This window comes from Amblyomma maculatum, unplaced genomic scaffold, assembly GCF_055883805.1.
Source record: "Amblyomma maculatum isolate TAMU_Amacu unplaced genomic scaffold, ASM5588380v1 scaffold_19, whole genome shotgun sequence".
NCBI lineage: Eukaryota > Metazoa > Arthropoda > Arachnida > Ixodida > Ixodidae > Amblyomma > Amblyomma maculatum.
In genome coordinates, this window is record NW_028146744.1 from 9,108,734 (window position 1) to 9,397,091 (window position 288,358).

The 288,358-nt window shown below is 46.2% G+C and overlaps 2 protein-coding genes and 2 pseudogenes across 8 annotated transcripts; 3 read left to right on the top strand and 1 right to left on the bottom strand.

Annotated features, from left to right (window-relative positions):
* The first annotated feature begins 47,323 nt into the window (after positions 1-47,323).
* Positions 47,324-54,565, top strand: LOC146171648 (uncharacterized). Its single transcript, XM_084586467.1, has 8 exons — positions 47,324-47,344; positions 49,036-49,278; positions 49,432-49,602; positions 50,249-50,435; positions 50,514-50,756; positions 51,201-51,372; positions 52,470-52,618; positions 53,382-54,565. Exons 1-8 carry the CDS (start codon positions 47,324-47,326, stop codon positions 53,567-53,569), a joined length of 1,374 nt encoding a protein of 457 aa, XP_084442593.1. The 3' UTR covers positions 53,570-54,565.
* A 6,070-nt stretch (positions 54,566-60,635) lies between these two features.
* LOC146171649 (P2X purinoceptor 7-like) lies at positions 60,636-66,355 on the bottom strand (annotated as a pseudogene).
* A 15,387-nt stretch (positions 66,356-81,742) lies between these two features.
* On the top strand, positions 81,743-203,274 carry LOC146171650 (uncharacterized). Of its 7 annotated transcripts, none has more exons than XM_084586441.1 (19): positions 81,743-82,247; positions 82,496-82,624; positions 100,349-100,492; positions 100,688-100,745; positions 101,069-101,197; positions 105,830-105,971; positions 107,867-108,086; positions 114,471-114,494; positions 114,578-114,610; positions 125,448-125,532; positions 138,451-138,709; positions 147,808-147,915; positions 149,125-149,294; positions 180,923-181,161; positions 189,306-189,461; positions 192,329-192,487; positions 199,221-199,312; positions 201,505-201,800; positions 202,744-203,274. In XM_084586441.1, exons 2-19 carry the CDS (start codon positions 82,504-82,506, stop codon positions 202,877-202,879), a joined length of 2,571 nt encoding a protein of 856 aa, XP_084442567.1. In that variant the 5' UTR covers positions 81,743-82,247; positions 82,496-82,503; the 3' UTR covers positions 202,880-203,274. The 7 variants fall into 7 exon arrangements, with proteins under 7 accessions (XP_084442567.1, XP_084442569.1, XP_084442570.1 ...); XM_084586439.1 differs by having other exon boundaries at positions 81,744-82,247; positions 138,448-138,709; XM_084586440.1 differs by having other exon boundaries at positions 81,744-82,247; positions 138,448-138,709; positions 192,332-192,487.
* An 11,184-nt stretch (positions 203,275-214,458) lies between these two features.
* Positions 214,459-228,252, top strand: LOC146171651 (uncharacterized; annotated as a pseudogene).
* Positions 228,253-288,358: the final 60,106 nt, after the last annotated feature.

Below are 288,358 nucleotides of genomic sequence, written 5' to 3' on the forward strand. Positions count from 1 at the left end.
TTACTGGTGGTGCTTGGGTAGCAGAAAGCAAGAAAAAAAAAAAAACTGCGGCAGTAGCGTTTTGATGGAAGGCAAAAAGCAAGGCACCCGTGTTTGTGCAATGTCAGTGCACCTTAAAGAAAAAATTCCAGGTGGTCGGAATTTTCAGGGCCCTTCACTATGGCGTCTCTCATACTGAGTCGCTTTTGGACGTTAAACCCCACAAACCAACCAGCAAGAAAAAAAAAAAGAATGCCTGTAAAAGTCGGGGCCATAATGACTGCATTTGATGCGTTCTTGTTTCATTTATTTGTCCTTTAAAGGCCCGAAAGCATTGCATAAGGGGGGGGCGTAGATACAGGTTGGAGGGTAGTAGCAGAGAATACAAAAGAAAGAAAGGGGGAAAAATACACGGGGTACCAAAAAAGTGTACAATAATATACAAACTAAAAGCAAGAAATAAACATACAAAAAGAAAACAAGGAACAGTTGGCACTTCGGTGTCACAGTATGAATATGTTTATGAGAAGTGATTAGCCAGTTTCTCGCGGAAAAGGCGGCGATCGGAGCATGTAATTACGTTGTCGGGAAGGCCATTCCAGAGCACTATGGCGTCGGGAAAAAATGAACTGCTCATTGTGGAGGTGCGAGTTTTAATGCGTGCGATTGGGTTACTGTGGTTTAGGCGGGATGACGTACGTGGGGGTGGCTGCAGCAACAAATGTCTTGGTGAGCGGTAAAAGAAAGAGTGAAAGAGGCATAGCCGGGAAATAACACGGCGAGTTGCTAGTGTTTGAAGGCCGAGGGCTGTTTTTGCTGTTGTAGCTGTTTTTACCCAGCACAGGGCAGCGTTTTCATTTTGTTGACCGAACCAACATGGCGGGCATAGTTTCTCAAAGCACTAAGAGATGGCGCTCCGCATTTCCCGTATTTAGGGAGCCTACATGTACCAGCCCTACGCATATTGTCTCTTGTGGAGGCTGGTCAACCAGGGAGGAGGGAGAGACTCTGGTGACGGAAGGGAAGGAGAGAAACATACCGGTTTTGATGGCTGTAGCTCTGTTACATTAACGAGTCTGCTGCAAAAGTATTTTTGGCCATCGCGCATTCTGAAGGCGCTGCCTTATAGACAGCAGGTTTGAACACATTTTCGAATTTAGGGTGGTTCATAAACAAGTTCAGTTTATGGAATCGCACCTGAAAATGAAAGGAATGATTGAAGCAGGAGAAATGATAGCACCTTAAAATAGAAACAAAAGGTGGATGGGTTTTAAGATGCATTGCAGCTATTTTCCACTTGCCCAAAGGCAGTGCAGAGTTTTGGCCGGTGTGCAATGAGCAGTTGGGCGCATGGTTTTGCTGATGGCATGGCAGTTGCGTGCTGGTTGGTGACATTTTATACACAAGGTCTTGCAGACTTTGTGCCTAGTTGGAAAAAAAGAGGATTGTAGCAAATGAGCATTTATGCTGAAATAATTTTGTGAGTAGCTTCAAAGAGCAGCCTTTTTTGAAAAATGGCTGCTTTCCATGAAAACATGGCATTAGATTTTTGCGTTTCTAGATGGGGTTTTAAATTTTGTTTTGATGGTTTCTTGCAATCTTTTGCTTGTTCTTCACGACAGATGTATTTACTTCATAGCTTGCGATAAAATGCTTCCATTGCGAATAAGCATTCCTTGTGTGTCGTGCTCTTTGGTCTCATTATTTTGAACTGTAGTAGCCATGATAATCGGAAAACATTTGGGAGAACAGCATTGCATCATGTCTACATTATATTCCTGTAGAAAATGAGAACGGGCATTGCAGTTGATGTCGACGAGTCGATGAGACTGAAATCGACATTTGTTTCAGCTAAACTGTTTCCTCGATTTCGAATCTGGTTTGGGCTATTGCATGTCTAAGGCCCCAGCCAAATATTGCCCACTGCCCCAATAACAGCACATGCTCAAGGACCTAAAGAAACTACAAGATGAAAGTCTATTTTTCAACCCTTTGTGATGAGAGCAACACTTTACAACAGGCAGAGGTATTGACATGGCACACAGGGATCGGGAATGCCAAAACCTAATGCGGTTTATGAAAGACAGCAAGCATGGGAAAGAGCTAATTAATTTTGACTGCTTGGCGTCCTTTAATATGCACTGACATTGTATAGCCCATAGGTGTCTTTACATCTTGCCTCTGCCAAAATGTAGCCATGTATTTAATCTTAAAACCTTAGGATTAGCAGTCGAAAGCATAGCCACAAAGTCACTGCTGCACATAGGTAGGAAGGTTTCGGACGTAGGAAGGGAGTAATGTTTTTAAGCCAGGTAGTCGCTCTGAATCTGAACCATGAGAAACATTTCCCCAAGAGCAAGAAGAGGTGAAAGTAAATTTGGAAGGTGCTGTACATATAATGTAATAAAAGGCAGCTTGCTATCATGTAATCATTTGAAAGGCTGAAAAGTGGATATTAAAGCATAAGTTTAAAATACCTAAGCAAAGGACAGTGCAGCAGGTTATAGAAAGTAAAATAATTTGGAAAGCCTTCACAAACACAGATGTGGATTAAAGTACAGTTTCAAGGTAATCATAACAAGGAAGTAGTAATGAGCTATTATTGAAATGAGCAGGCCCTATTTGCCCTAGGCAGGTGGCGTCCTTGGTCCAAAAAGGTGGGGGCATAAGCAGGTCCTCATCTGATGGTTTGTGTGGGTGGTACTTCTATGCTGCCGCAACACCATACCATATGACACAGAGTGCTGGGCATCTTGCAGTAGAGTACGTGCAGTTGAGATTGCAGCACATGGTGCACATCTTTGAGTATGAAGATGCAGAAAACTGAAAAGAAGCATTAGAGTGGGACATGTAATCCAAGAAATAGGGCTTTTCAGCTAATCGATTAGGTTTCGAGGGAGTGAAACAAGCAAGGGATACCAGACACTGGGATGAAAAGATAATGTCAGCAAATGAGGCAAGGTTGGCGGCTGCAGTTAACGCATGAAGCAGCGATGATTGCAGACCATTAATTCCCTTCAGCATACCTAGTGCAGGCAGTGATGATGATGAATCAAAACTCTGTTGTCAATTTATGAAATAACTATAGATATGTAACTGCACTGTGGGAAGCCCACTTAGCCTCTTGATTTTTCTTTCAAGTTTTTGTTATGAATGGACTCTGATTATTCTCCTTCCAGTGCTTTGCGGAGCCTGTGTTGCGCTTTATCTATTTGTTGCTAATGCTAGCGAACCATAAAATGGCTGTGTTCTGTGTTTATAAAGCACAGGCGACGCACTTCGCGACGCACGACGCGCTTCTGTCCTTTTGTGTCTTTCTTCCTGTGGTGTTTCTTCAGCGCTATAAAAATCAAGATCATGTACCAACTAACCCGTCAAAAAGTCCTACTTCGCACGGTGAGCATCACTTTGGTAAGTCGAATAGTCGAATAAAAAGCCAGCTGATTGCTTTTTGGAAGGAAATGAGTTAATATATTGATTTGTGGAACATTAACGTACTCGACTGCCAAGTTGGTAAGCACGGTGCCTGCGCTAGAACCGCGATTCTTCCGCGAATAGCTGTGTGAAATTAGCTGGGAACGATTTGTTTCGGGACGTTTAACTGTGTATAACTTGCCCAACATTGCAGCAAGGTTACTTTCTTGCTGCACTTGAGGTTGTCTGAGCGAAGTTCTGAGCTTGCCTGCGCAGAAGTAAATAAAGCGCTCCGCTGAAAGTGTTTAGGCATTGTGACTACAGAGGCATCGAAGGCTTACGTTTGTGTCAGAAGTGCTTTGAATTAATTTTCAGTGTGACTGTGAGGCATGTAGCTTTCCCCTAGCAGTCGTAAGATCACCGAGGCCAACGTCAGTTTTGCACTTGCATCGGACGTGCCTTTTCAGCACATGCTGCATGTATGCGCCTGTTGTTGCTTTTATGCCTGAAGACTGTGGTAATAGTTTGCAGACTGCAAACTAGAACTGAATATAGAACTGTTTCAAGTGTGTTGACCGCTTCTTAATAGTGTGTAATGTTGACTTACTAGAAATTAAGCTTCATTTTTTTTTGGCAAATGATAAGGGCCTGACACGCTGTCCGTCAGTCCCGAGACGAGTGGTACGTTGTACAGCAAAGTAAATGTACTGCATTACCGAACGGGGTCACATACTCGTTAGCTATGATTTTTATTTTTATAACTTTAGTGCACAACGTAGATGTAATGTGGGATCGCTTGGTTCTTTCCTAGTGTATTCTTGTAAAACAAATAAACTGGTCAGAACAGCATAGAGATGTGACTTTAGGGAATGCATCGAAACAGGCTTGCCAAATGACTTGCCTCTGTTCTCATTCTTGCTCAGATCCAAAGGCAGTACATTTCATTTATCAACTTTTTTTGTAAATTCAGTGTTTGACTTTACAGTAGTTGTCTGCATGTTAGGTAATCTGTCCAGTTATAGATGACTTGCAGCACTTTCACATTGTTGGTGGACCAGAGCCATGGGCGAACCCTGTTTGCCTGCCTAGCCTGCTACTAGCTACCTGCCCCATGGAAGATACCTATACCTGATTTACTATCATGGAGTATGTGTGACAGCCACCTGATAGCTCGCAGCTGCAGCCATGTTGTTTTTATGTTCTACACCTGTGCACTGCAGTGTAACACTCTATATCACGCATTTTAAAAAGGACAGTATTTAATGGCTACATTTTCAACTACAATAATCTGTCATGGTTCCATCCACCAAGGCTGCACGACATTCATAGGTGCCCTAGTGAGGCTCAGAGGAGTTTTGAAAATTCTTGTGCAGTATTGTTGAATTATTACTTACAAAATATTGTCCAGTGAACCAGTTATAACTGTGAATGTATTTATTTTTTTCTAAATTACTATCCACGCAATGTTATTACGGCATTGCGAATGCACAAGATTGTTAGTCTGCTAGAGTTTCCACTTTGTACAACCCATAGCCATTTAAACAAGAATTGCAATGGTGGCGCTGAATGGCAGCACTTGTCTGCGAGATGGCTGATGCATTGTGAGGGCACCAGACATTCCCCTCATCATATGCGGCGACTGTTATCGATACTACGAAATCACAGTGGTTGGCAGTGTTCACGTGCGAACTGCTCGGGGTCGCAGTCGTCAACAATTTCAAGCCACTACAAAAAGTGTGAATTGCATTGATTACATCTTTGCATGACAGCCGATGTCCGATTGCTCTTAACTATTGCTGATCTCATTATCAGCCTGGTTACTAGGCTACTGCACAGATCAGTGTAGAACTCCTCGGCTACCTTGGCATGCATACATCGGATTTTCACCTATTTAATTTCCCCTTCACCTCTTTCAGGCTAGCGCTGTTTTTTTAGAGCATGCTCGATTCTCTCCGTAATATATTTCTTTGCGTCGAACAAATTACGTTCACTGAGTACCTTTAACATCTCGGCCAGTTCTATCCTGACCGCTGTAATGTAGGTTTTCGTACCTTGCCATTTCATAATCATATATTTCGTCTGCTTAGGTAGTTTACTGGTAGCCTGTCTAATTATCCTATTGCTTACCTCTGCCATGCACTCATTATCAATGGCTCCGAAATTATCGCTCATTGCTTCTAGACTAAGATCCTGAATTCGTACACCTTCCCTCGTGTGGCAAACCTTATCCGTTCCCTCCCAAGTGTAGCGTGCTGCCGGACTAGTTGATGATTCATGAAGTCAATGACCAAGATACATAGATGGTTCAATGACCAAGATACATAGGATTGGCCTACCTCTTACAAGCGGTTAAGCGTCCACAACCGGGGAGGCGACGCTGGGAAGCTGAACAACATGGTGTTTTACGTGACAGGCGTTGCCAGTTTGTAGAGCAGAAACCACAAAGCAAACTTCACCACCTAGTCTGCTTTTAAACGCGCCTTTTCTTAGATCTTTGGCCGCCCTTGCATACAAAAGCTGTGTTCCAAACAGTACTTGTGAGCCTAAACCGAGCTGCAAGGATCCTTCACCAGTTATACTGAAGACATTGTGAACCTGTGTACACATCTAGATTCTCAAAAACATCGAGGCTCACGCAGTCCAGATGTTGTTGTCCGTAACCCTATCACTGTTGCCAATATATTCATGCTTTGCCAGGAGCAAAGCAGCGCATTCTGGTTCAGCCACCTTCTGTGCACTTTGTATCACTTTCCAGCTTAGTTCCGTCAGCAGCTTGCTGCTGGACCAGTTTAAAGACTGCGATTGGGGAGGTGACATAACAGCTACTCCTAATTAAGGGCACTTGGGGATCTCCATCTAGCCTGGCCATGACCCTTCAAGCTGATTTGCGGGCAAGTGTCTGAAGTGCTGCCATTCATTCATCTGCAGGTTCCTGCTGCGGTAACGCTCATGTATGGCAACGTCAGATCTGGTCAGACATGTTTATCCCGTTCTGCCTTCCACTGTAGCCTACCGACTTCATTCCTACGTAGCCGCCCCCTTTTTGTGTGGACTCCTGGCGCACATATGACAACCTTCTTATTTGTCATGCGTGCAGAGTTTCTGGTCACATTGTGCGTCATTGTCGCCTCCTGCAGATGTGCCTGCCTTTACGCGCCTCCTGAGCCCCGGCCACGTCTGTCCTGCAGACAACTTTGACACCTCCACTCACCACCTGTCTACTCGCCTCCATTCTCATAATGCCACTCGGTTTCTTTGCTGCATCTTTGTTCCAGGAAAACTAGTTACTGCCTGAGGCAAGAACTGCGAATATGTCAACAAATGTAGGGCCACGTATTGTTCCTACAAATGTACTTGAAGCGGTGGAGGGCCGTTCCTTGTTGATACTGGTGCTACTGTATCTGTAATGTGTAGGAAACTGCACAAGCTAATAAAAGTGAGGACATCATTATCTGATCTTTCACTTCTCACACCGTAATGCGCAGTGTCTTTCGCCTTTGACCGCCTGCACGGCCAGAGCCACCATTCACAGCTCATTATGTACCATAGAATTTGTTCTCTCGTCGTGCTCCTGTGACACCATTTCAGGTTTTGACTTTCTCTCTGACCATGGCACCATCATCATCATCATCTGCGTTAATGCCTAATTAGAACTTCTTTCATGCAGTTTGATGATTTGTCTCCCACTTTGAGCAAACTGGCTGTGGCTGCCGACAATGAGCTCTCCGCATGCTCATCTCCCTCCTTACAAGAGAATTAAAGGAGACTTTTATCCTGCAGTGGGCGTAGTCAGGCTGGTTATGATGATGATGAGGAACCTGTTTGGCTATGCTCTTGCCATTTTTTTTTTCTTTGCTGTTGCACACTATTGCATCCTCTTCTACCCAAAAAAAAAAGTGCAAGACACCCCTACATAAAAACGTACACAATATCCACGAAAACCTACTTGTTGTGAGATGCTAGTCATTGTTGCATGGCTAGTGTTTTGTACTTGCCAATGTACAGAAAGTGCTGAGCATTATTTTCATCAAGTCACTAGCTTCAGTTTTTATTTATCGATTTAATTATACATACTATAGATCCAACCTGGACGAAGATAGGAGTGGATGCAATGTCAAACTTGAAAACGCGCAGCCATTTCGTATCTAAAAAAGAAAACTTTACAAAAAAAATAAATAAAAATGGGCACTGCCCAGTTCTATGGTGCAGCTGGGAAGTGTTGTATGGTGCTTCATTTCTTTCTTTTCTGACATGATGGGTAGTTTTACTGAAGAGCCAAGATTTTGTTGGGGAAGCAGTTTCAGATAACAGAAATAAGCAGTTGGTCATATATGTGCTTGGTAGAAAAACATAGCTGCTATTCTGCGAGCATGAAACTGTGCGGCTTGTGTGAGTTCCTAACATTCTTTAGTTACCCCAGTTTTTGTGAAATAGGGGTTTGTTTCTAACTAGACACTCAAGTATTTAGACATTTCTTGACAGATGAACATAATGCATGCCTGCAAGCCCTGAAAGGCACTGTGTTCTGTTGTGCCCGAGTGCACATTTAGCAAATATGGTAAGTGCAGCACATACCCTCTCATTTTGGAGATGTAAATTTAGGGGCTAACCGGATGGGTAGTAAGGACCTTGTAATACTTGTAAACGTGGTAAGTACACTGAATTCTCATTTGAGGTGGAAAAAGATTGCTAGATCAAAGCAGTGCATCTTACTGTTGCATTTCATATTGCTTCCCCACAGTGGCGGCAAGTTTTAGATGCATAGCCGCGGATGTCCTGCTAATGACAGGAAAGTTGCTTGCATTAGAGACCATATTTCGCGAACATATTTTATAAGCATTGAGTTCATCCAGAAGAAAAGAAGAATTGTAGTATGATTATTTCAATTTGAGAGTTTCTATAGGCTCTCCAAGAGCATTATGAGCCTTTATTTGGACAAATGCTTCATCATTGGTCATTCCTCATTCATATCCATACAGGTGCATAACCTGCAGGATTTTCATCCTCCTAGCGTGTGCCTTGTCGTGGCGGAAGGGCTTACGAAACTCGATGAAGTCGTGAGCTCTGCTGTGTAGGGCCACCCAAGATAGGTCACGGCAGAGAGTTCTGACAAAATGTGATTCAATGGAGAAGGTAATGGCAATCCACTCCAGTATTTCCTGCCAAGAAAACCCTATGGCCAGTCACAATACCATTAAAGATATGGCGCCGGAAGATGAGCCCCCCAGGTTGGAAGGCGTCCCACATGTTACTGGGGATGAACAAAGGGCGATTCCTAGTACCTCCAGGACAAATGAAGCGGCTGGGCTAAAGCCAAAAGGATGCTCAGTTGTGGATGTGTCGGGAAGCGACTGGAAAGTCCGATGTTGCAAGGAGATATATCACATAGCAACATGGAATGTAAGATCTATGACGCAAGGTAAACTGGATGTCGTCAAGCGAGAAATGGACAGATTGAACATTGATATCTTTGGTATCAGCGAGCTCAAGTGGACTGGAATGGGAGAATTTAACTCCGGCGACCATTATGTCTTTTATTGTGGGCACGAATCCAAGAGAAGGAATGGGGTCGCTCTCATAGTAAACAGAAGAATGGGCAAAGCAGTGCTAGGGTACAACCCCAAAAACGACCGAATGATTTCACTTCGGATCCAAGGTCACCCTTTCAACATAACAGTTATCCAAGTCTATGCACCGACCACTACTGCTGAAGAAGCTGACGTTGAGAGATTTTATGCGGACCTACAATCCCTTTTAGACCGCAGCCAATCATCAGACGTCGTTTTTCTCATAGGAGACTGGAATGCTAAGGTCGGGAGTGAAGAAATATCCGGAATTACAGGCAAGTTCGGTCTTGGTGAGCCAAATGAAGCTGGGCAGAGGCTAGTAGAGTTTTGTCAAGAAAACAACCTGGCCATAGCGAATACTCATTTTCAACAGCAGAAGAGGCGCCTGTACACATGGACTTCACCGGGCGGTCTGTACAGGAATCAGATTGATTATATTCTTTGCCGGCAGAGATGGAGAGGCGCTATACAAGCAGTAAAAACAAGGCCTGGGGCCGATTGTGGCGCCGATCATCAGCTTCTTGTTGCCAAAATTATGCTTCGATTGAGGAAAATGCAGAAAACTAGAAGGCCTTTCAGGTATAATCTGGATCAAAGACCATTAGAATATGCTGTGGAAGTGAGGAATCAATTTCAAGAATTAGATCTAGAAGACAGAGAGCCCGAAGAAATGTGGACTGATGTTCGTGATTTAATACAAGAAGTTGCTACTAAGGTAGTTCCAAAGCAAAAGAAATTCAAGAAAGCAAACTGGTTATCTGAAGAGGCTTTGCAAACAGCTGAGGAAAGGAGGATGGCAAAAGTTATGGGGGAAAGAGAAAGATACAAGATTCTGAATGCGGATTTTCAGAAAATAGCAAGGAGAGATAAGAATGCCTTCCTGAACGTACAGTGCCAAGCAGTTGAGGACAACAGCCAATTAAGGAACACAAGAGCTCTGTATAAGACAATCAAAGATATCAAAGGAAGCTTCTCTGCTAAGCTGGGCGTGATAAAGGACAAACGAGGAAAGGACCTCACTGAAGCCTCAGAGATAAAGAAGAGGTGGCGGGAATACACAGAAGAACTGTACAAAAAGGACCCGAATGTGCAAACCCAACATAAGACGGTTGTGATTACTGATCTCGAGCCGGGCATCCTGAAGAGTGAAGTTGAATGGGCCTTAGCCAGCCTTGCTAAGAACAAAGCTAGCGGAATTGATGGCATTCCAGCTGAGTTGCTTCAAAACCTCAACCATGACGCTGTTAACATTCTGCATACATTATGTCAGAAGATTTGGACAACCCTGCAGTGGCCACAGGATTGGAGGAGGTCAGTTTACATCCCCATTCCAAAGAAAGGCAGTGCCAAAGATTGTTCCAACTACCGCACGATCGCGCTTATTTCGCATGCTAGCAAGGTGATGTTGAAAATCCTCCAAGGAAGGCTGCAGCAGTATGTGGATCGGGAGCTTCCGGACGGGCAAGCTGGGTTTCGCAAGGGCAGAGGAACTAGAGACCAAATTGCCAACCTTCGCTGGATCATGGAAAAAGCAAGAGAGTTCCAGAAACCCATCTACTTCTGCTTTATTGATTATGCAAAAGTGTTTGACTGCGTAGATCACAGCAGATTGTGGCAAGCTCTCCAAGAGATGGGAGTTCGAATTCACCTCAACTATCTCCTCAGGAACCTGTATGAAGGGCAAGAGGCCACAGTCAGAACTGGGCATGGTCTTACTGATTGGTTTCCGATCGAGAAAGGAGTGAGGCAAGGATGCATACTGTCGCCCTGCCTATTTAACCTATATGCACAGTGCATCATGAGGAAGGCCGGCCTGGACGAGTCTTCAGCTGGAGTGAAGATTGCTGGAAAACGTATCAACAACCTTAGATATGCGGATGATACCAATTTAATTGCAGAAAGTGAAGTGGAACTCAAGAGACTTCTGATGCGCGTACAAGAAGAGAGTGAGAAGTTCGGGCTTAAACTGAACATTAAAAAGACAAAGATCATGGTGTCTTGCCCTATCAAGTCCTGGAGCATCAAGGGACAAGAAGTGGAAGCTGTGACAGATTTTCTCTTCTTGGGCTCCAAGATTACCTCGGAAGGTCGTCGTCGTGGTGGGGTTTAACGTCCCAAAGCGACTCAGGCTATGAGAGATTACCTCGGAAGGAGACTGCAGCCATGAAATTAGGAGACGCCCGCTTCTGGGAAAGAGAGCAATGGTTAGCCTTGACCGCCTAGTAAAGAGCAGAGACATTAGTCTGCCAACCAAGATCCGTATAACTTGTGCTATGGTCTTTCTAGTTGTGATTAATGGATGCGAGAGTTGGACTGTGAAAAAGGCTGACCGCCGAAGAATTGACGCGTTTGAATTGTGGTGCTGGCGAAGACTCTTGAGAGTTCCTTGGACTGCCAGAAGATCAAATCAGTCGATATTGTCGACCATAAACCCTGACTGCTCATTGGAGGGTCAAATTCTAAAGTTAAAGCTCAGCTACTTTGGTTATTTGATGAGAAGAAATGAGTCGCTGGAGAAAGATTTGATGTTGGGAAAGGTTGAGGGTCGCCGGAGAAGGGGTAGGCAGCGAACGCGATGGTTAGATGGCAACCTCGAGGCACTGCAGATAAAGTTATGTGATGTTAGGAAGTTAGTGAGAGACCGGAAAGCGTGGCGTGACATGGTCCATAGGGTCACGAAGAGTCGGACATGACTGAACGACTGAACTGGACTGAGTGTGTGGGCGCTCATGCATGAAGGAAAAAATAAGAGTGCGAGACAAAACGAACTCGCTTGTTTCTATGCTTGGGCCGCTTTGTTTAGTGCACTTATAAAATATCTGTATAGCATGAGTCACTGTAAAAAGTAAAAAAAAAAAAAAAAAAAAAATCTCGGGCGAGTTGTGCTCTAGTTGATGCCAGTAGTTAGGCTGCTTGCTGTCAGTTGACACATCAACAAAACTGCCAGGCTAAAAAGTCAGCCACTTATTTTCCAACATGTCAGTCCAGTTGGATTCGTAATGGGACTTTTCAGCGTCAGTGTATTCTTCCTTTTGGGCTTTGCGAAGTGTTTTCATAGTCACTTCTATTTGTGCTTGGAATATTGCTTGCGAGAAGCAAAAGGAGCTAGGGAATATCTTCAAATTTGTTCTTCACATTTGCACTGGTTCCTCACAGGTCTGTGCGGATGTGCCTTGCGATCACTGCAACATGTCGTGCGTCAAATGTCTCGATGGAGCAAAGCAGCATTTACGAGTTCTATCTGCGTAAACATGCGCGCGTTTAAAATAAGTATATCAATTAGGGCGTCGATTCTGCATTTGTGAGCGGTTCAGGTGGCAGCGTTTACCAAGTTTTAACGAATCATTTTTTTTTTTTTTCTCTTTAGGATGCAACAAACTAAGCATTCTCATCAAGAATACAGTTCTAAATGTTGAAGGCATGTTGTTAGAAGTCATTCAGAAGGGAACTTTTTTTTGTAACTGATATTTTCCATGAAGTTGTAATTGTTGTAATTTCCAGTAGTGGCAGTAGTGGCGCTGCATTCTCTTTCGCATTTTTCTTCATGGCGCAGGCACTATAATGGCGCCGTGCTTGAAGCATTTAACCATTTAACGTTCGGCGTTAAAGGCAGGAATATGTGCTGTTATTATGCTGTTACATTTCCTCTTTACCGCTGTGGTTGTCATATGCTTTCTCAGTTTTTATAAGTCGGCAACCACACCCTTAAACGCTGTGCTAGAACATTGTTGTACACTTGCAACGTCGGCGAACCAAGACCACCGATACGCGCAATTCACCTCATCTTGGTAAGTTCGCTCCTATTTAAAATGTCCGTGCATCGGAAACGAGCTTAGGAGAGTACAGTGATTTTAGCGGCTTCTGCGAGGTTAAAATGGTTCAGTGCCATCTATAATGTGAATGCGTGGGGGCAAGTACAGAACTCGGGCGAGCGCACTAAAAGCATGTTCGGAATTTATCGGCAGGGAGAAAGTAATTTATTGTTCCCGATGAAAAAGTGCCAGTTATTCTCTGAAAGAAGACAGGACCGTACAGAAACGTGCACGCAAGATTTGAAGTGATCGATGGTGTGATCAGCGCTTAGTTTTCTTTAGTTTGCGTTCTTTGACACGTCGCTCTTTTCATCTGTGCCGAACCTGAAGCACGGATTTTATTTGTGGGTTGTATTTGTTTTAATTCGTGTCTAGCTCTAGACTTTCGCCTATGTACTTCGAAAAACAGCAAAAAAAAAAAAAAAAAATCTTCGTGTCATAGCGTGTCCACTCTCTTACCAACGATCTTTCTTTGAACTGTTCAGGGGGAACAGCGCACCAGGTTGCTTGAGGCGAATTTTTATTCCGGTTTTGCGGGTTCAAAAAGTTTATTCTATAAAAATCCAAACTGCTGCAAACTGTAGTACTGTACGCATGACCTTTCTGAGACCCACACATATTACTGCCGCTAATTCTCATATAACTACATTGCCGGAGTGAAATAGATTGTCTACTAGGTGGAGGGTTTTTGCTGTGGCAGAAGACTATTTCATTTACTTCACATACTTTGCCACAAGAATGAATTATTTTGCAGGCCTTATCTTTCCTGTACTGCTTCAGCCTTGAAAAGAATGAAGTACATAAAAAAAAAGTTCTGTTGGCAGATATGTATTCTGTGGCAGGTTCATGAACAAAAACAAAATGGTAATACACCTCAAGAAACTGAAGCTCCTTCTTGGCTAGAAGCAGCTGTGTCTGCAAAACCTTTCAATGAACTGCCTATCAACATTACTAGAATAAACTCGTTTGTTCTAGAAATGCCTTGATAAAAGACTTCGTGTGGAGATTGTGGCCCATGCAGCTTTCACTTCAGGGGCCTTGCTCTTTGCAGGTCACAAGAACACTGGTGGAAGGATGGCTGCCATTCACTTGTAGCTGTTATAAGTCGGAACCATTTCAACTCATCTTGTGAGTATACAGTTCAAAATCTACAAAACGTTTCATGCATGGTAAGCAAATGATAGTAGCTTAGTGATTGAAATAATAAAGATAATTTTGTTTCAAAGTGTGTTGTCCACTAATTTTTTTTATTGATGAAATGCTCAGACCAGAAAACGGTTGATTTGCTCAACTGAGGAGAAAATTCTGGCTGAGCTACATGTGTTACAGCAATATGATTAGCAGCAGGTGCACTGCTCATCTCTGGCAGAGTGCTGAATTATGAGATGTGTATCAAATAAAGCAATACCACGCATTAGCTGCCGGATCAGTCAAACGTATACTTAGTGGAAACACTTCAAAATAGAGGCTAATTACTCATTAGCACCCACATAAGTGCAGCCATGCAGGTAAAAAGGAACGCTATACACATTTTTTTAGAAGCTTCAGTAGTGAAAAATTTGACGTGGTCCAAGGAGTGAACCCTGGACCGTTGTTCATGTGGGGCAGTTTGTCTACCAACTCATCTAACCAGGACAACCAGTGGATGGTGGGGCTAGGCTGAATTTATCAGCAATGCACAGGACTATAACTTATGCTTCGATCCCATGAACACCAAAACGGCCTTCAAGAACTGGCCCTTTATGTCCTACTGTGCACAGCTACACGGCACTAGTGCTGCACTATTGTTACTAAGGGCCTTGCACTTGAATGGCCGTCGAACCTGTAAAGGGACAAAACATCGACCAAATGTAACAATATGTATTAAATTAGATTATGGTGCAAATGAAAAAAATGTCTCATTTAGTATAGATCGAGCACTACAATATCCGAGAATCGAGGATATATCTTAATTTGGCACTGAAATTGCATAAAAATGACTGAAGGAATCTTTTGCGGTGAAACACTGTCATCATCTATGTAACCACGTCTCGGGAAAATGTCTAATTTTTTTAATTGCACGGGTTCTCTGTTCTTTGACAAGCGCTCACCTTGTTTTATTGTATTGTTACATCCATGATCTCACTAGCGATATAACAATATTTCGAGTACTGTCCAGTGTGCCTGTCAATAAAAAATACTCAATTTGACTATGCTAAACTGTATCCAGCTTCAGCAGAGTGTGGCCTGGACTAAATTTGGAAGTCACCATCATGCTTAACATAGCCGAATTAGCCTGAACGTCGGTGTTGGTCCAAATCGCACGTGGTTTGAACCAAATTTGGGGATCATCATCATGTTTGCCATAGCCAAATTTTGTCAATGGGACAGCTTGATAAAAGCTCCGTCCGAGTTGGCTGACAGTGGCGTTGGCTGCTCACTTCGAAACGGCGGACGTGTATGCTTCATTGATTCGAAATAAAAAGAAAAAAGGCAGGCTTTCCGGATTTTCAGAGCGGGTGGAAGCCGAATACTCATGAAGAGGATTCTGTCATCTTTCATGCAAGATAAAACCTGAATTCGGATAATTCAAACTTTAGCAGAGCAAGACCGCAGTCATGTGGCATTTTCTTTTCCTTTCATATTTGCGCACTTTGTTTAAATGCTGGAATAAACAATCATGCAGGAAGTACGTTAGTAGAAAAAACTGGGTCATTTGTACTTGCACCTCCTCAAGAACTTAACATAGGGTACTTAGCCTAAACTGAATATTAAAAGAATTACAATAATTAATCTCAGCTAATTAACCAATTACATAAAGTATAAGGAATACTCTAAACAGAACTACACAAAGACATATGTCGTCCGTTTCAGTCAGCTGCAGTGCTCAGTTTGTTTTTTTTAATCCTTTCACATTACATGAAACTGTGTGCGTGCGCGTGCGCGTTTGGTCTATTCACCAACATCACAGTGGCCACCATTTCGCTGTTCATGGAGCGTTGCAAAAAACTGCTATGCGTGTCTTATCGGCTCACCACAATTTACTCCGGATTTCCTCGCAGAAGCTATCTTCGGGGCAATAAAATGGCACGTGTGAGGTCATGTAAATCCCCCTCTGTAAGCTTGTCATGAATAGCCAACAAAATAAAAAACAGACAAATTATGAATAACCAAATTTATTGCAATACACAACAGCACTTGCAGTCTTAAAATTTGAAAGTGCTCAGAAAGATAAGGATGAGAGAGGTGGACAGGACAAACGCTTTTGTCTCTTCCACTTCTCTTGTCCTCGTCTCTCCAAGCACATTCAAATTTTAGGATGCTATACTAGTTAACCCAGCAAACAACTTTGTTAAGCACAAGCAATGCAACTCTGCTATGGACCTTTTTCCAGTTGCGCCTCCTCTTGCAGACGTCAGGCAAAGTATGTTTGGTAGGGCGGGTTACCGGGGCTCCTTCACATATTTTCTGCAGAAATTCTTTCACAATAGCAGGGTGGGTTTATTTTCCAAGCGGCACTTGATCTCTTAGATTGCAAACCTGGCAGCATCCTTTCGTTTGTTGCAATAGTAGGCAAGGACAATGCATGCGGTCCTGAGGGCAGAGTACATGCTAGCAATGCATGTAATTATTGCGCAACAGTTTGTTGCGTCAATGACCCAGAAGACGTCTTTCATGGTTTTCGCACACGCAGTGAACTGCTGCCCCACTATGTAGAAATAGAGGAGGCTTCGCAGATGTGCAGTAGCATTACTGGTAATGCAGCAATGCGATGTACCTGCAGAATCCTGCAGCAATGTACTAGAGTCACTCAGGATTGGAGTGCCTACTAAAGAGGTCAGAAGTGAATGGCCCACATACTAGGGGCAATGCCTGACACCCCCGAGTGCTGGGAACAGTTCATGAAGAGCATTTTCATAGGAAGTTTTGTTGTAGGAAAAACAAATTTAGGGATGGTTAGTTCGACTGACTGCAGAAGAAATTTACTCACCAATGTATTACTATTCTCATTGTGCACTGTGGTGGGTTGGTCATTGGGTGCTTGACTACAGAGCCTGGAAACCCAGATTCAATCCTTGCCATGTTACAATGGAGACAAAATGCAAGGTGCCCACGTGCTGTGCGATTTCAGAGTGCATACATTCAAGAACCTCACTTAGTCATAATTATCTGCAGCCCTCCTCTACAGCCTCCCTCATAGCCAGAGTCACTTTGGAACATTTCAACCAATCCAATTTTAATTCCATTGTTTTTTTCACTCGACCAATTATTCCAATCCTGATTATATTCTATTTCTATTCGTCGTGGCTTTTGGTTCAACTTTGCTGCATCTTTCTTGTCCAAATATCTCCCTCCTCTCCCATAAATGGAGGGTGGGAAATACCTCTTAGCACCACCTGCCACAGTTACAAGACGAAGGCTTCGCATGGACACTGACGCTCAATGCATGACATTCTTCACGGTCAGCAAATGCTGTCGCACCAGTACTCGTATAGTTCATTGTATTAGGCGGATGAGAGCAGAGATGCCAAGTAGTGAGGAGCAGTGCAGTAGCATGCCAAGTAAGGATGTGCATTGAACGATTATCACCGCTAGCCAGACCGTAGTATTGTGACTGGCATGATTGTAAATGAAATGCTAACCTCCATTGCCTCAGCTTCTCACAGCTAAGATATTGAAGTTGAGCCCATGTACTCTGTGGCAACAGAGGCACCAAGTGTCAAATAGGTATGACATGCACAGGGCAGTAATGCTTTCTCACTGCCATTTTAATGCGTCAGCATTATGTATGTATGTCGGCAGTTTCGTGTCACCAGAATTGTCATCACAATTACATTTGAACGAAACAAGTTATAAGAAAAAGAATGGTTGTATTAGATAGAGGGCCAAAAAGTCTTGCTGGAGAAATAATTTGATGCATGTGAGTTAACTAGGTAAATAATTAGAGGGGTAATGGCGACATCCAAACAGGTCACGTGGTACTGACTTCCAGTGGCGGGAAATTTGAAATGTTTGAAACGTGAACGAGCGGGAAAGGGAGTGATTTGCGTGCACAAATGGTAGGAATGGTTAGAAAGTGTGTAAAGAGAGGTAATCAGCCAACTGCAATCTGAAAAATTCCAAGAGTGCTGCAGAATCTGCAGTGGAGAAATGCGAAAGTCTGAGCATTGCTGCTGCACACGGTACATCGCACGCCCCTTGTCGAACACAACCAGTGTTCCATTGAACGCATCACAGTTCACCACCCTTCTACAATTGGTTTACAGGAAAGGAAAGGCGATCTGTTACTCGTGGAATCCTGCTGATACATATTGCGGACAACACAGCAATGAACATGCTTACGCATTTCTCCAGTGCAGATTCTGCAGTGTTCTCAAAAATGTTCTGCTAAAAGGAGTGAAACAGCAATTATGCAGTGTTTTTGATGTCAGGCGATGTCCTTCAAACTTGTGTTTGAAGTGCAACCTGAACTGCTCTTGGTGCTAAGAAACTGCACTAGTAGTTCTATTGCTGCATGAAAGTGTTCCAACCCTAGTTCTCCCATTGGAAGCACCATCTCTTGTGAGAGAACTTTTGGGAGTGCTCCTGCTCATCCACTGGAATACATCATTAATCTGTCCTCTCCCTCTTCTCCTATACAAGTGGACAGGGGGGATGCCCAGTGAGGCACCTGATTGCTCAGATGTAGCAACAGGATATTAAACTCAAACACCTTATTTTAATTCAGCTCCATTAAAGGCTTCGTCCCCCAGAAAAGCTATTGTCCGCATTGTGAGAAAAAAATCATGGGCATGGCTCTGGAAAGTGGTAGCTGGCAGACGACATGGTCACGCATGACTAGTCATTGAGTTGTGTGATGGCATGAGACGTGGCATGGCCGAATTGGCAGGCGCTGCCAACACAGGCTTCGCCTGTGACATGGAAGGATGAAATCGGAATCCAGCCCTTCAGGACCCCTAGATCTAGAGTCAAGACATTCGAGCCCTAGGCCACGAAGGTACCTTTGTGTGACTTGGTTAAAATGGTGCTTTAGATCTTTGTCGCGGTGGTTTTATAATTTCGTATCTTGCGACTATGTATGGGACAATGCAGCCGCAAGTTAAAAGCTTGGTTGGTTTGTGGGGTTTAACGTCCCAAAGCGACTCAGGCTATGAGAGACGCCGTAGTGGAGGACTCCAGAAATTTCGACCACCTGGGGTTCTTTAACATGCACTAACATCGCACAGCACATGGGCGCCTTGATTTTCGCCTCTATCGAAAAGCGGCCGACGAGGCCGGGATTCGATCCTGCATCTTTGGGAGCAGTAGTCGAGCGCCGTAACCACTGTGCCACCCCAGCGGGGTAAGTTAAGTTAAAAGCTTCTAAACAAGTGAGTGGCAAAGTGTGTCTACATGAAGGTCCACAAGGAAAACCAGCAACCAGCGCCATTAACGCTGTCATGCCATAACCTTAAAGGCAGAGTTTAAGCATCCCCCACCCTCCCTCCCTTCCCAATACTTTTATGAGCTCAGTATTTTGCAGATTTGTTTAATGTCCAAAATTTTCACTAGCATTAAAGTTTGTGAAAGAGACATGGCAGCACCCTTTCTGACATTAAAAAGATAACATGGCTCATGCTACATGGTTCCCCACTCAAGGAATCCATATGAGCAGCAACTTGGCAGTAGACATAAGTAACACACACTGGTGGCTGTTCTTAGGAGCACAAGTCTAGAAAAAAATTCGAACGGCTGCTGAACTGTGCAGCTGCCAACAGGAGTTATACTCATTTTGGCGAAGTCTGAAGCGCTAAAAAGACAGTGATGTGAGAGAGACACAGGACACAGCGCTAACTTGCAAATTAATTTTATTTGCAGCCTAGAAGCGTATAGAAAGGAAAGCACTACAAAAAAGAAAAATAAGATGAGACTCATCGCACGCTCATGCCATGACCATCGAGGAATGCAATATCCCTTTCTGAAAGATTCACTGATGAAATACCAATTAACACACACAGCTGCATTCTTGAGAATCAAACGTGCCTCATTTTTTTTTTTTTTACTGCACTCCTCTATATATATGTTTATTCGCTCCAAATAAAATTCATTTGCAAGTTAGCGCTTGGCCATGTGTCTCTTCCACGTCGCTGTCTGTTTTCACTTTAGGCCTCACCAAAATGAGTAAACTCCACTAACTAGTCCAAGAAACAGACCTGAGGAGTTATGTATTCATTTCCTTTTTTTATAAATTTGTCTTGTTTATGCAGAGAATGCAGAACTGTAATAAAAAAATTTGTTGAATGCTGCAACAGTTATAGTACTCTTCGCTGAGTTCCAGAAATTTCACAGAGTACAGAAGCTCAACATAAAATACCACAAAAAACAAACTGGAACAATTGAACATTATGGTGTCTGCCAGCGCTGCGACACCATAATGTTTGATAACCACCACCAATTAGCCCAGCAGTATACCCTACATGGAACAATTGGTTAGAAAAACTACCCTTGCAGCACCCTTCTTTGGCTATGCCTTAAACACAGCTGCACAAGAGGAAGACAACAAAGAATGCACTGGGCCGTAGGCATGTGCTGCCACAGCTCAGTAGTTTGGTTATGCCTTAAAATGTGTGGGAAGCTTATTTTTCCCTGCGGCCTAGAGCACCGCATCTACAGCTGATTACCTAGGACTGGAGGATGACTGAAGCCGGCACCTGCTCTACAGAGCCACCCTTACTCTCGCAGAACGTTTCATCGTTGCAACTTTGCCTTTCACCCTTCTGACCCCAGAACCCGCAAGTGTGGTTTCTCCAGATTGAGGCATAATTCGGCCCTCACCGCTAGAGGTGTGCGAGGGCTCGGTTTGGCCTAAAAGCTCGTACTCTGGCCACTCAGAAGCCCTGTGCCTCAAGCTTGGGCGGGGCCAGGCCAGACACACCAATCCCCAAGTATTCACAACTTTTTTAAAGGCACAAATATGGTTGTGGTGTGCTAGGCATCACAATACAGCAGTATTTTGCAGCATCCTTCCCACACAAGAGTGTGTGAATTCTCTATACAGATGTTTATGCACCTTTACACCAAACACCCCTGGCATGAACAGATCTTTGCTAGTTGTCAACGAACAAGCAGAAGGGCTGCTTGTGGGCTATCTAAGTTTGACTTGTTTTTTCCACTTCGGCAGATGTTTAGGTATCAGTTTCCAGATTCGCGGTATGCTGTCAGCTTCCACATCTGTGTTTTGCCAGGCCTCGACAAGCCTCAGTAGAAATGGGTCGCAACACCTAGTCAAAACATCTGCGGTCTGCGGCTTTGTCAGTGCCATGAAAGGCACACAGTGAGCAAGATAAGTTTACCGAGTACTTGGCCACAGAATCAACCCCTTGCTCAGAGTTAAGAGGCAGCATGCTTTTGGTGAAGTGAGGAAACGTACCCAAATCTTGCCTTTCTTGCCAAGAACACTTATTTATTGCAGCCACAAGTTACAGCAGTGAAAAGAACTTCAGCGTTGCTGGATTCACAATCCAGAAGTGCCACAAATGTCTTAAGCATTCATCAATGCATAAATTGTTCTTGCATCACAACATAAAAAAAAATAATCTATGTTGTGCTGTGCCTCTATATATTTTACAAATTTCAATCTTAAACTCGACAACTGAGCATGTGTCAAGGTCTTTCAAGGTCAACTCACTATTTGGAAATTATTTCTTTCTGTATCATTCTGAGCCAGACCAGGACCTTGAAGGGCCATTAAAACGATATTTGCTCTAATATTCTAGTGAAAGAAATCCATAGAGATGGTCTTTGAGTATTCGAGTCAAATTTAAACACTTTGCGTGGAGACAATTGACAACTAATTTTTAAAAAGTGCTCCTGGTTAAAGCTCTCAACTGATTAGGGCGACATGTTCCCCTGCGCAAACCTCCCAAATGATGTCATCGGGGCTTGCTGGTTGTGCCCGCTCACAGGATGCTCCCAGGTGACCCGGGCGGAATGGAACGTGGTAGAGTGCTGTCTCAGCTTGTTTTCATTTTTTTTTTCTTCCGTGCCGGCGTGCGTCGGGTTAAGCGTGCAGAGGACGAGCGTCATTTTCTATCGCCAATATTTTTGGTATTACTGACACTAGTGTAAAAATTTGTGTTACAAAGAGGACTGATAGGATACCTATATCTAGAGTGCATTTTCTAGTTTTCGTAAATAGCTCTTCGTGAGCCCTTTAAGTCCATGCCAGACTCGGGTCTGTAACACATATTCTAAGCTAGGTCAGACTCAGAATTTCCACCTGTGCACATCTCTACTGACCACATCACTTCACAAGATGATTTAGTACAATCATGTCGTATCCGCGCTCTCTCCTGACATGATCAGTGACCTGTAGGATATTTTTATGAATTAATGGGAGATGCCCTCATTAGCACCTCAAGACCGAAGCACCCGAGAGAACTCTTAAGACCAAAGTACCCGAGAGAACTATGGTGTAAGAACGCTCTCACCTACAGCAGCTCCTTACTGGTGGACCTTGGCGACTGTCGCCTTTCACAACTGCTTCACCGGATTTGGCAGCTTTTCGGTGAGGACTCACCACCCATGTTCCGCTGCATCGAGAGCTCTTCTTCAGCTCTTGCTGATGCCCAAGCATCTGCATCTTGCCTTCCCAGCGGCCAGTAACACAACCATGGAGCTGACCAACCAGATTCACGAGGTGGCCTTCCAGCTAGGCACAGCTGTCTCACCACTGGCAGACTTGGCAATTTCCCGCCTCGAGGCATATACTGATGAGCTTACTACCTCAGTTGACACACTCGGGAGCCTGCCCCAAGAGACCATTCACCATATTCCAGTCACCACTTTCCATCGCGCACAAAGAGCCATAACTTAACACTGCTGGTATGACTGGCAATTCCTACATCCTGCCATGAAGTGCACGTCTCGTGGTTGGGAAAACCCCCTCAAGACCATTAATGGCAACTCGTGGCTCCCCAATGCGGCCACCTTTTGTGGTAATTGACAAGACCTGTCGTACTCCGTTCCTTGTCAACAATGGTGCAGAGGTCAGCGTGATCCTTCAAAAAAAGCCATCGTGCCTAGCTGGTGGGGCAATCGCAACGGGCTGCCATCTCTTCGACCATAGTGACATACAGACTTCGCTCCCTCACCCTCAACTTGGTACTCTGCCACACTTTTTGATGAGTGTTCGTCATCGCTGACCCAATCATCAGTGCATATTTCCTATCATACTTTCACTTGGGCTTCATTCAGCATGCAGCCCGACAGACAGCTTCACTCGGCTATCTGTAACTGGCGTCGAGTCTAACCTTATCCCCACTGGCATCGGCATGCTGATACCTTCACCTCCTTTGAGAACATCCCGGTGTGATTTCAGTAACTGGCGAAGCGTTGCAATCTCACCCAGCCTCCAAAGCATATGGTGTGACCACCACCACCAGCACGATCACTCCTCGTTTGGTGGTCACCTGCTAAACGGGAGTTCAATCACGATGCAGTTCGACCCATCATCCAGCGCATGTGCTTTGTCATTCCACCTCATATCTAAAAATGATCTAAGTGACTGGCGTCTGTGCGGCGACTATGAAGTGTTGAATGCAAAGACTGTCCACGACAGCTATCCACTGCTTCACATCACATCTGAATGGCTGAACCATATTTAAAAAAGTGGACCTGGTTAGGCACATCACCAGATACCCACTGTATTTGCCAGCATACCTAAAACAGCCATCAACTGCATTTGGGCTGTTAGACTATGTGTGGATGCCCTTTGGACTTCAGAACCCAGCTCAAACCTTTCAGCAGTTCATTGCTAAGGTCACAAGAGGCCTCCCAGCTGTGTTCGCATACATCGATCATTGATGTATGTGAACACAGCCAGCAATATGTCTACAGATAACGAGAACTACCTGCGTGCAGTTTACAGCGCCTCCAACAGCACAGCCTGGTTGTGAATTCCGACAAGTGTGTATTTGCCGTTTCTATGCTCACTTTTTGGGCCATCACAACTTGTAGCTTATTAGCCAACTGCTAATATTTACTTATTTGTCAACTTTTGCAAGAGTGAAATTCTCGCGGGAACAAAAAAAAAAAAAAAATTCCTTTGCTGCGGGGTTCGACTGCATGTGCTCTACATTTTGACAGGGTTGAAAACTAAACTTGCAGTGCTCCGCAACAATTACAGTCTGCTGAAGTGGACTAAAGAATAAGTCAATGCAATAAGTGCCAGAGAGGTTTATATGTGAAATACCCCATTTTTACTTTCAAATGAGGAAGTGCTTACTGAGGAGTTCGAGGAAGAGAGAGATGCGTGCAGACTGATCTGGGCTTTGGGGCCGTTTGCAAGCGCCTTCATTATTCAAACATTCACCTGTATTAAACCCATTTCATCCGCTACATTTGGTGGAGGTGCTGGGTAAAAACATCCTCGATTTGCCAGTACCTCGTCGCAGCCGCCGTGTGGCAGGTTTGCCACATTTATCTTCTCAAGAGTATCTTCCAATGGCTACCATCCAAGTGACGCAGACTCAGGAACAGTGAGCTGAAGAGACGACGGCCTAGATACCGGCAAAGCGGCTCACTTCAGTGAGCGGCTCAGCTCACTGAAGTGAGCCGGCTCATTTGAACGGTTCATTGGCTCACTTAAGCCTGGGTCGCTCAGGAGCGAACAGTGGTCTATTAAAGAGAGAGAAAGACAACTCTGTCTCTCTCTCGTTCACTGATCCGCACCCATTCGACCTCCCGAAACTAAACGAAAGCGTGGAAATATTTGTGTGTTCATCCTATCTCCCCTCATGGTGACTACAAAATCCCAGTAAACAGCAACATCCATATTTTTTTAGATGCAATTCTTTCTCTTTAAGTCCATTATATTTACTGGAGGTGCACCCAATCCCCAAGAGAGGATTTCATTCTTTTGGTACCCTATTGTTTCTAAATTATCTCAATAAAATTGGCCATCATTCAACACACTGAGAATTATCCTTAATAAATACTTCGGGCCATCAAACTCTAGCCAGAAATCTCGTGTGGACTGACTGTTAATAAATATTGATAGTGACAATGTAGACAGATATAGATAGTGAATTATAAATATAGAGAAAGCAGATTACCTGATTCGAGGTCCCTCTTATATTCCTGGAGAGTGAATTCAGCAGGAGCCTGAAGTATAATGTAAATGCATCATTTTTTTTAATGCAGTGTGTGCTTTGTAGCTAGAGTCCGCGTTAGTCCTTTTTCACTTTCTAAATCAACTCACTTTTATAGCAATCATTGAAAGCAAAACAAAAGACATACAAAAACAGCGGCGACCACCCGAAGCATACACACATTTCGGCTGCCAGGTCGCCGGCGCGGAGCCTCGACACGGTGCCGAAGCAGCAGACCGACGACGTGCAAAGGACACCTTTTACTTTTCTTTATATGCCGGCCCAATCCACCTGTGCCCGCCCACTAGAGTTGCTTTCTCGTATTGCTAATATGGCGCTAAAGTCGCAGCAAACAGAAGACCTAACTCTGGCAGAACGGTTCCTAACAGCACTCCAAAAGAAACGCTGCTCACGGTTCCCGATGGCTTACTGAACCAGCGGCTCTCCAAAGGAGTGGCCGCTCGGCTCAAAAGACAGTCAAAGGTGAGGAGATATTTGCGAGGAAGGACGGGAAGCATGGCCTCAGAGATCACCCCCGCAAGTGTGGGGATGATCTCAGAGGCAATGTGGCACAGTAGACGCTTTCTTGCAACGCTAATAGATGGCACCAAATTCAGGATAGGGAGCCTACATGTTGCGCCGCGGCGCCTGGCTTAGGGTGGTGACATTTCATGCCGGGGTTGCCTATTTTGGCTAAAAACGGCGGTCAGGCTTGGTGGGCCGCCATGTTGGTCTCCAGTTAGTGCGGAAGCACTTAAGCAGGTATGACAGCGATACCACTTCTATAAAGGATAATCATGCACAATAAAGAAAAAATACAGAACTGCGTTGCGCCGCGAAGGAGTCCTTTGTTCCCCTTACTTTTTCTTTCGTGTCAGTGGCGTGACTTCCCCCACATAGTGCAAGTCTTAGTGCACCAATCTCAGTATTTGGTTTTTAGAGAGCTTCGCAGGACGAAGGCTATCGATCGAACGGAGCTTCAAAGCAGTGGAGAGAATGCTAAAGGTTTTGGAGGATATGCAGGAGGTGCGCCTGCCAAAGACACACCCTAAATCTGCTTACCAGGCTATTAATGGAAGGCTGAAAAGAGTTGGCATACTGAATAGGGTTAATAAAATCTGTCGTGCTCCAAGCAGTTAAGGCAAAGACAACAGACCTCTCCCAGGCCTCACAGAGCAGAAACGGCTTGGTGCCTGAAAATCCAAGAATGATAAGCGGACAGCACACAGGGGTGCAACAACTGCACCAATTGCATATTTTAATACGGCTGCATATTTCTGCGCCAAGCTGTGCATTAAGCGTGAAATCTGTTAAATTTTCGCCACGCTGTGCCAAAATGCCCCGACTATATGCAAAAGTTTGCCATACTCAGGGACAACTTTCTGCGGCCGTGATATAACCAGTCACGATGCTTCAGACACTGTAGCATGCGTCACTGGCCTTTTAGTTTTATTTTGAGATGGCGTCAGGGCATTGTAATGCTTACTCATATTTTTCTCTGCGTCCATGTGCTTTCTCCGCTTTCCAGTTCACTGTCTGTGCGCTGAAGGAACCCCATAACGCAAATGGGCTGTTTGTGACAAGGGACCACTGCTATTGCTTCCGTAGTGGGCCGTGGTGGTACCTGTGATTTTGCAGCAATACTTAAACACTAGTTTAAGTGCTGCATGCTTTTATTGGATGTATCTCTAGTTTTTTATGCGGCTCATGGAAGTTTTCGATATCCTGTTGGGCAATTCATGTACAGCAAGGTTATTTTTATGCTGTCTTGTCGATAGACTCACTTTCCCATCGTCAGATAGTGTAGGAGGTGCGTCAGTTATGGCTTCTGTGTTTGTGCTAACACAACTGGAGGTGGAACATGTGAAATTTATTTCGAACATCAGAAGGTCGAGAAACGCACAGCAGCCTAGCTAGTGACTTCCATAACGCCGCAGTGGAGCCCAAGACTGCCAAAATTATCATTTATGCATGCTGCAACATTGAAATACTATAAAGCCTGCTTTGTGCATGAAATACATAACCTAATAATCGTCCACCGCTCCTTAATCAAAATATTGTGTCAAAACCACCCAGTCATCGCCAGTCCACAAGAACCATAATTCACGACCTGAAGATGTGCTCGCTCGTCAGTTTTCTTTGCTTAAAACTTGCTTTTGGCATTTGCCATTTCACCTTTTGGTTGGAGTTTCTTTTTGTCTTTGTTTCTGTATTTGCTTTTTAATCAACATTTTGTCTTTGCACTGCGCTCGCTTTTGGGCACAGGCTGATCGCAGTCACTGCTTCAAATTAAGCTCTTTTGGAGCTGCCCTCGCACAACACAAGCTGTAGATTTTGCAGAGAGTAAAACATTGTTTTTTGAGTCTTGCAAGCGACATAAGATCCCATGATTATGGTTTCCAAACCGTGCCAAATGAAAAAAAAAAAAAAAAAAAAAAGCATATTCTCTAGCTTTTTTTATTCAGCCTCTTCAATTTTATGGCTGACATTTTTTTTTTTTTTTTTTTTTTTTTATGATAGCATGCCTAGCAGTACAAAAAGCTTATTTACAAAATAACTACACACAGCATCGGTGATAGGTGGCCCTTGCTAGATTTCCTTTGGATCACATTCATACAGTCCGATATTCACACCTCTTCATTCTTTTGTGCCGAAAGTAAGGTTTCTTCCCTTAAGAATCGAGTAAAACAGCACTAGCGGAGACGAAACACGTGAACGACAGACACATGCGCTTCCTGTTTAGCGGCTCCAAAATTTGAATTAATTTTTTTTTCTTGTGAGCTGCTCTAAATATGAATTTTACTGCTCTAAAACAATTTTGCTGCTCCAAAAATCGCTACAAATCTTATTTGAGCTCTTGCAACCCTGAGTACATCCCTTTAATGAACCACAGTGTGAGTAATCAGTAGTCTTTCTTGAATGGTTAGTAATTGTGCTGGCTCACTATTTCCTTATCTTAGCATCATTTCACATTACAGCAATGTGGTGGGTTCAACTTCCACTCCCAATTTTTTCAAATGTGTACAAGCTATGACCCAGCCTGGTGCTTGGCTTACCAGGCTGGCTTAGGAAAGGAGGAAAAAGGAACTGCATATGGGCGTCTGCTGCACGAAGCGGACTTATATATATATTTTATAGACAAACAATGGTATGAAAACTAGAAGAACAGTGGGCAATTAGATTATGTACTGACCAAAAATATTTTGTCATTTTTGTTTTCTTGGGGTATTGTACTAAACTAAAATCTAACATATTGGGCAAGCCAAAGACACAGGAACACAAGAAAAAGAAATATAAGGAACAATATCTGCTGCGCATTCGGGAGGTACCAGGTTCGTTTCCAGGTGCCGCCAGGTACCCAACAGCTTTCCAATTGGTAAAGAATTTCCCCTGACCTGATGCTTGGCTCTTTTGGGGTGAAATGCTTTGGAAATGGATCTCAGACCAAACAGTGTTGTCCCATGTACTTCTTTGTATTGAGTTCCCATGTCCATGTCCAGCAAGTTAGGTTTGCACCAACTGGTCTACACTATGTAAAAACATATATATCGGGAAGCAGTACAGATATGTCGCAATAATACTAGCTGTGCCCCCCTAACAGAGTAGGCACCTGAATCCACCCCTGCAATGACCTGTCCATTGCCCGGACAGACTGTTTCCATATTAATGGGACATAAATACATGCTTTAGTGAAGGCCTCCAGAAATTTCAACAAACTTGTCTTTAAATGTGTGCCAACACACAGTTCACGGCATTGCTTTTCGCCTCCATTGTAAAGGGACTGCCGCAACCAGGATTTCATCCTGTGTCCTTGGGTTTAACAACTGAACACCCTAATCCTGAGCCACCGCAGTGGCTATTACCTATGTGGAGACGGAATCAAGATGATGAACAAAAGCTGTAAATTGCCTCCAAGGAATTCCTGTTTCAGCACACGCACCAGACAGGGAAGGGCCTGGAAATCAGAAAAATGCAATAAATGCCGGCTCCTGGGAAAGGTAAGACATGAGTGATCCCGCTGCAACACAGAAGGAAAGTATAATGCTAGTAGCTGTCACATGGCACTCATATGGAAACATTTAATGTTCTATCAGTAAAAGCAGTGCATTTGCTGCTTGCAAGATAACATATAGGAAAGCGTGAATATGATTTGGCAGTGTAAACCGAAGAAGCACGGAGATGAAGAAATGATAAAGCAAACTTGGCATTTCCATGCGCGTTCCTTTCGTCCTTCGTCTGTTCGCACAGCCAAACCACACTGCAGTGGTGTGCCAGCTAGCCCATCAAAACATGCTACTGGAAAGCTCTTTGAGCAATTATACAATTCTATTTCCTACCATGACAGGCCTACGTGGGCACTAGTATCTCCATATGGAACAGACTGGCTCAGCCTAGTCCCACCTTGAGCACCTGAATGGCCTCTCACTGTATTTGACAGCTACTGGAAAATATGCACCAGCATTTATTTTGTTAATGCGCTACAGCTGAAAGAAACGATTTCACCCGCTCTAGTCAGGAATACAAAAAGGATCTACATAATGGCCACAGAAATAGCACTGTCACTGAGTAGATTTGCTGGTGAACATTGAAAAACTTATTTACCGTGCCCATGAACAGCAATTACCTTGTATGGTACACAAGACAATATACAGTCATAACTAGAAACAGAATTTGAATTCACCTAGAGTTGATGCAATAATGTCAACAGTAACATCATCACGGTTAGCTAAAATGCTATACAATTGTAGTCCTATCTAGTGGTTAGAACAATCCGGCAGATATGTACTGGCACCCCTTCCCCCTTTTCTACTGCTTTGGCTGTGACGGTGCTGACCGAAATGCACGCCCAGTGCCAGCTTCATAAATAATTTCACTTCGATTTCATATAGTAGCGCTCTTGTGGAGCAACCTGTTTTTGCAAGCACACATTTTGTACCAACCTTTCATGAGGCACAAGGCATTCATGGTGCAGGAGAGCCCATGAGCAGAAGCTGCGACGTAGCCAAGATCCTAAAATCGCTGTGCAGCAAGATTGTTTCGGCACACACTGAAACAAAAAATAGAAATGGTTGCTCTTGCTAAGACAGGGCTATTTGGGAGCGAAACGGAGCCGCCGGCGACCGATCGAAGCACGGGTATTGAAGAGACTGCTTCCTGGCGCACGGAAAAGAGCTGCGTAGATCCTCTACGCTACACTTGAAGCCACCGACTCACAGCAAGATGCCGCAAAAAGAATTGAGATGTCTTAGCAATAGCGCTTCGATGCAGTAAAACTTTCCAGAGAAGCTGTAACGTGAGGAGAGCGGCGCCATGAGCTCTCCCTAAGTTAGCGAGGAAAGTACGGGATGCCGCCGTAAGTGTTTCGCACTGCATTTTCGTAGTACTTACGAAAGTCTGGAGAAACCTGCAAGGATGGGTGCCGCCCAGTCTATTTTGCAGAATACATTCCAGTCCGGTCAATCTGAAACACGACCGGCTTTCTGAAACAACGCGGGCTTACGCGGCACGAACACGCCTCCCGCTTGCTTGTACCACTGCGCGCCAAAATTGAAAAGGGAAAAAAAAAAAAAAAAGCACCGGCGGCGATAAAAAAAAAAAAAAAGCGTCTGGGTCCGAGAGTACATGCAAGCAAAAAACAAAAATAGGCAACTCTTTACGTCACATCCGCCAAATACAAACTCCTTTCCTCTCGCGCCTGCGCTGCCTGCGCAAACGTTGGCCTGCGCCAAGGTCTATCGCGCAACTGATCGCGCACGCAAGAAAACGCGTGCAGCTGCCTACTGTCAGCGGCATCAACTCGATGATGATGATATAGTATAGACCATTGTATTTAGGAGGTCGCCATTTTGAAAAAGTGGCGCCGTCTATGTCCTGTCTTTGTCCCTAGCGCCATGCTGGTATGCGCGCACACATTTGTTGTATACCCACAGTGCAGGACGGCGGTGCCGCATATAGACGTTTCTGTTCTGGTTTTGTGTGTCTTTACGATAGAAAAGCTCCTGGATTACGGCAAAGCATTTTCTAGCAGTACTGCCGCCGTTTCGTGGAGCGATGGCCGGAACTTCGGCAGATGACGGGGCCGGAGGCAGTGGCACTCTTACCGGCGTTCCGATGATTGACATAGGTAAGCGGATTTTGTTGAGTTTGTGAACTAATGCACTACAATTGTCGCACTGCTATCTACGACGGCTGTCGAGGAAGCGACACAGACAGCGCCAAGCTTCTTTAATGCTATTTAATTGCGTTCGATAGACTACGATTGCCAGCCAGGATAACACAGCTATTTCATGAATGTTTACGTTATCGGGACTTCACTTTGCTTGAGTACACTTCGTGTGTATATGCGATTTTTATTGTTTGATCAGTCCCGATACTGAACTCGTTTCGTGAAAGCTGACCGGTATACAATTCACGATTTCGAACACGTGCTACAGTGCACTTCTCGGCGAGATACGTGTCGTGCCAAAATAAAGCGCTCGATCCTCTGTGCGCTCTGTGTTTCAGCGGGTTATCAATGAGATAAATACTCATTAACGAGCAGATCCAGTGATCGGTACGAGATTGTTTACTCAGCTAGAGCGTGTAGACACCGAGCGAAAGCAACGTCTACATCTGTTGGCGTCGCGTATGTCACCGTCGCTAGTTTGGGGATTTGGCCACTGAGCGATCAATGACCGTTCTCTCTGCCTCGTTTTTTTTTCTCGTGCGTGGCGTCCTCTTTTCACTTGATGAAAGAGGAGTGTTTCGGCCGTAAATAACTCACGCTGAACAAGTGAAGTTAGATCACAGGTTGCGCGGCTACTAGCTACGCGGCAGTAGAAATTCGCCGCGCCTCCCTTTCTTCTATTGTGTTTTGGCGAGCACTTAGAGCACTTGCAGTCCTCTCCAAGTTACGCTTTTTCACACGAGTTTTCTAGGCTATGGTATCTTGACTGGGGCAGTTAGCGCACTCTTGCTTTGCCAAGGCCCATTGTTTGCGGTAATAACCTTGCTGTTACATTGCTTCCTCGGCATGCATAGTTAGGTGATATAGCATGCAACAAGAATTTTGAACTGTTTTTTTTCTATTTCTCTTCGCTACTTCCTTCCATTGCTTTGATTATGTGTCCTTGATATTTGTCTGCAGGTGACAAGCTGTACAGCCATCCAACTGATGTCACTGACTGGAGTGACGACATAAAGAAGTGTCCACGCGCGCAGATGCCACACATTATTTTTTACCTCCTTGAGAAGAAAGCGTGTGACCACAAGGAGGTGCAATCATTCAGGAGTATGCAGTCGTACGACTGCATACTCCTGCATTTGCAGAGTGGTTGGGTTGGGACGGTGCTCATGCATACAGTAGATGAGCGATTGACATTGCTGAAATGCCAAGTGCAGGCCTCGCAGTCAGTCAAAGTTCTTCACGAAGCATGGGTGTGTTGCGCAAGGAGTGGTGACGTTATAGACCATCCGTTCATAGCCCAGCTTAAGCATAGGTATGGAGTTCATGGCAGTACGTTGTCCACCAACAAAGTGTTCCGAGCACACACGAGAGGCAGTCGATGGCACAAAATTCTTTCTGTTGACGCTAGCCAGCCAACGCCGTTGCTCGTCTTCATCGGACGGAAAACGATGCAGTTGAAACAGATCGCACCCGCACTGATGCCGCAGCTGTTGATGCTGTGCACATGGCTCTGCGCCTAGTTTTTTTCGCTTACGATAGTTGTTGGAGCAGCCAACAACAGCGCAGTGGTATCCTGATGACCTCGGCTCACGATTCATGGTCACAGTTCGCGTGAAAACCAAGCAAAAGCTGTTTTATAGCGCAAAAAACAGCACGAAAGGCAAGTTCTCAATGCAAATGCTATGGCCACCTTGCCGCCCGCGCATACCAGCGAGAAAGGGGAGAGGAGGAGCGGCTCCGCGCGCCCTGCTTCGAGGCTATTTTCCTCCTCGCGGCGAAAACGGTCTATATTCTAGGCGATCTAGGCACTAATGATGAGATGATGGATGGATGATAGTGGCTGTGCCCTTTGTATCGGACGGCAGCTTGCGCCGCCTAGCCAAAAAATTAAAAAATATATTTATCTTTTCCCCATTTTTAGCTTCTAATTCGCCCGTATCTGACCCCCCCCCCTCCCTTTATTTTTTCCTTCTCTTTATTCTCTTGACTTTTTCCACCAATCCTCTAACCTCTCTTTTGTTATCAAAACGTGTTCCTCATCCATTCGTCCATCTTCCCCAGCAAATCCCAGCGCTCTCCCAGATCTGCCGCTTTTTCCGCGGGAAGGGCAGGACGAAGTTTTTGGCACCTTAGAACAACATGTTCCGTTGTTTCCTCCTCAGTTCCGCACGCCGCGCATAATATATCTACTTCCTGAAATTTTTTCCTGTACGTTTTTGTTCTGAGGGCCCCTGTCCTAGCCTCAAACAGCAATGAGCTCCTTCATGAGTTGTCAAATAAACTTTCCTTCTTTATATTCTGTTTTCGAGTTCTATACATACCCAATGCTGATTTTCCTTGCATTCTTTCCTCCCACATTTTCCTTTCTGCCTCCTTTACCTGCTTTTCAATGCTGCTGTTTTGCTGCGGTGTATCTCCAAACTCTAGGTACTTAAATCTGAGCTTTCGGGTTCTGTTAGTCCATGTCGTATTCAGGCTTTTCATGAAGAGGTGCTTGTACATTTTTCATGCCCACCTTGATTCCTCCATTTCGGTTAGTCTCTGATCATATTTTAGTTTGCTAATTGCCTCTCTAACCTCAAATTACCTACAAAAAGACTGCCCCTGGCAACTTTGCCCAGGAACATGAGTGGGCAAGGGCAGAAAAAAACAAAATTTACATATTCATTGAAGAAATCAGAGCCACATTGTCACATCTCTGTGGAGACGAAAAGCGGTAGTGTCTGTTCATTGTGCATGTATATGTTATTCGATATGTAAAGATTCCTAAAGCTTCTTATCCTACAGCATTTCTTGTAGCGTAGAGATTTTTTTTTGGGGGGGGGGGGGGCAAGCAGACAGTCAGAATTTTTATGAACAGATGGCTGCCTGCCGAGCAGTCAGTTGAAGGTCCTTGTCCAGGGGCTGTTATGAGGCTTCAAATGTCCAGCCATTAGCGGTGACACAAAGGTTAGAAGCTACCCTCTTGCTCACTGATTTCTGAGAAATCCTAAGCTGATGGTGTTGAGTACTTCAGTAGGCAAGTGCTTATGCAAACGGGCTGTGTCATGCATGACAGGTTACAGCACTTCATAACACCTCCATTGTAGTACAGTTCGCTATCGAGTTTTGAGCCTTTCCTTTTTAACTTTTTTCACTTGTGTCATTGAATGCAGCCCGGCATGTTCGTACTAAATTACTTGGACAAAACACCGAGTGGCACTGATTAAACTCTGTTTACAAATGAGCGTTCTCTCATTCTCTGTCAACATATGTACTAGTAGTGGTTTATTCATAAACCACTGGAATGATTTTAGTGCTGGAATTCCATCTCCAAAAGAAGCCATACACAGCTTTACCCAGCCTGGCCTGGTTCCGCCACTGCAAGCTGCAAGCCCAGCCCTGCATGTCAAGCCCGAGCCAGGTCCAGACCCATAAAAATGGCAATTTCAAGCCCGGCCCAGGTTTTCGGGCTGCCCGAATTCATACTCTGCTCCATACACTGTTGAAATTATTTGCCAAGAATAAGTTCTCAGCATGCAGTACTTTGGTAATCTTTGTTAAGGAAGAAATTACATGCCATAATTTTTTTGCCCTGGAAACTTGCTTACACAACTACCTCAAAAACATCACCCAGACGTGTCCCTTGCCTGCAGTCGCTTGCTGTACAAACAGCATTGCAATTTATTTGCTGACACTATGGCGCATGTAGTGCGAAACAAAAGGAGGTAGTTATTTGCTAAAAGATGATTGTGAAAGTATGAAAAATTTCAGTCACTGCTATTTTCATGGGAAAATGTCGCATGGCCTTGTATAGCCAATTAGGGCCAATTGATGAAAAATTTTTGCTCAAGATTTCTGCCAGCAGAGTAGGCACTGCTGTCATTTCTAATAGCTATTTCGTTGTTCATTCATTTGCAGCGGCACCAACATGTTCTGTTGTCTGTGTTTTGTGCACCCATATTCTGTTCGTTGCTTTAAAACATTTCTGGGTAAGTGCAGTCGAGACCGCGAGCATAGTGTTGGGCGAATTCACCAGGCGGCATGACAAAAGGAAGCAGTGTGGTGTAGAGGACTCCACTTGGGCCAAAGACAGAGACTGCAACCATGCCAGACAGGTTGCCAAGACATCGAACGAGAAGCCAGACTAGCCTATTGCCGAGAAGCTTACCAAATGCAGAATCAAGCCAAGACTGAAGCGGCAGCTACAAATGCAGCACTGGCCGATGGCTAATGCTCTTGACTTGGTTCAAAGAGAACTGAACCTTCTACAATTTTTTAATATTTCATAACAAAGGCTTCAAGGATTTGCCTCAAGTGATTCCAGGTAGCCCTGCATGCACAAACCTTTGTCACGGATACACCTGCAAGAGACAAATAGTGGCGCGTAATTGCTCCAAGCGATGTTCTCTTTGTTTTCCTTTTTAACTTGATACCATGAAAAGCACCCTGTGTGGCAGCACCTGCTTACTTGGTCATGTCTGTAGACTTGTGATGTCACACAACCTGACTGACAGTCATTGCAGTGCTACGCCACCTTCCGGCCACTTGCCAGATCATCATCATCATCAGCCTGATTATACCCACTGCAGGACGAAGGCCTCTCCCATATTTCTCCACTTAACCCGGTTCTGTGCTAGCTGCATCCACTTCAACCCTGCGACCTTCTTAATCTCATCCGCCCACCTAACTTTCTGCCGCCCCCTGCTACGCTTTCCTTCCCTTGGAATCCAGTTTGTTACCCTCAGCGACCATCGGTTATCCTCTCTTCGCACTACATGTCCCGCCCATGTCCATTTCTTCTTCTTAATTTCCACTAGAATGTCGGTAACTTGAGTTATTTTTCTGACCCAGTCTGCACGCTATCTCTTAATGCTACCCCTACCATTTTTCGTTCCTTAGCCCTCTGGGTTGTCCTCAACTTAAGTAGAACTCTCTTGGTTAGCCTCCACGTTTCAGCACCGTAGGTGAGTACAGGCAAGATGCAACTGTTGCATACTTTCCTCTTGAGCGATACCGGTAAGCTGCTAGTCATAATCTGCGAGTGCTTGCCAAATGCGCTCCATCCCAATCTTATTCCTCTTGTTATTTCCTTTTCATGGTCCGGATCTGCGGTTACTACCTGTCCTAAGTAGACATATTCGCCTACTACTTCCAGTATTTCGCTACCTAATGTAAACTCCTGTTCCTTCCCGAGGCTGTTGAACATTACCTTATTCTTCTGCATATTGATTTTCAAGCCTACCTTTCTACTTTTCCTGTCTAGGTCATCAATGATTATTTGCAGTTCATCCCCCGAGTTGCTTAGCAAGGCAATGTCATCAGCAAATCGCAGATTACTGAGGTATTCTCCATCTACCTTTATCCCTAACTGCTCCCATTCCAAGTCTCTGAATACTTCCTCTAAACAAGCTGTGAATAGTACTGGGAAGATTGTGTCTCCTTGCCTAACACCTTTCTTTATGGGAATTTTGTTACTTTCTTTATGCAGAACTATGGTTGCTGTGCAGCCACTATATATATCTTCCAGCACTTTCACGTACGGCTCGTCTACTCCCTGATTTCGCAATGCCTGCATCACCGCTGAGGTTTCAACTGAGTCAAATGCTTTTTCGTAATAAATGAATGCTATGTATAAGGGCTGGTTATATTCCGAGCATTTTTCTATCACCTGAATGATGGTATGGATATGATCGATAGTAGAGTACCGTTTCCGAAACCCGGCTTGATCCTTTGCTTGATTGCAGTCTAAGGTTGTCCTGATTCTATTAGCGATTACCTTAGTAAATACCTTATACGTAACAGACAGTAAGCTGATTGGTCTGTAATTTTTAAGGCCCTTAGAGTCCCCTTTCTTGTGAATGAGGATAATGTTTGCATTCTTCCATGGTTCCGGTACCGTCGATGACACCAGGCACTGCGTATACAGGGTGGCCAGTTTTTCTAGCACGATATGCCCCCCGTCCTTCTGCAAACCTGTAGTTATCTGATCCTCTCCAGCTGATTTTCCCCTTTTCATAGTTTCTAGTGCTTTCTTGACCTCATTCTTCGTCACTGGTGGAACGTCGGACTGTTTTTCCCTACCGCCAATCTCATACTTGCCAGATACATGCCCATAATTTTTCATGGATGCCAGATTTTCTGGAGTATGGGACCCATCACAATATTTTTTGTTACCAGGATCTAATAGTGCAGTGTATCGTCACTTTTTTGTCGCTTGTCCGGCAGCAAGACACATTTATTGCCGAGATATTTCGATCTGAAGTTGAAGAGTTCTTTTTTCCTTCCAAGGGATTCAGAAAATGACGCAAACGATAGTGTAAAACATAGACTCCGTGACTCTTGATGCATAGCGAGCAGTGCAATTTAGCTACAGTTCGCCAAAGCCGTCTATTTATTTGCACCAGGCATAGATCCTGAGCTTGACTTCAAAGTTCTTGCAGTGAATCTTGACCTTGGCACCCACAGAGCATGCGGTGCTTTTTAGAGTTGAGGTGACTTGACTAACAGGATAGAATGTACGAGCGCCGACGTGGCGGCAAAGTCTGTAGCAAGCGAAGCTATGGATGCGGCCACTAACATTGCCGAGCTACCATCACGAGTGACGAGTAAAGATTGCTACATATGGTCTTTTTTGAATAGCAGCGAGAGGTGAACAATGCATTGTGGCAGAAAGTTAAAAGAGAAAAGGGGTACACAGGGCCTGTTTTGCTCAATTTATTTCGTTTCCTTCACTATTGTATTTCTTAATATGAACCAACTGAGCTCCCTTTCATTCAATGCTTCCTTGGGTGTCTACACCTTATATGGTGTACTCTAGCGTCGCTGCCCTGCAAACTGATGTGCCAGTAAGGTCTGTGCATGCACGCTGGGACAGCAGAAAATAGAGAAATAGAAATATTATGAGATAGTTTGGCAAACTCCTGTGCATATCATAGATATGAGACATCGTTGACACTATTAACAGCCAGCAAAAGCATCCAGCACACTTGGGATGCAATTGTTTAGCGGTGAGTGAAAAATGTGTAAAAAATGCAGTTGCACTACACAAATAATGTAATGCGAGAAGTCTCGGCTGTTCGTGTGGCGCTATGGCTAAGACATTCAGTTAAAACTCCAAAGGACTTAAGATTAAATCCCGTGCGAGCCTGTCTTTTTTTTTTTTTCTTTTCCCCGCTTTTTTTTTTTTTTTTCTTAAGCACCCATGCCATTTTAAATCTTACTTTTTCCAGCCTTTCTTTTCTTTCCCGGCTCCACTCGGGTCTGTGCAGGTTTATTCTGCACAGTAAGTTATAACTTAATCCTGTGTGCATTTCATACCAGATTTTTCAATAGAGAAGCGCTTACTGAGGCATGAACTTCATCAGAAGAAAACTCTGCTGCTCCGCACTTGTAAGCCAAAGCATGTATATCAAAAATGAAACCATGTGGGCATGCCAAATGCATAGCTGTGACTTCAAAGAACTAAAACATACCAAAACGAAACTGACTGCCTGTGGAACTGCCAAGTGCAAATTTTTTTTGGCTTCCAATATTCAACCTGTCTTTTTGCCATTTTTGAAACAAAAGTTAACAATTCAGACATGTAACCATAATACATGTTAATCAGCCTCCGGGATCCCTTGCATGTCATTGTGCATGCATTTGCGATTTCTGTATTTCTGCAATGCCTGCATTTCTGTTCTCTTTTTTTTACCTTATAAGAGTTTTGTTTTCAGTGAAAGTGGTGTTTTTGTGATTAGGAGCCAGTATACCATCGCTGCAAGCCTACTTTTTCTTTCAGTGTTCCTTTAGCACTACTTGCAGGTCTACTGCAGGTCTTTCGTATTGCACTCTGAACAATATTTTACCCATACTTTTCATTAAGGCTTTCGAAGCATGATGGGTTGCAGCGAATGGATTTGATTGCACCTGAAAACTTCAAACACAAATTGAAAGCCTGTAATTTTTCTTTCTTTTTTTTTTTTTGCTCACTGTGTGCTCTTTGCGATGGATGAATTTGACCACTTGCTTCACAAGGGAAGGCTCGAAGACGTTGAAGCTACTTTGAATGCCCGTCACTAGGTACAGTTATAGCAGTCTCGTAGCTTACTAGGTGCATGAGGTCATGAGGTATTTGAGGTTATTACTTATCGCCATAGACACCAGTAGGCTCAGCATATATATCTAGGCATGCGGCTTCTTGTTGGTTGACCCCTTATTATTTATACTGCGCAGTTTGTTGAAAAACAGAAGCGTACAAGTTGACGCAGGAAATGAAACGCCATGCAGTACTGGCATTGGCCGTGCGCCACAGCAGCTTGGAAATTGCCAACTTTCTGAATGTAGCGAAGCCTTTCGTTAACAAAGTGCGGACAGAACTGATGTGCTGTGACGGTGACGTGGCATCTGTGGCGAAAAGGAAAAAGCACAGTCAGCGGTCAGACGTCATCAGAACACCTGATTTTCTTCAGGGGCTGCAAGTCATCGTGAGTGGCAACCCAGAGAAGTCAATGCGGGCCATTGCAAAGGAGCTCGATGTCGCAGAGTCAGCTGTCAGGCTTGCTGTGCACAAGGACGTGAGGTACCATTTCTGTGTCATGAGGAGGGCACAATTCTTTTCTGGTAAAGCTCGGAAGAATCATCTGCTCTGGTTCAAGCGCTTGCTAGGCAAGGTGAAGAGCCTGGAATGCTCTTTTTTTTTTTTTTTCAGATGAAATGAACTTCGATAAAGACCAAAAAGCTAATTGCCATAATGAAAGATGGCCTTACGGAAGCGCTAATGAGGTGCCGACAGCGATGTACACAAAATTTGTCTGTGATGGTGTTAGCAGCTGTCAGCAAAAAGAGTGATGTCATGCCGCCACACTGTTTTGCAGAAGGACTCCGCGTTAATGCTGCCGAGTATGCGGAGGTGCTTGCCACCGTTGTGAAGCCCTGGACTGATACTGTTTCGAAAGGAAGACCTTGTGTCTTTCAGCAACATTCGGCTCTCGCCCACACCGCCTGCGTCACCCAGGAGTGGCTGGCCAACAACCTCCAATAACCGCATCACTCCCAACTTGTGGCCTCCTAGTTGTCCAGATTTGAAATCACTGGCGTTGTTGAGAGAGAAGCCGACAAAAGGCCGCATAATACATAAAACTCTCTGAAGGTCGCCATTGCTAACTCAATGGGCAGTATCTCTAAGAACCACCTGATCCGTGCATGCAGCCATTTCTGAAGCCAATTGAATTGGTTATTGCTGCAAGTGGCGCATTTATAAACAGTAAGAGAAATATCTCCTAAAGTTTGGTGAAAATATATATATATTTGCTGGAGATATTCTCTGCCTGAAGCAAACATTGCATCCTCAAATACCTCGCGCACCCGGTATATTGCAGGATATGTGGCTCGAAAGTTCAGGCATAAATCAAAATGCAGTACTTATTCTGCGTATCTAATTTTGAGCAAATTATGCGCACAAAAAAAAAAAATGAAAACGAATTCATCTCAAATTTTGACCACCAAGGTCTTCTTTATACGTCTGCGGAGCTTGCAAAGCTCGTAAACACGCTGGAAAATTAATTTTTTTTTATTATTCATTTCATTTTAATAATTGAGATCAACACAAGCAGCATTCATAATTTTGCGATGTTTTTGAAAAGCCCAGAAGTTCCCGAGCCTAGATATTCTGCTCATGACAGAAAAATTACTCTTCACATAGAGAAGTTTTACGTCCAGATCAGGTTCTGTTTTTATGTGAAGTCACTAAACTAAGAACAGAGCTCTAAGCCAGAGCAGATAATGCACCTGAAGGTGAGGAGGTGGAAAAAATTATGTTCTAGGGCTCTATTTAATGACTGTGCCCATGTCTTGTGTATTTTCAAATTTAGCAGCTTAATTCATTCACGTGCTCGTAGTTCAGTGACATTTTCATATAATTCTGTAGTGTTTCTTATGTTGGTACCATATGCTGCAACTATTTATATTCACTTAGAGGGATCATGACAGCTAAAATTTGAGCATATACCGATTATTGCATTTCACTCCATTCACGTTAATTATAAATCCTTGAAATTTGAGATTTCTGTGCAGTAGATAGTTTAATATGAATCTTTTTTATTAATAGCGAATGCAGCTCTATGGTTTGGCAACCTTGAGCGCTGACGTCACACGATATCATCCCCATGTTTTCTGCTATTCGTGGTGACGGCGGCACTCTTGCATGCATGCCGTGGATTGTGGTCACTGAGAGCCTTTTTCTTTCTTCACCAAAAATATTTCATTCGCATATTTTTTTTTTCTTTGGCAAGCCTTCACTATAGTGTGCAACCTTAGTGATCCTTGGACTTGTTTTGGGCTTCGTCTAGAGATTGTCAAGAAGGCCAAAATAGATGTGCTCATGATGTATAATTTAGGCATACAATCTGAAGCACATTATTCTTACGTTTTAAGAGTTAGCTTGTTTAGCAACAAGTGCTCCCATATATAAAAAGGCACATGTCCAACGTTTCCTTCCTGGTCTTAAATCGGTAACCAATCAGCAACACAGATGATACGAATCGAAGTTCGGTTTACATCCGGCTTCTGTGTTGGTGAACAGTCAAGGTCGACAAGTCTCGTTCTGAACAAGGCCAATTTGGGAAAGCGACCCCCGGGTTGCCTTTGTAAGTGTGAACATCGGTCAAGCTGAGCGGTTCCCTAATCGCACACTCTTTGTAATCCTCAATCGTGAATGGGCCTTTAAACTGCACGCTGGTCACATGTTGTTTACAGTCAGTCCGCAGTAAAACATCTTCAGAACACAGCGGGCCTGTTTGTAAGCAGCACAATTTCTGCTGCCAAGAAGGGTAGAAAGGCCTTTACGACTTATTGGAGATTTACATTGACCACATGCTCTGAAGTTTCTTCAAAAAGCCGACATTTCTGCTATAAAACATTAACATTTCTGCTCCATAGCTGTTTCAGAACGTCTGTTCTGCTTTCTGCTCCATTTAGCTGCTCCAAAAAGCATATTTGCTTGCTCCAAGAGCTTTTCTAAAAACCTATTTTGGCCACCCCCACATGGTACTGCTTTTCACGAGCCCCTGTCCAAAAGTGCTGGAAGAAGACAATAACGATGCTATTTTGGGGCCTACGTCACGCAACTTCAGCACTCAGAGTTTGACTACCTTGAAGGAAAGTCATCCTTGCCGCTCAGAGTGTTCAAACGTGGACTAGCCTCCCTTTCGCTTTATAATGGCGTTCGCACCCAACAGGACCGCCTACTTACTTGTCCTTGTGGGCCTTCTCGATGAAATCCTATAGGCCCCTCATGATGAGCCCACAGCTGGGTGCCTAAACTTTATATTACTGTCAGTCGCATTCAGGTTAAATAATATGGGCCCATATTGGCCTCGTCTATCTGCTAATGTCACGCACTATGTCAGGAGTTGCTGCGACTGCTAACGCCACCGAACACTGCTAACAAGACTGCAGGATATACAACTTAACCAATCACTAACGAGGCCATTCCAACAGATCGGCATGGACTTACTAGGTCATTTCCCGACATTGACATCTAGCAACAAGTGGATAATAGTAGCAACTGACTACCTGACTCTCAACACTGAAGCAAAGGGCCAAAGGCTTCTCCAGACTAATTATCGTTGTAGAAAGCGAGAAGCACCGATGTAACTAGTTTCTCGCTTTGATGTCAGCACAGTAGCCCGCCGCGCTGTTGCTGCCGGCTAGGAGCGGAGAAGCAGGTCAACTCCATTCAACCTTGTGTATGGCAGGGCGCCCGAATATTCCGAGAGCAGTGTGGAATCTACACTGCAGAAGTGCGAAAGGCTGAGCACTGCTGGTGCACACGGTGCATCACATTTTGATCTTATCATTATCAACTAAATGCACCGTTATCATTGATAATGCCGTCATTGTCATGATCACTAATTGCAGCGTCATTGTCAGCACTACTATCGTCGCATGTGAGACCACCGCCAAGCTTACCTTGCAGCGCCGGCTGAGCACTCTGCCATAGATGGTCCAGCGAGGTATACAAGCACATCGTACCCAAGTGCTCCAACACAAAATGGATGCTTTTAACGCGAAGGTTGAATTCCACAAGCCGGCCTGTTGGAGATATTCCAGCTCGCGTGGAGGGAGCAGATCCATAACCAGATTTGGGAAGCAGAAATGAAGAGCGAAGCACGGGCAAAGTCATCCCTGGCGGTGTACTCCAGCGCAAAACACGCTAATGAGAACATCTATGACAACACACAAGACAGCAGCAGGTTACTCTGCTAGGCACGGAGTGGTTTTCACAAGGACGACCCAAGGCTTGGATACCAAGTGCCCCAAGTGCAACACGCCGATGAAACCATACAGCACGTTGTGATCGAGTGCCCGAAACTGCGGCTCTCCCCCCCTAACTGCGACATCAGCACTGATGGAGACTCTTTCGACACCACTTGGTCTGCGGTCAATGTCATCACCCAAAGAGCACACCCTAAGTAGGGCAGTAGAGGTGACAAAGCACTGCCTTGACTGGTGGCGTAAAAGAAAAGTTTGTTGAAGGACTCCTCCCTTCTTTTTCTACCTATTTTCTTTTTTCTGGACTTTCGACCAATGCACAGCAGTTGGTATAGTTTTTGTTCTTTTTCTACTCCTTTATCTATTGGCCTAATCCAGAACTCTGATCCCTCGCTACAAAGGGGAGTGGCTGCATCAGCATCATGCAGACAAGGAGAACTGTCATCCTCACGATAGACAAGGCCCCGTTGGGGTGGCGCAGTGGTTACGGCGCTCGACTACTGTTCCCAAGAATGTGGGATCCCATCCCGGCCTCGGCAGCCGCTTTTCGATGGAGACGAAAGCAAGGCGCCTATGTTCTATGCGATGTCAGTGCACGTTAAAAAACCCTAGTTGGTTGAAATTTCCGGAGTCCCCCACTATGGCATCTATCATAGCCTGGGTCGCTTTGGGACGTTAAACCCCGCAAACGAAACCAAACCACTGTAGACAAGACTTATGTGCAGTTCACGATCCCGGGCGTGGTGCATTTGGTTAAAGTGCTCAGCTGGCAATGCGAGGGATGCAGGTTCGATCCCCGGCGAAGACAGGATTTATTTTTAACTATCATCCTCACGGTATACAAAGAGAATTATGCGTTTCATAATCCCGGGCAAGGCGTAGTTGATTAAAGCGCTCAGCTGGGGGTGCGAGGGATGCAGGTTTGATTCCCGGTGGATGCAGGATTTTTATCTTTCTGATGACATTAGTTTCAGGTGATGTCATTTGATTGAAAGGTATAGTGTGATCGAACGAACGCCGACACTGTGAGCCATAAAAGCGCAGCTGCATCATTTTTCGAGAATTCTGCGATATTCAAGAATTTGAATCTCCATAAGCTGTCGGTAATGCTTGCAAAGTGTTTTTGTGCTATCATTAAAACTGATGAAGTAATCAACGATTAAAATTCGAGCTTCTCCTCACAGCACTGAGGGACTGTGTAGAAGCTCGATGATGACGTCACGGACGGTAATATTTCTTCTTTTCGTTGCCTTTGCCCACATCCTGCGGTGCCTTTTCTGATGCCACCAAACAATGTTTCTGGGCCTTCAATTTTGGTAACCTTGTTTTTACTTCTTCCAACCAAGCCGTTCTATGCGGGAAACATACCGGTACCGTCAATGACATCATCATGTGCCCCCCACACGTCGCTGTATGGTGCGGAGAAGCCTGATAGCCGAAGCGGTTTAAATCGCTATTTGCACCATTGTTTGAAATGCTAGCACGAAGATATCTCGCATGCTTAACCTGGAAGCTGTAATCATTCGATTCCTCGAAACTCGTCAAAATCTACAACCAGTGCAGTTTCCCTTTAAAGGCTTTCGCCTTAATACAGTGCTCGATGTCATGCTGACGAAACATGTAACGGAAAAGGACAGCCTCAGTATCACTGCCTACCTTCAGCGTGCAGAAGCAGCCCGACGACTTGCCCAGCTGCGCATAAAAAGCCAGCAAGGCACCAATGCCTAACGTAATCTACAATGACAATGAAAATTACAAGCTAGGATAGGTTTGGATGCTGAATCACCATCGTGGATTTAATGAAAACCATAAATTTTATGCTGCTGTTTCCGCAAATCAAATTCACTTATCTAGATGAAATGGGCTATGGAATTGTCCCCAGATGCTACTGACAGCACCCCAGCGTGATTCCGTTCTCTCAACGGTAGGGTCCTCTGAGCAGCGTCACCTGGCGACAGATAGCGGAAATATTGTAAACAAGAAGGGTGCATTTTAAAGGAGTATAGACACCAATTTTCGAAGCGTCAGAAGAGATGCGATTGCTTTCCCAGATATACAGAGATGCTACCCATGCAATGCCAACCTCTTTCGCTGCCGCGAAGATATTTTAATTTGATTTTAAACACAAGCCAGGCAAAGGACCCGTTTTTCAAAATCCATCAACAGCGACATCATTGTGACGAAAACGTGATCAAAGGTAAACAGCATGACGTCATCAAACAACCATGACGTCGAGTTGCCAGAGCAAAGAACAGTGACGACACACTAACATCCTGTCTGTTTCATTTGTGCTTGCTCGTGGAGGTACACGCTGCTGCTCGCTTTCCGCACGAGTGCCTCTCACGCGTTTGAAGCTAAATATGGCTCATAACTGTGTTGTAGACTTCTGCCAGAGCAAAACAGGCGAAGCGATTGTGTTCCACGGCTTTCCCCGCGATGAAGCGCAACGCAAAGCTTGGGTAGACTTTGTTCGCACGTCCGGACGCGCAGATTGGATTCCGAGGAAGGGGAGTAGCATTTGCTCGCTTCACTTCACGCCGCAATCTTACAACTTCAACCCGGAGTTAATGGTGCAGTTCGGCATGACAACTAAACAGTCACGCTTGAAGCCTGGCGCCGTGCCCAGCATTCTCTACACCACCAGCGCTGAAGTCGACACAAGACCGCCGAAACGTGCGAAGCATCAGGTTTGTAGATCGATCAGCAATTTTCATGCAGCGTGTATGCCGTGTTTGACCACTAATTGGAACAAAAAACGCAGGTGAACGTCGACTCGTACAGCAGTACTTCCAGCTTGCAAGTTGACGACTGCAACTTGGTGTCCGAGTTGGCAAGTGCTGGTATGTCATTCGCTTTCACGCGAGCATTGGCGGCCCCCTTCTACACATCGCGATAGCGCTTGCCTGGGCGCTCGCGCGGTGTAACACATCGCAACAGTAGCTGCGCGTGGATTTTGTTGAAGTTGGCATGCATTTCTAGACCTGCAGTGTTTACAGCGGTATAAAGAGGCGGCGTAAAAGAAGAAGAAGAAAAAAAAGAAAAAGCCCCGCCTTATGACGCGATTGTGTTTTGCACACATGAACGACGTTTTTTCGCTATTTCAATTTTTTAAATTTTGTTTTTATTTTTGTACACCGTACTTTTTAGCATCAGCAAGCACGGTTTGTTGCAATCTGAGCAATTTGACACCTTTGTACGCATTTTGTTCAGATATTTCAATTAATAGATCAATTATTGTACCTAAATTTGTATAAGGCAGCTCATGGAGTCGCAATGCCAGGCATGTCTCGTGTCACCTCATGCGAAGAGCTGAACATGAGTGTTTCATTTTTTTTTTTTTTTTTTTTTTTGCATATATGATGGCAAGGGGTGATTATGACCTCTGTTAAAAAAAAGATAGTAACAAGGTGACATTCAGTACATGCAGTACATGTGTGGACTGTAGTGAAGTTTGCATTTCGTGTCACCTTATCAGAGGATCACTGTTAACCTGAATTCGAAGAGCTTGGGAGTAGATTTTTTTTTTTTAATGGTTGCATATTTGTTGATATCGCCTTATTATGCAGGCACGACTACACAATGCCCAAGCAGCTCTGGGTCAAAAAAAAGTATAGCGACACAAGTTCAGGCACAAGTGGCCATGAAGTCAATTCAAGTAGAGGTTAAACCTAGAACCAGATCCTTTGGAACGCAGACTGACAACTCAAGGAATGAAGTTGGTGTGTATGCATTCACTACCTATATTCTGATATAAAGCGTGCAGTCTTGTGCTCAGTTGCATAGTTCCTTAGCAAGCTAAGTCATCTGAGGAAGTGAATTTTGATAACATAGGTGCTCATGCGATGCTTTTACAGAATGCCAGACAGAACTTGATGCTGATGACTTTTTGCCATTCATAAATGGAGCCAGACTGTGCTCCACGCCTCTAGCCTCGGAGCCTTCACTTGATTTTGTTGATGACCCTAATGACAAATCATACCGGCCTTCACTGGACAACACAGCAGCGTAAGTGCTGGAGTTGCTTACCCTGAACTACCTGCCATGGCAGCAGTAACCTTTTCTGTAAGTGTAGCAGAGATGACGCTGCAACTTCATTCTGCAAATTGAGATAGGAAATTATTTGCCTGCACTACACATATCTATTGTAGCCTTTATGAGATCATGCCCACAACTGCACACTTTTCACTTGTATAGATCATCGTTCCACATTATCTTTTGTCAAAACTTCAGTTGCAGATTTGCATGTGTTATAACTAGTTCTTTCGTCCTCCTTTCTGTTTTTGTTTATACAAGAATTCATTCTAGTTAGTGAAAAGCCAATTTAAAAAACAAACATTTTCGTAAAACAAGCACTACAGTCATCCATCTTGTAGAAGAAACATTGTTGCATCAAGCACGATGGCACCCCAACCATAATGAAGTAACTGTCTGCAGAGAATGAGCCTGAGAGAGGAAAACAGTTATCCAGTAGTGAACTGACAAAGTACATTGGCTTACAGGTCGATTCATGAAGCCTGTCTAAACAGGAAATTCATTGTATACGAGGGATGTCTCCTGGAGTTGTTCAGGTTCTGCAGCACGTGTCATCTTCCTGCTGAACCTATGTTGGAGGTAAGCAAGCTATCATAGCGAAATTCATGCCCAGCTGTGCTTTCATTACTTGTCATTCCTGGCTGCTTCTTAAAGTTATGTGTTGCAAAGTACAAAAGGCATAGTGAGTATAAGTGTCCGTACAAGTAGGAAGCTACGTGGAGCCTGTTATATAGGACAAACAGGACAATGTATTAACAAGAGACTACTGGAACACAAGAACAACTTGGAAAGCGGCAAGGACAAAACATTTCTGGTCTCACATTGCCAATCATGTGAAACAATGAAAAAGGAGAAGTGCACTCCTATGTTTGACCAGGTTAGGATTTTGTATCGCCACAAAGATGACGAGAGAGATGGTTGAATCATATTTTATTTCAACGGACAATAAGTGTGTCAGCAAGACTTCTCTTGCTCTTTCAAGCAAAGAGGTATCTTTTTGAGTGACTTTTTGTGCAGCAAGTGAACCCAGGGGTTGTTTCACGTGATTGTTTTGTTTTCGTCTGTTTTTATCTAAGCATGCTATGGCTTGACTGATTAGTAACTACAAGTGAATGATTTTGCCATTGCTGCTGCTGTAGCTAACATTGTGCTCAAAAGAACTGGCAGTGAGAGCAGCTGTAAAGACGTGGGCACTATTTTTTGGTGTTGACTTAAAAGAGATGGCCATTGAAATACACAGTCAAGAACTCGCACGAAAAATTTAAAGTCATTGCGATTTCAAAAATGTATATTATAACCTTATAGGGGTGTGCTGATGTTGAGACTTACTTACTTATTAATTACTTATTTACTTATTATTTATTTACTTATTTATTACTTATTTATTTCCTTCTTTAGCCTGACCAAATGAAGTGAGATTGCCAAACTCACCACGATGTGAGGGCACTCTGCAACTACTAGCCCTAAAATTCACCATGTGAAACTGCAGGAATAACACTAAATGTCAATGTTATTCATTCAAAGTGGCACTAACTGTGTCCTTGTCACAGGAAGATTACATTGATCTAAATGTCTCCGAAATTGTTTCCTTCCACTTCCTGTTATCAAGCCTCATTTTAATAATAATTTTGAAATGAGAGCAGTGCTAGTCATAGCGTGTACATTTGAAGGAGCCACAGGCTTGCATTGGTTCATTATTGCAAGCTTTCTTTAATTTTCAGGTGTCTAGCTCAATGGCCGTCATCACAACAACATGTGAGGAGGGTCACCGCTGTACTTGGTTCAGCCAGCCAAGGCAAAAAAACTTTCCGTGCGGAAATGTTGCGATTGCCGCAGCAATTCTGTTTGCAGGGTGCAGCCCTACTCAGGCCCTCCATTTGTTCAGCCATGCTGGAGTGGCTTGCTTTAGCAGGCGAACATATGACCGCATACAGAGCCGCCTCTTATTTCCAGCGGTGCAGAAGGTATGTAGATTTTGTGAGCCGAACCTGTGGTGAACTTTTGCATGCATTGCTCAGAAAACATGTATTTCTGACTAAACAAAAGTCGGGAACAAAAAGTTTTCATTTCTATTACAATCATGTCACAAAGCATATGGTGTTGTTTTGTTACCCAAGGTGTGGCAAGAGGAGCGGGAGGCATTGCTCGACGCACTGAAAGTGAGGAGCAATGGGGCAAAACTTGCTGGGGACAGCCGAGCGGACTCCCCAGGCTATAGTGCCAAATATGGAACATACTCTTTGCTCGAAACATCTTACAATAAAGTCATTGATGTCCAGCTTGTGCAGGTGAGAGCAAACTCTTCTAAGCACCTAACCATTAGTCATACCCATCATTTTTCTTACATGTTAAGATAACTCATCACCTTTACTGGTGTTTGTTCAGCCTAGCAGGCACATAAGCAAATAAATGTAGAGAAATGAGAGGCTCATTATGAGATCCACACTAAGGGAGGCGACAGCCACTCATGCTTTCTGATTAATTTGAATTTGCTGTTTGAAGTAAAGTAATCATAGAAAGAATTGATGAAAGTATGAGAAAGAACAGCCAGCAGTATGATTGAAAAACCACGTGTATTGCATTTATTATTTTAGGGAATATGGTGTAAGTATGGCATATACATGCTAATATGTTTATGGCCTATGTTTCTGGTAACGTCTGGAATCAGGCTAGTAGTATGGAAGGAAAAGTCAGTGTTAAAAAAATGTGCAGCATACCATGCTTCACGACTAAAAGTTTGTTTTTTCATGTTGGCTTTCAAAGCAGATTATAAAAAATTGTCTGCCATGAATTGTTTGCCGAAAAATTTGTTTTCTGGTGGGCTAGTTGCCACAGCAGTATGTTTATTGGAACAGGAATCATTTTGTACTAGTCTTGACTACAGTTTTCTTTCCAGAAGTCTAGCTCATTATTTAAATATACAATTTCTTACAGTCTACTGAAGTCACTTGCAGTGGCAACATGGAGTTGGAGGGCCTAAAGAGGGCCTTGGCCTCTTTGGATAGCCATGGGATTACAATCAACGAAATAGTCACTGATCGTCATCCTCAGGTACGAAAGTACCTTCGGACAAACCGGGCGAAGACAACTCATCTCTTTGATACATGGCACGTGAGCAAAGGTCAGTTGCAGAAGAATGCACTTAACACAAAGACAACATGCTTCGTCACTTTCAGTGATACCCATGTTTTCTTTCCAGGGCTGAGGAAAAAGCTTCTTGCCGCCTCAAATTCCGCAGATTGTGAACTGATTGGGCTGTGGACCAAGTCCATAATCAATCATCTTTATTTTGCGGCGAGTGCTGGTGCTGGCAGTGGAGACCTGGCTGTCCATGTGTGGCTGAGTCTGCTGAACCACGTGCAGAATAAGCACCATGGCCACGGTGGCCTGTATGACAGGTGCCAGCATGGCCAACTGCAACCACGAAAGTGGTTTCATCCAGGTGCTCTTTCTAAGTATTAACATCATCTTCATAGAATTTAGAATGATATTGAACAGCTAAATTGCTTGTTATAAATTAAATAGATGCCTAGTTATGTTGGAATGGTTCATGGTTCATGAAAGATTCAATCACTAATCTCTGAATTTGTTAGTTATAGATTTAACATTCAGAAAGTTTAACAAGGCCGAGAGAAAAGAACCTTGAAATATAGACTAATTTCAAACATTATTACATGTCATGGTGTTGAAGTCTTAATATGCATTGAGCATTTCTTGTATTTTATCTGAGCAAAAGTGTACCCTTTACAGTCATAATGAACCTATGCAGAGGCACACCACTCAGTTATGAAAACAGACATTTAGCTTGTTTTTGTGGTGATGCAAGCTTCCTTGCAGTTTCTTGGTACTCAGATCTGTCTTGTTATTATTGCATATATTGTTTCAGACTCAGATGCATTCAACAAACTTTGCCGCCTCTTGAACTGCAAGCGTCTCCTGAATGACATTCGGCAGTTGTCACCCCACCAGCAAACATTTGGTGTGGAATCGTTTCATGCAGTCATAAACCGGTTTGCACCAAAGGCTTATGCCTTTTCATATCATGGAATGCAAGCAAGGTGGGTCTGCTCAATCAAGGTCCAGCTGCCTTTCAAGCCTTGGCTAACATGAATTCTTTATAATTATTACAGTTCCAACTGTGGCCTCATGATTTATAGCAAAAGAATGCTCTCTGCACTATTTCAAACCTGCCACACCAATTAGCAGTGCTAAGAAAGTGGGCCACATATGTCCCCTTAATGCAGTAGGCACTCTGAAAAAGTCGGGCAAAAATAACTGCTGGCTCTCTTAAAGGGAAAAGTATTTATTGCAGTGAAATGAAGGAGGCTATTCTCTAACCAATAGTTTTCTTAGTGTTTAAACCATTAGTTTCCTTTTTGAAACATGTTTTGTTTCTTTCTGCATCTTGTCTTTGTCACCTGTAACACTCATGGTTGGTGTATGCTGCAAGTTCAGCTTCCTTACACACACATCACTTTATTTTTCAGGCAAGTGTTTAGTATTATTAGGTTTGGTTAGGGACATATTGATGGAGATGGTCTAATGCAGTTCTCAGCCATGAATGTGTTGGGGACCTCTTGAATAACATGAGCCCCCCCCCCCCTCTCCCTCATGTTATTCAAGAGGTCCCCAACACATTAAGTGGCATCTGGTGCTTTCATTTTCTACAGAGTGCTGCTACAGTTCCACGAGCAGGCCGCGGAATTCCGATTGAGCCAAAGCTAAACAAACCTCTAGAAAGCCCTAAAAAATTGAATTTTGCTGTGAATCGGATGCCTCTGTTTACAGTGCATCCTGATTTATATCCTGCACTTTACGGTCTGCATGAGTTGCTTTAATGCAGTTTTCATTGTGCATGTTTTCAGGTGTGGGTGTTGTGGCTCCATCAAGCAACCTTGCCAAAATGGCCTTAGCAGTGTCATGGTTCTAAGAGGCTTGTGCCTAAAAACTTGGTGACAATTTTCATGCCACAGCAATAACAGTAAAACAAGCAGCTTGGTCAAAAGAACAGGATGAAAAATATGCATGTTTTTGCTTATATTTTCTTCCTTTTGTTCTTTTTCCTCTCAATGTTACCATTTCTTTTGTAATTATATGTTGTTGCCCTGTCTCCGCTTGGAACTTAGACAACGGTGCATTATATGACACTTTATAGGACTGCCTTGTCGGCTCTACATTATAATGAGAATGCTGGCAACAGTCACTCGGTGACAAAAAGTGGAGAGCGGCGATGGCAGCGGAGGTATCCAAAAGCGAGGAAAGGGGAGGTCACCGTGTGCCCCATCAAGGAAGCCCCTACTTATGGTTTGTAGAGCGTTTTTTCTCAGTTTGCCATGCTTGAATAAGATAATTGTTTTATAAAAGTATTACATATTACACTTCCTTTCATTGTACACATTATTGTGCACTAGCAGAAGGTTGGAAAATTGGCAAAGATAGTGAGTACAATTGTTTTGTCTACTGGGGCCTGATACTGAAGGATTAAATCGCGTTGAAGACAGCTGCACTTTAAAATAAAGGAAATTAAAATGCCTCTCCGCTGTGCAATATCAGTTCAGTGCACATAAAATGCACCAGATTAATTATTTTTTTGTGATTGAAGAATAATCTGGAGCCTTCCTCAGTGGCATCACTCATGGTCTGTACATAGCCTCAACACAACCCGAAACTTAACTGAACATGCTAGAAACTTATTGTGCAAGTTTAACTAGGTTAACTTCAGTAACTATCAAATAGCATTGTTCTCTATATCCATGCTCGCCAACAAAGGAATGCACACCTTTTCTCCCTCACAGGTCATTATGCGGGATGTAATCTTTTTTTGCTAGCAGGTTTTGGCTGTCATTTTGATGCTGAGGTAAAAATGACCCAGGAGGCTGTGATGCTTTTCAACTCTAGCCTAGTTGGCTAGTGCGCACAATATCTAGAGGGGCCGTGATCATTAATTGATAATTCATTGTGCGACACGAAGCCAGTAAAGGAAGTAACTGTAAGACTGACTAATTGGTTTATGCTTCCATTTTATTCTGCTTGCTCAAAACATTTGTGTCTTTATGTGCTCTTGCAGGGTATGTGGGTCCCCTCCTCTGTGCTGTGCAGGAAGAAATGGACTCAAACAGCCAGGCTGCCAGGCTGCTGTCCCCGCCACCTCTCCTCACAAGTGCTTATGAGGTCGTCAACATATCGGATCTCGTGGAAGTGTGCAGGTCACGTTATGAACTGCATGACCGCCCAATGCCTAGCACATCTGAGTGAACCTTCTTTGCAGACGATGATAGTGTCGGCTTCAGTTAAAAGAAATGCAGACACCTAACTTTAGTTGCATATGTTTTCTTTTCTGTAATGATGCATAGCATCTTGCTAGTGTACGTGGTTCACCACATGATACGCTTCTATTATTGCTAAACAACCTATAAGTTAATTTCTTTTCTTTTAATGCTTCAGTTTAAATGACCAAATGATAGCCCAGATGTCAAAAGTAGGTTTAGGTCACTCTGTGCATGAAAAGTTAAAGTGTAATTACTGATATATTGTTTATTGTCGTTCTATGAAGCTAGCAGGCACGTTGCAGTGAATTGAAATAATGACACGGGAATGCTTATGTTGAAGTTTTTCTATGGCTCACATAGCCAGATCAAGCAGTCTATTAGGGATAGAGTTGCATGCCGGCTATTAGGGTGTCCCTGTGTAATGACAGCCTCTCACCTGGTGCTGGTGTTGCAGTGGGCCATTCAAGAATAATACGATGGAGCTCATGCTCCTCACCTCGTTCCTTTCATTGCACCTGTGCCCTACACCGCAGTTCTAACATTTTATGGCCAGCCTATAGTACACCTACTGTGAGGCCCACATTTTGGTTTCCCAAAGCTATGGTATGTCCCTTAGCAGCAGATCCTCACTTTGACTCTTACCATAACTGATATACCTGTGGAGCAGCGGAAAGTGGCTTGCGTCCATTATCAGCGCCATTTCCACCTCGCTAAACGCTGCAGCAAATATCACCTTTAGCTTTCTGAGACAATCATCTTTACAAAGTAACTATATGCCCTATAGTTGCCAGCAGCTACTTGCAATTCTCCGGCATTTACATTTCTCTTCCTTTTTTATGGGCATCAGCCATTCCCTAGAATGGACACAATTTTACCATACACTCCTGATAGCAAGTGCATGCCCCTTTCGGAGGCAGCCATATGCGCCAAAGTATGTTGCTAGCTAGACCACTCTTTTACCCAGTGGTGTCGCTAGGGTCACCCGCACCCGGTGCAGAGGCACGGCTCCCCCCCTTCCCCCCCTCCCTTGTTTTAGGCACCAAATCGCAACTTCCTTTCTACCTGTTCAGTCCTCATGGTTTGCTTCAAAGTCAAGTTTGCTCTGCACCTAGCCACGCGATGCGAGTGATGTGGCTTTTTTTTTTCTTTTTTTAACACTTGGACGCAGCGATCGTGCCCCACGATTGACAATTCAGCAAAAGATCACTTCAAAAGCACATATTTCCGAAAAACGCAGAAACACTAGCACGTGTAAGTAGCGAGGAAATTCACTGAGCAAGCAGCTTAAGACAAGTGATTCGCCAGTATGACACCATACGTTGTACTAGTTAGGTCCCAAGCAGAGCCCTTCATATGCCATATATGCATAGGTGAAAGCCTTTTACTTTGCATTCTCAACATTTAACTTTTGTCCTCTCGTTTCCCCAAAAGGTGCAAGCTGACTTCTGTATTCAGACTGCAAAGTTACCAACATGCAGTGATGCCATACAAACAGGAAATATTGAGCGCGAAACGGTTTTTGGAGCTGGGAGACGGTGGGCGTCTCCGGGCTCATTTTCTTTTTAACGCTTTCTGTTGCATTTCTCATTTTAACAATGACTTCGCCTTTTTCGGAGAAGGAAGGAAAGAACCACAAAATGCACTACGTTAGCACTCTTGAGTACATTCACTCTTAATTCCCCTTTTAAAGCACCTGGCCTCACTAAAGGTGCCCTCCTTCTCTTTTTTTTTTTTTCGTCAGCGCGTAGTAGAGAGGCTTGCCATTCCACTGAGCAATGGACATTCCATGCCTTTCAGCGTTATGAAAGTGTGAGGCAGTTGTGTGACTGGGCCGAAGATTGAGGGAGGTCAGCCATTGTTGGTGTTTGCACTGCCACTTCATCATACAAGGATGCTATGGGCATAACATACTTTCGCTTCATATTCCTTGTTGCCTCTCGTTGTTCAATTATATATGTCGACATATTCAGCTGTACAAATGCTTGGAGAATAGGGATAGGGATAAATTTTGGTAAAGCCGTGGTTGTGCGCATTGCATTTCTATTTATTTTTAATTCCGCTTATTGCCGCCTCGTTAGTCTTTGCAATTGTGCCTGATATAGTATCCTCGACTGTAACACCAATTGTACAAGACGTCTTGCCATGTCCGCTCGAGCTCCTCCTCTCCTGGACAAAATGCGTTTGATCAAGTTTAAGGAAGTCGCAGCTACTTTTTTCATCTTATGGAGCCATTGTGTTTCTTTGCCGGATTTGTGAATTTCTAGGCCAAGAACTCTGAACTCATCAACCTCTTGCGATGCCTGATTTTCAGTCTTTAGGGTGACTCATTGCGTTGCCAATTATTTTCTTCCATTCTCTTTTGTAATATGAATGTAGCTGGACTTTGAGGTGACAATTCCAGACCTGTATCTTGGACGCACTCATCTATGGTATGTAAAGCCTCTTGCAGATGTAGCTTTTGTCTCTCAAGTTGTTTATGAGCAGACCAAATCATGACATCATCTGTGTATATCATGAACCGCACTTCTGATATTTCAGCTAATTTCCACGCCAATGGGATCATCATCATTATCATCATCAGCCTAACTATACCCACTGCAGGGCGAAGGCCTCTCCCATATTTCTCCAATTAACCCGGTTCTGTGCTAGCTGCATCCACTTGACCCCTGCGAACTTCTTAACCTCATTCGCCCACCTAACTTTCTGCCGCCCCCTGCTACGCTTTCCTTCCCTTGGAATCCAGTTTGTTACCCTAAGCGACCATCGGTTATCCTCTCTTCGCACTACATGTCCTGCCCATGTCCATTTCTTCTTCTTAATTTCCACTAGAATGTCTGTAACTTGAGTTATTTCTGCACGCTTCCTATCTCTTAATGTTACCCCTACCATTTTTCGTTCCATAGCCCTCTGGGTTGTCCTCAATTTAAGTAGAACCCTCTTGGTTAGCCTCCACGTTTCAGCCCCATAGGTGAGTACAGGTAAGATGCAATTGTTGTATACTCTCCTCTTGAGGGATACCGGTAAGCTGCTAGTCATAATCTCCGAGTGCTTGCCAAATGCACTCCATCCCAATCAATCTTATTCTTCTTGTTATTCCCTTTTCATGGTCCGGATCTGCGGTTACTACCTGTTCTAAGTAGACATTCGCCTACTACTTCCAGTGCTTCGCTACCTAACGTTAACTGCTGTTCCTTCCCGAGGCTGTTGAACATTACCTTAGTCTTCTGCATATTGATTTTTAAGCCTACCTTTCTACTTTTCGTGTCTAGGCCATCAATCATTATTTGCAGTTCATCCCCCGAGTTGCTTAGCAAGGCAATGTCATCAGCAAATCGCAGATTACTGAGGTATTCTCCATCTACCCTTATCCCTAACTGCTCCCATTGCAAGTCTCTGAATACTTCCTCTAAGCAAGCTGTGAATAGTACTGGGGAGATCGTGTCTCCTTGCCTAACACCTTTCTTGATGGTAATTTTGTTACTTTCGTTATGCAGAATTATGGTTGCTGTGCAGCCACTATATATATATCTTCCAGCACTTTCATGTACGGCTTGTCTACCCCCTGATTTCGCAATGTCTGCATCACCGCCGAGGTTTCTACTGAGTCAAATGCTTTTTCTTAATAAATGAATGCTATGTATAAGGGCTGGTTATATTCCGAGCATTTTTCTATCACCTGGTTGATGGTATGGATATGATCAATAGTAGAGTACCGTTTCTGAAAGCCTCCTTGATCCTTTGCTTGATTGCAGTCTAAGGTTGTCCTATTCTATTAGCGATTACCTTAGTAAATACCTTATACGTAACAGTAGACTGATATGTCTAATTTTTAAGGTCCTTAGCGTCCCCTTTCTTATGAATCAGGATAATATTTGCGTTGTTCCATGGTTCCGGTACTGTCGATGACACCAGGCACTGCGTATACAGGGTGGCCAGTTTTTCTAGCATCCCCCCCCCCCCCCCCCATCTTTCAACAAATCTATAGTTATCCTCTCCAGCTGCTTCCCCTCTTTTCATAGTTTCTATTGCTTTCTTAACCTCGTCCTTCGTCACTGGTGGAACGTTTGACTGTTTCTCCCTACCGCCAATCTCATTACGGTCCTGACTACTTTGGCTACTGTAGAGATCAGTATAGAACTCCTCAGCTACTTTGACTATCTTGTCCATATTCGTGATGACATTGCCCGCCTTGTCCCTTAGCGCATACATCTGACTTTTGCCTATGCCTAATTTTTTCTTCACCGCTTTAAGGCTTCCTCCGTTCTTTACAGCATGCTCAATTTTCTCCATGTTATAGTAGTTCCTTATATCGGCCACTTTGTGCTTATTGATTAACTTTGATATCTCTGCCAATTCTATCTGGTCTGTTGGATTGGAAGCTTTCATACTCTGGCGTTTATTAATCAAATCTTTCATTTTCTTAGCCAGCTTACCGGTATCCTCTCTAACTATCCTACCGCCTACTTCTACAGCGCAGTCAGTAATGATATCTCTGAAATTATTGTTCATTGCTTCTAGGGTAATGTCGCCATCCTCGGTTAGAGCTGAATATCTATTCTGTAGCGAGATCCTGAACTCTTCTGCCCTCCCCCTCACCGCTAATTCGTTGATGGATTTCTTCCTTACTAATCTGTTGCGTTCCTTCTTCAGATTTAGGCTGATTCGGGACCTCACCATCCTATGGTCACTGCATCGCACTTTCCCGATTGCCTCTACATCTTGCATAATGGCGGGGGTTGAACACAGTATGAAGTCAATTTCATTTTTAGTCTCCCCGTTAGGACTTTTCTATGTCTATTTCCGGTTCTTTCGTTTGCTGAAGAAGATATTCATGATTCTTAAGTTATTGCGCTCTTCCAAACTCAGCTAGTAACTCCCCCCTGCTATTCCTAGAACCAATGCCATAGTCACCTATACTGCCTGGTCTCCTGCCTGCTTTTCCCCTATCTTGGCATTGAAGTCGCCCATTAGTACAGTATACTGCGTCTTTGCTTTTCGCATTGCCGATTCTACATTGTCATACTTATTACTGCTTATTAAGCCTAATTACGATGCCTGCCACCCTCATTAATACTATAGAATTCATCTATATTACCTGCTATCTACTTATTGACAAGAAAACCTACTAGTTCTCGCCTCTCCAGTAAACCTTGATAACACAGTACATGCCCATCCTTCAGTACAGTATATACCTCATTCGACCTCCTAACCTCACTAAGCCCTATGACATCCCATTTTATACCCTCTAGTTCCTCTAACAACACTGCTAAACTAGCTTCACTAGCTAGGGTTCTAGCGTTAAACGTTGCCAGGGTCAGTTTCCAATGTCGGCCTGTCCAGCGGAGCCAGGAATTCATAGCACCCCCTGCTAAGAAGGATCAGTGCCATATTGAATAGCAAAGGTGCTACCTCTGACCCTTGTGGCACGCCTCTGTTCGAGATGTACTAATTGCAAATTCATTTTTTGTTTATCCACATAGAAAATGTCCTGTTGTTAAGCAGATTATGTACTGCTTTTGTGAGCTGTAAGGGAAAGCCCGCACATTCCATGTTGCTAAGAATCTTGGCATGTAACACGCTGTCGTATGTCTTCGCCACGTCGCTAGTCACTACAGTGTGTACAAGGTGGCTATAAGGCGACACGTGTATGACCTCTTCAGCCAGCATAGCCAGTCCATTTTCTGTGTCAAGCATGTATTTTTGATTACTTTCCAACCACCATGACAGGTGGGTGGCTGTCATCTTTTCATAAATCTTCCAAATTGTGGGTGTTAGCGAGATAGGCCGCAAAGATTCTAGGCTTGTGGGAGGTTTCCCAGCCTTTGGTATCGGGACCACCACCGAGTGGAATCTCTCCTCCTTACCATACCTCATTTACCACATCCAACAAGCTGTCAACTGCGGTTCCTTCTAAATTCTTGAAGACTTCATAAGGAACATCATCATGTCCAGGTGCAGTTTTACCATTCGTTTCTTCTATAGCAGCCAATAACTCCAGTTTGGTAAATGGTGATGTTATTGCTGTTTTAGCAATCATCTCCACTGTACCGTCTGGTGAGTGTGTTTGTGTTGCAGGTAGTGTTGCGACACCTGGATGATTTAGCAGTGTAAATTCCATTTCTGTGAAGGCACATACAGTGTTCAGAGCGTTAAAATCTCCACCGATTAGTATTGCAATTCCAGGGTATGAATGACGAATATGCTTAACCCATCCAAGATTAAGTACTGTGTTTCTTGGACACGCATACAAGAGACTAATATCAGGGGCGTTTTGTTTGGATGCGTGAGTACAGCAACTACTTCCTGCTGAGTGTTGCACCACTTGCTCAAGTCAAGTAGCGTTTGGGGAATGTTGGCCCTAATATAGGCTGCAACTTTTCCTGGCATTTCGGTCTCTGCTCTTGCTCGTTTATCAGGGATAGACGGACACTGGTACCCTATTTATCCTGTTATTGAATATAACTTATTATGTTTCTGTATCAAGAACGCCCATGAATGCACCTTGTCGTAAAATAATTTTGTCTTGATTTCCCGAGAGCCCTCTGCACTTTCATTGTGTAATCTCTTTCCAATTGTTTTGGCTATTTCTGTCCATGATGTATGCTGCTCTGAATGAGGTGTGCCAGTTGTGTGTGCTCGGTACCGCCTCCCATATTGTTGTGTTAGCGGCAGGTTTACAATTCGGAGCATCCACTAACCTTGCGGTCGTACTGCCTGCAAGCGTATGAGTACTGGGATCATGTACTTTGCTCATGCAGGTGTTTTCAGCAATCGCAGGTACTCTATTTTCTTGTGGTTAGTTTTCACATGTAACTGCTTTGGTATATAGTCTAATACAACTGAAGGAAAAAGTGGCATGAGCTTGTATGGCACCATGCTTTTGCTTCTTGTACAGCCACAGCGATGAATCACAAAGATGTGCATGCAAAGTTTCATTGAATGTATTTTTGTTATTTTTTTTTTGTAAATTCCACGTGTGTTCCTGCTTCTATGAGTACTGTGTTCTATTCAAGTATACTGCATCTGAATAAAAGTGAGTCATTTTCGTTTGGAAATTTTTCTTTAATACTCGGGGTACCTAAAGCCACAGTATTCTTCTGAAGGGAATGTGTCGCGTATGGTCCTAACCACACAGCTCGGCAGGACAGTCCGGTTGTTTCTTCCAAGGCAGTGCCACACCCACCGCACGAACTGCCGGTATGCTGTGTACCTGTAGCGGCTGAAAAGTGGACACTATCATTTGGCTGAGCAATGTATGCTAATACTGTGCATTGATTTATTTATTTCAGAATACCTAAGAAGAGACTGATGAAAAAGCATGCTTACAGAAAACTACAAACCAAAACAAGCATGCTCGTCATTTGTTGAAAAAAAAAAAAAAATGTACATCTAAATCTACATTACATCAACTATATAAGAAAAAGATACCCCCAAAATATATACCAAGCAAGAAAATGCTTTTCATTAATACGAAGCATGTGAATTTCTTCCAGGCAATTATATCGCTATACTATATGTCCTATATGTCAATTGCATTTCTCGAAAGCCAAGCAATATGGTTTTAAAAAAAATACTAATGAATAAAAGCATTCGTTGCAATAGGTTCGCGTTATGCGATTTTTTTTTTTTTTTGCACAACAAAAAAAGTGCCCATGGAAATGGGAAGAGGTAAGATACACAAAAATAGCTATCGAAAGCCATTTTGCACTCTGCAGAGACACCGCAACCAAAGGGGCAGAGTGTCCCTACCTATAACCCCCCCCCCCCCCCCTTCCCTCGTTCACACAATGAAAATCGAGTCAGTGTGCTCCCGATATTGCTGACGCCAAATACATGCCGCGTGCAGCCAGTTTTACGTTACCTGTGGATGTCTATCGCCTGCACGATACCTGGCCGAACTTCCGCCAGGCCATAATAAGCGACCTCCACGGCGGCGATATCGAGGCACGCTACCCCGAAAGTGCGGTGTTCTGTTACGCAGTCGGCTCGCGACCACGCGCGGAATTTCGCGGCAGCATATCGATTCTACCGCCGTATCCATAGCGCGGCAGCGGCCACACTGGCACCTAAAAAGAAAAAAAGAAGTCAATCAAAATGCTACTGGCATGAGATCTTTTACTGATAGCTTTGTACGTATTAATGTCTGTATTCACGAGATAAACACAGCCTATATTTTAAAACCGCACACAGCATGCTTGCGGCGGTAGTTAAACATTTGCTAGGGTGGCCATTTTCGAAGCTGTAGCATGCTCTACAATATTGTGCGCCTAACTGGCAAAAAAGTACGTATGCAGACTTTAATGTCTCCTTGACCTACAACATTCACAGTACGTGCTAAAGGAATAAAAATGTGCCGTACTTGACGGCCTGTTTCGAAGAAGTAATCAGTACAACATGTCTTACCAGTTGACATTTCCAACACGCCAAGCTTTCGTCGCTGCTGCTGTTGCTTTCTGCGTCGTCGCTTGAGTCACTGGCGAGTGGGTCAAAGTGCCTTGCAACGTCGCCGACATCCGCGTCATCGCCCGAAATAATTTCGAAACTGGAGTCTGAAGCGCCGCTTGACGATATTTCGGTCCACGTGCGATCGCAAGCAGACGACAAACCCTACCCGAGGGCGTCAGAAGAATGTGTGCTCACGTCATCACAAGTCTTGCCAGCAGGAGGCGCTAGTGTGGCGATTTCGTATCTTTGACGTCATCCCGCGCCCGTGCTCGGAGAGACTGAAACCGAAACTGGTCTCGATAAATGCGCTGATAATTAATTACCTGAGCTGTGCTGAGGTTTTTTGAACTACAGTCCCTTTGTTTTGGAGCATGGTGGATCGAATAAAGCAATAATCCCGATAACGAAAATGTACGTGTCTATACTCCTTTAAAGATGCTCTATTCGTTGCTTCCGTGGCGCAATGGATTGACACTGCTTACCTGCACACTGAGGAAATAAATCATCGGTTCGAATCCTCTGAGTGCAACTTTTTTCCGTTTTTTTTCTTCACTTTTCTTTATTTTTAAATCGCAACTATAAATTAAGCTACTAAGATCTCGCCTGGGGTGTGTTCCCCTTTAGGTCGCATTATGGGATGTTTTTATTTCTTAATAGCCGCAAAACCACCAGTGAACAGAGCCGTGAAGTGAGAGTATGACATCGCTGACACTGTTCAATTACCTTCACCGCAACCATTTTTTGCCTTCAGTGAGTGTATGTTACCTTTAGGTTGCGTTCAGAGACACCTCTCGGTGACAGTCGCCGTTTAATCCGCTGAGAAGCAGCCAGTGAGGAGAAAGAAGTTGCGAGACCCTACCGTTGAGGAGACGGAATTACGCAGCACCCGGGTGATACATGTCCAGAAATTGTATGTTGTGTGCCTAAAGCCCCATTATAACTGATGGACTCTGTGTTTATATTTTGCTTGATGTTTATTTTTGCCTACCTTTCTATTGAATGTAGAGCACTGGGCCTATGCTTCTTTGAGGGGGAAGTCATACCGCAAAGCTTTTTTTTTTTTTTTTTTTTTCACGCTTTACGCCACCTGGACGCAGCTTTTACTCTTTTTGTTTTGCAATGATGCACAGAGATTTATCTCGAATAATTGCCACAACACAACACTGCTTCTACATTGTTCCTTATCATTGTACTTGGCAGGTTTACCTCTGTTTCCTTGTTGCCTTTAAACTGAGCACTGGGCATTCTGTTGTTCGATGACCAGTGCCTTTGTCGTGATTGGCACCTTGTTGCAACAAAATAAACTCTGAAAGTGAATCCAGTGTGCAGATAATGCTGTCAAACAGAGTACTGAGTTCTTTTGGCTGATAGTAAATGATGGAATAAGAACAAAAAGCATATGTTGCAAAGAGCATATGTAGGCTCATCAAGAAGTTACCTGTGCTCCTTCTGCCATTTGTCTGTTAATTGGTGTGATGAACCACTAGTTTAAGAAACACTGTCACCAACCGAATTAATTATTAGAAACCAACGTTTCGGGACCAACTCGGTCCCTTCCTCAGGGGCGACTAAAGTTCGAGGCCCGCAGTAGCAGGCAGCAGCCTATGCTTCGCCGATCTGAAGAATAATAGCTACACATGCGCCTTTATTCAATGTGCTTCCCGTCGTTGAGCTAGCAGGACAAGAGGGTCGGTCAGCACAGAAACGACGAAGCGCCCTTGCATTCTGCTCCCATATGTGGCGGGCACCAGTGAGGCATCCTGCGCAAACACGTCTGTGTGTCGCAGGATGCCTCACGGCCTACTGTTGAGGTACAACAGTCGGCCGTTTTCTGCCGCTTCCAAAAGACCGTATTCCCAGAGAAAAACAACCAGGCGTTATTTATAAAATCCCGTGCTCCGAGTGCCCGGCCTCGTACATCGGCGAAACAAAAAATCTCTGTCGGCAGATATTGCAGCACAAAAATGATGTCCGGCAATTGAACTCGAAAAGCAACTCCCTTGCCGAGCACTGCGAACACGCGGACCACAAAATCGCCTTTGAGAAGGTGAACGTACTTGACATGGTGACCAATCCTTTCAAAAGACGTCACATCTTTTCGGTTTATCCGGCTGACAGCTGCCACAGTGAACAGGAATCTGGGGACGCTACCCTCCGCGTACACAATTGGACTTCGCCACGTGTTGGGAAAGGAAAGCATAGGCCGCTGCCTGCTACTGCGGGCCTCGAACTTTAGTCGCCCCTGAGGAAGGGACCGGGTTGGTCCCTAAACATTGGGTTCTAATAAATAATTTGGTTGGTGATGGTGTTTCTTAAACTTTTGTTTCAAGTACGCAACCATGCGGAGTTCCACCGAAGATGTTCTCGTTCAAGTCAATGAACCACTAGGAAAAGCTTTAGGCCTTTCCAGTGACGGGCATCGTAAAGAACCGATGAGTGTAGAGGACAAGTCTATTTGCCATGTCTGAACCTAGTCAGAACCTCTACAAAGGCACACAAAGGACAATTTGATAAGAAGTTATCTAGCTCATTTTGGATATGTTGACATTCATCCAGCAGTAGTTATGGCTGACTGCATGGCAGTGTAGCCTAGCCTCTGAAATTTGCTTCCAAAAATTGATGTCAACATACGTAGTTTACTTGTGCAATCCGCTGGTGATGGCAACACCTGTACTTTTTTTTTTTTTTTTGTATTTTCCGGTCTACAATTGAGTTCTGTTTCTTGCTGTCTTTTTTAGAGACTCACTTTTGACAACTTGGAAAATCTTTCTTTTTGCAGAGTTCAAAGCCTGGAAGGACCATATGGAAATCTGTGAGGTGGCTAATTTTGTTAGTGGCAGGCCAAAGCATCCAACACCAGGAATGGCTAAGTGTCCTTGCCATTGCATTACAGTGAGAAAGGGGGGATTTTGTCAAATGTAAAATTGCAAAGAAGTATAAAGTATGACTGTCACTATTTTTTCTACTGTGGCAGGATATGTGCAGTGTATCAAGGTGAAAATTGCAGTTACTAGAAAGAATAGCATCTGCATACCATGCAGGTTTTTGCAAATGCACATCTGTTTGTTAGCCGACCTTGAAAAATATGAGGGCGAAGGAACCTGCTCCACATCATGTTCAAAAGGTGCTTCTGACATTGCCATGGTGCTTTTGATTTTGTAATCACATGCTATCTGAATAAAAGGTGCCTATGTATTTTGTATGTTTAATGAACTCAATGGTTCACATGCATGACATTGTTAATGATGGTCCCAAAGATGCACAGCATTTAATTGATGCTAATTATGTGAACTTTTCATGAGCAAATAAGGGCTGCCTTTGCATTCGTCGATTCAGCGGTGTGATGACTCTTTCCGCATCGCACCGATAGCCTAATCATGAAAAAAAAAAAGAAAAAATCCTACTCTCTCACAGTTTTCCATCCGCGTCAGCGGGCGCCAATGCTGAATAGTTTTACTTTCACCTGCTCCTTCATTTGCCCGGCCACCCATCTGCCCCACAAAACAAAAACGTAAACAGAACAGAAGAGCAATATGATGTATTGGACCTCTTACCTCGAGTTTTCTTCTTTATGCGAAAGCAGCTCTTGGCGGCGGAGAGGTGCTCTTGTGTGCGAAGACAGAAGGCACAGCACCGGTTTTCAATCGCGCAGATTTGATCGGTATCCCAAAAGATCGCATCAACGACAAGTTTTGGTGATAGTCACTGTCGCGAAAATGATCTGAGCAGATCACCGACGATTTTGTTGGCTTGAAATCCTTCCTCTTGACCGCGGGAACCCAAAGCGCCGATAGCTTGCGCTCCTTTGGGAATTTATGAAACGCGACATCCTCTCGGCCGCCAGTGTTCGTGCATCCATAGGCTGCGCAGAACCACGGCATGGTCGTTCTTTTCGTGAAGAACGGTGCAAGATTCACTGAAAAAGCTTGCGGTAACGTTCGCAAGAAGAAAACTAGCGCGAGGCAAGAAAAAGGTTGCACTGCGTAGCCTGCAAGCTATTGCAAGCGACAGGTGATCTCGGGCAATAGAAGCGGAAGAGAGGTAGACGCCGTCCTTGACGTCACTACCGCCTGTCGTACTTCTGTCGTCTGCTACTGACATCCCCCCTCCAGCGCTGTGCACTGCGGAGAAGCCTGAACGGGGTAGCAACTTTAATCGATGATTACGTCACTATTTCAAAAGCTAAAGCCAAAATATTTCGTATACTTAACATACAAACCCTGCAGATTCGACCCTCTGAAGCGCATCAAATTCTAAATCCGGTGCAGCTTCCCTTTAAGGGCTTGGGCCAACACCACCTAGGTGGTGTTGCTTGGGCTCACCTCATGGCAAAGGCATTAATATTTCCCTTTTTTTGCTGCAATAAATAGCCGTATTGCTGACACAAACTGCAAGTCTGCGAAGTGTTCACTAAACAAACTGCTTTCAAGCAATGTAAACTTCTACCGTTCCACTAGCACAAGCAGCAAGCATCGGTGCCGGAGAGCTTCTAGCAAAGAACACTCAGAAGCATAAAAGTCGCACAAAAAAAGTGCCTCGGTAGTAGTTAAACCGCTTGCGTTGGTCATTCCATAAGGTAAGTGAAAATGCGGTGCCGTTTCGAATGTCATCAACAGAGCTATAGGGATGCAGACAATAGTAGCCAAAGGAGAAACCTTCCTCCCCTACCGTGGTGGCATTCTATGCCATTGGGAGCAGTTCCCTCGAATACCACGCGATGGGCCCTACGTAGCCGCAGTGGTCATCAATGTACCAAGCGAGGAAAAAAAGGTTAATAAATGATATTAAAAGCGATGGAATTCGGACAAAAACAGCGATAAGCAGATCAGAATAGAGTTTTGACAGCGAGAGAAAAGCCTACATTTTTTGTCCTGATTCAACCTCCTTAGTCCCGGCGTCACCCATTCCTTGGCACTTAGGTGCACTCTTCTGAACCTAAGCACAAATATATAACTTTCATAAAGCACAAAACAACCGGCGCAGCAAAACGAAACATCGGGAATAATCGCACCGTCGTGAGGACGTGCGGCGGCCCTTTGCCGTCTTATGTCCTTACCTGCAAGAAAAAGCAGCACCTTGGATGCGGGACGTGTTCTTTATTAGCGAGGACCGTTAAATGTCGTTGTGGGTAACCATTCAGAACGAGAAATCGTCAAAAAAAGACGGTCACTTACGCGTCCCAGCGCAAAACATGGAGGCAGCCATCTTCAATTTTTTTTTTTTTTTTTGCAAGCAAGCAAGCAAGCAAGCAAAGCAAAGCAAAGCAAAGCAAAGCAAGCAAGCAAGCAAGCAAGCAAGTAAAGTAAAGTAAGTAAAGTAATTGTAAAGTAAGTAAGTGAGAAGTCCTGATCCCTTTTGACTCAGGGCAGGCGTTTGTCAACGCCACAGGGGAAATAGATAGTTAAAGGAAAAGAGCAGTACATCACACATTGCGTCACTGTGCACTGAAGTATGTATGTCTTTCGTTACACTATTGCACTTTAAAGGCACCGTCGGTCGAACGGCCTCATGAAGCCTCACGAATCCAATCCGGTAGCCACGTTCGGCCAGAAGCCAAGTCAAGTCACAGCGTCGCAAAATCAGCCAGCACCAGTCGTTGTCGCTGCTGCCGGCGTGATTGCAGGGTCATTGTCCCCTGCTTTGACCGTGGTCGCACAAAACGTTGGCACTGCGCTGTAGCCGCTGTTGTGCTGTTCCCGCGTGGTTCAGAGCTGCTCTGGCGGGGCGGGACCCGTTTTATGTTTTCCTGCCAGTATTTCGGAGTGGCTGTTGCCGTTCCCAAAGCTGAAGCCGTGCCTTCGCGGCTTCGGCGTGTGCTGCTCGGGCCTCTTCGGTCTCGCCTGACAGTGCTAAGCATTCGGCCAAGTTGCACGACTGTGGACCAGCAGGAAGAGCTGGACACTGTTGTAAGATGTGTTGGAGGGTCTCCTCCGGTGCTCCGCACAGTCGACACCTTGGATCCACGCCGAATAGCTCGTGCCGGCGTTGATTAGTGTGTAAATACACGACAGAGGGCGCGAGACGCTACAAAAACGATAATGACCGCGAATTTTGAAACTTCGGTTTGCGCAGAAGGGTAGCGCTTTTTGCTTAAATTAGGCGCAAATTCGACGAGATATATAGGCAGACGCCAGGCGTGAAAGGGAGATTTAGTTTGGCCACAAAAAAAAAAAATTACGCCATAAATAGCATGAAAACAAATCCCAATAATAGTTACTTTCGACTTCAATTACACTCGGAGACAACTTGTTATGGCAGTGTGGCGAAGGCTATGCAGAAAAGGTGGAAAAGGAGCCAACTCATCCCTAGTGACCTTACACTTTCTCTTCAATTTATCCCTGTCACCCGTCCCCTTGCCTTTCACAAGGCAAGAGGACCATGGCCCGTCGTCTTCCCTTTCCTGTCTGGCCTGGGCCACAGTGACAAAAAAAAAAAAAAAAAAAAAGAGAGAGAGAGAGAGAGAGGAAAAGGGTATTCCTTAGTATGTACATAAAATATGCTGACAATGAAACATGAACTGATCGGGCAGCGCCTAGCTTGTCCGTGCGACTCTCCTTAGCAGTTGCAGATCCTGTACGGCCCGAGAACTTGTGTTCCGTCCAAAAAGCAAGGAAAGGCACAAGCTTTCTAAACTGGTTCATTTTATTTCATACATACTGCTAGCCTCCTTTTGGAGGCTGTTGCAGGCTTGGGGCATAATATAAGAACAGCAAATGACAGGAATACTGACAATTCACACTTGTCTAATTTCTATATAATTCTATATGGCAGTGTGGAACAAGGAATGGAAAAATAGGATATGATACAATATAATCACACTGAAGACACGTTTCACTATATTTGTATAGAGGTCAGGCTACACATATATAGGGTACTCAAGGAAAAATTGCCAGCCGTAAATTGAACCCATCTAGTGATGAGCAATTGCCACTTCATCGGCTAAACCATTCCATTCGCGGACCGCCAGGGGAAAGAAGGAGAACCTGAACGTATCACAGTGTGCTCGATACTCGACTAAATGCTTGAAATGATGCATTCTTTCGTTTCTATGTGGTGACAGTTTAATAAATTTGGATGCTGTATGCAATCAAGATTAACCACACCATGCGTGCTGCATAGCAAACAGCCTTCAGATGCTTGCCGTTGAATCAAACTGTAAAACTGGAGTCTCTATAAAGTCTTGACCATGAACTGCAGTACTTTATGTTGCTTTTCACCTCATCTTGCTTGCAACTTCAGGTTCAGGTTCATTGCACAGGCGAGTTCTGAGTGTAACTATAGGCAGGGGTGTTGGAAGAGGAGCAAAGGCAGGGAGGTTAACTGAAGAAGAAACCGGTTTGCTACTCTGCACTGCGGAGACGGGATAAGTGGATATAAAAGTGACGGGTAAAAGAGAGTTACAAAAATATGAAGGCAGTACTGTCACATCACAGCCATATCACGTCGCATCGCAGCAAAATCACAGTCTACCGATCAGTTTTCATGAAGCAGAGCAGTGCCTGGGAGGTCTTCACCGCAGACGATCGCAGCGGGTGTCCACGCTCCAGTGCAGGGCAGAGACACTGTCTTTCCGCACTGTATGAGGTGCACTCGCAAATAATGTGGTCTATAGTCTCGTCAGACCCACAGGTTGCACATGCAGGGCTATTAGCCATACCTATCACAAACGAATGAAAAATTGTGAACGCTACGCTACACCAACCCACAGGCGGCACAGCAAAGTTGCTTCACGTCGGGGTAGGCAGTGTAGAAGCCGGAGCTTCAGGTAAGGAGCACGGGTGCCGAGATGCCTGTTCTGCTTATGATATAATGACAGCACCACATTTAAGCTGTAGTGAATAGGTTTTGCTAAGAATGTTGCAATAAGCGGGTACCGCACGGTTGCAGGTTTATCTATACATAGGAGAGTGTCCCTCTTATATAATACAGGGAAAGAAATAACCACAAGGCAATAAAAAGGATGGAGGAAGGAAAGACTGATGACAGCATGCTTCCTTGCCACTGAAAAACTGTGGAATAAAAGAAATCAGCCTAGTGCCAAGAGACGGTTGGTTGGTAACTTGGTTTATGGGGTTTAATGCCGCAAGTATTTCGAGTCCTATGACATCAAGAGAAGTGGTTATGGAAAAAGTAATACAGGAATATGACAGCAGAGCTCTGCACATATAACAGTAGGACAAAAAAAAAAAAAAGAAAATAAGACATAGCAGAATTTGCCCAGACATAACTGATAAAAAAATAAACAGACAAGTGTAGCAGTATAACACCAAAGCATTGTGCCTCACAACATATTTACAAATTTGCTTCCATGTGCATGCAGGAACTTGTTATAGCCTTTTCAAGATCATGGAATCAAGCATGTTGCATGCAAGGGCAAAAGTGGCTGTAAGCGTAGGAAGAAGGTGACACAAGCCGTTGACAAGGAGAAGGCTTTGAAACAGTTCACAGGAATAGGGAATGTAAGGCACAATGAGCAGGTACAGATTTGGACAGTATTAAGGAAGTGACAGTGGCTGCACACGATTGCGTCGTATGCATCTGAAATGTGTAGCCTCTCAAATGATGTCAACGTATCCATATGCATTTGCATTTTAGCATGCAGTTGCTGTTTGTTTGCTTTTCTTTTTTAGCGAAGTGGGGGCTCGACTATGGCAGGCCTGAACTGTTTGAGATCAAGTTAAATATTTAAAGCTTTCCTGACGCCTAAATCTCCATTTGTGTTGTATCTGTGGAAATATGATTTTCCCATTATCATTCTGTTGTTCTGTATACTGATGTCCATTTAAAGCAAGAATAACATGAGGAGAATGTGGCTGCTAATATTTAATTTTGCAACAGATGCTTAAGCTAGGGCAGCACAAAATGCTGAAGCCAGTCTAGTGCTCAGTAATACTGGGTGAGGTCAGAGCATTGAAGGATACTGGTTTATATCTACGGCACTCACACGCCATGCACGACTATCCTACGAGGGTGTGAAGGAGTAAGCAGTCGGAGGTTGCAAGCCCAAGCCATGGATAACAACTAGGAAAAGTGAGCGGATGTCTATACCATGAGGTAATGCATCATCCTCAGCCTAACTATACCCAGTGCAGGGCAAAGGACTTTCCCATATTTCTCCACTTAACCCGGTTCTGTGCTAGCTGCATCCACTTGACCCCTGCGAACTTCTTAACCTCATCCGCCCACCTAACTTTCTGCCGCCCCCTGCTACGCTTTCCTTACCTTGGAAACCAGTTCATTACCGTAAGCGACCATCGGTCATCCTCTCTTCGCAGTACATGTCCTGCCCATGCCCATTTCTTCTTCTTAATTTCCACTAGAATGTCGGTAACCCGAGTTATTTCTCTGACCCACTCTGCACGCTTCCTATCTCTTAATGTTACCCCTACCATTTTTCGTTCCATAGCCCTCTGAGTTGTCGTCAACTTAAGTAGAACCCTTTTGGTTAGCCTCCACGTTTCAGCCCCATAGGTAAGTACAGGTAAGATGCAACTGTTGTATACTTTCCTCTTGAGCGATACTGGTAAGCTGCTAGTCATAATAATCTGGGAGTACTTGCCAAATGCGCTCCTTCCAGTCTTATTCTCCTTGTTATTTCCCTTTCATGGTCCGGATCTGCAGTTACTACCTGTCCTAAATAGATATATTCACCTACTACTTCTAGTGCTTCGCTGCCTAACATAAACTGCTGTTCCTTCCCTAGGCTATTAAACTTTACCTTAGTCTTCTGCATATTGATTTTCAAGCCTACTTTTTTTTACTTTTCCTGTGTAGGTCATCAATCATTCTTTGCAATTCATCCCCTGAGTTACTTAGCAAGGCAATGTCATCAGCAAATCGCAGATTACTGAGGTATTCTCCATCTACTCTTATCCCTAACTGCTCCCATTCTAGATGTCTTCTTTCTTAGATTCTAGCATCTAGATGTCACTGCATAAATTGTTCATGGTTTTTTATGCACCTATTTCTGCTTACAGCTTTTTCTTTGCTTGTATTGTAAATTATTTGTGTTTATTTGATGAATCCCCCCCTATGTAATGCCTGCTAAGGCCCTTAGGGTATTTGAATTAAATAATGTGAAGAGGAAGAAGTGCACAAGGAACATGCCAGTCAGTGGCATCGTGATCGCTGCGCGTGATGGATCTGCCTGTGTTCGCTGCCGCTGTGTTCGAAGCTGATCTGCTCAGTCCTGCTGATCAAGTCCTGTTGATCCGCTGAATAAACCCCCCATTCTTACATTTGGTGGAGGTGCTGGGCAAGATCTATCCTCTCGCCCTGGAACTCCGCAGCCGTACATTACCACCTCCTGCGATGCCTGAGGACGTCAACCACCAAGCCGTACAAGTTGGCTCTGCCATCATCTGTCCCGGCTCCCTCCGCCAGCGAGACCCCGCCATCTTCAGCGGCACTGACGACCACGATGTCGAGGACTGGCTCACATCCTATGAACGAGTGAGCGTTTACAACAAATGGGACGCCGAAACAAAGTTAAGCAACGTCATTTTCTATCTCACCGGCGTAGCAAACCTATGGTTTCGAAACCATGAAGCGGACATTCCATCATGGTCCGCGTTTAAAGCCAGCTTCTCTGAGGTTTTCGGCCGACCAGCTGTGAGGAAACTCCGCGCTGAACAGCGCTTGCGTACGCGGTCTCAGCAAGTTGGCGAAAATTTCACGAGCTATATCGAGGACGTCGTCGACCTGTGCAAGCGCGTTAACCCACACATGTCAGAGGCCGAGAAGATCAAGCACATTCTGCAAGGCATCGATGACGATGCCTTTCAGATGCTGTCGGCTCGAGATATCCGCACCGTCGCGCAAGTGGTCACACTGTGTCAAAGTTATGATGAACTGCGGAAACAAAGGGCCATAACTCGCGCGAACACCATGCACTCTGAGTCCCTTGCTGGCCTGACAGATGCAGGTGAACATTCTGCGCTCCTACCACAAATTAAGAGCTTCATTCGGGAAGAAGTTGCTCGACAGCTCTCCCTTATATCCTGCCATCAAGAACCTTCCTCACACCTAGCTCCCAGTTTGCGCCACATTATTCAAGAACAGGTAGCTGAATCTCTTCCTCCAGCCCCTCAACCCATGCCTGTTACAGCGCCGTTAACATATGCGGCTGTTGCGGCCCGACCGCCACCAGCCTACGTTCAGCCGCCTCCTGCGCCTGCGCGAGAACCTGTGCAGTTTACGCGACCGGTTCCAAGGCCACGTAATCCCTGGCGCACGACGGATAACCAGCCAATCTGTTACACTTGCGGGCTTGCAGGACACATTTCTCGTTACTGCCGCAACCGTCTCCCGGTGTCGGCACCACCTACTCATGGTTCTGCATACTGGTCTCCGACGCCTCAGTATTCCGCGCCTACTGAGCCTCCAGCCCGCCCTCAGTTCTCCCCAGACCGCTCAGCCATGTCCGACCGCCGTTCACCGTCGCCGCGACGCCGCTCTATCTCTCCGATGCGACGTCGACAGAACGCTTCACATGAGGAAAACTAGAGGCCGCAGTTCCTGAGGCGAGAACTGCGACCCAGTCGAACTTCCCAAGTCCTCATCTGTCGCCGACAAACCTAATTGAAGTCTTCGTCGAGGGTGTTGCTGTCATGGCTCTAATTGACACTGGTGCTGAGATTTCGGTAATGGACGCAAAACTATGTCGCACTTTAAAGAAAGTGAAGACGCCAATTGCGGGACTTTCGTTGCGAACGGCCAGCGCTCAGCATATCAAGCCTTTAGCAGCGTGCACCGCTCGAGTAGTTATCCAAAATTCCCTTTATACGATTGAGTTCGTCGTGCTGCCAAGTTGCTCGCACGCTGTAATTTTAGGCTGGGATTTCCTGTCGCGTCATGCTGCTATTATCGATTGTGCTAGAGCTGAAGTGGGGTTCTCGACTATGCCCAATGCCTTACCAGACGTTGATCAGTCAAATTCCGGTGCTAAAGCCCTCGTCGCCGAAGATATCGACCTTCCTCCCTGCTCTTCAGTGCTTGTTCGTGTCGCTTGTGCAGCTATTAGCGATGACACCGTTCTCTTCACACCAGCCCATACTTTCCTGCGCCGCAAGTACCTTCCATTGCCCTACGCAGTGCTTGCTATTTCCGCTGGCTTTTCCATGTTATGGGTCTCTAACCCATTTAACTCCCCTACTGCTTTATGCCATGGCAAATGCCTCGGAAGTATTCAGCCAATCGCATCTCTTCTGATCTCTGAGGAACCTGACGACGCGACGCACTGTGCCGTGACTGCGCTCAGCCCCCCTTCACCTGCGCCCGCTCCCCCCTCTACAGACTTGTTCCTCCGTTCCATCGATGCCGATCTTCCTCCAGAGCAGCGCACTCAGCTTTTGAACCTACTACATCACTTTCGCTCCTCCTTCGACTCTCATCAAAGTTCTTTGGGTCAAACTTCTACAGTCACTCATCGCATCGACACCGGCACCCACGCACCACTACGACAGCGCCCCTATCGTGTGTCTGCAACCGAACGCCAGGCTATAGAAGAGCAAGTCGACCTAATGATCCAGAATGGCGTGATTCAGCCCTCAAGCAGCTCTTGGGCCTCACCTGTTGTCCTTGTAAAAAAAGAAAGATGGTTCTATCCGCTTCTGTGTCGATTATCGCCGCCTTAATAAGATCACGCGAAAGGACGTCTATCCTCTCCCACGCATCGACGACACTCTCGATTGTTTGCAAGGCGCCGAACTTTTTTCTTCCCTTGATTTACGTTCCGGGTACTGGCAAGTCCCCTTGGAAGCGGCTGATCGCCCCAAAACTGCCTTTGTAACTCCCGACAGCTTGTACGAATTCACAGTTATGCCGTTTGGCCTTTGTAATGCTCCGGCAACATTTGAGCGGTTGATGGACACCATTTTGCGTGGCCTAAAGTGGAAGACATGCCTCTGCTACCTCGATGACAGTGTCGTCTTTTCTCGTGACTTTGACACACACCTCTACCGTATGAAGCACGTTTTGACCTGCCTATCTGATGCCGGACTGCAGCTGAATTTGAAAAAATGTCGTTTTGCCACCCGCCAGCTCAACATTTTCGGCCACGTTGTTTCCAAAGAAGGCGTATCTCCAGACCCTGCCAAACTTCGTGCCGTAACAGCCTTTCCCAAACCGACTTCCATCAAAGATCTACGTAGCTTCCTCGGGCTGTGCTCTTACTTTCGCCGCTTTATTAGGAATTTTGCTTCCATTGCTGCTCCCTTGACAGAACTTCTGTCCGGCAGTTCCGACCTTTCGTCGTGGTCACCAGCGTGCGACGATGCCTTCAATGCTTTACGACATATCCTCACGGCACCGCCTGTCCTACGTCACTTCGACCCCACAGCGCCTACTGAGGTCCACACAGACGCCAGTGGTATTGGTCTCGGCGCTGTGCTCGCTCAGCGCAAAGCAGGTTATACTGAATACGTGGTCGCCTATGCTAGCCGTACACTCACGAAGGCTGAATCCAATTACTCTGTCACTGAAAAAGAATGCTTAGCGATTATTTGGGCTCTTACTAAATTCCGCCCTTACCTCTATGGTCGCCCTTTTGACGTAGTGACGGACCACCATGCGCTTTGCTGGCTTTCCTCACTGAAAGACCCGTCCGGCAGACTGGCAAGATGGGCTCTTTGCCTTCAGGAATATGATGTCCGCGTTGTTTACCGCTCTGGCCGCAAACATCACGATGCCGATGCACTTTCCCGCTGCCCCCTTACAGCTGAGGTCGCGAGCCTTTCCCCTTCCGACGATTCCCTGCCATCGCTTCACATCAATGACATGCCGTCAGCGCAGCGGCAAGATCCTCGGATAAACTCTATCCTCGATTTTATTTCCAATCCTACAGCTGCTTCTCCATCGCGTGCTCTCCGCCACCATGCTTCCCACTTCGCCATTCGTGATAACCTCCTCTACCGCCGCAACTACTGTGCAGATGGCCGCAAGTGGTTGCTAGTTATTCCCCGGCAGCTACGTTCGCAAATTTGTGACTATTTCCACGCTGACCCACAATCCGGTCACGCGGGCGTTTTCAAGACATACACTCGTCTCCGGCTGCGTTACTACTGGCGGGGTATGTACACCTTTGTACTCAAGTATGTTCGCTCATGCCTCACCTGTCAACGTCGCAAGCCATCTCCTCAACGTTCTGCTGGAGAGTTGCTGCCGTTACCCAGCCCACCACGTCCTTTCGACCGCGTCGGCATTGATTTGTACGGGCCGCTTCCCTACACTGCGGCCGGCAACCGCTGGGCTATCGTAGCCGTTGATCATCTGACGAGGTATGCAGAAACCGCCGCACTTCCATCTGCCACAGCGTCAGAAGTAGGTTCCTTCATTTTGCAGCGATTTGTTCTTCGCCATGGCGCACCTTGAGAGCTGCTCAGCGACAGAGGACGCGTTTTCTTGAGTGATGTTGTGAAAGCCTTGCTCACCAAGTGCAACATTATTCATAGAACCACCTCCGCCTATCATCCCCAGACTAATGGCCTCACTGAGCGTTTCAATCGTACCCTTGGCGACATGCTCTCTATGTACGTCTCCTCCAACCACTCAAACTGGGACCTCATCCTTCCGTATGTCACGTATGCATACAATACCGCAACGCAGTCTACTACTCGCTTCTCTCCTTTTTTTCTCCTCTACGGCCGTCACCCCTCTGCAACAATCGACACCATACTCCCGTATCAGCCAGACATATCAGAGTATACACCTGCGTCTCAAGCAGCCCAGCACGCGGAAGACTGTCGACAAATCGCCCACGCATTCACGGCTAACACCCAGTACCGCCATAAATCCAACCATGACAGCCAACACTCGACACCGCACTTCTCGTCTGGCGCTCTTGTGTGGCTATGGATACCTTCCAATGCCCCTGGACTGTCTTCAAAATTTCTTGCTAAATATCATGGCCCATACCGTGTTCTGGAGCGTACCTCTCCGGTTAATTATGTGGTGGAACCTGTTACGCCGTCCCATGATCTACGCCGGCGCGGACGCGAGATTGTTCACGTCCAGCGCCTCAAACCCTATTACGACCCTGCCGTCTTGCTCACGCCGTAAGTCGCCAGGATGTCTCCTCTTCGTCCCGCGGGTAATTGTGAAGAGGAAGAAGTGCACAAGGAACATGCCAGTCAGTGGCATCGTGATCGCTGCGCGTGCTGGATTTGCCTGTGTTCGCTGCCGCTGTGTTCGAAGCTGATCTGCTCAGTTCTGCTGATCAAGTCCTGTTGATCCGCTGAATAAACCCCCCATTCTTACAATAAATAAATAAATATATATGGGTGTGCAGTGTTAACAGTGAGTGCTGGGGTAGCTCGGTGCAGTAAGCAGCCAACAAGTGTGGCAGTTACGAGACTTAGAGTTGGGTTGAGTGCTGGGGTATAGGGGGGGTGGAATGACTATATTCATTGGGTATAGGGTGTGGCATGTCCAGACGATACCAACGACAATGGCAACAATTTGGCCTCACAGATTGGCACTCATATGTTTTAATTGTTGCTATAAATGTTTTTCAGTCACTAAACAAATTGCTATCCATAGCAGAAACAATACTCCATGCACTGAAAAATAAAATGAAAATACTGAATACAATGCACATATATATACCTTGGTACATGTACTGTACATTTAGGGAGTCAGGATGCGAAAGTTGTCCAGAATAAACGAGCAACTGCATCTCCAAGACTGCTGCAAGACTGCTGACAATAAAAACAAAAATGGCACAGACACATGTAAACACTGAAATGAAGTGAGTGCTCTACCAAGCAGCATTGCATATATGATATCACCCCAAGTTTATAATCTATTAACACGTATACAGTAACAAGGCAGCTGCAAGTGACCTGAAGGAAGTTAGCAAACTACCTTCCTGGCCGCATTTTGGCAGCTCGCTGCATTCGTTACTCTGGGCCTCAAGCAAACTACTGTATATTGTGTCATAGTGTATATATTTCTTTTTATTTTTACCTACCCTGTCCTTTCTCCCTATCGTTCACCTCTTTGATTTCCTCTACCCTTCCTCGCTATCCTTTTAATTCCACCGCCCCAGTTCAGGTGCTTCAGATATCAGATACCGGGGCTGGCAAACATCTTTTCCTTCCTTTTGTATATATAATAAAATAACCACTAAAACAACAAATGCTGCTAATGCTAATCATCTTAAATTAGAATCAGATAAGCAGACCGAACTGTAAAACAAGTTGACACAGTATACCCAGTGCCTACGTTGTCGTGTAGAGCTGTCGCAAGTTCCTGATAGAAAAAAAAAATGTATTTGCGCAAAGCTTTGCTGGAAAGAATCTATTCCTTCCCCACTGCTTGTTTCCGACGAGTGACTGCATCATTAATTGACACTGTCTGTAATGCGGTGTGTTGTTGACTTTGTGCAGTGTTTCTTTCAACTAGAGTAGTCTTTTGATGCGTGATTTCACCCCATTTAGTTTTGTATAAGTATTCATTGTTCTTTTTTTTTTTTTTTTTTTTGCGTGTTCTGTCAATGCCAATGCTGTCCAGGGTCAGTTTTTTGTACTTTGTTTTGTACCATGCCTCTCCTGCTTGGACCATGTTTGGTCCGCAGTATGTGATAAATAAATAAAATAAATAAATAAGTCATTTTTGCTGCACTGCTTATCGATACATGTTCTGATAACACACGAGTTTTGCACCGTCTCCAGATTGCTTTCCAAAGCTAGAAGGTGGCATCCATGCCACAGAGATATAAGTAATTGACAAATTGCAGGCTAATTTCGATGTCATATCTGCAAGCTTAAAAACAATTAAGTACACAGGTTGCTGTTTAGCTTAATTCACTGCTGAATGACACCTCTCGCACTGATTTCGCGGACAAAAATGGACACGACGCCCACCTACCGCTGCACTCAGCGCACTATGTCAAAAAATGACAATGGCTTACGTGAGAAGCGACGGCCGATGTCAGATCGTTGACGCAGACATCGTAAATTTGCTCGGTACCCATGAATCGAACGTCCGACTTTTGCAGTTGAATGGTTTAATGTTAAGGGTGCGTTGCACTACCTCCGCTGCAGCAGAACCACGCCAATACACTGAGAGACGTTACAAACACTGCCCGAATGCGCCGACGACGGCGTCGTCCGTCAATCCAAAAGCTCTGGACGCCGTCGGCGACAACGAGGAAAGAGCCGAAAAGCCCGCCACGAATCTGGGGACAAATTCAGACTCAACTAGGCACATAATACAAGGTAGATATATACCTTGCATAATAGTCATCATTTAGGTACTTTGTAAAAACATGGCGTTCAATGCGTTTGAAGAAATCTAGAGACAAAATTTTAGCCGAAAAAACCCTATTTAGTCTCGCCCGTCTCGCCCCGTTTTTAGATGACTACGCAGCGGATAATAAATGGCCGAGAGAGGCCGAAGTTAAAATATTTTTATAAATGTGACACGTTTTTTGTTACGCAAGAAACAAAAACTGCATTCATTCCTGAGCGCGAATATTATGTTTACTTTCTAGTTCTTTGGAGTTCTGGCAGATCTTATTTTCTGTGCGCTAGTAATTTGCCTCACAGTTCGCAGGAGTCCTCATCATCGAGTTGATGCCGCTGGCAGTAGGCAGCTGCACGCGTTTTCTTCCAAGTTGCGCGACCAGTTGTACATAGACCTTGGCTTTTCAGCCAGAGTGATTGCAACGATTGGTACGAGAGAACTGCGAGAACCATAGAGTTTCTTACTCTTACCTAGAGGGAAAGCTGTGCTGCCGTCTATGGGAGTTTACATGGAGTTTCCAGACGGCCAGTTCAGCCACCATGGGCGCTCAAAGCATCATGGGCCGGAGAGCTACCGAGTCTACAACTACTACAACTTTTGGCCAAAACTAATGCAAAGTTAAGCGTTGTTCTACCGTAAATAATGTCCTACGATTGAATATTGTGACTATAAATTGCAAAAAGAGAGAGAAACAGCATGTCAGTGTGATATTTATCCAATATAAGCGAGGGCTCTTTCTCCTATTGGCTTAGTTTTGAGCAGCACAAATACCAATATTTCGCACTTAATAGGCAAAATTTGAAACAGAAAAACGTTATAAAAATATTTATGGTTGTGCAATCACTTAAGGAAGTTTTTAGTGGCATTTCGGGAAACAAAAACCATTTATTGGCGACGTCTGCTTTTGCGCCTTCGCTACTATGGCTTTCGCGGTCTATGTACGCACTTTCAAATGATGTTGATGACGAAAAAGAAACATCGCAGTAACGCCACTCCACGTACACGAGAAAAACCGACTGTCCCGCAACAAGTAGCACACCGGCCCATGATTCTTAGCGCGCCCATAGTGGCTGAAGGGCAGCGCCCTCAGCTTTCCCTCTAGTTAGTGTAAGGAACTCTGTGGCGAGAACCCTTTCGGCTGACCGCGATGACAGCTCTGCTGGGAGGGAAACGCGAGTTCGTAACATTGCCGGATATATTAAGTCGTATTATTTTTGCTTATCGTAGCTATCTAGGGCGCTGAAAAAGGAACTGGTACGACGATCGGCCTTGTTAATCCTGCTATAGCTGTCAGAATTTGCCTTTCGAGACAAATGCCGACCTACGCGCGGTGTAAATCACAGTTAACATATATCCGTCCCCGCGGGAGTCGATAATAATAATAATAATAATAATAATAATAATAATAATAATAATAATAATAATAATAATAATAATAATAATAATAATAATTGGTTCACAGGAAGGGAAAGGCGCAGTATCTGGCACTACACTTGCTCTGCGGACACCTGATGCCGATGCTGCCAAAGAAATGCGACGCTAAATGAAAGCGTCCGACGCAGCTGATAGCTGCATATGAACGGATCGAGACTCGATCTTCGAAGCTAAGATATAACCACCCTTAGCTTAAGGCTCTGCCACTAGATGCCCGACTATATATACTATGCTGGTGTACCCGAGTTCGATCCCGACAACCAGCGGGTGCGTTTCGATGGAGGTGAGAGGGGCGTGTGCGATGTCAGTGCATGTTAAAGATCCCCTGGTGTATGTTCGAAATTACTACGTAGCCCTCCACTACGACACCTCTTTCTCTCTTTCCACTTTCACTTCCCCTTTCAGCCCTTCCCCAGCTCCGGCGCGGTTCAGTTGCTCACGAAACAATAAAGTGTGACATATATACTGCGCCTTTCCTTTCCTGTGAACCAATTATTATAATTGTTATCTGAAGACAGCATGCGCGGTCAAGAGACAGACAAAAGCTATTCAGATATTACAGCTCTTGCCATGTTCCATAACTCTGCCATTCTTCAAGCAAAAGAACCGATCGTTCAGAGGCAGCGCAAGCAGACGACGCGCTTTACGAGAAAAACGCATCTTCTGGTCGAAACCACGCCAACATATTGACTGTTATGTGGAGATTAAGCAAATAGGTTAGATTGTCTTATCCATTTGCTGAAAAAATTAAGCTGCTCTAAATCTGTGTGCAAAAAATCTGATATCGCGAATGCGCTGTTAGCGCTCGTTTGGTAGCAGACCACTTGTTCCATGATGAATAAAATGAGATTGAAAATATACGCAACGTGGTTTATTCTGTTGCTACTCGTTGTTGGATGGCGTGCCGGCACATTTTAGAGACTGTTGTGTAAAAGCTTTTACGCGAAGATATGCATTCGATATCCGTGTCAGAGAGCACGCCGAACGCGTCTGCAACGCTCCGAGCACAATTCGATTGCAGCGCTCTAGGCTATCATTTCACCACATTGAGCGGCAGTGACTCACTAAACGCTATGCAAGTACACTAGGTTTTTGTAAATCCGTGTTATCTGTGTGGCCTCCTTTTATTTTAGGCAAAGAAAATCCCGTGTAAGTAGGAGAACAGTGTGCCTAGGACAATAGTAATCGGTAAACGAGTTAACAAGGGCGTGTTGAACAGCTTTGGTGTCGGCGACAAGATCAAGCCCTAACTGCCCTAACAAATGGAAGTAGCAACAGCGGATGTTGTCTTCATTCGCTTTGTGGTGACGGTGACCGTGCTTCTTCAGATGACAGCGAACCCATCCTAGCTGCGATATGCGTTAGCACTCGCGCCAGTAGCGTCGGCCGCTCGTATTCAGCGTCGCATTTCCATCGTGTCCGCGTCCGTCCGCTCTCGAGGACTGGAGCGAAGCTCTCGTCTGTAGCGGGCCGCGTCGATGTTTTTTGGGAGTGCCGGACTGCGGCGAAACAAGAAGGTCGGAGACGCCTTTTTTTCGCCGGTGAGCACTCTTCATCTTTCTCGCAGTGTGTCCTGTAAATGCGTCTCGCAAGGATGCAGAAAGCCTTTCGAGGCGCCTAGAGAGCGGTCAGTCGCCAAGGCCGTCTGTCGGCGGCTTTTGGGTCGGCCACGAAAAGGGTCTGCTAGCGTCGTTTGGGCGGCGGCCAGTGGCCAGCACTGCTGACCGAGCACGCGACTAACGTGCCCCGCGTTCGTTCACGATCGAAAACCGATTCGTGCGTCCCGCAGGTGACATCATGGCCAGCAGCGACGTCATCGAAGTGTTCATCGAAACTCTCCATGGCACAGCATTCGAGCTGCTCGTGTCGCCGGCAGACACTGTCGTCTCCATCAAGTCGAGGATATCGAGGTTGGAAGGTGAGTCCCTTGGCCCCTCTGGAGGCCTCGTCGGAACTGCGCCGCATTCAGGAAACTTGATGCGGCGGCGTTCCCGAACGAAGCTGTGTGTTTTTTGACGCGATAACATTAGTAGCCCAGCGCCTTTGCATTAGGGCAGCTTTTTTCGGTGCAAACCGTTGGAATTTTCTGTCAATTGCGCACATCGTACGGGGACCGCCCGCAGCGCGTGCTCCGGAGAAACCTGAGCCGCCGGACGGCAGGAAACGCTGTCGCCTGTTTCTGCGAAACAACGGCGCCTCTCTGCCATCGTTGTCGGACCGTCGGACGATGCGAAACCAAACTTTAGGCCTCCGCGGCTGCTGCTTGCTGTTGTTCCAATGCCACTCGGCAGGTACGGCGCCTTTTTGGAGCTTTCTGGCCGCGTTGCGGTGGTTTCGGCCGTCGTCCGGTGATTGTTCGAAAGGAAGCCCGGATGTAAGCCGATCGCGGGGCGGTAGGATTAGCGGGTGGAACGTGCACTCGAGCACCGGGCTCGCGCGCTCGAGCGCACGTTGCGCACGCCGACACACGTCCTGGCCCCATTCGTTGGCCTTTCTCTTCACTTCTGGGACGTGCGTGGCAGCCGGTGGTTGTTCGAGCACCAGCTCCTTCGTAGGGTGCAGCGCAGCTGGCCGGTACGTGCGATATAATCGATTCTTGCTAGAAAATGTTTTACCTTTTGGGTGATTAGTGCCGAATAGTATTTTTGTTTTAGCGATTTGTTTTTTCTCGCGTTTTTGCTGTAGTGGGTGATAGGTATTTGTTCTAGGCTTCCGCATCATTGCAAAGACACACTCCAAGCAAGCCTGCTGGAGTTTGTCTTGTGCCTTTTTGTTGGTGCCTGTGGGCAAATTTCGAGTGTTAGCATTTTGTCACCTCTCAGAGGGTGATACTTTTTCTTTGCAGATTGATTTTTTTGGCCTCAAGATTGAGCGCGGCGTTCGTGGTTCATTCAGTCGAGTGATTTGTAGCAAAGCTTGCTCTCTGCTTGTCTCATGCTTTTGTCGTGTGTGATGTTTAACCCTGCAGCCCGAATTTCTGGATGTGCTCGGAGTTTATTAATGTATTCCCTTCCGGTAGTTTGATTACATTTGCAGCCAACGTCATACATGCGTGGCGTTCCATGCGTGGCGTTCCATTGTTGAGCAGTCAGTTTATCAAGGCGGTAGGAAAGCCCATATCTCAGAGTTCGCGTGTGTGACAGTGAAAAGTGGCTCTTAATATTGCTTGTGATGTGTACTGAAATGATAGGCTAGTTGCCAGCAAACTTGATACAGCCAGCAAACTTGATACAGCCAGCATGTCCAGGACAAAGATTGCGTGGCACGAGCTCAGTTTTTTTTTTTTGTTTTTCACCTCTATGGTGCCGCTTGCGTTCTTAAATCTTAAAAGGTGGCTTAATCCTTATTAAAGCAAAAACTTTACTGGCCCCATTACGCGCAAACCGGTCGTTGGCGTGTGGACGCGATGGTATGTACTACTACTTCAGAACGACTTCAGGTGTCCGCGGGAACAAGTGTGAAAGATACGGCGCTTTTCCATTTCTGTGAACCAATTATTAAAGCGAAAACCTTTTTAGGATGATGCTGAAAATCTCTCGTCTTCAAGATTTGTCTGCGAATGAAAGATACTGCGCCTTTCCTGTAAACCAGTTATAGGACGCCGGTGAATTCAGATGCATTAACGGAACGCTGGTTGTGTTCCAAGGGGTACGCGATGTACCGTGTGCAGTAGCAACGATCAGGCTTTCGCATTTTTCCACTGCAGTACTCCCGATATTTTTTAAAAACAATTTTTTTTTTTGCTGCATCCTTTGTTCAACAATTTTTTTTTTTTTTGCTGCATCCTTTGTTCTGCGAAGTGGATGTGCATAGTGGGCCTGTTACTTTTTGCTTTTATGGTTAGCACCTGTGCCACAGGGTCTGACTGCCCAGGCTCTGCCGTGACCACATTCTCTTGCCCTTGTTGGCCAAGTGGGTAAGGTGTGATGCTTGCTGTGGTGTCAAGCTTGTGGAGCTTCGCTTGATGCTGTCATTTCCACTGAATCGAGAATTGGCATTAGCATAGTAGTGTTCCCCATTCATAGCCCGCTTCTCTGGTTGTCCTTTCCAGACAACTGATCCTGTTAGTGGAGCATCTGGTTGGAGGAGTAAACATGCTAAATTTTTTTTTTCTTCTGTGTTTGGTGTGCATTAAAAGACTTGCATGCTGCATGAATTGGGTGAGAAAGTTAACGATAATTGAATTTTTTTTTGTCTTGTGCAGTTTCAGTTTGAAGCGACTACTTTGATTGCCACTGAAGGGTTGAGGTCACTTGAGGCCATGCCTCAGCACCATGAGTGGTGGCTCACTTACGCGTTCTTCATGCTCGTAATCATCCATTATTCGCTCACACACTCAGCTCCACTTTCACTAACAACCACTCCCTCACACTGCTCACTCACACTCATGCCCACTTACATTCGCTCACTCATTGTGGTGCATATTAGGATAGCGGTTAAAGTTTTGTTGCTTGCTGAAGCAGAGGAGATCAGAGATTTGGTGCCACGGTTGGTGATGCTGGTGGCTCCCCTAGTGTAACATGGCCCGCTCGGATGTAGTGATGAACCACTCAGGGCACTTTGGCCAGTTTTTCACTTGTGCACCTTGGCAGACGTGCTGCCGTGCTTACTGCTGACAACTTTGCCTTGATAATTACATGTCTGCAAGTGTGCTGGACGCACATGGCGGCTGTGAATATTTTTGGCAACGTGGGAAAGAGTCTTTCGAAAAGGTAGAGCCTGTCTGTTCATAGAAAAGAGAAATGGCTGGAGTGCCATTTGCAAATACAGATTTGCCTAGCGGAAGAGGGATGCAATGGGGCAGTGACCATTATCAGTCTCTCTGTGCGATGATGTCACTGCATGTTCAAGTACCCCAGGTGATCGAAATTTCCAGAGCCCTCCACTCCAGCATCTCTTATAGCCTGAGTCGCTTTGGGACGTTAAACTCCATCTCTGCAGTGGGTTCTAGGGCTTACTTTAGAGCAAGGATGGCGTTGTCTCGCCACAGCGAGTTTATTTGACCAACCAGGACACATTCTGTTGCGCAATTGAGAATTAAGCTTTGTGTTCTTGCTTGAGGTCGGTGCATGCGGAGCCCACATGTGCACCTGCGCATTAATAGCAGGTGCTCACACACCCTGTTTTTGTCCTTCAGTCTGTCACATTGCTGGTCGAGGAAATGACACTCTCGCGGAAGAACACGCATGCAGCTTACTTACTGGTCAGCCAATTTGCAGGGCATGCCCTTCAGAACTTATGACGAGGAGGCTGGGTGCACGTTTAGGATATTTGGAATGCTGTAGTATCCCGGCCAAATCCCTCGTGCTGTATAGGTTGGAGCATGTTCATCATCATCATCATCAGCCGGACTATACCCACTGCAGGGCGAATGCCTCGCCCATATTTCTCCACTTAATCCGGTTCTGTGCTAGATGCATCTACTTGACCCTTGCAAACTTCTTAACCTCATCTGCCCACCTAACTTTTTGCCGCCCCCTGCTACGCTTTCTTTCCCTTGGAATCCAGTTTGTTACCCTCAGCGACCATCGTTTATCCTCTCTTCGCACTACATGTCCTGCCCATGTCCATTTCTTCTTCTTAATTTCCACTAGAATGTCTGTAACTTGAGTTATTTCTCCGACCCACTCTGCACGCTTCCTATCACTTAATGTTACCCCTACCATTTTTCGTTCCATAGCCCTCTAGGTTGTCCTCAACTTAAGTAGAACTCTCTTGGTTAGCCTCTACGTTTCAGCCCCACAGGTGAGTGCAGGTAAGATGCAACTGTTGTATACTTTCCTCTTGAGCGATACCGGTAAGCTGCTAGTCATAATCTGCGAGTGCTTGCCAAATGCGCTCCATCCCAATCTTATTCCTCTTGTTATTTCCTTTTCATTGTCCGGATCTGCGGTTACTACCTGTCCTAAGTAGACATATTCGCCTACTACTTCCAGTATTTCGCCACCTAATGTAAACTGCTGTTCCTTCCCAAGGCTGTTGAACATTACCTTAGTCTTCTGCATATTGATTTTCAAGCCTACCTTTCTACTTTTCCTGTCTAGGTCATCAATTATTATTTGCAGTTCATCCCTGGAGTTGCTTAGCAAGGCAATGTCATCAGCAAATCGCAGATTACTGAGGTATTCTCCATCTACCCTTATCCCTAACTGCTCCCATTCCAAGCCTCTGAATACTTCCTCTAAGCAAGCTGTGAATAGTACTGGGAAGATTGTGTCTCCTTGCCTAACACCTTTCTTTATGGGAAATTTGTTACTTTCTTTATGCAGAACTATGGTTGCTGTGCAGCCACTATATATATCTTCCAGCACTTTCACGTACGGCTCGTCTACCCCCTGATTTCGCAATGCCTGCATCACTGCTGAGATTTCAACTGAGTGAAATGCTTTTTCGTAATCAATGAATGCTATGTATAAGGGCTGGTTATATTCCGAGCATTTTTCTATCACCTGATTGATGGTATGGATATGATCGATAGTAGAGTACTGTTTCCGAAAACCTGCTTGATCCTTTGCTTGATTGCAGTCTAAGGTTGTCCTGATTCTATTAGCGATCACCTTAGTAAATACCTTATACGTAACAGACAGTAAGCTGATTGGTCTGTAATTTTGTAAGGTCCTTAAGTCCCCTTTCTTATGAATGAGGATAGTAATTGCATTCTTCTATGGTTCTGGTACCGTCGATGACACCAAGCACTGCATATACAAGGTGGCCAGATTTTCTAGCGCTATATCCCCCCCCCCCCCCTCCTTTAGCAAATCTGTAGTTATCTGATCCTCTCTAGCTGATTTCCCCCTTTTCATAGTTTCTAATGCTTTCTTGACCTCGTCCTTCATCACTGGTGGAACGTCTAACTGTTTTTCCCTACCGCCAATCTCGTTACGGTCCTGACTACTTTGGCTACTGTAGAGGTCTGTATAGAACCCCTCGGCTACTTTAACTATCTTGTCCATATTCGTGATGACGTTGCCCGCCTTGTCCCTTATCGCATACACCTGGTTTTTGCCTATGCCCAATTTCTTCTTTACCGCTTTAAGGCTTGCCCCGTTCTTTACAGCATGCTCAATTTTCTCCATGTTATACTTCCTTATATCGGCAACCTTGCGCTTATTTATTAGCTTTGATATCTCGGCCAGTTCTATCTGGTCTGTTGGATTGGAAGCTTTCATGCTCTGGCGTTCCTTAATCAAATCTTTCGTCTCCTTAGACAGCTTACCGGTATCCTCTCTAACTATCCTACCGCCTACTTCTACCGCACACTCAGTAATGATATCTATGAAATTATTGTTCATTGCTTCTAGGGTAATGTCGCCATTCTCGGTTAGAGCTGTATATCTATTTCTGTAACAAAATCCTGAACTCATCTGCCGTCCCCCTCACCGCTAATTCGTTGATGGGTTTCTTTTTTACTAATCTGTTGCGTTCCTTCTTCAGATTTAGGCTAATTCGGGACCTCACTATCCTGTCGTCACTGCATCGCACTTTCCCGATTACCTCTACATCTTGTATAATGGCGGGGGTTGAACACATTATGAAGTCAATTTTATTTTTTGTCTCCCCGTTGGGACTTTTTCATGTCCATTTCTGGTTCTTCAATTTGCTGAAGAAGGTATTCATAATTCTTAAGTTAGGGAAATTATATTCTGGTGAACAAAGGTCAGATCACATTTAATTTCGCATGTCCCATTTCACCCAATGCTGAATGTTGGGTGCAGTCAGTCAGAACTGTGCCCTACACACAGGCACTGTAATCATAGCATGCAGTTTTTGCCTTGCCTAGGTAGTCTACTGCCGCATAAACTACTGGTGGTGTTCAAAGTAACATCAGAAAGAAGGACCTCTGGCATTACCGCATGGCTTTCGCGCCATTTCGTGCTTTAGGGGAGTCTGGGTAGCTGGGTACCAAATAAGTAGGTCTGAGTTTGAGTTTCTTCAGGGAGTTTAACGGAAAGGGTGTAGGCTCCTGGTCGGTTTGAAACAAGTAATTATATTCATTCACAGCTCTACTGTGCACATCTACAGGCATCCTATAAGTGCCCATTGCAGTACCCAGCATCTCACCTTACACTAGTTAGTGCTAATAAATGGAAAGTCATTTCAGCAGCAAGCATGCATTGAACTATATGCTTTGAGTGTAGTAGGAGTTGTGACAAGGGATGCCTTTATTTCTAGCTTTGCAAAATTGGATGCCCCTCCTACGCAACCTGTAGTGGCTCATTGCACCCGAGAAGGCCCTTTGCCCATGCCAGCACTAAGGCTGGCAGGAACAAGAGGCTGCCTTTCCCAGAGGAATCCTCTGTTTAGGTTGTCATGCTGTCCCACCCCCAGTTGTGAGCGAGTCATCAAATTGGGTGGCCCTATTGGTTTGGTCAGGCGGATAGGGAAGGGGTGTTTGTGGGCGACGCGCAGAATGCTATGCTGGAATAGCTAATTGTGTGGCTAGGTGTGGTTAGCATCCCTCAGACACTACTCAAACTGCCTATGAGAAAAAAGTTATGTGATAGCTTTAAGCTCATGTTCACTCGTACTCTCAGCTACTCACATTGGCCAACGCCTTTTTGTTTCATACCCAATCTACTATTTGAGAACATCATTAGCTCTCCCACATGTTACTAATTTGAGTGCAATTCAAATGATGTACTGGCATCTTTGTCCAACATCCTACTACAATTTATGACTGCCCTTTCAGAAGGTACATGCTTTGTCAAAAGAGTAGAGCCCAAGGGGTCTGCCTCTGAGCCATGTAGTGCTGCTGATCCTTCTTTTTGGAGAGTTATTCAAAGATAAAGCGCAAACCAGCTATACCAGTTTACCATACCATGCCCCTTTAAGCTGCTGCAGGAAGAGATACTGGAAATGCAATGCAAGCTGCACAATATGGCTTAGTACTGGACCCCCTGTAGACTCCATGTGGATGCAAAATAGCTCATATAACTTTTTTTTTTATATATAATGAAGCTTTGTGTGTGTGTACAAAATATATATATTTTTTTTAACCGTACTGGGGTTGAAGGGTTTTGCCAGTGTAAAGGCTTTTGATCATTGAGGGAGGGCCTGCTCAGAAGTCAGTGGCATGTTCAAGTGTTGGAGTCACAAAAAGTGAATGAGCAACAATTATATATGCTCTGCACGCCGCCTATAGGGCCACCATTGGAAGATTCCTGGCGGCAGCCGTTGGCACGGTTGGTGGGTCGCTCGTCGCGGCTTCCCTCTGCCTCTTCAAGCATGGCTGAGGCACACGGTCCTGGTTTACTGCTTGTGTCTATCCCGTGTATCAATTCTTGAGGCGAAAGCGTGTGCAGGGAAATAGTACCACACCAGAGTAGACACACAGCCACCGCTATAGCTCACGGGGACGAAATCCTGTCCACACACACGCCGTGTGTTTGTCACGGACTGGAATCGCCAAACCTTGCTGGGTCAAGAAGCTGTTTGTAGTAACCTGCTTGCATTTTTACTGCAACTGAATGGATTGATTTTTTGTGTGTTGAGGTATTTGCACGGAAATTGCGATTGACGGTGATGTGGGCTTGTGAAAAGCCATCAATAATGGGGCTGGGAAAATGCATGCAATTAAGATCCCTGTGCAATAATAATTTCAGAGAGAGAGAGAATAATCAGTCTAAATAATTTTCTTACTGTGAAAGAAATATGAAGTTTCTTTTTCAATTGAGAGAGAGAGAGAGAGAGAGAAAACTTTATTTCAAAAAGAAAAGGAAAAGAAAAAAAAAAGGAGGGAGGGGGCAGTGAATGGAGTCCTCATTTCAAGACCCCAGTGGCCTGGGCTGCCGCTCTTGCCTGGGTTACCAGCCTACGCTGGGTCTCTAGATCGTAGCATAGCAGAGTGGCTCCCACTGCGCCTCCGAATGGTGCATGTTTATGTGTGCAGGTTTGGGGCCTGTGCACCCCCATGTGACGTCGTAGGCGGTGGGCTGGTCGTTGCACCAAGGGCATATGTCTGTGCAGTATTCTGGGAACATTATGTTGTATTGATGTAGGTTGGGGTAAGTGTTGGTTTAGAGCATTCCCGCGTTTCTTGTGCATTAGGCCCTTGTGCGGAGGGGGATAAATCCTACGTTGTTCTCATAGGTACTTAAGTCGCGCGCTGTAAGTCGCTGGGACAGGAATGCTGGTTGTGAGATCGGGATTGGTGGCCGCTCGGTTTGTGTGACCTCGAGCTAGCCTGTCCGCGACCTCATTACCTTCCAATCCAGAGTGCCCCGGAACCCAAGTGATCTGATGTTTGAGCCGTGAGTTTGTAGCCAATGGGTTAGTTGTGAAGCGAACTAATTTTGTAGGTATTCTGCCTGCAAGAAAAAGCCGACACGCCGCTTGTGAGTCGGTGATTACGTGAAGCTCTCGATTGGTCGCGTTTCCGTAGGTAATGGCCAGCTCGATCGCCGCCACTTCCGCTTCTGTGATAGTACAGTGCGGGATGGACATGCTGGAGACTTCTGTGTACGAAGAGCCCACCACCACGGCTGCTGCTGCGTTCGATGTATGCTCGTATAGAGCGGCATCCACATAGACAGTTTTCTGACTGCGTTCCACTGCATGCTTAAGATAATTCACTCGGGCGTGTCTTCTGCCTTCGTTGTAGACTGGAGACATGTTCTTTGGGAGCGGGGCCCAAAGAACATGTCTCTCTCTCTCTCTACTCTTGTATACTCTTGCCCGGTACGGAACAGGAATGTTAGTTGTTGACTGTATAGCTTGTACGTCCGAAGGATAGCCAACGCGGTCGAGAATGAGCCGGCCTGTCTCAGTTGACAGAAGGCGTTCCCTTTGGGACAGGAGGACAGCCTCTTGAAATTCTTCAAATGTGTTGTGCAGTCTAAGAGCCTCCAATTTGACGTTGGAGGTGTATGGTGGGAGGCCTAACGCGTTCCTGTAAGCTGCACATATCATTGCATTTACTTTTTCGAGATCTCTTCGGAGCAGGGTGAGGTAAGGTAGTCCATAGGAGAGGCGACTGATGACCAGCGCCTGCACCAGACGGATCGTGTCTTCTTCCCGCATGCCAGTATTGAAGGCCAGTATTTTTTATTTTTTTTTGCATGGTGAAAGTAGAGATTTTTCTTGGCGGGTGGTTCAGTTTAAGGCCATTAGTGTTTAAAATTGACTTGCAAATTTTAATGGTATACTGTGTTTTCTTAATAAGGTACAATACATTTTATAACTCAGCCTAATATTTAGCACTTGATTATCAAAAGGTAAAACATTCTTGCAGGAAACCAGCTGCACTGGTGTTTCTAATTGATATCGAAATGCGTTAGTTTTTGAAGTATAAAGTGCAAACCAGCAATACCAGTTTACCGTACCATGCCCCCTTAAGAGTTGCTCCTGAGTTTTGTAGCATTCTTGCAGCCTCATTCTCCCCAGCATCTCCTTCCTGTCTCATTGGAATTTTAGTGCACCTTTGTTGTTGTGGCTGACATTTGGTGCCTGGTGGCTTAGTGTCCTGGATCAACAGGGTTGTGGCGGGCGCAGTGTCTTCCTTGTTGGTGGTAGCACACTCTAGCACAGCAGCATTACGGCTCCCTTTCAGCGGAAAGCCCAGTGTTGGCGTGAGTGAAAAGTCACGAGCATGCCTTTGGCAGGTGGTGGTTGGTCAACGAGTTGAGCGGCGTCGCGAGACCACTTGATGTGGCAGAGACGGTAGACTGAAGCCTTTATGTGGGGTTCAAAATGGGAATAAAACCCTAGGCCATGCAGGCATGTTTGTGCGGTAGGGCTTTATTTTTATGTCGGGTGTTCTTTCAAATAACGTGGCAAATAGCGGGCTAATGAGTGTCTGAGATAAGAGGGATCGGTTAAGAGATGAGGAATTAAGTAGCCAAGTGCATGTATACAGACGTGGATTTGAGAGTGGAGCCACCGACGGGTGCCATGAACACTGTCATCATGCCCCGCAGGGGCACCTTGTGTAATGAGGTGTTGGTGCTTGGCGCCACCATGGACCCTGAGTCCTCATACCGAAGCTGTAATCCGTACCGTGGCGATAAGTTGAAAGGTGGAGGGAAGAAACTGTGAACGGTGGCGGTCGAGGTCGTGGTCAAGCCTTGGCCGACGGGCTACGGGCTTCCCGCCTGTCTACCAGGTGAGGGGCTCCGGGACCTTCCTCTGCATGTAAGGGTGAAACAGAGGCGACAGAATATTAGGAACCCTTAGACCACCCATAATTCATGGAAAAACAATCATCAAAAAAATATTGATCGACCTCCGAAAAGGAGTCTCACCGAAGTCACACAAATCATGGCACCAACTGAGAACTTCCCAAAGTTTCTTGTTCTGCGCTCTATAACAGTCTAAACCTGTGAATGAACTATCAGTTTTTCTGATTGCCAGCTAGCTGAAGGCCACTATTGGGGCAAACTATAAAGCCAAGAAACTAGGATCTGGTGACCTACTAATAGAGGTATCAGACAAAACCCAGTCAGACAAGCTCCTCATAACAAAGACATTTGCTCACCTTGACGTTCAAGTATCGCCTCAGTCTTAACAGCTGCCAGGGAGTGATTTCTGAGCGAGACCTCCTAAACGAAACAAAATCTGATCTCCTTGAAGGCCTCTAGAACCAAGGTGTAACTGCGGTTCGAAGGATAACAATCAGGCGACAGAACTAGGAAATAAGAACGAAACATATTGCTCTCACTTTCATCCGGAGCACACTTGCTGAATTCATCAAAGTGGAATTCATCCGCTGCAATGTTAGCCCGTACATACCAAGCCCCCACAGGTGTTTCAAGTGCCAGTGGTACGGGCGTGGCAGCCAGACATGCCGAGGACGCTTTAGCTGTGCAAAGTGCAGCGCACACGACCACACAACAGATAACTGCAGTGCAACTGACTACAAATGTGTGAACTGTGAGGGCACCCACCCTGCATACTCACGGTCCTGTGCGGCCTTTCAGGCTGAAAAAGAAGTAATCAGTATAAAGGTAACCGAGAAGATAACATACGGAGAGGCACGAAAAAAAGCACAGAATGCTTTCCTCCGCTCCCTATGCTGACGCATCCCGCAGAGGGGCCAGGCCGCGTCTAGTAACAGTGGGCACGCAGTGCAATGCTGCTGACGTGCTCCCACCACGGCTCCTCAAACAATCTTTGCAATCCCGGAGGTCACTTTCTCCCAGACGTCCGGGACACCAAAGACATCTGAGAGGGACTTGGTTCCTCTTGAAAAATCTCCTGCCTTCATGCCTTCACCAGAGGCGATGGAGGTGTGCGTGGACTTCGCAGCGTCAGTGGCGCCTAGGGAGTCCACCAATGAGAGGTGGGGCCTGCTAGATTGCCTCAAATAAAAAAAACACACTAGTTAAGCCACCTGATAAGGGTGGCGAGTCTTAATCCTACTCTGTATTCTTTCCACACCTACCAAAATGGCTACTGAGAGCATCATTTATTGGAACTGTCGTGGACTCCTAAAAAATCTGGAAGACATATGAAATTCTCGCCGAACACCAACCAAACATAGTTTGTCTGCAAGAAACGCATTTGAAACCAACAGACAAGTTTTCTCAAGCAGTATCGTGTATTCAGGAAAGATAGGCGAGGCAGTACTCACCCGTTCCGGTGGCGTTGCCATTATAACACAAAAATCAATCGCTTGTTGAAACATCTCTCTTAACACGGCCTTAGAGGCAGTGGCAATACAAGTCTTAATATTCGGTAAAATAATGACAGTATGTTCGCTGTATATTCCGCCAGATCAGACTATGTAACAAATTTTGAAAAGCTGATTGACCAACTTCCAGAACCATGGCTGCTGGTCGGAGACTTTAATGGCCACCACCCATTATAGGGATGTACAAGAATGGACTTCCGAGATGCACTAATTGAAAAGTTCTTGTAGTCCTCAGGATCATGTTTGCTCAACTCAAAACAGCCAACATACTACAGCTCAGCTCATAATACTTACACCGCCATTGATTTAGCCATTGGCTCTCCGATGCTCTTGGCAGCTACAGAGTGGGTTGTTATTGACAATTTTTATGGGAGCGACCATTTTCCCATCTCTGTGAAGTACACAGGCAATAAAAATGTAAATGGGTCTAGTCCCAGGAAATTTAAAGAATATGCGGCCAACTGGGAGATGTTCAGGGAACACAGCTCTGCCCTGTTCGTCAGTTACTGCCTTAGGCGTTGACGAATCTCAACTCTTGATCACGCTGCACATTATAGATGCTGCAGAAAAATACATTCCACAAACATCAAGTAAGCCACGAAACAAATGAAGACCCTGGTGGAATGCAGAATGTAAGACTGGTCGTGGAACACAAAACAGGGCATGGTCGAAGTTATGCCGATATCCCATGGCTGAAAACCTAATAGGATTTAAGCGCGCAAAGGCAAATGGCAGGCGTGTTCGACGCATCTCCAAGCGAGAAAGCTGGTCATCATTACTTTCTTCTGTGAACTCTTATTCTGATGCACACAAAGTATACAACAGGATAAGAGCACTCAGCACTCTCCCAACACCCCTTGTCAGCACCAGTGGTGACTCTCTTGAACATCAAGCAGACACACTAGGGCAACACTTTGAATACGTATTCAGCTCAGCGCACTATACAGATTCCTTTTTGCGGCACAAGGTAACCGAGGAGAGGAAGCTATATGTGATAAAGACCGTGCACAGGAGGGTGCAATAGCCCTTTCACCATACAGGAGCTGAAGATTGCACTAGGCACATGTTGGAACGCAACACCAGGTCCTGACAGGATCACATATGGAATGCTCATGTACCTGCATGTGAACACGCTTGAAACCCTACTTTGCCTGCATAATAAAATACGGGCCACAGGACGCTTTCCTAAACCTTGGAAGGAAACGATCATTATCCCGATATTAAAAACTGGAAAAGAACCCACTATTGCTGCCAGTTATCGGCCTATTGCTCTAACCAGCTGTTTATGCAAGCTTTTTAAAAAAGGTAAATTGTCACCTTCTACATTTCTTTGAATACAATGGTCTTCTTCATCAAAACTGAGCTGATTTTAGAGCTGGGCGGTCAACAGCTGATCAGCTCATTGCATTTGAGTCTTATGCAAGGGATGCTTTTGTCATAAACAACATTGTTTATCTGCCTTTTTTGATCTTGAAGAAGCATATGATACTATTTGGCGCTATGGTATCATCCGTGACCTCTTCTCTCTTGGTATTACAGGGAACATGTTGAATACAATATGAAGTTACTTGTCTGAACGGACCTTCAAAGTTCGTGTTGGCAATGCATACTCAAAGCAGTACATACAAGAATATGGTGTCCCTCAAGGTGGTGTTCTCAGTTTTCACACTTTTCATAGTCAAAATGAACTCTCTAAAAAGTATGCTGCCAAAAACCATTTCTTGCTCTGTATATGTTGATGACATCCTGTCACAGCTCCGGATGGGGGTCTTTTGTACCAGTGCTACACGCAGAAGGACGGAAGGCAGGTGCGACAGCTAGTCGCTCCTGAACGGCACCGAGAAACGGTGCTCAAGACGGCATAATGGCAGGACACCTGAAGGCAAAGAAAACGAGCGGATTTTAGAAGAGTTTTTCTGGCCTGGCATCACGGCGGATGTTAAGAGATTTATGGCATCATGCGATATACATCAATGTACCACACCGAAGGGGAGAGTGCCACGCGTGCCCCTGGGAAAGGTTCCAGTCATTGACACCCCCTTCAAACGGGTTGCCATTGACATCGTCAGTACAATCTACCCCCGTCTAAACAGGGCAGCTGAATAGCAGAGTTCTTCGCGTGCAATACATTACGGGTGTCGGACGCATAATTTGTCACTGCTCCGGAAGGGGTGCGAGACACCCTCTCGAACCGAGGCAAAGGGGTGGGAACTTTGACACCCAGCGTTAGCCGGTTATGTTCAGCATTGCGAATGAGAACAGAGCCACGAAGTCAATGATAGAAAAACAACAAATATATTGTCAGTATTATACACAGGATTATACGACGCAAGCATTGACCAGCATTTAAAACAACACAGTTAAGGTAGCGTGCATGAAAAACTAGCAATTGCAAATATATCAGTCAAAATTCTCACTATCGAGCTACATGCAGATTGAACACACATTTAAAATGGGAGAAGACGAGTGTAGAAAAAAAGTTCAGAGGAAATTAGGAAACGGGCATATTGTCCGACGAGCACGGCGGCACTCCACTCACGAAGACGATGCAGATCGGGAGCTCTCGAAGGCGATGGTCCTTCCGGAGCCCTGGGGCGAAGTCTTCGTGGTGCGATGCGGCGGCGGTTTGGAGAGTCTGGAGCGCTTGGAGGCGACAGGCACACTGCCGTTGGGTCCGAGTCGGCTTCTTTTTTAGCCGTCGGTTGACAATTCACAAGACACGCCCACTCAGTAGTTCCCTCCCCAAGTCAGAGTCCGTAAAAACACACGCTCAAGTGCACACACAGGAAGGGGCACGTAGGCCCCGCAACTTCCACACTGCAGGGCCGCCATGTTGCGGATGAAAAAAGTCACAACCAAAACAACTAAGCCACTTTTGTGACACATCCACTTGCAACTTGGCCATCTGTGAAAGACAGATTCAGCTAGGTGTTAACAAATTGTCCAGGTGGGCTAATGACAATGGGTTTAAATTTTGTTTGTGTACTTTTCTCTAAGCAGCGTGGCATCAGGCCTGACCCCAACATTACACTGAATGGTCAGAGCCTTGCCTTTAAAAAGGAACATAAATTTCTTGTCGTAGTTGTTGACGAAAAACTTTCCTTCATTCCCCACATAAAACAGTTGCGACTGAAGTGTCTCAAAGCAATGAATCTGCTTTTTAAAAATTCTCTCTCACCTTTCATGGGGCACAGACCACGACTGCCTTCTGAGCCTTCTGAATAGTGTAGTTCTATCACGCATTGACTATGGCTCGATGGTCTATGGGTCCGCATCATCCTCTGCTCTAAAATTGCTTGATCCTGTGCACCACCTCGGCCTTCGCCTCACCACGGGCGCTTTTCAAACTAGCCCAATTGCTAGTCTTTATGTCGAGGCGAACCGATGGCCACTGCAACGAAGAAGAGAATTTACTTGTGTCACTTATGCTATGAAGGTACTATGCCAACTGGATCATCCATGTCGCCGGCTCCTGCTTGACAAAACTAGCGCAGCACTTTTCTCTAGAAAACCATCTCTCACACTACTATATCCAATCAGAGTTGCCACACATATTGAACATATGGACGTTCCGGTTCCCAGTCTTCGTACAACTTCCATAAAAAACTTAATTCCTCCTTGGGAAATGCACACTGTTAATTGTGACCTGTTGTTTCTTGAAGTGGGGAAGCAGTTATATAACCCCTGTTGCCATACAGCAGCACTTCATGTCACTTCAGGCGAAGTACACTTGTGATGAATATTACACTGATGCCTCAAAGTCTGCTCAAGTGCCCTGTGCAGCACATGGACCGCAATTTTCACTTTCAAAAACACTGAACAGACAAACAAGTATATTTACGGCTGAATGCCATGGAATTCTGCTAGCTGTGAGATGCATTATTGAAAACAAAGTACGAACAGCGGTAATCTACACAGACTTCCTCTGTGTTTTAACCTCTATATCTTCTTCGAAATTGCATAAGAACCCAGTCCTAAATTCTCTCTTTTACAACCTAGTGTCTGCCCATAAATTGTTGGAACTTAAAATTACGCTATGTTGGGTACCAGGCCACCGTTGTATGTCAGGCAACGAGGTTGCTGATAGGCTTGTTGGGTCAGCTGCCCTTCGAAATGACACAGACATTGACAAGATAACTTATCATGACCTCAAGTCACACATAAAAAACATGATTCGGCAGCAACAGAAAATAAACTACACACAATAAAGTCAAGGATAGGCAGGTACACCACAGAAAACCGAGATAGATTTAAAGAAGTAGCTCTGAGCAGGCTGAGAATTGGTCACACATACATAACACATACATATCTTTTAACAAATTCTCCTGCACCACATTGTTTGAGATGTGGTAATCGGCTTCCTGGAATTCATGTTTTAATTATATGTGCACAACTTGAATCAGAAAGGAGACTTCACTTTTCCCTCCTTGTACACTCGTCAAATACCTGCACACCCATCCATTTTTATTGGTGACAACCCAATGTTTCCTTTAAAGCATGTCCTTAAGTTCTTATCACAAGTAGGGTTTTTAGATGGAATTTTTTATCGACGTGGGTCTCAGCCCGTTCCTCCTTAAGAGAACGGGTGAGATCTTTTAAAGCATCTACGTATAAAGCATCTACATAATTTTTTCCCAGCTTATTATACATCGCAAATGAATTTTAGGCCCTATACACCACTGTTTTTAGTGATATTACAGAGCAAATATATTTTTAGGCCCTATACACCACTGTTTTTTATCCCTTCTTGAAACATCACAACTATCACATTACATCAACTTGAGTACACCGTTAATCTTGCGTTTGGCACTCTTTGGCCTGAGACGCTCTTGCGCCATTAAATCCATCATCATCATCATCAACACTGTCATCATGATCCATAAATCCTGGCCTCAGCGGCCGCTTTTTGATGGGGGCAACAGAAAGGCGCCGTGTGCAGTGTGATGCCAGTGCATGTTGAAAAATCCCAAGTGGTCGAAATTTCTGGAGGCCTTCACTACGGTGTCCCTCATAGCCCGAGTCGCTTTGGGATGTTAAACCCCACAAACCAAAACATGACAAGCCCCTATGTGAAACTTGCTGAAATGACTTCTCCACATTTGAACCTCATGCAGAAAATCCTGAGCAGTAAGGAAAAAAAACAGTCCTGCAGCTAGACTATTGGAGACTAGGTAGAACAGCAGGCAAGCTTTAGGCCAAGGCTGCTTGTGTTGTGCGACGTGGATGATGGTAGAGCATTAAGCCGGCTTTTGGTCTAATTTTCAGTGTGCAATTAGTGAAATGCTTTGTTCATGAATGTTTTGTAGAGACTGTAGCTGAACCAGTATTTCCTATGGAAATTTTACTGGCGATTTGTTCACCTGGCTGACCTGCATTTTCAGCACCTCTTCAATGCTCTTCGGGGTCTTGCTGAAAGTTGCATTGCATTCTGGCTTTTTCATTAGGCTTTGTTTAATGGCATGTTGGGTACAGAGGCAGATTGCACACCTGTAACCCTAGGTAAGTCTTTGGCTACTACTCTCAGCACTATCTTAAGCATAAGCCATTCATTCTCTACTTTGTAGTGGAGCATGCAAAATGTGCCTGTGTGTCCCAGGGGCAACGTGAATGCAAGGGTCCTGGCAGGCTGATATCACCCTCCATATGAAAGGAGAGGCCCGAATTGGCAGCTCCTCCCAAACGCCAGGCAACGTCCAGTCAGTGCATGGCCATCTCTGCTGCCAGTGCCATGCTCGTGATTTTTCGCTCGCAACGCTGATGCTGGCAGTGATGCTGTTTTTGTCTAGAAAGATTTTGTTTTAGTTTACCTTGTCTCAGCATTTGTGGTAGGCTTGCGAGTGGTGTTGTGCTTCTGTCGAATCATGAAGCCTGTTTTTGGACTGTTAGTTTTCTGCGCACACTGATTTTGTGCTGCCAAGTGGAAGCGTCATTTGTGTTCATGACTTGGTGATAAGAATGGCTGAGCAGGTATGGCAGCCTTTAGCAAGTCTCCAGTGTGTGTGATGTGCTGTGCAGGTATCCCTGTGTCTCAGCAGCATCTCATCTGGCAATGCCAAGAACTTCCGGACGAGTCGTCCCTACACGACTGTAACATCACTGACGGTGCCACTCTCAAGTTGGTGCTTGGCATGCGAGGTGGTCCCATCAACACCCGCAAAGGTGAGCGGCGGTTGTGTGCACGCTTTTCCACCTACTCTTCACGTCGGTAAACAATGCTTGAAGGTGAGTTTTTGTCCATTTTTGATGTGCAAGCCAGGGGCGGGTAACACTGGTTTTGTGCAATGTTTTGTGGAGGGCCTCACCACTTGTGCGGTGGTTGTTGAGGGATCATTTTGAGTGCTCTTGCTTGTGCAGCCTCCCTTGAAGATCGCCCTACCTTGTATGACGTGGCCAAGTATCTAGACAGCAAAGGGTGAGTGTGCATTCTTATCTGGCTGCCCCATTTCGCTTTTGGCCTCGTAAACTGCTGCTTCTAGGGCACTATGCTTTTGATTTGAACAAGTGGGCATTGTTAAGATGTCAAATGATGTCCTGCCGTTGCACGTTTTCTCAACATAGTGTTGTATTTGGAATAGTGGAATGTGTGGCAGGATGTTTCCTAGTTACTGTTCCCCACCGGTCACTGATTGTAGTTGCTTGTAGCAGGAAGCTCAGTCGTAGTGATATGAGGGCCCCTTATTTTGTGGATGGAGGTATAATTCAGGTTGCTCTTTATTTCTTCTTGGCTGGCTGTAGTGACGAGATAACTGGTCTGAGTACTGCTAGACTCCGGGCAGTGCGGATGGTTGTGATGCGTGAAGGAGACAAAGTCCACCTGTATACCGTGATGGATGGTGCCAGCAGGACGTCCTCAGGACTGCTCAGGTGAAGCCTCTCTGGTCTCATTTTGAATGTACTCATGGTTTACTCAGTGTGACGTTCAGAGCTGCAGTTCATTGTTCTGCTGTGCCCCAAGAAGTTTTTCGGGGCTTTGTTCTTTCCTTGTTTTGTAACTTGTGTGGCTGGTGGTTGAGAAGCTGTGGGGGCATGGCACACATTCCAGCTCAGCATTGCCAAGGAACAGCCAGTTAAGAAGCTGCACCACTCAGCCAGACCTGAGCTCACAAGGAAAGTATGTGGCTTCTCGCATTATTAGCAGTGAAAGCCTATCTTTGGTGGCATTTTGGCCGTACCCTTGCACATGGACCATCGCAAAGCAGGGGAACCATCGTGTCTTGTCAATAGCTTTCACTGATAGAGCATGCGGTGCTTTTTCCTGGGTCCCTTTTTCTGTGTAAGATAATGCATGTCTAAATTATTCGAAATGAGTGCAGTATGTTCTCTGCTTAGGTAACTAATTATAAAGTTAATATCAGGTACTGCCTTAGCTAGTTTTATAAGTTAAACATGAATGTAGCGCATGTCCGTGTAGCTAATTCCTCTGATGTTTCTGAATCCCCCAGTGTTGACCCCCTTTGAAGCATGTGTTTCAAGGGTTGACCCTGATGTAGTGAACTTTGTGCACCAATTACTTACGGGCTAGTGTCAGGTTCCTTGAAATTTGGCCAGACCACTCATAATTTTCACGACAATAAAACACAAACCACTGCGAGGATTAAGGTGGAAACAGCAAAACGTCTTAGTGAAGGCACAGCACTGTGCTTGTCCTCCATCAGCTTCCATGAGCAGAGCATGCAGTTAGTTTTGTTGTGCTACCATACCAGAATGTAGCTCTTGTGAGCTCTAGCGGAGATGGTGGCAGCTGCTGCCGGTCAACATGATTGTTCGTGAAATGTTCCTCCATGTTTAGGACCACGAGGGCTGACTGTGAATGTTTGCTAGGGGACACCACTCGCTTTTTAGTTTTGGTTTTCATCCTGTGCTGTTCTTCTCAACCATCATGCAGAAACTATGTGTAATGAAAAATGTTGCTTTTTCTTGGTTTCATTATGTCCAGGTTTAATGTTAGCGCTGCTGCTGGTGCATTGTAAGTTTCCTAATCTGATCTGCCCACCTAACTTTCTGCTGCCTCCAGCTACGCTTGCCTTTCCTTGCAATCCAGTCTGTTACCCTTAGTGACCGTCGGTTATCTTGCCTTCACATTGCATGTTCTGCCCATGGCCGTCTCTTGATTTCCACTAAATTTCAGTAACTCGTGTGTTTTCCTTGACCACTTGTGCTTATTTCCTGTCTCTTTAAGTATTATATAACTACCACTTTTTGTTCCATCACTTTGTGTGGCTTCAATTAAAGTTTTTCTTAGGCCTCCACATTTCTGCCTCATAGGCGAGTACTGGTAAGAGGCAACCGTTCAATATGACAAGAGGACAATATGTAGGATACCGGTAAGCTGCTAGTATCTGAGCGCTTGCAAAAAATGTGCTCCATCCCAATCTTATTCTCCTAGTTATTTCCTTTTCAAGGTCTGGAGCTGCAGTTACTACCTGTCCTAAGTAGACATAGTGGCCTGCCATTTCCAGTGCTTCACTGTCTATTGTAAACTGCTGTTTCTTCCCGGGGCTACGGAACATTACTCCAGTTTTTTGCATATTAATCTTAGGCATACCTTTCTGCTTTTTCTCTCTAGGTCATCAATCACTCTTTGCAGTTCATCCCTTGAGGTACTTATCAAGGCAATGTCATCAGCAAATCTCAGATTACTGAGGTATTCTCAATCAACCCTGGTCCCTAACTGCTCCCATATCAAGTCTCTTAATTTTTCTTCTAAGCAAGCTGTGAATGATTCTGTAGTCTTTGAATAATTCCTTAAAGCTGTGAATAGTACTGGGGAAACTGTGCCTGTTTGCCTAGCACCTTTCTTTATTGCTCTCTTTATGGATCACTGTTTGGAATGTGCAGCCACTGTAGATATCTTCTGCATGACCGCTGCGGTTTCGCCTGCATGACCGCTGAGGTTTCGATTGAGTCAGATGCGAAAATTGGTCTTAAAGCGAGTTCCTGAATTCTTCTTTCTCAGTGCTAATTTTTTTAGGGCTTTCTTACAAGTCTCTTGTTCTCTCTTCCCATCTTTAATCCCTTCATCCCTGCCTTCCCTTCTCCTCCCTAGCTATCTCTTCAAATCTAGTCTAATTCTAGACTTTACCAGCCTGTGGTCACTGCATCGCACCTTACCGACAACCTTCACATTCTATACAATTACATCCAATTGTAATTTGATTTGGTTTTATGACTATGCAGTTCAAATTTGATTTGGCAGCAGAACTGCTGTAAGTGCGTGCTATTCAGTTTAGGAAATCACAGTCGTCATTCATACTCTTTCGCCGCGGCAGCTGCTTTTTGATGGTGTATTGTGCGATATCAGAGCACATTAATGAACACCAGAAATATCCACTAGAGCTCCCTCATAGCAAAGTTGCTGTGTGAAGGTCGGAATACATGCGGCATTTTTTTCCACGATTTTCGCGCGTTGAAAACTGCCGCGCTGACGCGACGGCCAGCTCGAGATACATGGAACGACGAAGCAACGTGAGCGCCGTGGTGGATGACTCGATGCGAAAGAAAATATATCAGTGAGCGGAAATAACCGTAGAGCGAGGTGCGTGACGGAAGCGAAGCTGTCCGTGTGTTAAAATCGCGAAAGGACTCATTCCAAAGCTACTGTGCTAAATGTAGAAAGCATACATACATAGCGCAAGGATTTGGCTTGCTGGAATGAACGAAGGTATACCTCGGAATGCCCACTTGGATACCAGCGGCACGGTTCTTTTTTTTAACACATATTGCTTCAGGGAGAAAACAAATGCATTACGATCCGAGAGCAAATCGTATACTCACAAAAAAGCGACATTCTGTGCTTGGTTAAGCATTTATTTTCACGATAATCACATTTCTGCGGCCAAACGGCCGCACACCTCGTCGGCCATGGCGGCCATGTTGACAGCGGCCGCTTAAACCGGAAACACCAGCCTTCTGCGCTTGTATTGGCTCGCGTCCGCAGTAGCTTCTGGTTCGAGAAGACGCCGCGCCGCCCGCGCGTCAAATATCTGGCAGGTCCAAATCGGAGGCGGCGGGCGTTTTTTTTTTTTTTTTTTTTTTTTTGCCGCGGGGCGTCGAGTGCGCGCTGTCAGGCGTAAAGTGACGGTTTGACGCGGCAAAAACGCTCCATGTATTCCGGCCTTGACCCCGTAAAACCAAGCTAACCCATTCCTACTGTTTCTGCATCGTGCTGGAAGCGTGAGAACTCCCTGGAAAAAGTGGCCCTTTTGGTGCCATGTTTTTGTGTTTGTGTGGTGCAGGTAATGCTTTAGCAGCGTAGGTAGTCTGCATTGTCTGACTGCATGAACATTGGACATTGTTTTTGTATGCATTAGGAGAAAGTGTCTGAGGACGCATATCACTGCTACAGGCAGTGATAGAATAGACATGTCCGCCATTTCTTGCTCCCTTTACGATTGTGCACCTTGGCTACAGTTTGCTAAAAAAAAAAAAACAGCAAAAATTGGATGCTACTGTCTGACCTTTGGCTTTGCTTGCAACTCCTTTTTGTTGGAGTGTTTCCTGCCCAGAGATGTGGCAGCAGCTGAGAGTGCAGGGCTAAGCGTTGCACTAGTCCAGAATGCCTAGCTTTCATGGAGGAGTTCTGGTGTTTTGTTTTTGTTAGGTAGAGTTGCATGGCAAGCCTTTGTTGTTGATCTGTAATGGAAAATATTAAAATGCGCAGATTGAGAATGAGGAATCCTTCAAGTTACGAGAGACTAATGTTTGACAACTCGCCTCGCGTTATATTCACAAAGGAATTTTTTAGTTAGCTTGTAAGTGACCTTTGGGACTAGGCTCAGGAGCCACTAGAGAAAAAAACCTTTAGAGCGCAGCTCTTCTGTACGGTGGTTGAGCCATGTCATTGCTGGTGCCGGTATAACCGACTGAAAGAGAGTCGTGGACTACGAGATAGTGGCAAGCCAATGAGAATATCTCATAAGAGAAAGAAGAGCTTCTGGCTCCTTCTTCTGAGCAATTCTGCTCAGCTTGCGAGAAAAATAAACAGTGCTTTGTAACTGCACATGCATACATGCAAGCATCTCTCAGATTCTGTACCTCAGTATATCGCAAAAACGCTGTGCTTAAATTTCACATTAGGGAGCATCTTAATTGTCCCCAAAATTTTTTTAATGACCTTGGGGTAAAGCTTTGTATAGTTGCAGAGGAGGAGGTGGCTACAGATATAGAAAGGCAGAGGTAAAAGAGAAGGCACCAGAAAGATAAGAGTGGTGTTTGGGTGGCAGGAAATCGAGAGTAGCGGTGGGGGAGGCTGCATGCATTTAACTATCGCAGATGTGGTTTCACTTAATCATGGTACACGCGTGTGGGGCGTTGCCTCGCAAATGATATTGACATATCTGCTGCTTTTGTATTTGAGCGTACCATTTATGGTGTTTTATAGTGGCCTGAAAAGATGGCATTATAACTGTGTTTGTGCAAGCAAAGTACATTTTTCCATCATACCATAACAGCATTGTGGGATGCTAGGAGCTTACCCATGCTTGTGTGTCTGGCAAGGTGCAGTGAGGACAACACCCCCCGTGAGCTGAGCGATGGAGGCAGTGCCTCAGAGGTCATCCGCCGGAAGAAGGAGAATGACAGCCTCCGCGTGAAAATGGAGCAGCTACAGAAGGAGATGCGTGCCTGCAGACTCCGCAAGGTGATGCTGCTGACACTTGGTTTTGTGCATTGCATGTTAGTAATGTTATGTGACTTGATTTCGCCACATGGCTTTGTCATTATGGTCTCTGCGGCAGACCATCAGTGGGGAAGCCATCCATGGAAGCTTCTGGTAGCTGTGCTGCATGTGCATAGCACATATATGGGAATTTAGAAGATGGTTCTTTTCCTGAATGTTCAGACTTGGCATTTGCGTTAGACATATGCTTTAAATTACACAGTAAAAACCTTGGTGATTCAAACTGTCAAATCAAAAACCTAATAATTAGAACGATTTATGTGTCCTCATACTCTAATGTAAATGTGGCCAGGTTAATTTAAAGGTTTGCAGCGCTATGCTGGAATGCCAGATTCCAATTTCGTTGTAAGCAAATGAAGCGGCGGCCCACGAGGTGGTTGATATAGACTTGTGCGCAGCCATGGATACCAATTTTAAATCGATGCCCTCTCAGTGCTTCATCAAGGTACGGCCATCCATATTGACGGCAGAGTGCTTGTTGTCCTGTGATGTGACCGTTCTTGCTAGGGGCCCACCCTTGCTGACGAGAAGCCTCAAGTCGCCAGCGCCAGAGAAGATGATGGAGACTTCACAACCGCGAAACCCTTGAAATATCCAATAAAGTTTTCACTCACTCACTCCTTGCCCGAAGTGGGTTGACGCAACATGAGCCTGCACCATTTCTTATAATGTACTGAGGTGTCCAACAATGTATCGGACATACAGTCTATTTTTCTTAAAGGTATGGCAGATAGGCTCATCATTATAGTCGTGTCTGATGTATGTCGACATTCTGCTCTCTGCTCGTACATGATGCTTAACGTTGTGACATATTTTGAGGCGTTGAAAGAAAAGTTAGCTCTTTCCAACTATGACACAGATGAGAGCCTTCACTCCCTCTTGTCCGCATTGAGCATCACTGACACTCGCACAGGCCGGGAGTGAAAGTGGCAGCAACGCGACTTATGTCAGTAGCCTCCTCCCCTTTCTTCTTGATCGGCTTTCATTTTAATAAGCTATTGCTAAAGGTGCAAAACAACTTAATGTTAGACTAGCTCTTCTTTACTGGCAAACTGAGCACACCATTAAATCTTGCGGCCGCTGACAAAACACAGATTTATCTCATCATGATTGGCTTGCACCATCCACTGTGACAAGTCATTGGATCATTCTGTGATGATGGCCTTTTCGAATGAACAGTGTCCAGAACCAGCGACATGAGCATGGCTGATGACATGGTTTTGTTATTGATGGGTTGGATAGACTGATGGACATACAATCTGAAATCTCGACCCTCACAAAGAGGGATCTGTACTTGGTTTTCAGTTGTGGTAAGTCTCAACTTGCACTTCCAGTGACTGCATTAGCGTAAGCACACAGCACAACAGGTGGTTCACAAAAACAAACAAAAAGAAATAAACTTCTTTTGTGTGATGCTCAGCTGAAAGCAGTCCGTGCCGTTTAATCAGCAGTGTGCCTTTTTGTGCAGCATGCAATATGTCATTGGGCATCACGCCTCCCCTCTCAGTGCCATTGTTTACGGCCCGTGAGAGATGCGGGAGGCTTTTTAATTGTGACATGCAGCTAAACTCTGAAGGGGTTATTGGTCTATGAAAAAAATGGCAATACACGAGCTTATGAGTGATCTTGGAACGACGAGAATATGTTGCATCATGTTACTGATGCTGTCGGGCACGACCTGCTTCGCATTGAGGAGCCGCTGCTCAGCGCGCAGTTTTGAAGGGGATAATTTGTATGTCAGATATAATTCAGAATATCCTGTAACTGGATCGGACTGTGGCTCGATTTGCACTCGAGCAGTGTATGAAACAAGGCAATGCTGGAAGACGAGTGGATGACCAAACATGCATTTTCAGTTGGGCAAGGCTCCCGAGAATGATGCCGCAGCCGAGGAACCAGCACCGGCCGAGGAACCAGCACAGGCCGAGCAGCCTGCTGCCGAGGAGCCCCCGCCGCCAAATCCAAAGTATTACTATCAACCAATTCGGTTCCGAAACACCAGGCGTCCGTATGTTGGACCTGACGGGCCTTACTACAGTGATTCACCTCCGTGGTACCCCTTTCCACCTGGGCGTGGTAAGACATCCTCCTAGCCTTAGCAGTGAGGAGGCAATTTTTAGACATGTGCCATGCACCTTGGACTGCAAGTGGAGTTTGTAGTGTGTTAGGTAGGAAAAGGAATTCCAGAAAAGGATAAGTAGGCTTTTTTTCAGGATGCAGTCATTGAGGCTGCAAAAAATATTGAGTTAACTGAGCTCACCAAAAGTATTTAATTAAAAATCTAAATTCAGCACACGCAGCTTTCATTCTTCCCGCTGGCATACTGCTGGCAGCAGATCACTGCCTGCAAGTGCAACCCATGAGGGGTTGTGCGCTGAGCATCACTTTGCATCAGGCATTGAAAAGGAAGGGCGCGCACGCCGATGTGGGGCTAGTTCAGAGCGTGGGAGTTGGGACTTGGCATCAGAGCTGCTGCGGACGGTGCTTTGGAAAACGCTGCTGCAGGTTGTAAGGGGTCTAATTGTGTTACTGGTGCACTATAAGCGTGGTGCTATCTCATTGGGGAGCATCACCTTCAGCAGTGAGGCAGGCTTTGTACTAAGGTGTCATAAGAAGTGTGAAATGTCGAGAGGTTGCTCTCTGCACTCACAAGCGCACCCCCTTTCATCTGCCCCGTACCATGGGCAGTGCAGTTTAACTCACGCCAAACTCCCCAGTTTCCAAGACGTTTACGTGCCCTGCATGGCTCATGCTGCCCTCTCCTGCTTTCTGTTGTAAGTACTGTTAGTGGCTGCAAAGAGTGGGCCACGAATTCTAGTGGCAACAGTGGGGGACAAGTTGCCAGTTCGTCTGATTGACCATGAAACCTGTTCTAACAAAACAATTATTGCTGGGGTCTATTTCAGCCCAAAATATTGCCTGTCAGTATGTACTTGTTCCTATTCAGGTGCAGATCGGAATTACTGGAGCATAAAAATCGTCTGCTGTATGTGCACGTGCACATGGAGTGCATGACAGTTTGAGTGAAATATAGGGCCATCAGTGGCACATTCTCAGGTGTCCCAGTGCTTGTGCATTCGGACTCATTCTTTGACCCTGGGCTCTGTTTGCGGTCTCTATGCAGATTCCCCCGTCTTTTTGGATGTCACTGTTGAGCTGGAAGTCCCTGACGTCCCCTTTTTGTAAGCATTATGGTAGTGTTGTTCCAAGGAGCTGGTACTTTTCGAGGTCGTGAGGCAGTGTGTATACAGGCTGGCCAGTTTTTCTGGCATGATCTCTCCATCATAGTTCAGCAAATCTGCAGTTACGTGATCCTTCCCAGCTGCTTTACCCCTTTTCATAGCTTCTGATTTTTTCTTTAATGCATTCTTGGTAATGTGCATAATGCCTGATTTGGTCTGCACCAGAGGTGCGAGCAACCTCATGAGGTTAGGGCAAAACCTCATGAGACGCCTTGCTATATCTACTGTGTGGTTATAAATGTAGCTCTAAGAGATTCTTCACTATAGAAGGCCACAGTTGCACTGCAGCTTAATAAGCGTCCCGTGATGAAAGGGTCGGTTTGCCCTGCCGGAGTGGTTAGGGTGTTTGGCTACTGTGCCCAAGGATCTTTTCGACGACTAAATGCTAGGCGCCTGTGTACTGCGCGATGTCGGTGCACGGTTAAGAAACCCAGGGGGTCGAAATTTCCGGAGCCCTACACGACAAGTCTCTCATAGCCAGAGTCACATTGAAACGTTAAACCCCATAAACCAACTTGTATTGCAGCACGAACCACAAGAAGGGACGACGACAGACAGAGTGAAAAGAGCGCTGTTTTCACTCTGTCTGTCGTCGTCCCTTCTTGTGGTTCGCTCTGTAATACAAGTTAGATATGAACCAACTAGCCCGCCATGCAACTGTTCCCATAAACCAAATTAAACCAAAGGGTCGGTTTGATTTGTGGCCAACTTTGTGAGGTTGCTCACATCTGGTCTGCACTACTTGCTGATCTCATTATCTTCCTGATTACTTCAGCTACATTATAGAGCAATGTAGAACTCCTCGCCTCTTTGACTATCTTATCCATACCAGTGATGACATTGCCTACTTTGTCCCTAAGTGCATACATCTGATTTTTGCCTATGCATAGTTTCCTCCTGACTGCTTTTAGGCCACTGGGATTTTTTAGAGCATTCTCAATTCGGGGGTCTATATTGTACTTCCTTGTGCCGGACACTTTATGTTCATTGCTTGGCTTTGATATTTCTGCTTTCTCACTTACTGCAAATCTATTGTTGTTCTTCATCACTAGTTTTCTTTTTGTTTCCTCTGCAAATCTAGACTTATTTGAGATGAGTCCTCATCTTGTACAGTGAAGTTTTATGATTTTTAGTCTCCCCATTCAGGCTTTTGCATGCTCAAAGGGTCTCTACGTTCTCCAGCTTCTGCTTGCTGGAGAAGATTCCAGAACATTTTGTTCTGCAAACTCTGCTAAGTTCCCCTTCATCCTAGAGCATCCTCCGCCTGGTATCTAGCCTGCCTACCTTGGCATTTTATTTCTGTTCTGTTCTTTTGTAGAGGCCTTCATCTACCTGGTCATCATAAGTAGATATGTAATGACTATGATGCCTGCCACCCTCTCGGGAATGCTATAGAACACCTCCATGTTACCAGCTACATGCTTATTGGCGAGGTGGCCTACTTTGATAGTGTGGGGCCCCTTAGATAACTTCTCCTAACCTCACTAAGCCCTATGATATATAGTTCCTTGAATAGCACTGCTAGCCTGTCTTCCAGTGGTGGCCTGTCTGGAGCCAGCTACTTGTAGCACCTTCCCCTGCCACCGTTTTCACTTGCTCTGTGGGCTGGGGGTTAATTGGTATATTACATTAGGTGGTCTAATTCTCTTCTGGTTAGGGAGTGCATTTCCAGCGGTGATCAGGCCACACCCGAGACCTGGTTGTGCATTCCATTGACATTTTGACTTAACGAAAAATTGCTGGAAAATTTCGTGGCACCGGGATTCGAAGCGTGGTCCTCTTGCATGTGAGGAGCATCCTCTACCCCGCCGAGCGTCTGCTAGAAATCTGTGGCAGTGTAGATTCCAAGAGAAGGACATTAGGTTGGTGGATGCTGCCAGTACAGGAGGGATTTGGGCCCTGCAGTGGGAGTCATATGCCTGATTCTGTCGTGATTCTTGGGTAGAACTACTCGTTCCAGCAACCAAGTTGGATGTTTCAAATAATCGGAAGTGGGTAAACTTAAATTCTCTTTTTGAGTGAAAACATTGTTAGTGCCCACTATTGGGACTATCAAAGTAGAGCATCACAGGTGCCCGTGTAATTCTCGATGAGCGTGCATGCAGACAAAAGCTAGGTGAGCTCGCAGGAGGCAAAACAGGAAGGCCATTTGGAAGCAGCTGTGCTTGGCTCACTGTGCAGCAGCCTCCAACATGGCTCCTCTTCAGACTGGGGGTTACAGAGGATAACAAGTTAAACCTGGAAAGCGCATAAAAACAACGGACAACAGAAAGAGAGACACACGAGCGCTCGTGTGTCTGTCTCTTTCTGTTGTCTGTTGTTTTTATGCGCTTTCCAGGTTTAACATGTCTAACCAACTCGCCCAAACGCTGCCATTATAGAGGATAACAATGCAGCAGTGAACTGATGGCTAAAGGTGTCGAAATTGACTGGATAACAGACGTAAACATTCTCTCGGGGCTGACCACAACAGTTGGGGATGATGAGGTGCAAGTCTCTGTTTTTAGACTGTTTCACTATACAGTGAAATCTCGTTGATACGATTCAGCTAAATACGCTTTTCGGCATAATACGTTTTTTTTTTTCGTTCCCGGCCGATGCCCTTTAGAGGTAATGCATTTTTGTACGGCTAATACGATCGTATTTCCACGTCGGTTTGGATAATATGATCGTGGAAACGTCTTCCGTAAATTTCGCGCAGTTTCGATTTTCACGCCAGGAGGCAGCAAAAGTGTCCTAGCGGGATCTGACAGTAGCTGCAGTGGTCGTAACTCCCCTAGCGCTCGTGGCCGATTTTCGATGTTGGACATGACCTTTGCTAGACACGTGTAGGAATCGCATCTCTCCAACTATGATGATGACATCAGAGCCAGTCCTTTGCAGAGGGTGGGCAGAGCTACTGAAATTATCGCATCGAGCGAAACTACAGGCACGGCGGACTGAACACGCGACGGCATGCGCTTCGTATGCTCGAGGCTTGGCCTGGCTCGGCTCGGCTCGAGTCCGGCCGTACCTCAGCACAGCGTCTGCAGCAGTGTGGCGGCCTCTGGGAGCCATTTTCCCAAGCTCGCACAACAAAAGCGCTGAAGTGCACCGAAGGTTTTTAGCGCCATCTATCCTAAGACATAGTAATCACGGTAAAATCACGTGACCAAGAAGCAGTGATTGGCGCATGCATTGACGATGCTGTAGGCTTTGTTGGCTTTGTGTTTGCCATTTCTCGTTGCCATTTTGGTTTTCCGAGCGTTCAGCTTGCACTTCGCACTTATCGTTTTTGTTTTGGTGCCGCGTTTCACCCGTGCGCTTCACCATGTCTAGGAAGCGTAAAACGTTATCGCTGAAAGAAAAACTTGATATAGTCGACGACAATCCGCAGAAGAAACGTGTCGACCTGGCACGCGAACTTTGTTTGCCTGTTTCCACGCTGAACACGATCGTCGGCAAGCGAGAAGAAATTCGGAAAAACATTCAAGTCTTCGGCGCCGGCGTGAAGCAAACAAGGGGCGCCCAGCATGGCAAGATGGAAGAGGTTCTACTGGCGTGGTTCAGGGAAGTAAGGGCGGCGGGCGTGAACGTGGACGGGACAGTTGTTCGCGAGAAAGCTGATGAGATTGCACTCTTGTTGGGCATTGAAGATTTTAAAACTTCGGGCGGGTGGCTCCATCGTTTTAAAACACGACATGGCCTTTCGTATAAAACCGTTTCCGGCGAAGGGAAGTCTGCCGACCAAGATCAGGTCTCCAACTGGCTTTCGACTCTGCCGGCGGTGATTGCTCAATACCAGCCAAGGGACGTGTTCAACGCAGATGAAGCTGGGTTGTTCATCAACCTCCAGCCCGAGAAAAGTCTCAGTATGAAAGGTGAGACGTGTTAAGGTGGAAAAAAAAGCAAAGAAAGAGTCACCGTATTGTTGTGCTGCAATGCTGATGGAACCGAGAAGCTCAAGCCTACCGTCATTGGCAAGTTCTGGAAGCCACGCTGCTTCTCGCGTAACCCACGCCTTCCTGTCGTTTACAAAGCGAATAGGAAGGCATGGATGACCGGAGCCCTTTTCACAGAATTCCTCGCCCATCTGGATGCCCAGATGCGTGCCGAGAACCGTAGAATTCTTCTATTTCTCGACAATTGTGCCGCGCAGCCTGTCGATACTTCGTGGCTGCAAAACGTCAGAGTAATTTTCCTGCCGCCCAACTGCACCAGCCACTTGCAGCCCCTAGATGCAGGAATCATTAGAAACGTGAAATTTCACTTTAGGAGCTTGTTGGTCAGACGCTTTTTGGCCAAGATTGACCGGAAAGATGCCAGCTTGAAGGTGGATCTTCATGATGCCATTCATTTTCTAGCGATGTCATGGGATCGCGTCAAACCTGACACCATCGCCAACTGCTTCAAGAAGTGTGGCTTTTTTTGTGCATCTGGCGATACGGAGGAACATGGAGCTGACAGCGCAGATATTGACATCCCGGACTGGGGTGACCTCGATGTCGGCGTGTCTCCGGAGGAGTTTGTATCGGCGGACGTCCAACTGGCGACATGCGAATTGCGCACCGTCCAAGACATCATTGCAGATGTTACCGCTGAAGAGGAGAGCGTCGACGATGACAACCAAGACGCCGGAGATTGCAGCGGCGATCGTCGGCCATTAAATACTGACGGTGCACTCCAAGCTTTGGACGGGCTTCGTGGCTTTGTCGCGTCTGCGGAGCTGAGTGAGGAAACTGCTACTCGTTTCTACGAGTTCCGAAAAAGCTTTCTTCAGGACCTCGAAAAGCAAAAAGTGCAACGCAAAGTGACGGATTATTTTAACGTGCTTTAATAAAAGCAAGTTCTGTGCCAAGTATGTATTATTCGCAATCTTTTGGAGTCCGTTTTGGATAATGCGATTTTCGGATAATACGCTTTTATTGTCGGAGCCCGTGGGAATCGTATCAACGAGATTCTACTGTACTCGAGCTCTCATTTGTTAAGTGTTTGTTACCTTGTGACACTTCATGCATAGCATATCTGTTCTTCATCACTTGTGTAGTTATATTTGGTTCTGAATATATATTCCAAGACTGCTAAACTGAGTGAGAAAGACTGGTCATACTTGTGTTATTTTAATAATCTGAACGTGTAGGGTAAACTGGAACAGTCTAACCCTCGCTGTGACATTTGTGCTTATGCTTTAGGTCTTCCTGTCAGTGTTGTAAGGATGCTTCTTTTTTGTTTTCCACAGTTGATTCTAAAGAATACAGAGAAGGTGAGTACATATTGTGCTGTGCAAACAATCTCCCTGCATGCCTTGGCTTTGTTGACGCTTTTGTTGCACTCCTTGACTTGCAGAACATCTCAGGCGGCGTGCAAGAGTTAAGGCCGGTAAGTAGTGAGAATGCATGCAAGCTTGCATCTTGGTGCTGACATAGCATGTGACATTTTAACGTCACATGCCATGTTGGCTGCAGTGGCTTGTTTCGTGTAGGAAAAAGTTATGAGGTGAGTAAAAAAAAGGGAGGATGCCAAGGGAAGCACTGGGGAACGGTGTAATCTCAGGGGTGAACGATTGGAAAGTAGAGGAAACGGTGGGATCCAAACCCACGACCTGTGGCGTCTGGCACTGACTTGCCTTATGGCAGTGGCTGTTTAGTCCTCTACTTTCTTATTGCATGTGACCTCTCCTTGTACATGTGCACTGCCCTTATACATATATACAGTCGAACCCGGTTATATCGAACCCGGATATATTGAATTTTGGTTATATCGAACTCGCGGAATATCCCCTTGAAAATCCCATGTAAAAGTATAGGAAAGCCGCGTCATATATCGAACTCAATTTCACCGGTCGTTCGATTTATCGAACTCCGCACCACGCACTGGAAAGTGGGCCTTCCCCAAAGACGATTGCATCACCCTTGGCCGTTTGCCGCGTGACGTTTTCAAGCCACGCGCGGAAGGAATGAGGGGACAGTTCGGCGACGGCTGCTCTGGGCAGCGCCGACGCGCCCATTCCCCAAAGGCGCGCGCATCTGCAGTTATCGTTTCCTGCTCGCCAGCACATGACGTTTGCAAGCCATGTGCGTGGGTGTGCCCATTCTTTTGCCGAGCTATCTCTTTCCTTCAGCACGCGCTACGCATGCGCCAAGCCAGCTCAGCCAGTTTCCAGACAGACGTCGGACGCTTTAGCTTGTGTTGCGAACCCCTTGCGCGCGGCGGCTGACGTGGCTCTCTCCCTTTTTTTTTCTTTTGCGAGAGTTGTTCATTTTTATCGGTGTGCTGTACGCGCGGCGTAGTGTAAGATATGGCGGCTGCAGACGTTAAGAAGCGGCAGGGCTTTTTTTTTTTTTTTTTTTTTTTTGCGGAAATTGTTTATCCTTGCATGTATGAATCAACGAAAGCACACGGTCAGCTGCTGTGATCATGATGCCCGCTCCAAGCGCGGCGTGATAAATCGAACCAGGCTTGTGCAATCAGCCATCACGGGCACTCTGCCAAGTTCACTCCCCGTCACCTCAGGAGCTATCAAAAGATAAACGCGCCCTGACGTTATCCCTCCACAGCATCTTGGCACGCTGCCAAGAAATGAGCTGTGAATGAGAGGACCGAAACGAAGTGACGCACGCCATCAACATGCAAGCGAATATACTCGCTATTTCTGATTTCTGCTGTGGCGACACAGAAACCTTGTTTTGAGCTGCCGCGGTGGCTCGAGCGGTGAGAGGGACGCAGTTCGAAGTTTGAAAATTTTCGCTTTGTCGCTGCCACATCGTCGCTGAGATCGCTGAATCGCTCGCATGTGAGCGAGCTGGCCTTACCGCTTTTTTTTTTTTTTTTTCAAATGCTCGGGTGCAAAAGTGGAGGGTGGGTATATTATGCGAGTGGGTTGATTAAGCGACAAATTCGGTATCGTTTTTTCGCATCGTACATGCCGTCAGAAGCCGATTTCTGTATATCGATTTATAGATACAGTCGTGCCTCGTTAATATGGACACTTTGGTTCCCGACCAAAACTGTCCATAAAGCGAGTGATCCATAATAACGAGTCATGAATAAAAACAAAAAGGATTTTATTGAGAAAAGAGAATTGTAATTAACGACTGCTTTTGTACATAACGGTGTGCACTGGACTCAAAATTTCACAGAACACCGGCACATTTGAGTGCATTATCCTTGTCATTGTTGTCTTCGAAAAATTGTAGTGCAGCCTGAAGCGACTCGCTTACCATGACGCCTGTGATGTTGGGCTTTGTGTTGGTCGAACTTTCGAGCACGAACTCCCCACTGGGCGATGAATCAGCGTCTGATTCTCTATTCACAGCCACTTCCAAAATGGGCTCTTCACTGAGCTAAGTAGCCGCTAAGTAGCTGCTTGAGATTCTCCTGAGGCGAGGAAACAGCTGAGCTGTCGATACTAGTCCCTCGCAGCTTGGATTGACTGAGATGGCTTTTGCCGCTTGTATTCACAGATTTCTTCGCACCTACGTTCAGCTCTGTTCTTTTGCGTTTAACTCCCGCCATGCCAAAAGCCAGACTCAAGTTCAGGGCTACAGGCTCCTGATGCTGTGCACTTTTTTGCCTAGTTAACCTTTCTGTCTTTCCGTTTTTATTATTCTTTCTTTTTTTTGCCTTGTACTGTTTCTGTAACAAAGCGAAGGAGTCAAGCTGGCAAGCTGCTATGCAGAGGGCTATCGAACATCCCATCTTCTTGGCGCCGTTTTTATGTGTTCCCATAAAACAAACACTGCAAGCTGAAGTACAGTTTAGAGCGACGGCTAGCCGACTACGAAGAGCTCAGACCTTGTCAAGGCCGCATTGTTGACTCAAAGCAGAGCCGACATACGGACCGCCTAGTGTGCAAAGTTTGGCCGTTCGACAGCGCAACAAGGACGAAAACCAGGAGCATGAGAGGGAAGCGCGTCCAGGACGGGACGCCCGGTCCGGGTTGCGTGTTCGTACGTCGCCTCTTTTGTCGCTGTACTTTGTGAGCGTGTCTTAACTCTCACCGAAAAGCGTTAACGGCTTCATGGAACACACATTGCGCTTTGGGAAAGAAAACTTCAGTTCCCACCGCCACTGTAGGCACTTGTCTTTCTTCCTGTCATTTCTTTTTTACGCTTTTACCGGCCTCTCTGTTCACGTTCAGCAGAATTTATTGCAACCACATGTTGCTGTTTTCCCGACTGCGGCGGCACTTCCGCTGCACCCAGAAGCCTCCTGGTTTCCCCTTTCGGGGTCTTTCTTACGCTGGCCCTCGGTTTGCTGTGTACGCTCCTCTCCGCTCTTGCGCTCCCCTCCCCCACCTCCCCCCTTCCTTAAAACGGCGACACGCCGGCTTTGGTTCTTTCCAACCCCACAGGACTCGTTCAGGCATCCCGCCGTATTGGCTGTCGCGTAGGTTCGCGGGCGGCGCGCCCTTCTTTAACTTGCGTTCGAACTACTCTGCTTTTTTTCAAGCACTGTCCATATTAACGAGACAAAAATACATGGGCCCAAGTGGGGCGCGTGCATTCTTCCCCTGTCCATTGTCCGGACAGCGCGTTTCCATATTAACGAGGCATAAATACATTGAAAAGGTTTTTTCTCAGAAAAACTGTCCATAATTCGGGTCGTCCATATTAACGGGGCACGACTGTATATCGAACTATTTCGCGATCCCCTTAGAGTTCGATATATCCAGGTTCGACTGTAGAGGCCAACATGATCTGATGGGAAGGGTGACTTGACTGCATATATGTTAAGGTGGCACGGTGTACGCCTCTCGGGTGATTGGAGAAGTTCCCTCCTTGCCAAGGACATTGTCATTTGTCTTCACACATGTCTGCTGGGGGTAGTGGTGAACTGCTCCACGCTGTGTCTCCACGGACAGCACGGAAGTGTGGCTCTACGTGCTGGTGTGTTCACTTGTGAGCAGACATGGTTATCCTCATGAGGAACGAGGGCGTCCTCACCCTCACCTCGTGAGGATCTGACTCAGTGAGGTGAGGGCGAGGGAGGATCGGCGCTGAAAAATTCGTGAGGACGAGGGTAGGGGAGGGCAAGGGCGGTGAGGGGCGATGTCGCCGTTTCCAGCCTCACTGAACACAACGGGACCGGCAAAGTACACAGGACCACAGTTTCTAACTGCGAACGTTTCTTTGCCATTTAGGGAAAAACACGCCCAGAAAAAAAAGCGCGTCCAAAATAGAGGGGACGCGCAGAGAAACGAAAAGACTGACGTGGGGTGATCTTATCTGCTGGGACCCTGTCACGTTTTTTTTTTTCTCGTCCGGATAGCTTGCATGAGTAGCCGACGCATGCGAAGTGTTTCTTGACAGTGTTACTTGACTGTTTGGTTAGCAAGGTTTTACATAAAACTTTCATAAGTTGTGCAAATTACAATTCGCAACGAAACCAAAGGAAAATAAACAGCAGTGAATATGTGCTGATAATAGCTGCAATAAAATAAACCGCAGTTCAATATCAGTTGCAATCTTTGTCATGTGTTTGCAGAAACAAGAAGTATTTTCTTATTTCTTTTACCATTTTTCGCTTTGTTGTGAATTAGCGAAATATTCAAATTGTGCATTAATATGTGCGGCTTGTAATTACAGCACATTCTTTTTTCTGCAATTTCTATAGCATTAAGTTTTACTTTTTCTATTTTCTTAAGACAGTTTTCTTCAGATGGGTTTTAACATAACATCGATTTGAAAGTACAGTAAAAGCTCCTTAATTCGAACTTCACGGGACTGGGAAAAAAGTTCAAATTATCCGATGTTCGAATTATCGAATGGCCTCGAAAAAACTGGCAAGAAACATTTGTATTACAGTAAATGTACCATATTTATTCGCGTAACAAACTCTCTCGCATAATGAACCCACCCAGCTCCGATTTGTTCTTACGAATCTGAAAAAAAAAAAAAAGGCGTCAGTCAGTCACAGTCCACAACACATTTCTTGGCAGTGCGCCAAGATGCTGCGCAGCGATAACAAGCGTGTTTATCTTTTGACTTTAGCCCAGCAGGGGGGAAGAGGGGAAGGGTGGGGGAGGAGCGAACTTGGCAAAGTGCCAGCGCTTGTCTGATTGTCCAAGCCTCCTCTTCATTACTTTCGCTTTATCATGCTATGAGCGACTGGGGCGGGCGCCATCTACTACCACTCCAGTCATCGGAACATGCAATAGCAGCAAGTGGCTTTGAAGCGACCGGTGCTAAAAGCCGGCATCATGATCAGCCGCGTGCTTCCGTTGACAACTGATGGGTGGAAGGATGGATGGCTATCGCAAAAAAAAAAAAAAAAAGAGAAAAGTTTAACCCATTGTGCCTGTCCGAGATCATAGCCTTTCATGGCCGTTGGCTGGGATCGCGCCAACAGTACTTATCCCTATTTCCAAAGTAATAGGGATGAAATTAACGAGTATTTAGTTGTGAGCTATGGAGGTTGCGCAGAAGAGAGCAGGCGGCAGCCGCTGTCGCACGGCCATGCACTGACCTTGCCGTGGCCTGACCTTGCCGGGGTTGGGTGCGCAAGGGTGCTTGCACTTCTTAGATACATGTGCTGCTGTTTGCAAAATCAAAGCGTGCTGGAGGTATCAGCCTCGCTATAAAAAGGAAGGTATTTTAAGCCACCAGTTAGCTCATTCCAAGGTTCCTAAGAAGAGCATTGCTAAAAACTACCTGCATGCCGCTCTTTACAAATCCTGCCTATATGAAATTATATGTATAGCGTGGATGTCTGGCTGCAAACACTGACCAATGCAGGATTTCCCTCTGAGGTGGTCACCTCGGTTTTAGAGGACCTTGCCAGGGATGCTAGGGATGTAGAGCAGCACCGCTGTGCTAAAGAAGCGCAAGGTACAAGATCTGTTGTCATTCCATATTACTATCAAATCTCCCACCGCTTAAAAAGCGTGGCTCAGAAAGGTGACGTGGCTGGCTGGCTTGTGCAATATGGTGCAAGGAAAGCACAAGCAGCTAAGGATGCAGTATCAAACACTTAAGCAGGTTCATCCCGAGGGAGGGTGCCGTTGTTTATCATATACCGATATCCCATGTCGGAAGCTACACAGAACAAATTGGATGCTGCAGAAACGTCACACTTCAGAGCTGCACGCAGGAGTAGATGCACTGGAGGGGTGGTGGGGAACTGGCCGTCTATGTCGTCAGTGTCGTGGGTCTGTTCCAAAGGCGTGCGCCTCGATTCCGTGAAACGACAATCTTGAAGAAGTTTTCGTCCGAACTCAGCAGAAAAGTATACGAAGCATTATACTACATTAAGATAGAATTCACCACTTGTGTTAGCAATTAAAGCCTCCGTCGCCTTATCCGATAATTTGAGTCGCAGATACGTATGGAAACGTGCCAGTGTTCTTATTTTGTCATTAGTACTTAATTTGCCAAAATCAACTTCACTGTAGGGGTGGACCACGTTTATGTTGGCTTTCAACAGCTTCTTATTGAAAGCATGGTTTCCTGTGCTTGGTACGTCACGATATAAAGCAAAAAAGTGATGTAGGTTCAGTGCTGCAGAATAGGGCAACCGCTGAACTGGAATTTTTAACTGACGCAAAGTACAGTTTAGATTCGAGGAAAGCTACAAAACATCAATTCACATTCGGTTAGAGAGGTCCGTACTGAGTGTTTTTGACCTATGAGATGAGAGGGTGACGTCGAAGCCCAGCCCTCCAAGACGATTAGACTTCGAGTAAGACCCGCTGCCCCTAAGCCATGCAGGCACATTTGTTGAGATTGATTAAAACGGGCTGCAATTGTAGCTTCGGACATTATGAGAACGTTTTAATAAGTGCCCCTACATTTTTTTAACATAAAGATGACCAGCTGAGATGAAGTACCTTTTTATGCATGCCGTTAAGGCTAGAGTCGCGCCAGAGAGCACCTGTCTCGCTTACTGTTAAAACCTCTGTCAGGTCTGAAGAAGAGGAAGACTTCGGGCTTCAAGGGTTTGCGTGACACCTGCTCTCGAACGCGCAACACTACCTCAGCTTCAGCGCCCCACATTCACTCTAATACTGACTAAATATTAATAAAGCAGATAGCTGAGATAAAAGAAACCCAATTCTGCGTAGTCATAGTATGTCCTGGGGTTTCCAGCTGGCAGGTTGAAACTATGACAGCGCTAATTTTTGTACACCTGATTGTGCTTAGCCATTTCTGTAGAAGGAAAGAGGCCTCTTCTCTTCCGCGGATTTCCCGTGTTGTGCAGGCGGTTGATCGCTTCTCGTGTGAGGCAGTGGAATGATCAGTGAGATGCTTGCTACTTTTTCTGTCTTGTGCTTAACACACACATACACTGTGTGTGTGTTGCTAAGCAAACTAAAAACGAAGCTCGTACTAGGCCGCAAGAAGATGTTCTATTCGGCGGGCTACAGTGTTCTACAAGGCTGTAAGCCGGAACGTTGTTAGCCGGGGCACACCTCAGCCTGCACGCCCTAGAGCTTTGGTTGGCGGCGCTTCGTTTGAAGACCGCTGGTTGGGGGGGGGGGGGGGGGCGGCGACAGATAATGCACTAAACAATCAGTGTGCGCCTGGCTTTGCACCCTGTGGCAATGCGCCGACAACAAGCGCTAGACTCCCCCCACAGCGAGGGCAGCTGTCATTGGTAAAGCTGTTAAAAAAAAAAAAGAAAAAATACCCGAGCGGTGGGCAGACCACGCACGCTTGGTCCACGGCTGGGCTCAAGAGGCGGCTGTGGCTGGTCTTAGATCTCCCTGAGGCACCGGGTGGAGACATGGATGGACGTGGCAACATTTCTCTCTGAAGGATACACACGCGTCCACCACCGTGCGTTCCTTTCCCGCTCTCTCTGTCCAAAGAAAGGGTCTTCCTTCAGCCCAGTCTCTCTCTCCCCCCCCCCCCCCCCCCCCCCCTTATCAAAGAAAAAAAAAACGAACGGCAGTCAGTAACTGCTGGGGTAGCCCTTCAGCTTGTGTTGCTGTGTCCTTTCGATCGGACCACTCAAGTTGTTGACGCTTGTTGAAACAACACTTTGGTGCGCTGTTGCAAATTCTATATGCTCAAGGACGTTCGTGTACTATGTGTGTGAATAAGTTTGAATTGTGGCAGTGTCCTCGGATATTATTGGAAATGTGCGGTCCAAGTGAAAGGTGTGTATGACGTCATGCAAGCTCCAGGCAAGTTTCATTATTTTGCCGTTCTTGCCTTCACAGGGCAGACAATCCGTTTTCCGGCTTTTGCATATTCGGGTTCTGTCCGGAATGAAGCAGATCGGCTAGGAGATGTGAACTTAGACGAACTGATGCAGAGTGCTGATTCCGGCTAGTTGGCGCATATATGTTGCTCTTCTGTTCTCGTTCTATAAGCACTGCTTTTTTCGTAAGTGACCCTTGATTTAAGCACACTATTCAGGAAGCATAATCAAACCTTATGAATGAAATTCTGGCCTGTTCACTTTGCACATCGTACTGCTCTAGTTAGGCGCAGTCTCGTCCTGTTCTCGTATAACTTTAATAAAAACTGAAAAAAAAAAAAAAATTTACGCAACATTTAGGCGGTGTTTGTGAAAACCAGAAGCGCAAAAGAGTTACGTGTTTCACTTTGTGTTTTCGGTTTGTTCCTGGAGGAAGGCGGGATGCGATCGGGGCACATTGTCAGTGGCACCTGCGGCGCTGTGTCCTAACAACCGCATTTTTACGCGGGGTTTCCCAAATGACACTACATGTACATGTCTGAAATTGTTGAGCACGGCCCCGGGCTCGCATGCTATGTCCCTCCATCCCACCCCCCCTCTGCGAAGCAATCGAGGGTCATGACCCCCTGACTTCCTCGAAATTTACGCTTGTGTGATAGCGTTTTTTTGTTACTTGAATTAGATTACGTTGTTCTGTTGTCTAATATGCCGTATACGCCTCATGCCTTCCGTCTGCGGCTGGTTAGAAGTTAGAACCTCCTCCTTCCTCATGCGCGGTGTAAACGCATTTCATCACTCTATCTCCTTAAAACCTGTGGGCAGGTTTGCCCGGTAAACTATGGCAGTGGTTATTTTCCTTCCTCCTCGAAGTTTCGCCTTTGATTGGCATGCTTAGGGCACTGCCAGAATTGTTCTTTGCACTTTTCACAGCCTCTAGATCTGGTTTCCATGTGCAGTGCATATCTTATTCTCAGCAACTGTCGGAACAAGTACCATATGGCTCTTGCCAGTGATACGCTACAGCATGAACACAGCCCCGTCCTTTATTTAAGTCTATTGTTAGCTTCGAGAAATTCGAATTGCTAAATGATCAACGCGGCTTGACACTGCCAAAAACAGACACAGAGATTGATTGATTGATTTATAGGAAGGGAAAGGCGCGGTAACTGTCTCACTTGTTTTCTTTGGACAACTCGACCGCGCCGTAATGGAAGGGAGGAAGGTGGGAGTGAAAGTGGAAAGAGAGAAAGAGGAGCCGTAGTGGAGGGCTACGAAGTAATTTCGACCACCTGGGGATCTTTAACGTGCGCTGACATCGCACAGCACACGGGCGCCTCTTCGTTTTGAAACGCAGCCGCCGAGGTTGGGTTCGAACCCAGGTACTCTGGCACAGTAGTCGGGCGTATTACCACTGCGCCACCCCGGCGGGGCACAGACGCAGAGAAGAATAGTTCGCGCCTACTTTGAATCACTGTAACGTTGCCATAGATAGAAAATAATGAAAAATAACAAATATTAAACCTGCTGGGCATGAGGTTGGGGGTGAGGGAGGGCAAATGAGATGAGGGTGAGTGAGGACCAGCAATATTTTTTAAGTGAGGATGGGGGCGAGGGAGGGCGAAGAAATTTTTTAAAATGAGGGTTAGGATGAGGGAAGGCTGTCGATTGGAAATTCAGGGCGAGGGTGGAAAGGCCAAAATGAGGGCATTTGCCCACCTCTGCTTGTGAGTGGAGCTTAGCGTTTTTTGGGGGCCAATTTTCAGGTCCTGCGGCTTATACAGTCGAAACCAGATAATTAGAATTTTGGTTATATCGAACTCAAGGAATATCCCCTTGAAAATCTCTTCTAAAAGTATAAGAAAGCTGTGTCATATATTGAACTCAATTTCACCGGTCGTTCGATATATCAAACCGCACCACGCATTGGAAGATGTGCCTTCCCTAGAGATGATCGCATCACCCTCGGCTGTTTGCCGTGCAACGTTTTCAAGCCACGCGCACAGGTAATGAGAGGGCACAGTTCAGCGACTGCTGGTCTAGGACAGTGCCGCACCCTTTTCCCAAAGGCGCATGCATCTGCGGTGATCGCTGCTGCGCGCCAGCACGTGACATTGGCAAGCCATTTGTGTGAAGGAAAGAGAGGGTACCAATGAAGCCGTGGTGTTTGGGAGAGGGGAAAAACTCTATAGAGCGAAGCGCAAGGGTGTGCCTTGTCTTTTGCTCAGCTTTCTCTCTACCCTTCCTCTCTCTTTCCCAGTCTTCATTCGCAGCAGCGCGCACTACGCATGCGCGGACAAGCCAGCTCGGCCCATGGCAGACTCTCTCCAGTGTGTGCTCTGCGGTGGCTGCGAACGCTAAGACGCGGCAGTTCTTTTCGGGAGTCGTTATCCTTGCCGTCATGCCGAACATGCGGCGCAGCGTAAGCTATGGCGGCTGCGATGGTTAAGAAGCGTCAGTTTTTTTTTTTTCTTTTTTCTTTTTTTCTAAGAGTCGTCCTTTCATACATCTGTGAATCAATGAAAGCACATGGTCAGCTGCGATCATAACACCGACTTTTAGCATTGTTCGCTTCAAACGACATTAGCAGCTATCACGCTGTCCAATGATTTTGTGGCAGTGGACTATGCGCGCCCCAAGCGCGGTGTGATAAATCGAACCCTGCTTGTGCAATCAAGCCATCACAGGCACTGCCAAGTTCGCTCTCTGCCACCGCAGGATCTATCAAAAGTATAGTCAAAAGATAAACATTCTATGATGTTATTGCTGTGCATCATCTTGGCATGCTGCCAATAAATGAGCTGTGGATGCGACAGTCGAAACGGAAGGACGTGCCACCAAACTTTTTTCTCTTTTTTCAAATTCTCGGGGGGTGGGGGCAAAAGTGGGAGGGGGGTTCATTATGACAGTGGGTTGATTACGTGACAAACACAGTGTTCGTCTGTGGTTAGGAGAATTTGTGGCCATGCCTGCTGCTGCCATGAAAGCAGGGCAGTGTTCACCGAGTGGCTTTGCATTCCTAAAACAAATCTTGAGATGGCTTGTGGAGTGACCCGTGTGGCAACCTCTTGTGCAGCCATGAGTGCCTATCCGGATCCACCGGACCCGGCCCTCCTTTACGAGGGCATCTGTACACCGCCCGAGCCCGAGCCTAAGCCAAGGTGAGCTTTTATGCTTGAAGGGGCATATTAGGTACAGTAGGTGCCACTCCTGTATTGACTTGCGCAGGGCTGCCAGGAGACGATCCTCTTTACTGTCAAAATTTTGGTTGCAAAGCAAAAAGAAGTGAGGGAAATTCCAAATATTTAATTTCTAAACCTGCCTCCAGCACTTCAGCTTTTGAGCTCATATGTGAGTGTAAACAACTTCTAGCTCAAATCTGTGGTTATTTTATTACTCACCGCTAACACCGTCGGGTTTTTAGTGAGAGGAGCTGCCATTTGGCATCGGCTGCGTTGGGATGGTTTCGAGTTGACACTGCTTTGCCACATTTGCCTCCTCACGATGACTACTTTCGGGAGCAGATATGATAGCATCTTGCAACAGCATGGGGCAGCTTTTGAAACAAAAGTAGTTGTAGCCGCTGAAAGGATTGGCGCTGTGTTTAGTGCTGCTATCTGGACTGGATCGGGTAGCCAGAGCCTACTGTGTGGTTTTGAAACAGGCCTCATGGATTCCTGGGGCCAATATTTTTTTAGAATTCGCCTGCGTGCTTTTAAGAAATGTGTCACTGTATGAATGTGCTCAGTGGTACATAAGAAGAGCTTTCAATGGAAAGACTTACATGACAGGGTTCTCTCATCATTTCTGGCAATTCCAGTTAAACCTGGTTGCAACAAAATTTTTCTGAAAAAAGTGGCAATTTTTTATTATATCCAGGCTTCCATTATACCCATTTGCGTGTGGAGTGACAATGCTTTATAGAAGCCAAAACAGCTTTCATTCCTGGGAGTCTTAAACGTTTTGTGACCGGCTGCAGAGGCGCCTGTTATCGCTCTAATTCTACTTGTCACCATTGATCTGGGAAGTGCACTCTTTGCCTCATGCAATTCAGTAGAGCCTTCGGTGATGCCATTTTTTTTCTAGCTCCATTGTTTTTGAGCATGAACTGTAGACGTGCTGCATGGCTATACAGGTGCAGCGGAGACTGGTGTTTGCTATAGAGGTGTTCTGATGGCATTGGAACACAATGCAGCGTCAAATGCAGCCCCTGATTGTAAATGCTGTCCTATTGTCAGTTTGTGTTTTATCGTGGTGAAACTTTTGCGTGATTCTGCAAAATTTTCCACCAACTGTGCACTGGCTAACGGACAGTTGGCATAGTTTGTCTTTGTCAACTGCCACACCACCTCATATACAATTGCTTCAGTGTGGGCAGTGTTGGGGAATTTAGGAACTTTGTAATACTGAGGAATTCACTGCACGAGGTTAAATACAGATTTAAAAGAGTATTCACTGCAAGATCGACCTAGAGGTGGCGCCATTGTCGCTCCTATAGTGGGTATCGGCAGCCGGCGGCGCTCACAGAAACGCATGCGCCGAATGTCTGCTTCCGAGTTTACGGTGGGTTTGTTGATGATGAAAACGTGCCTTACGCAATGCGTTAGCGATTTACTGTTTAAAGTGCTCCAATATTGCAGAAAAAAAATCCGTGGACTTCGCCAATGCAGCAAAAGAAAAAAAAAAGATGCGTGGATTTTAGGAAAACAAGGCACGCAACCACCTGTCATTTAGATTTACTGGCATCACTTTGTACGCTTCTTGCGTTGTACGGCGCTCATAGGACTGATACTTGGGCCTGAACATGACATACCGCCTTTTCAACAATGTGAGCGTGTCTTACACGAGTGAGACAGGCAAATTTAGTGTCAAGCCCACGGAAATCAAGGTTCGTGCTCTGACCTGCAGTACTTTAGAATGAATCGAGGCAGCCTTGTTCATTATATCATACTTGACTCGAGAAATAAGCAGGTTAAATGTAGCACTAACAAAGTACTGCCCGGCGGGTTGTCGTAGACTGAGTGGACATCAACTTTGGCTGGACAACTAGGCACAAGTATTCCCCAAAAATGAGATTACGCGACACTGGACAGGAAACCTCGTGGCACAAAAAAGCTGGCTGCTCACATGTAGAGCGGTGAGTGGATTGAGTGTGCTGAGCTCACAAGGTGGATGCTTCTTGCGGCAGATAATCTGGTGGTGCACTGTGAAATGATTCTAAATGATTTCCTGAAACCAAGGGAAGTATAAGGAATTCATTATGTGACTGATGTTTATAAATGGTAAATTAGTAGTGTAATTATTGTTTTTTCAATGACAATGAATTTGACCATTTTACACACTTGACAAAATTTAGGACTATCAGCAATCCGCCTTTTGCACGAGTTTTTTGCGCATGCGCGAAGGCATAGCGGCGACCGATGGAAACACATTGGACGGCGTTGACGGCGTTTCTCGGCGTCGCCAGTGCACGGGGTGCTGGCGGCACCGGGCGGCACGGTGACCGCACAGGCTTGGCAAAGTGATGCCAACCACATCTACCGCGTACGGTTGCCACACTCTAAGCGTGCCGAGATTCAAGATGCAGTTTTTTAGGTTTCCTTCGGCGAGCCGCTACCAACAACGACGTGAAGTTTGAATTAGGGCCACCAAGCGTCAAGATGTGAATGGCCGACCTTAGCAACCGACTGTGTACTCTCGACTGTGCGAAAAACACTTCGTTACAGGTATGTATGCAACTAAAGGAAATGTGCATGTTGAAAAGTATCTACCGGAGTTTGCACAAAGCCTGTAACCCACCAGGGATAGTCGCAATGAGCATTTGTTCGGCGAGTCTGATGACGATGTATTTTGTCGTTTGTTTTCTTTATGTGCGAAGGGACCGGGTAGCGCAGCTATCACAGGTAGCTGTGTGCGCTACACCGTAATATTTAGCATGTTTTATCGCGGCTGCCGCCTGATTAAAAAGAGAAAAAAAATTTGGCGTTTGTTGTGATGCACCGCCGTTCGCGAGCCGAGTGGTTGAGCTGGTCACGAGGCTCGCGAACGGCAGTGCATTAAAACGTCGTATTTTTTTTTCTTGTTAGTCAACTGGCAGTCACGATAAAACATGCTAAATATTACGACCTAGTGCACACAGCCGCCTGTGATATCTAAGCTACCTAGCCCTTTCGCACATAAAGAAAAGAAACTACAAAATACATCGCCTTCAGGCCCCGGCGCAACTAAAGCAATCACGCACCGAAGAAATCCTCATTGCAGCTATAACTGGTGCGTTACAGGCTGGGTGCAAACTCCAGTAGATACTTTTCATCATGCATATTTCCTTTAGATGCATACATACCTGTAGTATCTGTGTTTTTGCCGCTCGGAGCATATGACGCACTTGACACTCTTGCACGACGCGCAGTATTCCTTTTTTACCTTAAAGGCTCGCCTTCGTGCATGCCAAAGCATTCAGAATTTGTTCCTTTGGTGTTCGCAATCAGATGCACTTCGTTAGGGAGCTTGATAATCGTTGTCTTCGTCCAACCGTTTGCAACGGCAAGGAAACCGCCCGGCACAAATGAGTCTCCTGGAGGGTTCATGCTCGTTCACTTGCAGAGTGATCGCTCTGGACGTAGAACAGGGGTGGTTCGTGACCGAGATGCGTATCCGATATGTAGGAGATGCACATGTGTCACCGAGTCGTTGATTCCGCAGAAATCGCAGCGGAGGCAGAAAGGTTGTGGATCCTTTCACAACAGAATGACCATTCTCTGTGCACCGAGAACCTTTTCACTACTTCGACCACATCCACATCCGTTGTGACTCCTGAGGGCAGAAACCGGCTACAGCGCTCAATCATCCATTGCCAGAAAAATGCCGCGCGTTTCCTGCAGGTGTGCACTCCGGCCGGGACAATGTCCCTTTCAGGGGGTATACGTGTCTCTCCGCCAAGCTTCGTAGATGAAATGCTATAGCTGCACGCTTGTAGATGATGCGAGGAGGAAGCGACGCCCATTGCACCATGCCGGCCCGCACATACGCGCCGCTCAGTCACAGGAGACGATTCCACCTAGCCCTGCAGCATCAACAAACCCCTGGCTGCTTTGCCCTTTGAGACCGCTCTCTCTCTCTCTGCCTCCGCGCTCTCCTGTCTGCGGAAAACCTGCACGCTGAGAGCGTCTCATTCTGTCACGTCGAACACGGCCTGTGCTACAAACTTTTACAATACGAAGATAGTACATGCGTGCGTTATGAGTGGATTGTAAAAACGCTGTACATTCTCCCATACTACGGGAACATGATATACTGCAATCACTGTCACTACTTTCCGCCTCGAGGCCAAAAAAGGGGCGAGCTTTCGCTTTCTACCTGCGTTGGCGTGGCCATTTCATATGGTGCGCTTTCACGTCGTCTGTTGCACTGCCGCCCAATGTGTTTCTCGCCCGCTCCCGCATGATGGCACCACATCCTCCCGCAAAAGGCGGATTAATTCTCAGTAACGTTAAAGTGCAAGCTACAAAGACATTGTAAAAACTGCGCTTGGTCTCTGTCATGTTCTGGCAAGGAATTTTGAAGGCTGAAGGTTTTTTTATTATTGCAATTATTTTTGAGCAGTGACTTGGAGCGGTTCTATCGTCTACTTCCAAAACAGATCCTGGACAAAACTATCCTGAAAGAAATGGAGTTCATCTTGCCATGTGTCTATAAATATGTATTTTTTCCTGAACTAGACACCGATGATTAAGCTCGTATGAAGCTATTTTACTCCCTTTGTCAGAAACAATCACTTTGTTCGAAAGACAGCTCACAGATGAAAAGGGGTTCTAATGATTCTAATGGGCTACCAGTGCACATTGATCTATGTGTATTATGGAATATTTAGTGTAACAGGTGCTGCGAAGATTTGTTTTTCAAACATATTTCTCTAAAGCGAAGTGTGCTTATTACCACTGTTACGGATGTGCAGAATTTTTGAACAAAAAAAAAGAAAAGATGCATATATAGGTTTAACGCGCCGTGTGACGTCGGCTACAGTTAAACCTCGATATAACGAACACGCATATAACGAATTATTGAATATATCGAACTCTTCCGAAATATTTTTGTGAAACACATCTATATTTAACTTGCCATAGCGAATGAGGTTCGGCATAAAATGGATATTACGAACTTCGCGACGCCAAGCACTACCTCACTTTAATAGGGACCGGGCAGCTGTACGGGTGGCGCCGCCTCTCGGCGCATCACTGAAACGCCGGAATGTGCCCCCGGCCGGCGCATTGCCAGCGCATTGGAGCGTACTGTTTGTTGTTGGTTTGTGTGGAAATTGGAAATCCTAAGGTTTAGATGACGTTGTGCATGAATATACTATCTTCAAAAGAACAGAAAGTTGGGCTAGTTGTGTGAATATGTCCAGTGAAATGAAGTCTGGCCAAACAAGGCTGGCGAAACGTGGTGCGTTGTTGGCTCCACTGGCAGCTACGCAAACTCGTCGGACGTTTTTAAGTCGATTCATTTCTACGGGTTTCCACAGAAGCATGAGTGGCGGGTGACGTAAGCATGGTTCTTTGAAAGGCAAAGGCATGAATCTACGTACAGTGTAGACTGCTTATAACGTAAGTCGCGGGAGTTGCGAAAATCTGCGCTATAAGCGGTACCGCGTTATAACTAAAACATCGCGTTTTTAGGCTGTTACGCATGTGAAATCGAGCAGCCTACCTTTTAAACACAATTTATTGCACATTTCACACACACACACACACACACACACACACACACACACACACACACACACACACACACACACACACACACACACACACACACACACACACACACACACACACAAAACAATTGCAACTCTGCAGGAACGATGTTTGTCACAAGTGAATTATCTGCAGAAGAATGTGGTGATCTTCGTCTGGCGGCGTTTTTTCACTGCACTCCGAACGATCTCGTCTTCAACAAAGCTTAAGCACTGAAGCGCCTTATCGCTCAAGCTGTTTTTTGCACAGTAAATTTTAACTTTGTTCAGACATTCGAGCGCGTCCTTGCAAGGCACATCAGGCATTGGGTCTACATCGTTGTCGTCAGATTCATCTTCGGTCGCAAGCTCCACGCCACTGCGCACCGCTTCGACAATCGCATCGTCCGTGCTCACTTCCTCGCAGACAGCCAGCTCATTTTCGTCAGCATCGACATATTCTTTAAAAGTGTCTGTCGCGGAAACAAAGTTGCTCTCATGAGGCCGGACCACACGTCGTCAGCGTAGACTGCTTCATCGACAACGTCGCCCTGCTCCTCAGCTTCAAGAGCCTCGGCATTGCGCATGAAGCCAGCCTTCTGAAAGCATTTGCTTATCGTTGTGGCCTTCAACTGCCACCACGAAGCAGCAACCATGTCAATTGCGCCCCTTAGATGCACCTTGAGGGCTGTTGCTGCTGTACGTTCAGCAGAACTTTCTCGCAAAGGCGTTTCTTGTACAGTGCCTTTACAGTGGCGATGACGCCCTGATCAAGGGGCTGACTTGTAGCGGTAGTGTTAGCAGGCAAAAATTTCAAGTTAACTGCAGTCAACTTTGGCTGAATGTTATGAGCTGTGCAATTGTCAAGGATAAGCACAACCCGCCGCTTCTCTGCCACCGTATCTTCATCAAACTTACAAAGCCAGCTTGTAAAAAGCTCTTGCGTCATCCACGCTGTTTTGTTCGCTTTGTATGTCACTGGCAGGTACTCACTCTTTTTGAAGCAACGCGGCCTCGCCGATTTGCCAATTACGAACAAGCGACGCTTATCGGTGCCGTCCATATTTGCGCAAAACAACACTGTGATATGCTCCTTCTAAGCCTTGAGGCCAGAGCAGGGTTCGCCTCTCAGCGCGAGACTGCGGTTGGGCAGGAGGTTGTAAATAAGCCAGCTTCGTCAGCATTGTAGATGTTCCTGTCCGCATACGACGAGAACATAGGTTCCAAATTTAAACGGAGCCAGGCTGCGATGGACTCTTCGTTCACTTCGCCGCTTTCGCCGCAAACAACTTTGCAGCTGATGCCATGGCGGTCTTTGAAACGTTGGATCCACCCATTAAGTGGATTAAAGTCGTCGGGACCTAGAAGAGCACCGAGGCACCTAGCTTTTTGTTGGAGCAGGGGGCCACTTACTGGTATGCTCTGAGCCCTCACTTCTTGAAACCATTTGAAAAGGGCTGCGTCCACGTCCTCATACTTCGACGCACGAATTCTCTTTCGCGACAGCGAAGAAGAATCTTGCTGCAGTTGCTGCCGCACCTTCTCCCGATTCTTGTAAATAGTCGACACGGTTGTGTCGGATATGCCATACTTTGCCGCCACCGACATTTTCTTCAACCCGCTCTCGACGTCCTTTATAATGTATTCCTTCATTTCGAGCGATAAAGCATGCCGCTTTTTCACGCCGCTTGAAGACGCCGACGCTATGACAGCAGAATCAACAGCACAAGTAGCACAAGTCACGACGACGGACACAACGAAAAGACTGACGGTCCGGAAAAAAAAAAAGGATGCGCTACTGCTTCTACCCCGCACTCCGTGCCGCACACGCTCGGATTGGGCGCTGCCAGCATGACGTACATGCTCCATGGTTACCATGGTGATGTACGCGCCTGCCTTTCGTCGGGTGCTTCGGGGTTGCCTTCTCCCTTTCTGTTTTCGTCGCGCGCATTCGCCCAACAGCCACTGCGGCCATTGCTCTCCACCGCGGACTGCACTCCCTCGAAGGGCGCGGAGTGCGCCCTTCAACCTCCCAAATACCGTGCTATAACCGGTATTCTGGTTCTCGCGCCTGCGTATTATGCGGTCTGCCTATACATTGAGTTCTATGGTACGAATACCGGGAGTCAGAAAAACCCGCGTTATAACCGGTTCCGCGCTAAAAGCGGTTACGTTATAAGTGGTCTCCACTGTATTTGGTTACTGTGTGGTCATGGAAAGTGCCGAATTTTTAAAATTCCGCTTGCTACCGGATGCTCTGTGCCTTCTGTTCCCCAGGAGTGACGGCACGAGAGTCTGAGTCGAAGCCGCACTCCTTCATCTGTCGTCACTTTATTGACAATTGGAAATCGAAGTAACCCAACAACGTAAGTTACAACGCTAGCATTTCCCCACCTGTGTACAAGAAAACCCCAGCACGGAAAAAGAAAAGGCAGCTCCACCATCGTCGTTCGGGCTGCGTTACGATCTTCAGTGATGGGCACAGACAATGTTTGTGCAGATACTTTCGCTGACATAGTCAAAGATAATTTACTTTTTTCTCTTAACAGGAAGCAGATAGGAGACATGAACAATTCCTATTACCATGATCTTGTTATTTTTCCTCTTTTCGTATGTCAACCAATGAAAATGCGCTGAGAGCTTTGCGTTGATACTTTTAGAATTTGTTAACATTTGTTTGTGGCATGTCCATTTTGCCTAATAAAATCACTCATTTCACAGCTCAATCAATACCGCATGGTCACAAAATCTGCTATCGGCTTCACATAAAAGTCGAACAAGAAAAAAAAATACAATTTAATGTGTGGAAATGAGCATAAACGTAGCATTTTTTTTAATTTCGAAGGCTGTGTAGCATTTTTTTTTCGCATTCACATTGCACCTGACACGGCTTTACGTATTTTCTCAGCAGCGTCCATTTCCTGGCCCGCCTAAATACATGTGTTGCTCCTTGGCATTTTAGTGAACGTGAGATTTCCCGATTGTGGCGTAGTATGACAAGACCATTTTACCTCTCTCAGAAATTGCTTCTATGGCCAATGTAAACAGATTTAGCAGCAGTCCGGCAAGCTGCAGTGACAAAGTTGCAAAAAGGAATGGCTTTCAGTTATCCGGATTCCTTTACGTGCAAATAGAAAACTACATACATGGTCGTGTCCCCTCACACTCATCAGGTATCGAGGCCAGCTAGGTATCGGCCCCGCAAGTTCGTGGTACGCTGAGAAAGTAGACCACCTTAGCGAACGAGCCATCAGAGGGATTCATTTAACTATAGAACGCTCTCTAATTTGTCGGTGGCTTATCTAACAACACATCACACTGTTTTTTTTTTTCGATTGTATTTAACAGTTTGACAGTATTGGACTATTGCCTTCAGATGGTCAAGGCAGGTGCGGTCAATCGCATTGAACTTCCTGCGCTGAGAGAACGCTAGCAGGAAATTTAATTTTTTTTTCTTTTCACAACCTCCGCAGCATGTCGAGAGAAAAGCATGTATAGTATAATATTTCCTAAGTCAATTATATGTAGCAGCTCCGACGTGTTCAACAAGAGCATTGTCGTATATGTAAAAATGATGCTGAGGTTGTATTACTTATTTGGCTTACATTATGATTAAGTTTGATACTCTCAGGGCCGGGTTCAGTGAGCTATTGTAGCGTAATTGTGCAGGAAGTCCTGGAAGTATATGTGTGTTTGCTATTCCAACCACAAATAGGATCTTACTTGTGTCTTGCTTGTTTATTTTTCTCCTTTTACAGCTCTCGTTGCAAGGTTGAAACTTGAATGTCATTCGCTATTGTTCTACTCTGAACCGTTTGAGCCTAGCTATTACCAAAAAAAGACAGGTGCAGCATCTTTTTCATTTTACATGAACGCTGACCATTACAACTACCACTACTACGGCGCCACGGCTACACGGCTCGGCGGTATTTGATCTTCAGGCAAGTTTCGACTAGACCTAATATAAGATGGACGTGCAGTGCAGGCGCAATTCCCGTCTTCGAAGTCGCCTTAACAAGTGCCTAACGAAGGTGTTCCTAGCGCATGATGAAATCAAGCGCGCGGAATTTTCGAGTACATAACAGAAATACCATGCGACGGGCGGTTTCAAAAAAAAAAAAAACGCACGCCCTGCTGAGAACGGCCCTTTTCTTTTTCAAGATTTCCCGGTCAAAAAATACTCCTTGCGATTACTCAACGCAGCTCAAAGCTCTCATAGCCGCACTGCAAAACGACGGGTAGGAACAGGCTCAAAAATGCCTCGCAGAACGGAAACGACTGCGCCGCTGAGCTGCCTCGGCATTCCGCTGTTTCGGCACTCCGCCGCGGGCGGCGCTGTTCCACCGAGACGACGGTGGTGCCATACAACGGGCGCCCGGTCCCTATAGCAGGAGGCAGGCTTTGTTGCACTAAATGTGTGTTGTGCGGTGCTGCAAATGTTGAGGACTACCTCGGAGGCGCTGACAGCGCCACAGATGCCACGACGGCATTGGGAGTTGACAGCCGAAGAAATCCATGGCCTCCGAGATCATCCCCGCGCGCCTGTTTGTGCGCGTGGAGGTGATCTCTGAGGCCATAAGAAATCGTTCACATCGCTGACAGCGCCGCTTCAGTGGCGGCGGCTCGATCGAATGTTGCTTTTGCCCTTTTGGTTTTCGCATCTTTCACGTCTTTCAGCAGCGGCGTCGCGGCGTGGCCGTCGTGTCGAGTGTGGTGCGCGGGTGTGCGTAGTGCTGTGATGGCGGTGAACATGAAAAAAAAGAGCAGCACTGACGTTAAAGACCAAGCTCAAGATAAAATCTGGGCCTTGAGACTGACTGACTCTCTTCTCATGAAGCTTCTTATGAAGCAGGACTTGACGATCAACTTGCTGGGAGCATTAAAGCGGCATGGGACAGCGTGAAAGGTGAAACAATTGCCAACTGCTTTCGGCACGCAGGTTTTGTTATAGCAGAGGCCCGTGCATCAAGTGACGATGAGGACGATCCCGACGAAGCAAAGCTCCGCGAGCTCAATGAGCCTGGAACGATTTTTCGCGTTTTGTTGGTGACATGCCCGCAACAATAACTGTAGAGGACTTCGTAGGCAGCGATGACATCGCGGCGACCACAGCTCTACTGACGGACCCTGAAATCGCTGTGGAAGTTTCTGAACATCTCGCAGACGAAGCTCAGGCTGACCCTGCAGACAATGAGAACATTCAGACTTGACAAGAAGTGCTTGCTGCATTAGATTTACTGTGCCGCCACTGCAGTGCTATTGAGAGCAATGGGTCTGCCCTTGTTGAGTGTTTGCAAACTGTGGAACAGGGCGTGATAGGGAATGCGATCAACACAAAAATGCAGGCCGCAATAACGCAGTTCTTTGCGCATAAATGGATGTGACCCAAGTTGGCACCCTCAGAGTTGCTATGCCTTCTCTGATTGAATTTTGCTGCTTATTGCATGTATTTTCTACGAAATCTTATATTACGAATTATGGATAGAGTGAACTATTTTTTGATTTTTTAACTGTTTGTTATAACGAGGTTTCACTGTATATGACGGATGATGTAGGGGCGGGCATCGGTGTCGTTGACAGCGTGGGATTGCTTAACGTGCAGTCAAATCCCGCATCGGACAATTCTATTGTGGATACAGAAGGCACAGAGAGGCTTGCTCAAACTGGATTTTACTATGCAGCTGACTGCGGTCGCATGTTTCAGTAGCTGCGGTATTCCAAACAGATAAGATTTTTTAGCGATTGCATCAAGTTGTATTGAAGGCAGCAACTTGTTTTGCTTTGACACGGTGCCTAACGACAGCAGTGCTTCGTTTGAGACACCGCTTGTCAAAGAATCTCAAGTGCCGAAGATCGCAACTGATGATGTCCTTCCAGCGGGAGATACGCGATATGGACTTTTTTTGCTTTTTTTCAATGGAGCGTGGGTTAATAGCCTGTTCATATTGCTTTTGCAAGAGGCAGATAAGTAAGCAAAAGTGTACAGGAACTGCGAAACAAACAAAAGGCGCTCTTGCACACGCTGCACACGTGCACGGTAATCACTGCAGGCTGGCACGCGATGCGAACACGCATCCACACTGGGAAGGGGTCGCCGCTAGATGGCGACTCTGCTCGATTTCGATGCCAATAGACACCAAAATTTGACGGCACATTTCTTCTTGTTAATGTGTGACATTTGCTGACTTTTCACTTGGTGTGATTCCTGTTCATGAGGCAGGCTCGCTTTAGTGGTGTGGTGTATTCAGATGACAGAGAAACGATTATATGGCTTCTTTTTTTATCCTTCACATGACCGACTTAATTTTTACGCTTTACATCACAGCCATTGCTTGGCTGTTGTAACCGAAACAGGTGAGAAAAAAAAATTACGAGGGACTTTAGCGACTAAAGTAGTGAAAGGCGAAAGTCCTTGGTGCGTGTTCAGTTGTGCGATTGCAGATCGGAGGAACACTAGATAAGAATGCATCTTGCGCAATCTCTTGGACTATGACAGATCTCGTGCACGGCATTTTGTCCCATGAGCCTAAATGGTTGGCTATACATGGTGCTACTGGAGTGAAAAAGCTAGTCAGCCGCTTGCATTGCTGCATTGATTCAGTGATTGACTAAGTTGAGGATTGCTGCTAAAACAGTGGTAGCACAGTGAAACTTGGGCATTATGAATTATTGGCTATATTGAAGTCTTCCTATATACTTTTAATGAACACGCATAGAGTTCACTTTATAATGAGAGTGGCCTAAAACAAAGTTATCACCTCTCAGACGTCAGGCTTTGCCGCATTACACGAGTGATTGGGGGTGTTATCGCTCTAAGGTTCGCGCTTTCACCTTGTGTGTTTGCATCAACAACACAAGGCGGCATTTGTAAGGATAGCTTTTGCTGCAATGCACTGTCACAGCAGCTGTGATGCGGAAGCCACACGGTGCTTGCCAACCTAACTGGCACTTGTTTTTTTTTTGCGGGTTTCGTAATATCTGCAAGCACCTTGAAAATGGAGCTAAAAATTTAGGTCTCCCCATTTCTCATTGAAAATAGGTTTGATTCTTTTGTGACTACCAACTAAACTTTGCTGCGGTTGCACCTGATTTTGTTACAGATTTCAGTTATGTGGAACTGTTTTGTGATTTTGTATGTTTTGGGCATAGTGTGGTAAGAAAAGCCAGGGGTAAAGCACAAAGGGGGATCCACATCTGGGTAGGAGCACTGAAGGAAAATGAAACAACCATAGTAGTGCATGCATGAAGAGCACTTTTGCATCTATGAGACCTTCGTTCATTGTGCGTAGAAGAATTGGCAGGAACAGTGGCCATCACCTGCGTTTTCTTGATGTCCAACATGCAGCAGACCGGCCGGCCCCCTCGAGCCCACCCCGTTGCCCACCCCTATCTATTCGGCCGAACGACCACCTCCTTCACGCCGCATGAAGAGGATGTATGGCCCACCAGAATATATGCGTGGTCTTCTGGAGGCTGCGGTACGGAAGGCTCTTCGCAGGTCAGCCAGGCGCAAGGAGCGTGCTGCTGCTGCTGCTGCTGCTGCTGCTGCTGCGCAATCCGAGGAAGGGGGATCGAGTCCGTGTGCCGTCCAGGGACATTGCCAAGAGGTGGGCTTTATTTGCACTTTGTGTTATTATGGGGGAGGTCCCACATAATGACTGTAACTTTCTATGCCTGTTTAGGCCAAGTGTGGGTGATAAGTAATGCAGGTTTAATCCAAAACTCGCGCGACAATTGCTATAATTATTGCTAGAGTGCATTGGTGTGCTGCAGTTCTGAAGTAAGCATCTATATATCTAGACAATGCAAAAGCAAAGTAACCAAATCAGAATATGTTAGGATCAGAGATGAGCTTTCTTCTCGCCCTCATTTTGCAGAATTTCCCAGCTCTCCCTCACTTCGTCGGCCTTCCTTTTCTACCTCACCAACAGCAGTATTCGAGTTTCTTACTTTCGATATGTGCCAGTGAACTAGGTGCAGATGCATCCCTTTTCGGCTGTCACTCTGAAATGCTAACGCAGGAAATAATGGGGGACATTGATGCTGCAGCCGATCATTGGCGAGGGCTAGTCGGGTACTTGGCTCAGCATGGACGCTTTGCTGCTCGAAGCCCTTAATTTGTGCCTCTGTCGGGTCGCATTGTGTGCAGAATCACCAGACCGCTTTAGCCTTTGTGGCCTAGTGGTAATGCCTTGCAATCCTAGGATTCGCATCCCCCTTCTAAAAGGACAAGCACAAGCTGCCATGTCGCGTCGTCTCGCGACGTCACATAATCAGCCTATGCCTAGCCATGTCACATGCCAACCACCGCCTCACCCACAATGCCAGATCGTTTGGAGGATGGGAACTTCAGTGTTCGTCATCATCATCAGTTGGACTATACCCACTGCAGAGCGAAGCCCTCTCTCATATTCCTCCAATTAACCCGGTCCTGAGCTAGCTGCATCCACTTGACCCCTGCAAACCTCTTGACCTCATCTGCCCACCTAACTTTCTGCCGCCCCCTGCTGTGCTTTCCTTCCCTTGGAATTCAATTTGTTACCCTAAGTGACCATCTGTTATCCTCTCATCGCACTACATGTCCTACCCATGCTCATTTCTTCTTGATTTACACTAAAATATCAGTAACTTCAGTTATTTATCTCACCCTTTCTGCTTGCTATCTCTTAACGTTACACATACCATTTTTCATTCCTTAGCCCTCTGCATTATCCTCAACTTAAGTAGAACCCTCTTGGTTAGCCTCCACGTTTCAGCCCCATAGGTGAGTACAGGTAAGATGCAACTGTTGTATACTTTCCTCGAGCGATACCGGTAAGGGGCTAGTCATAATCTGAGTGCTTGCGAAATGCGTTCCATTCCAATCTTATTCTCCTTGTTATTTCCTTTTCATCGTCTGATCTGCGGTTACTGCCTGTCCTAAGTACTAGACATATTGGCATATTACTTCCTGTGCTTCACTACCAAACGTAAACTGCTGTTCCTTCCCGAGGCTGTTGAACATTACCTTCAGCATATTGATTTTCAAGCCTGTCTTTCTACTTTTCCTGTCTAGGTCATCAATCATTCTTTGCACTTCATCCCCTGAGTTACTTAGTAAGACAATGTCATCAGCATAATCACAGATTATGTTTGCGTTCATTCATGGTTCCGGTACCGTCGATGACACCAGGCATTTCGTATACAGGGTGGCCAGTTTTCCTAGCACAATATTCCCCCAGCCTTCAACAAATCTACAGTTATCTGATCCTCTCCAGCTGTTTTCCCCTTTTCATTGTTTCTAACGCTTTCTTAACCTCGTCCTTTGTCACTGGCCGAATGTGTGACTGCTTTTCCCTACTGCCAATCTCATTATTGTCCTGACTACTTTCACTACAGTAGAGATCAGTATACTAGAACTCCTCAGCTACTTTGACTATCTTGTCAATATTCGTGAGGACGTCGCCTGCCTTGTCCCTTAGCACATAGACATCTGATTTTTGCCTGTGCCCAATTTCTTCTTCACCGCTTTAAGGCTCCTTTCGTTCTTTACAACGTGCTCAGTTTTGTCCATGTTGTACTTCCTTATATCGGGCACCTTGCGCTTATTGATTAGCTTTGATATCTCGGCCAATTCGATCTGGTCTGTTGGATTGGAACTTTCATACTTTGGCGTTTCTTTCAAACCTTTCAAATCATATCTTTAGTCTCCTTAGACAGCTTACCAGTATCCTCTCTAACTACCCTACCGCCTACTTCTACAGCGCACTCAGTAGTGGTACAGTCAAACCTCGATATAACGAACACGCATATAATGAATTATTGAATATATCGAACTCTTCCGAAATATTTTTGTCAAACACATGTATTTTTAGCTTCCCATTGCCAACACGGTTTGGCATAAAACGGATATTACGAACTTCGTGACGCCAAGCACTACCTCACTTTAATAGCAGGAGTCAGGCTTCGTTGCACTACATGTGTGTTGTGCGGTGCAGCAAACGTTCAGGACTACCTCGCAGGCGCTGACAGCGCCACAGTGCCACGACGGCATTGGGAGTTGACAGCCAAAGAAATCTATGGCCTCCGAGATCACCCCCGCGTGCCTGTTTGTCCGCGCGGAGGTGATCTCGGAGGCCATAAGAAATCGTTCGCATCTCACAATCGCTGACAGCGCCGCTTCAGCAGCGGCGGCAGCGGCGCGGTCGAATATTGCTTTTGCCTTTTTTTGGTGTCTTTCGCTTTTTTTGGTTTTAGTGTTAGCAGCGCCGTCGTGGCGTGGCCATCGTAGTCGTCGTAGCGCTAGGCGGAGGCTGCGTCGGTCGTCATGTCGAGTGTGGTGCGCGGGTGTGCGTAGTGCTGTGATGGCGGTGAACGTGAAAAAAAGAGCAGCACTAACGTTAAAGACCAAGCTCAAGATAAAATTAGGGCCTTCAAGGCAGTTTACAAGAGGAGACTGATTGACACTTTTCTCGTGAAGCTTCTTTGAAGCAGGACTTGAAGATCGACTTGCTGGGAGCATTAAAGCGGCATGGGACAGCGTGAAAGGTGAAACGATTGCCAACTGCTTTCGGCACGCAGGTTTTGTTCCTGCAGAGGCCTGTGCATCAAATGACGATGGGGACAATCCTGACGAAGCAGAAGCAGAGCTCCGCAAGCTCGATGAGCCTGGAACGATTTTTCGCGTTTTGTTGGTGACATGCTCGCAACAATGACTTTAGAGGACTTTGTAGGCAGCGATGGACATCGCGGCGACCACGGCTGTGCTGACGGACGCCGAAATCGCTGTGGAAGTTTCTGAACATCCCGCAGACGAACCTTAGGCTGACCCTGCAGACAGACGATGAGGGCATTCAGACTTCACGAGAAACGCTTGCTGGATTGGATATACTGCGCCACCACTGCAGTGGATTTGCCCTTGTTGAGTGTTTGCAAACTGTGGAACAAGGCGTGACACGGAACGCGATCAACACAAAAAAGTTGGCCGCGATAACGCAGTTCTTTGCGCATAAAGAAATGGATGTGACCCAAGTAGGCACCCTCTGAGTTGCTTTGCCTTCTCTGATTGAATTTTGCTGCTCTTGCATGTATTTTCTACGAAATTTTATATTGGGAATTATGGATAGAGCGAACTATTTTCCGATTTTTTAACTGTTCATTATAACAAGGTTTCACTGTATTTCTGAAAAACTGTTCGTTGCTTCTAGGCTAATGTCTTCATCCTCGGTTAAAGCTGAATATCTATTCTGTAGTGTGATCCTGAACTCGTCTGCCCTTCCCCTCACCGCTAATTCATTGGACTTCTTCCTTACTAATCTGTTTCATTCCCTTTTCAGATTTCGACTAATTCGAGACCTTACCATCCTGTGGTCAATACATTGCACTTTTCTGATTACCTCAACATCCTGCATAAGGGCGGGGTTGTTAGAACACAGTATGAAGTCAATTTCATTTTGTCTCTCCGTTGTGCCCGGCAAACTCTCCTAGTAATTTCCCCCTGCTATTCCCAGAACCAATGCCATAGTCACCTACTGCCTGGTCTCCTGCCTGCTTTTGCCCTACCTTGGCATTGAAATCTCCCATTAGTACAGTATACTACTGTGTTTTTCCTTTCCACATTGCCAATTCTACATCTTCATAGAAGTTTTCGACTGCCTGATCATCATAACTACATGTAGGTGCGTAGGCCTGTACAACCTTCAGTTTATACCGCTTATTAAGCTTAATTACAAGGCCTGCCACCCTCTCATTAATACTATAGAATTTGTCTATATTACCAGCTATATACTTATTGACGGGGAAACCTACTCCTAGTTCTCGCCTCTCCGGTAAACCTCGATAACACAGTACATGCGCATCCTTCAGTACAGTATATGCTTCATTCGGCCTCTTAACCTCACTAAGCCCTATGACATCCCATTTCATACCCTCTAGTTCCTCCAACAGTACTGCTAAACTAGCTTCACTATAGTTCTAGTGTTAAATGCTGCTAGGGTCAGTTTTCAATGGCGGCCTGTCCAGCGGAGCCAGGAATTCTTGGCGCCAACTGCTGCGTCACAGGTCTGACCGCCGCCGTGGTCAGTTGCTCCGCAGCTGCTGGTGACTGAGGGCCGGGGTTTTACGGGACTAATCATGGGAGCTTGCTGCCAATTACTGCACCAGGGTGGCCAACGCCTGTTTTGGTGAATTAGTGCATTGCCGGAGGTGTTCACCGGCATCAGGTCGCACCCCAAACTTGAAAACCTATTTATGCAATTTCATCAACACGCTAGGTTGGGAATTGTGGGACACCGAGATTCGAACTACAGTCCTCTCGCAAGCGAGGCGGATGTTCTACCTCTGCGGGACCGCTGTCCGCCATGTTAAAATGCAGGGTATGGTAAAATACACATGCGGTTAATTTCAGTGTGGTGACAGAAAAGTCGCCGTCAAAGTGGAATGTGCCAGCGTTAGACTGCAGGTTTGTCATGTCTCCTTTTCTTCTAGCAGCTGTGGTCGGTTGTGTCCTCCTGAAGGTGATGTCTACAAAGAGCACACCTGGCAACCAGTGCTCAGCCTGCCACCATACGTATCGCCTCCGCTCTTGGCCATGTCACAGCTAGCGCAAATGTTTGCTGCCAACGTGTTGCCTGCAAACTGGCTGTGTCATTTTGTTTGGTTTGGTTTGTGGGGTTTAACGTCCCAAAGCAACTCGGGCTATGAGAGACGCCGTAGTGGAAGACTCCGGAAATTTCGACCACCTGGGGTTCTTTAACGTGCACTGACATTGCACAGCACACGGGCATCTTGCTTTTCACCTCCTCTGAAAAGCTACCGACGAGGCCAGGATTCGATCCCGCAACCTTGGGAACAGTAGTCGAGCGCCGTAACCACTACACCACCCCGTCATGAAGTCAAGGGTGCCAATGAGCTCTCAGCCATGGCATGGGGCTTTGCGACATCAGAGTCTCGGCCATTGAAGGAGGTCCTGAGACCTCAAGAGCAATAACTTCCTGATGCTATCAGGTTTTTCTGCTCATATGGACTTGAATCTACAAGACTTGCATAACATACACATCGTTGCACAATCAAAGAAACCTATACAAAAGAACCAGGGCATCATGGATGGCAGACTCAAATGCCAGGCAAATTTGGGACATTTTTTGCACCTTTTCCTCCATCTCACGACCTCTGTCCTCCCTCACCCTCTCAAATTTTTCTTCTGCAGCAGTCCTTCCTCACCTTTACGTCGGAGTGAATTCCTCATGCACCCATGTTTGGTCAGGATGAATAGTAAATGTGTCAGTGGAATGGAAAAAAAAAATCAACAAGTGATTGTGACAGGTAAAAACAAAACAAACAAGGTATCATTCTAAATCTCTGCTTTGCAAAGCCAAGCATTAATCTTTCTGCCAAAAGACTGTGGTGAGTGCTAGCTTTTTTGTGAAAGAGTTTTTGTTAGGATTATCAGATAGGAAGTATGCAGGCCATTGGGTGGCATTTTAGATGTAACTGGGCAGCCCAGATTCACACACAAGATTCACACACGTTGCACAAAGGTACCCATGTCCTACAGATTCAGTAGGACATGGGTACCTTGGTGCACACTTATTACTCTTCTTGCTTGGATTATGGCCGCTAAGTGTACGCTTCAGGTAGGCTTGAGGCCTGCCTCAGTGAATTGCAGCAAGAATTTTGATTCTAACTCTACTCTTGAGGTGTAGGTGTACCCCCAAAAGTAACGGCCCAGTGGGGGTCACTTTACGGGGCAGGCAGAAGGTGCCCACATGCTGTATGAATCTGGGTGGTTGAAATTGGTCTTCCAGTCTGAACCAAAACTAAATTTTGAAGCGCTATTTTTTTCTTCTTGAATTTCCTGTTTATACAGTAAAATCTTGTTACAAGAGAGACTCGTTATAAGAGACACTTGAAAATGGTTTGGTTGGTTTCCCTATATTTGTCATGTTAACAACATTGCATACAAGAGACACTCTGTTACTAAGGGCAACTTTCGCAGGTCCCTAATGCAACTTCTTCACCATTTATAAAAGACACAACCTAGGTACATTCATGCAACGCAGCTGAATTGTACCAACTCATATGTGCAGCAGTTTAGATTCCTTTATCTGAATTCTGTTCCACATCAGTGTCCTTTTTTGTTGCAGTATGTCAGGAACCAAGAAAGAGTGCTTCCTCTTGACGGGGGGGTTCAAAATTGTCCCCATTGTTTCAGCCACACAGGAATGCCAGTAGCTGAAACAATGCCAGTGGCTGAAACAATGGGGACATTTTGACTTCCCAGTTGGGAGGAGGCAATTTTTTGGTTCCTGACATACTGCAACAAAAAAGGACACTGATATGGAACAGAATTCAGACAAAGGAATCTAAGCTGCCGCACATATGAGTGAATAAAAATTTTTGGTTACAAGAGACCTTGGTCACAGCAGACTTCTTTTTCGGGTCCCTTGAGTGTCTCTTGTAACAGGTTATACTGTAATAGTTTCTTAATGCCTTTTTTTTTCATTTTTCTGACTTTTAGTTTAGTGGGTCAGCTCGGGCCAGTGCTTGCTCCGTGATGGGCCCAAGCACAGTCACGAACTGGCAGCGCAAAAGTGAAATTGCGTCATCAGATTCCCCAGCGCTCTAGCAACGCAGAATGATTTCATGGGCTGACCTTTTCTCTCGTGTTTCTGTAGTACATGGCTAGTGCAAAAAAAAAATTCGGAGAGCAGTGTGGAATCTACACTGTAGAAATGTGAAAGCCTGAGTGTTGCTGGTGCACACGGTGCATCACATTTGCTCTCATTGTCATTAACTAAATGCACAGTCATTATCACTCATTGCAGCATCATTGTCATTGCTATTATCTTCCTCAGGGTGGATAAGGAGAATTATGATGTTCGTTGCACTACCCAGGGTGGGGTGCATTTGGTAGCAGCGCTCGGCTGGGGATCCAAGTGATGGAGGTTTGATTCCCAGTATAGACAGGATTTTTTATACTCGCGATTTTTAGACTCATACTCGCGCCATCCGCAATTCAAGGCGTTCGCCTTAAAAATGCTGCTAGGCTAGCAGGACGCATTTCTTGTGCGAGGGGGCACGGAACCTTGACTTTCCTTGGCCTTGGTGACAACCCCCCCCCCTAAGTGTGTTTTCACACATCCCTCGCATTTCGCCAGCTTAGCTGGAATGACTGCAATTTGTTTTTCCACTTTCATTTGGCCTCTAGTCTGAGCCAAAAAAATGTGAGCAGTGAAAGCAGGAGATATTTGCCCAAGCCGCTTCTGTGTGTGCCTTTCTGCTTGCTGAGAGGAATGTTTCCAGTCCAGTTCATAGTTGGTTGTACAGTCGAACCTAAATATATCGAACTCGAAGGGGATCGCGAAATAGTTTGATATATCGATAACTTGATATACAGAAATCGGCTTGTGACGACACTTACAATATGAAAAAACGATACCGCATTTGTCGCGTAATCAACCTACTCGCATAATATATCCACCCTCTACTTTTGCACCCGAGAATTTGAAAAAAAAAAAAAACGTTAAGGCCAGCTCGCTCACTTGCAAGCGATCTCAGCGACGATGCGGCAGCGACAGAGCGAAAATTTTCAAACTTGGAACTGCGTCCCTCTCTCCGCTCGAGCCACCGCGGCAGCTCAAAACAAGGTTTCTGTGTCGCTGCGGCAGAAATCAGAAATCGCGAGCGTTTTCGCTTGCATGTTGATGGCGCGCGTCACTTCATTTCGGTCCTCTCATCCACTGCTCATTTCTTGGCAGCGTGCCAAGATGCTGCGCAGCGATAACGTCAGGGCGCGTTTATCTTTTCATAGCTCCTGAGGTGACGGGGAGTGAACTTGGCAGAGTGCCTGTGATGGCTTGATTGCGCAAGCCTGGTTCGATTTATCACGCCGCGCTTGGAGTGGGCATCATGATCACAGCAGCTGACCGTGTGCTTTCGTTGATTCATACATGCAAGGATAAACGAATCCCGCCAAAAAAAAAAAGCCCTGCCGTTTCTTAACGTCCGCAGCCGCCATATCTTACGCTACGCCGCGCATACAGCACACCGATAAAAATGAATGACTCTTGCAAAAAAAAGAGAGAGAGAGAGAGCCACGTCAGCCGCCGCCCGCAGGGGGTTCGCAACACACGCTAAAGCGTCCGACGTCTGTCTGAAAACGGGCTGAGCTGGCTTGGCTCATGCGTAGCGCGTGCTGAAGGAAAGAGATAGCTCGGCAAAAGAATGGGCACACCCACGCACATGGCTTGCAAACGTCATGTGCTGGTGCGCGGGAAATGATAACTGCAGATGCGCGCGCCTTTGGGGAATGGGCGCGTCGGCGCTGCCCAGAGCAGCCGTCGCCGAACTGTCCCCTCATTCCTTCCGCGCGTGGCTTGAAAACGTCACGCGGCAAACGGCCAAGGGTGATGCAATCGTCTTTGGGGAAGGCCCACTTTCCAGTGCGTGGTGCGGAGTTCGATATATCGAACGACCGGTGAAATTGAGTTCGATATATGACGCGGCTTTCCTATACTTTTACATAGGGATTTTCAAGGGGATATTCCGCGAGTTCGATATAACCGAAATTCGATATATCCGGGTTCGATATAACTGGGTTCAACTGTATTGTGGCACTGTGCGTGGGTTTTTTCAGTAAGTGCCTGGCAATAGCGTGCATAGGTGTGGCCACATGCTTAAGACGTTGCTGCAGTAGCACCCCTGAGACCTACAGCTGTCTGTACAGGTGGTGCTGGTTACTACTTCGGTGGGGCAGGCAGGCCCATCATCAAGTGGTTCCTCATTGGCTGAAGAAGAACCTGCATGCTCTCCCGAGCCTGGGCACATCTACAAGGTACAGTAAAAGCTCATTATTTCTACACTGACGGGACCACCAAAAACTGTCGAATTATCTGAATGTCGAAATATCAAATGAACAAAAAACAATGTTTGCCGCAACAGGACGTGGCTTTTATTTGGCACAGAAATCTGTTATCGTCATCTGCTTTTTTCGGCGAACTTGAGCGACTATGATAGCTTTAACAGCTGCCAGGTGCTCCGCGGCACACGCACCATCAGGGATTTGTTCACGGAAGTCCTCCAGCCGGACAAGGCTTCTGCGGTTTCTTGCACTGTGCGCTTAGGCATTCGGGGCAACTGCTCACAATCGTCACCTTCCAACGAATTGTTCTTGTCAGTCCTTTCATTCTTTACATGGGTGGCCAAGGCGGTCCTTTCAACATTATACTTGTCCATCACATCGCGGCGTGAAACACCGTCCTTGAGAGCCTTCAGTATTTCTACTTTCGTCACTAGGCCTGGTACTTTGGCTGCTTTGCTGGTGTCACCATTGCACAAAGGCAGGGCGCGCTACCCACTCGAAAGCAGCGCAGTAAACACGCTGGCAAAGCATGCAATTACCAGAAAAGGCGCTGCCTTACGATTAAATGACTGTGATCGTAGCAGCATCGCATGGAAACGACACACGACTCGATAAGGTTAAGTGGACGACACCAACGAGACTGCTGCAATACGACAAAGCACAAAGAAAGATGTCAGTGCGATGTCAGTGCACGTTAAAGAACCCCAGGTGGTCGAAATTTCCGGAGTCCTCCACTACGGCGTCTCTCATAGCCTGAGTCGCTTTGGGACGTTAAACCCCACAAACCAACCAAACCAACCAACAAAGAAAGACGCTGGTTGTTTCAGCCGCCGCTAACCTCGCTAACCTCGCTTCCCTTGCCCCCTCTCGTGCTGCTGATGACGATAGCCCTACATTCCGGTAAGGCGTTGCCTCCTGCCTTGACTGTAGCCACCCTTTGGCTTCTTCTTGTGACACCACCCTTAGGTTGCATGACCTCCACCCTCTCCAGGTATTTCCCATGGCAGCCACCTTCCAGTTGCCATACTTCACAGGCCTCATGCTTTTTGAATTTCAGATAGTGCAGACATCTTGTCCAAATTAGGGAGAGTTCACTTCCTTCTGAAACCATTATTCTGGCTCTTCTTGGGGCAATCTGGCATGCAGTGCTTGTGGCTTCACCTCTCGTTTGCATATTGGCAGGTGCTTCCTCCTGTGGGCCGTCAGCAGCAGGGCTGCTCGTGCGTGCACCCTGAGTGTGAACGGCTGCCGGAGCAAGACTTGGCTGCCCAGGCTTCGACCGTGCTGCAGCCGCTGCAGCTGGGGGACTGGAGTCCAGACTGCGACCCCCGGTCCCGCACCGCCCCTGCTCGGTCAGTCATCTTTGAATATACTGCATCCATCCATGTTCTGCCAAGTGAGTCTGGCAGTTAGTACAAGGTTTCATTTATCTATTAGACCACTAATCCTTCGCTTTAAAGAAATATGCAGAGATTGGAACATACTGAATGCTCTTCTGAATGTTGCACAGACACCTAACCCATGTCCGCCATGGTACAGCTTTCCCGATGTATGCAACTTCACGCTAACATGCTTTCATAAAAAGCAAACCCCACGTGAACACATATTACGGGAGTTTTTCGCAGTAGATGAAACATACAAGCATTACAGTCAAATCTTCATATAACGAACACGCATATAACAAATTATTGAATATATCTAACTCTTCCGAAATATTTTTGTCAAACACATGTACCGTATACACGCGTGTAATGGCCGCACTTTTTTTTCCGCGATTGGGGTGAAAATCAGGGGGTGCGGCGATTACATGAAAAAGACAGCGAAAAAAATTATTTGCTTTATCTAATTATTTGCCTTTATTATTGTCAAAAAAACTCCTCGTCCTCCTCTGCTAAACTCGTCAGGATTTCAGGCTTGTCCCGTGTCCAAAACATCACTCCTCGTCGTCGTCCTCCTCCTCCTCCGAACTCATCGGGACTTCAGGCTCGTCCTTGTCCCAGATGAGGTCATCCTCCGTACCGTCCAGCCTGTTTGATATCCCTGTCACCTTGAAACTTTTTTCCACAGTCTCGAATGAAACCGTGGCCCACGCTTCGAGTATCCAGTGGCAAACGGCCACAAGCGATGCCCGTTTCAGTCTGCCGGTTGGAGTCTTCTGGTGGAGGGCCGTTGCCATCCGCTCACTGTACACACGGCAAAATCCACACTTAAAAGGGCGGTTTATGGAGACGTCCAGCGGCTGAAGCATGCCGGTCATGCCTCCAGGTATGACGGCCAATGTTAGATGTGCGGAGCTGTTGCCACACGCTCTGTCAGGTGCCCCTTGAAGCTGTCTAGGACGAGTAGAGAATGCGTCGCAAGATTCGCCCCTGGTCACTTCTCCCAAACACACTTCAACTAGTCTGTCACCAGCTCATCCGTCATCCATCCTTTGTCCTGCGCACGAACAAAGATGCCATCAGGGAATTTCTCCGCAGGTACAGTCAAATCTCAATATAACGAATCCCGCGGGACCGCAAAAAAATAGCTTGTTATTTTGAAATATCGTTATAATGAAAAATCTGTGATTATAAGCCAGTGGTCAAACCTAAGTATGAAAATGACTTACCTTGGCAGTAGGCACGTGTGTAGACAAGCAAAACCTCAAGTGAAAATGTTGCACTAACTCCAAAGCTGATTTGAAGAAATCAAATATTTTCTTCTGCTGCGCGCTGCAAACACGACCGCGCACTACATTACACCACTACAGCACATACACCTTCTACTTTCCGGAACACCTCATTGCGTGCGTGATTGCACCGAGCAATGAAAGTACGGACTTCGTCCATGTGCAAAAAAACAAAAAAACAAAAAAAAACATCAAAGTTCTCTTTGACCCCATTTTCAATGCTCCCTGAACTTTGAAAATATTGTCTCAGTCTTCCATATTGATCGCGGCAGTCGATGGGGCAATGCTAGCTGTCTGTAGAAGCCGAATCGCTTTTTTCCTGCATCGATTTCTTGCAATGAAAGTAGCTACGTTCAAATCTTCTTGGCAGTTCGCTGGCTAATATCATCGCCAATCTCGCACAAACTTCGCAATAAGATAATCTGTGGCAAAAAAAAATAAAAATACCGTCCCGCACGCACGAATACACGAACGACCGAGCTGCGTATGGCACACAACACAAGAAGAAAAAAACGCAGGCAGCTAGGCCTGCTGGCTTCTGCGTAATAAACCATAGCTTCATGGTGGCGCTAGGAGCTGGTCCTGGATGTCCTGATGATAGCTACAGCCCACGGACCATAAACACAGAATCGGCGGTTTCTGTTTCGTTTCACGCGAGAGTTCCAAGCTGCGGAGCTGTTAATTTTAGCCGAATTCGTAATACTGATGTTCCAAAATTATAGAAGAAGAAATAAAATATGTTCGTTATTCTGAAATATACGCTATTTTGAAATTCGTAATTCTGAAATAGTTTAACATTGAAAATATAGCAAATCTGCCGGGGATTCTTTAAAAATTCGTTAATTTAAAAAGTTTGTTAATGTGGTGTGCATAGTAACAAGGTTTCACTGTAGATGTTTCCGCTTAAAAACTACATAAGGCAGTAGTTTTCGTCCATCCGCTGTGATGCAAAGCATGACCGTGCATCGCTGCCTTTTGCTCCCCGATGTAAGCACACGCACGCTCTTCTTCCCCTTTGCCTCGACTGTCACATTCTGGGGTGCGTCAAACCAAGCCGGGGTTTGATCGGTGTTACCAATCTGAGAGAGAAGGTGCTCATGTTCTCTGCACTTGTTGATAACAAACTTGTGGAACTGCAGTAGCTTTTCGCCATACTCCTCGGGTAGACGTTGACACATCGTCGTGCGACAGCGAATGGACAGGTTTTTTCGCTGTATGAAGCACGAAATCCACCCATTGCTGGCTTTAAACACGGTAGCCACAATCCCCTTGCTGCGTGCAATGTCTAGCACTTTCATGCGCAACATCTCGGTCGAAACAGCAAAGCCGTTGCACCGCGTCTCTGTCACGTACTCAAGAAGTGAGTCTTCAACTTCCGGAAACATGCTCTGCTTCCCTTGGAAAGCACGCCTCTGAACATTTGTTTTCCTGAGGGCATCTTCTTGGGAGCACCATCGCCGTACACATTTTTCTTCAACGGCAAACTTTCGTCCAGCCGCTCTTTTTCCTTCTTCTTTTGCGTAGTGAATCACTTTCAGCTTAAAGTGAGCGGTATAACTAACGTATTTTCCCATCGAGGAAAAAGAAAATCTTCAGCTCACGAGTGCAGAACAAATCAGGGCAGCGATGCGTTCCAACTGCGAGATTGCACGTAATATGCTTCGGGCGATCGAGGAAATGGCTGTAAAACGAAGGAGCGAACAGACTTGGATTGGATTGGATTGGAATTGCTGGCCTCACCCTTTGTAACGGGCGGGCATCGCTGCGGCTAGGAGGCCCTCTTCGTAACGGAGGTGGTGGCCGCTGCCCCCATGCTCGACTTTTTTTTTCCTCAAATATTTTGTTCTTAATTCTTATTGGCAATTCTACTTCTAACCTTACGCTTCATTTTGGCTTTCACTTGATTTTTGGGCCCCACCTGGCGGCAGTAACCACAAAACGTTCCGTATTTCTTGCACCGCACAGTAGACGGCACTGCCCAACTTCCTGAAACTCATGGTGCGGTTTTTACTCTGGAAATTTTTTAAAAGTTTTTTTTTCCAATTTTCTTTCTAAAGTTCGGGGTGTGGCCATTACACGCGTGTATACAGTATCGTTAACTTCCCATAGCGAACGCGGTTCGGCATAAAAAGGATATTAAGAACTTTGCGACGCCATGCACTGCCTCACTTTAATAGCAGGAGGCAGGCTTTGTTGCACTACATGTGTGTTGTGCGGTGCAGCAAATGTTCAGGACTACCTCGCAGGCGCTGACAGCGTCACAGATGCCACGACGGCATTGGGAGTTGACAGCCAAAGAAATTTATGGCCTCCGAGATCACCCCCGCATGCCTGTTTGTGCGCGCGGAGGTGATCTCGGGAGGCCATAAGAAATAGTTCGCATCTCACAATCGCTGACAGCGCTGCTTCAGCAGCGGCGGCAGCGGCACGATCGAATGTTGCTTTTGCCTTTTTGGTTTTTGCGTCTTTCGCTTTTTTTGGTTTAGCGTTAGCAGCGGCGTCGCGGCATGGCCGTTGTAGTCGTAGCGTTCGGCGGAGGCTGCGTCTGTCGTCATGTCGAGTGTGGTACGCGGGTGCGCGTAGTGCTGTGATGGCGGTGAACGTGAAAAAAAGAGCAGCACTGACATAAAGACCAAGCTGAAGATAAAATCGGGTCCTTCAAGGCAGTTTACAAGAGGAGACTGATTGACACTCTTCTCGTGAAGCTTCTTATGAAAAAGACTTGCTGGGAGCATTAAAGTGGCATGGGACAGCGTGAAAAGCGAAACGATTGCCAACTGCTTTCGGCACGTAGGTTAGGCCCGTGCATCAAGTGACGATGGGGACAATCCCGACAAAGCAGAAGCAGAGTTCCGCGAGCTCGATGAACCTGGAACGATTTTTCGCATTTTGTTGGTGACGTGCCCGCAACAATGACTGTAGAGGACTTTGTAGGCGACGACAACATCGCGGCAGCCACGGCTATACTGATGGACGCCGAAATCGCTGTGGCAGTTTCTGAACATCCCGCAGACGAAGCTCAGGCCACGGCCGGTCTCGAGGGAGAGAGCGCATCTCTTCTCTTACGGCCTCTCCAATGGGGTCTGTTTCCACCGCCCGCCGCGCCTCGGTGGGGTCGCCACCGCCCCACTGCTGCTACCGCTACAGCTGTTCACGCGCAAGGGAAACGCGCGCTCGCTTTTAGCTTTGCCCGCGTCAGTTGCAACCGGCAGGTGCTGACATTTCGCCCCTTATGGTTTATACAAAGTCCTGTAATCAACATCGAACATTTATCGTGTACGAGGAATAAAATACAGTCAACAATCCTTCGTCAGTGCGGCCGTGCACGGTCGAATGAAGCTTCGGGTACACTTCAACATTTTTTACCCCTAAGTTTTGTACAAAAATAAATTTACCAGGCTATGTAATGTGCCTTTGAATGTTTTAAGCAGGTGTAGCGCGACCTGACGTGAGTGCATGGTGAACTGTTGGGTGGAGGTTCTGTCAACCGCTACCGTCTTCGTTTAGATCAGAAGAGGCACCGGCAAAAATTCATGGCGCGTCTCAGATTCAGAGTAAAGAACAAAAATTTACTCATATAATAAAAATTTCACTTGTCTAGTGGAGTGGGCTGTTCTAGCTTCGTTCAAAACAAATCAGTCGGTTGAAAGATCGAAGATATATGTGTAGTCTCGCGACTTTTAATCAAGGAAATGAGCATAAACAGTTAAGCAGAATCGAAAAGAGCGACAAACAATAAAAAAAATTGTCCTTCAAAGTTACACATTGCACTATATATTCATCAATTCATCAAAATGCGACCTGCGTCTAGAAAATTCAGTCTCAAAATCTTCCTGCATGGCTTGTGCACATAGGAGTTGGCCTCTCGGTCTTCTCTGTCACTTTCCTGGTATAATTATTTGAGAAGAAGAATTTTGAGAAATTTTTCAAATATCAAAGAAGCGGACCTAATAACATAGCTGTTGTCAGTTCTTTTAGGGCAACTCAGTGTTGAATTCTGAAATGCTGAATGAATCAGAATCTTAAGTACTTCGAGAACATTTGTGTGTAGTAGGTGCACAGCAGCTTTTTCGAAAAAAAAAAAAAACAAAAGCTTGTCCAATAGGGCAACAAGCTCTGGTTTTGGATAATGCAGTCCACTAGAATATTGTCCTCGTAGAAGAGCGTACTACATGGGGCTGGTTCTTTCGCTAGTTTCAAGATAGCGCAAGCGTCACACCCGAAGTTGATTAACTAAACGATATATCCAGCGACGTAAGGTAAACCGGAATATGTGACAGTGGGAAATGGGATGGTAGGAGATGCCATCACTTCCTTCAGTGCCTTTATTTTGTTCTCAGATTAAACGACCGTCTTGACAATGTAGTCATGTGCCGCTAGCTGTTACGGCCCTCTCATCTAGCATATGTCATTCCCTTCCGCACATTAACCTTACTTTCCCGAAGAGAGCCTCAATGGGTCGCTATATAAGGCTTGAAATGAGTCTTCAGTGAGAGTGTCCTTCTTTAACGCTTCAGAAGTTTCTTGCATACTTCCGATATAGCAGGTGAACTCATTTGTAAGTCACTGCATCGAGTATCACCTTCATCATTTATTGGCCACTTCGAGCACAAGTGGTGTCATGAATATCAAACCATTTTTTATTGTTTTCATAATAAGCATAATATCGTGTAAAAATTTCATTAAAACAATGTTTGTCTGCAAAATTAAAATAATGTTTATAATACCACACATTGGCTAATGTATGAATTGTAATACCATTTAAAAGTCAACTCTACAACATTTACTTTGACTGTTATACTAATACTTCATGCAAACATTTTGCAATTTACATTACATTTTTATGAAATTATTTTCATCTTCGGTACTACATGAATGGTTTCGCATCTAGCGCTGAAAAACGGTTTTGCTGTTGCAGACGAGTTGCTGTCATGTTAGCCTTGAAGAAGCTTCGATGTAATCACTGCTCAGTTTTTTTTTTTTTTTTTGTTCCTATTCTTGCACAGGCTTGGGGAAAATTCGGATTAAAATGGGCGAAAGTAGCTACCATGCCACAATGTATGCCATGCTTGTCGAACGTTTGCTGAACGACAGTGTTTTTTATATCCGTTCACGTGTGTAGTATGTTGACGACATGCCGCTGCAGCATCTGCCTTCTGTGTTTTTTAATTTCGGGGCCGCACTCACAACAAAACTCGCGAGCGACAGCGGGAAACCAGGCAAAAGCCACTCGAAGCCGCTGAAACAGACGCGGAGCGAACAGTGAGCAAGTCGCACCCCTTGCGGCGGCGGAGAGCGCAACTCAAGGAGAAACTTTCCCATTGTTCCCGCGGCGATTGAGAAGGCCGTAAGAAAGAGCGCGCGCTCTCCCTCGAGACCGGCCGTGCTCAGGCTGACCCTGCAGATGATGAGAACGTTCAGAGTTCACAAGAAGCGCTTGCTGCATTGGATTTACTGCGCCGCCACTGCAGTGCTATTGAGAGCAGTGGGTTTGCCCTTGTTGAGTGTTTGCAAACTGTTGAACAGGGCATGATACGGAACGCGATCAAGACAAAAAAGCAGGCCGCGATAATGCAGATCTTTGCACGTAAATAAATGGACATGACCCAAGTAGGCACCCTCCGAGTTGCTGTGCCTTCTCTGATTGAGTTTTGCTGCTCTTGCATGTATTTTCTACGAAATTTTATATTACGAATTATGGATAAAGCGAACCATTTTCCGATTTTTTAACTGTTCGACGAGGTTTCACTGTATACAGCATTTTATACTGATGGTTCTAAAACAAAAAAAATCTGTTGGAAGTGCAGTAGTTCGCGACAAATGGGAATAGACAGTGCGACTACCTGAATGTTCATCAATTTTCACTGCTGATTGTTATGCAGTCTCTGTAGCGGTTGAAAAAATTATGAAAGAAAACATAAACAGTGTTATTTACTCTGACTCTTTAAGTGTAATTACAGCACTGCACCACAAAAATTCAACTGAGCCCTTAATTGGAGATATCATCCACAATGTCGTAAAAGCCATTAAAAAAGGACAGATAATAAAAATGTGCTGACTCCGCGCCCACGTGAGGATCAGGGGGAATGAAAAAGCGAACGAATGTGCATCACACGTGCATAACACTGAAATAAATCACGTCAACATACCCCGTAAAGACTGCAGAAAATTTATGATGACTATACTAAGAGCTAAATGGCAGGCTTGCTCAGTTTTGCACTACATCTGTGCCACCGGGTGATTGGAAAACTTCTGTTGTGGGGAAACTAAAGCTGGTGCTTTCTTAAATGGTGGTTGCGCGCTCCTTTCAGGACTGTCACACAAAGTGTGAGTATGGAAATAGAAATAGGAACTTAAAATAGTTTGTGAGCGAATTTGTTGTTCGGTTTGAGTTGTACCGCATGTTTCCATTTGAAGTCCCTAACAAATATCGAAATTGCGGATGTTCTCGTTCCCTCGTGGTCAAAAATTGTGGAGCTCCTAAACAGCACCCGGTAGCTTATCAGGCACAGTCAGCAGTACACTGCCAGCGTTCTTGCGATACCAATACTCTCGTGGTAGGCGAAAGGAATCCACACTGATTTAGGGGAATTCCCCAAGGTGGCGTAGAGGGAGTAATTACCACCCTCTACCCTGCAGCCAGAGTGGTGCATGCGTGTCCCATGTGGCAACAGGGCCACGTGAGTCATGCGGATTGCAAATAAAGAACTTGCGAAATGCCACGGGAGGCATCAAACGGTGCTTCAGAATGTACTGTTGTATTAAGGACAGCGCGAATTCACTTTTTTTTTTCCCAAGCTCTTGAGGGTAGCTGAAGTGAGCTTCTCCACCAGGCTTTTCAGTGGCCAAAAGTGTGTGGATGGAGAAAGAAGGCTGTGTGGGTTGAGAAAGGGTTTGCTAGTGGGGGAAAGCAAACAACGGACACTAAGGCATCTCGGTGGGCTACTACCATTGAAATACGAAAAGTGTATTCAAGAATTATGTTTATTCACTAAACAGCACTAAACATCTATTTATCAGCACTAATTTTCCTAACATTTCCTGGAACACTAATACGATGCCCATTTTGTCTCCCTTCTCAGCGCAGGGTGATGAATTCATTAACTTGTGCTCCTTATTTTCGTTGACGCAGCTAATTACTGAACCAACCAGAATATCACCTAATGCCTCAAACACACTTGATCTCATCCTGACAAATAGACCGGATTTTGTATCAGACATTACTTTATTTTCAGGCATTAGTGACCATTTATCAATTACTTTTCACCTTAATGCGGCATCCCCCAAACATGCAAAGGCAAAAAAGATTATACGCGACTACAAGAAAGCAAATTTCGTGGCAATAAATGATGAACTATGCATTTTCATGGAATCTTTTCTTTCAAACTTTCATGACCGTTCCATTCAGTCAAACTGGGATATCTTTGCAGGGGAAGTTGCCCGTCTAACAAACAAATATATTCCAGTCCGCAACATCGTCTCTAACTCGCATGCGCCATGGTACAACGCCCATATCAAAAAATTATCAAACAAGAAAAAACGGCTTTATCGCATCGCAAAACGTTCACCAACTGACTCGCGCTGGGCTGCCTACAAAGCTGCCTCCAAATTATACATAATGGCACTAAAAAGTGCCAAGGACCACTTTTTATTTAACACCCTACCGGAGATGCTACAAACAAATCCCAGAAAATTCTGGCGAGTAATCAATCCCACATCCAGCAATCCTATCGCTTTGTTAAACTCATGTGGTGAATCGGTTAATAATGATATCTGTGCTGAAGTGTTAAATGAGGCTTTTGTTAATAATTTTTCATCCAAAATCTGTACCAGTCTTCCTACTATATGTTATCATGATTACCTGGTGATGCCACCAGTGACTGTTGACACAGCTGGTGTTGCTCGCCTAATTAATACTCTAAAAGACCATTCTAGTCCAGGATATGATTTCATTAATGCAAAATTTTTAAAAAGCACTTGTGCCTATAGCTCAGTTATTTTAACTTATATTTTTCAACAGTCACTGGACACAAGCACACTTCCTGAACAATGGAAAATTGGAAAGATCGTTCCACTTCACAAATCAGGGAGCAAGTCCTCTCCTGCTAATTATCGCCCCATATCCATTACTAGTACATGTTGCAAATTACTTGAACATATCATATTCGCCACACTCGTGAACTTTCTTGAGAGTAATTCATTCTTCTCGTCTGCACAACATGGTTTCCGCAAAACTTATTCATGTGAGACTCAACTAATTTCTTTTACAAATAGCTTACATCATATACTGGATAAGTCATCAGTCGTTGATTGCATCTTTTTAGACTTCTCGAAAGCATTTGACAAGGTTTGTCATCAGTTGCTTCTTCAAAAATTACTTCCCCTAAATATTGACACCAATTTGTTCAAATGGATCGAATGCTTTCTCACCAATCGCTCACAATATGTCTGCGCTAACGGCTACAACTCATCCTTTGCTAATGTTCTATCAGGTGTTCCACAGGGTTCCGTACTCGGACCGTTATTGTTCCTAATTTATATAAACGATCTTCCATCCTATGTGTCTTCTAACATACATTTATTCGCTGATGACTGCGTTATTTTTCGTGAAATAAAAGACGATAATGATATTAACATTCTACAGCGCGACCTCACGGCTATAATCAATTGGTGTAATCAATGGCTGATGGAACTAAACTCTAACAAATGCAAGGTAATGCGTGTCACCCGTGCTGCTAATTCGTCCCCTCTATACTCTCTGAATGACATTGAACTTGATAGCGTCCATTCTTATAAATACCTAGGCATCCACATTTCATCCGACCTAACTTGGCGGCTTCATATAGATTACATCATCAACAACGCTAACAAAACGCTAGGTTATCTGAGACGTAATTTTTCCCGCGCCCCGTCTACTTTGAAATCACTCCTGTATAAAACTTTAATACTTCCAAAATTAGAATACTCAGCAGCGGTCTGGGATCCTAGCCATGATTACTTAATTACTGCACTTGAACGCGTTCAGAATAACTCTGCTCGTTTCATTCTTTCTAACTATAACCGAGGAGCAAGTGTCACAGAAATGAAAACTATTTTGCGTCTTCCATCATTGGCTTCACGACGAAAAGTTTGCCGGCTAACCCTATTCCACAAGTTATATTATCATTCCGTCTTACACAGCAATTTTTTTCAGACACCCTATTACATATCGCATCGCATTGATCATCCCTGCAAAGTAGCCATCCCTTTATGCAAAACAGATTCTTTCTTACGCTCATTTGTTCCCCGTACTTCCAAAGAATGGAACGATCTTCCTAATGAAATTATATCTATTACTGATACAAATAACTTTCGCAAAGCTTTAACCTGCATTGTATAAGTACTACTAGTTTTGTGTCTACTAATACAATTATTGCCGATTTCATAGCTAATATTGTATATATAGGATGTATTATTTATGTACCCGATTTTTGCAGTGTTTCTTTTTTTCCTGTATTTCTTTTTGCCCACTCCCCTCTGAAATGCCTGTACGGCCCTGAGGGTAAAGACAAATAAATAAACAAATAAATTAAGCACAGCTCTTCAAACTGATGGGTGTGATGAGATTGGAAAGTGCTTTTTTCAGTCTGGGCTAATGCAGGATACGCATGCATGCATGCTGGCGGGCAAAAGCTCGATGCCAGTGCATGACTCTTCTCACATTTTCGTGCAGACGAAAGGCAAATATGCTGAAATTTGAGAACCACTGCACGCATGTAGCATCACTTCTCGTTTGGCTTGTTCAAGAACATCAGCTCGCAACTCATGAAGCACCGGCATGCAAGGCAGGAGAAACATTTGATCATTTAAGAGGGGACGAGGGTCTTAAAACTGACTTTTTTAGTTATGGCTAGAATCTCACCAAACTTGGCACGCACATGTGGTTTTCTGTCCTTACTTCAAAAATTAATCATAATTGAGCTGGTGGTCTTAGATCAAAAAGTTATCTAACAAAGTCCAGAGCATAATTAGTGAAATTCTCACGCATCTTTAACTCTTTTGGGACCGCCCAAAAGAAGGCAATTCTGACACGTGTTTGAAAATATTTTTTTATTCAAAGAATGTTTACACTGTCCTGTTGAAACATACATCAAACTGAAGCTAATTGATTGGGCTTTTATTGTACATAAATTGAAATGACTAAATCATATATATAATATATAAAAAAAATTCAAAAAATTGTTCTTCAAGGAAACCAAAAGAAGTTGAAAATTTTTGCATGTGAAAGTAAAAAACACCACTAAAAAAATTACAGAATATACAAAATGTGCAACAGCACCTCTAAGATAACTCTGAGGCAAAAAACTAATTCAGGCTAATGTACTTTTTTTTTTCCTTGTGATTTCTCACATCACTGCTCACCGCTCACTTCTGTGCACGCTCTGTGCACGCTCTGTGCCACTCTAGGAAGCAGTTCCGCGATGCGTTGAAACACAAATGTGCATTGCAGTCACTGCAGAAAACAGTAGTTTTCACCTCAATTTTTGTTTCTTGATAGCACAGCTTGCAATTTTTGCGTTTTTCCACTTTTTGGGGCTTGTGAAGGGGGGGGGGCGTGGCAGGTGGTGGTGGAGGAGCGCGAGCTTGCTTGGCTCCTTCAAGATGCAAAAGCTGTTGCAATAGTTCCTCCCTGAAAGCTAGATGGTCATATGAAGCATTTCTGGCCAGCTCAGGGACTTCTGGATACTCTGGAGTCTTCCACCAGCGGACACTGCGCATCAGTACATTGTAATAGCCAATCATCTGATCTGATTTATCAACTCCAAGCATTCCAGAATTGTAGTCATGAATTAGAAAAGGCTTTGGGATAGAAATTTGGGTCCAGGTACCTCCGCTTTCTCTTCTTTTTGCAGTGACTGTCTCGTTGGCGGTGTGCATCGTGCTCATCATATTTACTACGCGACGGTCATTCCATTGTAGGTAGAGAATTTCTTGGTCGCGCAACCATCTAATTTCACCTCGTTTAGATTTTTTTTTCCCATCGTGTGCGGTCTTTTCGAGTAGTTCCGCAAGCCAATGTTTTCCGGTCGAGCAGGTGACTGAACAGGTGTGTAGAGATGTAAAAGCGCCTGTGTCTCGTCTGCCCTTCTCTGTCCATTGTGAAGTTTGCGCTGTTTTGCTCTGTGATGAACCAACTAGCTCGAGATGTTTTCTTCAAGTAAAAGTTGTCCATAAAAATTCTGTAGCCCTGATCAAGGTATTCAGCACACAGCTGGCAAACTACATCGAAAGCCAACCCGTGAGGCCCTGGCTGCTCGCGCTTGCCTGTGTACACCGCAAACTGCACTGTATACCCGGTGTCAGGGTCAGCAAGGACCCACAGCTTGTATCCCCATTTGGTTACCTTGTCCTTGATATATTGCCGTATCCCTGAACTCCCTTTAGACTTCACCATTCGTTCGTCCACAGAGAGGTCTCGATGAGGCTGAAAGTGCTTTGTGCTGAAGAAGCCACCACACGAAGCGAAGCTTTCCTTTTGACACCTGGGTTGCATCGTCCAGGTCAGCGACATGCAGCATCGCAAGGAGTGCTATGAAGCGACGCCGCGGCATTATTCGCGGTGGCAGCAAACCACCATAGACGCTTCCCACATTCCAGTACTGTTTGATTCGTGGTACTATTACGATGCCCATATAAATTACAAGGCCAATGAACTTTATCATTTCGCTAGGAGTCACCTCTTCCCAAGATTCATCGGGACGGGCATGGGTGGGCTTCTCCAAAATCATCATCCAAGCATATTTATTCGTGTTGTCACAACTAGTCTTGATTACTTCAGTCGTGAAAAAAAGGAAAAAGAAGTCCAGAGCGGTCAGGAATTTCCTTGTGGTGGTCCGGAGGGCAACACCCACATCTTCGTTCAGATGCACGCCAGGTTCACGCCTGGGAGCAAACTGGATACTCTTCTGCCGCGAGGGTAGGAAGTTGTTCCCGTAGGTTGTGGAAACCCTACCAGTCACAAAAAAATAGCGAGAACATATAGCGATCCTGCCTAAGTACTCGAGAGCGAGCAGAAAGTGATACGGTTTACTCACCTTCGGACACTTGTTGACGGTCCAGGTGATTGCAATGCTGGATCACTGTCTGAACTAAAATCAGAGCTTGATAACTCATCCTCGGACTCTTCGCTGCTAGTTGCTTCGAAAAAATCCGTTGTCGAAGCAGCTGAGTCGCGTGACAGACGCTTTTTTCTTTGCGCAGCCTGACGAGACGTCAACGCCATGCTTTTGAATCTCGGCCGCTACCGCGTCTAAGATTCAAATCTCTCCTACGTCGCTGCCTGCCGAGAGACAGGCAAACCACACAAAAACAAGAAGTATAGATGTTTAATAACAACTCGACTAGATGGCGAAACGGGTTCCAGCGCGAAAATTGAGTTTGAAAAGGCGCATAATTTGATCATGCATTTTTGCACGAAATCGGGACCGCGGTCCTGAAAGAGTTAATAAACTTTCTCATTGCATTTCGTTGCTTTTAATTACATGGATTGATAGCCAAAGACATTTGATGACATCCTTCGTTTTCCTCTAAAGGCAGGTCATCCTCACATATGTCAAGGGTAAAAGGCTTCATTATTTGACACTGGAGCTCATTAAACTAATCTCAAATTGATCTTTATTCATTGCCTAAACTGAAAAATTAAAAATGTCATCGGATACTTTATTTCTCTCTGAAGAGAATGGTACCTAATTTATTTGTGTGAACTAAAAAGAAGTTGCCAAAACTCTGCGTAAGACTATAGAGATCGACCAAACATATGAAACTAAGAAAACAGCATTTCAAGTAGTTTAGAAGAACTTCTTGTTGGGTGAGTTGGTGCATTGCTTTAAAGGAACCAAGATGCGCTATAAAAAGACAGCCACAGGAAAAAGCCAAGGAGACAACAGAGCGCAAACTGAGTTGATAGTTTGCGCTCTGTCTGTCCTTGGCTTTTTCCTGTGGCTGCTTTTTTATAGCGCATCTTGGTTCCGTTACAGCATTTCAAGTTTGACCACTCATTATAACTTGAACAATCAGTAGCCTCACTGTTGATATTTCTCACCAAAAATTACATGCTCTTCTCATTTTCAAAACTGTCTTCGGATTTTGAATATGTCAACTAAAATTGAAGCTATCACCATTACCCATGGCCAGGATAGTGTATGCCATTAGGATACCAGCAAAGTTTTTGGACATGCAATATTATTTTAATGGTAATTTGCAAAATCTCTATAGAGTGGTGTAAATATAGAATCGCCCCTGATCTTATCAACATGACTGCAATGATACTAAATTTGTTACTCAATGAGAATGTAGAGAAAAAGCCCAGTAAGGCTGAGTCCAGTGTCCAGAAACAACACTGAGAAAAATACATTTGCAATTTGAAACAAACTAAGTTTTGGTACACTGCAGCTATGACAATATAAATCGAATCATTGTGAGGCTTTGTTCTTTGAGAAAGGCTATACAGTACTCACGAAATGCTGCCAAAACTTGCCACAAAGTCCATATATGCCACTACAAGAACCAGCGTGAGAAGCTTCATTTACCACTTCATATGCCCGTGGCAGTGCCCTTCAAGGCAAACAAATACTCAAAATCTACGATAAAACGGTCTAGCTATATTAATAAACTTGCACAAAGTTTAAGGGGGGACACTGGTCTTAAAACTATTTTTCTTATTTACCGATCAAAATTGATGCAACTTGGTGGGTTTGTGCAGTTTGTTGTGCAGATTCCAAACTGCAATTTTTTCTTTTGTGATCCAATTATTTCATGAGATAATTAAACCAATCAGTCTAATTCTTACAAGAATAATTACAAAATGACCACTGAAGAAAAACTTCAGATGAACACATTGCTGGACACTAGAAAGAATGAGGAACACAATGTTGCAAGCAATTTTTTGATTGAGCAATTATTTCTTGTGTTATTGAATAACAAAGTTCAAAGGTCAAGATATAGCACTATAATGGTCACAAAAAAAAAAAGCCATTTTAAAAATTTTGAACAAGAAATTAAAAAATCTACTTGCAACATTGTGTGCTCCACGTATTTGGCTTCATGCTGAAAAAGAAATCATATCTGCAATAGGTGCCAGATATTAAGGCCGCAAAACTGCAAGTGGTCGACAATGCATGTTTTGAGAAAAGAGCAAAAAAGAAACTGGATTATTTAACAGACATTCACTGGTGCAATGCACACATTTCCAATTTAAAATGGCTACAAACCTCCAGGAATGTAGTCCCTTTGCTTTCCAACGCCCAAGTGTCGTCTTTCATTTTGATTTGCAGTTGCAGCACATTCAGTTGTCACTTTTTCGGCTGCGCGAGTCGCATGCAGGCAGCGACTTTTTTTTTTTTTTTTTTTTTTTACGTACATCGTTTTGGCATGTCCTCGCATCAAGACTGCGGTGAGGAACGTTTATTGCGGAAAATAAATTTAATTTGGAGCCTCTTTGCTGCTTCCCAGTGCTCTGCATTGCACGGGAAGCAAGTGCATTCACTAAGGCTTATGAACGAGGTCCGATCGGCGCAATCGCGCAGCAAGCTCTACGAAGACGTGTCTCGCTTGCCCCGCCAGGGTGGTGCAGTGGTAAGACGCCCGACTACTGTGCCGGAGTACCCGGTTTCGAACCCGACCTTGGCGGCTGCGTCGTAGAGAAAGAGATTGGTAAAGAGCGGACACTTCAATAGGGCCCCGCGGCCCATTTGACTGTAGTGCACCAAGCGGCCGGCGGCAACTACTTCCGGTCTTGCTGAAAGGCGCGCGATTTGAATGCTAGCCATGCGCTGTGTCCTTCCCTGCCCTTTTGGCGCATTATTTTGGTATTACATGGTCTGCTAGTGTTTCTATTTATTTTCAGCATGCATAACATGAAAAATCGATTCCCAGTTCTCTAAACTGGCCATCAACGCAGCTGCGCCACAGCCTTTGCAAAACAGTTTTGCTAAAAGACGTCAAGTGCTTTGTGAAATGAACATTTATTTTGCTGCATATAAAACACACAAGAGACGCAACAAAAGTAGACGGATGCACTGACAAAACTTGGCACGCATTAGGCGATGTGCACAATACAAAAATATAAAAATACACAAGGCGAGAAACAGTACTTAGGTAGAGACAAATAGCATAACTTTGATTTCCGAATTATTGCAAATGATATATAACAAAACAGGCATTATACATAAACTACACAGTCCCAGTCGCGGCTACCTTAGCAAGGGTAACTTTTATTGTCCAAGGCAGAGAGGAGTACTGACGCTTGGGGGAAGGCCACACCGTTCACTCGTCGCATCTGCCGTGCTTCGGCCTTGCAACGTAGAGGTCAGGAAATGCAGGCTAACCGAACCTATCTGAAAATGCATTTCTACAGTACGTGAAATAACAGCCATTAAACTAACAATATACCTCAAGAGCACTGAACAGCTGAAACAATGAAGCTTGCCGCATAATAAAACATTTCTCACTTTAACGTTGTCCCATTAAATGCCGCGGCCGGCGAGCACGCCATGTTGGCTTGCCCTTCATACGCGACTTTGTGCAGCGCAGCCCACCGCGCTGAGCTAAACTGCCCAAAATGCCTCGCAGTTTTACAAGAATGAAACAATTCCCACCTTGCGGTTGCCCTGTTAAACTCAACACCACGCAAAACCGCCTCACGCCAAGTCACGTCACCGCGGCGGCCAGCACGCCTTGTCATGCCTGTTAGCTTGCCCTTCACGTGCGACTTTGTGAAGCGCAGTCGCCGCCGTACTGAGCTAAATTGCCTGAAATACTGCACAGTTTGACAAGAAAAACAAGAATGCAACATTTCTCACCTTGCCGTCGCCCTGTTAAACGCGACACTTAGGAAAACTAGCCGTTCGGCGAACCACGTCAGGCCTGGCCGCACAGGCCGGCTAATACGCCATGTTGGCGCAACGGCGTGCCTTGGTGCCTTCACATGCCACTTTGTCCAGCGTGCTGAGATAAACTGTTCAAAATGCAGCTCAGTTTCGCAGGAACACAACATATTAAACCTCGCCGTAGTTGGAAACTGCCGGGGCGTTACGAACTGCGCCTGAACTTCTTTATGCCTGAACAGCCGGCGCGCCTGTTCATGAGCTGCGAAACTTAATTGGCACTGGCTGGCGTGGTCATGGTAAACTGCTTCAAATTCAGCGTAGTTCAGCAAAAAACATTGCTCACCTTGACGTCGTTCCAAACCGCAGTCGTTCCGCGTAGCAGCCCACGAGAGATAAAAATATGCGGTCTGTGCCGCACAGGCGCGGCGAGGCACGAGCAGACACGCTCCCTTGGGCATCTTTCTGTCGTCTGCTCCGGCGGGCTACCGCTGCAGCGAGTGCCGTCGCGCGCGCATCCGTGCATGCCCGCGCTGGTGCCTCTATCCATCAATCGGCGGCAGCGCAACAAGTCGTGCATCATTTCCTGGGGCCAGTTTTTGCAGAGTGTCCGCTCTTTACCAATCTCTTTCTCTATGGCTGCATTTCGATGAAGGCGAAACAGAGTGGCGTCCGTGTGCTGTGCGATGCCAGTGCACGGTAAAGAACCCCACCCAGGTGGTTGAAATTTCCGTAGTCCTCCACTACGGCGTCTCTCATAGCCTTAGTCGCTTTGGGACGTTAAAACCCACAAACCAAACCAAATCGAAGACATTCTCCAATGCGTAAACTGCGGGACACAAGTTTGACGGCGATGTCTTATCCACATTCACTTTTTTTAATGCGAATATTGCCGCCGTATGTTTTACACTTCGCCAATCTCTGCAAACTGTTTAGATCTGACTATCGTGAACTCCGCCTCGCCAAGCGGACTGTCTGCCGCGATGCCGTCGTCATCACGAAAACAATCTGACTACCGTTTCGTTGCGTTGCTGGAGTTCGTGCGAGTTCAAGCTTTTTCTGTTTTGAGCTTATCTTTCTGCTCATCTGCGGCCTGCAATATCACTGTCGTGGCGGGTGCGACTGCTGGCAGTAGTAGTCTCACATGCTGAGGAACACCCTTGGACTACTTCAGGCTCATACACTCGATCGTTCAGCGCACGACTTTCGTCGGCATGAGCGCGCACAGCCGGGGCAGGGCGTCACTTGAGACGATTAACCAATTATTTTTTTTTTGTCACTTTTTTCACAAATTCTTGCTGTGAATGCACCTCGCGGTTCAGACTAAGCGCAGCCGGCGTCACGTCTCCGCCGTCTCCCCGCGGCTCGGGCTCGCCAAGCAGACGCCGTCAGCCAGCTCCACTAATGCAGTGACGCCTTATCGTCACGCGCACCCCCGAAAGCCAATGGGATTGCAAATGCCTCGTTTTCTTTTTTGCTATTTTTTATGCGACCAATGGGCGAATGTAAACAGCAGAGGCGGCAATTTGAAGACGAAAGATGGCTACGGGGGCGCGCACAAAATGGGAGCTACGCCTTGCGGAAAAGGGTTGTTTCGGAGGCCGTTTTCGGCCCAAATTTGGGTGACATCAATTAAATTGGCATTGTGACTAAAATACTGATCCTAGAGATGAAAAACTTAGCAGATAGGTAGATAACGAGCTACTGATTTCTCAAATCACATTTTCTAAAAAGTGATTTTTTTGCGATTTTTCACAGCGGCATACTACCTTATTTTCGCGATTCTAAAGCACCCCCCCCCCCCCCCCCCCCCGCCTATTTTCGTGAAAAAATTAGGAAAAAAAGTGGCTAATGTTCCAGAATGAAACTGCTGTACAGCGGATGCAGGGCCACACGCAGGGTGCCTTGCTGGAGCTAAAGCTCGAACTTCTACACTTCTTGAGCGCAGTGACGTGATTTCTAGGCAATCTGCTAAAAACAAAAAGGAAGCCGTCCGCCGAATTTGGGGCTGAGGAACGCGGGCAACGGCACGACGTCGAGCTCGTCTGTCTGAAGTGACGTGATAAAAAAAACGAAGTAGCCACGTTGATGGGGACCATGAGTATCAGCTATCGATGCTGTCTTGGACACCTCTGAACCTCTCACAAACAATATGGTGCCGGACATGCTGCAGCTAGGCCGAGAACACACGCTTCGGATGTGACATGCGACGTGACCTTGGCAGCGTGCCGTCATACTCGTCCTTAGACGTGCACTCGCTAGGCGCATTCATTTTTAATGTAGTCTTGATACAGCTACGTCCGCCGTGGTACATCTAAAGACCAGCGCCGGCTACGAGAACGATTGATACGATTGCAAAAGCGCATCCGAAACTTGTGAAGCAGCAGCTGCGACGGCGAACGCTAAAAAAAAAAAGTCAAGTCAGTCGTGCTGGCCAATGAGAAGCGTTAGACGAGGGGGCTCGCTTCGCGAGCGTGCGCTCAGCCAATCAGTAGACTAAAAACAGCTTTTAGAAAACCTGCGACTGTCATCGTTAAAGTTACTGGAACTCTGAAAGTACCGCAGCTGTTTTCTCTTTGCTGCGGCGCTGGCCATTGGCCTCAGTTACGCTCGCGTGCTCAAGCCCCGTCATAGATGGTCCGCTCGATCAGACGATCCGCAGTCAGCGCAGGGCTTCGGCGGTACGCGGGCAGCGTGTTTTACGACTAAGTTCGTCTGATATTGCAAAAATGCATAATGTGGGTTGGCTGAGGATGCCGGGGTGTTGCGCCTTCGGATGTAGCAACGAAGATGGAGCAAAGCGCTTCGCGGAAAGTTTGTTAATCAAAGAACAGTATGATCGTATGACTGCATCGCACTTGCACGACAAATTTGTCCCAACGAAGGATGCCCGGCTTCTGAGTTAAGTGTTTTGTGAACTCATCAGCTGTTACCGGAGACACTAAATGTTCATCCTGCGATTTATTAGTTAGTTTGAGATCCCTAGCGAGCCTCTATTGTATGTTTAGCTGTAGATTTTTTTGTCCATGACAACTACGTTTATGGAGATGTTTCGCATGCTTTTCAAGGCAGGAGCCTATTAATGCCTCATCGTTGTAAGCAGGAGTTGTCCACAGAAATGTCACGCTTTTCAGTCGGTTAAAATGGTCGTGACGTGTGCAAATTTCAGACGCAGCCAATTGTACTTGGGCTAGTAACCATGCAACCAATTAAAGGGATTGTGTAGAGATGATCCAAGTAAGTGGTACTGAGTTTAGTTAATTTACCAGTTAGCCTAATTAACCTAATTAATTAATCAGTTAGCCTAAAAATCTAATTAGGCAATTTATTAATTAGTTTTTAAATATTGACATAAGCGAGGGTATAATTACAATTGAGCAAGTTCAGTTCAGTTCAGTCGTTCAGTCGTGTCCGACTCTTCGTGACCCTATTGACCAAGTCACGCCACGCTTTCCGGTCTCTCACTATCTTCCTAACATCACATAACTTCAAAGTGATAGTCAATTACACTAATTAGCATAGTAGTGCTAATTTCCTTAAAGCTAATTAGGGAATTAGTGCTTGCTGAACAGGAACTAAGGTTTACTTATAAGTATGCCTTGTACTGGTAAATGACTGAAGTACAATACACCAATTAGCTAATTAGTGTGCTTGTGCTAATTAGGCAGTTGGTTACAGGCAATTAGTGAAAGTTTATGCTTACATAATTGGGACTTTGGGTTGCTGGTAATTCCGCAGTCAAAGTACACGCCCAAATAAAGCACTAGTCAATCACAGTCTCGCAGTCTATGCGTAACAGTGCGCCAGGAGCCAAAGTGCCCCCTTAATTGTTTTTTCTGGAGGTCATTCATATTGGCTAATGAGTAAGTGTCTCGCAGCTACATATATCTGCGCTTTTCTAATATATGTTGCTCATTTGAATTTTTTTTCCTTTAAGGCAAAACATGCAATTGCCGAAACAATACACGGGCCATGCAGGGGGCCGAATCTCCGAGAGAGTTCCGTGTTAAATTAAATAACCTTGAGTTCATTAATGTTTGCTAACATCAGGAGCCGACAGCAAGGAAAGGTCATACGAGGGGGCATCACACTGCTTTTCAAGTACAATGGCTTGAGCGGTACGAATGAGCGTTGGGTTTTGCGGATAGTTCGCTGTGTGCTTTTCAAGTACAATGGCTTGAGCGGTACGAATGAACGTTGGGTTTTGCGGATAGTTCGCTGTGCGACTAATGCCTTGCAAACATGCTGGCGAGCATGGGTCACGCAGTGGTCTCTTCAGTCACTTTGAGAGCCCATCATATCTTTGTATTTACTGGAGTCTTCTGTTAGCTTAGTTTTCAATCGCACAGCTTCTCTGCACGGAAAGACTTACTCAAATATTCTCCTTGGCATGGCGCTTTAATTCTTTGCTACTTAGCGGCGCCTTTCCCCATCTCCTCCACCCCTTGTAAGTAGTCGCGAAAAGGTTCATTGTGAATTCAGACAGTTGGTCACGTGTGCCAGTGGGGTTGGAGCCGTATAACTTGACACACCGGCTGTTGCGCGACGTGACGAAGGGAAGTACAGTTGGGCATGAGACAGCAAGCTCTAAGAGATAACTTTCTATATGCATCACATTTCAGGCGAGCCTTCACATGAACGTGGCATATATGACTGCTATCAACAATTTTCCTGGTCTCAAAAACATGCGTTTGCGAGCCTTTTAGAATGACTCTTTTCGGATATATAAGGCAGAATAACCTGCGCTGCAACAAACGAAGCGCTATGGAACAAGCTTGCATCTTGCTGTGCGCGCTCGCCCGAGGAGTGAAGAACACGAGTGTGGCTGCGCAGCTGTCGTGTGATGCTTTAAATGCTTTCATAAACCCTCGACCCATGTAAGATTTCATTCTTTAATACTATCATTCGTTATTTTCCACGCAAAATCAATCGACACCTTTGCAGGAGAGACAGCATGAGCTATAGCGGAGCTTTGCTTGTCTAGCAGATGACACACGGTCGTCGCGCTGGACCATTCCTGGCAACGACCCAATGCTGCCCGCTGATTGCGGTACTTTCAGAGTTCCAGCAACTTTAGTAGTTGTTCTGCTTGAGCGACATCATTTGGAGATGCTGTAAAAAGCACACAAAGAAATAAGCTTGAAAACAAGCCCAAGATGGTGGCGGTCAGCTAATAGCGTCACCCGCTGCGCGCGCGTTAGGCTCGAGCAATTTTTACCCTTTTTCGGCCATTTCAAGGCTCCTGTGGCGTTTTAAAAGTCCATTTTATCGTATTTCTTGGCCGAATTCAGCATTGATATTTTGAAGGTTAGTGCTCAAAGGCAGACATGGGCATCCTCATGAGGGCGTCCTCACCCTCACCTCGTGAGGATCTGACTCGGTGAGGTGAGGGCGAGGGAGGATCGGCGCTGAAAAATTCGTGAGGACGAGGGTGTGGGAGGGCAAGGGCGGTGAGGGGAGGGTGAGGGAGGGAAAGATAGTTTGAGGGGCGAGGGCAAATGTTCCATGAAAGGCATAGTTTGTGCAGTAAGAAAAAACACGCGGCAACCCGAAAGGCATGAGTGACAACACACGTTCTCCTCCACTGGGCATGTGTTGTATAGAAAACAGATATAATGGAATGAGACACAGGCGCTGCAGCTATAGAAGAAGCAAGAATGAAAGCCACAAAATTGCCCCGGCGCTCGTGATGAAGAAAAGTCTAAAAACGACCCTTGGAAGCGGCAAGGAGTCACAGAGAGCGATGTTGCTGTTTCCAGCCTCACAGAACACGACGGGACCGGCAAAGTACACAGGACTACCGTTTCTAACTGCTAACGTTTCTTTGCCATTTAGGGAAAAAGAGAAATGAACACTAAAGACAGAGGTGGGGTGATCTTATCTGCTGGGACCCTGCCACGTTTTTTTTTTCTCGTCCGGATAGCTTGCATGAGTAGCCGGCACATGCGAAGTGTTTCTTGACAGTGTTACTTGACTGTTTGGTTAGCAAGGTTTTACATAAAACTTTCACAAGTTGTGCAAATGACAATTCGCAACGAAACTAAAGGAAAATAAACAGCAGTGAATATGTGCTGATAATAGCTGCAATAAAACCGCAGTTCAATATCCGTTGCAATCTTTGTCATGTGTTTGATGAAACAAAAAATATTTTCTTATTTCTTTTACCATTTTTCGCTTTGTTGTGAATTAGCGAAATGTTCAAATTGTGCATTAATATGTGCGGCTTGTAATTACAGCACATTCTTTTTTCTGCAATTTCTATAGCATTAAGTTTTACTTTTTCTATTTTCTTAAGACAGTTTTCTTCAGATAGGTTTTAACATAACATCAATTTGAAAGTAACAATTACAGCGTGTGAGCATTGAACACAATTTCACAAGAGTTCTTTCATTTCCAGTATCAAAAGTCTACAGAGTGTTCTCATTTTGTTTTAACCTGTTGTAGTCCTGTACCGGAGTAAGGTTCTTTAATATTTGTTGATTTTAGCATCTGTTCTGTATTGAGAATAAGTATAATGCATCAAATGCCCAAAGATCGTAAGGCTGTATGTTGTCACAGACTCGCGCATGAGGGGGGTATGACAATGCTGAAACGGGTTTAATTCTTTGCCGAATGCGCTTTTGGGTTGGGTGCGCAAGGGTGCTTGCAGTTCTTAGATACATATGCTGCTGTTTGCAAAATCAAAGCGTGCTGGAGGTATCAGCCTCGCTATAAAAAGGAAGGTATTGTAAGCCACCAGTTAGCTCATTCCAAGGTTCCTAAGAAGAGCATTGCTAAAATCTACTCGCATGCCTCTCTTGACAAATCCTGCCTATATGAAATTATATGTATAGTGTGGATGTCTGGCTGCAAGCACTGACCGATGCAGGATTTCCCTCTGAGGTGGTCACCTCTGTTTTAGAAGACCTTGCCAGGGATGCTACGGATGTAGAGCAGCACCGCTGCGCTAAAGAAGCGCAAGGTACAAGATTCGTTGTCATTGCATAAAAATACTACCAAATCTCTCACCGCTTAAAAAACGTGGCTCAGAAAGGTGACGTCCTAGTAGTCATCACTGTACCCGAATAACTGGCTGCCTTGTGCAATATGGTGCAAGGAAAGCACAAGCAGCTAAGGATGCAGTAGCAAACACTTAGGCAGGTTCATCCCGAGGGAGAGTGTTGTCGTTTACCATATACAGTGAAAGCTCGTTAATTTGAACCTCGATAATTCCAATTTTCGAATAATTCGAACTACACTACTTGGTCCGGCCAAGCTCCATAGAGATCTGTGTATAAAAAAGCCCGTTAATTCGAACGTGAGTCGGTTCCACTACGGATAATTCGAACTACGCGCTGCTGCGTTTAGGCGGCTTGGCGCACATCACATGGCAAAAAAAAAAAGTAAAAAAACATCTCCGCGATCGGTAGGCATAATTAGAGGCTGCACACGTCCAAAACGGGGACAGAAGATGGAACCAGGTAAAACTATGGAAGAGTGGGTAAAACTTAAATGGCACCATGACTGGCGTGGCAGCTGGCCGGCAGCGTTGGAGGGAGCGGACGGCGGCCGCGGCAAAGTCAGTGCATGGCTGCGCAGCGGCGGCTGCCTGCTTCTCTTCTGCGCAACCTCCCTAGCTCGCTACTAAATACTCCTTAATTCCAAATCTGTTAATTTGGAAATAGGGATGAGTACTGTCGGCGCGGTTCCAGCCAATGCCCATAAAAGGCTGTGATCTCGGACGGGCACTATGGGTTAAACTTTTTTTTTTTTTCGATAGCCATCTATCCTTCGACCCTTCAGTCGTCAACGGAAGCATGCATGCGAGTCAGCCGCGATCATGATGCCGGTGCTAGGCTTTTAGCACCGTTCGTTCCGATGATTGGAGTGGCAGTATAGGGCGCCGCCCGCCTCAGCATGAGCGAACGTACTGAAAAGGAGGCTTGCACAACCGGACAAGTGCTGGCACTTTGCCAAGCGCTAACGACTGACACATTTATTATTATTATTATTATTTTTTTTTTTTTTTTTTTTTTTCAGATTCGTAGGCACAAACGGGGCTGAGTGGGTTCATTATGCGAGCGAGTTTGTTACGCGACTAAATACAGTACATTTACCGTAATACAAATGGTTTTGGTAAGTTTTTTCGAGGCCATTCGATAATTCGAACATCGGATAATTCGAACTTTTTTCCCGGTCCCGTGAAGTTCGAATTAACGAGCTTTTACTGTACCGATGTCCTGTGTCAGAAGCTACACAGAACAAATTGGGTGTTGCAGAAACTGTGGGGAACTGTGCAGAACGGTGGGGGAATCTTGAAGAAGTTTGTGTTCGAACTCAGCAGAAAAGTATACGAAGCATACTACATTAGGATGGAATTCACCACTTGTGTTAGCAACTGAAGCCTCCGTAGCCTTATCCGATAACTTAAAAGTCCCACTTACGGCAACATGCCAGTGTTCTTATTTTGCCATTACTTAATTTGCCATGATCAGCTTCACTGTAGGGGTGGACCACGTTTGTCGGCTCTCAACAGCTTCTTATCCAAAGCATGGTTTCCTGTGCTTGGTACGTCACATTATAAAGCGAAAAAGTGATGTAGGTTCAATGCTGCGAATAGGGCTACCGCTGAACTGGAATTTTTAACTGACGCAAAGCAGGCTTTAGATTTGAGGAAAGCTACAAAACATCAATTCACATTCGGTTAGAGAGGTCCGTACTGAGTGTTTTTGACCTATGAGATGAGAGGGTGACGTCGAAGCCCAGCCCTCCAAGACGATTAGACTTCGAGTAAGACCCGCTGCCCCTAAGCCATGCAGGCACATTTGTTGAAATTGATTAAAACGGGCTGCAATTGTAGCTTCGGACATTATGAGAACGTTTTAATAAGTGCCCCTACATTTTCTTAACATAAAGATGACCAGCTGAGATGAAGTACCTTTTTATGCATGCCGTTAAGGCTAGAGTCGCGCCAGAGAGCACCTGTCTCGCTTACTGTTAAAACCTCTGTCAGGTCTGAAGAAGAGGAAGACTTCGGGCTTCAAGGGTTTGCGTGACACCTGCTCTCGAACGCGCAACACTACCTCAGCTTCAGCGCCCCACATTCGCTCTAATACTGACTAAATATTAATAAAGCAGATAGCTGAGATAAAAGAAACCCAATTCCGCGTAGTCATAGTATGTCCTGGGATTTCCAGCTGGTAGGTTGAAACTATGACAGCGCTAATTTTTGTACACCTGATTGTGCTTAGCCATTTCTGTAGAAGGAAAGAGGCCTCTTCTCTTCCGCGGATTTCCCGTGTTGTGCAGGCGGTTGATCGCTTCTCGTGTGAGGCAGTGGAATGATCAGTGAGATGCTTGCTACTTTTTCTGTCTTGTGCTTAACACACACATACACTGTGTGTGTGTTGCTAAGCAAACTAAAAACGAAGCTCGTACTAGGCCGCAAGAAGATGTTCTATTCGGCGGGCTACAGTGTTCTACAAGGCTGTAAGCCGGAACGTTGTTAGCCGGGGCACACCTCAGCCTGCACGCCCTAGAGCTTTGGTTGGCGGCGCTTCGTTTGAAGACCGCTGGTTGGGGGGGGGGGGGGGGGGGGGGCGGCGACAGATAATGCACTAAACAATCGGTGTGCGCCTGGCTTTGCACCCTGTGGCAATGCGCCGACGACAGGCGCTAGACTCCCCCCACAGCGAGGACAGCTGTCATTGGTAAAGCTGTTAAAAAAATATATATATATACCCGAGCGGTGGGCAGACCACGCACGCTTGGTCCACGGCTGGGCTCAAGAGGCGGCTGTGGCTGGTCTTAGATCTCCCTGAGGCACCGGGTGGAGACATGGATGGACGTGGCAACATTTCTCTCTGAAGGATACACACGCGTCCACCACCGTGCGTTCCTTTCCCGCTCTCTCTGTCCAAAGAAAGGGTCTTCCTTCAGCCCAGTCTCTCTCTCTCCCCCCCCCCCCCCCCCCCCCCTTCTCAAAGAAAAAAAAAACAACGAACGGCAGTAACTGCTGGGGTAGCCCTTCAGCTTGTGTTGCTGTGTCCTTTCGATCGGACCACTCAAGTTGTTGACGCTTGTTGAAACAACACTTTGGTGCGCTGTTGCAAATTCTATATGCTCAAGGACGTTCGTGTACTATGTGTGTGAATAAGTTTGAATTGTGGCAGTGTCCTCGGATATTATTGGAAATGTGCGGTCCAAGTGAAAGGTGTGTATGACGTCATGCAAGCTCCAGGCAAGTTTCATTATTTTGCCGTTCTTGCCTTCACAGGGCAGACAATCCGTTTTCCGGCTTTTGCATATTCGTGTTCTGTCCGGAATGAAGCAGATCGGCTAGGAGATGTGAACTTAGATGAACTGATGCAGAGTGCTGATTCCGGCTAGTTGGCGCATATGTGTTGCTCTTCTGTTCTCGTTCTATAAGCACTGCTTTTTTCATAAGTGATCCTTGATTTAAGTACACTATTCAGGAAGCATAATCAAACCTTATGAATGAAATTCTGGCCTGTTCACTTTGCACATCGTACTGCTCTAGTTAGGCGCAGTCTCGTTCTGTTCTCGTATAACTTTAATAAAAACTGAAAAAAAAAAAAAAATTACGCAACACTTAGGTGGCGTTCGTGAAAACCAGAAGCGCAACAGAGTTATGTGTTTCACTTTGCGTTTTCAGTTTGTTCTTGGAGGAAGGCGGGATGCGATCGGGGCACATTGTCGGTGGCACCTGCGGCGCAGTGTCCTAACAACCGCATTTTTACGCGGGGTTTCCCAAATGACACTATATGTACATGTCTGAAATTGTTCAGCACAGCCCAGGGCTCGCATGCTATGTCCCTCCATCCCACCCCCCTCTGCGAAGCAGTCGAGGGTCGTGACCCCCCGACTCCCTCGAAATTTACGCTTGTGTGATAGCGTTTTTCTGTTACTTGAATTAGATTACGTTGTTCTGTTTAATATGCCAAATGATGTACAGTCAAATCTCGATACAACAAATCCTGCGGGACTGCACAAAATCGTTCGTTATTTTGAAACGTTGTTGTAATGAAAAATCTGCGATTATAAACCAGTCGTCAAACCTAGGTAAAAAAATAACATACCTTGGCAGTAGGCACATGTGTAGACGAGCAAAACCTTAAATGAAAATGTTTTTCGAACTTCGAAGCTGATTTATCTGATGAAGAAATCAGTTTTCTTCTGCCGCATGCTGTAAACACGACCACGTGCTACATTGCAGTACATACACCTTCAACTTTGCACACCTTATTGGGTGCGTGATTGCATCGAAAGATGAAAGTACGGACTTTGTTTAAGTGCAAAAAAACATCACAGTTCAATATGACCTCATCTTTACTGCTCCCTGAAATTTGAAAGTCAGTGATCATGTCGATCGACGGGCAATGCTAGCTGTCTGCAGAGGCCAATTCGCTTTTTTTGTTTGTCAATTTCTTTCAGTGAAAGCGGCTTTTTTGTCTTCTTGGCACTTCGCTGGCTGCATTCATTGTCAGGCCTCGCACAAACTTTGCAGTAAAATAAGCTGCGAAAGAAAAAAAAAAACCGTCCCACTCATGCAAATTATACGAACAACCGACCAACTAGCGACACACAACACAGGAAGAAAAAAAGCATTCGGCTAGGCCTGCTGGATACTGCGTATTACACCAAAGCGTTGTGGTGGCGCTAGAAACTGGCACTAGATGTGTGTTGATGATAGCTATGGACCGTGTTCACAGAAACTGCAGTTTCTGTTCACGCGAGAGTTGCAAGTTGCAGCGCTGTTAATTTTAGCCGAATTTGTAATGCTGATGTTCCCAGATTATAGAAGAAAAAAATATGTAGATTATTCTGAAATATACGCTATATTGAAATTTGTAATTCTGAAATAGTTTTACATTGAAAACAGGAAATTTGCTGGGGATTCTTGAAAAATTTATTTTGAGAAATTCGTTAATGTGGTGTTCATAGTAACGAGATTTCACTGTATAGTCTAGGGAAGGACTCGTGAGGAAATTATGCACTTCAAGCATGGTGTTTCTATCGGCCAGATGGCGTTGCTTCAGAAAGCATAATTTCTTTTGTGCCTTCTGCGGCCAGTCCATGTTAAACTGGAACTTGAGAAGATGCTGAGGTATTTAACCAATGCTCCAGAGAAGCACAGGAGGGGAACACAAATGTAGAAAGGGAATGGGATGAGCAATTACTTGCAACAGCCTTTGTTTGATGAACACCACTAACATTTATAGTTTGACAGATATGAATCGAGAAAAACCTTCTCACTCTGGCTGAGAATGTACTGTAGTCTGCTCCTTGTCTCTTGATGCAAAAGGCTTCTGCGAGGTCATGTTATGTTTGGTTTCGGATGTATGATGACACTTCGCACTCCAACAGGTGATGGCCGCAGGCATGGTAGATGGGAACCTTTTTTAATGAATTTTGTGCTGGCGCAGCCACTCATTAAGACAATGTCTGGTTTGCCCAATGTGTACTTTGCTGCATGTAAGCGGCTGCTTGTACACAACTCTTTTCTTGCAGCACTTGTTTTAGCACAAAAATTTATTAACAAAGAAGATTCCCATCTTCCAGACCACTGCCAAGAATCGTGTCACCTGCAGGCCTCGCATCTTGCAGTGTAAAGGGTTCCTGAGGAGCCGGGACAAAACGAAGAGTGACCTCGTAGAAGCCTTGAGTGTTTCTCCACCAGAGTGAAAGGGCTTTTCTTGACGCATGTCTGCAAACGTGTGCAACAGTTTTTCTTGCTTGATATTTGTCAAACTGTGAGTGTTTGTGATTTGCGCTTTTACGCATGGTTAAGCTTTAAAAGCGCTCTTCTTCAAATAAAAGCTGTTGCAAGTTTGCACTCGTCCTTTTCCCTTTGTACGGCCGTGTTCTCCTTTCTCCCCACCCGTATCTTAGGGAAGCAGAAATCATGTGCCAGCGCCCTGTGCGGAGAAACCATGCTGGCTGTGGTGGTCACCAGTGGTCAGCGGTGAGGCTTTGAAAGCAGAACTATGCAGCCGGTACATGTCTTGCCCCTGTGATGTGGACCTCCTGGTGTTTGTCACGCTTGCTGTTGTGTTCAGGTAACACTGTGTTGTGGGGATGAACATTGGGAGAGAGCTGGCACTTGCTTTTGCTCAGATGAAGGATTGGGTCAAGCAGTTTGGTCGCTTCTGAAGTATTGCAGATGCAGAGTGTGCTTGCCTTGCAAAGAGCATTGCCGTCATGGATGGCTCGCTAGTACAGTGAAAGCTTGTTAATTCGAACCTCGATAATTCGAATTTTCTGATAAGTCGAACTACACTACTTGGTCCGGCCAAGCTCCATAGAGATCTGTGTATAAAAAAGCCCGTTAATCGAATTTCCGCTACGGATAATTCGAACTACGCGCCGCCGCGTCTGGACAGCTTGGCGCACATCACGCGGCAACAAAAAAAAAAAAAAAAAGAAAAAGGAACACCTCCGCAATTGGAAGGCATATTTAGAGGCCGAGCACGTCCAAAACGGGGACAGAAGATGGAACCAGATAAAACCATGGAAGAGTGGGTAAAACTTGAAGGCTCCATGACCGGCGCGGCGGCCGGCGGTGTTGGAGGGAGGGGACGGCAGCCGCGGCAAGATCAGTGCTTGGCCAGCATGGCCGCGGCGGTGGCTGCCTGCTCTCTTTCCTGTGCAACCTCTTTAGCTCGCAACTAAATACTCGTTAATTCCAACCCTGTTAATTTGGAAATAGGTATAAGTACTGTCGGCGCGGTCCCAGCCAACGCCCATGAAAGGCTATGGTCTCTGACGGGCACTATGGGATAAATGTTTTTTTTTTTTTTGCGATAGCCATCCATCCTTCCACCCATCAGTCGTCAATGGAAGCACGCGAGTCAGCTGCGATCATGACGCTGGCTTTTTGGGTGGCAGTAGAGGGCGCCTGCCCCAGTCGCTCATAGCATCATAGCAAGCCTCATAGCAAAAGGAGGCTTGCACAACCGGACAAGCGCTGGCACTTTGCCAAGTTTGCTTCCCCCCCTCCCCCCCCCCCGCCCCCTCCCCCTGCTGGAGCTAAAGTCAACAGATAAGCATGCGGTTAGCGCTGCCAGCATCTCCAAGAAATCTGTTGCGGACCCTGATGACTGCGTGGAGGGAGGCGCTAAGGACTGACGCCTTTATTTTCTTTTTAAATCGGGGCTGGGTGGGCTCAATATGCGAGCTAGTTGGTTGCGCGACTGAATACAGTACATTTACTGTAGTACAAATGGTTCTTGTCAGTTTTTTTGTGGCCATTCGATAATTCGAACATCGGATAATTTGAACTTTTTTCCTGGTCCCGTGAAGTTCGAATTAACGAGCTTTTACTGTACTGGCTCTAGATGGAGCTTTGCGTTGGCGACACAGTCCTCTTGTAGTCTTTCCATGGGGCATGAGAGTATGGAGTGTATAGTTACCTTCTAATAAATTGCAGCCCACAATTGTGTGTGTGCAGGTATGTGCACGTGTCAGTGCTTCGTCCATCAGCCCAGTCCACGCCACCATGCTCTGCCAGCCAGGACGGAGATGCTCCTTCTGCGTCAGCAGCTGGGGCTGCCGAGGTGCCTGAAGCTTCGTCTGGCCCCATGTCGTCCTCCAGCACCTCGTCAGCTGCCCTTCTTCTGGACGCGCACCCCACGGGAGCCGATGCCGACCTTTGTGACCCGGCACCTGCACGGGCATCCTCTCCGATAGGTAAACCAAATTTGGGCGCCTCGAATGAGGGCATTGTTTTACTGGTGTGTACTTCTCTCAAATGTCGTGAAATCTGTACTCCTTATTTCATTTGCCCAAATCTAAGCTCAATGGGGGGAGGAGGGTCATATTTGAGGAGGTGGCTCGGCCACCTGTGTAATGGCTAGGGTTGTTTTCCTATGTGGTTCAGGCAGGGTGCTTTCAAGCAGAAAAATGGCATATTCAGTCACAGTGTGAGTAATATATGGGACAAAGCAATGAGGCCAGCTACTGTGCTGCTACACGAATGGCCACCACACTTTGATTAAAAAAACTGCCAGCCTATTTATGCAGATATCGCTCACAGAGTAATTTATTTTCCAAAGTCTACAAAAAGCTGCTCTCTGCAAGTTTCTCTGAGGCAAGCTGGGAGTGGATCTGACAGGCTGCCATGTGACGGATGATGAGGCTAAAGACTGGTGGTAGGGCAGGTAGTACGCCAGTTTTAGTAGCGATGACCTCTTTCTTGTGGCATTAATGAGCAGATGAACCACATCTTTGAAGCAGGTGCTAGCCACCCACCCACTGAGCGGAGATGTCTGTCATGTCTGCTTGGCCTCTGTGAAAACGCTACATCAGTTCTCAAGACCACAATGTGCCATTTTGTGAGCAATATTTTGCAGACGAAATTTTTTTATAAAGTCTGATGGCCAAACATGGCAAGGAAATCCCTCCAGAAGGCTAACGGGCTCAATCTGTCTGGACGGCTGCTGGTCACAGCGTAGCGTGCAGGCGAAGAAAGCCAGGGCATGTCACCCGCAACAAAGGCAAGCAGCAGCACCATTTTGATACAACTGCATATATCTGCGCCTAGCTGGGCCAAAATGCCCCAAGAAGCCGAAAAAATTTGCCATACAACTTTCTTCGGCCGTGATATGGCTAGTCCGACATTTCAGGCCCTGCAGCGTGTGCCACTAGCCTTTTAGTCTCATTTCGGGATGGTGTAGTGCAATTCAAATGCCTACTCATATTTTTCTCTCTTCCATCCACGTGCCTCCTCCCTCCTTAAAGGCCCAATATCCACCCTCCTGTCGCAAATATTTTCTTCCCCGGTGACTGTGAGACTTCGCCCCCAGAGCACAAGGCTGCAAAATGTTTTTGAAAAGAGTAAATAATAACATAGTTACAGCCACCCCAATCACCCGATTCTGCCATGCTTCTCTCCTTCCGTTCCCTCGCAAAGGTCTTTCACTCTCCTGCCCGATGTCGTCTAGCCTCCGCAAGACCAATTCCCCTTCCTCCTCCCTGTTTGGCGGGAGGTGGGGCATGGCACTCCGCGTGTGTGAAAAGAAAAAAACAAAAAAAAAACTGGCGAAGTAGCGCACGTCGCTGGATGTCTACTGCGTCGCAGCGAGCGAGACAGACCAATGGACGTCGTTTTTGACTAAGACGTCATAGTTGCGGCTCGACGGGCCAGCGCAGGGAACGGGAAAGCTGGCTTCCCAAAGGAGAACATGAGAGAGCTTTGATTTGTATTTTCGTTACATTGCGGCGGGCGTGTCACTGTAGCATTTTGCACAGACTATCTCTGGTACCTGATCCAAACACTGAGCTCCTTTGCTTGAAAGGTCCTTCCCTGGATAGTGGCCCTTTAAGAGTAGACTGAATTTGTTGCGGTCTGAGGACACTTCACCACACGGGTCACAGCTCATGTACGTGGTGTCTCCATAACGCAAGGAACCACTGCTACTGTGTCACACTGCGAAAAGGGCTGTGGTGGTACTTGTGATTTTGGAGTAATACCTCAACACCGTGTTTTAGGCACTGCATGCTATTAATGGATGTACCTCTAGTTTTTTATGCGGCTCTTGGAAGTTTTCGGTATACTGCTGGGTCATTCATGTACAGCAAGGCTGTTCTTTTGCTGTCTCATCGATACGCACTTTCCCATCGTCAGACGGTGCAGGAGGTGTGCCAGTAAAGGCTTCTGTGTTAGTGCTAATATAACTTGAAGTGGTACATGTGAAATTTATTTTGGCCGTCAGCAGGTGGGGAAACGTGCACCAGCATTGAATTCCTTAATGCAACATTGGAGCCCAAAACTGCCAAAACGTTTGTGGATGCTGGAACATTGAAATACTATAAAGTCTACTCTGTGTACGAAAAACCTAACCTAATATCCCGAGTGCTTGCCCACCTCCCCTTAATAGAAGATTGTCTAAAAACCACAGAGTCTTCACCAGCCCATAGAAAGCGTAAGTCATGGCCTGAAGCCGAGATCACTCGTCGGTTTTCTTTGCTTACAACTTGCTTTCTTACCTGCTTTGAACATGTGGCATTTCGCTTTTTGGTTTCTGGAGCTGCCCTCTCACGACACAATCTATGAATTTCACACACAGTAAAGCATTGTTTTATGAGTCTTGCGAGCAAGATAAGGTCCCGTGATTAAGACTCTCAAACTGCGTTAGATGCAGAGAGAAGTGCGTATTCTCTAGTTTTTCCCATTTCTTCCTGGTCCCCGAAGTTTGAAAAAGTAAGGGGAGTCGCGGGTCTTGAATTGGCTGAAAATGGTCAAAAAATCTATTTTGAGCAACACCCACTTTCTAAAGGTTTAACCTTTCGAGTACCTGTACTCAAATTATTAACGCTGAAGTCTGTCAGGAAATGCGATGAAATCTGTTTTCAAAACATTACGGCAGCCGCATGCCTTGCAGTACAAATTTACAAAAATAGGTACACGCAGCGCTGGTGATACGTGGTCCTTGCTAGACTTCCTTTGGATTACATTCATACGGTCAGATATTCTCATCTTTTCATTTTTTATGCCGAAAGTAAGGTTTCTTTCATGTTCAACGGCTCCAAAAAATCTGAATTTGTGCTGAAAAGTGCAGTATTTGTTTTCCTCTGAGCTGCTCCAAATATAGATTTTGCTGCTCCAAAAATTGCTGCAAATCCTATTTGAACTGTTGCACCCTGTTCAATTGAAGTTGTTGCTTTCTTTTCAAGTGCGTGAATGGGGGCAAATCTGGAGCGCTAAGCAAATTCCCGTTTACCAAGGTGTACCGTGGAGCTTCATACTGCTGGGTATGAGAAGCCTATAGATGACAACTGCCGCCGTATGAAAGCTTGAAATGCTAAAGTACAGCTCCATCCAAAAAAAAACAAAAAAGACAAGCAAGTTTTCTGCGCTAAATCGGGTTGGTGTCTAGTGCAGTGGCAGTGTGTATGTAGAAACCATTGAACCACTGCTTCTGATAACACAATTTCAGAAGAAACAATCGCCACGCGAACATGCATTCCAAAAACACTTAGCGCCGACAGAAAGGATTACGCGGGAGTTTTTAGACGAGAGTCAAAATTGACACACACTGTTGGAAGTGCAGTGGTACAAAGCAGAGCTACCACATTCATTTCCACTGCAGAGTGCTGCTCAGTCTATGCGGCTCTGGAAAAAGTAATAAATGACCATACCGTATTTGCTCGCATAATGCTCGCACCCCGAACATTGGGCATCAAAAATTTTTTTTTTCCTCGCATAATCATTGCACCACCAATAGTACCATATATATAGTAGTCACAAGCACCATCTTTGGAGTGCTACTGAACCTAGCTGGCCTCGTTGTGTGTACGCGCTACTAGGCAGGGATAGCATGCTCGGGTAGTTGATCATCATCATAGGTTATGCTAGTCTTTTTTTTTTTTTTTTTACTTCCATGGTGCTCGTCGTCGTCGCAATTTTGCGAGGTGTCTCTGCATCTCGTTTTCGTAGTTCCTTCGTTCTGTCCGTGTTATTTGCTTTGTTCCACCATCTACAGTGTTCTTGATGCCGCATCGCGGTTGGGTGCCCCAACTTAGCACCAATTTTGCGCGAAAAAGTGTGAGCACTATGCGAGTAAATACGGTGCAAAGAACAGCATCATTTATTCTCTGGCTGCACTGGCAGCACTCCACGATAAAAATGTAGTTACGCCATTAATCGGTAACATTACACACTGCACGACAAAAGCTACAGCACATGGAGGCAGCTTTAAATTTTGCTGTGTTCCAAGCCGCATCGGATTTAGTCGAAATGAGAACAGATGTGTGTGCTGCAGAAGCATGATGACCCCCAGGAATCAAGAATGTCGGCATTCCCTTATTGCTTATGTGCCATTAAACCTGTCTAGGCACAACTCATCCCTGCATGCTTTTTCTTCCGACTGACTTCCACATTTCACACACAGTTATTGCTCATGAACAGTAACAAGACATTCTTGGGGTTTCTTAGATTGCAGTGCAGTATATAAAAAGATACGAAATATGGCTAGGGCTGTGCGAATATTTGAAACTTTGAAATATATTGAATATCCTCAGATTTGATTTGTGATATTCAAAACTGTTTGAATATCTTTGCAAAGTATCAAATAATTTTCGAATACTTTTTGTGTAAAGAATGCCTCGGTTACACCTTGAATGGTGATACTGTTAATTCCTAGTCAATTACTCCTCAAAGGAGTATAAACACGTATATTTTCTGTTCCGGTATTTTCGCTTTAATCGATCCACAGTGGTCCAAAACAGGGGGACTGCAATCCAAAAAGTCCGAGCAAAGCTCAAATAATTTATTATCAGGGCATTTATCAGGGCCAGTTTCGGTTTCGATCTCTCCGGGCACGAGTGTGCGATGACGTCAGTTACGAGAACGCCACACAAATGCCCCCTACTGGCAAGGTTGGTGAACGCGTAAACACAAAATTTGATGACGCATTCGAGTCTCGTTTTTCGTCTGCTTGCGGTCGCTTATGCAAGAAAATATCGTCGTCGAGCAGTGTTTCAGCGTAGCAGAATTAGTACTGCGATCCCGACCTGCTCGCCTGCGACACAAGCGAAGAAGCAGGAATCAGCAGCTGCCACGAAAGCTTGGTGGGTTGACGCGCAGCGGTGCAGGAAATGTCAACTGGTAGGAATGTTGAACAAAGGGGCTGATTACCGTGAAGATGCTGCTTTATCAGTCCGGTTGGCCAGCGCTGTGAGCCAAGCTGGCGTTCTAAATAAATATTTCAGTAATGACGCGATCAGCCGCCCTAACCCGTAAGCTCTCCCAATGGCTCACGCCTGCTCACGTGGTGATTAGTTCAGACGCGGTGGGCCTGTGTGCTGCCGTCCAAGCATGTGGCGTCATCTGGCGCAGTCAAGGCAATCTGGCTGCATAAAGGTATGGCCTCCGAGATCACCTCCGCGCGGGGGTGATCTCTGAAGCCATGGTAAAGGCGTGGCCGCCGCGATCGGCTCCCAAGTCATAGCGGCCTCATAGCATCCGCTATCGGTAACCTAGCTATCGTGGATCACTGTTCATTCGCTTATACTATTTGTACACAGGACTATAAGTCACGATTAAATTGCGAGGATAGCTCGGCCAATACTGAGGTTCTGGTAGAAGTAATTACAGTGATACAAGCGAACCTTTTTTTTCCTACAGCTGCTGCCCGGTGCGACGCACCTGATGTCTGCTAGCTCCGCTGCTGAAGGAGTCATGCAAAGCAAGAAAATATTTTACGAGATGGACTTGCCAGTAAAGCGGTGCTAAAGTCTGACGTTTATTACAGCATTAGCCCGTTCCGATGCGCCGTTCGCTGGCGCTTCGATGTGAAACCAGCTTAGGCTAGCGACTTCTAGGGTAGGCGGGGAGCAGCGCGGTTGGTTCCCGGCGCGCCATCGCGAGGCACCATTGCCGAAAGCCCTGCACTTGTGCAGGCGTGCTGTTGGGGCCCGAGTATAGCAGGCAGTCTCCATACGTGCGGCAAGGAGGTAATTGTAACATGCACCAACAAAGAAGCCATCAAGTAAACCGAGAAGTGTATTTTCTCAGGGCACGGCCGGAATCGGCGGCGGTGCCGCCGCCGCTGTTCAAGTCCGGTCATATGTCGTCACTGCTCTTTGCTTTGCAGACTCCACGTCACAGTTGTTTAATGACGTCATGTTGTTCACTTATGTACACTTTTTCGTCACAGAGATGTTGTGGCAATGGGTTTTGAAAAATGAGTACTTGCCTGGCTTGTTTTTAAAATCAAATTAAAATATCTTCGCGGCAACATGTGAGGTTGGGATTGCTTGGGGAGCATCTCTGTATAACCAGGAAAGCAATCGTATTCCTTCCGACGCTTCAAAAACTGCTATACTCCTTTAAGTTAATCTAGCCTTATATTTACATTTTCTGTGCTATATCACAGCAGTGCTAGTGCCAGTCAGGCATCTTAAAAGTTTTGAATGCTCTTCTCCTACCTTCTCTTAGTTGATGATGTACGACTGATGCAATGTTTTGACAGTGCTGTATTTCTAGTTGCATGTTCTAATGGTGCCATGTTGTACATTTAGCCAAGCTGCATCTAGTAATATTATTAATCCATACCAACTCTGCTTGACTTTACTGAGCACTAATTTTCCTGATACCGATTATGGCATTGTGCAATCTTTGATCTCACCTATAGCCAGGGTTGACGCAGCTGTGCATTGTTGTGAACTACATATCAGGCAGCATTTTGAATAAAATTTAATTTTAGACACTTTTTCATGCTTCATGATCAGCATGATCAGATTATCGGATTTGGTTTTTAGCTGTGTTATTCATATTTGATTCGATAGAAAGGTTGTTCTATTCATATTCAATTTGATTTGGAAAAAGTACTATTCGCCAAGTATTATTTGTAAACAGAAACACCCTTATGAATCTGAAGAGCGTAATATATTTCACTTGACATGCAGGCGTGACAATAGTACATAAATCTCATTTTAGAAGCATGTTGAATATATTTCAATGATGAGCCAAGAGAATTGTTTAGCATTGCACTATTACGTTTAACCACACAGTAGGTACAGTAAATTCATTTGGCCATTTTTCTTATTACACTCGTTCACTGCAGGGCAGATCCATTTGCAGGAACTACCACATTGTAAGTCTGCTCCAGTTATAAGCCAAGCCCCAAACTGCCTGAGCAAAAGAATTGTGAATATAGGTTGTGGGGGTGTAATAAATGCGTTTTCCCCGTTTAGTCGCGGCTGACAGTCAAAACCGCCGACCCCACCCAGTGATCGCGTGCGCTACCGAGCGCACGCCGATCTCTGCGGGCCGTGCTCTTGGGAACAAAGGAACAGCACGTGCGGACAACAAACAGGCATTTATTGTTGCAATAACAACAACGCCAGCCAGCAATAAAACTCTAATGAATACAGGTAGCCTGACTCGCCAGCAGGGCAGGGCTACGGGCTCATGTTTGCCCACGCTAGGGCAGAAGATAAACTCGGAGGCCAGACAGGGCGAGCAGGCGGGGAAAGTCCCGCGTTCGCCTCACCGGCGATCTCAGTTGCGCGAAGATGCATCCGCTCGCCCCCCCCCCCCCCCCTCAAACCGAGAGTTCCCCAGCCGAAGACACGTGGCTTTGTCTGCATGACAAGATCAGGGGTGGCGCTTGTGCTGCCGCGACGCTGGCGCGATCTCTCGATAGTTAACGTTAACCACCAATGTTGGCGCCATTCCACGAAAACGCGAGTAACTACTGCGGGGGAAAGCCGCCCTTAAAGGGTACGCTGGGAGATCGTCCCCACAAGGTGCTGTGCTGTGGCCATAGCTAGTCAGTAGGTCTGTAGGTTTTTTAGAAGGCATGCAAAGAGCCATTTAGTTTTACATGACACACCTCTTAAGATTCATTGTTGCTTGTGAGAAGGATGCAGTCGCATATATAGGTAGACTGTTGTATGGGGTGACCGTGATTGTAACTCGGTCCCCAAACCGAGGAGGAGATCATTTTTCGAAGAAAACGTGTACTCATAATTAGCAGTATATGGTAAATTATGGCTTTTCCTTTTTCCTTGCATTCCAACTAAAATTTGAAAAAAGTGAGTGTGTACTGGAACTAGTGTGGTGCCCGTGGCACTACTTTCTCATTTTTCAGTCATTGGCTGTGCGTTTACGATGGAAGTCGTGCTCTGAAACTAGCCAATTACAAGAGGTTGATCCTGTTACCGCAAGCCATTGGCATAGTCAGAAATATTTTTCAGAATTTTGGGTTGGGGGAATCAAAATGATGTGTAACATTGAGGAATGCCCAATAGCTGTAACTTCTAGTAGAGGGGTGTTGTGCAATCCAGTGTGTCCCCAGAGCATCATTGTACTTGTTGTCACCCAGCAGATGTCGAGAGAATCAAGTGGATCCGGGAGCGACCAATGCTGGCTCCATATCTGATTCCATATCTGCACCAGCCAGAGCAGTTGGCTGAGAGTTCCGACACGTCGTGTTGTGCCCGCGTAGCAGCCGACAATGAGGACGAAGACCCCAAGGCTCCCGGTGAGTAATGACACCTGTGCACTTTTCCATTTGCAGATAAGGAGGCATATTTATTACTTTTAAGTTGGGACACGGCTCTTTGCGACTGAAAATCTGCCTAAAAATGCGTCTAGTTCCCCAGCCGAATAGACTTGGCTTTGTCCGCGTGCTCGGTGACAAGATCAGGGTGGCGCTTGTCCTGCCGCGACGCTGGCCCCATCTCTCGATAGTTAATATTGGCGCCATTCTACGAAAGCTCGAGTAACTACCGCGGGGGGAAAGCCGACCTTACAGGGGACGCTGGGAGATCGTCCCCACAAGGTACACTGCTTTGTGCTGTGGCCATAGCTAGTTAGTAGGTCAGTAGGTTTTTTAGAAGGCATGCAAAGAGCCATTTAGTTCTTAAGATTCATTGTTGCTTGTGAGAAGAATGCAGTCACATATACAGTCGACTGATTTTTCAAACACCCAATTTACATACCTTGTAAAGTCAACGTATTATAAAATTTCGGACACTCTAGGGAGGGCTCTTCGATGTTTCGGACATTCCAAGCGTCTGCCGGGCCAACTGCCATACATTTTGAGCGGTGTCGCCGCCATCTCGTTTGTTTACTTTTTCCTTCTATAGCCTCAAAACCGGTGCCGGCCTTGCATGCCACTCCTCAACTAAACTGACGCTGGATTGAGGCTATATTATTTGTCTAGCAGCCGCTTCTGGAACAACGTTGCTGCTCTCTGCTGGAGTGCTTTTTTTTTTCTCTTTTAGCTTGATCGCTTCGACTGCCTGTTCCTCTGTGTGTTTGCCGTGCGTTGCCAAGCATATCGAGTAGGCATAGCTGTGGTCGTGCTGATGTGAGAACTACGTTCTGTTGCTACTGTGGCTCGCATTGAATTAAATTGTCTTTAGTTCTTCAAGAAGCTATTTCCGAATTTTATAAGGAGCTTTTTTTTTTTTCTTTTTGCTTACAAAGCGGCAGTGAGAAGGCACTCAACGGAGTTGGTGTTGTGATCCAGTGGTTGGTAGTGGTGGTGTGCCTCGACAGTGGGAAAACGTACTGTCAATTTGCTTGGAGCACTTAGTATGCTCGCCGATGCGTGGAAATCTGTAGCAACCACAACGCTGCGCAATTGCTTCCGCCACACGGGATTTGTGCTGAATGATGAGTCGGCAGCCTTGGACGAGGAGAGCATCGTCGAGCAGCTGTCAGGCAGTGAGCAGCTCATTGACGACCTTCGCACTGTCGAAATTTGATCGACCGTCTCGTTTTCAAAGTTCACAGACGTGGACCACGAGTTGGAACTGTGCGCTAAGTTCACAGATGCTGAAATTAATCACCAAGTGCTCGCGGAGTCTGAGAGCGACGACGACGATGACTTACCTGCAGCAGCGCAGCCTACGCAAGCTGAGCTGATGCAAGCGGTCGCAACCCTTTCGTCGGTTTACGGCGACACTGTGATTCTCACCGAAATTCAGCCGGACCTATTAGCACGGAAGCGGAGCGTGGTGCAGAAAAGCATTCATGGCTTTTTCCGGCCTCAAATTCAATAATAGGCAATAAATTGAGCTTTCTTGGTGCATATTTGTTTTTTCGGATTGCTTGATTTTTCAGACATTATCGCAGTCCATTGAGAGTCCGAAAAATCTGTCGACTCTGTAGGTAGAATGTTGCTTATGGTGACCGTATGCTTGTAAGTCAGTCCCCATACTTGGAGGAGATCATTTTTCGAAGAAAGCGTCTACTTATAATTGGCAGTACAGTTAAATCTCGTTACAAGAGACACTCGCTTATAAGAGACACTTGAAAATGGTTTGGTTGGTTTTCCTATGACTGCCATGTTAACGAAATTAAATACAAGAGACATGGTTACAAGAGTCACTCGGTTACTAAGGACTTTTTCAGGTTCGTGGAGTAAATTCCTCACTATTTAGAAGAGACACAACCCAGGTGTGCTCATGCAATGCATCTGGAACGTACCAACTCGTACATGATGCACATCAGATTCCCTTAGCTAAATTCTGTTTCATATCAGTGTCCTTTTTGTTGTGTATGTCAGGAACTGTGGAGTGCTTCCCCATGATTGGATAGTCAAAACGGCATTGCATTACTGTTACCTACAAAGCAAATCAAAATGCATGAATGACATCCAGCATTTTTAACTCCTCGCTGTTAAAATTTGATCACAAGATGAAAGCTTAGAATCCTGATGTCTTTCTCGTTGTGAATCATCTGAGGGTGACGAGTATGTAAGAGTGCCTCAAAGGTATTAGAGCAACAAGAAGGCTTGCAAAGTGAAGTGCTTTACCTCCAGAATTGGGAAGGGATACACTCTGCACTCACAAAAATACATACTGGTATGAATAACTTCTCTAAGCTTTCCTGAAAATTTCCTGTTAATGCGTGTGAATGCATTTACTATATGCTGCTGTGCAGTAAACTGATCAACACAGTGATTTTAAAATTTTTGGTTACAAGAGACCTTGCTTACAAGAGACATGTTTTTCGGGTCTCTTGAGTGTCTCTTGTAACGAGGTTTTACTGTATATGGTAAATTATGGCGTTCCTTTTTTTCGTTGCATTCTAACTAAAATTTAAAAAAAAGTGTGTGCTGGTACTAGTGTGGTGTTAGTGGCGTTACTTTCTCAGTTTTCGGTGATTGGCTGTGCGTTTACGATGGAGGTCGTGCTATGGTACTAGCCAATTACAAGAGGTCTGATCCTGTTACAGCAAGCCATTGGCATAGTCAGAAATATTTTTCAGAATTTTGGGTTGGGGGGGAATCAAAATGGTGTGTAACATTGAGGAATGCCCGGCGCTGTAACTTCTAGTAGAGGGGTGTTGTGCAAACCAGTGTGTCCCCAGAGCATCATTGTACTTGTTGTTACCCAGCAGATGTCGAGAGAATCAGGTGGATCCTGGATCGACCAATGCTGGCTCCATATCTGATTCCATATCTGCGCCGCCCAGAGCAGTTGGCTGAGAGTTCCGACACGTCGCGTTGGGCCCGCGTAGCAGCCGACAATGAGGGCGAAGACCCCAAGGCTCCCAGTGAGTAATGACGCCTATGCACTTTTCCACTTGCAGATAAGGGGGCATATTACTATTACTTTTAAGGGAGGACACGGGTTTTTGCGGCCAAAATTCGGCCTAAAAATTGATTTTTTATTTCATTTTTGCGGCCCTGAGACATTGTAACAACTATCTGCAAATTTTGATGGAAAAATACCACCTATTTTGCATGTTACAGTGTTCCAAAGTTGTAAATCTGAACTCTTGGCCCTTTAAATTGAGGTCAAATCGCACTTAGTTTTGATCGGCCGCAAATCGAGAAATATGCGCTCCACTGGCATCATTTCTGTATTCCCATGTCACAATTGGCATCCGTGAGCGAGCACCCGAAGTGGAATATGAATGGACAAAATTGCCCGAAACACGCGCTGCTATTGGGCTCCAAAGGCATGTGACCCAAATGACCACTTTTGGTTGGCTGCCAGCATCGACTGCTTGTGGCGTGGCGCCATTTTGAAAAGGTTTAGGCCTATCTGGTTTAGCGGCGCTCTGTCGTCACGGCCACGGCGTGAAACGCAGAAAATTTAGGTTCGAGTTTCATACTGGCCTAAAAAGCAAAGAAAGGTTGCGATAAGAGGTGTGCCGCTGATGCGACATTGCGGCGTCCTGTTATCCGCAATCAGTGACGAAGCACAGACTCTCCGCGCTGGGCCGACAACGGTGTAGCCGGTGGTGCTCGGCACAACAGGTAGGAGAGCGAACGATTTCCTCGAGGCGATTCCTGCCGTGTACGAGCATCGCGATCGTGACGATAAAGATGAAAAAGTGATACCTAAGCAGTTCATGGTCGTTACAGATCGAGCACTCTGAAATGTTAGTTGTGCAGCAGCATGCGGAATTGCAAACTTTGTCAAAATAAGTTTCCTTCCGAGTTGCAGGGGCAATTATCTCGACGGGAAACAATGAATTCACACCAAAAACCAGTCATAACTCATTTTACAACTAGGTAATCCAAAAATATGCCAAAAACATTTTTGACCAATTTCTTGAAATTGAATTTTGGACACAGTGACCGTTTTGGAGCAGCAATGTCTCGGCTTCTTCCTTTCAAATCATCCTGGAATGCTCATTTATGCATTATTGCAGTTCATAGATGATTCTAGACAATTCAAATCGAAATCTTCTCCAATATCGAATGTTTACTAACCATATGCTTCCTCCAAACAAATTACCAGTTTTCCTTGTTATATTTAAAACTACCTGCATTAGTTTTGGAATGAGCACGAGAAAATACACAAATGGTGCAAATCTGCCCATAAATAAAAAAAATTATTTTTTCTTGTTTTCTCAGAACACCCATTCAGGTAGAACCATAATTTATGTTGTGGCATGTATCTAAAAGAGCAGAGCACACGATGTTAGGAAAAGATTTTGAAATTTACGTTTCAAAAGTTTTTCAATTTTGCTCTACATCAGACAGGGCACCTACATTTGGAACAGTGAACTTTGAACTGCTATAACATCGTTAAGATCTGTTATATCAAAAATGTGCTCCTAACATTGCATTCCTTATGCTTTCTAAGTACCTAGCAAGGTGTCCATGTGAATTTTTTGTAGTGTGGTTATATTTTCATTATTTCCACAAATCATGAACAATTAATTTCATCTCTCTCTTAAACTAATTGACCAATTGGAAAAACAGTTACATATTTGAAATCAATGCAAGAAACCGAATGATAATACCAAGTTTCATCAAGTTTGGTTAAAAATTAAGAAAAATAGCTTTAAGAGCCATATCATGGGAAGGCTACCCTTGAACACCAACTTTTTATTTCTTGAGATATTTGAATGAAATTTTCAGGTCAGGCTCATAGTACAAGCATTTGAAGAACTACCAAGTTTCATGAAGCTGGACTCATTGGTTCTCAAGTTAGAGGAGTATATCAAGATGGTTTACATAGGTCCCTTAGGGCAGGCCTGGAGAATTTGCAAAACGTGCTGGTACTATGAAATTCGTTATGGTCATTCCTGGATAGTTACCCCAGGGCATGACAATTCCCTTTTTTCAAATTTTTTAATTAGCACAGTCCCAAAATCAGTGTTATAATCAGACCTGCATTAACCAAATTTTAATTGTTTTTTGTTAATTCCAGACACAATATTTTGAAAAAAGGGAAATTGTCTTACCCTCAGAAAGTTATTGAGGTATAGAATAAAAGAAAGCTCGTGAAAATCTGATAAGCGGTTCCCGAGATACGGCTGTCCTAAGCAGCCATACTAGGCAAAAAAAAATGATTCTGAGAAAACGGCACTAGAAGGTCGAGGAAGCGCTAACATTTTGTTTGTCAAGATATTGCATTTAAATTCTTAAAGCAGGCTCATAGCATGTACATTTGAATAACTAATAAGTTTCATAAAGCTGTGCACGCTGGTTCTTACCTTACAGTATATCATATGGGTCGCATGGGTCCAGGCCTGTAGAATTTGCAGAATATGTTGGCATTGTGAAATTCATTGTGGCAATTTCTGAATAAGTATCGCAGGGCAAGACAAGGGGCTTTTTTTAATTCCTTGCCTTCTAAGTTCCACTGTAACAGATGCTAGAACACTGCAGGCGTCGCAGTCGTCGTTGGCGCGCCTCTCCATGAGGACAGCCTTCGCTTCCGTGCACTGAACGCGTGTCGCATCTCGAGGCATCGTGAGCAACCATTTTGCTAGAAACCATTCAGAGGGCACGACGACATTCGGCGATCGCAAAAATGACGAAAGGAGAACAGAACGCACGAAGTACAAAGACAGCCAACGGGAGCAGACGACGCTGGGAGGTAGCCGGCGGAGACCGACGTGTCAGAGGGCGCAGCAGCAGTCACCCGATCCCCCGCGTTCTCATGGAGCGCGCATGCTTTGCCCAATCGCAGCCTTGAATTCGAGCACGGGAAATTCGAAATTCGTGGCATCATCAAAAGATCATGAAAACTGTCACAAATAGGTTTGGTTTGGTTCATGGGGTAAAACATCACAAAGCGACTCGGGCTATGAGAGACACCATTGTGGAGGGCTCTGGAAATTTCAACCACCTGATGTTTTTAACGTGCACTGACATCACACAGTTCATGGGTGCCTTGCTCTTCGCCTCCAATGAAAAGTGGCCGCTGTAGCTGGGATTCGATCCCGCATCCTTGGGCACAGTAGTCAATAGGGCCCTAACCACTGCACCACCACAGCGTGGCTATTGTCACAAATTAACGAAACAGGTATTTAAATGAGGAAAGAAATTATGACATGTGCAAGTACTATGTACACTATGATGATGCCACGTCGCCGAAGCGCTTTGCAAAGCTCTCCCGCAATAGCCGGTGACAAAAAATTGCACAAGATGCATGCGTAGTAAAAATTGCTGACTGCTCTTATCCAGCATGCATATGGTGCTGTCCATCTCGCCAGTTGTCGGTAGCAGTGCTTTGTGAAGTATGTAGGCTGTGCGATCGCACGTTCCGTTTAACGAGGGACCATACTGTACAGTGGCATGCGTGTAGCAGCATGGCAGTAAATATGTAAAGAACAGCTGTACTACAGTTGCCGACAGTTTTTTTTAGACATGGCAGGACCTGTGAAATGGTTCGAATAATCGAACAGTTCGAAAAAAAACCTGCTAAAATTCAGCTTTAAAAAATCGCGAACTTCGCTTCTCACCATGTTTCGTTTATATGCCGATAACAGGGAGTTATAGTATAGTGCGATCTGCTACTGTGGTCTGCTTCCGTGCACCGCCCATGCACACGTGTGATTGATAAGGCGGGCGTGGCCGCCAGTGCGCTCGCGCTGGCTGGTGCAGACATGACAGGTGTGCATGCCACCAGGAAACATGCAACTCTCTCAAGGCGGTGACCGCGTGCGCAGTGGTGCCCTGCAGAAGTGGATCATGCTAAGCTGTAGCCGTTCTAACCGATAGAATATCTGGCCAGTCATGCTCTTGTCATGTCCATGCCACTTCACGATGTACTGCAACACAGTCGATCGTGCTGCAAATAAATGCACGTGCCGAGCAAAGCACTAACATTCAGTTTCCATAGTTAACGAGGATAGTTAAGACCGCAATATAAAACTCGTGAGTAAAAAGCGAGCGGAATGAGAACACCCCATGAATCACGAATGCACCCCCCTTCCCCCCCTCTTTTCTCGTGGGTGGAGCAGCAGCGGGCGTCGTCGTAGCGAGCCGCGTCATTTTAAATTTGATTGTGCGCTCTTTTTAGGCTTCCGCGATGAAAGGGACAAGCATTCGCTTATTGCTACTGACTCAAATGGCGATGAACAAAGAGCTAAGCTCGTCCGAATTACTGCTTCGCCTAGCATTCACAACCGTGCAAAACTGGTTGTTTGCGAAAACAGCGCCCACTCGCATCTAAGTGATGCTGAAGAAATGAGCCTTCGGCCAAAAAACAATCTCCACAGTATTGCTCGCGCCAAATTCTGGACACCATAGGGACCGAAATATCAGACGTGAATATGTACACACTCCTATGGGCTGCATGGCAGTTTTTGAATAAAGTCCGAATTATTGGAGTTCGAAAAATTGGTCATCTACTGTAGTAGGTGCAAAAAGAGAAAAATTGGGCAAGCTCTCATCCATGTTAGTAAACCTGCCTAACCACTTAGTAGCCAAAGAAAGCACGTTCAGATCTGTTGTGATGCAGACAATGTTTTTGATGTCACTCGTTGCCAGATGAGATGATAAATTTGTTCATTGCTGGTTCCACTTTATAGGCTTCCAAAGCACCGTCGAGCGGCGCTGCTGCTCGTGACAGGGAGCGCGATCTGTGACGGAAAAATAGAAACTGGGGATACGCGCGGCGGCACCACCTAGGCATCCCGTGCAAGTTTTCTGCTCTCTTTCGCGTACGTGCAGACGTCTCGCGCTGCTTTGTCGCGCGGACAGAAAAGCACACACTGGACGCCGCCGGCCCAGCTCGCTTGCCTTCACAGCGTGCGCCGTGTGCTTTCTCTCGCACCAGCACGCGCCTTGACGCGCCCCGCAGGCGCACCACGACATGCCACCTGCATTCCGTCTTGATTGGGCAACTTGACGCGTATTTTCATGAAGGATACTTAATTATAGGCGGCAAACTTTTTATTCACGTCTGCACTGTAGAGCAGACGGGGATGAGTAAATATTGATTGTGAATGCGTCCCACATTAGCAAAACGTAGGAAGTGCATCTCAAGGTAAATCCACTACGTAAATATATTGTCGCATATAATATGTTTAAAAACTGCTAAAGTATCATCAGTACTGTGAAATAAAGTGGCCCACTTGTTGACCATCGTTTTAGCATGTAGCATGCGATCTATATACGGATTTGTTTTTTTATTATTACGAAGTTACCAAAGAAAATCTCGCACTAGAAGAATAAGTATATAGTCCGACGGAGGTGTTTCTTCCAAGACAAGAACGCTAGCAATAATCTCATAAGCACATGCGTGCTCCGTGCGCTGCACGCGACATAACCGCTCGCTGGCTCGGAAGGCAGGTGAAATCCAAGCTTGTACTACATAGTGTTTTATTTCGGTTCTTATTAAATGGTTTTGCTTCATTTATGATATTTGGCTTGCAGTCACGAACCCTGTGACGCGAATGGGGTGCTCCGTGCGAGTAGTGTCAGTCGAGCCATAGCTAGATCACTTTTGTACTACACTTCTGACATATCTTCGTTATTATTAACAATAATAATAATAATAATAATAATAATAATTGGTTCACTTATTGGCCAATTTGTAAATCTGTAAAAAGCACCTCAGCAAGGCATGTTTTCCAACATCTCACAGTTTTGTGACTTCTCACAGTTGTTCATCTGCTCCAGAGAAGAGAGAGAGAATGTTCACACCACCAGTGCAGTGTGCCGTCTAAAATTTTGGCCTCGAAACGCATCTGTGTTTGTTCTTTCATCTTGAAGCTGCACTGCAGGCGATACATTGCGACGCGTTTACAGATGCAACATGAGAGCTTTGCAAGTGCAGTGATGGTGGTGAAAGAGTGCCAGCTTTTGTTTTTGTGCCGGATGTGGCGCTCTCTGGATCCTGAAGATACGTCGTCCTGAATGTGTTGTGCAATGGCATGACGTGCCAATTTTTACAGTGTGTTAATGGAACGCAGGAAGCTGATTTTTCTTAGCAAAGGATATGCAGACTGCTGTATTATTCGGAGAGTTTTCTGGTTCTGCCAAGGCTAAAGAAGTTAGTTATCTACTGTGGGAGGCGCCTCATTAGCGCAGTAGCTTAAAGCGTAGTTGTGATGTGCAAGCGAGGCTTTTTGTATCATAATACTGTCTGCATCATCTATTCACTTCGAAAAAAAATTTTGTAATGAAGACAAAGGCTAATTCCGATAAATAAGCCTCTGACAGCTGAAACAAAGAAAGGTTTGATTCTATTCTGCTATGAATGCATCCCTTTCCATCCCAGCTTACTCTTAGGAGACAGTTCGGCAGTTTTTAGTGTCCTAAAGGAATCTGATAGAGCAAGCTCTGTCTTAAAAACTATTTCTTACCTACTAAACAAACCCTGTGCTTGGTGAGCGATGGCTTTAAATGCCTATGTGCCTTTAAACTTAACACCACGCATGTATGCTCGGGAACGTACCTGTACACGAAGAATTTTTAATGCTTTAAAATACATTTCTGGACAAAGGTAACTGCAAATCCCTTCTCGGGGCACCTAACTTGCCATGGTCCCTGTTTTGTTGAAATGGCTAAAGTTGTGTTGCATGGCGTTTTCAGGTGGAGCTGTGCCTACACCTAATGGACCTTCGAATGGCAGCTCTGAGAGAGCCACTGGTGGCTCATCGACTGAAGCTGGCTCGGCCGCCACGGTAGGTGGTGCACTTTTGCTGTTAGGCAGGAACAGGCTGCATTAAGAAGCATGGTGGCACAAATTGGAACCACCTGCTCTGCTTTGCCCCGAAAATGTGCACACCACCAGCATCTCTGCTGAATATGTACACCCTGTAATCACTCGAAAAAGAAGCACACAGTAAGAAGTCAGTATCTTGGGAGTATTTAAATGTTTGGCCAATCAGTTTTGTAAACAGAAATCCAGAATAAGCTTCGTATGAAAAAATGGGGTTTTTGTGTGGACTGCGACGCAGCCAGCTGCTTTGGCTAGGAATCTTTGATGCCATGGCTTTGTGGAAGCCTCTATATACAGCTGTTTTCAGTTTGAAAAAGCAGTTTCCCTGGCTGATGAATCTGGTTGCAAAGGCAAGGAATCTCTTTTTTTTTTTTTTTTTTAAGTTGTACCCAAAGTAATACTGCAGTCTCTGTCCTTGCATTACATCACTCGAGAAAAGTTGCACTAGATTGGATCTTTGCCAACCTCATCGTTGCCCCTCTGTGGTGATAAGGGCACTAGTACTCCGGCTGCAGTGGCCACTTCTTGTAGAGGCAGACCACAAGGTGTGTACGCTTTCTGGATCGTGAGAAAGCAGCAGGATCTGAGGGGTTCTGGAAGAAAGGTGTTTTATAAATGCACCATTTGAATAACCCTGGAGTAGCATATTTAAAATGTTCTTCCTTTTACATAAGTAATCTTCACCTTAAGTTTTATACGTAGCATGAAAAAAACGTCCCATCCAAACTTGTTACAGAAATTTTGCAAACGTTTGAAAAAGCCAGGGAGCAAGGAAGAAAAAAAAAAAATGAATGTTCAAAAATACCAGAGCATGGAAACGGATGGAATGCCTCTTTTTTTATATATATGCATTGCATATTTAAGCTTTATATCATTTAATTGAAATAGAAGCCTTCTTCACGCCCGTAAATTGGGCTTCCTTTTCGCTTCGTTAGTCTCTTTTGCAGCTCCCAGCGTCTGTGCCATTTGCTTGGGCGGAAAACGCGGATGTGAGGTTTTTAAACTGTTTCGACACCATAGACTCTAACAGGTTCTGGAAAAAAAAAAATTTTTTTTTTCTTATGAAATATTAGCTCGATTCTGCTAGAACATATATGAGGATGTTGCTATTTAGACTGCCTTTCATGTGTGTGCAAATTTTTGTGTAACTTTGTACATGACACGAAGAAAGATGTCTCTGCAAACTTGCTAAAAAAATTATCCAGAAAGTCGAATGCATAACTATAGAAATAAAACAACTGCCTCTTTTTGTACTTGTAAATATTAATGTGCCTATCTGCGGCTTTCTTTTTTCTTTTTTTTTCTTTAAACTTGGTTCATAGCTGGCGCATTTTGCGAAAGGCGGCAGAGTGCAGTTAGTTTGTCATCAAAATCTGACATCTGCTCACTTAACTGTGAGCAGATGTCCGATTTTGATGGCAAACTAACAAATCTAAAAAAATAAATTTGCTGAAACCCTAGTGAATGAAGTTAACATAGCAGACAGAAAATGACCCTGTGTAAATGCTGAAATTGCCTTGGGCCACTAGTTAAAGTTCCAAGTGGATATTTGCCTGATTCATCGCTTGAACTTTAAGTCAGCTCCTGAGATCGATTTTGGACTTTCCATGACTTCTGTATAAAAAAAAAAAGATCAGTAGTAGAAGCAATGAAGTATCGCGAATGACCGCGAATTCATAGCACGTCCTGATGTGAGCTCGACGCCACTTTTCGTGACCTGGTGAAAAAAATGGAACACATAGAAACGTGCTGCCTAGAGGCGGCTTGCGTGTTTCAACACATGACAGTGCTATGTAATCCCCAGGTGGTTTAAATTATCTGGTGCCTTCCACTAGAATGGGAGCAAACTGCAAGTGTGTAATGATGAGAGCCTGCATGCTACCTATTTTGCCTGTGTGATGAAGCTGCCTTCAGGCTGAGCATTCTTGCTGGCCGCCATGTCTCGAGAGTGTCTCTCTGAGAGTAACAGTCAGAGGAGGGTGTACATTATAAAAACGGATTTTTTTTTTTTTTCTGTTGGTAATTTCTGGTTTAACTTCATCTGTTGTACATGAATGATCATGGCCAGCATGGAAATCTTGGGAGGTCCTTTTGCATTTTCTTGAATATAGCTTGGAGTACATGTGGGTGAAATGCCATCTTTGCTTGCGTCAGGGTGCTCCGGAAGGCAGCACGACCACAGTGAACTCCACGGGGGGGCCGCTGATGGCCGAGGCATCTAGCAGCAGCAATTTGGCCTTGTCAGTGGACGTGGGCACGGCTACGGAGGTCAGCAGTGGCAACGGAATGGTGCAGCTGGACGAAGACTCAAGCAGCACGTCAGAGTCCAAGACTGAGGATTCGATGGTTGTTGACCCACTGCACCCGTCACCAGGCAAGGCCAAGAAGAAGGGAAAGCGCTGTTCTTGGTGCAACAAGAAGACTGGGCTTGCCTCCACCTACGTTTGCCGGTCAGTGCTATGCCGCCCTGTCATGGGGATCAGTTGTTGACTAGCCACTATAACACCAGTCGTGGAGGCCTGCTTCAAATGGCAGCTTTGGCTATGTCTAGTTATGACAAGGCACGGCTGTAATACTGTAATTCTTTAAAGAATGCGAGGCACTGCTGTTTGGAAATGCCACTGCCAATTTAGATGAGTAGGCTTAATTTCTGAATGTTTATGAAGTTTGGATAATGATGTGCAGTATGATTCAAATAATGTTCTATTAGCGAGCATTTCTCACAGCCTGGTTATTTTACAGTGCAATTTTACTCCACTTTGTTGGCACTTCTACATCTTAACAATTTCTGCATGTCAGAATTGGTTGCAGTGTAGTTCACTTGAAATCGTACTGTATAGAACAATTTATAGTCTATAATGCTGTGCTGCAGTAAAATGATGCAAAGTATGTGTTGTTCCTATGGAAAAATAAACTTCGTATAACGATACCGCAGCTTCCGCATATTTGTTACATCAGTCGAATTGATGCCTTGTGAGTGATGCTTTATAACTTTGTAAAATCTGCTAGCAGAGCTATGCCAAGAGCTAACTTCGCACATGGTCATAGTCTGTGATGCGATGGCCACTTTAATGGGCACCATTGCCATGGCAGGTTATAACACTGGGTGCTGGGACGTTGGAACTATTGCAATTGACTGGGCGGCATCACTCGACATATAATGATAATCTGTTTTAGCAATTAAATTTTTAGTTTCTTTCTGAAATTGTTAAAGGGCACTGCACCGTAGTAATGATTCCCAAGAAACTATGCCCAAATCGGCATGTGCAAACATCGTGGTGTTGGTATTTCAGTTGAATGTGCACAAAACAGTGTTCTTGAGAAGCTTCAGAGCATGGAATGAGTGTAATTGGACCACAGGAAGACTGAGTGTGGCGTTTCCCACATGTGCAGGTGCGGGAGCAATTTCTGCGCTGCTCACCGTTATGCCGAGGAGCACGCTTGCTCCCATGACTACAAGACTGAAGGGCGCTACATTCTGCAGCGGAACAACCCTGTTGTCAAGGCGGCCAAGTTGCCCAAGATCTAGTTCCTGCCTTCGGATGGACTACATCTCGCTGTGAAGCAGCAGTGGGCTGTGTGCAACCATCTTCTTTTTTTTCTTATTTTCTACTCGAGCACTTAACTTAGCTTTTTTCATGCCTGACCCTGGAGGCTTTCTGTGCATCTTCAGCAGCAGATGTGGACTCCACCAGAAGACCTTGTGTGGGTGGACCAGTGAGGATGCGACCTCTGGAGGGCAGCTTTTCTTTTGTGTGTGTGTGTGTGTTAAGCACCAAGTTGGTGCATTTTGTACTCTTCCTTCTACCGGTTGCCACATCAGGCTGCTTCTCTTTCCATCTGGCTTAATCACCTCCCAGTTCTTTTATGACTAGGACTAATGTTTTTTGAAATTCTATCTGAATAAATTGTAGTACATCTGGATATCTTTTTCCTGGCTTAGGTGTTCCTCTGGTACAATATCTGCTAGCCAGTGTCATGAGTCCAGATTTCAGCGTTGTGCATGTGGCCGCTGATGTGCAGTTGTTTCACTATCCATTTCACTAGAGGCAGCCAGTGTTTGGCGTTGGTTTTGAGTACTGCTGTGTTGCAGGATGCACACTGGATCATAAATTTGCAGCGCTTTGAAAAGCTGATAAGCCAGGCATGAGAGGTGGACACACCTCTTAGTCTGTTTTTATTCACTGGGCAGAGCCCTCAAGTTTGCTTATTTGTTTACGTAAATATTTGCCATGAGCGTGTGGATATTACTGCCTGCTGTGAGCACATGACACTGCGCAAGTGACAGGTGCGCACAACAGTTTATTGAGCCATACCGTTCAGGTTGAAATGGATTGTAGCAGCCATTTGGATTTGAGCTCTCAATGCAAGGCTTGCAACGTATACACATCATCCAGAAGTTCTACAAAGTGCATATCACAAGAGCTGTGTGTAGCATGTGATTACCAGGCTTTGTGCATGCATTGCAGAGGTGTGAGGGCAAAGGGGGTGGTGAGCTTGCAATGCGAAACCCCAGTGCGTACTGTACTAATGAGCGTGCCCTAATCAACATTTTATCTATGTCAGGCCCTTGACAATTAGCATGAACGAATGTCCTGTCACGTGCAAAAGGCAGTGGTGGGTATGAAAGGTATGTTCTCTGTGTGCATACAAAGTGCCTGGATGGGTGTGCTTTCCTTCGTATGCAACTAACTGGCAGTGCATTTGGAGTTTATTGTGAAAAAGTGTGCCTTGTTGTGGAAATAAGCAGTGAAAGAACGCCATGAGATTGACGTAACTTTTAAGGAGCTCTGCTAGACGGCCATAAGGACAGTATGGTATGGTGCATTGCAGTTTGTACCATTTCCCCCTCAAAGGACCAGGAAAAATGTTTGAATGAGCAGGAAAAAAAAGCTGCTGGAAACTGTTGCAGCATGATAAGTTTATTTAATGGGCGGTTGTAAGAGGGTTGTCTGCATTTGTGATGAAACCCAAGCAAGCCAGAGTTTTTCCTAGTTTCGTCAGGTGTGGAGAATGCTGTAGAACTAATCATGTAGGCCTCCGCTTCTCTTTTCGCGGTACACTGCATTGCCAGTGGTGCCTCTTCACAGAACAGCCCCAACGTGTTCCTGGGATGCTCCACCACAGTCTGCGAGGTGAAGCGCACAGTTTCAGCCTACTGGAAGCCATGACGCCATTCCAAAATAAACTGACACGCAAGCAGCCTCTGAAATGGTGCTGCAGTCATTATTTAAATCTGTGCTTGGACATGTACAAAGCTATTGCTGTCGTTTCTGTCAATCCCCTCAGTACTTCTCTGTATCCTTTCTGTCCATTCCTGCGCGAAGCGTATGCAGCATGTTTTGCCAAAAAGTCGTTGCCGTAACCTAAATTGAGCGTTCAGGTGGTTGTTAATTTCACATCAATCCTTGCTCATACACTAGGGATTTGAACAGATGATATATGCATCTCTGACAAGTGTAAGCGTCCACTAAGAACCGATGCTGTGCTTCCTTTCCCTAAAGATCAACTTAAACAAAAGGCAGTGCCTGCTCTTAAAGCCAAGTCCCACCAATTTTTTTACGCTGTTAAGTGCACCATTCATTTCCTTTTTGCTTTTAATGCAAAGGGCCCCTGAAATGCTACCTGGGGTAAAATTGTAATGCAAGCAAATCATGGCCTTTGTGGGTGGCCGAGTCAGATTTGCAAGCTTTGCGTGGAGCCGGTAATATGCAAATTTTTGAAAAATGCCCATTCGGGCAACATCCCCGCGCACTGACGTCGGTGGTAGAGCTATGCACGGTCTCGGGCTGACCCGAAAGCCCGGGCCATGTTATATTCCGCCTCGTGCAGCCCGCGCTGGGCACAGATTCTGAGCACGTGCAACTTATGCGAAAGCTCCAATATATAGCCATGGTGCAATAGGCTTCTATACTCCGTTTCATACATCAGGTGCAACGCAGCGAAAGCTACGCGAGTAGTCCGCAAGAAAAACAGGAGGCGTATCACTACGCTCTCGTTCCGTAGGCGAGTGGTTCCTGCCGAAACGGGCTCTATTCCGAGCATACACGTTTGCAATAACATGCTTCGCATGCTTAGACATCTTCACAGAGCGGATCTTATAGAAAAGATGCGCACCAAGGAACCATTTTCTCAAAAAAAGATGCGCAGTGTGGAGGGCACAGCCAGCGCCATCTGGTGGCACAGCTGGCAAAGTTGTGGGGCAGCAAAACGCGGCATGAACAAAAACGACATAAAAAAACATACAAATTAGCCAAATCCGACCTTTTTTCCCTAAAAAAGGTATTTTTTATGAAGTTGATGGCAAATGTAAAATGTATTAAAGGGCCACTGTCCAGGGAAGGCCCTTTTAAGCAAAGGAGCCCAGTGTTTCGATCAGGTACCGGAGATAGTCTGCAAAATGCTACAGTGACGCGCGCCGCAAAGCATCGAAAATACAATTCAAAGCTCTCGTGCTCTCCTCCGGGAAGCCAGCTTCCCCGTTTCCTGCGCTGGCTCGACGGGCCACAGCAATGACGTACGTACCGCAAACGATGTCCATTGGTCCGTCTCGCTGACTGACGGGAGAAGGATGGGTGTCTACCGCTCGCTGCACGCTTTTCCCTCGCCACGGCCAGACTGAATCCAGCGGCGTGCGCTCCGACCGTTTTTTTTTTTTTTTCGCGCTCACGGAGAGCCACGCCCCACCTCCCGCCAAACGGGGAGGAGGAAGGGGAATTTGTATTGCGGAGGCTAGACGACCTCGGGCAGGAGAGTGAAAAACCTTTGCGAGGGAACGGAAGGAGAGAGGCATGACAGGATCGGGTGATTGCGGTGGCTGTAACTGCGTCATTAGTTACTCTTTTCAAAAACATTTTGCGGCCTTGCGTTCTAGGGGCGAAGTCTCACAGTCACCGGGGAAGAAAATATTTTCGACCGGAGGGTGGACAGTGGGCCTTTAAGCTTGCAGACAAAGCAACTATTATTTTCTCTCGTCAAGAGCAGGCACTATTGTTTATCGCGGATGCGGAGAGCGCAAACAAGAGCTGTAGCTTTGGTAGTGTTGCACTTGATGTATGAAACGGAGTATAGAATGCCCAGGCACGAGCTTCCGAGTTCTCTCCTGGCGTACATCGATCTGCCTTTCCGCCACATCTCGCCGTGAACGGATCTAGTAGCCGTCAGTGACTGAGCTAGTGGGCTATTGAGTTTCCAGTTTCTCATCTCTTCGCTAACATGGGCGCAGAAGTTTGGGTCTCAGTTTTGAGATTCGCACTAGGCTGTCACCTCTCGAGAGTTTTTTTGAGGCTTGCTCCTGCCTCGAAGCGTGACATAGCTCAAAACGTCCGCAGTGCTAGAGTGTGCTCTAGTTTCTCAGCGCAGACAATGCAGTGGCGGCGCCTTGAAAAGCACACGCCAATGTTACACGGTGAGCGAGATGAGCTGACACGCCACAGAATAACCCCTTGTTCACTTTTGTGGAAGCAAAGAAGCCGCTTACCCAAAACTTGCTTTTCTTCTAAGAACGTGTTAGCAATTCTGACCGCCAGTTAGGGCAGTGAAAAACTCTGCGCTGCCGCATTCATCATCCAGGAGCACTAGAAGAATACGTTCTCGCCAGTCCTGCTCTCGGCATAAGTCTGAAATTTTCATACTTTCATCGAAAGAATAGAAAAGGAAAGAAAGATGCCTTCCAAAACTCTACTCGCCAGTAATCATTATGGTGTGTCTCGGGTAACATATCAGAATCTCACTCAAAGATAAGGGTTTGCGGGAGCACTGCCCCTTGCGCCTAATACACACGTTATAAGGAGGAGTGTAAACAGGTCTCTCTTAAATAATCGCATAAGTTGCCGATAAACTGATTGTTTAGCGTCCTGTACTCGCAGTCGAGGTTCCACCGCAGGCCTACTTTTCGTAGGTAGCACTGTCATCATGGATGCCGTAGCTGGGCAGGTCCACAATAGATGTCACAATGCGGGCACTTTTCAATCACTTGCGTTCGTCACGCCACCGATGATGCGCAGAAGGGGTCAGAGCCGCTCCCGCCCGGAAGAGGGTACGAACACGGAAGAATGAGAATGCGTGTTCGCTGGCACAAAGATTATTCCTCTGAAACATGGGACAGGAACGGATCTGGGGGAAGAGGGAAAGGTGGCGGGATGTCTGATGTGTCAAGTGTGTCATTTTACCCACATGAATATTGTGTAGATCATGCATGGCCGCGAATCCAGTGTATACGCACAGGACAGCGGTACTTTTTTGCGGAGCTGGTGAATGGATTGTGTAATTTTGAATGTGCGCCAAACAGCCTTAAGCTGCTTAAGGGCAGCTAGAGAGTCAGTCTAGATATGAACAGTATCAAATGTGTGTTGGAGTAGGAGGGAACTAATTGGCAGGTGAATATGTCCTTATGGGATTCTTTATGGTCCCAGTTCTTAAACCATATTTTATTAGCCCATTCCCTGTAGCTGCTGGGACCATAAAGTGTGTGGGACCATAAAGCTTCAGGGACCAGTAGCTTCGGGTCCCAGAAAGGAGGATGTGGGACTGAAAGGGCAATGAAAAATGTTTTGTTTACATTTTTTGATGTTTATTCACATTCTAACTTCTGTTTTGCCTTAAGGGCATCATGTATCTTTTCGCTCAGCACTCTGTTGATGTTCTTGAGTGTGGGAGTGACATCCTCGGCTTTCATTCTGCCCCAGTGTTTCAAGGTCTCTTCAAGAGAAAATGTGGGTGATAGCACAAATTAAAAGGACACAATTTGCCGTGGCTACCCTGCCTTGACATACCTGCTTCATATTTCCTCGCTTTAAATTTCTCATGAGACAAGGAAATATAGCACTTGTCGGGGTGGTGCAGTGGTTAGGGCACTTGACTACTACTGTGCCCAAGGATGTGGGATCGAATCCCTTTCTCGGCAGCCACTTTTCGATGGCGCCGAAAAGCTAGGCGCCCGTGTGCTGTGTGATGTCAGTGTACATTAAACTCCAGGTGGTCGAAATTTTTAGAGCCTTCACTTGGTGTCTCTCATAGCCTGAGTCGCTTTGGGACAATAAACCCCAAAATGAAACCATAATTACGTTTCTTATATACTTTAAATTGAGGCAACTGCAGTTTGAAACTTAGTAAGGTACCCTAATAAAGCCTTGGCAAAAAAATTTGGTGAAGGCTAGCAGTGCATAACATCCCTAGATGTGCCACCCTACAATATGGAATGGTTGCAAGGGTGTGTGCCAGGCCACCTGTCACAATGCTCATTAGGTGATTACTTTACTTTATACACAGTGTAGCTATTGGCATGACTGGAAGCTGCTTGAAAGATCATACCATAGCAAAAATTTAATGAAAAGGTCTTTATTGAGACTCTAGCACTGAAAAATGTTCTAGGATTATGCCGTATCTGGAAATTTACCAACATGCTACTTTTTTTTTTTTTTTTTTTTGCAAAATATACTGAAAGTGACCATGTACTATATTATGCAGGAAAGGAAGAGATAGCGCATTCAGGCTTTGTAGCTTCAACTCCATGACATTTCAATGATGTAAGCCGTACAGGTCAGAATAAGAAACACGTGCACCGCTGAAAAACTACCCATGAAACAGTGACAGACATAGCTCTAGCACTGTAAAATATCTAACACTTAGAATCTAATCCAAACTGAATGTGTGAATTGGTGGCTAACCAGACCTTTTGTGTTTTGGGGGCTAGCACACCACAAACACTCCTTGTGGCAAGTATTTAATCCCACCCATATGGCCCATGCAGTGACTCACAGTGTGGGCTTGTTCTGCAGTATTTTAGCTGCCTGCACACCTTTCACCTTTACGCCATTCACAAGGTGAAATTGCAGAAAACTACATATTAATAAATTGTTTTCAAATGACTAACTAGGTCAAGATAAATATAGTAGTCAGTGTGCGTGCATGATGAGCGACATTTGCTGAGGCATGGCCTCCGATGATTACCTCCACGCGCACGTTTCTCTCCGGAGAGAGCGCAAGTTGGAAAAGGGGCGTCGCCGCACCGCGGCGCTCGCCACCTATGCATCAATAAAATCCCTTGATAATTTGAAAGTACCGACTTTCTGCGAACTATGCCGCCGCGCACCCTCGCCGATCCTCCTCTCTCAGCTCTCCCATCTGACGACGATTGGCTCCGCGGGCGGTCTTCGGAAAAAGCGCGCGTTAAGTTCGCTCTTTTTGTGTTTTCATTTTTCGTCGGCGACATTTTTCGGGCAGGCGCCGCTGCTACGACCGAGTTCCCTGACATTGCGCGCTTGCACTTGGCGTTATACGCGCTCCTTTAGAGCAGCCCTATGCCCAATTGCTGCGCATTTCAGTGCACAAGCCGGCGTGAAAAAGGCTGTTTTTTTCGCGATTCCGAGCGGCAAGAAAGACACCGTTTGTGGGATTCGGGCTTGCTGCGGCTGCCCTTTGCGCGGCCGCCGCCCGCTTTCCAGTTGTTCTCCTCGTTCCCTTTCTCCCGCCTGAGGCGGCGGAGAGGGGCTCGGACGACTTGTCACTGTCGTTCGGGCCACAGCTCCGCCCTGGCGTCCCAGCCCACGAAACACAAAAAGAGCTAATTGACATCTAGAATATGTCTAGGCCAAGAAATGGGCACTTCTAAAAGAAGACTCATTTGAGACGTTCTGTAGACCCAAGAGCTACAAGCCTTCCTGTAGCTCCGATTTAGCTCTGCTAACGCTACGCCAGTAGAAGTCTTGAAAACTTCTCGCCTAGAAAATGTTTATACTTGTTCTAGACATTGCTTCTAGCTGTAGCTCTGCTATAGCTGTGCTAGTAGACATCTTTAAACCCTCTTGGCTAGAAAGTTTTTATTCTTGTTCTAGATGTGTAACGATTTGCAGTTTGTGCTCATTGTCCTCAATTCTGCATGTGAGGTCACAGTGCTCTGTTTGAGAGCATTTTTTTTCTAAATTTAATGAAATGACACAGTTAACTGGGGAGAAGGCGAATTGATGAAGGCTTACACTTTGTACAACACAATAAGACACAGCTAGAGATGGCGAAAAATCAGTTGGGCTGAAGAGAATTAAAATTTTAATTTTTTTATAGTTTTCAATTTTACTCCTTTAACACCCCACCGATTATGTGCCATCTCTAGCTGTTTCTTATTGTGCTGTAGAAAATGCAAGCCTTCAACAATTCACCCTCCACCCAGTGAACTGTAATTTAAAATTTAGAAAAAAATGTTCTCAAAGCAGAGCATTGTGTGATCTCACATACAGAATTGAGGACAATAAGCACAAACTACAAATCGCTACACTCAATAGTGAATGCACATGCTGAATGTATAAAGAACACATGCTTCTCCAGTCCGAATTTTTATTGCACTCCATCTACAAAAGTAAAAGCAATCAGCAAATAAACTTGTTGACAATATAGATTTGAGAAGCCTTTTTTGAAGGTTCTTCTGCAAAAGTAAATTCCAAACAACCTGCACTGGCAAAAAAACAGTCAAATTACAGGCATGCATGCAAATGCACTGGTGTAAACTCACTGGAACCATCCGCCCAGAAAGTTCTGCATAAAAATATTTTTTTTTATAACTTGCATAGATATATAAAATTAATGCGCACTCAAGGCATTGGCTGATGAGCTAAATTCTATGGCTTATCGTAAGCTCCAGGTTCTGCCTTTTCCAAGGGTCTTTAAGACAGACAAGATTCCAGCAACCTGCAAAGACACAAAAAAAAGCTCAAAATAATCAAACGAGCCAAAGGCAGCGGCAGTTGAGCTACGCGCCTGAGTTTTGTGGGGTTTTTAAAGAAAAATATGCACGGAGAAAGGAAACACCAAAATACGGTGATACCACTAGCATCTATTCAAAATGCCCGGACCTGCCATGAACGCCATTGAAATCATTCACCTAGTAGCCCCCCCCCCCCCCCCCCCCCCATGCATGAAAAAAAGAATCCCTCATAGCTCGCACCACAAAACGAGGTCGAGGCAGTGGCCTTATGCTTCGGGCATTGACCTACCGTGAACTGTAAGAACAGTCTTTTCTAGTGTGTTTTAAGAGAAGAAAGTTTTATTCACCCTGTACATAAACAGAAAACCTTAAAGTGGGCTGAGGTTACTGATTTGAAAACGCTACGGTGCAAAGATGACAACAAAAACGAATAGGACACCATAGCACAACTACCAACTATTTATTGGAAGAAAACACGAATATTCTACATCTGATGCCAGTGAAGTGCCGGAATTTTTTCAGACTCATATAGTTCCACATCTTCAACACGACCATTAGCAACAAAATAACTCAGATATATTACTTCAATTCTACATTTGCTACCGCACATACCTAGCACGCATCAGTGAAGTTAACAAAGCCAATACAATACAGCTAAGTTGCTTGTTGGGCGAGTTGGTTGGACAGTACGTTAAAACAGCGCTAGAAACATGGACAGATAGAAAGACAAACACGCATTGCTATCTACCCGTGTTTCTAGCGCGCTAGTCAGACGCATCTGCAGTTCAACTTCGGCGCGCTGCGTTCACCATACAAGAGAAGTGGAAAGTTACTTACTGTTGAGAAATATGAGCTCCATATCACAGCGCAGCAGTGGTTGTAAAATACAGCGCGGGAAAGCTGCAAAATCAGCGTAAATGTCCAAGCGCGGGAAACAAAGACAGCACACCGAACACACACCATCAAGAGCACTTTGAGCAACCGTTGAGCATGTCGAAAGACGAGAAAAGAGATGAGTTGAACGATCGGTGCGCGCGGGTAGCAAGCAGTCGCTAGCGACTGCAACACCAAAATGCCAATAAAGCAATAACTGCCTACAAAACCCAACTATTACAAAAACAATTATGATTTTAATTTTATTTTGTTTTTAAATTTAACCTTATGCTTTGCAAAGAAAGAAAAAGAAAACCTGAAATAACAAAGCAATGTTGACAAATTGTAAATTGCATCGGCATCGAGCAAAGCGCCACCACGCAGCAGGCTTCAGCGCGCTGAACGATGTTTGAGCGTGCAATCGGCTCTCCTGCTGACTGTTCTCTTGATCAAGCAACAAATTTCCGGCAGTGCGGTGGTTTTCTCGTGCTCCCAAACAAGCCGGAGTAGAATCTGGTCATTCGCGTGCCTCCCGTCTTCTTTCAGGACCCGTATGCTACCCCAGTGCGGCCTTACGAGCGGCAATACGGTAGTTTTTTGGTGTTGGCCAGGCAAGCTGGAATGAAGAGGCATTCGTAGCATAAAAAAGTGTTGTCATTCGCGTGCCTCCCCTCGTCTTTCAGGACCGGTGTGCAACCCAGTGCAGCCTTTATACTAGCGGTAGGTTAGCTGGACCGTAAATGACGGGGCTTTGGTTCCCGCTAGAGCAGTTTCAAAGTTCGAGGTTATTTTAAAGCGGTCTCTTACCTTCTGTTCCTGATTATCAAATCAAGTTGAGACATTGGAGTAATGCAAAGCTGTCTAACAATTTGGGCCGTAATTATTGCTTAATTCCGTGGCTGCAATAAACCATGCGTAGAAAATGTTTGCTGTGATTTGTGAACATTCTTTGAATAGGGACTCAACATTCTGAACAGGGGAAACATGGAGTATTTTTTTGTGGACTTTTAGAAGTTAGTAAACCCTTTCTACAATAGTAATTTACAATAGTATTTGTGAAACGTTTCTGAATAAACATCGCTGAGAGGTCTTTGGAAAAATATCTAATTGATGTCTCTAAAAAAACATATCTGAGACGTCTTTGAAAAGGCGTCTTAGTATAGACGTGCTAACGAAGTTTTCCAGGAAACGTCTTTCCGTCGACGTCTGTGAGAGGTTTTGTTCCAGAACAAGATGTTTGTAGCCTTCCAGAGCTGTTTAAAGAAGTTTATTAGACGTTATGTGTTTCGTGGGAGTGGCTGTTCTCATTGGCGCCTTTTGGCGGGAACACGACACCGCTTCGAGGGCCGCGCTCGCGCGACCCTCCGAGCGGGGCCCAGGGAGAGACCCCTCCGAGACATCGTAAGGTGCGTACGCTACTGTTCTTGTCTGCCGGCCTTTGTCCGCGCAGACCAGTGTGTACTCGAGTCGTCTGCTCCGGGTCGTACCTGAGAGCGCAACTCGAGCCTGTCGATCGTGATCCAACGATCCGAGACAGGCGTACCTTGCGGTGGTTGCCCACTCTCTCTCAAAGGAACCCTCTGGTCACTGCGAGAGAGATCACAGCACGCCCTTGCGTGCTTGCGGCGCGCACTCCGTGTCACTTGTGCGTTTTGTATATTTTGTGTGTGTGTGTGTGTGTGTGTGTGTGTGTGTGTGTGTGTGTGTGTGTGTGTGTGTGTGTGTGTGTGTGTGTGTGTGTGTGTGTGTGTGTCGCTGGAGGATGGCGTTTCAATAAACGTCTGCTTCGTGAACTTGGAGGTTTGTGTCCTTGCAGCGAAGTGCTCTCCTCCCGGTGGAGGTTGAGTGCGCGCTGCGGTGTGACAGTGTGCGCGTGGTAACGGCTGATCGGGGCTTCGGCTCGCGCGACGCTCGAACCCGCGGTGGTTGGTGGCTTATGTCCACGTAGGAAACCACAACTGGCGCCCAACGTGAAAAGTCTTGGCTCTTTGAGTTGGACTGCACATCGGCCGAGCCGGTCGCCTTGACGATCAAGCTCTTGCGTCATGTCTGCCGCCCCCTGCGGGGCACACGGTAGCGAATCTCAAACGCGCTACATGTCGGCTCCTTACGCAGTCGTAGCGTCGTTTGATCCGTTGGATGCTGCTTCTCTGAACAGCCAAACACAGTGGCTGGCCGCCGGCCCCATTGGGCTATACGGCAATGCAGCGAGTAACGTTGATCATTCGGCTCCCATTGGAGTTTTCTCCGGACCACCCTGTGGTGGGACCGCTACACAGGTACCTCCGCTGTATCAGCTTTCCACCCATGGCGGAAGCAGTTCGCGCGACGCCGCCGCTACCGGCAGCTACGCGCAACAGCAGCCGTGCCCCGCTAGCAGTCAGTTCTGCTCGGTAAACGGTGAGGCGTCGGCCGGACTCCCTGCGGAGACTGCGCCGCTCATCGAACTGGAGGATCGTTTGCCTTCTTTGTTCGTGCGACCCGCCCAAACCTCCTCTGAGGAAAGGACGCAGGCGTTGCTTACAAGCGCTGCCCAGATGATTCAGTCGCTAACAGGGGCTGTTGAGGCGCTTCCGGCCGCGCCGAAGCTGTCTCACCCCGCGGTCATGTTGCCCATGCCGACGTATCGCGGCTATGATGATCCTCTCAGTGCCCGGGATTTCATTGATTCCCTCGCCCATTACCAGAGAGCTATGGGTCTCCCTGATGAGAGTGTGCTTGCACGCATCATCCCCGCAGTGCTGACTGACACGGCAGCTAGGTGGTACCGGCTTTCCGGCCACCGAGCAGCGACTGTCGAGGAGTTCCGTGTAGCATTCATGCGCGAATTCCTGCCCGCTGACTATGAGCGTAGGATGCGGCGAGAGCTGGAGCTCCGCACACAGGCCCCGGACGAGTCGCTCCAGGAGTTTGTGCGGGCGATGGAAGACCTTTTCTCAATCGCTGAGCCAACAGCCTCAAACGAGGAACGCGTCGAAAGAGTGATCAGGCAGGCACATCCGACTTTTTCGGCATACCTGCGCGGCGGCCGATTCCGAGATCTAGAGGAGCTGGCCGCCGAGGCAAAGCGCATTCAAGGCGACATCCTCGCCGCGCGTGCCTATCGCCCGCCACCGCCGGCAAGCGAGGCCCTTGAGCCACGCTGCGCATGGAGAGGGGCCATGACCCTTCCCCACCGGCGTGAACCCGCACAAACTGCCTTTGCAGCCGTTGGCGGGCGAAACGACGCTTGGGAGCTGAGCGAAAGAGCTCTGGATCCTTACTTGTACGGAAGATGAGCAGCCTGCGCTGCACAGTTTTCTTACTCGCGTGCCGAAGGACGCCATGCGACCCAAAGCACAGCGGAGGGAAAAGCTCGCAAAAACCGGCCCTTGTTCGGTGGGGCAGCGAGCGGACCCAGGCAGGGAGACGCGCCTTTGTCACGCGGCCAAGCTCGCGTTGGTGTGCGTTGCTTCCGTTGCCAAGAGAGGGGACACTTAGCAAGAGAATGCTTAGAGAATGCCCCGTAGCCAGGCCTTCTGCGAGGCAGGAAAACGGCGACGGGGGTCGGTTGTAAAGAGACAGCCGGCCCAAGCTTTGCTAATTCCCTCTGCGTACAGGGTAAGCTGCCTCGGTGGTGCGCCCGCGCCGTTTATTTCGGTCACCCTTGCTGGCCGCGAATTTCCGGCGTTACTGGATACAGGAGCCAGCGCCTCCTCTTTCAGTGAACAGGTGTTGTCCCACTTGCAAAAGCACTCTGTGCGCTTGCGGGATTGCCGTTCGACATTTAACCTTGCGAAAGGCGAGGCCCATTCGGCTGGCGTCGCGAGGCTGACTGTCAGATGGGGAGAGCGAGCGAGACGCACGCGTTTCATTCATCTGCCTGGGCTCAGTGTGCCCATGATTCTCGGAAGGGACTTTCTCCTGAAAACCGGGATCGTGGTGGACATTGCGAATGGCGGCTATCGCGAAGGACCGTTTTCCCAGCTGAAGCCGTTCATTAGCCCCCCGGCGTCGGTATCTGCCTGTGCAGTCGAGACGTTCGGAGAGTGCCACGCTCAGTGATCGGGGCCCTGCCCTTGTGTCGAGCGTTATGCCGTTCACATCCCCATGTGGGAGCGAGCGGCGCGGTACGACGACGCACACCATCCACTGGCCGCCTCTGCGGTAACTTTGGATGAGACACAGAAGGCTCGGTTGACAGTACTTTTGCGTCAGTACGAGGAGCTCTTGCTCCTCGTACTGACGCAGCGAGCTCTAACCGATCAACCTGGCTGTACCACTAGTGAGCCACGCGATCGACACCGGAGAAGCGCTTCCGTTGAAGTGCAATCCCAGACCCGTCAGCCTTGCGAAGAGGCAGGCGATTGATGGGTTGTTGGATGAGATGCTATCGTCGGACATTATCCGTCGCTCGTCCAGCGCCTGGGCGTCTCCGGTGGTGTTGGGGCCCAAAAAGGATGGCAGCCATCGCTTGTGTGTGGATTATCGCCGTCTGAATGCGCTGACTCGCAAGGATGCCTATCCGCTCCCAACGATCAGCTCAATCGTAGGAAGCCTAGGCAGTGCGTGGTATTTTACCACGCTAGATGCCTCCAAAGGTTACCTACAGGTCCAGATGGATGACATTGACCGGCCTAAGACCGCGTTCACGTGCCACAGAGGGCTGTTTGAGTTCACTCGCATGCCCTTTGGCCTCTGCAATGGTCCTGCGACTTTTCAGAGGCTGATGGACCGCGTCCTAGGCGAAGCGAAATGGTCCCATGCCATGTGCTACCTGGACGACATTGTGATTTATTCACGAACCTTTGATGAAAGCCACATTGCCGACGTGCTCGAGAGGGTACGGGCTGCCGGGATGACTTTGAATCCTGCAAAAGCCCAAATAGCGCGAACCCGAGTTCAGTTGTTTGGGTTTACGCTGGGCGAAGGCTCCATTGAGCCGGATCAGGAAAAACTTCGAGCCATACTCGAGTTTCCTGTGCCCAAGGACGTACGCGGCCTGCGCCGTTTTCTGGGAATGGCAAATTCTTATAGGTCATTTATCCCGTCCTGTGCCCGCGTGCAGGCGCCCTTGACCAAGCTCTTGGGAAAGACTGCTGCGTGGCGATGGGGGCCTGAGCAAGAGCAATCCTTTCGCCGCCTGTCTAGTGCCATCGCAGAGACAGCGCAGCTCAGGCTACCCGACCTGACCAGACAGTTCGTAGTCCAGACTGACGCGAGCGATCTGGGATTAGGAGCCGTTCTTCTACAGGAATTCGATGGCGTGCTGCAACCTCTTGCCTTTGCAAGTCGTTCTTTGCTGCCCGCGGAAAGGAATTATTCCGTTACCGAGAAGGAATGCCTCGCCATCGTGTTTGCACTGCGCAAGTTTGACGTCTACCTTGATGGAACGCATTTAGTGGTGCAGACAGACCACAGCGCGCTCAGCTGGCTGATGCGGCTCCGGGAGCCTGCGGGACGGCTGGCGCGCTGGGCTCTCCTGATACAGCATTACGACTTCTCGGTGCAGTATCGCAAGGGGAGCACGAACGTGGTAGCTGACAGTATCCCGTGTCCCATTCGCCAGCGGTGTCTTTGCGCCGGCAAGCGGAGGGGGCGAAACAGCGGACGAGCCACAGATCGGCACGGAGGGGGACGCCCGCAAACGGGCCTACCCATTCCGCCACCCAGGCAAGCAGCACTTCGCGAAGCGGGCGACGGGGGAGGCTCTTTGTGAGCACCCCAGATGCGCCGAAGCTAGCGAGCGAAGTTTTGGCGGCTAACCTGCGCGGGGACGAAAACAGGCTCCCCTCTGGGATGACTGGAATCGTGTTCAGCCGTAAAGAGCTACTGACGGCCCAGCAAAATGACTCCTTTTGTCGCGAGGTTAGCGACGGTCTCAGAGAGACGGAGCGCCGTGACGCTACTTGTACTGTAGCGGGCGCAGCGGGGCAAGAGCCAGCGTGTGTCGCGGCGAGCCCCGGGGACTCATATTTGCTGGACCGTGACGGGCTCCTGCTGAAGTACATAGCCACAGATGATGAGTCCATTGACCCATTTAAAGTGGTTATCCCCAAAAGTCTGAGAGGCGCTCTGTTGCGATTCTCTCACGACGAGCCACTTGCCGGTCACCTGAGTGGCTCCAAAGTTTTCACAACACTGAGTCAATCGGTGACGTGGCCCGGCATGAAGCGCGACATTTTCCGCTATTGCCGCTCCTGCCATGTCTGTCAAACGGTGAAGTCAAGGATGGCAAGCCACCGGGCATGATGAAACCAATTGACAGTGGGCGTCCGTGGCAGATGGCCACCTGCGATTTGATGGGGCCTTTCCCCAGAAGCAAGCAGGGGTTCATTTACTTGATGGTAGTCGTTGATCATTTTTCCAAGTGGGTCGAGTTGTACCCTCTTCGAAAAGTGTCAGCGCGAGCGGTGCTGGATAAACTCCAGAAAGTGTTCTGTCGCTTCGGCTTTCCGGAACGGCTGATCACGGACAATGCGTCCTACTTCACTGCTCGGGTGTTCGGTAATACCTGCCGTTCCCTCGGAATCGAGCACTACACCACTTCACCCTACCATCCCCAGTCTAATCTGACCGAGCGGATCAACAGAACGCTCAAGCCAATGCTTACGGCCTTTGCCGAGTGTCAAAAAGACTGGGCACACCATTTGAGTGAGTTCGCGTTCGCCATTCGAACAGCTGAGAACCGCTCAACTGGTTTCTCTCCCGCCTTCCTCAATTTCGGAAGGGAGCTGGCGAATCCGATGTCTAGCGTCGTTCAGAGCCAGCAGCTGAGGATGAGAAGGCGCGAGCAGACCGCTCTGCTTATGCGTCAACGCTTCGGGACCGGCTGTGTCGGGCTCTCAGTAGAGCAAGACAGAGTTTGGCGACAGCCAGAGCCCAGCAGAAGGTTCAGTACGACCGCAAGCACCGCAGCCTGACATTTCAGGTGGGCGATCTTGTCCTGAAGCGCAACCAAGCTCTTAGTGACGCGAGCAGGGGCTTCTCAGCCGCGCTCGCTCCTAAGTGGCTTGGTCCGTACCGAGTGGTCAAAGTCTGGTCGCCACTCGCGTACCTGCTGGAGGATTCCCCTACGGGGAAAGCCAGCCGTGCCCACATCGCAGACCTGAAGGCCTATGTGTCGCGGTCTGACGAACTTGCGTCGGTGCCCATTGTCACCACAGGCAAGCGACGAGGCACACCCGATGCGGCGGAACGCAAGCGTGCTCCGCACCGGTACAATCTGAGGCGACGGTCACCTGTGTGATTTGATGCCGGACGGCGGACTTTTTCCGCACCCGAAGGCATATCGCCTCACCGAGCGAGCTTTCTCGTCGGACCCTACCCGGAAACAACGTCGGCCGTCCCCTTTCTGTCCCGCTTAGTTCCAGCCTCTGTGCGTTATTGTGTTATTGAATTTTGTCTCTTCTAGCATCTTTGTTTTGTTTTGTTGTTTATTTGATTCCGTTCTCGCTTCACATATTGTACAGTGAGTGCTTTCTTTTGCAGAGCGCGTCTTTTCTCCTCTTTCCTTTTGAACACGCGACGGTGGCTCATTAAGCATGCCGTCGCGCGGCTGTGTTCGGTGCGTGTGGAGGGGAAGTTGGGGTAGTTGGGGGACAAGCAGCGTGGACTATGCCCCCTTCACCCAAGACCGCCGAGGCTGCGAAGGTGCTCGGGACAGGTTGCCGCTGAAGGTCGGCGTAACACTTTGTGTGGTGTGTGCGTGGCTGTTGGTGAGCGTGCCCGGGAGCGGAGGCGACAACGTTGCGGCGTGTGTGTTTGCCGGCGTGTGCTGAGCGCGGTGGAAAGAAAACCCGCGTGTGCTGAGCGAAAAAAAAAGACGTCCCGCGCGGTCACCACATGTGCGTCTTGGATGGCCGCCGAGAAGTTTCCGCGCCCGGGCCCCCCTTCCGCGTGTTCACTGTTCCCGCACCGACTGTGATCGGAGATCGTCTGCAGCGAGCAGCTGCCAACTGGCCACCCAGAAGTCGACGAGCGGTGAGTCACCGGTTACCGCCGGCTCTCTGTGCTGCACCGACGAACTTTGGAACTTTGCCGCTGACACTTTCGTATTTACTTCGTATTCGGAACTTTACATATTATTCTTCAGGTCATCTTATCCTCTTTTTTGTTTTGTTTTTTGTGTGTGCCTTTTTGGTGTTTGTCTTTCTTGATTGTCTGTGTTTCGAGATCTTTTTGGCTGGAGCTGAAGCGTAGTTGACTTGTTGCGTGAGGATAGCATTCTTTTCTTCATGCTGGGGACCTGCCGCTTGCTTTCGCTGATGGGTAGGAGGGCAATTAAGGAGAGGAGGATGTGGGATTCGGGCTTGCTGCGGCTGCCCTTTGTGCGGCCGCCGCCCGCTTTCCAGTTGTTCTCCTCGTTCCCTTTCTCCCGCCTGAAGCGGCGGAGAGGGGCTCGGACGACTTGTCACTGTCGTTCGGGCCACAGCTCCGCCCTGGCGTCCCAGTGGCTGTTCTCATTGGCGCCTTTTGGCGGGAACACGACACCGCTTCGAGGGCCGCGCTCGCGCGACCCTCCGAGCGGGGCCCAGGGAGAGACCCCTCCGAGACATCGTAAGGTGCGTACGCTACTGTTCTTGTCTGCCGGCCTTTGTCCGCGCAGACCAGTGTGTACTCGAGTCGTCTGCTCCGGGTCGTACCTGAGAGCGCAACTCGAGCCTGTCGATCGTGATCCAACAATCCGAGACAGGCGTACCTTGCGGTGGTTGCCCACTCTCTCTCAAAGGAACCCTCTGGTCACTGCGAGAGAGAGATCACAGCACGTCCTTGCGTGCTTGCGGCGCGCACTCCGTGTCACTTGTGCGTTTTGTATATTTTGTATGTGTGTGTGCGCGCGCGCGCGCGCGCGTGTGTGTTTGTGTGTGTGTGTGTGTGTGTGTGTGTGTGTGTGTGTGTGTGTGTGTGTGTGTGTGTGTGTGTGTGTGTGTGCCGCTGGAGGATGGCGTTTCAATAAACGTCTGCTTCGTGAACTTGGAGGTGGTTTGTGTCCTTGCAGCGAAGTGCTCTCCTCCCGGTGGAGGTTGAGTGCGCGCTGCGGTGTGACAGTGTGCGCGTGGTAACGGCTGATCGGGGCTTCGGCTCGCGCGACGCTCGAACCCGCGGTGGTTGGTGGCTTATGTCCACGTAGGAAACCACACGTTAGAAGAAGAAAGTGGCTGCACAACATCGGCCGCAAGAACATTACGCCGACGAAGACTGCCCATCTCTGCGAGGTACAAGCGAATGTGTATACTGAAACTGCATGCAAGCGCATCACTCTTTACATTCTGTTATTTTGCGCAAAAAACACGACGCAAAAGAAACGAGGTAGACAGGACAAGCGCTTGTCCTGTCTACCTCGTTTCTTTTGTGTCGTGTTTTTTTGCGCAAAATAACACGAGTTATTGTCCTTGGTGCGGTGCAAGCCCCACACTCTATCACATCTCTTGGGAATGCCAGGACAAACCTGACCCAACGTTACTAGTGCCATGCCCGACACACGAGCAGTGGGAGGCGGCCCTGACCAGCGACAACCTGGACCAGCAAGCCTGGATTATCCAGCTAGTCCGCAAGTCAGCTGCTGCCAGCGGAGCCCTGGACTAGGGGCACCGACCACCCAGCTCCTGCGAATTCTTAGTGATTTTTATGCTCATTAAAAGTTTTCTCTCTCTCTCTCTCCCATTGTTCACGCGGCGATTGAGAAGGCCGTAAGAAAGAGCGCGCGCTCTCTCCCTCGAGACCGGCCGTGGCTGCGCATGCGCGAGAAGAAAGAAGGTAGGCGAGGAGGAATAGTTTGTAATCTGGCGGATGTGAGGTAATAAACTGTTCATTTTTGTGGACACCAAGAGTGCCGCCGCGAATTAAGGCCGGCATAACCCGTGTCCGGTATCCCCCCCCCCAAGAATAACCCAAAGACACCAACCAACCAACCAACCAACCAACCAACCAACCAACCAACCAACCAACCAACCAACCAACCAACCAACCAACCAACCAACCAACCAACCAACCAACCAACCAACCAACCAACCAACCAACCAACCAACCAACCAACCAACCAACCAACCAACCAACCAACCAACCAACCAACCAACCAACCAACCAACCAACCAACCAACCAACCAACCAACCAACCAACCAACCAACCAACCAACCAACCAACCAACCAACCAACCAACCAACCAACCAACCAACCAACCAACCAACCAACCAACCAACCAACCAACCAACCAACCAACCAACCAACCAACCAACCAACCAACCAACCAACCAACCAACCAACCAACCAACCAACCAACCAACCAACCAACCAACCAACCAACCAACCAACCAACCAACCAACCAACCAACCAACCAACCAACCAACCAACCAACCAACCAACCAACCAACCAACCAACCAACCAACCAACCAACCAACCAACCAACCAACCAACCAACCAACCAACCAACCAACCAACCAACCAACCAACCAACCAACCAACCAACCAACCAACCAACCAACCAACCAACCAACCAACCAACCAACCAACCAACCAACCAACCAACCAACCAACCAACCAACCAACCAACCAACCAACCAACCAACCAACCAACCAACCAACCAACCAACCAACCAACCAACCAACCAACCAACCAACCAACCAACCAACCAACCAACCAACCAACCAACCAACCAACCAACCAACCAACCAACCAACCAACCAACCAACCAACCAACCAACCAACCAACCAACCAACCAACCAACCAACCAACCAACCAACCAACCAACCAACCAACCAACCAACCAACCAACCAACCAACCAACCAACCAACCAACCAACCAACCAACCAACCAACCAACCAACCAACCAACCAACCAACCAACCAACCAACCAACCAACCAACCAACCAACCAACCAACCAACCAACCAACCAACCAACCAACCAACCAACCAACCAACCAACCAACCAACCAACCAACCAACCAACCAACCAACCAACCAACCAACCAACCAACCAACCAACCAACCAACCAACCAACCAACCAACCAACCAACCAACCAACCAACCAACCAACCAACCAACCAACCAACCAACCAACCAACCAACCAACCAACCAACCAACCAACCAACCAACCAACCAACCAACCAACCAACCAACCAACCAACCAACCAACCAACCAACCAACCAACCAACCAACCAACCAACCAACCAACCAACCAACCAACCAACCAACCAACCAACCAACCAACCAACCAACCAACCAACCAACCAACCAACCAACCAACCAACCAACCAACCAACCAACCAACCAACCAACCAACCAACCAACCAACCAACCAACCAACCAACCAACCAACCAACCAACCAACCAACCAACCAACCAACCAACCAACCAACCAACCAACCAACCAACCAACCAACCAACCAACCAACCAACCAACCAACCAACCAACCAACCAACCAACCAACCAACCAACCAACCAACCAACCAACCAACCAACCAACCAACCAACCAACCAACCAACCAACCAACCAACCAACCAACCAACCAACCAACCAACCAACCAACCAACCAACCAACCAACCAACCAACCAACCAACCAACCAACCAACCAACCAACCAACCAACCAACCAACCAACCAACCAACCAACCAACCAACCAACCAACCAACCAACCAACCAACCAACCAACCAACCAACCAACCAACCAACCAACCAACCAACCAACCAACCAACCAACCAACCAACCAACCAACCAACCAACCAACCAACCAACCAACCAACCAACCAACCAACCAACCAACCAACCAACCAACCAACCAACCAACCAACCAACCAACCAACCAACCAACCAACCAACCAACCAACCAACCAACCAACCAACCAACCAACCAACCAACCAACCAACCAACCAACCAACCAACCAACCAACCAACCAACCAACCAACCAACCAACCAACCAACCAACCAACCAACCAACCAACCAACCAACCAACCAACCAACCAACCAACCAACCAACCAACCAACCATTTTTGTGTTTTGCTTGCGCTTACTCTCAGACCCAGGAGCTTTTCTTTTTCTTTTTTTTTATTTTTGTTTTCAACTTTGTCGCGCAGCGGCGATGGCGAAAGGTTCGTTTGCATCGCATTGTTTCAGATCGACCGGACTGAAATGGATTCTGCAAAAAAGGTTGGGTGATAGATTGGGTGGCACGCATCCCTGCAGCTTTCTCCAAACTTTCGTGAGTACTGCGAAACACAGCGCAAAGCAAGTGTTGCATTCCGTACTTGCCTCGCCAACTCATTGCACCGCTGCCCCCTCGTTACAGATTGTTTGGAATTTTTTTTTTCTGCATCGGCGCGCTATTGTTCAGCGATCTCGATTATTTTTTCGTAATCTTACTGTGAGTATTTGTAGTGACTTCAAGTGAAGTGTAGACGAAATAGGGAGCCCTTTTGAAAGGGCTTTCCTTTTGTATAGTTCATTTTCGAATACGCCTCCGTTTGGCCCCTGCTAGCCCTGTCCCAGCAAGAGCAACCATTTCTGTTTCCTTTCAGTGTGTACCGAAATAATCTTGACGCACGGCGACTGTGAGATCTTGGCTTCGTCGCAGCTTCTGCTCATGGCCTCTCCCGATGGGATGCCTTGTCGCGAGTACGATTTTCGCTTGACACGCTGGGAACAAGTATACTGAACACGCAGACACCCAGATCGACGTTTTCGAGGGAGCGCGCAGCGTGAGTCCGACAGGGGGGCGTAGGGGTAGGGGGCTGAACCGCTAACTGAGGGAAGCGAGAGCTCGTCTGGTGGTACACCAGTGCCGCTACGCCGAGGTCCGCGATACCGGACCCGCTAAGCTACCCTAACTAAGCCGCGATCCATCGGAGCAGTGAGGGCTTCTGATAGCTATCAGTGCCACAACGCTAGACCACGGCAAGCTGACGGAAGGGGAGGTGTTTACTCCTACTCTTCCCGGTAGCCCCGCGCCTCGACGTACTCCTTTGGCTCCCGGCTGCCCTTCCCTATCAAACCTGCTTTACTCTATGTGCGAGTTTCTTCCTCTTCATTCTTAATCCCTCCTCGAGGCCTCATGTAACTAAACTGTCCTCCTATATTGCGCTACATTATTTGGTAGCGCAGGCTGAAACCTCTTTACTCTCCGAGGCTCTACTCGCCTCGTCATAACTGCAAGCCCTCATATTCCCTCATATTACATAATCGTTGCGGCCAGCAAACTGAGAGATAATGCAATAATCTAAATTCAACGAATATAAGCAGAACAATTAAGGGGGAATGAGGGTGCTCGTTATGATACATGAAGGAAAGAAGCCAACAGTCGGCGAGGCCAAGGAAAGCGTTGGGGATGGTACTTTTTTTATGTCTTTTTTTTAATGTTTACTTCGATAATCACAGAAATTAGTAATGTAATCTGTTTAGGGGAAAGATAATTAAACACAAAGTAGAAGAAAAAACAACGTGCCGATGGTGGGAACCGAACCCACGACCTCCGAATATCGCGTCCGGTGCTCTTCCGGACGCGATATTCGGAGGTCGTGGGTTCGGTTCCCACCATCGGCACGTTGTTTTTTCTTCTACTTTGTGTTTAATTATCTTTCCCCTAAACAGATTACATTACTAATTTCTGTGATTATCGAAGTAAACATTAAAAAAAAAGACATAAAAAAAGTACCATAGGTACTTCAGAAAAGTAGGTACTATCTAGGTACTATCAGAAAAGTAGGTCGCACCGGACGCGATATTCGGAGGTCGTGGGTTCGGTTCCCACCATCGGCACGTTGTTTTTTCTTCTACTTTGTGTTTAATTATCTTTCCCCTAAACAGATTACATTACTAATTTCTGTGATTATCGAAGTAAACATTAAAAAAAAGACATAAAAAAAGTACCATCCCCAACGCTTTCCTTGGCCTCGCCGACTGTTGGCTTCTTTCCTTCAACGAATATAGTTAGAGCTGTGGCTCTACCTGTCGGACATCAGCGCAGGCTGCTCTCATAATTTGATTTTCAGTTATGGCACATAGATGGCGGTGCTGCGCTACATTCCTTCCCGGTACACAACAATGGTGAGTGTCCTCACTCACAATCTCAGTCAGTTAACTTATACAAAGTTATAATAAAAGAAAACACAGAATTTGCAATACTACATACTGCACATGCGATGATCGTCCTTTGATGATGCACTGTCCAACGTTACTGCGAAACACTGTTTCAGTAGTTGTCACCAACGCTAATAGAACTAAGATCAGTTGCCAAACTCTCCGGGTTCTCCATGCTGCTTAAGCGGCGCGTCAATTTTAACGCGAGGTGGCGCTGCCGTCGAAACAGGCTCTATCTAGCCGCTGCTTGGCCGCTGTCGAAGCACAATCAAACGCTGCGGGCCCGGCCGTTCAGCGTAGCATGTAGCATTCGGGAATGTTAAATTACTTGGTGTCCTAAATGCCGTACTTATTGTTAATTACTCACAGTCACCAATCAAGTCTGAACCGTGTGTGCCGAGCATGCTGCAAAACTTTACTGCAGCAACTCGAGCGATACAGGTGAGCGCTGCTCAGGCAACGCTACCGCTGTTTTTTTTTTAAGGAAAGTTGTTTTGCTAGTTTCTTCCCCGAAGTGGCATAAAGAAATGCGCAATACTGTTAGAGATATGATCATTGCAAGGTTCATCGTCAGTTCGAAGTATGTTTCTGCAGTTTCTGCTCAACCGCATGCATGTGCATATTTTTAACAACAAAAAAAAAAAATTACCAGCGCTTTTGCAGCAAAGAGCCGCATTGTCTGTGGTGCAGTTTAACGGAATAAGCGAATTTTGCGCATTGCATTCATTTCGTCAATAAGCATGCATGTGACTTTTAGCCGAGCGCCGCGCGCATCTGTGCCGCGAAAAGAGCGAACTTCTGCTTCTTGAGTTGTCGATTTCTTTCTTCCAGCAAAAGAGAGCTTACACAGGAGGTTAGACGCCAACAACTCTAGACAATAAAATTTAGCCTTTTTGGGATTCCTAACTGTGGGTTTATCGTTACTGGCCTGCGCCCGCGTCGCAAGTTCTTTTTTTTTTTTGCGACCTTTCACGCAGTGGGCTACAGATAGACAAACAAGTAAATGTAATTTTACAATTTATTCACAGCACTTTTTCACACTTTACTGAATGCACAAATTACAGCAGGCGAGACTTCTTGCATTTTTAACCTGACTACTCACATTGCTCCTCTCGGATAGGAATCGTGTGTAAAAATGCATCCGCATTACCAAATAAAACTTCACCACTTGCACAGCGAACTGTGCAGGCTACAACCTATTCGGGGTAGCTTCCTGCTCAAAAGCAGGTACAGAACAGATTTCCAAAAACTTTTTCTGTCTTTGTCGCTCGACCACTGACTTGATGCCAGTCACCAGTTCAGTCAGGGAGCTTGAAGGGTGCTTGAGCACTCCAGGGACAAATGAGCGCTTGTCAGTTAGGGAAAACCTTCGGTACACATCCTTCAGCGAGGTTCCATTTGCCCCTATCGATTTTTACTTCCTTGCCATTAATAATATGACTGTACGTCTTCAGTATGTCTTCGTCGTAGAAATGAAGATCGCACACACGTGATTTGTCAGAAAGTTTCCTGTCAACACGCGGAATCGCGCGGTCCCATGCCGCACGGAGATCCGCGTCACGCGGAGTCGAGAAAAAACACCTCGCTGTGTTGTCGCTCTTGTAACCGCTCGCACAGCCCGGCACGTAGCACGTCGGCATGGTTATACTGTAGCCCCTTCAACTTTGCATGCTAGCAGGGAGCACAAAAAACAATCACTGCCGCAGCCGAGTCGGGAACGCACTGTACTCATGCTGCCCGCACTGCACGTGTTCAACGGTTCAACCCACGTTCGGGCCGACGAGAGCGTGGTAGAACTGCAGCGCCACTCAAAGCAGCCAGCTGTGGCGGCGCCGCGAAACAGCTCTCAGTTTGGCAACTGATCTTAGTTCTATTAACGTTGGTTGTCACTGTCACTGCTCGCGATTCGCCGTAGGTGGCGTCACTGTAGGGAGAGGGCGGTAGTAGCCCGCTCTCATTAAAATCCTTTGATACTTTGAAAGTTACGCCAACGATTGAACTTTGCCGCCGCCGCGCTACCTCCTCGCCTCCTCCTCGCCCCTTCGCTGAAGGCCGGCTCTCCGCCCAATTTCCTGAGCGACGATTGGTCTCCCTGCCGTTGCCCTTGGAAACCAACGCGCGTCCGGCGTTTTCCTTGTGTTTTCTTTTTCCTTCGCGCCATTTTTCTCCTATTCTCGGCGAGCGAATATTGCGCGCTGTGCTTTTATTGCAGAGTGCAAGCTCTCTGCCGTGCTGTTGCGCGTAAAACTGCAGAAAGCGGCCTGAAGATGGTTATGCGGTATTCATGATACCTCAAGGCAAGCGTGACGGCTTGCGCACTAGTCAATGGATTCACAAGATTAGTCGAAACACGTTTATTCCTAGAAAGAACAGAGTTGTTTGCGACGTCGGGTGCCTTTCTCACTCCCCGTAATAACGCGTCACCTGACGCTGCGCTTTTTATTCCTGCTTGCTCCTCAATATTTTTGTGGCGGCAGCATGTTCATTGTATAAAAATAAGGTTGTCTTCTGCAGCATGCTGAATATTCTGCGAGGCTCCAAGGCTCCTTCATTTCACACGCTTCGACTTCTGTACAGTCAGAAATAGGGCGCTATAATCTGCTTTTTGCTGTCAGAGATAACTCAAAAGTTACAGTCTCTCGATTGCATTTGTCGCGATTATGCTAGGATCCCTGGCTTCCTTCACTAAAAATCAAAATTCGGGCTTGTAGAGATGCTAGCCTTTCCACCTTGTACTTATAGTGTGCGTCGGCTACTCGGGGGCAATGAATGCTGGCCCTGGAAAACTCTTTGGCAAGTAAACCCGAGGTATTGTGGGTAATCTGCACTAGTTAGGTCGTACGGCTATTTGTTTTTTTTTTTTCAATTCTTGAATGTGTCTTGCCATGCTCCGACGCACGCGTGGGTTAAAAAGTATGCGTTCGTTTTATCAGGGATACGGCCAATGTGCAGGAGGTGTTCACATGATCACACACGCTTCACTTTGACCACGACTTCTAGGCGTTGGCAGGTTACCTTCGCTTTGAAAGCTGGAGCTCTAAAACCGCGATTCCGCGTATTCATTTATTGCGAGAAAAGTTTTCCCGTCGATGTCAAATCAGCCGGAATCATTGCATCAATTTTCTGTATTTACGAAACTATAATCAATAATGATTATAGTTATGATGTAAAAATAGGGGAACATTTTGCGAGCAACAACACTGTAACATATTACTCATTTTTATTGTATGCAAGATTTTTTTTTTCACCTAGCCTGAGTGATTAACTCATCGCTCTATGTTCTAGCTACATTTCACTGAAGGCCAGTTTGAGCCGCCAATATTACACAAACTCGAAAAAAATGCAGGCCGAACGCAGTTCCATCAATTTTCTCTCACCGACCTGTCCTGAAGTAACCCAGTCGAAAAAAACTACAGAACTGTGTCAAAAATACGACAAAAAGTCCTGTAGTTCTGTCGTAACCATCAGATTTTTCTGTAGTTCTGTAGTACTTTTCTGTAGTTCTGTAGTTTTTCTGTAGTATATTTCTGTTGTCTGTAGTTCTGTAGAACTTTTCTGTTGTAACTACAGAAATTTCTGATGTTACGACAGAATGTTCTGTTGTAACAACAGGTTGCCCGTCAAAAACCGCACAGAAATTCTGTCGTAACATCAGAAAATTTTCTGTAGTTTTTTTCGACTGGGAAAGGAAGCCTCCTCGAAGAGACATGAACCTCGCGCTGATAGTAGTCAGTTATTTCTGTAGCTTGCTCTTTTCCCACCTCCATTTATGAGAAAACAAGAAAGTATAAGAATTAAAAGTCAATGTATAGTTGTCTTGTCAGATATTATGAGATAATAGAGATATGACTGACAACGTAAGTCAATGAAAATTGAAGTATATCAATGGGTCATGGGACGGCATCAGATTAAATAATGATGGTTATGAATAGTGATAGGTAATGATGGTTACTGTTACGGATAATAATAGTAAATTATAGTAATAGGCCCGGATAGTGAGGTGATAGTATTCGTTACGGATAGGGACAGTGGCATTAGTGATAGGATAGTGGCATTGGTAGATATAGTGATAAATAGGATAGCGATAGTTAATAAATTGGCAGTTATATGCTTTCTCATTTCCGCACGTTGAAGACCTATGTGCACCCTGTAATTTGTTTATTTGATTGTTGCGTTCAATGAAATCACGCTCTTTTACATAGCGCATGAGGCCACAGCATGCTTGCCCCAGAACATCAGTGTGTCGGCAATAGGGCCCACCACTTCTCCCAGTGTACCCTGCTGTCTTTTAACCACATGCGAAGTCAGAGAGTGGCCGCGTACTCATAAAATTATTTAATTCCTCCATCAGCATCATATCAAGACTGCCGTGGCTAACCTGTTCCTTGCCTCGAAGCAGCAAGGAACAGCTCAAAATTTGGTTTTATACGAAATTAACTAATTAACGCAGATTATCGCGGATCGCTAACTAGCACAGTGCCATTACACTTGGCCTAAGCTTTTTAACGGTATACGGTTCGATGTTGCAGCTAAAATTCAGATTTTAATTGCAATTGACTAAATATCAATTAATTTGGCCCAGTAATTGATCAAAATACATGTACAATTAACCAATAATCCAATCTCATGGTTGATCACGTGACATATACTATGTTTAGAGAGATAGCTTGACAGTAGCGAAATAGACTAAGTCCTGCTTTGACCTTCTCCGATCTTGAAGTTCAAAGCACCAGCCTGGATCGTTTTCCGAAGTTTTACCGCGGTGACAGATTTCACGCTCTAAAAAAACAAACTCAAAGTCAGAGGCAGTACTAGATTAGGTGCACAAAGTAAAACCTTATCATGTGACTTAAAAAGTGTCTGTAGCACAGAACTCGCCTGAAAGCTGTTTTTATCAGTATTCCCCATTCAAACAGTTCTAAGAAGAAACCAATCAATTCATAAACTTTACTTTCGGCATTCTCAATGCTTTTCTCGCAATTTTTCAAAAATTTTGTGCACTCCTGGAGCGCAGACCTGGCCCAAAAGCTCGCGCTTCACTCACTGCTGCGGCCGGCCGGTGGGCGTCAAGGAGAAAAAGCGTGTCGCGCGCAGCGCTCGCCGCCGCCGCGCGAGGAGAATCGAGGAGGAAAGCGCGGCGCGGAGGAGAGTGTCGCTACTTTCAAATTATCAAGCTCTCATTAGCTCACCTCCGCGTCTTATGTAGTCTGCTGTCCACAAAAGTCAGTTTCCAGCTGTCTGGAAATACACTGCACTCGTAGTCTAGTTCACCTTAGCACACACGTACCCACATACTCTTTTGTGGAAGTACTTGTTCGTACACACGCACTGCGCACATGCGTTGAGTGGTTGAGTCCCGTAACGTGTTGTCCTGTAGGCTCCCTTAGTGTTGCAGGTACACACACACACACGCGCGCACTTCTTGCCTAATAGTACACAAAGTCGTCTCTTCGTGGAGGTAGTATACGTCGGCCGCTTCTTTAGCGTCTGGTTGGAACAGGGTTGTCCGGGACTGTGTCTGATGTATCAAAGAACTCTTCGTCCGGGACCGTGTCCGATGCGTCGAATAATTCTTCGTCGTTACTGATGCCGGATGGCTGCTCGTCCTCAGTGGCCTCTAGGCATGGCTCTGTTGTGTCTTCTGCCCCGACGGGGGTGTGTTCTTCTGAACCGACTTCTGGGTTACTATCCAGGTCTATATAGGGCTTAATCCTGTTAATGTTCACAATATCTCGACGTCCTCGGCGACTTTTTATTTCCCAGTCGTTTTCTGCGGTTTGTCTCAGGAGGCGGAAGGGGCCGTGATAAGGATGCAAAAATTTTGATGTGTGACCACGTTTGGATGTAGGCATACGCACGTAAACAAGATCACCAGGGGTTAATGGCAGCGTGCGGCGTGTTTGATCGTACCGCAGCTTATTTGCCTCCTGTGACCTTCGTTCCCGCTCTAGTACCAGTTCCCTAGCGTCATTCCACCGGCGCATCGTTTCCTCGCTTGTCAGGCCATGGCGCCCCCCGGGGCTGCCCCTACGGCTACGTCGATCGGCAATGTTGGCTCGTGTCCGTACAGCAAAAAGAATGGAGAGTATCCAGTCGTCTCATGCACGGATGAGTTGTATGCGAACGTCACGAAGGAAAGAAATTGATCCCAGTCGCGGTGATCGGACGAGACGTATTGGCTGATCATTTTAGCGAGTGTCCGGTTAAAACGTTCGCAAAGGCCATTTGTCTGAGGGTGATACGCCGTCTTGCGCGTGTGGTTCGTTTGAGTGAGACGGAACAGCTCTTCGATCATGTCGGCCACAAAATGTTGCCCTCGGTCTGTGATCACCTGTTCAGGTGCCCCATGCCGTAGAACCACTGCTTCAAAAAATGCTTTTGCGGCGCTTGCAGCTGTGGCTTCGGGGACGGCGGCGGTTTCCACCCATTTAGTGTGATAGTCGATCAGTACGAGTACATGTCGATTTCCGCTTGAGGACTGCGTCAGGGGACCCAGGAAATCCATTCCGAGCCGCTGAAAAAGCCGCCGAGCAGGCGGGACGGGCTGCAACAGGCCGGATGGCTTAGCTGTAGGGGTCTTGCGAGTTCGGCAGTCTGGACAGGAGCGGACGTACTTGGTTATGTGGGCAAACATTTTTGGCCAAAAATAGCGTTGGCTGATCTTGCTTAGTGTTCTCTTCATGCCCAGGTGCCCTGCTGTTATGTCGTCGTGACAGGACGCTAGAATCTCTCGGCGGAGTGATTTAGGGACTGCCAAGGCCAGCCTGTCTTCCTTGAAGCCTTTTGCTCTTCTGAACAGAACTTCCTCTTGTAAGCGGAAGGCTCATGCTGTACGGCGGGTTTTTTTCAGGACAGGTTCACTCGGGTTCCTCAGGTGCTCAGTGATAGGTCCGAAGAAATGGTCTTCCATCTGGAGCTCAGCAATTCTTTCCCTCTGGTCGTCCGCAAGGAAGAGCGGCATATCTTCACATAAGGAGTGTGTGCCTTCTGTGTCATATGGGAAATGAGATAGCGCGTCTGCGTTTGAGTTCTTGATACCTGGGCGATGCTTGAGGCTGATGTCGAATTCCTGAAGGAGCAAGCTCCATCGCGTGAGACGTCCACTTGGATTCTTGGTGGTCATGAGCCACGTCAGGCTGGCTTGATCGGTGACGATGGTAAACGGTATGCCAAATAGATACGGACGAAATTGCCTGACCGCGAATATTACCGCGAGACGTTCCTGTTCGGTGACGCTGTAATTTCTTTCGGCCTTATTCAGATGTCGGCTGGCGTAACTGACCACATATTCTTCCATGCCGTTATTTTGCACAAGTACTGCGCCGATCCCATACCCGCAGGCATCCGTATGGACTTCAACAGGTAACTCGGGGTTGAAGAGTCGCAGCACTGGTGAATTGGTAAGGCGCTGCTTGAGTTCTTCGAAGGCGTTTTGGCATTCGATGCTCCAGTCCCAGCCTTTGCCTGTCTTGGTGAGCTCGGTTAATGGTCGTGAGATGCGGGCGAAATCTCTTACAAAGCGTCTGTAGTAGTTGCAGAGCCCCAAGAAGCTGCGGACCTGCTTCACGTTCTTGGGTGCCATCGCTTGCTTGATTGCTTGAATATTGCTAGGGTCAGGTCTTGCCGAACATCCATCGATTATGTGGCCCAAGTACTTAATTCTGTCGGTTGCGATGCGGCACTTCTTGGGCTGCAGGCGAAGGCTCGCTAAGTCCAGTGCGTTGAAAACATTTCTGAGGTCCCTTAGGTGGTCGCCAGCGGTCTTGGAGAAAACAATGATGTCGTCAAGATATGCGAGGCACACTCTCCAGAGCTGGCTTGCTAGCACTTTGTTTATCATGCGCTGGAAAGTGGCAGGGGCATTGCAGAGGCCAAAGGGGACAACATTGAACTCGTATAGTCCGTATCCTGTAGAAAAGGCAGTTTTTTTTTAGTCTGCCTCCTGTATGGGGACTTGCCAATACCCAGACGCCATGTCTAGTGTTGTAAAGAAGTGGGAGCCTTGCAATCGGTCCACAACGTCGTCTACCCGAGGAAGCGGATGTACGTCTTTCTTCGTGACCATATTGAATTTCCTGTAGTCTACGCAGAAGCGCCAAGTCCCATCTCGCTTCCGAACGAGAACCACGGGGGATGACCATGGGCTGCTGGACTCTCCGAAACCTGGTCTTGGATTCTTTCTCTTTCTGTTGCCGAATGGCAATATGGATTCTGCCGGACTGGTCTTGCATCACCGGTGTTGATCGCGTGCTCAACTGTGCTTGTACGGCCGAGGCCTTCATTTGCGTTGACAAAGAGGTGCTCATATTCTTCTAGTAAGGACAGGAACCCTTGACGCTGGCCTTGGTCTAACTGGGTGCCGTACTGGACTTCGTCTATTCCAGACCTAGACTCAGTCGGAGGCCTTACGCAGATTTAAACGTTCAGGAGGGGCGTGGTTTTCCCGAGTGCTGTTTCCTTGTTAATAGTCAGGGGTGTAGGTCCCGGATTTGCAATGCGGATATACGTCATGTTGTTCTGGATGCTAGCCAGGGCTCTGGCTACACTCGGATGGGGCCTGTCTGGCGTAGGGCTTAAGGGTTCTACCAGGCATGGTCTGTTTCTGCCAACCGTAACTGGAACCATAACCTCCGTAGAGGGTGGGATCTGTAGGTGTTGCTGGCAGTAAATGACCTCTGGGTTTACCATGTCCGTGTCGAAATCATCCAGACGGAGCTTCAGGCTGTGTCCCCGCAGCGTGACTGTTCGGTTTGGGAAACTGATTGTCATTTCAGAGTTCGCGCACAGCGATATTCCACCCAGGAGGTCATACGGTAGTGTATCCATTACCAGAAATGATTCCTGCAGCTCTATCGGTCCGATATATACATTGAGCTTCACTTCGCCTGCTGCACTGACAAGTTTTCCATTGACGTTCCTGACAATGGCTGTAGTTTTGCCCATTTCTGCACCTATCCTGGCCACGAAGCTCTGGGAGGCAATGTTCACCGATGCGCCGGTGTCTACTATCACTGTCGTTTTCCGGCCTTTCACCGAAACAGGGAGGGTGACGAGGTGAGAATTGCATGCGTAGGCCGCCTCTCCTGGGGAGTTATCTTTTTTCATTTCGGGGGGAACTCGTGGACCCCGCCGTCCTAGTTTCCCGATGGCTGGGCGCCTTGTGTCCCTGTTGGCCCTAGCTGCATGTTGCACTGACGCATTATATGCCCGGATCGGCCGCAACGGTAGCATCTAACTTGCCCGGCCTGATTCTGGGACTGTCGGCCCGGGAACCTGCGTGGACCTGGTCGAGCAAGTTGTTCAACGGCATATGTCAGAGCCTTCACGCTCTCTTGTAGAGCGTCAAACATTTCGGTCGTTACGACCTGTGCTGCTGAGGCGTTATGCCTCGGAGTCGACTCCCAGTTATGTTCGGGCGGGCCTACCGCAGCATGGTAAGGGTCTGCTCCTAGAAATGGAGAGGCCGCTGTAAATCCTGGGAGGGGGTGCTTTGGCATGGCCGCCACAGCATGCTGCGCCATGGCACCTACGTGTGTTAATCGCTGCAGGTGTCGCAGAAATTCTGACGGGGTTTTGGGGTTTGAGATGGCCACCCTCTCCATCATTTCCGGTCGCAGCCCGCGCAGCAGGCAACGCACCCTCTCCGCGTCTGTCATGGTGGTGTTTGCCCGAGCGCAAAAGTGAAGGATGCTCGACACGTATTCTCGAGGAGTTTCACTCGGCTGCTGCCGCCTCTCGTGTAATTGGATGAAGGCCCAATCCTTGACGTCTTCCCCAGCAAAACTTTCGCGAAGAGCCCCTTTCCACTGGTCCCAAGTCTCCAGCTGCCGTGCAGGTGAATCCCTCAAGATGGCGCTGTACCACCGACTGGCCTCGCCGCCGAAGGCGAAAAACAAATTGTTGGCTTTTTGGGCGTCGCTCCATCCCACTGCCGTTGCGTAGCGCTCATATAGGCGCACCCAGTCTTCCACGTCTTCGTCAGATTTTGCAGAAAAACGTGGAGGGGGGCCATAGAGCCTTGACGCTTGCTCGTTTCCGGCGCCTTCCATTGTGTTTTTGATGCTACGATTGCTACGACTCCGTAAGACCCGCTCGTCACTACTCCCGAGCATTAAATTTTTTTTCTCTCTTTTATTTCCACGTCGCTGCGGCGGTTGCGATTTGGAATATCTTCGCGAAGCGGTCGTTCAGTGACCTTAGTTTATCTTCCAATTCAACATCTTGCCACTTCTCTTCTGGGTTAATTGGCGATCAGTGTTGGACCGCCTTCGCCTGCTTCCTTCGGTCGCGGCGTTGCCATGTACGCGACTTTCATTGCTACAGTTGTTGTTCATAGTCGGGAATTATCGTACCCCGCACCTCCACCACTTGTCGCGAGTACGATTTTCGCTTGACACGCTGGGAACAACTATACTGAACACGCAGACACCCAGATCGACGTTTTTGAGGGAGCGCGCAGCGTGAGTCCGACACGGGGGCGTAGGATTAGGGGGCTGATCCGCTAGCTGAGGGAAGCGAGGGCTCGTCTGGCATGAAGCCAGTGCCACAGCACTCAGAGCGCTAACTGAGGGAAGCGAGGATACAGCGAGGGCTCGTCTGGTGGTACACCACCCACGAAACACAAAAAGAGCTAATTGACATCTAGAATATGTCTAGGCCAAGAAATGGGCACTTCTAAAAGAAGACTCATTTGAGACGTTCTGTAGACCCAAGAGCTACAAGCCTTCCTGTAGCTCCGATTTAGCTCTGCTAACGCTACGCCAGTAGAAGTCCTGAAAACTTCTTGCCTAGAAAATTTTTATACTTGTTCTAGACATTGCTTCTAGCTGTAGCTCTGCTATAGCTGTGCTAGTAGACATCTTTAAACCCTCTTGGCTAGACCGCTTCTATTCTTGTTTTAGATGTGTAACGATTTGCAGTTTGTGCTCATTGTCCTCAATTCTGCATGTGAGGTCACAGTGCTCTGCTTTGAGAGCATTTTTTTTCTGAATTTAATGAAATGACAGTTAACTGGGGAGAAGGCGAATTGATGAAGGCTTGCAGTTTGTACAACACAATAAGACACAGCTAGAAATGGCGCAAAATCAGTTGGGCTGAAGAGAATTAAAATTTTAATTTTTTATAGAATTTTCAATTTTACTCCTTTACCACCCCATCGATTATGTGCCATCTCTAGCCGTTTCTTATAGTGCTGTAGAAAATGCAAGCATTCAACAATTCACCCTCTCCCCAATTAACTGTAATTTAAAATTTAGAAAAAAAATGCTCTCAAAGCAGACTATTGTGTGATCTCATATGCAGAATTGAGAACGATGAGCACAAACTACAAGTCGCTACACTCAATAGTGAATGCACATGCTGAATGTATGAAGAACACATGCTTCTCCAGTCCGAATTTTTATTGCACTCCATCTACAAAAGTAAAAGCAATCAGCAAATAAACTTGTTGACAATATGGATTTGAGAAGCCTTTTTTGAAGGTTCTTCTGCAAAAGTAAATTCCAAACAACCTGCACTGGCAAAAAAAAAGTTAAGTTACAGACATGCATGCAAATGCACTGGTGTACACTCACTGGAACCATCCGCCCTGAAGGTTCTGCATAAAAATACTTTTTTTATAGCTTGCATAGATATCTAAAATCATAATGCACACTGAAGGCATTGGCTGACGAGCTAAATTCAATGGCATATCGTAAGCTCCAGGTTCTGCCTTTTCCAGGGGTCTTTAAGACAGACAAAATTCCAGCAACCTGCAAAGACAAAAAAAGCTCAAAACAATCGAACGAGCCAAAGGCAGTGGCAGTTGAGCTACGTGCCTGTTTTGTGAGGTTTTTAAGAAAAGAAAAATAAGCACGGAGAAAGGAAACACCAAAATACGGTGATACCACTAGCATCTATTCAAAATGCCCGGACCTACCACGAACGCCACTTGAAATCATTCACCTAGTAGGCCATGCATGAAAAAAAAAATCCCTTATAGCTCGCACCACAAAATGAGGCGAGGCCGAGGCAGTTCACGGTAGGTCAATGCTTCGTGCATTGACCTACCGTGAACTTAAAGAACAATCTTTTCTAGTGTGTTTAGAGAAGAAAGTTTTATTCACCCTGTACATAACAGAAAAACTTAAAGTGAGCTGAGGAAGGCACCATATGCGCACAACTTCAAACTATTTATTGGAGGAAAACACGAATATTCTACACCTGATGCCTGTGAAGTACCGGAATGTTTTCAAAAAGACTCGTATAATTCCACATCTTCAACACGACCATTAGCAACAAAATAACTCCTCAAGATATATTACTTCAGTTCTACATTTGCTACCGCACATACTTAGCACGCATCAGTGAAGTTAACAAAGCCAATACAATACAGCTAAGTTGCTTGTTGGGCGAGTTGGTTGGACAGTACGTTAAAACAGCGCTAGAAACATGGACAGATAGAAAGACAATGTTTCTAGCGCGCTAGTCAGACGCATCTGCGGTTCAACATCGGCGCGCTGCATTCACCATACAAGAGAAGTGGAAAGTTACTTACTGTTGAGAAATATGAGCTCCATATCACAGCACAGCAGTGGTTGTAAAATACAGCGCGGGAAAGCTGCAAAATCAGCGTAAATGTCCAAGCGCGGGAAACAGACTGCACACCGAACACACACCATCGAGAGCACGTTGAGCAACCGTTGAGCATGTCGAAAGACGAGGAAAGATGATTTGAATGATTGGTGCGCGCGGGTAGCAAGCAGTCGCTAGCGACTGCAATGCCAAAATGCTAATAAAGCAATGACTGCCTACAAAACACAACTACTACAAAAACAATTATGAGTTTATTTTATTTTGTTTTTTAATTTAACCATATGCTTTGCAAAGAAACATGAAAAAAACTTGAAATAATAAAGCAATGTTGACAAATCGTAAATTGCATCGGCATCGAGCAGAGCGCCACCACGCAGCAGGCTTCAGCATCCGGAACGATGTTTGAGCGTACGATCGGCTCTCCTGCTGACTTTTCTCTTGCCCAAGCAACAAACATTATTTGCTATGCATTTTCCGGCAGTGCGGTGATTTTCTCGGGCTCCCAAGCAAGCCGGAGTAAAAGCATGTCATTCGCATGCCTCCAGTCTTCTTTCAGGACCCGTATGCTACCCCAGTGCGGCCGTACGAGCGGCAATACGGTGGTTTTCTGGTGTTGGCCAGGCAAGCTGGAATGAAGAGGCATTCGCAGCATAAAAAAGTGTTGTCATTCGCGCCTCCCCTCGTCTTTCAGGACCGGTGTGCAACCCAGTGCAGCCTTACGAGCGGTAGGTTAGCTGGACCGAAAATGACGGGGCATTGATTCCCGCTAGAACGAACCGCAGTTTCAAAGTTCGAGGTTATTTTAAAGCGGTCTCTTACCTTCTGTTCCTTATCAAATAATCAAGTTGAGACATTGGAGTAATGCAAAGCTGTCTAACAATTTATGTGCCGTAATTATTGCTTAATTCCGTGGCTGCAATAAACCATGCGTAGAAAATGTTCGCTGTGATTCGTGAACATTCTTTGAATAGGGATTCAACATTCTGAACAGGGGAAACATGGAGTATTTTTTGTGGACTTTTAGAAGTTAGTAAACTTTTTCTACAATAGTATTTGTGAAACGCTTCTGAATAAACATCGCTGAGAGGTCTTTGGAAAAACATCTAATTGATGTCTCCAAAAAAACATATCAGAGACGTCTTTGAAAAGGTGTCTTAGTATAGACTTGCTAACGAAGTTTTCCAGGAAACTTCTTTTCGTCGACGTCTGTGAGAGGTTTTGTTCTAGAACAAGATGTTTGTAGCCTTCCAGAGCTGTTTAAAGAAGTTTATTAGACGTTATGTGTTTCGTGGGCAGTGCCGCTACGCCGAGGTCCGCGATGCCGGACCCGCTAAGCTACACTAACTAAGCCGCGATCCATCGGAGCAGTGAGGGCTTCTGATAGCTATCAGTGCCACAACGCTAGACCACGGCAAGCTGACGGAAGGGGAGGTGTTTACTCCTACTCTTCCCGGTAGCCCCGCGCCTCGACGTACTCCTTTGGCTCCCGGCTGCCCTTCCCTATCAAACCTGCTTTACTCTATGTGCGAGTTTCTTCCTCTTCATTCTTAATCCCTCCTCGAGGCCTCATGTAACTTAACTGTCCTCCTATATTGCGCTACATTATTTGGTAGCGCAGGCTGAAACCTCTTTAATCTCCGAGGCTCTACTCGCCTCGTCATAACTGCAAGCCATCATATTCCCTCATATTACATAATCGTTGCGCCCAGCAAACTGCGAGATAATGCAATAATCTAAATTCAACGAATATAGTTAGAGCTGTGGCTCCACCTGTCGGACATCAGCGCAGGCCGCTCTCATAATTTTATTTTCAGTTATGTCGTCTTTAGGATGAGCGTCGCGAAGTTTCCGTATCCAGTCAAAACTGACTTCGTGAGGCTTTGCGTGGTGTCTGACGTATGCGCTGACAACCACAAGATGTTTGCGGTTGTATCGCACTCGCGCTGCTACGATTTCTTGGTGCGGTGAACAGAACGCGGATGTGTCAAGTTGGGCATGGGGAGTATTTTTATGAATAAATATAGCAGCCTGAGTGCGGATTACAGGGGCGTTTTGGTAAAGAGGCGTATGCATAATACTTGGAGAATAAAGTGCCCTGTAGTGACGGATTCCAGGGGATGTTCCGTTTGTTTCTTGAAGAAGGAGAATTGGGGGCAGCCTATGCGCTCAAACAAGAGATTGAGTTCGTGCGCACAGGTTGCTAGGCTTCGGCAGTTCCACTGAAGGACATCAGGTACGGTTTCGATTGAGGCGATAGCCATGTTAATCGGTGGGGCGAGGAGGATGTTTATCGACCGCAGCTATGTTGGGACGCTTTGGAGCGGGAGGGCAGTTTTCTAGAGCGTCTAGGCGTTGTGCGAGGTGAGCCTGGTCATTCCGTATAAGCTGTTGTTCGGCTGTGAGTTGCGTTTGAGCATTATTGAGTTGCTTAAGTTGGCTGCTAGTAGTGTCGAGGACGGTAAGCTGCGTCATGACAGTTGCAAGTTGTGTTAAAATTTTTTCTTGTGCGGCTTGTTGTGCTTCGTAAGCGACAACTCGTTTCGTGAGAGCGGCCAGTGCTGCAGATACTGTGTCGACTGATGTGGTGGTGGGCAAATCACAATTGATCTGCGTTGCGGAAGGAGGTGCTTCCTGGTTTTGCGGTGCGCTAGGAGGCGCTGTCTGATTTTGCGGGGCGTCTGGCGCTGAAGAGGCTGTTGAAGAAAACTGAGAAGGTGGGGATGTGCCAGTCAGAGGGGCAGATTTTTTAAACCATACTGAGGCTTGACGAAGTTTCGCCTCATTGTCTTTGACCTGTTTGGCCTCGAGGAGCTGTTGGAACGCTAACTGCTTGTCCAGCATGAGGGAACGCGCGCGTTCGAGATCAGCTTGTGCTTTGGCGAGTGGCTTGTCTAGATCAGACGCGACCTGTAAATCCGATGGTTGTAATTTCTGTTGCGAGTTGCTTGAGGCGGATTCTTCGCTGTTTTTTTACTGTTATGTGACTCTTTGAGAGTTTTTTGGGTGAGTTGTAGTTGCGATGTAGAACAGGTAATCTCAGATGAGCCGGTGTCATTGCCGAGACTATTGCTGTGTGACCGGGCCTGCGTCGGCGGCGGGACTGACGGTTTCTTAGAGGGGAATGTTGTGCTGGTAGCAAGATGACCCTGTACTTTACACCTAACACAGTATGGCAAGGTGCAGGCCGCGTCTCCAGTATGTGCAGTTCCACAACGGCCGCATGCAGCGGCGTTAGGACAGAACGCTTGCATGTGTCCTGCTTCGTGACAATGAAGGCACACAACAGGTCGATGTTCGAACGGGTATGCCTTTACAGGACAGTTGTAATAATAAACACGTTTCGGTATGCTCGGGGCTTCCATTGTAATTAGGGCAGTGTTCGATTTCCCAAGCATGCGTGCGGCAAGTATGGTTCCATGCGGCGAAAAAATATTGGCAATCAAATCTTTGCTGGACCTGCCTGGCTCGATGGAATGCAACACAAAGCGTACAGTGTTTTTAGGCGGTGCCATGTAGCTGGTAACTCCAACTGAGCCCCATGTGGGGTCGCAAAGCATCCGAACTTCAGGGACTTCAACGCGCAGCATCAAACATGGGGTTACAGACGCTCCAGTCTTCTCGGAACACGTCTGCGCATCACATCTACAGAGGTAGCGGGACTATACCTTGGCAATGACACCGATTATCCGACACGACGAGGCATGCATCCTGGTCAACATGATACGTCTCCGGATCTGACCTGGCACTCCAGCAACATTATCCAAGATTGGCGATGTGGCCCTGAAACAATGGGCAGTGATCATTGCCATATATGGATACAGCTCCAGTCCAATCTACGCCGCCGCAAACGAAATACTCGTACCGTCAATTGGAAAAACTTCCGACAGGCTTTAGACGATCATCTCGCCGAACTGCCAGTCGAAACACTCCTTCAACGCGCCCGTGATTCAGCCACTACAATCACACAAGTAACAGAAGACGTTCCTGTACCTGACCCTCACCTGCTTAACCTATGAGAAAGCAGAAAACAAGCCGAACTCGATTATCTCCAATCTGGAAGAGAATACAAAAAGCTTCAAAAACTTCGTCGCCTCACTGCTGAGGCACGCCGCTATAGCAAACGCCTTAGCAGAAGTCAATGGCTTGACTTTTGTAGCACTTTATCCTATAGGACCAACACCAGCAAGCTGTGGAGAGTATTCCGGGCCATGAACGGCAAGAGCAATTCCGCAAATACCGGAGAAACCCTTCTCCTCCGCACTAGTCACACTGCTACCGAGCTTGAACAGGAGGCAGCCCGCACTTTCCGCAACCCGCCTCACCACTCCCACCTGACACCTATGCACCTGTTCCATCCACAGACTCTACTGGCATTAACGCCCCCTTTAACACATTTGAATTCAAATATGCTCTTTCACAAGTTAAAAAGAACAGCGCTCCCGGCAAAGATGGCATCACTTGGAGCATGCTTCGGAACTCCAGCACACCTACTAAGGAAAAATTGCTTGACCTCATCAACCAGCACTGGGATACGGGCTGCCTACCACCACATTGGAAACACTCGGTAGTCGTCCCCATTCCCAAGCCTGGAAAACACCCCACGCAACTTGCCAACTTGCGACCGATCTCTCTAACCACAACCGTCTGTAAGCTAATGGAACGCATGGTCACCAATCGACTTACACATTACCTTGAGACCTCAAATTACTTTCACCCGTTCCAGATTGGCTTCCGCCCTCAGCTAGGAACACAGGACAGCCTTTATCTTCTACATACCAACCTGAACAGAGCACGCCGATGGTGCAAAGGCCGTCCTGACATACTCGTAGCTGTCGATTTACACAAGGCGTTCGATATCATCAGCCATCAAGCCATTGTCGACGCGCTCATGCACACTGGAGTTGGAGCCAGCATCATCAACTTTGTGAAATCCTTCCTGAGTAATAGAACCTATGAAATTCAAATCGATACCAACCACACGGCACATTTTACAAACCGCACGAGTGTACCTCAGGGCTCAGTCATTACCCCCACCTTATTTAACATCGTCATGGCGGAAATCACATGGCAACTAGACAAAATCGATGGCCTATGGTTCACAATATATGCGGATGACATCACGCTCTGGACAACGTACCGTAATACGGCTCGCGAACAAACGGAGACGCTGCAACTAGCACTAGACACAATCGAGATCGAACTTCATTCTACATGCATGCGTCCATCCCCAGAAAAAACTAAATTTCTGGTCATACATCCACCGCCTGGCGGAGTGGACGGCAACCTTCACTTCGGCGGTCAAAACATCGCACAACCCCCGGAAGGTTATCTCCGGATACTTGGCGTTCCCATCATTCAGCATGGTCTGCTAAGGATTGGATCCAACAGCTAAAATCTCAATGGAGGCCAACGCTCCACTTAATCAAACGGCTCAGCAGCAAGAGTGGGGGCGCAGGGACGGTGGTAGCGCGTCGCCTCACCTTCGCTATTCTGCTTGCTAAGCTCCGCTACGGGGCCCCTTACTTTGACTTGACCGCAGCCAATTACAAGACACTTGGCTTACTTTATAACTCTGCCTTGAGGGTTATAAATGGTCTACCCGTACACACGCGCATCACGGAGCTTCACAGATTCTCTCAGCTCCCACCAGCGGATGCACTTATTGCTACGCACCGAGCCAATCATGAAACTCGCCTGCGTCACACACCCAACGGGCATCGCCTCCTCACTCGGATCTTTGACGAAGCTAACCTACACTTGCCCATATTGGACCGCCTTACAGCACCATGGACAGAAACATTGGTAACAGATCCAAAACCCCTTCGAACCAACACCAAAGGGCCAGAAAGAGATCACCGACAACGCCACATAATTGATACACAAGACCAGCACATCGGTCTACGCATTTATACCGACGCCGTCCTATATCATGACGATGACACCGGCATCACGTTTGCAACCACCGCTTACTACCAAGGGGGTTCACAGCTGCACGCTACTAGCCACAGGGGTCGCAGGTACTGGTCCGCAACCGAACTCGAATTAACAGCCATCGACGAGGCCCTTCAACACTGCACCAAAGGAACAGATCGTTTCATCCACATCTACACTGACAGTCAAGAGGCTATAAAAACCCTGCAAGCCCGTTCTTACAAGACCTCAGTACAACACAGCATCAACGAGCACTGCCGATACCTGCGAGAGACCTCACTAGTCTCGGTACGAATTCATTGGACACATGGACATCACGCACAAGGAACTGGGAACAGAATGGCCCACGAGGCCGCTGGCGCGCAGCTAGAGGAAGACCGCCGGCATAGCCTTGATGTGGGCCCGTCCAACTCGGACCACCCTTACTGTTCTCCCGTCTCCACCATACCGGACTCTGTCATCACGCGACTTAAACATGAGCGGAGGGGTTTGTTGCGGGACCTTGTCCCAGGTATTACTTCTCCGATCCCTTCCGGCCTCTCTCGTCCAGCCCAAGTTCTAACTCACAAGGCGCGAGCCGGTGCAGCGTACACACCGGACATCCTGAGCCAATGGCGCCGCACCAAGATCAGCTGCCCCAACTGTCTGCTGACTCCGTTGACCTGCAGCACTTGGTCTGGACCTGTCCTGGCACGGCTGGCCTCCGCGCACGCTACACATCTGCTCACCACATTCAGAGTTACGAAGACTGGACAGCCCCCAATACTAACGCCAAGCGCAAGCTTAGGGCCCTGCTAGACTTCATGTCGGAGTCTGGCGCCCTCAACCTCACCTAACCCACCCCCTTCCCCTCTAGGCCTCAGGTCATCCTCATGAATAAAGGTTAATGAATGAATGAATTTTCAGTTATTGCTCATAGATGGCGCTGCTGCGCTACAGCCTCATGAAAAGATAAGTAGCACTTACTTGAGTGCACCCGCTTGTAAAAATATGTGCTGGCAAAAACCGGTTGCTCCACAAGGTGCTGATATATGAAATCAAACTGACTTTATTTATGAAGATAGTCCACAGCATGACTTTGATGTGGCCAGGGCATGAATTTCGACCAGCACCGCCACAGCCAAAGCAATAAAATGCGGGGGAGAATCGAAATTAATGGTAGCCCAACAGCGCAAAACATACACAGACCAAGAAAGAAACGAAACGAGACACACGAACAGCGGTGAGCTTACAGCTGATTTTTTATTGGGAAGAATCACATCATATATATGCACACGAAGAAGCAGTGCACATGCGCAATGTCAACGACCTCAAGTTTTGGTAAAAAGGAAAAAAAAAAAGCCTTTAAAAGCACTAGTGCATCGGCAGAACTGCTGCCCACTGTGCAGCATATTCATTCCCCGAGGAGTTAATGTGACAAAAGGCGTACTCACGCACCCTTTACTTTTTCTGATGTGAAAAGCTTTCACTACTTCTCTAGTGCACTGGTAAGAATGAACGAACAAAACATCACTGTCATCAAAAAATGACGTGCATTCGCACGTGAATCAATGCATCGCTAGGTTAGTTTCTTTCTTTTTCAGCGAATTAGCGTGCTCCATGAGCCGCACTGTAATGCATTGCACAGTCTGGCCTATGTAGGTAAGGCCACAGGACAGAGGGATTTGATATACCGTATTTACTCGCATATAACCCGCACCAAAAATTGAAAACGTGTTTAAAAAGTGGGGGTGCGGGTAATACGCGAATATTCCGGAGAAGGGGGGTTCGCGCAAGCCACCGCCCGTTACAAAGGGCTAAGGGTGCGTTCCAATACCCCCTCGTAGACGTCTACTTAGACGGCTACGCGAGCAGCCGCCATCTTGGGACGCGTTCCAATTCTCGCGAAGCAGTCTAGCGAAGACGGCTTCTCCGAAGTCAACATCGATGCAGACTACTTTGTTGTCTAAACATGGCGGACAGAGCGCATTTCGCACTGAGCGAGTCGTGCGTGCGGTTGTTGCAGAAGTTGTACGGTGGTCGTGCTCTTTGCGAACGCCGGAGTATACGCATATGACCGATCTTTCAAACGTGAGTTGTTACGTCAATGTAGGCGCTAGATAGAGGATAATTTAGCTGCCTTTATGGTCGTGAGATTCATAGCACTGCAGATTCTTTTACCGCGCTTAAGAGGAAAGCGTGCGTTGGATGCTGTTGGTCTTCTTTTTTAACTTGACGAGTTTCTTCAGTCGTGATGTTATCGACGAACTCGTCGCTTTCTGGGCACCTCGCCGGGATTCAGGATGGCTACTGTACGGCACACGTGTGTGTTTCTATCTTGCTGTAGTAGCCGTGGCAAACTCTTCCGCGGATTTTCAGCTAATCTCGAAAGAACGAACTTGCCTGACGATGCCGACTTGTTGCGCATTGATTTTTTTGTGCCTGTACATTATTAAAACGAGTTGTCTTTGGTTTCCTCGTCTAGTTACTACAGATAACAGGTGTAACGGCATAGTTTTTCGTTTGCTGTAGCCGGTTATCACCTTTCGTCCGTAATCCCCTCAAGTTTACAGTAATTTGCATGTTTTCATTCTTACAGCTGTGTAAATGCGACATCTGAGAAGCATGTACACTTCAGCATCCCAGACGGCCATAGACGTCCGACGGTCGACCGACGGACGTCCGTTTTCGGACCTTCGGACATCCGACGGAAGTCCGGTTATGTTCGATATACGTACAGCGGACGTCCGTCGGACTATCGTTCGTGGATCCGGATCGCGTCCCACGGACGTCCGACGGACAGCTGGAGGCGGATATTCGGACGTTTCCCGGAACTTGCTTGCAGGGCCCGCTATTGGTGTAAAAACTTGCCAATAACATTCGTGTAAAGCTCAGCATGTGCCATGGAAATTTCAGTCACATACTAGTGCTCAATGCCTTTGTCGTGAGAGTAAAGCAGACAATAGAATATGCAACAGGTTCAAGTTTCCTGTTGTCTGCTTTACTTTCATACACAAAGCACTGAACAGCAGTGTGCAATTAAAACTTCCATCAAAGAGGCACATATGCTAGCTGAGCTTTACACAAATGCACCATTTCTGAAAACATCCAAAGTGCACAGGCATACCAGCATGCGAGGTTGTAAAAAATGCACTTTTTTGGCTTTATTGCAAAAACTGCATGCATAAATAGTCTACACTAAAAAAATATCGATGTTAAGGAATGGCATGGTAAAATGCAGGCCAACTGGAGTATTAAGAATCTACTTGAATAATTTTTTTAATTATCCTTGGCCGTGACAGCTCTTCCCCTGGGGAGGTGGTGAAGGAAAAAGTATTTATTTAAACCTAATATTTCGGAATTAGCGAGGAGATGATCGAGTTCTCCGTGGGCGGCCTCCGCAGGCCGGGATTCCAGGAGCAGTTACTATCCTGTGCATTTGCTCGATCAGCTGTTGCTGGTCTTTCAGACCTAAGATGGAAAGAGCAGGTTGGGCTCCTCCTGCAATAGAAGGGAAAATGAAATTAAAGTTATCTGTGCTGAACTTTGATTACGCCTCTCCAAGGGCAACTGCCAGTTCTCTCAATTGCTTTTTCCAGATGGCACTGTACGCATGCATCTCCATTCAAAACTGTCACATACTATATAGAAAGGTCATATAACTGCAGCAAAACCCACGTAGAATAACAAAAGATACAAACGTAGTTTGACCAGAACCTGGCATTCAGTATTTTAATGTTTTTATGTCGTCTCTTTGAACATGCCACTCTGACCAAACATGGCATGTTATGCTTGCTGCTATGCGCCCTCAGCAATGCCCAAGACATGGAGTGCACATGCAGAGAAACTAAGCATAAAGGATGCTGTATATGAACATAAAGCACAGCCAGAGCATTGAAGTATCACACAGGTATGCATTGGCGGCAGAAACCTGCATTTTGAGCGGTTTAACAGGCAGATTTCTAAAGTCATTGTTCCTGCTCTGAAAAGAAGTGATCAATAATAACATCATTTAAAATTGTAACCTTTTTGTTCTGTAAACTGCACATTTCGCTAATTTCCATGTACCCTCTACCGAAGACATTCCCTGGGCGTGTCAGGGGTATATCGACATCAAAATCTAGGCTACAAGCGTCTAGAAAGCGTCTCCTTAGAGCAGCTGCGACGAAGTAACTCATCTGATAACATGCAAGCTGCTGCAGCAGAATAAAGATAGACATTTGACATGTGGCTAAAGCCCAATGTGGAAGCATAGCCCGCCGCAGTGATTGCGCAGTGTTCATGCTTCTACAAGAGTTAAAAGTAAAGTTATTTGTTTACCCACAGCGCTATATGTGACATTACAACAGCAAGGCTTATAGTTACACAAAACACAAAAAGCTGACAACCACAAGCTTCTGATGTATTACCGGCAGCATGCAGCATGGATGTTAGTTACTGAAATATGGTTGCATAATTCTGGCAACCAGCTGTGCATGTATGTCATGGATTTCTCAACTACGCACAACAAATTACAAAAAAATAATGGTCTTTATAAATGCAGCCAGCTGTTCACAAGAAACGCTAGCTTTTTATGGGGAAGGTAGTGGGCGCCAAAGAAACTGCTCCTGTAAAGGCGCCTAATTGGTCCCTATGTAATATCGGTGACAAAAGTGTGTGGACTACACAAACTGCAATCAAAGCACATAACTTTCACATCGACCAGGAAACTCGGACCATACTTGTCGATGTGAAAGTTGAACGTTAGTTCTTTCATGTGTGCAAGAGAAATAAGGTCACAATTCGTTTACATCGCGATTCTAGTCCAAAATCTCCAGACATACTGTCCAGAGACTTTCGCCCCCGCAGTATAAGCCACCACTTGGGTAAGAGATTAGTAGAAAAGTGTATAAAAGACAGTGCTGTTGGACAGCCATAGTTATAAAAATGGTATTGACATTGGAGTACTGCCTTAAGGCGGGGCCTAGGGCATTACAAAAGCAAGAGTTAGTGTCTGCTAGTCCTCATTTGAACGAACAAAAAGAGGGGGGGGGGGAAGAAATCTACCTCAAGTACATGTTTTGAGTGACACCAAGCCGCAGTTAGCATTAAAGATATCACACAGTTTTGTGGAAGATTTGGGAGCGCTTTGCTGCTTTCTTACAGGATTGGACAAAAGAGCTCACCATCTTCAGAAAGGCAGGTTATATAGAAATGAAAATAGTGAATTTACTGAATCTGGCCACAACAACTTGCACACGGAGAGGAAGATGAACTGAAAACTTTATACATGAATGTACGTATTTACAACAGGTGAAACAATGACCATGATCTATGCCGAAGAGGAAAGAGATCAAAATCTAGCTCAGAACGAGTTCTCCAGGCCGCGGGGCCGTTTCATTAACTTCGGGACTCCTCCCACATTTCTCATCCCCAATGACAACGAACTCGCACATGACTGGCTAACAAACATTTTGGCATGTCTTTCCACTTTCATAAGGTTCTTCACTCTCTCCCAAATACAAGCAAAGCAAAAGGGACAACAAATTCGTTTCACAACAAACGGAATTTAGAGAACGGACATCGAAATGATTGGCTCACTAGGTCACATGCCAAACTCTCTCCCCTAGGAAAAAAAAAGAAAAAAATGAGAACCCATCAAAACGGTGTCCCACGTGCGCAACCATTGCCCAAAGCTTGCACCCTTGGCGGCTCCTTTTACAGGGCAATTATTGCAATTATTGGCGTCCGAGTCAGCACCATTGCGGACCACATCAGAAGAGCCAACCCACATCCTCCCGCTCCGCATCATATCGTCACTGTTACACACTTGCCCTTTTTCAACGCCGCCATCTCCCACCATTGTAGACATTCAGGGTTGGAATCCTCAACGAGACCCCACTCAGCGCGCCTGCACTGAATAATTGTCACTTTTATGGGCTCCCCAACAAGGAAGAGGGCCTTACACCCTTCAACCTGACAGTGTTTTTTCTTTGAACGATAAGCACTTCTTCCAAAAGAGGTGCTCGTTTCAAAGCTGTGCTGCCTCCGGGTGATGGGTCCAGTCAGCGTACTAAGGACCCCTTAGTACGCTTAGTACTAAGGACCCCTTAGTTGTATACTGTTCGTAAAGATCCTTAAATAAAAATGAGCCCCCTACATGACACAGCAACGAGAACAAACTGCCTGTCCCCGCGTCTTCGTGCGCAACAGCAAAGTCCTCGGAAGAGGGGACTTCTTTCCCTCTCTGCCTACGTTTCCGTTAAGCACTGTAGCTGCTGTAGCTGCCTCTCTGTGCGCGTCTCTCCGCCTCCTGTCCGAGGGCAAGTGGGAGACGGCCGCAGCTGGGCATTGAACAGGTGACCCAAAGAGCAGACTAATAATGGTGCCTAGCATACCCACCGATCCCTTACAGAAATCATTAAAGAAATGAAAGCAACACATCAGATAACGCTACAATGTTTCTAAGTGCAAAGTCGATAACTCCAAGTCATATAAATATATGTACATCTCCGCACATTAACTAGACAGAAACAGTGCAGAGTAAACTAATAATTCAGTGTCTAGCAACACTATTGAAAGGGGATAAAGGCCACGGGGGGCTACGATTATTAGTACCGTTTTGCCTTTAAACTATAATAACATACCTGTTGCAAGCTTAAAATTAAAGATTCACACCTGTCCCACCCACAGCAATGGAACACACATCTGACTCAAGTCTGCAGAGAAAGAGCAAGCTAGACTATTACAGACGCACCCTTGGTTGTTTTTCTGGCATTTCTGAGGGTGAAGAATCTGACTTGTCAGTAGCATGTATATGAATAAGAATCCTATGACAGTAAATGCATCAGATTTTCTGGAGTGGCTTTTCTTTGCTGACCACATATGAGGTGAGCTATAATTTATCCAACTTGGCCTAGGTTTATTCTATGAATAACAAAGCTATAGCAGGTACAAAGTCGTCCACTCAGGCTGAACATGCGAGTGCGTGGCTTGCACTTTTTGAGATGCCACTGCATCCATCGCAGCCGCGCACCGTAGCGAAGAGGCAGACAGCGTGAAGTACCAGCCTCTAGTCCCTCTACCACCACTGGGGTCCCAAACTAGGGACCCCTTGCTTTTGTCAGGACAGGCCCCCTCAGGGTCAGCTAGTGAGTAACCTCCTGTATTTGTATCTGATGGAAATGTTTTCCACCACCACCCACAATACGCAGCTGCGCATCATAGCAGATGTGAAGCAACAGCTCCTGGTCCTTCTACGCATAAGCCACTTTGCCTTGATGCATGCCTGCGCGCACCATAGTAAAGAGGCAGACGACATGACGCAGCAACTCATGGTACCTTTACGCATGAGCCCCCCCATTGTACTTCGATACGCACCATAGCAAATACACAGACTACGCCACACAGCAGCTCCTGGTCCCTCTATGCATAAGCCATTTTGCCTCATTACGCACCTGCGTACCTGAGCGAAGAGGCAAACGTGAAGCTGCAGCTCCTGGGCCCTCCATGCACAAGCCACGTAGCATCAATGCACGGCTGTGCACTGTAGTAAAGAGGCGAAGGACGTTAAGCAGCAGCTCCTGGTCCCTCTACACATCAGCCATTTTGCCTCGATGCGCATCTGCACACCGTAACAAACAGCCAGATGTTACAAAGAAGCTCCTGGTTTCTCTACACATAAACCACTTTGCCTCAATGCGCGTCTGCGCACCGGAGCAAAGAGGCAGATGACGTGAAGCTGGAGCGGCTGGTCCCTCTACGCACAAGCCACTTAGCCTTGATGCATGGCTGTGACGGATGCATTGCTATTTTGCAAACTGCATGCCACACATTCCCATTCAAGCTAAGAGTGGACGACTGTGTAAATGTAAAATACTGGTTATTTACTTCAATGGACAATGACAAAAAGTAACATGGTGGACAATGTAAAAAGAATTTGCTGCATAAAGTTTGTTGAAACCAGTTCTACATCCTTCATGTAAACAAGCTAAAACCTTAATGTCGAAGGGATGCCCTGTGTGTTTAAAATCATCACGCTCAAACAACTTCAACACTGACAATCATGATTCAATATTAATAATATAGATAATGATACAATACTCACTTTTAACCATACCAAAGAAATGAGAATGCAAAGGGATGTTGCTGTTTTTTCCCCGTAGATGACAGTTTTACATGCTCAAAGTGCTGCTTCCTGTTGGCCTACGAAATCGGCTACAGCAAATGGCATCTGAGAAATTTTGGGAAGCCTCATGCTAGTCTTCAACGAGAAAAGCATTGCCATAGAGAAGCAGAACACAAATACTTTTACAACACACTAAAAGAACCAACTGCGGTGCTGTTTTTAGGATGACTAGGTACAGGTTTTGCTGTAGCAAGCCAAATGTTAGCCTTCAATAAGGAAAGCATTTTCATACAGAAACAGAACACAATAACTTTTACAACACATTAAAAACATCAATTGCACAAATGCTTGTAAGATGACCAGGTACAGTTGTCTGCTATAGCCCACATCATGTGACCAGCGGTTATCAGAAGCCTTGTATGTGAGCACGATGCCCTAGATTCAATTTATGGCTATCATTGTATTAACAAGCATCGGTTTAAAGCTACTTCAATATGATAATCTAAGAACATGGTAAGAGCTTTCAGTGCGAGACATAAGCTCAGTATCATGCACTATAAGGTGCTGCATGGCTCTAGTGTAGCTTTGGCATTACCTCGCTGTCAATATTGCAGTGAAGTTTTGAGGAGCCTTTGAATATCTGTAAGGACAAAGCAACAACAATTTTGTTTTCATCTCACTTTTGCTCAGCTCGTATTATTTTTTTAATTTATTTTTTATTTTATTTTTTTGAGCCCGCGGCTTGCATGGCCTCCCAGTATGCCTGTTTTGCATAAAAAAAGGCGTTGCAGGCACCAGAGCTCACAGCCCAACTGTATCGCGGCGGCGGTATGTCAAATTCGTGCCAGAACAGCGCAGAACAACGGGTCAAGAAAAAGACAAGTGCTGACTTTTTGTTTTTTTCTCATCTCCTTGTCCGGTTGTTCTGCGCGGTTCGGTCCCACATGCATAACCAACATGCGCAAGGTGCTGTCCTGGTTTGTCCAATGAAGGAGAGTACTAAACCTTTAGTTATTTAGTAGCTACAGCCGTTCCTTCTAGAAACTGTAGTTGCCGTAAAGTTCAAGAGAGGAAGATCAGCGGCTGTCCATTCAAAAAAAAAAAAAAAACTCGCGACGTTTTCACAAGTGTAGGCATGTCGCACGATAGGCTCGACGAGTGCAAAAGTTTTCTCGGATAGTTTTTACAACTCAGCACGTTGCGCATGGTCAACAAATTAACTCCTTTAAGCTCGGGCAGGCACTCCTTTATCAGAGAAAGAGAAGTTGCGCGGCTGGCGCAGCGTCCAGTAGTGCCGAGAAAGATGGCCCTCAGACTTGAGGCTGCACTTTACTTAGTCGGCGCGGAGCCATCCTGTCAGTCTCGCCTAAAACACTCGACCGTTCGGCTGCTGTACAGAGCTGTTTCCTTACCCAAAAGCTCAGCACCATCGGTGCATCGAAAAGTTCCACTAAAGAAACAAAAGTTCGGTGAAATACTTACTTTGGAATCGGCGGTGAACAAAGTGTGCCAGCCGCACCAAGCCACAGCAAAAACAATGCTAGCAGTGCATTACAGCCGTAGGTATTTGTAACTGCGCAGAAAATGTAGAACACGGAAACGTAAAGCCATCTTTCATGACTAAACTTCAACTTGTCAGGTGGATTGAATTGGCTCATTTCAGATTTTTTTGAGGATAGGTTCGGTTTCGTTCTTTTTGAGCTTGCTGCTTGCTGCGTCTATTCAGCCACTGATTAAAATTTCACCGAAGCATCATGATAGAAAAATGTTTAATGGTCATTTAACTTTTAATCAAAAATTTTTGATGGAAGAATTCAACGATGAAGCATGCGGAAAATAAAAAAAAACTGTTTAATGGAAACGCTTTCTATCGCATTGATGCGCTCTGGCATCATATAATGCAGACTTGACGGCATTACTGATTTATACGCAGTTCGGACGAGCACGACGACTACAAACTATATCATAGCTGTGTAAAAGCAAATCCAGTGGCGGACGTACGGCGGCTGTCCGCTGGGCGAACGGATTCGACCATCCGCTTTCGTACGTACGACGGACTTCCGGCGGACGTCCGAAATCGGCCGCCGAGTTGCGGCCGAGTTCGGTTGTCCGTCGGACGTCAGTGGCCGTCTGGGATCAGTAATAAAAAAGGAAAAACGGAATAACGTTCTCTTCCGTCAATTCGTGGTAGGGCTCATTGCGTGAGAAGTCGGTCTGCTACAAGTTAACCTATTAATAGTCTATCTACGTTCTGGCGATTACACATGTAATATTGTTGCTGCACAAAATCGGCGAACTGTTAAAAACGTGATTTTCACCTGTATTGTCGTAAATCTTTAAAGAAAACAGCGTTATAATAGTTGTTAAAACGGTTTAGTTCAACCTTTATGCCGCGAGGTGACGCTAGGCGTAAAAAGGTAGACGCGTTCCAATCATAGATTTCCTTACACTAACTAGAGGGAAAGCTGAGGGCGCTGCACTTCAGCCACCATGGGCGCGCTAAGAATCATGGGCCAGTGTGCTACTTGTTGCGGGACAGTCGGTTTTTCTCGGGTACGTGGAGTGGCGTTACTGCGATGTTTCTTTTTCGTTATCATCATCATCTGAAGGTGCGCAAAAGCAGACGTCGCCAATAAATGGCTTCTGTTTCTCGAAATGCCACTAAAAACTTCCTCAAGTGATTGCACAACGATAAATATTTTCATAACATTTTTTTATTTCAAAGTTTGCCTATTAAGTGCGAAATATTGGTATTTCTGCTGCTCAAAACTAAGCCAATAGGAGAAAGAGCCATCGCTTATATTGGATAAATCTCACACTGGCATTCTGTTTCTCTCTCTTTTTGTAATTTATAGTCACAATATTCAATCTTAGGACATTATTTACGGTAGAACAACGTTTATCTTTGCATTAGTTTTGGCCAAAAGTTGTAGTTCTGCACTCTGTAGCTCTCCGGCCCATGATGCTTTGAGCGCCCATGGTGGCTGAACTGGCCGTCTGGAAACTCCATGTAAACGCCCATAGACGGCAGCACAGCTTTCCCTCTAGGTAAGAGTAAGAAACTCTATGGTTCCAATACGCGAACCTGTAGACGTCTACGAAGCAGTCTTGCTAGACGTCTAAGAATTGGAACGCACCCTAAGCCACTATCATCCATCCATCCATCCAGCCAACAAGAGGCCAACGCAGGTCATAGCCAGATCCACATCCATAGTCTGTTTAGTATAGCGCCACTAGCGCCACGCCAGCCACGCTTTTCGCACGCTTTGCATAGGCTTTGTTCAGACGTTGATGGGCCTTGAGTAAGGTGCCGTTTCTTGTACGCCCAGTTTGCACAGTTGGCCAGCCTTGTTTAGACATCATGAGTGTGTCTCGGCGGCAATCATTCACGGCGAAGGAGAGACTCAGGATCGTCGCCGCTGCTGAACAAATCGGCAACAGAGCTGCTGCGAGAAAGAACGATGTCGACGAATCTTGCATTCGCGACTGGCGGAAGAAAGAAGACTCTCTCGAAGCTGCGAACAAGGACAGGCGAGCGTTTCGCGGCCCGAAGACTGGCGCGTACCCTCACCTCGAGACGCAGCTTGCCAAATTCATTGAGGAGCAGAGGAGTCGTGGCCACGCTGTGCCTACAGAGATGGCGCAGATGCAAGCCCTGAAGCTGGCCCGGGAAATGAATATTCCACGTGAGTTTTATGCGAGCCGCGGATGGCTGCAGCGCTTTATGGCCAGGCATGGATTTTCGATGCGGCGGCGAACTACCATCTGCCAGCGGCTTCCCGACGCTTACGAGGAGAAGCTGCTCAACTTTCTACGTTACTTCATCGGACTGAGGAAAGAGCGCAACTATTTGCTATCTCAGCTGGGAAATGCTGACCAAACGCCAGTATATTTCGAGATGCCCATGGACACGACCCTGGAGAAAAAGGGCTCAAAATCTGTTAGTGTCCTGACTGGCGGCAATACCAAGCTGCGCTGCATAGTGATGTTGTGTGCTTTGGCCGACGGCACCAAACTGCGCCCGTATGTAATATTCAAGCGCAAGACTCTACCGAGTACACCACTTCCCCAAGGAATTGTTGTGCGAGTGGAAGATAACTCGTGGATGAACAGTGACCTCGTCATTGACTGGATTACGACAGACCTTGGTATTACGACAGACCTTGTCGTAATACCTGGCGGCATGACTTCCATGCTCCAACCACTCGATGGGTGCATCAATAAGCCCTTCAAGGCTCAGGCTCACAATTGAACGACAACACTGACAACGTTGCGGCAGTCGTTTTCAAATATATTTGTTTTGAAAACTAAAATGGGGACTGTTTGCTCAGTTGTGACTTCCTAGTCCTCATTTTTTCAGGTGAGTGTGCGGGTTATACGCGAGGATATTTTTTTTTATTTCATGGGGTTCAAAGTTAAGGGTGCAGGTTAATTATATGCAGGGGCGGGTATTACGCGATTAAATACGGTACTATGCCAGTCTTACAAGGAACATATCTATTTTCTTGATTTATGTTGCACATATTTCTTCTGCACCCCTCGTGCATTCTTTGAACAGCGGCTCTCACTCTTTCTAGTTTGTTAGGAGAAGGAAACAGAACTCTTACCCTATGCTTGCTTCCTACTCTTTTAATTCGGTGCAACAGCGTGTGTACATATGGCATGACTGCTACCATTCTTCTTCCTTCCTCTGGACCCCTTTCCCGCCCCACATGCTTGAAGACGATTTTAGCACGCGGAGGATTTTGTCTGCACTCGAGACGAGAACTGAGTTCAGGAAACCAGCTTCCCTGCATTTGTCCGCCTGAGTTAAGAGACAGGACATCATTTTATGATGACAAGGTTTTTTCACTGCCATGCCTAAGCATCCCGTAACAATATTACTTTTTACGAGCTTTGAATGAAAGGACCTGTAATTCAGAAGGGGCTTTTCACTCTTAGGTGAATACTGCCAACAGACATGGTGGGGTTGGAAAGACAACTTTAAATCGAGAAATTGTAAGGCTGTTTCTTGGGGGACTTCATGCATGAGCCTTAGTCCCGACCCAGTATACGTGCAAAACATCAAGGACATTTGACACAAATTCAGGATTCACAGACCTAGCTAGCACCAGAAAATCTTCCACGTAACGGAAAATGTGCATGCAACAACTGGCTAAATCATTCTGAGCTTTCATATCAACCCTGCGTAGATAAGTTTCGCTGAGGATGGGAGCTACCTTGGCACCTATGCACACACCATATTTTTGCGTATAAAGTCGAGCATCCCACTCAACAAACGTGTTACTCAGGTAGTAAGATAACATTTCCAAAATGAATTCGGTTAAGATTTCATACTCATTTTGGAACCAGCATTCATCATAGTCCTCCGTAATACATTGCTGAACATACTGGATGAGTTGAGAGTGTGGAAGAGATTATACAAATCAACCACATCTGCGCTAAAATCAGCACTGTATACAGTTAAATATCAGGTTCTTTCTTCTTCTTCTTTTCTTCAAATTTTCATTCCTCTCCCGATTAACCTGAACCGGAATTCACTCTAATTGCAGAATACAGAATTTATTTACAATATATACACATTGCAGCACAACTTCACTTTAGTCAGAGTGCGGCCTCTCGTCACGGCACCCGAAACTAAAGCCCCTCAATAAACTAAAAGTAGCGCCATCTCCTCTCTCCTCCTCCGGCGGCGCCGCTTCTCCTCTCGCATTTCGACCGTGGCTCCACCTACGGGGTGCGCGACTAGCGCGCGCTCTCCGGAGCAGTCGCCCTTCACAGCCGATGACAGCCGTCTCGATCAGCGCCGCGCGCGCCGATCGAGGCGGCCGTGCGCCGGGTCTCACCAGAGCCTTGCATTTTGTCGCAATGTGTTCAGGTTAAAATATTACTCACTGCTGAAACATAATTACCGAATGTTGACAGGGATTTCCCGCCAAAATAGTTTCAGCTGTGAGTGTCTTACACCACGTGTACGCGATTTCGACGTTGGTTCAACTCGCCGTCATCTCAGTGTGTCCGTAGTTCGTTACCCTTGGCCAAACTCAGCGGAATGCTTTAAAAAATTTGTAACTAGGTGGCGGACAGGAACAATTTAGCAACAGTCTGTGTATGGCTTCTTTGCAGCGTTGACTGGATTGCGAGCTGCCGGTAAACTTGAGAAGTGTGGCAGCAGTTGTCTTCCATGTATTTTCAACTTCAGCTGCAGATTAAATCAACTATAGACGGCGGAAGCTGCAGTCTGTGTGGAGTCTTCGCAGCTTTGATTGACTTGTGAGCTACCGGTAAACTTGGGGAGGGCGGTAGCAGTTATTTTTTTTATATTTGGCGTTGAGACGGTGCCGTGTTCAGCTGCCATGGTGTGTCACCATACGTACATGATGTTGGCGTCGATTTAACTCGCCTTAACCTCATTGAGTCCGTCAGCCGTTGACAAAAGTGCGCAACATGCTTGAAAAAAAATTAACTTGGCTGCGGAAGCTGCAGTCTGTGTGGTTTCTTTGCAGGTTGGACTGAATTGTAAGCTACCGTGAAACTTGAGAAGCGTGGTAGCAGTTTTTTTTATATTTTGCGCTGAAACGGTTCCGTTTTCAACTGTCATTGCGTGACACCATTTGTACGCGATGTCTGCGTTGGTTGAACTCGCCTTCACCACCGTGCTTCTATCAGCCGCCGGCCAAAGAGCGCAACAGGCTTGAAAAAAAATTAAATAGCCAGCGGGAACGATTTAGTAGCAGTCCGCGTGGCAGCAAAACACACGGCGATATGTGCCGCGCGCGCGCCGCCCGCCCCGCTGGAAAGGAGGAAGCTGCACGCCCAGCAAAAAAAAAAAAAAAAACGCGCGCGCGCGCACGTGACGGCGCTCGGCCAATGAGAGGGTCGAACGACGAAGGAGAGCGCAGGAGAGGAGGCGGGCGGCAAACTTTACATGTTGGCGCTACTTTTAGTTTATTGAGGGGTTTTACCCGAAACGAGTCTCCTCTTTTGCCGCGTCGCTCGGACGCTTCAAAGTCGTTCTCTCCCTCGAATTCCTCCTCGCCAGGCTCCTGGGGAATCCTCACTTCCCCCGTCGTTTCGCCGCGGCTGTGGCTGGTGAAGACGCCTTCCGCCCCCGTTACAATTGTTGACCGCCAGCGTCCGTCGAATTCTCAGAAGCCGACTCGCTGGCTCGGCGGGGATGGTTGCAAGCAGATCGGATGTCTTCGGGAGCGACGCTCTTCTTCTGCTGGTCGTCCGTGCGGCGCCAGCTCGCAGGCCGCCTCACAAGTTGGGACAGTACAGAGGGAGGAGGCGTCTGCCACAGCCGCTCCGTTGGCCTACAAACACACACAAACGCCGGCGAAAATACACACACATATGGCAGTCTTTTCAAATGTTATCTCTTCCCGCAACCAGGGTGCTTCAAACGCGTACTTAACACCTCCACCACCACTGTGATGCGTGACTTCTTGGAACGCGTCACATCTCACACAACACCAGCGCGCGGCTGATGTCCGTGAACCCCCTCCAGCGCACCATGACAACAAAAACAAACTTAAAAATTTAAACAAAAGGGCCCTCACTCCCTCCAAGCAACGGAGCTGGTGCAAAAGCGTCGGCAGCGCGTCAGGCCAGGCGCGGGATGCCACCGACCCCCTGCGGCGGAGGGCGGTCTGTCGGTTCGGTGTCGCCCATACAAATGATCTTCAAGGTTGCGTCCCTTTTGGTAATTTGGTGTTTTCGCGTACTGCTCTTTGTCCACGCACCGGACTTCATTCGTCGCTCGCAAAAGCTCTGATCGAAGCGCTTTTTGCCCACGTTTCTTTCTGTCGAGTGGGATATGCGCTTCTTCCCTTGACAAAAATCTCTGCCAGCCTTGTGAATCAGTTAAGAGCTTTAACCAGGAGCACTTTTCAAAAATTAGTTGTCCATTGTCTCCATACAAAGTGTTTAAATTTGACTCGAATACTCACAAAGACCATCTCTATGGATTTCTTTTACTAGAATATTAGAGCAAATATCGTTTTAATGGCCTTTTACGGCCCTGGTCTGGCCCAGAATGATACAGAAAGAAATAATTTCCAAATAATGAGTTGGCCTTGAAAGACCTTGAAATGCTCAGTTGTCGCGTTTAAGGTTGAAATTTGTAGAATATATAGAGGCACAGTACAACATAGAATTATTATTTTTTTATGTTATTATGCAAGAACAATTTAATCATTGTTGAATACTTAAGACATTTGTGGCACTTCTGGATTGTGAATCCAGCAACGCTGAAGTTCTTTTCACTGTTATAACTTGTGGCTGCAATGAATTATGGGTTCTTAGCAAGAAAGGCGAGATTTAGGTTCATGGTTTCTTCACTTCACCTCTGAGCAAGGGGTTGATTTTGTGGCCAAGCACTCGGAAAGCTTATCTTGCTCACTGTGTGCCTTTCATGGCACCGACAAGGCCGTGGACCGCAGATGCTTTGACTAGGTGTTACGGCCCATTTCTACTGAGGCTTGTCGAGGCCTGGCACAACACAGACGTGGAAGAGCTGATAGCATACCGCGAATCTGGAAACTGATACCTAAACATCTACCGAAGAGGAAAAAACAAGTCAAACTTAGATAGCCCACAAGCAGCCCTTCTGCTTGTTCGTTGACAACTAGCAAAGATCTGTTCATGCCAGGGGTGTGTGGTGTAAAGGTGCATAACATCTGTATAGAGAATTCACACACTCTTGTGTGGAAAGGATGCTGAAAAAACTGCTGTATTGTGACTCCTACCACACCACAACCATATTCGTGTCTTTAAAAAAGTGAATAGTCGAGATTGGTGTGTCCGGCCTGCCTGTGCATGCCGGACATTCTGTGCATGAACGAGACAAATTTATAAAAAAAGGAAATGAATACATAACTCCTCAGGGCTGTTTCTTGGACTAGTTAGTGGGGTTTACTCAGTGACGTGAAAGAGACACGGGGCAAAGCGCTAACTTGCAAATGAAGTTTATTTGGAGCGAATAAACATATACATAGAGGAAAGCACTAAAAAATAAGATGAGGCACGTTTGATTCTCAAGAATGCAGCTGTGTGCGTTAATTGGTACTTCATCAGTGAATTTATCAGAAAAGGATATTGCATTCCTCGATGGTCATGGCATGAACGTGCGATGAGTTAAATTCTGCCTTTAAGGTCACTGCATGACAGTGTTAATGGCGCCAGTTGCCGGTTTTCCTTGTGGACCTTCGTGTAGACACACTTTGCCACTCACTTGCCAGAAGCTTTTAACTTGGTGCATAGCCTCCTTTATACTCTGTGCCTGTCAACGCACCGCGCGAACAATAGAGCGGCGTTGTCGAGTAAAGTTGCGCGGTCCCCTCGTTGAGGGCGCCGCTGACGTAGGGGTCGAGGCGCACGGGTCGCACAGGTACGAATGTCGGCACGGGGCGGGAGCACTGTTATTCGCTAGCGGGTTAGACCCTTGGCTCAGAGAGCGCCTCTGAGCCCACCTTTTGTGCCCCTTACGTTTGCACGCAGGAAGCTACAAGAGGGTCGCGCAGTCCATCGGCAGCCATAAGACCACCTACCGCACAGTGGCTGATACGTTTCCACACTCGCTAGCGGGATAACTGTTCCTAAGCATGAGTCATGCATATTCAGCATAATTACTTGTAAGGCCGACATCCACTAAACATAGCAGGTGATCATGATACTTGTTAGGCAATAACACCAACGCTATGACATTTTATGTCAGGCAGTTTCAAGAAATTGCGCATGGCTCGAAAAACTACATGACTGCTCCGCTAGCACAAATGGTAATAGAAAAATTACAATGCTAGTCTACGCTGCAATAAAACAAAATTTAAGAAGAAAGGCACCAGCATTTATTTACACGTTTTACAACAGCAATTGTGCTTAAAAAGTACCATGGTGTGAGTGGTGTGATGAATAGCTGCCACAAGTAGGGAAAAAAGTTCACGGTGACTGCTGTCACTTATAGCACTTCAGAAGCCAGCTTGATTTACAGATGATTGGAACAACTGCATCGCAGTATGCCATTGAGATCTCTAAGAAGAACAATTTTGGTATCAGCTGTTACTTTCAATGATTCAGCGCGTCGTACAAACATTTTTTTAAACTAGAAAAACAAAGAAAGACAAATATACGCGTTGCATCTTTCTGTTTCGATCACTCCAAAGTAATCGTCACAATAGGCAAAGCTCGTGTTTTTATTTTTTTCACAGAGTTGCGCAGTTAGCGAAACAAAAAATACTGCGCTAGAGCACATGTAACATACCACACAGACGAGCTAACCAGGGAGGAAGTTCGCATCGCAGTCCAGAAAATACACGTGCACATTTAATATTATTATTACCTTACTGACGCGAAAAATACTTCTGCTGCTGTCATTATTTCTCTAATGCGGTTGAGTGCGACAAGGGAAACTAATATAGGCTTTGCAAGATTTGGTTTAACTCAGTTTAAGGTAGTTACCTTCACAATAGGTAAATCTTGTGTTTCTATTTTATCACAAATTTTCGTAATTAGCGTATACTGCAAAAAAAAGCTTCGCAGGAGCACACTAACACACTATGCAGACGAGCTAGGCAGGGAAGCAATTAGCATTGCAGTCCAGAAAGCACAGGTGCGCATCTAACATTACTATTGCAGTATTGACGCTTATTAAACACATTGGTGCTGTCACTATTTTTTACAAGCCTCAAAGCAGCTGAATACTACGCAGCGATCGCCGGAAGGACAAAGCAAAGCTGGCACTTACCAGTTGGTGCAATGCTGTATTTCTGCAGCACCCGAAGGCAGAGAAAAGTAGAAGCATGACCTTGCACACAGCAGAACAGTCCACGAAACAGCGAGACAGCGGCAGCGCGTGGCTATCCGGACCGCTTTGCAACACGCCGCACCCGGCACACTCACGGCGCACCCGGCACTCGCCTGGCGAAGGTGACCCTACGTCGCTGTCGCCATCTCTCGGCAGCCAGCGGCGTAACTTCTCAACGGAGGAGGAGCGGCTGCGACGGCCGCGGAGCGCGGAGTTGACAGGCACAGAGTGCATAAAGGAGGCTATGCCCATACATAGTCGCAAGATACCACATTATAAAACCACTGCGGCAAAGATCTAAAGCACCATTTTAACCAAGCCACACAAAGGTATCTTCGTGGCCTAGGGCTCGAATGTCTTAACTCTAGATCTAGGGGTCCTGAAGGGCTGGATTCAGATTTCACCCTTCCATGTCACAGGCGAAGCCTGTGTTGGCAGCGCCTACCAATTCGGCCATGCCACGTCTCATGCCATCACACAACTCAATGACTAGTCATGCATGACCGTGTCGTCTGCCAGCTACCACTTGCCAGAGCCATTCCCATGAATTTTTGCTCACAGTGCGGACAATGGCTTTTCTGGGGGACGAAGCCTTTAATGGTGCTGAATTAAAATAAGGTGTTAAGAGTTTAATATCCTGTTGCTACATTGAGCAATCAGGTGCCTTCACTGGGCATCCCACCTTTCCACTTGTATAGGAGAAGTGGGAGAGGACAGATTAATGATGTATTCCAGTGGATGAGCAGGAACACTTCCAAAAGTTCTCTCACAAGAGATGAAACTTCCAATGGGAGAACTAGGGTTGAAACACCTTCATCCAGCGATAGAACTAGTGCAGTTTCTTAGCACCAAGAACAGTCAAGAGCAGTCCAGGCTGCACTTCAAACACAAGTTTGAAGGACGTCACCTGACATCAAAAACGCTGCATAATTGCTGTTGCACTCCTTTTAGCAGAACATTTTCGAGAACACTGCAGAATCTGCACTGGAGAAATGCGTAAGCAAGCTCATTGCTGTGTTGTCCGCAAGATGTGTCAGCGGGATTCCACGACTAACAGACACTGCGCCTTTCCTGTCCTGTAAACCAATTATAGAAGGGTGGTGAACTGTGATGCGTTCAATGGAACACTGGTTGTGTTCAATAAGGGGCGTGCGATGCACCATGTGCATCAGCAATGCTCAGGCGTTCGCATTTCTCCACTGCAGATTCTGCAGCGCTCTCGGAATTTTTCAGATTGAAGTTGGCTGATTAACTCTATTTACACACTTTCTAACCATTCCTACCATTTGTGCACGCAAATCACACCCTTTCCCGCTCGTTCACGTTTCAAACATTTCAAATTTGCCGCCACTGGAAGTCAGTACCAATTGACCCGTTTGGATGTCGCCATTACCCCTCTAATTAATTACCAATTAACCCACATGCATCAAATTATTTCCCCAGCAAGATTTCTTGGTCCTCTATCTATGCAACCATTGTTTTTATTAGAACTTGTTTCGTTCAAATGTAACTGTGATGACAATTATGGTGACATGAAACTGCCGACATACCTACATAATGCTGACCCATTAAAATGCTAGTGACAAAGCATTACTGCCATGTGCAGTCATACCTATTTGACACTTGGTGCCTCTGTTGCCACAGAGGACATGGGCTCAGCTTCAATGTCTTAGCTGTGAGAAGGTGAGGAAATGGAGGTTAGCATTTCATTTACAATCATGCCAGTCACAATACTGCGGTCTGGCTAGCGGTGATAATCGTTCAAGTGGCAGAACATGCACACCCTTACTTGGCATGCTACTGCACTGCTCCTCACTACTTGGCATCTCTGCTCCCGTCCGCCTAATGCAATGAACTATACGAGTACTGATGCGACAGCATTTGCTGACCGTGAAGAATGTCATGCATTCAGCGTCAGTGTCCATGCGAAGCCTTCGTCTTGTAACTGTGGCAGGTGGTGCTAAGAGGTATTTCCCGCCCTCAATTTATGGGAGAGGAGGGAAATATTTGGACAAGAAAGATGCAGCAAAGTTGAACCAAAAGCCACGACGAATAGAAATAGAATATAATCAGGATTGGAATAATTGGTCGAGTGAAAAAAAAAAAACGATGGAATTAAAATTGGATTGGTTGAAATGTTCCAAAGTGACTCGGGCTATGAGGGACGCTGTAGTGGAGGGCTGCAGATAATTATGACTAAGTGAGGTTCTTGAATGTATGCACTCTGAAATCGCACAGCACGTGGGCACCTTGCATTTTGTCTCCATTGTAACATGGCAAGGATCGAATCCGGGTTTCCAGGCTTTGTAGTCAAGCACCCAATGATCAAGCCACCACAGTGCACAATGAAAATAGTAATACGTTGGTGAGTGAATTCACTCTGCAGTCAGTCGAACTAACCGTCCTTAAATCCTTAAATTTGTTTTTCCTACAACAAAACTTTCTATGAAAATGCTCTTCATGAACTGTTCCCAGCACTCAGGGTTGTCAGGCATTGCCCCTAGTATGTGGGCCATTCATTTCTAATCTCTTCAGTAGGCACTCCAATCCTGAGTGACCTTAGTCAATTGCTGCAGAAGTGGTGGCTGCTGGAGACAGGATAAAATGGAAAAAGGTCCAATGAACTTATTTTCAGTAATGCTACTGCAGATGTGTGAAGCCTCCTTCTCTATTTCTACATAGTGGGGCAGAAGTTCACTGCGTGTGCGAAAACCATGAAAGACGTCTTCTGGGTCATTGACACGACAAACTTGCGCAATAATTACATGCATTGCTAGCATATACTCGGCCCTCAGGACCACATAAATTGTCCCTGCCTGCTATTGCAACAAACGAAAAGACGCTGCCAGGTTTGCAATCTAAGAGATCAAGTGCCGCTTGGAAAATAAACCCACCCTGCTATTGTGAAAGAATTTTTGCAGAAAATATGTGAGGGAGCACCGACAACCCGCCCTGCCAAACATACCTTGCCTGACGTCTGCAAGAAGAGGCGCGACTGGAAAAAGGTCTATAGCAGAGTTACATTGCATGTGCTTAACAAAGTTGTTTGCTGGGTTAACTAGTATAGCATCCTAAAATTTGAAAGTGCTTGGAAAGACAAGGACAAGAGAAGCGGACGAGACAAAAGCGTTTGTCCTGTCCACCTCTCTCGTCCTTATCTTTCTTAGCACTTTCAGATTTTAAGACTGCAAGTGCTGTTGTGTATAACAATAAATTTGGTTATTCATAATTTGTCTGTTTTTTATTTTGTTGGCTATTTATGACAAGCTTACAGAGGGGTATATACATGACCTCACGCGTGCCGTTTTATTGCCTCGAAGATGGCTTCTGCGAAGAAATTCGGAGTAAATTGTGGTGAGCCGGTGAGACATGAATAGCAGTTTTTTGCAACGCTCCATGAACAGCAAAATGGTGACCACTGTGATATTAGTGAATAGACCAAACACTCGCACGCACACAGTTTTATGCAATGTGAACCAAGGATTAAAAAAAAAAAAGCGGAGCACTGCAGCTGACTGAAATTGACGACATATTATTCGTTTTCGTGTAGTTCTGTTTGGAGTATTCCTTATATTTTATGTAATTGGTTAATTAGCTGATATTAATTATTCTAATTTTGTAATATTCTGTTTAGATCCAAGTACCCTTCTTTAAGTTCTAGAGGGTGTTCAAGTACAGATGACCCAGTTTTTTCTGCTAACGCACTTCCTGCATGATTGTTTTTTCCAGCATTTAAACAAAGTGCGCAAATATGAAAGGAAAAGAAAATACCAAATGACTGCGGTCTTGCTCTGCTAAAGTTTGAATTATCCGAATTCAGGTTTTATCTTGCATGAAAGATGACAGAATCCTCTTCATGAGTATTCGGCTTCCACCCGCTCTGAAAATCCGGAAAGCCTGTCTTTTTTTCTTTTTATTTCGAATCAATGAAGCATACACGTCCGCCGTTTCGAAGTGAGCAGCCAACGCCACTGTCAGCCAACTCGGACAAAGATTTTATTGAGCTGTCCCACTGACAAAATTTGGCTATGGCAAACACGATGATGATCCCCAAATTTGGTCCAAACTACCCACAAAATTTGACTTCGTCTGATTTGGACCAAAACAGACGTTCAGGCTAATTCAGCTATGTCAAGCATGATGGTGACTTCACAATTCAGTCCAGGCCACTCTCTGCTGAAGTTGCATTCAGTTTATTGACAGGCACACTGGACAGCACTCAAAATATTGCTATGTCGCTAATGAGATCATGGATATAACAATACAATAAAACAAGGTGAGCGCTTGTCAAAGAACAGAGAGCACGTGCAATTAAAAAAATATCATTGACATTTTCCCAAGACGTGGTTACGTGGTTACAGGGATGATGGCAGTGTTTCATCGCAAGAGATCCCTTCAGTTTTTATGCAATTTCAGTGCCAAATTAAAATAAATTCTTGATTCTTGGATATTATAGTGCTCGATCTATACTAAATAAGACATTTTTTTAATTTACACCATATTCTAATTTAGTACATATTGTTACATTTTGGTCCATTTTTTGTCCCTTTACAGGTCCGACAGGCACATTAAAGTGCAAGGTTCTTAGTAACAATAGCGCAGCACTAGTGCTGTGTAGCTGTGCACCGTCAGACATAAAGGGCCAGTTCTTGAAGGCCTTTTTGGTGTCCATGGGATCGAAGCATAAGTTATAGTCCTGTGCACTGTTGATAAATTCAGCTTAGCCCCACCATCCACTGGTTGACCTGGTTAGATGAGTTGGTAGACAAACTGCCCCACTTGAGTAACAGTCCAGGGTTCACTCCTTGGACCACGTCAAATTTTTCACTACTGAAGCTTCTGGAAAACTTGTATAGCTTTTTTTACCTGTATGGCTGCACTTATGTGGGTGCTAATGAGTAATTAGCCTCTATTTGAAGTCTACTTTAGCTTAAGTGTTTCCACTAAGTATACATTTGACTGATCCAGCAGCTAATGCGTGGTATTGCTTTATTTGACACACATCTCATAATTCAGCACTCTGCCAGAGATGAGCAGTGCACCTGCTGCTAATCATATTGCTGTAACACATGTAGCTCAGCCAGAATTTTCTCCTCAGTTGAGCAAATCAACCGTTTTCTGGTCTGAGCATTTCAGCAATAAAAAAAAATTAGTGGACAACACACTTTGAAACAAAATTATCTTTATTATTTCAATCACTAAGCAACTATCATTTGCTTACCATGCATGCAACGTTTTGTAGATTTTGAACTGTATACTCACAAGATGAGTTGAAATGGTTCCGACTTATAACAGCTACAAGTGAATGGCAGCCATCCTTCCACCAGTGTTCTTGTGATCTGCAAAGAGCAAGGCTCCGGAAGTGAAAGCTGCATGGGCCACAATCTCCACACGAAGTCTTGTATCAAGGCATTTCTAGAAGAAAAGAGTTTATTCTAGTAATGTTGATAGGCAGTTCATTGAAAGGTTTTGCAGACACAGCTGCTTCTAGCCAAGAAGGAGCTTCAGTTTCTTGAGGTGTATTACCATTTTGTTTTCGTTCATGAACGTGCCACAGAATACATATCTTTATCTGCCAACGGAATTTTTTCTTTTTGTGTACTTCGTTCTTTTCAAGGCTGAAGCAGTACAGGAAAGATAAGGGCTGCAAAATAGATTGATTCTTGTGGTAAAGTATGATAAGTAAATGAAATAGTCTTCTGCCACAGCAAAAACCCTCCACCTAGTAGACAATCTATTTCACTCCGGCAATGTAGTTATATGAGAAAGCAACTGCGACCGGCTTTAGCGGCAGCAATATGTGTGGGTCTTAGAACGGGCATGCGTACAGTACTACAGTTTGCAGCAGTTTGGATTTTTATGGAACAAACGTTTTGAACCCGCAAAAACGAAATAAAACTTCGCCTCAAGCAACCTGGTGCGCAGTTCCCCTTCAAGTCAGCTGAACAGTGCAAAGAAAGATTGTTGGTAAGTGTGTGGCATGAACACCATGACTACCGAAAATTTTTTTGCAGTTTTTCGAAGTACATAGGCGAAAATCTAGAGCTAAAAATACGAATTAAAAACATACAACCCACAAAAAAATTCGTGCTTCAGGTTGGGCACAGATGCAAAGAACGACGTGTCAAAGAACGCAAACTAAAGAAAACTAAGCGCTGTTAAAGCTGATTACACCATAGATTACTTCAAATCTTGCGTGCACGCTTCTGTACAGTCCTGTCGTTTTTCAGAGAATAACTGGCACTTTTTACATCGGGAACAATAAATTACTTTCTCCCTGCCGATAAATTCCGAACATGCTTTTAGTGCGCTCGCCCGAGTTCTGTACTTGCCCCCACGCATTCACATTATAGATGGCACTGAACCATTTTAACCTCGCAGAAGCCGCTGAAATCACTGTACTCTCCTAAGCTCGTTTCCGATGCACGGACATTTCAAATAGGAGCGAACTTACCAAGATGAGGTGAATTGCGCGTATCGGTGGTCTCGGTTCGCCGACGTTGCAAGTGTACAACAATGTTCTAGCACAGCGTTTAAGGGTCTGGTTGCCGACTTATAAAAACTGAGAAAGCATATGGCAACCACAGCGGTAAAGAGGAAATGTAACAGCATAATAACAGTACATAGTCCTGCCTCTAACGCCGAACCTTAAATGGTTAAATGCTTCAGGCACGGCGCCATGAAGAAAAATGCGAAAGAGAATGCAGCGCCACTACTGGAAATTATAAAAATTACAACTTCATGGAAAATATCAGTTACAAAAAACAGTTTCCTTCTGAATGACATCTAACAACATGACTTCAACATTTATAACTGTATTCTTGATGAGAAAGCTTAGTTTGTTCATCCTAAAGAGAGAAAAAAAAAATGATTCGTTAAAATTTGGTAAGTGCCGCCATCTGCACCGCTCGCAAATGCAGTTTCGTCACCCTATTTGAAATACTTATTTTAAACGAGCGCATGTGCGCGCAGATAGACCTTGCAAGGGCTGCTTGCTCTATCGAGACATTTGAAGCACGACATGTTGCAGTGATCGCAAGGCACATCTGCGCAGACCTGTGAGGAACCAGTGGAAATGTGAAGATATTCCCTTGCTCCTTTTTCTTCTCGCAATACAATATTCCAAGCACAAGTAGAAGTGACTATGAAAATACTTCGCAGAGCCCAAAAGGAAGAATACACTGACGCTGAACAGCCACATTATGAATCCAACTGGATTGACATGTTGGAAAACAAGCAGCTGATTTGAGCCTGGCAGTTTTGTTGATGTGTTCAACTGACAGCAAGCAGCCTAACTACTGGCATCAACTATCAACTCACACGTGATGATTTTTTTTTACTTTTTACAGTGACTCATGCTATACAGTTATAAATGCACTAAACAAAGCGGCCCAAGCATAGAAACAAGCGAGTTTGTTTTGTCTCGAACTCTTATTTTTTCCTTAATGCATGAGCGCCCACACACTAGGAGGATGAAAATCCTGCAGGTTATGCACCTGTATGGCTATGAACGAGGAATGACAAATGATGCAGCATTTGTCCAAATAAAGGCACATAATGCTCTTGGAGAGCCTATAAAAGCTCTCAAATTGAAATAATCTTATACTACAATCCTTCTTTTCTTCTGGATGAACACAATGCTTATAAAATATGTTCGCAAAATATGGTCTGCAATGCAAGCAACTTTCCTGTCATCAGCAGGACATCCGCGGCTATGCATCTAAAACTTGCCGCCACTGTGGGGAAGCAATATGAAATGCAACAGTAAGATGCACTGCTTTGATCTAGCAATTTTTTTCCACCTCAAATGAGAATTCAGTGTACTCACCACGTTTACAAGTATTACAAGGTCCTTACTACCCATCCGGTTAGCCCCTGAATTTACATCTCCAAAATGAGAGGGCATGTGCTGCACTTACCATATTTGCTAAATATGCACTCGGGCACAACAAAACACAGTGCCTTTCAGTTCTTGCAGGCATGCGTTATGTTCATCTGTCAAGAAATGTCTAAATACTTGCGTGTCTAGTTAGAAACAAACCCCTATTTCACAAAAACTGGGGCAACTAAAAAATGTTAGGAACTCGCACAAGCCGCACAGTTTCATGCTCGCAGAATAGCAGCTATGTTTTTCTACCAAGCACATATATGACCAACTGCTTATTTCTGTTATCTGAAACTGCTTCCCTAACAAAATCTTGGTTATTCAGTAAAACTTCCCATCATGTCAGAAAAAAAAGAAATGAAGCACCATACAACACTTCCTAGCTGCACCATAGAACTGAGCAGTGTCCACTTTTATTTTTTTTTTGGTAACGTTGTTTTTCTTTTTTAGATACGAAATGGCTGCGCTATTCCAAGTTTGACATTGTGCCCACTCCTATCTTCGTCCAGGTTGGATCGATAGTATGTATAATTAAATCGATAAATAAAAAATCAAGCTATAGTGTGACTTGATGAAAATAATGCTCAGCACTTTCTGCACATTGGAAAGTACAAAACACTAGCCATGCAACAATGACTAGCATATCACAATAAGTAGATTTCCATGGATATTGTGTACGTTTTTATCTAGGGGTGTCTTGCACTTTTTTTTAGTTGAACAGGAACCAATAGTGTGCAACAGCAAAGAAAAAAAAAATGGCAAGAGCATAGCCGAACAGGTTCCTCATCATCATCATAACCAGCCTGACTACGCCCATTGCAGGATAAAAGTCTCCTTTAATTCTCTTGTAAGGAGGGAGATGAGCATGCAGGGAGCTCATTGTCGGCAGCCACAGCCAGTTTGCTCAAAGTGGGAGACAAACCATCAAACTGCATGAAAGAAGTTCTAATTAGGCATTAACGCAGGTGATGATGATGATGATGGTGCCATGGTCAGAGAGAAAGTCAAAACCTGAAATGGTGTCACAGGAGCACGACGAGAGAACAAATTCTATGGTACATAATGAGCTGTGAATGGTGGCCCTGGCCGTGCAGGCGGTCAAAGGCGAAAGACACTGCGCATTACGGTGTGAGAAGTGAAAGATCAGATAATGATGTCCTCACTTTTATTAGCTTGTGCAGTTTCCTACACATCACAGATACAGTAGCACCAGTATCAACAAGGAACGGCCCTCCACCGCTTCAAGTATACATTTGTAGGAACAATACGTGGCCCTACATTTGTTGACATATTCGCAGTTCTTGCCTCAGGCAGTAACTAGTTTTCCTGGAACAAAGATGCAGCAAAGAAACCGAGTGGCATTATGAGAATGGAGGCGAGTAGACAGGTGGTGAGTGGAGGTGTCAAAGTTGTCTGCAGGACAGACGTGGCCGGCGCTCAGGAGGCGCGTAAAGGCAGGCACATCTGCAGGAGGCGACAATGACGCACAGTGTGACCAGAAACTCTGCACGCATAACAAATAAGAAGGTTATAAAAAAGAAGAACCGAACAAGAGTAAATAGGGTATGCCTCAGGTCGCAGATGAGCCAACGTTTCGACAAGTGGACTTGTCTTCGTCTGGGCATAGCGATCATCACTGGCAGGGGTTTAAATACGCTTTTGCTTCCGAAGAAGAAAAGCTGGGGAGGGGAAAGTGGGTGCGAAAGAGCGGGGAGGAGAAGATGGGTGAGAAGAAAGTGGGTCATGAAGTGGGAAAAAAACATCTTGAGTATGTACTTATCAGCCATGAAACCAGGGATTCTGTAACCTGCAAAAGAAGTAAAAGCGGCAGTACCAGGAAAAAAAAAGACTACTATGCCGGTTAGGTGATTCGTCACCACTAAAGACGGTTTGGTGAAGATACACCTTACAAAGGGAGGCCTTGCAAAGGGCCCTGATAGCTTTGATTGCCATTTTAAAACAACACTGTCAGGAAAAAGTAGATGGACTTAACGATCAAATGGCCAAACTAGCACTAACCGCGGACGAGCATCAAGTACTAAAAGAATTCGTGAAAAGGAAAGAACAAAAGCTTCAGGTTAAAAAACAGCGTAAATTCAGAAGGGATCAGCAGTCAGTAGATAATGACACACCTTGACAGCGAAGAATACCTCCTGCAGTTTCACAACGACGGATATCACCTACGAGACGGGACACAGATGATAGCAACATCATTGACATTTCTAAATCTCTAAGCGATAATGATAAACAGATTCTAAGGCAAGGCCTGACCTTCTGCCCAATGAATAATAGCTTTAATGAATATGAACTTCACCGAGATATAACTGAATTCGCAAGAAGAATGCGTATTAAAGAATTCTTCGCTGAAAATCTAAACAATATACCGGAAGCTTCCAACCTACTCAGAGCCCCCAGCACATGGTTTCCCGATGCAGAGCGCAGCCCCGAACTAGACCTATACATTAAATCGGTCTCAAAAGAAATTATTGAAAAAACAAGGCTAGCTCGAAAGCCCAAAAACTCGCAACTCTTGACAACCTAGCTTCTAGAACTGACTTAGTTATCAAGCCTGCAGACAAAGGTGGTAGCATAGTTATTCTCCCTGTTGAAAATTACAACAAAGAGGCATATAGACAGCTTAACAACTCTTTCCACTACGAAAAGTTGAATACCGACCCGACAGAACAGTTCAGTGAAGTCATCCTGAATAAAATAAGGGATCTATTAGCCAGGGAACTAATTACCGAGATGGACTATAAATTTCTTCAGCCGTCAAACAAACAAGCAGGTCGATTTTACCTACTACCCAAGATCCATAAGGTTTCCGCAGAAGCATTGTTTACCACAGACATACCAAGAAGACCAATTGTGTCCAACAATAATACGCCCACAGAAAACCTCTCAATATTCCTAAATCACCACCTAGCAGACCTCCCGACCCAGCTTCCTTCGTTTGTGCAGGACACACCTCACTTTCTCCGAATTATTGAGCGTATTAATAACACCAATCTGGCAGATGATTGTATACTTGTCACTCTTGACGTCGCGGCACTCTACACTAATATTCCTATCAATGAAGGTATCGACGCCCTCTCCCAAGTACTAATCAACAACCACCATCCGCATGCCTCTGAAGTTTATCTCTCGCTCCTTAAACTAGTCCTAACTATAAATTATTTCGTGTTCGATTCGTCCTATTATTTGCAGATATTTGGAACCAGCATGGGTACTCCTTTCGCGCCGACTTACGCCAATATATTCATGGGAGTTCTAGAATCCAATATACTAAATTCATTCCCGGAAAAGCCACTTATAAACCTTCGCTATATTGACGACATTTTCATGATATGGCAGCACGGATCAGAACCACTTCAGTCTTTCGTCTCGCATCTTAATAATCATCACACTAGCATTAGATTCACTTGCCAGTAGTCGCAATTAAAAGTAGACTTTCTCGACACCACGGTGTCAGTGGAAAATGGAAAACTTAACTTCTTTTTACAGAAAGCCAACGGATAAGCAACAATATCTAGGTTTTACGAGTCATCATCCGAGACATTGTAAACAAGGAATATTTGTAGGACAGGCGACACGGCTTAGAAGAATATGTAGCGATGATAGTGATGACCTAAACGAACTACATTCATTGAAAGCAACACCAATCCAGAGGAACTATCCCGGTAACTCCCTTAATACGGCTCTCGAAAAAGCAAGCACTTTAATCCGCAACGATGTGCTCACGAAACGACCAAAGGCCAACACCAAACGACAGCCTTCTTTTGTAACTAAATACTCCAATGCCCTCCCAAACATAAACAATATTCTGCGGAAATACCATTCCATGTTAACGTGTAATGAACGCCTCAAGAAAATATTTCCGGAGGCACCAAGGGTGACATACAAACGTAACGCGAACCTCAGAGATATTCTAGTACATTCTAAACTCGACAACAAGAATCCAACACAACCACACCCTTGCTCTCGACCTAGATGTAAGACGTGCAGTCATATACAAAAAGACACCACGGTTAGAAGCAATGCAAGTGATTTCACTTTTCACACAAAATCAGGCTTTAACTGCACATCTTCAAACGTTATCTACCTTCTAGAATGCTCCTTTTGTCATAAACAGTACATCGGAGAGACAGGACAACCAATGAACATGCGGCTTAATGGACATCGGGCAGACGTAGGCAAAAACCTCCCGAAAGCAGTTTCCCAGCATTTCAATCAGAAAGACCATAAGTTCGAAGAAATTAAATTATATATTCTCCAGTCAGGCTTTAAATCTGCAAGGGACAGAAAATATAGAGAGGCGTATCTAATTCATGAATTTAGAACATTGGAACCAGCAGGAATAAATATATCTAAGGGAACGCTAGAATCCCTTAGGTATATTCCCTCTCCATCATAACTATTCGGAAAAACAATCTCACATAGCCTTAATTGTACAGTTTATTCACAACGCAGGTACACCCTATTCCCTTCCGCAATAGCATAACCCTACACGTTCCTCTAAACACATTTCCTCCTTATCACTTGTTGCTTGAATTTGTCCTCACATTTTTTTTATTATTATCATTACTATTTTTCTCTCTCTCTCTTTTTTTATTTTCTCATGTCAGTGTTGGTTCCCTGTGCGCTTATTATCCTGTGACTGTATCCCCCCCCCCCCCCCCCATGCAGAAAGTTTTAAGAATTGTCCTCCTTAGATATATGCCTTATCAGGGCCCTTCGCAAACCCTCCCTTTGTAAGGTGTACCTGCACCAAACCCGCCTAAGTGGTTACTAATCATCTACCCGGTACTATGATTTTTTTTCCTGGTACTGCCGCTTTTACTTCTTTTGTAGGGCACAGGATCTCCGGTTCCAGGTTGAGATACACACTTAAGGTTATTATTATTTTTCACTACGTGGTTATTATCCTGTGACTATGTACTCCCCGCCCTACCCCCTCCTTTTAAGAATTGTCCCCCTAGCTATATGCCTTATCAGGGCCCTTTGCAAGGCCTCCCTTTGTAAGGTGTATCTTAACCAAACCGTCTTTAGTAGTGACTAATCACCTAACCGGCATAGTAGTCTTTTTTTTCCTCGTACTGCCGCTTTTACTTCTTTTGCAGGCTACAGAATCCCTGGTTCCATGGCTGATAAGTACCGTCTGTTGCAGAAGTTTGCAGCCCAACGCGCCGGGCCGAGTAGCAGTATCGCTCCCGAGAGGCGGCGCTGCGCCCGCCGGCGCTGCCTGGTGACGCAGCTATAAAGAGTGAGGAGGCTTGTTCTTTTCCCTTTATCTCGCGGTTGATATCGCACATCTTTGCTCTCAGCAGCAGAATGAGGGGAAGAGAACAAGCCTCCTCACTCTTTATAGCTGCGTCACCAGGCAGCGCCGGCGGGCGCAGCGCCGCCCCTCGGGAGCGATACTGCTCCTCCGCTCGGCGCGTTGGGCTGCAAACTTCTGCAACAGACGGTACATACTCAAGATGTTTTTTTCCCACTTCATGACCCACTTTCTTCTCACCCATCTTCTCCTCCCCACTCTTTCGCACCCACTTTCCCCTCCCCAGCTTCCCTTCTTCGGAAGCAAAAGCGTATTTAAACCCCTGCCAGTGATGATCGCTATGCCCAGACGAAGACAAGTCCACTTGTCGAAACGTTGGCTCATCTGCGACCTGAGGCGTACCCTATATACCCTTGTTCGGTTCTTCTTTTTTATACCGTGCAAACCATCTTCTTCCTTTCGTTCTACCTAAATAAGAAGGTTGTCATATGTGCGCCAGGAGTCCACACAAAAAGGGGACGGCTACGTAGGAATGAAGGCGGTAGGCTACAGTGCAAGGCGGAACGGCATAAACATGTCTGACCAGATCTGACGTTGCCATACATGAGCGTTACTGCAGCAGGAACCTGCAGATGAATGAATGGCAGCACTTCAGACACTTGCTCGCAAATCAGCCTGAAGGGTCATGGCCAGGCTAGATGGAGATCCCCAAATGTCCTTAATTAGGAGTAGCTGTTATGTCACCTCCCCAATCGCAGTCTTTAAACTGGTCCAGCAGTAAGCTGCTGACGGAACTAAGCTGGAAAGTGATACAAAGTGCACAGAAGGTGGCTGAACCAGAATGCGCTGCTTTGCTCCTGGCAAAGCATGAATATATTGGCAACAGTGATAGGGTTACGGACAACATCTGGACTGCGTGAGCCTCGATGTTTTTGAGAATGCGCTTTATCCGATCCATCTCTGGCTGGAGACTTCTAGATGTGTACACAGATTCACAATGTCTTCAGTATAACTGGTGAAGGATCCTTGCAGCTGGGTTTAGGCTCACAAGTACTGTTTGGAACACAGCTTTTTTATGCAAGGGCGGCCAAAGATCTAAGTAAAGGCGCGTTTAAAAGCAGACTAGGTGGTGAAGTTTGCTTTGTGGTTTCTGCTCTACAAACTGGCAACACCTGTCACGTAAAACACCATGTTGTTCAGCTTCCCAGCGTCGCCTCCCTGGTTGTGGCCGCTTAACCGCTTGTAAGAGGTAGGCCAATCCTATGTATCTTGGTCACTGACTTCATGAATCATCAACTAGCCCGGCAGCGCGCTACACTTGGGAGGGAACGGATAAGGTTTGCCACACGAGGGAAGGTGTACGAATTCAGGATCTCTGAACACAATAGATATTCAGTTTTAAGCGACGAAGGCAATCTTAGTCTAGAAGCAATGAGCGATAATTTCAGAGCCATTGATAATGAGTGCATGGCAGAGGTAGGCAATAAGATAATTAGAAAGGCTACCAGTAAACTACCTAAGCAGACGAAATATCTGATTATGAAATGGCAAGGTGCGAAAGCCTACATTACAGCGGTCAGGATAGAACTGACCGAGATGTTAAAGGTACTCAGTGAACGTAATTTGTTCGACGCAAGGAAGTATATTACGGAGAGAATCGAGCATGCTCTAAAAAACAGTGCTAGCCTGAAAGAGGTGAAGGGGAAATTAAATAGGTGAAAATCCAATGTATGCATGCCAAGGTAGCCGAGGAGTTCTACACTGATCTGTGCAGTAGCCTAGTAACCAGGCTGATAATGAGATCAGGAATAGTTAAGAGCAATCAGACGTTCCGTCAGTTACAAAGGAAGAGGTTAAGAAAGCTTTAGAAGCTATTGTCACGGTGTTGGCGACTGGGGCTAGGTTAACAGAGCCGGTACAGGTAGAATTACACGGTCCAAGGTTTAGGTACGTCCTGCGAGTCCGGAGCCGATTCACTTCAACGTCGTCTTTCACTCCGAGCGCCCCCTGGCATTCCTCCCTCCTTAAGAGTAACGCACACAGTTACACGTGCACACAAGCGTACAAAAGCAACCTCCCCCCTCAAAAAAAAGTTTGCAGATGTAGTTTGTCAGTCACCGTGCAAAGTACGGCTTCAATCGCAAGACATGAATTGTCTCTGGACGAGGTAGCCGACGGCCTGTGTGCTCTGATCCATCCGGGAGCACCTCGTAATTGACGTTACTGATGCGTCGCACGATTTTATACGGTCCGAAGTAGCGGCAAATTAGCTTGTCTGAAAGGCCGCGGCGTCGAACAGGAGTCCACACCCACACCTGGTCTCCGGTGTTGTAGGAAGCTTGTCTGTGGCGGAGGTTGTACCGGCGTGAATCCCTGTCCTGTTGCTGGGTGATGTGGACGCGTGCTAGTTGGTGTGCTTGCTCAGCATCTTGGGCAACCTGCTCGGCGTCAGAACAAAGTTCGGTATCTGTTTGGTAAGGGAGCATTGCGTCCAGCATCGTCCGAACCTCCCTGCCGTAAACGAGGCGAAACGGCGTGAAACGTGTAGTCTCTTGGACTGCCGTATTGTATGCAAACGTCACATATGGTAAGATCGCATCCCAAGCCTTGTGCTGGGCGTCGACGTACATCGCCAGCATATCCGCGATGGTCTTATTAAGCCTTTCCGTCAGCCCATTGGTCTGCGGATGGTAAGCAGTAGCTTTTCGATGTGCCGTACCGCTGAGATGAAAGACTTCGGCCATCATTTTTGAAGTAAAGGCAGTACCTCTATCAGTAATAATACAGGTAGGAGCACCGTGGCGTAGTATGATCTGGTGTACAAAGAAATGGGCAACTTCAGACGCTGTACCACTAGGTAACGCTTTGGTCTCAGCATAGCGAGTCAGATAGTCTGTGGCGATGATTATCCAACGGTTGCCACCAGAGGACCGAGGGAAAGGACCGAGAAGGTCCATGCCGACTTGATCAAATGGTGCTCGTGGTGGTATTATGGGCATGAGGAGGCCCGCAGGCTTTGATTGCGGAACCTTCCGAAGCTGACATTGCCGACAGCTCTTGACATAGCGCTTAACAACAGTGGCAAGGTTGGGCCAGTAGAATGTCTGTCGTATCCTAGCAAGTGTGCGAGAATAGCCCAAATGGCCAGATGTTGGCTCATCGTGGCACGCGGAAAGGATTTCCTCTCTCAGAGCTGTGGGTACCACGAGGAGGTAGGTTCTTGACTCGGATCTAGAGTTCTGCTTATAAAGCACACCACCTCTCAGGCAGAAAGTTGAGAGGCTCCGAGAAAAGCACTTAGGTATGGTGGCTGGCTGACCTTCTAAATAATCAATCAGTGCTCGTAAATCTGGATCGGCACGCTGCTGATGTGACATATCTGAAGCACCAACAGCTCCGAGGAAACTGTCAGCGTCATCCGTGTCTGGTGAAGCGAGCTCGACAGGCGCGAGGGAGAGCGCGTCAGCATCTTCATGCTTATGTCCGGACTTATAAACAATAGTGAGATCGAACTCCTGTAGGCGAAGGCTCCATCGCGCCAGGCGGCCGCATGGGTCACGCAGGTTGGCCAGCCAACACAAAGAATGGTGGTCAGTGACAACTTTAAATGGGCGACCATTAAGTTAAGGGCGAAATTTCACAGCAGCCCAAATAATGGCGAGGCATTCCTTTTCAGTAGTTGAATAGTTCGTCTCGGCGCGGGATAAAGTACGGCTGGCATAGGCGATGACTCCTTCAACACCCTCTTGACGTTGCACGAGAACCGCACCAAGACCAATGTTACTGGCGTCGGTGTGTATTTCTGTCTCCCCCTGCTCATCAAAATGGGCTAGAACAGGCGGCGATTGGAGACGGAGACGCAGCTCGGCAAAAGCAGCTTCTTGTTCGTGAGTCCAAACAAAAGGAGTGTCTCCCCGGGTGAGCTGAGTCAGCGGTTCAGCGAGATCAAGCGAAGTTATCGATAAAACGCCGGTAGTAACTGCACAAGCCGAGAAATCGGCGAACAGCTTTCTTGTCACGTGGAATCGGAAAATCCGCAACAGCAGCAATCTTGTCAGGGTCGGGCTTCACGCCGGCGGCGCTGACGACATGGCCGAGAAATTTAAGCTCTCGGTAGCCAAAGTGGCATTTCTGTGGCTTAAGTGTCAAGTTAGCGGATCGAAGGGCTTCGAGTACCGACCGCAGGCGCTGAAGATGTTGTGCAAATGATTCTGCGAAGACCACCACGTCATCTAGGTAGACTAGACAACACTGCCATTTAAGGCCAGCGAGGACAGTGTCCATCATCCGCTGAAATGTGGCCGGCGCGGAACACAGGCCGAAAGGTAGAACTTTAAATTCGTAAAGGCCGTCGGGTGTGACGAAGGCCGTCTTCTCACGATCTCGCTCATCGACCTCAATCTGCCAGTAGCCACTTTTTAGATCGATGGACGAAAAATATTTTGCACGTCGAAGGCGGTCGAGAGAGTCGTCAATCCGCGGCAAGGGGTAGACATCCTTCTTGGTTACGGCGTTCAGTTTGCGGTAATCGACGCAAAAACGCAACGTGCCGTCTTTCTTTTTAACTAGAACGACCGGGGAGAACCACGGGCTATTGGAAGGCTGGATAACCTCATCTTCGAGCATTTCCTTAACTTGTGACCTAATAACTTCGCGCTCGGTCGAAGAGACGCGGTAGGGGTGCTGGCGGATTGGGCGCACATTATCGAACGTCACGATCTGGTGCTTGGCGATGGGAGTTTGATTCACGTTTGACGACGATGCAAAACACTCTTTGAATTCAAGTAACAATGAAAACAGCTGGTCACGCTGGCTGACCGATAGCTCTGAGCTGACATCGAGATTGTCGAGGGATGTGGGCGGTGGCACGGTTTCTGTGGACAAGCACTCGGAGACATAAGAGATGCGTTCGGCGAAAGCTACGGAAGTGTCACGAAAAAGGTGCCGATACTCGTGCGAAAAATTTGTAACAAGTACCTTGGAATGACCACGGTGAAGATGTATCAAACTGCGGGCCACGCAGACCCCTTGTGTCAACAGTAACGATACGTTAGTTTCGGCTATTGCGTAACCATCGTTAAGGGCATTGCATTTGACATTAACGAAGGTGCTGGTTCGGGGTGCCAGAGTGACACTGTCCTCATAAACTCGAAGCACATTGAGTGGTCGCTTTGCACCGCTAAGGGCCACTGCTTTCTCAGTAGAAAACGAAACCTTAGAATTCCGGAGGTCAATAATTGCGCCATATTCCCGAAGAAAATCTACGCCCAGAATCAGGTCACGCGAACAGCTTTTCAGAACAAGGCAGCTTACCGCAAATGTTGATTCTTGAATTTGAACTCTGGCCGTACACATGCCCAGAGGAGTAATCAGATGACCACCCACGGTGCGAACGTTTGTGCCAGCCCACGGAGTCAAAACCTTCTTGAGATCTGCAGCAAACTGGCTGCTCAAAATAGAATAATCAGCGCCAGTATCCAACAGAGCTCGAATATGGCGTTAATCCAGTGCTACGGGTATGTCCAACGAAATCTCCTCGCGATAGTCAGGCTTCTGAGTCTTTGAGTGCTCTGCGCCGGTGTACGCGGTCTGCTTCACCTGCAATTCGTCGTCGTTGCAGGTGCGTTGTTGCAGCGTCCGTTCCACCGGCAGTTCGTGGTCGTTGCGGGTGCATTGTTGCGTCATATGTTCCACCGGCAATTCGTCGTCGTTGCCGGTGCGTGGTTGAGTCGTTTGTTCCACCGGCAATTCGTCGTCGTTGCGGGTGCGTCGTTTCGTCGTAGGTTCCACCGGCGATTCTTCGTTGTTGCAGGTGCGTCGTGGTGGCGTCGAGGTGGCGTTATGATCGGTAACCGCGGACTTTTCCGATGTCGATGCGTAGTCATTCCATGTCCGCATCAATGGGGGGTCTCCCGCGCCGTGATGTCCAGCGAGCCTACCCCCGAAGGTCGCTGGTTTCAGTTTTCCCTCTGGGGACTGGGCGAGCGGCCCTGCGCTGCCCATGAGGAATTCGGAGCAGATGGCGACGGGCGAGACCTGGGTGACGTTGATCTAGATGGTCGCAGACGAGACGGAACGATCCGGCGCTGATCATTGACGAAATCTTCAACGGCTCGAGGCCGTTCGCCGTAGCGAGGCCGCGGAGAATCAGCGGAAAACCCTTCGAGACCTAGTCGACGGTAGGGACAGCGCCGGTAGACATGACCCGGTTCGCCGCAGTGAAAGCATAACGGCCGTCGGTCGGGGGTACGCCACTCGTCTGCATTCCGTGTAGGCGGTCGAGAATCTGTGACGTACTGGATCACGGGGGCTGCTGTTTTCGGCCCAGCTACGTTCGGAGGAATCAGGGACGGCGACGAGGGCGGAGAGGATTGCAGCACCTGGGAGTATGTAGGGCGGTGACATTCTGGTGGTGTAAGAGGAGGAGTACGGCGAGGTTCACCGATTGAAAATGGAGGCCGGAGCGCTTGCTGCACCTCGTCGCGGACAACGCTGGATATGGAGGAAGGAGCTGGTTGAGGTGTGCCATACATTAGTCGGAGTTCGTCGCGCACAACGGAACGTATGAGCTCCCGTAGCGCCGATGTGTCCATGCTATGCGATGGGAACTCAGTAGAGACGGATGTGGCGTGGATGGTGTGATCCCGTGCCGAAGCTCGCTGCTGAAGCACTTTCTCTATAGTCGATGTTTCCGCAAAGAATTCTGCAACAGTTTTCGGCGGGTTGCGCACCAGGCCAGCGAAAAGCTGCTCTTTGACGCCACGCATGAGGTAGCGCAGCTTCTTGTCCTCGAACATCGTAGGATCCGCACGATTAAACAGGCGCGTCATGTCTTCGATAAACGCCGCGACGGTTTCGTTAGGCATTTGGATCCGAGTGTGTACAGCGTGTTCGGCCCGTTCGCGGCGATCTGAGCTTCCGTAAGTTGCCGCAAGATGACGTTTGAACTCACTCCAAGACGACAGCTGCTCTTCATGGTTCTCGAACCACGTCCGAGCGCCATCCTCGAGGCTGAAATATACATTCCGAAGCCGTGCGGCGTCATCCCAGAGGTTGAATGTAGCTACCCTTTCGTAGTGCTGCAACCAGTCGTCGACGACTTCATAGGTGTCCCCGTGAAAGGTCTTTGGGACGCGGGGGTTTTCAACGTCACGTAGGTGGGGGTCGCGCCAGGCATTGCGACGACGTCGTGGCTACTGGTAGTCATGCCCGAGGGGGAAAACTAAGGTGGTAGGCCTCGTTGCCTGCGGCTAGTGCGGTGAACGGGCGTTTCCTCGAATATATGACCAGCACTCCTGCTTAGCGTAGGGGTACGGGACATCAGACCTGACCTCCACCAGATTTGTCACGGTGTTGGCGACTGGGGCTAGGTTAACAGAGCCGGTGCAGGTAGAATTACACGGTCCAAGGTTTAGGTACGTCCTGCGAGTCCGGAGCCGATTCACTTCAACGTCGTCTTTCACTCCGAGCGCCCCCTGGCACTATGAAAAGGGGGAAAACAGCTGGGGAGGCTCAGGTAACTGCAGATTTGTTGAAGGACGGTGGGGATATTGTGCTTGAAAAATGGCCAGCCTGAACACGTAATGTCTGGACATTGTCACCCGGAGTTTTGGAAAAATGCTGACATTATTTTATTCTTTAAGGAAGGGGATGCTAAGGACTTGAAAAATTACAGACAAATCAACATACTACCTGTTGCGTATACGGAATTTACTAAGGTCATTGCTACTACAGTTATATACATTGAACTCGAAGGGGATCCCGAAGTAGTTAGATACATAGGCAATTTCATTTATAAGGCATACCAACAGATGAGGCTCTCTATAACCGAGAAGCATGAATATGGTACATGTATGGCAGCGGTGCGTTGCCTGCCGGCAACACACTGCTCACCAAGGGTGCGGCGATGACCCGCAGGGCGTACATACGCACTGAATGTCACCTCCCACCTAGTGCCGAAAAGGAGAGTACTACATTGGGCACACTTCAAAATGCCGCTTCGCAGGCGCCGGAAATCTTGGCAGGCAGCAACTGCCAAGACAACCCGGCTCCATAGATGAAAAATGATCGCCGGTGAGCTGTTAAAACAATCCTTTGCAGGGCACGACGCGCAATTCGATGGACATGAACAACGCTGCTAAACTTTAATGTGGGATTTTTAGGGGGATATTTTGAGAGTTTGATATAGGAATATGATATATGTGCATTTGATATATCCGGGATCAAATATAGAATCAGGGCAACCTTAGAGTTTAATCAACCAAATGATCAGGCTGGTTTTCGGAGAGGGTACTCTACCATCGATCACATTCGTGCTATCAACGAGGTGATAGAAGGATGTTCGGGATATAACCAGCCTCTATAAATAGCATTCGTTGATTAGAATAAGCATTTGACTCAGTCAAAACGTCAGCAGTCATTGCCTAATCAGGGCGTATATGAGCCGTATATGAAAATATTGGAAGATATCAATAGTGGCTGCATTGCAACCATAGTCCTCCATAAAGAAAGTAATAAAATTCCCATAAGAAAAGCACTAGGCAAGCAGATACGATCTCCCCAGTACTATTTGCCACTTGCTTATCAGAGACCTGGAGTGGGAACAATTATGGATAAGGGCTGATTTAATAGATGGCTTTGTTAATTAACTCAGCTGACAAATTACAAAGAATGCTTAATGGCCTAGGCAAGCAAAGCAAAAACGTAGGCTTAAAAATTAATATGTGGAACCCTAAGGTAATGGTCAATAGCCTCGGATAAGAACAGCAGTTTACAGAAATTCCGAGGGCACTGTGGAATCTACACTGCAGAAATGCGACAGCCTGAGTGTTGTTGGTGCACAAGGTGAATCACATTTGCTCGCATTATCATTACCAACTAATTGCATCGTCATTGCTAATTCCATCATTGTCATTATCACTACACTTACAAAAATGGGTTTTGAAACTCCATTGTCGGACTATTGACCGCCTTTTGAATTTATTGAATATCGATAGACTTTCGGCCCCAGTTGAGTATAGTCTTCACACGGCCAACAAAATTTTCATTGTGTTCTACCCAATAGACTTTCTGTACTATTGTTTCTATGTGCTTTTTGTTGTCAGTTTTCAACATTCACGAAGAAAATAGCGGATACTGTAGTACTGACCCATGTTTTTAAGTGGTTTTAGGCGTCAATGTTGAGAACATGTAGCGATTTCGTTATGCTTCTTTGATCTCACTTGAAATTAACGATTGGCCAGATTCTGCAACGTAATATAAGAGCAGCGCCCAATTGCGTGCACGTTCATGTTTATTGGACGAGTGCATATGGACAGTTTTTAACATTAACGGTGCACACCTAGCTGATAGTTCGCAACAAAGTAGCGAAAACATGGCCCTGAAAACTTTACGATGGCAAAGGCTCCCCTCCCTATTAATGCAAACACATCACTGAATGCTACTCAAACCTCGTAATAGATCATATTTTGTATGTCACACAAGGTAAATGTAGTGCTAGGATATACGTATATATTTTATATAAAAAATAAGTTCAGTGAGTCATCGCACTAACGAACACGATCCTGGATTTAACCTACTATGTAGGGCAGGGCAGAGCTTCATTAAACCAGTTGCAAAGTTCAGTATATGCTTCAGTGTCTGACATTCTGCAGAAGCCTAGATGTTTTTGCCCATAGCTCATTGCCGCAAAATGAGGTGCAGTCTGCATGGAATCCTCCACCGCTCTGCGCGTCCTTCGAAAGTATTTTTTTTCTTTCCTTTTTTGAATGGCCACCACGCTAAAATTAAGTCACTTTAAGTATTGGGGTGTTCTAATAATCACGGTTTGATCACACGGATACTAGTGAACAAGAATAACAAAAATATTCGCTGGATTAAAAAAAAGAAAGATAAAGCGCGTTTTCTTCCGGTGACTTTTTCAAACACGCATTCGGTCGCCTTGCTCTTGTCCCCTTCGTACGCACACTCCCCGTGCCCCCCGGACGGGCGCCAGCAAGACGGGAGGGTCGGGGTTGCTTCCTGTTGCTCGGAGGGGGCCCCCCGCGGTGTCTCTGCTCTGCACAGAGCAAAAACAGCGCAAACTTCACAATGGACAGAGAAGGGCAGACGAGACACAGCGCCTGTGTCTCGTCTGCCCTTCTCTGTTCATTGTGAAGTTTGCGCTGTTTTTGCTCTGTGATGAACCAACTAGCTCGAGATGTCTTCTTCAAGTCTCTGCTCTGCCTTCTCGGCCGTTTCTCCGCACCGAGGCGGCCTTGGCATGGCCGGATTCGCGCTGTGGCCGCGACTTCCCCTTTTCCCCGAAGTGAAACCGTTTTTCTGCGCGCCGTTTCTGCATGTGTTTTCTTTGCACGGCGACGCGGGTATGCGTGAGTGCGGCGGTGGGTCAGTTGGCGCTTTCCCGCCACCGTGGTCGTATGTTGCACTGTGAGCGGAGCATCGTGTGGAGGTTCTTTGGTTGCGATTATCACGAAGTTGGTTTTGTTCACATCGGAGCGCGAAGTGAAGTGAGACCCATACGCACTGAACTCTTCGGAGGAGTCCGTTGTTGGGATAGAGCTTCTGCGCGAAGAGAACGTGTTTAAGAAGTTGAACAGTCGCAGGCGTTTTGGATTCAAGGCGAAAAGCGGGGCGGACTGAGCGTCTGCGTTTCGGTGAGTGTTTTGCTTTTCCTTTTCGTGTTGATGCCAGTCTTGTACAGTATGTGCTACAAGATAATGAAGCGCGTATGTACATATTTCCGGCAGGCAAGCCAGCCTCGTCGGAAAAAAAAAAGAGAAGGGAGAGAGATAAAGAGAACGAGGTTTGTCACTACCGCGGACGCGACATTTTCTTTCTTTTAAATGGTGACTGTTCTTGACGGGTTGTTCGGCACAGTGTTGTACTATTTCGATACGGTACCTGCGCCGTAGGGTAATGCTGGCGAGTTCTGGAGGCAGCGGCGATGCTAACTAAGCAGTGAAAAAGAGTACCAACTCATTTTAGACAAGAAATGCAATTTCTTGACCTATACCGTGGGGCAGCGTACAGATTGCTTCGCTTTATTTTTTTTGGTTAGTATACACCACACCTTAATTATGATTTCCATTGTTTATTTCAGTTTACGCATGCGAGGAGTTCATCCGGATGTATCAGCATCTTACACAGAGAACTGCCTTGCGTCATACCTTGCGCATGAATTGAAATAAAGCGAATAAACAACCCAGCTCATGGTATGGGTTCAGCAACGATGCAATCCTTATTTCGTTTCTTATTAACGCGCATTTTATTTTTGTTCCTTTTCCACTGCGGAACGACAGAAAATTATGTATGATCAACGGTTAGCCAGGGGCAGACACGAGCTGGTTTTCATTAATGCAAAAGTAATACAGCACGTATCCTTGCTGCGATCAGTCAACACATTTTATGTTCTGCTCGACCAATCAACAATCTATAGCCAGGTCAGAGTATACATTATTAGGTGAGCATGTATAATCGGGCTTAAAATAACAAGATCTTTTTTGTTGTTCTTTTAAGCCACACTATACTTATCATTACCAAGCACTGATCTGACAGGATTGTTGATTGGTCGAGCAGAACATATAATGTGGTGAGTTATCGCAGCTAGGAGATGTACTCTACTGCTTTTGCATTTATGAAAATCACCTCGTGTCTACTCCTGGGAAACCGATGGTCGTGTACTATTTTCTGTTTTTCAGGAGTGGAAAGGTAGCAGAAAATCAAAAAGCGTCACTTGCAGAGTTTCTGAAGCAGTTGAGCCTGAAATCAACGGAATTTCAGTGGTGCGAATTCGAAAAGCGCTCTTAAGAAACA

Bases quoted from the DNA above. Each gene is read 5' to 3' on its own strand.
- LOC146171648 (XM_084586467.1), top strand. From the start codon at position 47,324: ATGGCAGCAGTAACCTTTTCT. The intron at 50,436-50,513 runs GTCAGTTGCAGA...TTTTCTTTCCAG, and splicing joins TACATGGCACGTGAGCAAAG to GGCTGAGGAAAAAGCTTCTT. The intron at 50,757-51,200 runs GTGCTCTTTCTA...ATATTGTTTCAG, and splicing joins ACGAAAGTGGTTTCATCCAG to ACTCAGATGCATTCAACAAA.
- LOC146171650 (XM_084586439.1), top strand. From the start codon at position 82,504: ATGGCCAGCAGCGACGTCATCGAAGTGTTCATCGAAACTCTCCATGGC. The intron at 100,746-101,068 runs GTGAGTGTGCAT...GGCTGGCTGTAG, and splicing joins AAGTATCTAGACAGCAAAGG to TGACGAGATAACTGGTCTGA. The intron at 105,972-107,866 runs GTGATGCTGCTG...ATGCATTTTCAG, and splicing joins GTGCCTGCAGACTCCGCAAG to TTGGGCAAGGCTCCCGAGAA.